Here is a 225,577-nt window from a genome sequence, read left to right as displayed (position 1 = left end):
CTGAGATGAGCTTGTGTTGAATTGTTGTATAGCTTTCTGTGTAACAGTCTCAGGTTGTATTTCTTAATGCAATGGCAGACCCTTAAGTTACAACTGTTATACTGTAAATACTCCCAAGCCCTAGTGGTTATATTTCTCACTGTAGTATGACAGTTTCTTATACAGTCTGAGGATTCTAAGGTCATGCTCATTCAGTATTGGTGTCCAGCTTTACCTTACATGGCCTGGTATTTCTCCAGAATTCTTAAAACATTTCACAGTATTAAGAAAGGCAGGTGATAAAAGACCTATATTGTTCTCAAGCATGCATTGAAAAATGTGCTTTTCATTTGTTTGAATTATGTGACAATGCCCTCATGAAGTTTGGCATAAAGTGCTGAGCAAGACATTTTTTGCTTATAAAAGACTGAGCCTTTGGTGAATGCTCCATGTAGTGTAATGCTTGACAACTATTTGGCATGAATTCTCTAAGAACTCTTATTTTGCACTGTCCCAATTTTTGGAGTGTGTTACAGGCATCAATTTAACGTGTTTATATGCACAAAATACTTTTTTTTTTATTGCATTTTACAAAACACTCTGCTTTTCCGGAAAAGTGAATGGTATTTCATTCTATTAAACCTAGTAAAATCTTTAGTCCTATTTCAGACTAATTTTTTTTCCACATTTTTGAGTACTGTCCACTGCACTGTCCACTGTTTTATTGGAAAGGTCTTAGAGCACAGGTGTAAAATGGTCGCTTTGTGTCTTGTAGGGAGGAGGCTAGTGGACAGACAGGCAGTCTCCTAACTGATGACAGTTCCTCTGTCTCCCCATGTTAATTTGAGCTTCCCTGACCCAAGAGACATGGCCATGCAGCCTGTCTCCTGCTCCAGTGGCCTTGTCTGCAGTCTACCTGACCACTGTCCCACCTTTGATCTGCCAAAACAGGGAGCCATTCATATTCAAATGTTAAATGCTACGCCACTTAGCTACAGTGCCCCTGCTAATCCTTACAAATTAGACTACTGTCTACATGACAGACCCTTCTATTCATAGTTCAGAGCAATGGATTATCCCACATTAGCTGATATATAGGCATTTTACCCAGTATGTCTTCAGCTGCACTATCACAGGCCTCTTCTTGCTCAAGAATGCTGAAATTTGATTTTATTATTATGATTTAAATTTGCTTTAACAATTTTTGAAGGTAACATTTAATGAAGCCATTTGAATATTTCACTGTAATACACTGGTTTGTTCTATTAAGCTAAAGAAAGAATGAAAGTCTTCAAGGCTGCCTTTACATTTTAAATTGAGCATATAGTAGTAAGTCCACTAAAATATAAAATCGTACATTCTACTAACATACAATGAGGTTCAGAGTTCGCATCTAAGGTCAAAATTAATCCTTTTTTACACCTTCAGTGTGCAAATATACTTAGAGCACAGTATTCTGAACACATTTTAAATAGCAAAATCAAGACTTGTAATTTCACACTAGGACACTCTTAAGTGAAATGTTCTAGGAGCTGTTTATAAAACAGGTGTCAACCACAACATTTCCACGGAAAGAACTAGTGATCTCATCTGGTAAAGCTGTCTCCCACTCAATGGTGTACACAGGACACTGTATACTACTTCAGAGATTGAAATCAACCTTTCCATAGCCAGAGGCTTGAAGCTACGTTTGTTAACATCTATTTGAGAACAAGATCTGTGGCCTAGGAGTTGAAATCTGAAGACCGGACACAACCAGACACTTAATAAGAACAAGCAGACAGTGTGATTATGGTTGGTATCATCTTAGTGGTTGTATTTGGCCAAATTGTGTACGAAAGGGTGAAAAGCTCAGCCTGGCTGCCATGTGCCATATCCCACTGTCCCTCAGCATCCAGTCTCCAGTCCTGTCACCCCGGCCCCAGCCTCAACTTGGTGTAGACGGCAATTAGCAAGGGGACCTAACTGGGCAATTACAGACACAGGCCCATTTTGGAGAACAATAGAGCCCATGTGTTTAAACTAACCACCCCCATTCTAATACCCCCCAGTATCATGTTTTGCTATCTAATGGCCCTTCTGCCCCTCTTTAGGTATTATGTTTGTGTTGTTAACGTATGGCCTGCCTCTAGACCACTAATGGGACCCATCCAAGCATGTCTGTCAAAGCAGTTTTTCAAAGTGGGGACTCCTAGACTACATAGTTTTACTGCAGTTTTATGCAGAATCTAGATACACAAACCTATGCAATTAACTGGAATAACATAGCCATGTTGTATATGTATACATATATAATACATTGGTTGTCTTCTGTAACTTATATGGTGTAAGGAACATGTACAAAATTTGGCATTTTAAACATGGTAAAGCAACAAACATGTAACTGGTTGGTTATCAGCTTTATAGTGTAATTGTTTATATCTGGAAATAATTGACATTGTATGTTACGATGACATTTTAAAATGTAAAAATGTAACAAAACACAGATGACAAATATTTGTTTATATGAATCTCATCAGGTAGATTCTGGCAGAATGACCTCAACTTTTATAAAACATGCACAGGCTTGATATGTAAATCATGAATTTAAAGTGAAAATGGGTTTTAAATGTTTCCAACACAATTTTATGATTAGGGTAGTGGACCTGCCCTGCAAGCAATCGAGAGCAACGTCTTTAAAGAAAATCTTACATAAATGTCTATGTTTAATAAGCTCACAGTTGTATTTGACTCAGGAAGCTGACTTGTAAAAGTTGAAAAGGCCCCAGTCAAATTTACAGGCACATATAAACTCATAAATGCAAGAACACACACCCGAGTGTCAAACTTGAAAACAACTTACTGGCACCCAAGCTATACTTCAAAGAGCTGCCATGAAGCAAGGCCCACTCTGATAAAAGCAGGGTTTTTTTCCCCACCCCCACTAATTACAATCGCTCAGACTATCCACACATTCACCAAATATAAGTGCTCTCAGGAAAACAATAATAAAAAAAAATATATCACTAAGTGAGGAAAAAACCCTCAAACTTCAGTGAACATTATTTACTACAGGTAACTTTTTGTTGTTTTTTTTGTTTTTTTTAATACAGGACCATTTTATTGCTTCACTCGTCATGGGAACCTGGTAAATTGACATTATGATCAAAAATATATATTTTTTTAAATAAGATTATTCAAGGTTTGTCCAAATGTGCATGTTATAGTGTCTCTTAACACAGTCTCCAATGCACTGTTTGAAAGTGACAAAAGAGAATGTTTTCTTGAATTTTAACGAGCTGATTAAGTCTAATTTGATTGTGATCAAGCATCTTATTTTAATCTTATTGTAATCCTGCTAACCATTACCTTACACAGTCAGATTTTCCATTACAAATATGTTAAAGAACTGCTTTTTGGCTAATGTGAGGGTGGGGGTGTTCTACAGATATAATCTTTTGGTCAGTCTGTGGTTATTGGCACTCAATTGTCACATCCAGACTCACTAATGGAGACGCAGCCTTACAGAGACATACAGACATAGCACTGTCTGCAAGCCACAGACCCTCTGACTCAAAAAGGAGACAAAGGCAAACTTGCATAAGAACACAAACTGGTTTAATTTTCATATATGAAAACAGAAGAGCGAAAGGTAAGACAGATGCAGACAATTTCACTTTTCCTTCATGGTATCATGCCTTATTACATATAAACCACAGCAACATTTAAATATAGGGTTTTCCTCCTCTTTTGTCTGATTTTATTTACGTTAAAGAACACGTCATATAAATGTAAAGGCCACAGTAATTATTTTACTTGGAACAGATTACATAATCCGTATGACCAGACTTGTGCTTGTTTCTCTATTTTTTCACAGTAGCTCTGTGGGGAAAAAATACAAATCCAGCAGTCACTTTTCACAATAAGATCTCTCAATTAAAAAAAAAAAATGAACTTGTTTATGAATATATAAATCTTTGGTGATTTCAGTGCAGGGCAAACTAACCTATGAGCAACTCTGAGGGAGACAGGAGGATCACAGCCAATAAAGGCCCCATTCTCGTATGTGTACTTCAGCTGGGCATGGAAACATGGGTCCTGTGACATAAATTCACAAGCAAATAAATAAAATGTTTATCAAATAAAATATAAATGGCAGTATATTACACAAAGGGTAAGGTGAAACAAACAAACAAAAAAGTTAAATTCAAAATAACTTCAGTAAGGAACGACATGAAATTCAGCTGTTTTGCAATTTTCAATCACATGATATACACAACACTGGCATACCTTAATCAGTACATGGGGGTTGCCAATAATGATGAGAAGAGCTTTGGCTCGAGTGAGGGCCACATTGAAGCGTTTGGGATTGGACAGAAAACCCAGAGCCTTCTGAAGATCATTGCTTGGTAGATTCTCATTGGAGCGTACCTGAGGATTTAAATGTCATCTAAAGCACCTGAAGCTAGCATAGTTCCAGACAGAAATAAACATTTGTGTTGGCACTGATGCACAAATTATATTAGCCGTTAGCAAATGAAAAGTCTATACTATTCATAGATCCGTCCAGGGCAAGACAGGGTGAAAGGAACTGTACATTACCGTGGACAGGATGATAACCAGGAACTCTTGTCCTTGAAACTCCTCAACTGACCCAACCTTAATATCCACAAGCCCAACCCTGTGCAACAGCAGTCTGATCTTCTCCACCTGAGGATATTGGGGAAAGTGTCATGGTAGGGACAAATTAAAGAAATATATTAAGTTTAATATATATTAGAATATTAATTTAAACAAATATAAACAGGGACTGAGAAACCTGTTTTCTGTAAGGGGCAATGATCCCAATGTCCGCAGCAGGTATGGGGTTGTAAAGTCTTTTGGCCAGCTGACAGCAGTAAAGCATGACCTGCACTGCTTCTCCAGGGTTAAACCAAGATGGGTTGTTGCCCTCTCTCATCTCTGTACTCTGCAGAGAAAGCAAGCAAAAGGAGGCAAAAGGAAACCGATCTTTCAGCTGTGGAAATGCTTCTGTATAGTGCATTGTTCAGTCTTGTAAATCTTATGGGCAAACAAATATTAGACTGGTTGAGAACAGAAAAGAACCCATAGCAACAGCGTAGGACACTACATGAGAAAGATGTTAATTGAAGGCATCCCATGGTGAACACCATCCATATTAGGGCATAGTTTAACAAAAGTTGTTAGTGAAAATACATTCTCAGGTAAATGTATAAGAGACACAAAGCAGCACCCTGATTCCATGGAAGATAAGAGGAAAGCCTTTGGTGGGAAGACGGCTCCAATGGCAAAGAGAGTCCACAACAGCTCTTTGAGAACGCACACACAGCTCTCCCCCATAAAACAGCCGAGACGGCAGCGAAAGCAAGACCTCATGAGATCGGTAGTTATACACCAGCTTAGTCACCTGAAGAATATATTAGAAGAGTACAATTGTTAAAAGGAAATAAAATGTATTAAAAATTGAAGTGCCACATATGCTACAGTTCTATTCTAATAATGATGCAGATAAACTCTTACTCATGTGAAACAGTCTTACATACGAAAACGTGCAAATTTATTTAACATAAAAAGAGCAGGGACTACTAATAACAAGGAGTTTAAAAAATGTCTTTCATCACCAGTAATGGGTTGTAGCCCTTCTCACTGCAGGAATACAGTGATCTTGCCATTAGTCTCTCGAGCAGAGAGAGTCCTAATCCAAACGCTTCAGCTATTTTAGACTTCACTACTGGGCCTAGTTGCTTAGGATCTCCAGCCAGGACTATCTATATTAACACAGAAGGAAACAATGGTCACAGTTTAAATATTTGATTTCAGCATAACTATAGGATTTTACTTTTTAATCTGTTTAGTAAATGAGTCCTCGATTATTTCCATGCTCAGAAACAACTAATAGAGACAATATGAATGCCATACTACAGAACAAAAAAAAAACTATATGCTACAACATACCTACCACATCTAGTTCAGAAAGTTAAGGTAAACAGTGAAACACTTGTGTGTTACTACTCAGTAGGTAGACAGGTTACATTATTTAATGAGCTGTCTAACCTGGCCTGTCCGCTCAGACAGGAGTCCTAGGGGAATGAGGGATTCAGGCTCAGTAGCTTGGCCAGCTTCATCCAGAAAGACATGAGTGAAATGGCCAACACTAAAAAAAAAATAAAGAAAAATTCAAAGACAAACTAAATCAATAAGCACTAGTAGCACACATTTACCAGTTAGGCAAACTAAATCCATTGTGTCCTTATTGTGGATTGGAGACCTAGCAAACCATTCATTATCTGTAAGCGCTTATCCAGTTCAGGGTCGCGGTGGGACCAGAGCCTACCTGGAATCATTGGGTGTAAGGCAGGAACACACCCTGGAGGGGGCCCCAGTCCTTCACAGGGCAACACACTCACACCTATGGACACCCGAGTCACCAATCCACCTACCAACGTGTGTTTTTGGACTGTGGGAGGAAACCGGAGCACCCGGAGGAAACCCACGCAGACACGGGGAGAACACACCAACTCCTCACAGACAGTCACCCGAAGCGGGAATCTAACCCACTACCTTCAGGTCCCTGGAGCTGTGACTGTGACACTACCTGTAGAATTATTGGATTTCTTGCTTGGCTACCAGCTCTAAATCATTTGGCGTTATCACCGTGGTAGAGGTAGAAAGTGTTGCTATTTATACAAATCACACCCTAAGAAGAAAATATTATAACTGCATCATAAACAACATTCACTGGAACGCTGTTTCAATTGAACTAGCTTCATTTACAGTTGCTGGTGTAGCTTGTTTTAATTCTTTCTTGCTGCTTCATCATTTCTACACCAAATTAAAACTGAGGAAGGGCTGGTTAATTAGCAGAGTAGCTGAATAAAGTGTCCTGTAGTCTCTACACTAAATACAAATAGACTAGTGCTGTAAAAACACAGTACAATGTTAGTCTCTTTCACTGGATGGGATAAGCAGGCTAGTGTTGGGATGAACAAAACACTGTCTTTAAATCCTGAATGCTTTAGCTCTCACCGCAAACCAATTTGATAAAACAGGCCGGCACTGGAGCATGTGCTGACAACAATACGGTGGAAACAGGCATGTCGTACATCCTCGCCAGCACGAGAGTACTGCTGCAACACATCTGGGATGGACTGCAGAAACAAGCACACAGATGACCACAAATTAGCAGAGGTCTGACACTGTTGGAAAGAAAGACACAAAAAGATATCCAGAATGTCCAAAACGAGGTATTGCTCTGATGGGTACAAAATTCAAGCACCCCAGTTTTGTTAAATAGTCTGCATAAACCACATACAACTGCATGCCTCACAGTAACTGTCAAAGTGTACGCAGAAATAAACAATTATTTTCATATAGACTGCAGTACCTCCTCCTGCCTGCAGGTGGCATTGACGCGTGCTAGGCTGGCAGCATGCAGGTATCCACTGTTATGGAGCCGGATACAGATGAGGTCTGCTGCACTGTTGGAGGGAGTGCACACCAGCATACGGCTGCCTGGCACACGATGGTATACCTGCAAATGTATGGGCTCTGGGCTAATTATTGCAATGGAAACTAAAGCAATAGAATTTTAATTTCAGTCACTCAGTGATTGCTTAAAGTAGGTTCTGTGAGCTGAGTTGACGGGTACCTGCAGTATGGCCTCAATGAGTGTGACTGTTTTTCCTGTCCCTGGAGGGCCGAACAGCACGTATGGGGTTGGGCGACATTCTCCACTGAGAATGTGCTTGACTGCCTCCTTCTGGGCAGGGTTAAGACTACAGTTAAAAAACTGGCCTGGACTTGGAATGGGCTTAGCAGTCAAAGGCAAATCTGACAAATATGAGACAAAGCATCTTTAAGAAGAATTGCAGCGTTAAATTATACTTTACAGTTTGTTACTACACTACAACCCTGAAATCGATAAAGTGGCAAATAAGATGAAGAAAGAGTTACATTAGACATAAATGTATAAGTTCAGATGTAGCTTACAAAACGTGACATGTAAATAAACCACACACTTCAAAGTCCAACCTGTTTTGGTTTGTGTAGCCACAGACACCATGTCCATAGTGAGAGGTGACAGGTTTTCCCCATTCCCACATGCTGTTTCTCCAGTCTAACAAAAACATTTACATCAACTACATTTCTTCTGACACGTGAAATTCTGAAAATAAATAATTTAACAGTTCCCACAATGTTTTTATTATTATTTTTTACATTTACATGGTCTATTTATTTTTGGTCACAGTTTGTACTCCCTCCCCTCTACTTCACATGTTAGTTACATGGAAAACATTTTTCCAACAAAAACAGTAGCCTGTGGCCTACAAATAAATAAAATAAATTACTTAACCTCTCCATCTTGTTTGGTAGATTCATCATTGTCTTTTTGTGGTTGTTCAGATCCCCATTCTCCAGTCCATATAGGGCTTTGCAGTTGCAAAATTGTGGGGAAAAGCACTAAACCAGAAAAAGGAGATTAAGACTCTCATTAAATATACAGCAATAATAACAGTGGTTGAAACAGCATTCCAATCCTAACTCACCATTCTCCCCGAAGTGCTTTGTCTGTTCCAGAGCACAATGGCACCTTCTCATGGACACCCTGATTGTGGAAGCCGAAATCATTTTAATAATTTTCCATATTAAAATATATAATATTCCTTTAATTCTATGAAATCACTAATAAGAGCATACACATTCCAATGTTTTATGATTAGGAAATTAGAGGTACCTGTTGTATGAAAACTCCACATCCAGTGGCTCCCCCAAGTAACTATTATGAAACTCAGGGTTTACTCTCAAACTTACATCCTCCTCGTTGATCTGCATTATAAAACCCACAATGTGTGTCAAAGTAAAACCATGTAGGATTCTGCCAACCACACATTGTCTCTGGATGTATAGGGCACTATCTACATATTTGCATCACGTACACACATTTGCAAACATTAAAAATAAACATAACACACCTCAGTGACATAGCCAATATATTCCACAACCAATTCTCCACTGCATGCCTTCTTCAGAACAATTCTGTCCCCTGTGAAAATGGCCAAAAACACAAAGATTTTAACATAAAACGTATAACTCATTAGACAATATGACTGCAGACAGAAAGGCACAGTGGCCTTCATCACCCAAGAAAAGGCTTGGCCTTCCTTCACTGAGCCCAGGCACCTCAAGGCACAAGTATACCGCTCCCTTCCTGAGTATGGCACCACTGATGCTGAACTCTCTGAGCTCTCTCTCCCCCTGCAGCTCCTCCAGCCACAGCAAAGCTGAGAAACGACTCAACATGGAAGACAAACACAGTGGCTACAAAAGGAAGAGCAGAAAGAGAGTGAATAACAATTAATACTGATAATACCCATGTACTGTACTCCTTGGAATAAGAAACATTTTAAATGAGGGTTTCTCTTACAGGGGGAATAGGCAGATGTTCAATACTTATGCTAATAGTGGGTAATCCTGATAATGATACCAATACAAACAATTGTGAACAAGTACAAATATGATGTGAGGCCAGATTCATCTTGATCTGTATAAATGAGAATACAACATTTAGTTGTATCGGAACACAAATGCAGTAATAATTGTTTTGTTCTTTCCCAGCACAATTCATACAGCTTCAAATTCTGGTTTGAAAAATTAGCTAAAATCTAATCATTTGTCTGATATCAGTAAATATGCGCATTCTGTCAAACAGCACTCATCTGCTGAGGGATCACTCACTCACCTCTCCAAGAGCAGGCTGAACCACCAGCACATCATTCTGGGCTTCCACACACTCCCTCAGAGCCTGTGGCACTGGATAGTTCCCGAGGTAATTAGGAAGTTGACGCCTTGCTAGCCTGTCCAAAAATATCCCACCAAAATACTCAGTCATTATCAAACAAAACCACAAAAAAACAAAACTCGGGTAGTAATTTCCTTTCTTGGGGATAAAATGAGCAATCACTTACTGCACTCAGAAATATTACCTGACATTTAGGATTTCAAATGACAGCAAATTAACACTGTTACAGTAATGTGGACACATTTGGTGGGCATAATGAGGAAGGCTCACCTGACTGGAGGTGCAGGAGCAATGACGGTGACCACCTGAGCATGTTTTTGTGGTTGAGGTGGTGGCAATGATGGGCAGTAGGGGGCACTAGGCTTGAGCAAATTCTCCTCTGTGCTGTTCACTGACACTTCCAAGTGCCGGCCAATGGTGAAGGAGGAAAAATGGAGCAACAACAGCTCCTTACAGTGACCCAGGTTCCTAGAGACAACGTTTACACTTGACAATACTTTCTATAGAACTAAAAAAAAAAAACCCAAATACAAATAATCATTTTCATCAGTGAAGAAAAAATAAAAAAAGGGAACCACTCTAGATGCAAAGAAATATTTATGTGGATATTAAATCTGGGTGAATGAGGAGAACCAATTAGACATTTTGATTTTGGCAAGTCTGTACTGCAGCTGACATACATAATGTTATTCATCTTTTTTTGCTGCCCAACAACACTGAGCCTGGAAACAGAACAGCACAGCCAGCATAGCAGATGGGGCAGTAAGGGATTAATCTTTTATTTAAAAGGGCAATACTCAGCCCATCATTTGAATCTTAATGCTATTTTTCTGTTCGTCATGTTCCAAAAAATATTAACATACCTTCTCAATTCTCTGCTACTCCAACTATTTACTAACTCATTTATACACTAGTCTCAGCCTCACACGCTCCGCCCGCATGTATACGGAGAGCCCAAATCATTAAACTGGCCTCACTGTCAGGATTGTGTCAGTTGCGTTATGGCTGGCTCTCTGCGTTTCCACCTATACACACTTCCCTGTATGATTTTGTACGGGCTCTGGCACAGGCCCGATGTGAATCCTCCTACACGTCATTCCAAACTAGCAAACTTGTGTTGTTCTTTTGCGTGCCACTCAATTTTTTTTTTCCTGCAGTAGCAGGTGGTCCTCTCTCTCCAGTGTCAAGCCATGCGAGACTACCTGTACACTAACATTCTCTGTGATCCAAACCAATCTCTCCAATTCTGCTTTGAAATATGACAACTACCAAAACCATATGCAAATTATGCTAGGAAGGAAAAACTGCACTACGCTGTTCTATTAGCCATGAATAGAGACTATTTAAGGTGACCAAATAAATGTGTCCCCTGCAGGAAAATCCTTGCTCTTTGGCTCCATCTGTTGGTTAGAGAACTCCTGTTTAAAATCTAGAGAAGTAATGCAGGAGGGATCAAATCAGCATCCTAATTGTTGCCAGTTGTAAGTTATGTACTGCCTTTGTCAACTATTACATTTGTAAACTCAACTGACATGATTGCCACTGGTGCTTCTTACTGCACCTTAAATGCATTTTCACTCACTTAGCCTGGCAGCCCACAATGATGGACACCTTCTTTCCAGGTATAATCTCCAGGTTGCACTCCACTGCCCTCACAGCTGGTGTTTCCTCAATGATTTTCTCTCCATCATTGTCACTTGATCCGTCTATGTCTACCTCACCATTTGTTTCACGGTACGCTCCCGTTTCTTCCACATTCACACAAGAAAGACCGAGCAGAGTATAGAGGCCATGCCTCCCTGCAAGATCCCTGCCAGGGCCACGGAGGGTGGGTTTAAAGGGATTTTTCTGAGGAATGGCCAGCTGATTCTTTGATTTTTGTGGGATGGTGGGTTTGTCAAGAGAAGGTGTGTGGCTGAGAGTAAACTGCTCCTCTGAGTCCCAGCCAGCAAATTCACAGCATTTCAGGGTATGAGTCTCTGAGCCTGTATTTCTGCACAGAAGCAAAAATACAGTCAATACAAAAGAGTGATTGGTAACCTTAAGTGATTAACTTATAAGCATGTTATATAAAATCATTAACAGTGCCTGTTAGGGTGTATTACTTACTGAATCCAAATGAGCAGCTCCTTGGTCTGTCCCATTAGTAGAGATCCAAACTGGGTTTCTTCACTGACCATCAGTCCTCCCTTACTCTCCAGCAAGGCCTGGATTTCAGCCTCTGGTAAAACTGGCACTGACACATTTAAGCTTTAATAGAAAAAAGTTATATAAAGTTATAAAAAAGCAAAAATATATTTAATAAATAATTATATAATTGGCAATCAATATATGTGAGCAACAGACGGAATGAGAGGACATCTTGCCTGTGTTTAATGGGGGCAATGCAGAGTGCTCTCCAACAATAGAAAGACTGGCTACTCTCCACCACAACAACACTCACTATATCTCCTGGTGTGGGTTGGTATCCAGCAGGGAGCAGTAAAGAGTCCAGAGAGAAAAACACACTGTCCTCTACAACTCCACTATGACCAAATATACTTGACACACAAACCTGTGAAAGACAGGAGAGAAGATGGGGGGTGGGGGTGACAAGTCTGTAGGTGACATACACACCTACAGATCAATACCTGCAACAAAACTAGTCTTTCTGTACCATTTTATGGTGATTAATTCCAGGTTAATTACTGCATATTCGGAGTGCAATTATCATTTTGGTTGTAATCTGTGCTAACTTACTACATAAAAACAGATTTGACATAATTTGCATTTGCCAATATTATAAATAAATAAATAAAAAACTGCTCTTTAAAGGGCAATATAGTCAGTATAGCAAATGAAATAAAAGCTTTGCGCATGTGTGTTAGATATATATACACACTAACTTGGTCCATGCGGTGGTATCGTAATGGGGCAACGGTTGAAGCTTGACTGCTCCATTCTGTGGGGCTAATAAAGTACTGTGCCTGGACCCAGTCTCCTTTCATGGGCTGAAAGCCTAAGAGAGAGACAGAAATCTGGGTCTACTGCAACATTACAACACAATTATACATTTTCATAAATCCACCTTTAAACTTGGAAATCAGTTAATATCATACACCATTACACCACCTGCAAATTAAAGATATTTTGCTGGACAATATATATGAAGTATATGGTGAGGTTTAACCTTCACACAGGGCTGATCGAGGAAAATATGTGGTCTGATTTATAAATCCACCATCTTTGTCACATGATGTTATTGTTCCAATCAGAGGCCTGAGCTTATTAGCATCTACTTCAAGTGAGTCTCTGCCACCTCCCTCCCAAGCATCTACTTGTTTCTCAACCTGCAAAACACCATTTGGTTTCATTCATAAACAAATATTTTTCAGTTGCTATGATATTCCAGTTGTATAAGAAGCACATCTAGAACAAGTTATTCAACAACACTGAATGTATGAATTTCTAGATTACCAAACAATCATTCTGTACCTTTTTTTAATTAAAAGAACAAAAGATACAGCAGAAAGACTGCTTACCCTAAGTGCTCTCCACCCTCCATGAGCTCCATCTCGAACAGCCAGTGCGTGAACAGGGTCACCCATACACAATGGCACTCCTCCAAGTACCTCCCCAGTTGTGAAGTACACAGAATGATCAATCAGCCCATAATCCTGACACAACTGTGTCACAACACCACATCTCACTTGACGAATCTCCCTCATACCTGCAGGTAGACCACAATACACAGATAAATGGTTTAAGCTTACAATCATGCCAGTTTACTGACAGAGTCTACGTACCTAGTCTAGACCCACACTCATTGTCCGTTTTAAGACACATGACAACTCTTTAGCAGATATTATTTGTATAATGGTAGTGTGTGTCGTCCTGGCATAGGCAGATGACTCAAAGCAATGCCATTATAGTCCGCTTACTCTGCACCCTATTGGACACATTTACCTTATAGTATGTTGTAGTAATTATAATCATACACAAGATAAGATGTAAAATATCCTATGCCAATCCATTAGAGATTCACATAAGGCCCACCACACTCTCTTCCTAACTGCAGCCACAAAATTTCGGTTGTTGAATCCTACCCCGCCCCCAACACTAAGGTTGCTGTGGCCATTTATGTTCCAATCAGCAACCAACTACATCTAGCAACATTTACCCACTAGGGTTGCTATGGCCGTTTATGATCCAACCAGCAACCATCTGTCCTTAACAACTATGATTTCTCATTGAGCCCAGCCCATGAGTACCCAAACTACCCACTGTATCACTAGCTCTTCACAAGGTCATCAGGTAGGCACCTCCTCTCATCTGTGTTTTGCTGAATTAAGCCCATGACACCTCCGAAAAGCTCAACAGTGAAGTCTGGCATCCCAGACCCACCACCCTCCAAGCTAGCTTTACAGTCCTACCTTACCTTTTACCATCAACAACCATCACTGACCTCCCTGGTGACCAAGGCTGTACCGAGCCCCTCTGGCACTGTTAAAGCATGCTCAGTGCCACCAGTTCCATGTGAACTTTATGTGCTACATCACCAAAAACCACAATAGCACCTCTACAGTGCATTTCCCCACATAATCTGTGCTCTGACTAGACCTTTTAGCTGTTTCTGATAACTCCTTCACTATTGCCCTTAGTAGACTTGGCTACAAATCTACCACCTATCTCCACGGGTCTTACATGTGCTGTCCCTGATCTCAGCTGCCAAGTCTGCATACGTTAGCTTTTCCTTTTGAATGCTTCATCATCAAATGGAACTGTTAACTCTATGAAAAAACTATCAGTTTACTTTCACGGCAGTGCACCATGTCTGGGCTCAGTTTAGTTAACACAGTGCACTCTGGGACATGCTTTTTTTTTCTAACCTACATCAACCAGCAATTTCCAATCTCGTGGTTCATCCAATCTACCAATATTTTACTTTAAATATTAGAGACAATAAACTGTAAACAATGGGAGTTTGTTATTCTCTACTTCTTCATATGTGGTCCATTTTACCTATTCTTGCAGACATGTACAACTACCACATCAGGGCTGAAAACAAGCTGCCATTCAAACAATACCTACTCTGTGAAGGCCACTGGGGGCTGCATTTATTTTTAAAAAGGGAAATAGCAGTGTAATGCTATCAATCTTGATTAACTCAAGATGTGAGGATCTTGTTTTGTAACTTTACCTCCACCACAATAAAATCCATCTTCTTCCTCTTCTACTCTTCTCCAAAGTGGAGAGAGCAGCTTGGAGATCAGGAATTGAACAGCTGTAACCATGTCTTCGCTTAAAATAAAACACAAGAGTTACAGCAATTAACATTTTTACATCGATTCTTACTGAACAGCCAACCCCCAAACAAGTGAGAAAAACGAATTATTACAATAAAGTGTTTCTGGGTCAAAAGACACATGAATATATTAAAACTCACTAACCAGTTATCAGCTAGCTGCTCTTTTAAACATTAAAGCAAATAGGCTAAAGCATGAACATGAAAATCCACAAAAACTAAGCTCCACTTGGTTTACAAATATTAGAATATAAACCAGGGTTTCATATAAGTGCTCCGATAAGGCAAATATGGCGAACAGTTAACAGTCTGTCGTTTAATAACAGCCCACTGACGTTAGATATGAATGCTAACGTTACCTCTCTCTCCGCTCAGTGAAAGACTGTGAACACTGACTCAGAAAAACAGGTAAGAGGACGACTTTCCACACTGGGACCGATTTCTGTCGACAAACACCAAGGCCAAACTGATCAGTTAATAGCAATGCTCTAACAAGTGCGTTCACGACATCCTGCTAAGCATTAAACACAGTATCGTGTTAAACGATGTTACACCAACTCAGCTCAGACTTGTAGATAGCTAACGCCAAGTGGACTCCACCCTGAGAGTCCAACCCACTACTTAACGTGAGGGCAATTAGCGGCTAATGGGAATGCCCCACCATTCCCACTAATGGGAAACTGCAAGGTAAACGGTTAGAAGTATAACCGAAACCATTCACTTAACCGTGCGCTGTTCCAAACCAAGGTAAAATTTTGTTAACGATATTCGTCACCTCGACGCTAACGACTTTTGAACGGACTGGTAGCCAGACGTCATGACGGGACACCCACAGTGAGCAACAACTTCACATGTACGGTTTAAGTGACATGTTTTTCATGTTAATCCCGGAGACCACATTTCCCACAACCTAAAACTCATGCATTTATAGACCATGTGTTTGTTTACCTTCATATCATATTTTATTATTCCAGTAGATGGGTTTAGATGAAAATCCTCAAATGTTCAAATGTCTATAGACATATCTCATAAAATGCTTTGTTTGCTTTGAGTTATGGGGAGGACCACTCATTAACTTCAAGCTGATTGCCAAAACTTATTGTAAGAGCAAACTTAAGCCTCAAAAATATAAAGTTAGTTTGGCGTTAAATTTAATAGACTTTTTTAAAATAAAGGGAACTTTTTTAAATATAAATGTAATAATTACAAGTCAAAAGTTAATGGCTCTAAATCCAAGTTAGAGGCCACTTAACAATAGATCACTTGAAGATAGGAAAGTATTGTACAGTTCATGAATTTTATAAAATGGATGTTTTATATACATTTACCATATATGGATATTGTATATTTTGTACAAAGTTAATATTTTATTATTAAACTGCAACTAAGTGAGATTGATGGCACAAGTTTGTTTTTCATCTAATAAATTATTTATCTTTCACTTTTTACTATCAATACATTTTAATTCAACATTGAAATCAGTGGTGTTCTGTGCAATTAAGCATTATAATAATGCACAACATCTGGATTTTACTGTACATAATACAGCTAAATTGCTATGGAAATTAAAATTGTGGAAAATATAGCTATTACAATAAAAATCCAGAAGCTCTGAAAAAAATGTATACAACGTTGTTACAGCATTACATTAAATATACAAAGGTTGTACATATCTGGTACATTGCTGCACCATAGAAAGCTGTTTTGAGTGTTGTATAAAATGTGGTTGAAATGCTATTGTAACTGCAAATTCATAAAAATGAATAGAAAATTGCTGTAGCCTTACAACCAGGGTTTTTAGCATCACAAGTCCAGTGGTTTTACATGGTTGATGACACCTAGTGGCACTATACACAGCTGTTCTTAATGTTGTGTGATTCTGTTAAAATGCTATTAAAAATGTACAACCACTTTTTACGTATAGAAACATACGTTGGTAGGTGGATTGGCTACTCAGAGGTGTCCATAGGTGTGAGTGTGTGTCACCCTGTAAAGGACTGGCGCACCTTCCAGGATGTGTTCCTTCCTTGCTCCCAGTGATTCCGGATAAGCTGTTATAGACAATGAATAAAATACAGATAAACACAGAGAACCCAGATAATCAAATGAAACTATTAGTGATTTATTTATTGGTGAAAATGATCCAATATCTGTGAGTTTCCTTGAATTTTTGCTTTCAATATTTCGCTTGATTCCCCTGTGTAAAAATAGCTGCTACTAGGTGCAGCAGGTAGTGTCACAGTCACACCGCTCCAAGGACCTGGAGGTCTACTGCAACTACAACTATTGGTTGGTTTCCTCCCATGAACTGCTCAACTCAAGTCTTTCCAAAACATTTCTACTGAATAAGTTCGAGATTTTGATATGGCCATTACAAAACTTTTTTTTTTCTTCAGTCATGACTTGTGTGCTTAGTGTATGACTCATGTTCTCCTGAGATTCAGCTCACGGACAGATGACCTGACATTTGCTTTAGAATTTGATTGTGTAATTCAGATTTCATTGTTCCATCAATGATAGAAAGTGGTCGTGGCCCAGATACATCAAAACAGGCCCAAGTCAAACTACCAACACCACCAGATGGGATGAGGTTCTAATGCTGGAGTGCAATATTTTCCTTTCTCCAAACATGCTTCATATTTAAACCAAAAGTGCATATTTTGATTAGTAATGCACGATAGGTTGGCTGCCGATATATTATTTGCCAATATGTGGATTTTTTTAAGTTACTGTTATAGGTCCGATATTGGAATTCTAGCCAACATTAGCCGATGCTCAGCACAGACACACACGCAGAGATAGTCGTGTAAACACACACACGGCATGTTAAATGCCAGAAAAATACTCTCAACCACCACAGTGCAGGAGCCCTTCTCTTATAAAACACATGAAAATAGATATGAAGTCATTAAGTGTCTGAATTTATTACTGAAACACGATGATAAAGGATTAAAAACACTCTCTCTCCCTCGCTATGAGCTGCTTTATGTTCCTTTCTCCCTCGTCTTCCAAAATAAACCCAGTGCTGCACTAATTGGCGCTCCTCTAGAAATCATTCATGCGGAACCATCAGTAAATCTTTTATAAAAGTATAAATGAACGACAACTAAAAAACTTAAAGGTAAAATTAAATAGTACAGAAATTTACAAATGCTGAAGAAAAGGCTTGTCCTATGAAAAGGTTTTTGCTTTAATCCAATGTGAATTTGCGTTAATTACAAAAAGATAAAATTATTGATTATTAATATCTGTATTGGCTACTCCAAGGTGCTAATTATCGGTTATTGCATTGGCCCAAAAAATTAAAAATCGGTGCATCCTTAATTTTGGTCTCATCTGTCCAGAAAACCTTTTTCTGTCAGTTTTCTGGCTTGTCTATGGGATCTATAGGTTTTTGTCTATGGGATCTGCCATTCACTACACTCTTGTTCAGTGTTCTCCTGATTGTGGTCTAATGCACATTAACATTAGCCAACGTGAGAGAGACCTTTAGTCGCATAGTTGTTGCCTTAGGGTTCTTTGTGACCGAGTGGAATAAAAGTGAATTTATGCATTTGAATTTTTTCCTTCCCTCTTGACTCAGTTTATGTATAAGTCTTCCACACTAATGTGTATTAATCATTACTTTTTTTTTTTTTTTTACAAAGTTATAGAAGTAAATTGCAAAACTTTTTATCTGTAAATGCTTGTCCTGCCTCTAATATTGGCGTATCTTCATGTAAATTGATGACAACCTGTTATTTGTTTTGTGTGTGTGTTTTTTGAAATAGCTTTTCATCTCTAAAACTTTATGAAACATTTTGTCAAACACAGTATAAATGTGTACTTATAAATAAAATATTACTGTTATGAGTATGGGGCGGCGCGGTGCAGCAGGTAGTGTCGCAGTCACACAGCCCCATGGACCTGGAGTTTGTGGGTTTCATTGTGAGGAGTTGGTGTGTTCTCCCCATGTCCACATGGGTTTCCTCCGGGTGCTCCGGTTTCCTCCCACAGTCCAAAAACAAACGTTGGTAGGTGGATTGGTGACTCAAAATTGCCTGTAGGTGTGTGTGTGTGTGTGTGTTGCCCTGTGAAGGACTGGCGCCCCCTCCAGGGTGTATTCCCGCCTTGTACCCAATGATTCCAGGTAGGATAGGTAGGAACCAGGTAGGAACTGGATAAGCGGTTTCAGATAATGAATGAATGAATGTTCAGTTTTCCTCCCACAGTCCAAAAACACATTGGTCGGTGGATTGGCAACTCAATAAAAGTGTCTGTAGGTGTGAATGTGTGAGTGTGTGTGTTGCCCTGTCAAGGCGTCCCTTCCAGGGTGTGTTCCCACCTTGCGCCCAATGATTCCAGGTAGGCTCTAGACCCACCGCGACCCTGAACTGGATAAACGGTTACAGATAATGAATAAATGAATGAATGTTATGAGTATGGCCTGTGATTCTGGTTGAGGCTCCAGACCCGGCACATCCCTGAACTGGATGAGCAATTACAGACAGTGAATTAATATTATGAGTATGAATCTATTTTAAGAGAAAATATTATTTATTCCAAAAAAAAGAGGCTGAACTCTAAGTTCATTACTCAGATATAGCCTAATAATACTTGCTCTGTGGGGTTCCTGAGCATTGAAGAACAGGGTGAAAGTGTGCAAAGAATGTATGCAAAGCATCAGATGCACTACAGTCTATAACTCTAGAACTACAAAGGGCTCTTGTATGCTCAGTGGTGTTATGATCATGGACAGTGGGTGTAGAAATGTGGAGGCTGATCGATGTATGGCCAGTAGGGAATTGTACACGCATGGCTGAATTCCAAATGGAGTGTTTTGATTAAAATACGCGATTGATTTAAGTCCTATGTAGTGCACGTATTAAGCATGGAGCCGTTTGGGACAGAGCCTTATTGCGTGTTGACGATGTGGTTAGGTGCCCTATGGGAGCCAGAGGGGGGCGTGACCTCCGAGGGCGGGTAAAAAAAAAAATCAACTGACTTCGTGATTGGCTGAAAGAGGTTGGCCGTTCTCCGTTGTCTGGAGTTTTGGTCGGTTTTAAAAAGCGGGCGGGAAGGATCTGTCTCTCACTGTTATTTCCCCAGCAGCTCAGAAGCAGCGGAAAGTCGGAGAATATGGTCAGGACAAAAGCAGACAGCGTCCCTGGGGCCTACAGAAAAGGTAAAACTGGTCTGGAAGCATTAGTGTAGCGGTGATGTTAAGTCTATGGCCTTATTCTGTCGCGTGTGGCGGGCTGCGGGGAAGTCAGGTAGCGTTAGCTTAGCGGACAAATACTGACTAAGAGTAGCAAACCGAGTAGCGAGAAATATTGATTTTTCTGTTATTTATTAACCAGGAATGGGTGACCAGTTGCTTTGTTTATAAACTGTTAATTCAGCGACTTTCGGTTTCTCCACTCAGTTCCTGAAATGGCTAACATTAGCTGTAAGAGTAGCTCCCGCCAATATGGATGAATAGCTGAAAACACTGGTTAGACCAGACAGAAAGAGAGGGATAGGGAAACAGTCTCCGATTTACTTTATCGTTTAAGTATGCACATGAAAGACTAGACAAAAAATTAAATCAAAACGCAAGATAGTGGAATTTAACTTGTATCTACAGCCCAGTTCCTGATTTGAGCTTCGCATCAGTTCGGGAGGGCAACTGGCGTTCACGTTGACCTTTTGATATACATGTTTCGGACTTTAACTTCTTTGTCTCCGCATTCGCTGTGAATAAACTAATGTTAACACTTTAATTAGCAGCTGGGCTTTAAAGTATGTTGACACACGAAAATCAAGCCATTCCCAGTGGGCGTGAAAAAAATGGCGCCAGATCAGCAGCGATACTAGGCGCACAAAGTTCGACATGTCTTTAAATATCAGTCTTTTACAGTGATGTTTGTCGATAGTTTTGTGGATATTCGTCTAAAACTTTGTTGTTTGATTGTAGCGGTGGCTGCCTCAGCGCCCAGGAAATCATTGGGCGCCTCTAGCTCCAACTCCTCATGCAGCAGCCCTCAGTCAGGAACCCCCGGTGAGATCTCACTCTCTTTACCCTCCTCACTGCTCCATTACACGGGCTTTCACGTTGTGCTTTTTCAGCGTGGGTATCCCTCAGTGTTACCTTTTGCAAACGCACACCCTCTCACAGTAATCGAGAATAAAAGTCTTCATTCTCTTATCCCTTGGTTTCTCTCTTTTTGCAGCCAAAAATAAATATGCTGGAGGAAACCCAGTTTGTCCACGTCCGACTCCAACGTGGCAGAAGGGCATCGGGGACTTTTTTGGTGGCCCTAGCAGGAAACCAGAAAAAGAGAACCAGCACCCTTTGTCTGATGAGGAGGCTGGGGGCAGTGGCATCTCCAAAGCTCCCAGAAAGTAAGTCACCAGGTTCAGAAGCCTTAACTGCTTCTGTGGGTCAATGGAGTTTGTTTACCCTTTTAAAAAAAAAAAAGCTTAACTCTTGTCTCACTGCCTTTTTTCCCTCTTTCAGGTCCAGACCGATTTCAGATGATGAGGATGATTGAATTATTTTAATTGATGGCAGAATTTAATGGAATTTAATAGAATGCATTTAATGACCATTGCCCGTCCATGGCAGTATGAATTTTAGTGTAAATCTTTGTATATAATTTATTGCAATGCTCTTTGTCTTGTACAGAAGTTTAATAAAACCCTTTTTCAAGAAATGCATGTTTGGAAATGTTTATCTTGTCACACAATGGCATTCAGAAAGCAGCGCATGCAAATACTTTAAAGTACTAATGAATAATAATTTAAATCTCTGACTTGTAAAACAGGTACAATACTTCCGCATATGAGCGGTGTGTTTGTTTATCATGACAAGATGAACATAAGCAATGTTTCCTCTGTGTACTGGTTTGTAATGTATGATGTGAGCGTTGTCCTCAAGAGGGCACCAACAATATAATTCTAGTGCGCCCCCCCCAAAAATATATATATATAATGCACATATGCAGAGCTGGAAAATAGAGGACAGGTGGTTTGACAAAGTGATGAGTGAAGGGATATAGGGTAGGGTATAGTTGTGGGGTTTTCTCTCTTAAATTACCAATGTACCAGGGATTTAAGGGGGGGGGGTAGCCACATTAATTAAAAATATTAAATGCAATAATCGAGTTTTAATGGGCTCTAGCAGCCTTTGAGTTTGTAGAGGAAGCAACAGTGTCTAAAACAGTCTAACTGAAAGGACGGAAAAAATAAAGTATATATGAATATATAATTTGTCAGCTGTTATCTGACCACCACTTGCCTGCAGCTTTAAAAAAAAAAAAGTCTCCATCCTGCAAAGTTTTCTGACTGGGTCCGCAGGTTTATGACATGACACCCTTGCTATCTGATTCTGCCGGTGTGGGGTGGGTTTAGTCTTATCAAATTAATCCTGTTTCCATTCCCAGAGGAGACAAAGCAGGTTCTTCATTGGAGCCACAGAAATAGTGATAGATTCCAGAATTTCGTGAATCATTTTTAAAGCTTTAACTCTGTAACTGGAAATAGTTTATAAGAGCCTGGGTGACAGGGCTGTTGTCGGCGGTTAACGAAAACACGCCGATGTTACCCGGATGATCTCCATAGGCGGCGGTATTTCAGCACTGAGGACAAACCGACACACACGGCTCAGAGGCTGGGAGAGAGAAAAGCGTTTACTGGATTTATTTAACTTCTACAGGATTATAAAATGACTGTATCAGGAGCGGAGATGAAGAGAACAAAACGTCATTCTGCTTAGAGTAAGTATTTGTTTATATGTTCAATGAAACTCAGACGCTAACCTGAGTACGAAGCTGAAGTTGGGTCCTTATTCGCCCGATTCTTAGTCGAATTTGTCGTTCCACCTTAAACGTTGCTGCATTTATATTTTGTACCATTTAAGGTGGAACGGAAAATTAGAATAATATGCCAACTTGGCTTGATGGCTTGTTAGTGTGCTAACTTGTAAGCTAACCAAGACTGATAAAGGTATATCACTGATGGCGAAGAAAAAGAGTAATGGATGTTATCCTTATATTAGAGAGGGTTAGTTCACCTTTATATAACCATTTATATTTTTCTTTTTTTTCAGTGTGTTCGTGAATATATAGTGACAGTACGATGTGGAGAGTTTAGCAGAAAAGCTGCTCTCTGTTTAAGTGCGTTAATAATATCGTTAGGTTAGTGAGACCTGTGTTCAGGGAAGCAAGGCTTCATGACCATAGCTGGTTAAACAACATTTGTGTTTCCTCTTCGCGTCAAGTGAATCCGTGTAAATGTACGTTTCCACCAGACACCTACACTACACTCCAGTACATTGTACACTACACTAACAAAACACATACTGACATTACACTACCACACTACACTAACACAACACACACTGACATTACACTACTACACTACACTAACACAACACACACTGACATTACACTACTACACTACACTACCACAGTACAATAACACAACACACACTGACATTACACTACTACACTACACTAACACAACACACACTGACATTACACTACTACACTACACTAACACAACACACACTGACATTACACTACTACACTACACTAACACAACACACACTGACATTACACTACTACACTACACTAACACAACACACACTGACATTACACTACTACACTACACTAACACAACACACACTGACATTACACTACTACACTACACTAACACAACACACACTGACATTACACTACTACACTACACTAACACAACACACACTGACATTACACTACTACACTACACTAACACAACACACACTGACATTACAGTACCACACTACACTAACACAACACACACTGACATTACACTACTACACTACACTAACACAACACACACTGACATTACAGTACCACACTACACTACCACACTACACTAACACAACACACACTGACATTACACTACTACACTACACTACCACAGTACAATAACACAACACACACTGACATTACACTACTACACTACACTAACAAAACACATACTGACATTACACTACCACACTACACTAACACAACACACACTGACATTACACTACTACACTACACTAACACAACACACACTGACATTACACTACTACACTACACTAACACAACACACACTGACATTACACTACTACACTACACTAACACAACACACACTGACATTACACTACTACACTACACTAACACAACACATACTGACATTACACTACCACACTACACTAACACAACACACACTGACATTACACTACTACACTACACTAACACAACACACACTGACATTACACTACTACACTAACACAACACACACTGACATTACATTACTACACTACACTACCACAGTACAATAACACAACACACACTGACATTACACTACTACACTACACTAACACAACACACACTGACATTACACTACTACACTACACTACCACAGTACAATAACACAACACACACTGACATTACACTACTACACTACACTAACACAACACACACTGACATTACACTACTACACTACACTAACACAACACACACTGACATTACACTACTACACTACACTAACACAACACACACTGACATTACACTACTACACTACACTAACACAACACACACTGACATTACAGTACCACACTACACTAACACAACACACACTGACATTACACTACTACACTACACTAACACAACACACACTGACATTACACTACTACACTACACTAACACAACACACACTGACATTACACTACTACACTACACTACCACAGTACAATAACACAACACACACTGACATTACACTACTACACTACACTACCACAGTACAATAACACAACACACACTGACATTACACTACTACACTACACTAACAAAACACATACTGACATTACACTACCACACTACACTAACACAACACACACTGACATTACACTACTACACTACACTACCACAGTACAATAACACAACACACACTGACATTACACTACTACACTACACTACCACAGTACAATAACACAACACACACTGACATTACACTACTACACTACACTAACACAACACACACTGACATTACACTACTACACTACACTAACACAACACACACTGACATTACACTACCACACTACACTAACACAGTACACTAACACAACACACACTGACATTACACTACTACACTACACTAACACAACACACACTGACATTACACTACTACACTACACTACCACACTACACTAACACAACACACACTGACATTACACTACTACACTACACTACCACAGTACAATAACACAACACACACTGACATTACACTACTACACTACACTAACACAACACACACTGACATTACACTACTACACTACACTAACACAACACACACTGACATTACACTACTACACTACACTAACACAACACACACTGACATTACACTACCACACTACACTAACACAGTACAATAACACAACACATACTGACATTACACTACTACACTACACTAACACAGTACAATAACACAACACATCCTGACATTACACTACTACACTACACTAACACAACACACACTGACATTACACTACCACACTACACTAACACAGTACACTAACACAACACACACTGACATTACAGTACCACACTACACTACCACAGTACAATAACACAACACATCCTGAAATTACACTACTACACTACACTAACACAACACATCCTGACATTACACTACCACACTACACTAACACAACACACACTGACATTACACTACCACACTACACTAACACAACACACACTGACATTACACTGCCACACTTCACTACCACAGTACACTAATACAACACATACTGACATTACACTACCACAGTACACTAACACAACACATACTGACATTACATTATCACACTACACTAACACAACACATATTGACATTACACTACCACAGTACACTAACACAACACATACTGACATTACACTACCACACCACACTAACACAACACATATTGACATTACACTACCACAACACATACTGACATTACAGTACCACACTACACTAACACAATACATACTGACATTACACTACGGTAGTACACTAACACAATACATACTGACATTATACTACCACACTACACTAACACAACACATATTGACATTACACTACCACACCACACTACCAAAGTACACTGACACAATACATACTGACATTACAGTACCACACTACACTAACACAACACATACTGACATTACACTACCGTAGTACACTAACACAATACATACTGACATTATACTACCACACTACACTAACACAACACATATTGACATTACACTACCACAGTACACTACCACAACACATACTGACATTACAGTACCACACTACACTAACACAATACATACTTACATTACACTACCACACCACACTACACTACCAAAGTACACTGACACAATACATACTGACATTACAGTACCACAGTACACTAACACAACACATACTGACATTACACTATCACACTACACTAACACAACACATACTGACATTACACTATCACACTACACTCACACAACACATACTGACATTACACTACCACAGTACACTAACACAACACATACTGACATTACACTACCTCAACACATCCTGACATTACACTACTACACTACACTAACACAACACATCCTGACATTACACTACACTAACACAACACATACTGACATTACACTACCACACTACACTAACACAACACACACTGACATTACAGTACCACACTACACTACCACACTACACTAACACAACACATACTGACATTACACTACCGTAGTACACTAACACAACACATACTGACATTACATTATCACACTACACTAACACAACACATCCTGACATTACAGTACCACACTACACTAACACAACACATATTGACATTACACTACCACAGTACACTACCACAACACATACTGACATTACAGTACCACACTACACTAACACAACACATACTTACATTACACTACCACACCACACTACACTAACACAACACATACTGACATTACACTACCGTATTACACTAACACAACACATACTGACATTACATTATCACACTAGACTAACACAACACATACTGACATTATTCTACCACACTAACACAACACATACTGACATTATACTACCACACTAACATAACACATACTGACATTACAGTACAACACTTCCTGACATTACACTACCACACTAACACAACACACACTGACATTACACTACCACACTACATTAACACAACACATACTGACATTACACTATCACACTACACTAACACAACACATACTGACATTACAGTACAGCACTATTCAAAGCAATATATTATGCTACACTAACACAACACAATTTTATACTACACTACACACAAAACAATTTATACAGCAGTACCAAACTACCAAACTAACCATAACCCTAACAACCACACTACACTAACACATCCTGACATAATAGTACCGCTCTCCACTAATAAAATGCATCCTGACATTACACAACCACTGTACAATAACACATTACAACCTTACATTATAGTACCACACTACACTAACACAAAACAACTACACTAGTGTACACCTCCCCACACAAAACTATGGTGCACTAAACAACATTACGGTACATCACAAAACCAAACTACAACACACTACACTAACCTGCTCCATGGTACAACATACCACACTTCATTTTACTACACCACAATGCAGTATACTCCACTCCACTCCACTTGTCCAGTTTGGTGTGTCAAGCCAGTCAAGTCAGATTAATGTTTACTGCTGCATTTCTCACTTCCAGTCCCTTAAAATGTGTTCCAGGCTGTTTATAGTATTCTATGGGTTATATATTTAACTGACTGGTAATATTTCCTCAGACCTACACACTTTTTAATTATATTTTTCAACACTTTATTACAATTTGTTGAGGTAAATGTTTTTAAACTTAAAGTTTATCAAATGTTTATGCATACACAATTCATTCATTCATTCATTGTCTGTAAGCACTTATCCAGTTCAGGGTCACGGTGGGTCCAGAGCCTACCTGGAATCATTGGGCGCAAGGCCCTGGAGGGACACGCACACTCTCACATTTTCATACGCAATTATTGTATGAAATTTTAGGTGCATTTAAAATGCTAATAATTTGGTACTTGTTTATAGAATATACAGGATCAAAGTGGGACCTGTTTAGTAGAGCATGTTTTAAAAAATGTATAAATGTATTACATGGGTATTTTAAATATAGGACGCATAGGAATTTTAACACATAGGATTACAGAAGAGCTCTTTTTTATTAGATTAAAAAGTTTAATTAATTTTCTTTTGAAAACATGGCAGAGACATGAGATGGGGATTAATTGCATATTCATAAGTTTAGGATATGTGTACTGATTAAAGGAGAAAGTATGGGTACGCCTGAGTCATTTCTAAGGCATTAGGGTTACATAAAATATGTAATTTAATGAACAAATAATTTTTTTTATAGATTCATCAGCTGTATTATAATGTTAAAGACATTCTTATAGTCCCCCTATGATACTTTTGGGGAAAATGCCCCAATCTTTTGTTTGGAAGCAATTGTGGATTTTCCTGTGATCAAAGTTTTGCATTAGTTTGCCATAATGCCCAGAGATTATTGTGACCACCTCTACTACATAAAACGCCCAGTAGGTGATTGAGTTTGATGTAAAAGAGGAAAAGTGATTTATCTAACAGGTGAAGCGTGCAGTCAAGTATGAACGGAATCTGTTCTCTCAGATGGTTTGCCATTGAAATGACCTGAAGCTCACTGTGATTGGAGCCCTAGCTGAACCTTTTAAAGGTTTGAATAATACATGATCTCTCCCAGATTGAGTGTCTGTGTCTTGTATGATCTGTGAGCTGTGTGGTGGTGTGCTGCATGGCTGCCTCATGGCAGGGCTTATTTACCAGTTCTGATCAATGGTTCTGAGAATAGCTCTGCATCACTGCCCACCACCACGCTGACTAATGCCTGTGTTCTGCAGCCAGACGTAGAAAACCTAGACTTAGCTCAGAATTCTCCTTTTAATCTAGGTCTGTGTTGTTTAGTGAGATTGTATCATGCCTCAGTTCTTACACTGTTATAGTACTCACTACTACAGGACATGAAGTATAAAACTACTCTTCCCAGATTGCACTTAAGTTTTAATATCTGATCAGCAAAAAGTATGAATGAGGAATTTATAATTTGCTAAAGTGCAGCTCCCCTCAGTAATGCATAGATAATAGTTTTTGTAGCACCTTGATCATCTCTCAAGATATAATTTATAGGAAAATGGTCTAATTTGAATCCTTTGTGTCACCTGAAGCACAAACAAAAAACTATGACAGATATGTGTGCTACTGCTGAGGCCTTCACCTTTATGTAATGGGGAAGTGGAATGGACAATGGTGGGAAATGAGTTTGGATCTGAGGGTGATGGTTTAAAAAATCTTCTAACATGAATTATTAACACAGTGCTTAATGTAGTGCACATGTTGGAGACTTGATTTAATATTTAAAAGACATTAAATATGCATGGTAAACATGTTAAAAATAAAGCTTTTTTTGATGTTCATTTTTACTGTTGTAATACATCTGTGCAAAAATCCTTTCAGAAACACAGGAAACAGCTTCCGACATGTGTTTAACTTCGGAGTGAACTGGTATCCTGACTAGGCCAATATAATGACCAATATTTTTTAAAGTTAATTAGTTGTAAACTTGATATTTAAATTACAAAGATTTGAATCATTATAATGAAGTGATAATAGAAAGGGGCATATTTGACAGTGCGAAATTAAACTCTTTTATTGAACTAATCTGTGACCCAATCATTTCTACCTCTTCTGAATTGCATGAAATAGAGCAATATTCAGTCATGTTTCAAAACAATTATTAGCAAGGGGAATATGGCCCGATACCTTCCTGAAGCTTTCTAAAGTTCAACTTCATGTCTGCACCATGTATTTTCCATTTCTTGCATAGAGAGCACCAGAATTACGCTGCAGTGTCTCCCATTTTCAAGAATGGTGAAGCGTAGTTAAAGCACATTGGGAATTTTTAAGAAGAAAGGTGTAACAGAAATGTTTCAGAAAAGGCTTAAGTTAATACCACAGTAGAAATTCACTTATAGTATTGTACAGTCAGAAGCATTTGCAGTGCAGTAAATCTGCTCAGTCTAGACAAGAGGTTCTCATTTCCAGCACAGGGCACACATCACTGTATAGTTTTGACTGTGCCTGGCCTAAGAAGACATAATTAGGCTCAACTGTTCTCAAGCCCTTTGTAATTTAGGGAAAGGAGTTTTCCCACATTGCTGTGAGAACCTTAAATCAATGATATCTACATTGATTCTACAATAGAGACCTAAATGGCTCCCTATTTATGTTTTAGGGCAATATTGAGTATGAAGGTGTCTGAATCCTACAGTTGAATTTGAGTGTCATTTTTAGGGCAGTACAATCTCACACAAGGCACTCATAATTCATAGTAAGCAGTAGCACAATAAATGAGCTGAATGTGGACCAAAATGCATTGCAAGTTTGGACCAAAAAAAAAATATGTCCAAATTTACTTGTGTTTCTAGCGCTACTAAGTGAATTGAATTTTGCTTCAAATCCATGATTCAAGATTGCGCCGCAGACAGTGACACAGTCTAGGAGCTGACTGTGTGTGTGGCAGGAATATTTTATTTTATTTTTATTTTATTTTATTCTGTGGAATGTTGTCAATTCTGAGCAACTGGAATCAAATCCAGATTTCTTGTATGTGTGAGCAATAAAGCTCAATTCTGATTCAGACTACACAGCACAGTATTATGGGGAGGGATTGAATGAGGGATTAAGGAGCCATTTTGGTCACAGGCTGCATGTATGTATCCTAGCAGCAATAAATAAAACAGTGCAGCAAAAGATTTGCTCCTTTGTCTCAAAAACAGTGTGGTCTAAAGTTTGTGGATATGTGCTTATTCGCAGTGGACAATTTGCCCTTTTATATTACACATATTAGGGTAGCACGGAGGTGCAGCATTTATTGTCAGTGTCACACAGCTCCAGAACTCTGGGGTTATTGTTCTGAGTGACTGTGGGGAGTTTAGTGTGTTCTCCCCATGTCTCTGTGGGTTTCCTACACATCATCTGGTTTCCTTCCACAATCCAAAAACAGGCGTTGTTAATTGGATTGGTTGTGCGTGTCTATAGCTGCAAGTATGTGAGTGAATGTGTGACTGTGATGGACTGGTGTCCTGTCCAAAATGTGTTTGTGCCTATGCAACAAAAGAGTATACCTGCAGTAAATTATGTGTTAAAACCTGTATGAAAAAGGGTTAAAAAAAAAAAAAAATCCAGTGGTTTTCACTGTAGTCTCCAATAAGCAAACATTTTTCCTAGATACCCCCAGACAGGCATGTCTTGTTACTAAAAGAACGTAGAAATGGCTGTTAATTTAACTTAATTCTGTTACCATATAACTCCATACATTGTTGAAGAGCACTTCACCAGATTTTTCCAGATGTGATATGTACAGGTTTTCATTGGCTGTAAGCCATAATCATCATAATAGAAATAAATTCTTGAAATAGATCACTATTTGTAATGAATCTATAAAATGAGTTTCACTTTTTGAATTGAATTACTGCAATAACTTTACTTTTTGAGGATATTCTAATTTACTGAGATGCACCTGTAGTGGTATATAGAACTGAATAGACATTTTGCTTGAATTGGACATTCTAGTACCTAAAACTCCTACAGTAAATATGCCATCATATTCACCCCTACTCTGATGATGGTACAGTCCTTCCATTTTCTGTTCTCACTTCCACAGCATGCTAAAACAGAATCTTCTGGTAATGTCTACTTTGTAAAATAGAGTTATAACTTTTATTAGTTTGAAAGATTTTAAGGGTTGTAGGTCATAAAGAAAATGGTTGGTGTAATGCACTGATAGGGAAATTGTTTCTTGCTTTTCGATTATTGCTGTTGGATTAACTACTTCTAGATTTGTACCTTAAAAACAATAGCAGTGACACACTGATCCTACCATGATATGCCAGTTATATCAAAATATGTCTTTGCTAATTCTGAAACATATAGTGTGAACATGAGAATATGCTCATATCTTTCACTTTAACAATTTCCTCAGGTCAGCTGACACCCCCCCTCAGACCTTGAGCCACCCCCTGAGCCGTCAAGATGTTCCAGCTGTGAGAGGCTGCGTGTGGTTCCTGATCCCCCTGCCCATGCCCCCTGTCCCAGGCTGAGGCGCTCTCTCAGGGGCCTCTCTTGCGTCCTCAGTGCTCAGAGCCATGGAGCATACGCGGGAGAAAGAGGGTGAGCGGCCAGCTCGGAGCAGTAAGGCCGTTCAGGGGCGGAGTGCTCACTCACGCCCCTCTGGTTCTGGATCCTCTGGCGTGCTGATGGTTGGACCAAACTTCCGTGTGGGGAAGAAGATCGGGTGTGGAAATTTTGGGGAACTTAAGCTTGGTAATTTTCATCTCTACAGAATCAAAACACTTATTATACAATAAGAGCATATCTTTAGATGAGTAAATAAGGAATCATAAGCTAAGGGTAAATAAGATCATAAAAGCTGCATAAAGAAGTGATAAGGTTTTGATAAAGTTATTCTGCTCTTTTTGTTTTGGCAGTCAGCAGGCAGATTTCTGATGTGTAACACTCATTTATTAGCTGTAAGATTTTTTGTGAGAAATTTTATTAAGTTTACTTGAATTAGTAATAAACCTGTTTGTCTTGTTAGAATGTTACAGGAAATGTAGTAATGAAAGGAATCTTGTTTTGGAATGTGAAGTTAAAGCGGACGTGTACGATTGTGGCGTAATGCTGTTCTCTCTGGTTTATTTATGTTAAGAAGTTTTTTTTTTAACGTGGAACAGTATGTTTGAGGGAAAAAAATGTTGGCTGAGGTTTAACTTGTCTGTAATTTTTTATTCACTGTTTGAATTCCCACAAAAACCTTTGGTTGTTGCTGTCCAATCAAAAACATTCATCTCCAAAATGGTAAATTTAGGAAGGAAAAATTATTTTTTAAACATTGTATTCCAAATAATTTTGGAGTATTCTGTTCATCATGATATTTACACAGTGTGTGTTCAAATGATGTAGTAAACTAAAATTTGACAGAAATGGAGATATGTTTTTAATTGGACAGAGACTTGGACAGTAACTTGAGCTGTTTATTTTTTTTGTAGCATTTTGGTTGTAGCACTCCTGGAGACATTTGGAGACATTTCCACCTTAAGTAATGCAAAACAGCAAAAATAAATCAATTTTACCTACCAGTGGATCAGAAGTATCCTCATCTCGGTTCATGCTTTTAAATGTTTGGAGTTCTCTCCATTTTCTAAAATCTCCAGATGCTATTTCTCAACCATGAAAAGCAGGCAAACATACTGAAGAGTTAGCAAATCAGAGGAAACATCATCTGAATTTTATAAAAAGTATTTTTTTTATTAAATCACCTTTAACTGAACACACCTTATGTTAAATATGTCATTCCCTGTAATGGCATTATAAGTGATGAATGGGTTTTGTTTTCTGATATAATTCAATAGATTCAGTTCATCAGCTAACACACGAGAGAGTAGGAGAAATCTAGAATGCAACTGCTTTGTTCAGTATGAAACAAGACACTTTTTACAAAAGACAATATATATTCAGTCTCAGACATGACAGTGTCTCTTAATGTTTTCTTACAGGTAAGAACCTCTACACCAATGAATATGTGGCAATAAAACTGGTAAGTAATGTTTTCCTATGGTGAAATAGATACAAATATGAAATGTGTTGGAAAGGCATTACATCTTTAGTATCATATTCATGACCTTCTTGTACAAACCATGTTTCCAGAAAGTATGGAATTTTTTTTCTAAAACACATTAAAACAAGAATCTGCTATTTAAAAAAGAAAGTATTTTGAGTGTCTTCACTAAACGACTTTGTTCTATCACTAAACGACTATGTTGATAAAAAACATTTTAAGTTTAATGCCTACAACTCACTAAGAAAATTTGGGGCATGTTTACCACTGTGTGACATCATATTTCTTTTTAATTATACCTTTTAATACTTTTAGGAACTGAGGATACAAATTGTTAGTTTTGCAAGTGAATTTTTGCCCATTCCTACTTGATACAAAACTTCAGCAGCTCAGCAGTCTGTGGCTGCCTTTATCTAATTCTTCTCTTCTCGCCATAAAAGACACATTTGGACTGCAGGCAGATACATGCTCTCTTTGTATGTGAACGCATGCTGTTATAGCCCTTGCCGAGGGAGGCTTGACATTATCTTAATGGGATATCTGTGGACTAACAGGAAAAGATGTCGTCTGAATGGCAGCATATTTCTCTCTGAATTACCAGTATTTGACTCTGCATCAGGTATTTTGCAAATATGTTCACACACTTCATGCTGTGGACACTGATGCACTCCTTTACCATGAGATATGTTGCCTTTTGCACATTTTGGTGATGTCCCAAATTTTTTGAAAAAATGTTTGTAAATGCTTTAAAATTCGAATAGGTAATTTCATTCATTCAAATTAGGGGAACTTATACTGAGCTTTTAAGATTTAGTTTTTTTCAGACTAGTGGGTTTCAGAATGTAATTTAATTCATTCAAATATTTAGCACCACAAAAAAGTTGGCAAATATTTAGATTCTATTAATGGAATGTTTATTTAGAAATAAATCACTATGAATTAAGTTACTGCTCTTCATATCACTTTGAAAATACTCAATCAACGATGTGCCATATCATAGCTGAGGTTGGGGATGCCTGCAGCTTGTTTGTGTGTCTCTTTACATTGTCCTCTAAAGCACTTATTTTAATGTAGCCACTTGTCCCACTGCCAGACAAGTAAGGCATTTTTGTTGTGGACGCGTCATTCCACATGTATGTTAATTTTTTTTTATCATCCTTTAAAGTCAGCATACCTTTTCCATGCTTGATGGTCCAGAGAATTTAACAGCGTTATAGAATTGGGATTATCTTCTCTGTTGCCATATTCTCTATTTTGCGAAATGTTCACACCCATTGTCAACTTTTTTCAAAATCTTAGGCGTTTCCAGGTCACCCTTACTCCCAGGACATGTTTGTGCATTTAATTATAAAAACAGGCTCCATTATCTTACGTTAAGTTGTAATGTAACTTAAAGTGGAACTACTCAACTATTCAGCGAAAACCGAATCAATAGCCTTGACTACGTATTGTGGGCATTGCTTAGTAATATGAGGTAAATCATACAGATGATCATGCTTTTCTAAAGTAATCTGTTTTCTATATGTCATGCAGTTTGTTCATATAGAGTTATGTTGTAATGTAAGTTTGCAGGGAGTAATTTCTTTAAATATCCCAGCTCCAGTCCATCTTCTGCCCTACTCTGCCTGTCCAAAAGTTTAGTCAAAAGAGTGACCAGTGTGGATGGTAGTATTACGTCTGATAACTGCAGAATGAGGTCAGTCCAGAGTGTGATTTCAGCCTCAAAATGTCCTGGAAATCTAATGTTTATAGTGATTCTTTGTGTCACACAGGAGCCTGTTAAGTCAAGGGCACCACAGCTACATTTGGAGTACCGGTTCTATAAAACTCTAGGCAGCACAGGTAACAAGTATTTCCCATTTTGTTTCTCTGCCTTTATATGGGATCTTAAAAAGTCCTTATGTGGTGGTGATATTTGTGTTGACAGTGCTGACAAGCAATTGTCCACAAAGTTCCAGTGTGCATTGTGTGCCTGTTCAAACTTTAAAAGATTTTAAAAACTCTCCCGGCTTCAGTTTGGTTATTGATAACAGAAGGCCATGTTGTACCTAATGCAAAGCCTTTCAGCAGTGTACAGTCAAGATGGACTTTGCTTCCTTTTTTATTCTTACAGCTTTACATGGTATTTGACTTAAAGGTGACATTCAGGATTTCCATTAAGGGGAAAAAACACTTTTAATAAAATTCTGAGGAAGTTTTCTCACCTTTTGCTCACTCAACACCAGTCTAATGTGTTTATGAAATCTCAGTGATTGTAGATGGGTTAAAAAAAATAAAACAGTGTCTCTGTCCAGTATGTTAGACCTCCAAACTTTGATAAGCATGAACCGATATGAGGATATTTATCTTTTTCTGGTCCATAGATGGATAATAGGTGGACTTATAATTGCTGTAGATCGGGGATGTCCAAAACCCTCAAAGGGGGCTGAATCGGATCATATCAAAATTCTTAAGGGCCATTCTCTCTTTCCAAATATAGTTTTCATAAATTTTTTTATAACACTGCATTAAAAAAACACAAATTTACAAAACAATTTGTATTTATTAACTACTAAATTTAATTTTAGAGCATTAACTGCTGCAGGATATCAAAAGAGTTTAAAATCCAACATTTTACTGCAGATACTTCCATCTCTCTTGAAATCACTGGTTCCCAATGTCAACTTTGGGGTTTCTTTTGCTGCAGCCATCACCAAATGTCATTGTGTGTATTACTTTGCTGGCCCAGAGAAATGAATGGAGTTTAGTTTAATTCATTAACACAGTGGTGGAATATCCTGAACATTAGCGCACTGCTGCCATCGGGAAAAAGAAAAAACTGACAAGTGCCAGCAGGCCACTAATGATGTATTCTTTAAAGTGAAGCTGTGGGCCAATTAAAATCTTACAGTGGCCACCTTTGGCCTGAGGGCCAGACTTTTGACACCCCTGCTATAGATGGACCTGACTCTAAATTCGGGAGACCACTGACTGCAATAAAGTGAATGGAGAGCAAAAGTGCTACAAAACTAAACAACTCATTTAACAAATAAGTTTCAGTGGTAATTCATACATTGAATAATAATTAACAAGGTAAAATTCAGCCACCTATAAACAACAGTCTTACTTTTCCCCTCAAACATAACATTCCACCTATTAATTAGATAACCATATTCTTAGTTGGGGCGGCACGGTGGCGCAGCAGGAAGTGTCGCAGTCACACAGCTCTAGGGGCCTGGAGGTTGTGGGTTCGATTCCCGCTCCGGGTGACTGTCTGTGAGGAGTTGGTGTGTTCTCCCCGTGTCCGCGTGGGTTTCCTCCGGGTGCTCCGGTTTCCTCCCACAGTCCAAAAACACACGTTGCAGGTGGATTGGCGACTCAAAAAAAAAAAAATGTGTCCGTAGGTGTGAGTGTGTGAGTGAATGTGTGTGTGTGTCTGTGTTGCCCTGTGAAGGACTGGCGTCCCCTCCAGGGTGTATTCCCGCCTTCCCGCCCGATGATTCCAGGTAGGCTCTGGACCCCCCGCGACCCTAAAATTGGATAAGCGGTTACAGATAATGGATGGATGGATGGATATACTTAGTTACAGGTTTTCTGAACATAAACAAACCAGAGAGCAGCCTTTCCCCACAATCATAAATTTTTCTGTTAAAGACATTTTATAAAGTTGCAGGAAAATTGTTCCTTATCAAAGTAACATTTCTGCGCTTATAAATAGTGTACTTTGTCACATGAGCCTCAGATTATTTCAAGTTTATGTTGCATAATTTCCATTTCTTTTGATCAGTATCTTTTGGTCTATCTTTCTAAGTCAATATTTGAGTAGTATATTGTAAAATATTTTGAACAGAGCATACACCTATGCTGTATAAACACAGCCATTCCCCACCTAAACTGATAGAAACCTGGGATAATTAATCACTATCATCTAGTAAAAGTAGTGTATCATCTAGTAAAAGTAGTGTATCATTAGTAGTACAGCAGTAGCCTATATGTAAACTGTGTAGCGGAACTGCACTGTATTCCATGTCTGCTGTAAACAAATGCTACAATGCTACATCTGCTGTTTATGCTTACATGTTGTAGGCCTAGAGTTAGTTTTCATTATCACACACGGCAGCTATCAAAAAGTGCTGTTTCACCCTTCAAGCTAGATTTTGTTTGTTTGTTTGTTTTTTTGGTACAACCGTTGTTCAAGCTTCAGATGGTGTTCAAGTGCCTTTACTCATAAGTCCTTCTCAAAAGTATTTTCAATAATGTTTCACAAAAAAATGTAAAGGACTTTTTCTTTCTCTCTCTCTCTCTCTTATTTTCTATCACCAACATAAACACACTGTTTTGAACCACAGGTGCCAAAAAACAGCTGTCTTCCTGTAGTACCAATGACAGACACGGTTGCCCTGATGTCTTGGTTGCACATGTGTGAATGTGTCAGTTCATGGTTGCATCAGTTTGCACTGAAGACTATACATCAGTATAAATGTGAATTGTTTCCAAGAATTAATATCATCTTCAGAATATGATGGATCAGATATCAGGATACAAGAAAATCCTGATGTAGAACACACACACACACACGTTAGCCAGATTTTCATCTTTAATGTTGCACATCTTTTCTATGCTGATATGTTTAATTTTATAGTATGCAAAGACAAAATGCACTCATAATTAAAAGGCTCTATATCAGCTGCACAACTTTGTACTTAGCTTTTAAAATAGTTATGTATTTTGCAAATATTATAGTACATTTTATTTTATTAATTGTAATTTTTTGTATGCTGTATTGAGTGAACATTAATTTTAGAACATCTAATTTTAGAACATTTATGTGATATTTGCCATTTTAATCTAGCAATCTTTCATTTATTTCCTATGGGGGAGTTCAATTATTGAGTAGGTTGAGCATATATGACAGTTAGATTCTCTTTTTAAGTTGAATTCATTATTTAAAAATAGTAGAAGTAATTTTCTTATTTAATTAATACTGTACTTCTCAGTAGTTAAGTTTACGATATCTGTTTCAGAAAATATAAAATGCCATTGTGCAGTCTGTAATTGGTATTTAAGTGTGTGTTTGGGGGGGGCTCAGCTGTTTAAGACCTTTTATTGCTTTAATATCAGCCTAATATTTAGGTTATATAATGTAGTTCTTTGTTAACATGAGCCCTCGCAGTGTGTTAGATGTAACCTAGTGGTTATTCCTGAGCATTGACTATCATTTTAGGTCATCAGTGGGAGATTTCATCTCTGTGCATGCAGAGATGAACAGGAAGTTCTGTCAAATGCAGGAAGTTTAGCTCAATACAGTGGCTTTTCTGTGAAAGGCAGCTGTGTGTGAGTGTGTCTGTAAGAAATAAATACATTTGAACAAAATTGACTGTTGGTTGCATGTTGAATGTGGACACAGTTTTACAGAGAATGGCCTGTAAAAATCTAAAATGTCTTACTACGTACCACTAAAGCCGTTAGTGCAGAAATGTGCATGTCTGTTTATTTGGTTGCGTTCATTCTCTTGTCTTCTGATCTGCACTTTTCCTGTGTGTTCACTGCCTATGAAATGCTGTGCAGCATTACTGAGTCCGAACCTATCCATCTTTTGACAACCACCCATTGGGGAAAGGTGAGAAATGTGGGCTTTGTCTGAGACCACGCTTCATTTATTTAATTATCAGTCAGAATGGTAAAAAAGCAAAAAACCTTAGACAGAAATGACACAGAAGCCTCAATAATTAATTAAAATATTTGAATTAAACAAAATCTACTGGGGTATTTTTCCACACCTCCAAATGTAGTTGTAGTTTCTGCTTTTCACAATCCAGAGTCCACTGTGATCCACCCCTTCTTCCAATATTTTTTTAAACTCCAGTTTTGAAAAAAATAACTTGTGAAAAGTGGGCAATTACCGTTTGACTGAAAATAAAATAAATAAAGGGTGGTTTCTGACTCTCTCAGCACTGCCCCCTTCTCTCACTTTTTCTTGCCAGTTTCAGTCCCTTTCAAGAACGAGCTGTTTAAGGGCTCTGTCAGTTTTATGCAAATAATCTGTTGTTGACCATGCCCCAAACATTCCCATGTTAATGCAGGTGATTGGTTCAATATTTGTATATTACATGTTACATAATTCTGTTGTTTCCAAAACTTGCATGCTGTGCTTGTGATTCCTGCAGAATCTGGGGAACTCTCCTAGGTGATTCATAGACAGTTTACTGACACCGCAACTCTCATATGTGAATGTTTAAAACAAGTCAGCATTTGAGGCTTTTCTTGTGTGTGCATTATTGTTTTTAAAAGCAAAAGTAATTGGACCATTTTGTTGCTGACCATCCGAGTGTGAAATGCCCACACTCAGTTCCTCTTGACATGCCTCACTCATTTTCATGTGAATTTCTCTTTAGGATGTTTAGATCTTTACATTTGAGATTCAGATTTTTTTTTTATCAATTAGTCTTCTAAACTTGCAACACATGTCTTCAGCAAAACTATTCCTTATAGCCCCATCCCTTGGAACAAGCAATATGTTTGTTTGCGCTTATTTTGTTTGTTATATGAGTTTGAAAGCGGGAATTAGAGGAGCAGTTCAATGATGTGTATACAGATAAAGATGAGGCAAAGGAGCTAGGTTGCCATGGGATATTCCACCATTAGGAGAAATCGAGTTGCAAATGGAGGTTAGCCCACCAAAATGGAGTGAGGTTTAAGATATAGTGCGTCATGCAAAGGCAGGTTCTGCTCCAGGGCCTAATGGTGTGCCTTATCAGGTGTACAAGTATGCACCTGAGGTCTTGAGGTTTTTGTGGAAGTTGATGGTTGTTGTTTGGAAGAAAGGGATCATTCTAAAAGAGTAGAGAAGATCACGTGGTGTTCTTATCCCTAAAGAGAAAGATGCTGTTAGTATAGAACAGTTTCAGCCCATGAGTCATCTTAATGTGGAGAGTAAGATTTTCTTTAATGTAATAGCACAGAGACAAAAAGCAGGGGGTTCTGGTTTTGCAGGATGTTTGGAACATAGCAGCATCATCTCGCATCAGATTCAGACAGCTAAGAAAAAAGAGTAGGGGTTTACATGTTGTTTTCCTAGATTTAGCTAATACATTTGGCTCAGTGCCACATAAACTTATGTGGAAAGCTTTTAAATACTTCCAGGTGTTAGATAAGGTTACTAGGCTGGTTAAAGCATACTTTGAGGATATTCAGTTTTGCTTTAGCACAGGGAATGCTCAAATGGAATTTATTACATCATGGCAGCAATTAGGAATTGGTATATTGCCTGGATGTACGATTTCACCGTTAGCATTTACAATGGCAGTGGAGGTAGTAATTAGGGCCTCTAAGTGTGTTGTAGATGACAGTACTCAGCTTCCACCAATTAGGGATCACATGGATGGATGACTTGACGACGCTAACAATTACTGTGCCTTGCACATGGTGGTTCAATGATAATCTGAGGTTGTCTATGATGAAAGTTAAACCAAGCAAGTCTAGAAGTCTGTTGATTGTCAAAAAGGGGGGAAAAAAAGCAAAGAAATGTTATGATGGAAGGAGAAATCATCCCTACAGTCCTGGAGAGACCAGTGAAGAGTTTAGGTAGATGGTATAGTGCACTGCTAAAGGATACAGAACAAGTTGTAGGACTAAAAGCTGAACTTGTGAAGGTTGTTAATAGCATTGGTAGATCGTGTTTGCCAGGGAAGTTGAAATTGTGGTGTCTGCAGTTTGGCTTACTGCCTCGTATTAGGTGGCCATTGACAGTTTATGATGTTTGTATCACAGAAGTAGAGAGGATGGAAAGGGTTATGAACAAGGCCATAAGGAGGTGGCTAGGGGTGCCGCAGTGTTTAAGCAGCGGTACTGAGGGGTACTGGAGTTACCACTCACACGTTTAGTTGAGGAATTTAAATGTGCAAAGGTGAGTCGTGAGATGATTTTGTCAGGATCGAAAAATGCAGTGTTAAAAGCAGCCGCGTCAATCACAAAAACAGGAAGGAAGTGGAATCCGAAAGTGGCCATGCAGGTAGCCAGGAGCTCATTAGAACTAAGGGATGTGCTTTGCCAAGTTCAATGCAGAAGAGCAGGCCTTGGGTCAGGTGATTCGTAGAAAGCTTTTAGTAAGGCCACATCACCAGGGAGAAGGCAAATGATGACTAGTTTTATTCGCAAGCAGGAAGAGTAGGCACGGTGTGCAACAGCAGCGTCACAGGCAAAACAAGGTCAGTGGCTTCGATGGGAGAGTCTAAAGAAGCAGAAGATTTCCTGGCAAGAGTTGTGGGCAATGGAGGCAAGTCGTATTATGTTTTTGCTGGGAGCAACTTATGACGTCCTTCCAACACCGCAAATTCTGGGTGGATGCAGACCCTAGTTTTGGATTATGTGCAAGGGTTGGCACGCTGAAGCATATTCTATCAGCTTGCAAAGTTAGTTTTGTCACAGGAGTGTTGTACATGGAGACATAAGCAAGTGCTAAAGATTTTAGCATGTTTGTTGCAAACGGCTAAGAGGTTAATGCATTGACGAGTGGCTGTAGTAATAAAATATTTAGATTAGTGCATGAGGGGGAATGTTTTCGAGAATGTGCTCAGTCTACAAATATTGTAGATGGGATGAAGCACGAGATTGGAAATTGGTTGTAGATGTAGGAAAAAAGCTGCAGGTCCTAGAGTGCATTGTGTTAACTACACTGAGGCCAGACATGGTGCTCTAATCTGAAAGTAAATGGATAGTTTATTTCATAGAGTTAACGGTTCCATTTGAGGATGCCGTATATGAAGTTGAAGTACGCAGACTTGGTGGCTGAGGTGAGGGAAGGCACATGTAAGACCAGAGGAGATAGCTGTTAGAGGATTTATAGCCAAATTGGCCACATCCCTGCTTGTGCAGTTCGGCATCAGGGCCTGGAAACGAATGGTAGCTGTGAAGGAGTTATCAGAAACGGCTAAAAGGTCTAGTCAGTGGTTGTGGATAAGGAGAGCAGAGATTACTTGGGGAAATGCACTGTATAGATTCTATTGGGATTGTTGATGATGTATCATATAAAGTTTGCATGGAACTGGCTGTACTGAGCATGCGTTGACTGTGCCAATGGGGCTAGGTACAGCCTTAGTCACCAGGGAGACCAGTGTGGATTTACTGTTGTTGATGGTAAAGGTTAAGGTAGGGCTGTATAGCTAGCTTGGAGTGGGGTGGGTCTAGGAAGCCAAACTTCACTGTTGAGCCTTGTGGAGGTGTTGTGGGCTTAATTCAGTGAAGCACCAATGAGAGGAGGCCCCTGAGAAGACCTTGAGGAGAGAGGGACCCCTATGAAGAGCTAGTGATACAGTGGCTAGTTTGGGTGCTCATGGGATAGGCGCAATGAGTAACCATAATTGTTAAGGATAGCTGGTTGCTGATCAGATCACAAATGGCTAGAGCATCCTTAGTGTTGAGTTGTAGGATTCAACAGGAATTTGGGTGGCTGCAGGTAAGAAGAGAGTGTGTTGGGCCCTATGTGATACACTAATGGATTGGCAAATGATATTTTACTTCTTTTCTTGTGTATGATTATAATAATATACTATCTGTGCAGTGCAATATGCCATCAATAATAATATAAATAATATAAACCAACAATCTGGTAGTTTAAACAATTGGAACATGCTAAAATTCCAGTATGGAACAAGAGGAGAAATGATATAGAAACAGTGGCTACCAGTTCTTATTTAATGTTTGTGGAATTGTGGTGGACTTGGACTGCTTAATAAAGATCCATTATATGTCACAAATCGGGCATCTATTTCGCTTAAAGGTCTCATTTTGCTTCAGATATAATCCAGCACTTGAGAAAAGCACTGAAACAGCTTGTATTTGTTTATTACATGTAGCATGTCCTGTTGGGCCTGCTTGATAACACCCAGCTGATAAAGGTATTACATTATTTACATTTTCAGAGCACTGAATGTGGTCTTTGGGTTTCCCACATCCATGGCTGTCTTTTGTGTTTGTGTGTTTGGTGGTGGAGCACTAATATGCAGCTGTGGTTATGCTTACACTTAATTCTTCTAGCCTGTATTAAAAACAGAAAGTGATCTCAAATGTGCACATAAACATGGCTGAGATGCATATAAGAAAAGTGGTGAAAATCGGACCCTTGTCCACGCATGTCATGTACTGTGTAAAAACAATACAGTAACATTGCAAAATGGAATGTTTTTGCAAGGTCTTTAGTAATGTAAAGACCATGCATTACACGTAGGGTATGCTATGTGCAGCTGTACAGGTTTTAATATGGGCAGTTCGGATAGCTGAATGATCCTTTGAGTGGAAATGTAAATTAATGCTCAGGATTTAGTTAGTACTTTTGATTCAATGGCTTTAGCAAATCATTCTCTCGATTAAGTACTCTATAGATAGTGAATTTAATAAAGCTCTTAAGGAAGCTTTCATAGCTCCACAACTAGGCCAATCACTCAATTATGTGTTCATAAATTAAATCCTTATTAATGTTGCATACTTCAGAATTTTTACTGAATTAGTCATTAAAAGATTAAAAAAAATTCTCTCTCTCCTTCTCTCACTCTCTCACAGTGGAGGGGTTGCCACAGGTTTACTACTTTGGCCCTTGTGGAAAGTATAATGCAATGGTTTTGGAGCTTCTTGGCCCCAGTCTAGAGGACTTGTTTGACTTATGTGACCGAACATTCTCCCTGAAGACAGTCCTCATGATTGCCATTCAGCTGGTGAATATGTTTTCAGCTTCCTATCTTCCTGATTGTGTTATGTCATTCTGACTCTGAGAGTGTAAAAGCGTTTATTTAAATTGTTCAGGTTTCTGTAACTTCTGTCCCTCTAGTTCTAACAAAGCTAGTCAGTCTCCAGAAGATTTTGTCTCTTCAACGAAATTATATTATTAGTACATTTGAAAATGTAACAACTGTAACATCTACTTTAACCTTGCTAATTTTAGTGTGTTGTCCTCATTCAGATTATCTGTTGTTTAATCTGGTTTATTGGTGTATCTGATTTAGTGATACATATTGTGTTGTGTTTTTTGAAGTTAAGTCGGATGGAATATGTCCACTCAAAAAACCTCATCTACCGGGATGTCAAGCCAGAGAACTTCCTCATTGGTCGACAGGGCAGTAAAAAGGAACACATCATCCACATTATTGACTTTGGATTGGCAAAGGAGTACATCGACCCAGAGACGAAAAAACATATACCTTACAGAGAACACAAGAGCCTGACAGGAACGGCCCGTTATATGTCAATCAACACACACTTGGGAAAAGGTATGCATACACCCTGAGTAAAGGCCTGCCTTACTTGTAGCACAAACAACAGGGAGATGGGGCAAATTTAGAATGATAATCTAAGCTTACCATTAGTTTGTGTTGTTGGCTGTTTTTTAGAGCAAAGTCGACGGGATGACCTGGAAGCACTTGGTCACATGTTTATGTACTTTTTGAGGGGTAGTCTGCCATGGCAGGGCCTGAAGGTGAGTGCATATTTTCACACTAAGTCCCATGTTATTGGATTTTTCTTGAATAAAATTATTAAGAAGAATATTTCACTTTTGTAATATAATTAATATCAGACTGTTTGCTCCTCTTCTGAAGGCTGACACATTGAAAGAGCGTTATCAGAAAATTGGAGACACCAAACGGAATACTCCCATCGAGGTTCTCTGTGAGAGCTTCCCAGGTAAGACTGGACCCCATTTGATTTCATGCCTTTCACATACTGCACTTACATATAAAAAAATAGAAACAGTTTTAGTATTGTTTCTTGTTTAAAAAAAAAAAAAAGAAGAAAAATTTCACATTCTTTTGAAGCTTGATTTTATTGAAAAAAAAAAATACATCCTATATTCTCATGCCAAAATATGGCAACAGAGGAATGGTGGCTGCTGTATTATCTTTTGATTCATTTTAATTACACTTATTAGTCATTCGGGAAAGGTTTCACATGGTTGCAGTTTTGCCCATTCTTGCTTGATACCAGATTTCATCTGGTCAATTGTACATGGACAGATCACACCACAGTGAACATTCCCACTGTCTTGTGGACGATCTGTGGTCCACAATTGGCTTTCTGATGTACTCCCATGCATTTGTAGCTTTATTTATAACTGTAGCATGGGAGTTTTTCTTGCAGTGCCATCTGGGGGCTTGAATGTCATATGCCTTCAATGGGGGTGTCTGACCTTGCCATACACCGAATGAGATTTCTCTGGATTCTCAGGATCATTACCTAGTATTGTGTACAGTTGATGATGAAATACTTGACCTAAATTCTTTGCAAATGTGCTGATAATGGTTCTTTTTGAACTGTTTGCAAATTCTCCCCTGAGTTTTGGCACAAAGTATTGAGCCACAAGCCATGTTTGACTGCAATAGCTGAGCCTACCCGGATTCATTGGGTGCAAGGCAGGAACACACCCTGGAGGGGGCACCAGTCCTTCACAGGGCGAGACATTCACACACTCGCATCTATGGACACTTTTGAGTCGCCAACGTGTGTTTTTGGACTGTGGGAGGAAACCAGAGCACCCGGAGGAAACCCACGTGGACTCTGGGAAAACACACCTAACTCCTCACAGACAGTCACCCCGAGCAGGACTTGAACCCACAAGCTTCCCTGGAGCTGTGTGAATGTTACACTAACTGCTGCGCCACTTTGCCGCCCTGTTTTATAAAATTAAATAAAGAGAATTAGCAAATGACAGATTTATGCATTTAACTTTCCCAGTGTAAAAAGCACATGAACAAATATTTTTAGTTTTACTTCCACTAGCCAACTGTAAACATGGTTTCTCACTATATAATAAACTGTCAAATATCAGGAGAAATTATTTAAAATAGGCACCAAATTTTCTGATTCGTCTTGTACATGCTGTAATTCCTGTAGTTATTAGTCACACTATTGTGCAGAAAATGTTTACGTAATTTTATAATAAATGCATTACTTACTTATCTGATAGTAATTGTGTTTACACTTTTCTTTTCATGTGGTAAAAAAACTAAACATGATCTGAACATCCAAAAAAACTCATGTTGACTCATTGTAAGAAGCATCTTTTTTTTTTCCTCTGTAGAAGAGATGGCTACATACCTACGCTATGTGCGACGGTTAGATTTTTTTGAAAAGCCTGATTATGAATATCTGAGGACTCTCTTCACTGAACTGTTCGATAGAAAAGGATATACATTTGACTACACATACGACTGGGTCGGCAGACAAATAGTGAGTATTCTGTGCGAAGTATCATTTTAGGTTCATTAAAATAAATGATGACGATGATTAATTGGTTTTATTTTGATGAGGAACTTTAGGTAGGTGCTGTATATTTGAATCTGTTTCATGTTACTGTTTCTCCCGCAGCCAACACCGGTTGGATCAGTTCCTGTAGATTCTGGAGCCTCTGCCATCACTAGAGAGACCCATACCAACAGAGAGAGACCTTCACAACATCAGCCATTGCGTAACCAGGTACAAAACATTAATTAAACACGCTGTTTTATTGATGACTGAGAATCTAAATTTTTTTTAGACTGTAACTTCACACTTGGCTTGAGGTTTTTTAAGAGCTCATATCCTACACTTTTCTTGCATTATACGTTTATTAATTAAAACATGTTATTGTGAATTTATACTTTAAAATGTAACAGGCTTGCCTTAAGACTATTATAAAGGAATATGTGTATTGATTTAATTAAGCTTCTGGTTGGCTGTCCTGTCTTGTGCCCCTAAGAATATGTTCAGGTTAAAACACCCCTTTTAACATAAGCAAAATTTGACAAGGTTATAGGAACATGGTATAAGGGAAACTGTATTCACCATGGTGCATTTATAGTTTTATGTAAAGTCTGATTTCTAAATAAAAAACAAAGGGAGAAGAAATAAGTATTTTCCATGATATAGGCAGTTGAAATAGATTGAGAGAGCTGATGAGTGAGTGAGACAAAGAGCAGTGGTATCATAAAGACAACCCTGGAAAGAGAAATTAATTTCCATCCTGGAGGAGCTCCAGTCCCCCACCCCCCTTCGTCTAGCAGCCCTACTACATACTGATAGGTCAGACTGCTCTGCTCAACTCTGATTGGCTGGGCTGGAGTGGTGCTACTCTGTCTGTCCTGTGGCTTGTCTGGCTGATCTCAGACTGCTCCTAAACTACTGACATCACCCAACACTACACCTTGGCCTCCATTTATAAAGCATCCCAGAGTGCTGACCTAGAATCAGCTAAGCCTCTGACTGTACTGACTTTAGTCACTGTGAGCTGCATGTGTAAAACGATCCCTATGTGGAGAGAAAGACAGACAAAGGGAAGATGAACAGAAGGTGAGGGTGGCATGGGAACAGAAGCAAACAGCACAGTGTAGAGAGAAATATGAACGAAACCCTAGAGGTCAGACTGTTGTATATATCCATCATGATCAGCTGTCCTATATCTTCATGTGCTTCAAGCATGTCACCAGCTAAAGGACATACTGTCCAGATAGACAGAAATCTAGTAGTCTGGTAGAACAGGATCAGTTTTACATGGCTACATTTGACAATATAATTTTATTATTATATTATTCAATTTATTATGTCAGTAATTTGTATGGACTGTGTCAATAAAGATTTTGCCCATTTTTCCCTGTTATAATATTAAGTGACGTCTGACAACTATTTCACTGGATCCTTTAAAAATATTGTTTTTTTTGGGCATTTTTTAGTAGTTTTATATTAACTTTAACTCAAATTCAAACTGCATTTATCTACTCAATGTTGACTTAGATCTTAAGACACGTAATCACTGCCATCCTTGAAATTTACACAAAGATTTATTTTACCAACTTAAACTAGCCTAATTCTCTTCAAATTAGACCCAAAACACCCAATGAAAATGCACTGAAATATGCATGCTACCCCCTCAGCCAGTCCACAGCTTTGAGATATGCTACAATACAAAATGCTACAATAACACAAGCAGATGGATGGCTGTATGGGTGTGTTTCTGTGTTGACTGTGGAAGTCACTGGAACAGTGTTTGGGATTTTGGCTTGAGAGAATGACTAGAAGATGGATGAGTCATGCTGAGTATTAGCCCTTGCATCATCATAAGTTTGGGTGCTCATGAGCTCACCTAGAGGCAGTACAGACATATGCCTGATTTTTGCTTTTCATTTTCCTTTCAATTTGATTGGAGTTATTTTAATCTTATTGCTCTTCTTCCTTTCTTTTTCTTTTTTATTTTGTATTTTGTCACTCCCTCTATCTTTTGTCTCATAACTATGTTGCTCTTGCCTCATGACTAACACCGCTCTACCTTGCTTCTGTCTCCTCTTTTGATTTGTTTGTGATCTGTGTGTGCAATGCATGGCTGCCTGTCCCTTGGTGTGCTCTCTCTCTCTCTCTCTCTCTCTCTCTCTCTCTCTATCCCCCTTTTGCTCATCTGTTCCCCTGGCCCTGCTGCTACTTTCATGTGGGGTAGACGGCAAACTCGGAGCACAGGGGTGCGTGGGATGTGCAGCCTCACCGACAAACCAACCTGTCCTACCTGAGCTCGTATCTGGCCGCTGACCGGCATGGGGGCTCTGCACAGGTACAGCGAGGATCTGGAAACTTTATGGCCCTCACCTTGCATCTGCTGCACAACAGCGCCTCACTTGCTCTTCCTGTTGCACAGATGCAGCATTTCTGCTTGTTCTCTTTAATTTTCCTTCATCTTGGCTATGGCTAAAGAGTAAATTTTGCTTTATCAAAGTGGATCATGAATGCACAGCACTGTTATTCATGAGAAGGCTTGAAAGGAGTATTCACTGTTCATTAAGGAATAGTTTGACAAAGGAATTTCACAAATATTCCCTTTTTCACATATAGTTCATCTACAAAGTTTTAGAATTTGTCAGAAACTAAATGAGTCCAAACTTTGCTTCTTTAGTTTTCTACTGTGATGTTTAAATGTCCCACTCTCTTGTTGAAATGTACTGACATAATTCTGGCTAATGCAGTTCAAGATGGCTACTGCTACTGTTTGCACCTGTGCCACTTATTATTTTTGCCCATGTTTCCTTTATTTAATTTTGACAAGGGTTACATAAATGTTTGGAAGGGGTTTGGCAGTATAAGAGTATTTATCGGAATCTAAAAAATTGCATTACAATATGTTTTTCTGAGGATATCATAAATTCTACCAGTCTTTGCCAAGAATCTTCTTACTTTATTGCAAATAAAGCATTGTAATCTGTGTTTTTATTAGATTTAGTGTGCTGAAGTGTGTGATATTACATAAAAAGCACTGTATTCATAGTTTTTCAATGTATATTTGTGGCACCGCTGATTTTTCTTTTTTTTTTTTTTATCTCCCCCAAAAACTGTTGAATATTATTTTTAAACTATTCCTTTAACTAATACATCAGTTCATTTATGAATCACTAAAGGATGTATATTTGCTCTTACGAAGGCAGTTTTGGGAAGGAATAATATCAGCACAGTTAAACAGTTCCTTTTTTAATCTCATGAAAGCCTCTTTTTCTGATTGACAAAACTTATGCTGTAGGTGGTCAGCTCAACCAATGGAGAACTGAATGCAGATGACCCTTTAGCAGCCCATTCCAACGCGCCAATAACGACACAAGCAGATATGGAAGGGGTGGATGAGGCTAAGTATGTTGTTCCCCACTTCTTATGGCTTTTTCCTCCTCGCTCTTTATTTCTGTCTTGTAAAGCTGTTGTCTTCAAATTCACTCTTCTTGATTTCACAGGGTCTAGCTCTTTTTTGCATTGCCCCATTTCTATTGTCTATACATAGCCCATCCTCTTGCTTTGTGTCTGTACATGCGATGCATTTGGCACCCTACACTTTTGCATGTCTTGCCACTCCACCTTTTAGTGTGTATAGTATTAATCCCTATCTCTCTTTCTACACTTTCTGTAGCTGCGTGAAAATGCTCAACTTGTGGTGAGTGTCTCTCTCTCCTGGTCTCATCCCACTCCAGGGATGGGCAGACAGGATTCAAATCTAGTACTTACCTGCACAGCACAGGTTGTAGCGCGGACTGTATTAAATAATCAAACAGAGACTGGCTGAGACTGGCAGGGCATTGTACTGTAGACTCATTTCCCTCATTCCTAACTTTAATGTGGTGAAAATGAATCTTTCTAAATATCATGTCCCTCCAGCAAATGGAAATGGGTTCACAGAATGGCAAATAAAACAATATTTCATTGTTTTTATTTACAGTTATGTATCTGGTTGCTGTTTTGCAACACTGGTAAATGGTAACTAGTGTCAGTTATTCTGGCATTAATTTTACGTGCAGATGAACTTCACTGACCTATTACGGTTGATATAGAGACTGCAGACTCATTCTTCAGGGCTCTGAGATTTCTCTCAAAGCATGTCTGTACACCCTCTCATTAACTGCCATTTTATAGTTGTCTTGTGGTCTTTGTTTTGCACTTTGTTTAGATCTTGTCAAGACATTCACAAACCCATTGACGTCTTTTCTCATAAATTACAATGGCTGCGCTTGTGTGGGGTCTGTGCTGTGAATTATGTTCATTATATAAATATCCCCTTTACACATGCAACTAATATTTTGTGTTTTTATCTTTTTTTTTGTTCCTAAGGTGCTGCTGCTTCTTCAAACGTAAGCGGAAGAAGAGTTCACCAAGGCACAAATAGATTAAATACTCTTTATTTTCACTGCACTGCTGATGTGAGCCTTTCCAGGGAATGCCGATTAAAGCTGGGACTGAAAAGGCTAACATATACACATGATGGTTTATTGCCCTAGACTGTACAGACAAGCTCCTAAACAGTCCATGGGCACCTCAGCAAGACTGTGTCTCCCCTTGCACTCTTTATATTCTGCCTTTTTGTCTTTTTTTTTGTTGGGAGGGGTGGGGATTGTTGTTGTTGGTTTTTATTTTATTTTATTTTTATATATATATGAAGATCTGTCCTAATGTAGAGAGCCAGTCAGTTGAGGACCATCATGCTGTATTTCTTCTGCAGGGTCACATTTAGGTATGGACATTTCTCTTCCACCCAGAATGATTTAAATTACTCAGAAGCTTTCCCTGACACACCGCCCCGAATTTTTGTTTTTTCCTCTCACTTGTTATTGTCCCATGCACAAGAAAATATTTCAATTATTTAAACGTAGACAAAGAGTAGATCATGGAGGTGACACCTGGACTCCATAGCACACTTCTTATAATGCTCCACTGTACAATTTTCTGCTGCAAGTTCGTTGCAGTCTGAATATAAATCTTTATTCCATGTACTGACTCATCATCATTTAAAACCAAAAGTCAGCAATACCAACTCTCTGTGTCACCACAAGATAAAGTCTCATTTCTAATCTTTCAGGGGCACAATTGGAATAGCGTTTAAACCCCCGAACGCCTCATGACAATCACAATTAGGGGATTGCTTTTACAGCGGACCGAAACATTATCGCATGTACAAGTGCAATACATATCATATCTCTTTTTATGAGTGGAAGATTATGATGTAGATGGCTAACACTCAGAAGGATTTTGCCTTGTCCCTTGAGATCAAAAGCTGAAAGATTACTCAATATATGGAAGTATTTATCCTGAAGGTATTTGTGGCATGTGAAATGTTTGATTAGATAACCAAAAGCCATATTTCATGAAACTGTGTATTTAATCGTATTGTAGTTTGCATGATCTTCCCCATGGCTTTCCCTATTTTGTTTACAAGAGTTGTATGAAGAGAGGACCCAATTTATTACCATTAATTTTTTAGCTCTAGGCTGCATAGTGCATTGCTTATGGCTGCAATATAGAATATTTCACCTGCTGAGTGTGCAATACCGTCTTATTTTGAACACTCTCAATTTTCAGTCTTTTCATTGCTACTCCACAAGCGAGACAAACACATTGTCCTTCAGGAAGGAAGGACTTGTGCGTTCACATTATTTTAGGCCACTGTTCTTAGGTCCCCTGCTGGCCATACTGTGCAATGCCTTAATTAGACTCACCCAGCAGAGGCTAATTTCACCAGCTGTTTGATTCTGAATAAAGACCCTGTTCTGATTTCTGCATCCAATACATAACCTCCTTAAAGACGCCCCCCTATCTTATATGTAAAATTGAGAGAGACTGCAAACTACTACTGTCGGGAAACACCTTGTGGCAAATCACCGAGCTGAATTGTTAATCAATCTGGGTTAATGTATTGGATACATATATGACTCAGGCCGTGGCTGCTAGAGGGCCCAAGCTTCCACACAGACAGGATGGAGAAGGAATGAATAGTGTTGAAGACCTAGTTATCTACACAGGCTCTGAGATGCCATTGGCTGTAATGACAGGACATCTAAGGCTTACTTTTACCTTTCTGCATCTTTTCTGCTTTGGTCCTCAAACTGTGTTTGAGGGAATGTGGAAAATTTTCCATGAATGATCTGATTAGCAGCTGCCTGTTTATAGCATCAACTTCGCTGCAACACTTTTCTACTATAACGACTCTCTACGACTGTTTCAGTAGTTTTTAATGTTTTGCTTGTTTGGCTTTCACATGTTGATTAATGCAGTCAGAAAGATTGAAATGCCCTTTTTTTTCCAGATATTTGCCTTGAACAAAACTTTTATTTTGTATTTTAATGAACCATGCCTCAAATGAAATTTATTTTATGGTGTGAGCTGTGCATGTACACTGTGTGTGAGTGTATGTGCTCAGGGTTTTTTTTTTTTCATGATTTTATTGTGTGTGAGTGTATGGTTTTTTTTTTTTCCTCGTTTGGAAACACTATGGTCTCAGTGGCACCTCCTGGTGGGGTGGATGGGCTGGATTTATGCTTTTCTCATCAATTAGCCATATTGCAAACTGTAAAAACTGTGTAGTATGATGCTCAAGTGTGTGCAAGTGGTGTATGTGTTTATTTTATTTGGATTTTTTTTTGTGTGTGTTAATTTATGAAGGTTTTATTTTGATCACTGACTGAACCAGTCTTGAAATGTACTTGAGTTTGAAATGCACTTGTCATTCTTTTACCTGGGCCTGTCTTCGTAAGGAATTGTAGAGTAGTTGACTACACTCAAATGACCTCTGTTACCATTTTTCTTAATAATGGCATGCTTGAAACTAAAACACCCCTATACACTGAGCTGCTTTTGTATGAAAGTGAGAGTGTTTCTGCATTCTGCCCCTGAATGCTGTACATACTGCAGGAATAAGAGAAGGCTTTTGACCCTGGCTGACTTGGATATTCAATACTCTTGTTGGTTTCATTAATTTTGATTATTGAAGTGTTCATCTTTTTATTTTCTGTCTCCTGTTAATTACAGCTGTCTGTTCCTTTTCCTTTGTCGCTAAATCAGTATCAGCTTTACCTTTTAATAGGTGGCAGTTCACAGGAGCAGTGTATAAAAAGGTTGGAATCTCCCTGTGCCAGTGGTATCAGGATAATTTCACATGTGATTTGTGCTGTGAACAGACCCTTTTGTATTTTTTATCTCTGTTTAATCAGGCAGAGATATACACACATGCCCTGGTAGGGTGGTAACAGAAGGGTTGTTTCAGGTTTGTCTTTTCTTTAAGCCACTGTTTATATCAAAAAAGAATGAAGAGAGGCAGCTGTACCTTTCCACCGTAGAGTATTAAAGTGCATCACCTGGCTTCCCATTCACAGATTTAACCTCACATAATAAGGATTACAAATGGTCCACAAAAGACCGAACACAGTTTGCTTTGTGTTTAAAAAAAACTGATTGTATGAGAAGTGCACCCTTGTGAAAAATGACTCAGTGCAAGTTTGGCTTGAGATGTGAGAAATACATTCCATTATTTCATTTTGAAACCTCTACTGCGATGGACTTTGAACTAATAAATATGCTGAGATCAGTCATGATGTTTGTGCTTGCAGAATATTATTTATGTCCTGTTGTAAATTATGTAAAATATTTATTTGTTTTTTGGTCTTGAGGTATTTTTTTTTTCTTTTTAGCTTTCCTTCTTAAACTGTGGATCAAACCTGTATAAAGCTGTGAAAGCAGTTGTCTGGTTTCAGAATTATGGAGGAGGACTGGTTCGGTCCTAAAGGTTTGTTTTTCCAGACATTTTTATCCTCAGTCTGGACATTTCCACAGTTTTCAATTTTTTCAATTTTTTTTTCCTCCTTCAGAATTAGGTTTTGTACTTAGTGTAATATTTTGTGTCATTTACAAAATCTGAGTCTATATGTTTCTCTACAGTGCACCATTTCATGAACACTGAATTACTTTACATGTCAGAGAATTCTGAATTATGCAGAATTTCTTTAGAAATTGGTGGGTGGAGTTTACTTTTAATCTGTCTGGACAAACGGGACTTTATGAACTTTATATAATTCAATATAATTAATGAGCTTCTATTGTTTTAAAATATTGAATGTCACTTCCAAAATGTATTTTTATGCTTTATCATCTGTGCTTAAGGGCTCCAATTGTGAAGAACTCTTTTTCTTTTTTTATCCCCCCTCCCAGATTTCAGAGTTTCTATGTTGCAGACAGCCAGGTGGACAATGCATGTCATGGCTTCTGTGTATAGCAACATATGAACAGGCACACAACCTTGCTGAAAACTCACTTTTTATTCCTTACACCCAAAGTAGGGAGCTCAGATTTGGACCCTTTTCTATGTCAATAAAAAAAATCTCTCATAACCTACACATTGTGTGAGTGTCCTTTTGGCTATTGAACAGTGGCTGACAAATTGACCACTGTGTATCAGAAGGATAACTCCTTCCATAAACGTTTAAGTAAACATCAGCTGATAATATGATAACAAACACAACCAACACATTATGCTTCGAGAGGGTTACCAGCACCCAACCCAGCCATATTTTGTCCTAGAAGGAAAATGTTTAACAAATGCCAAAGCAGACCCAAGAAACAATAACATCCATAAGAACTGGACATCTATTCTGTCATTCTGTCATTACTGCGCCACTAAAATGTTGCTCTGCTCCACTAAAATCATGAAGGTAACACGCCAATCGGGGAGGGCTAACCACAGAACATTCCACGCTAAATCATCATAAGCACTACACTTCCCACAATACCCCAGGATCTTTCCAAAGCTTTAGCATCTAACGCTTTCAGTCACAGCCAGATTACGTGTTTTACGAGTAAAGGGCATTGGTAAATATTTAAAAGTAAGTCAGCCACGCAGCAGACAAGGTAATTATAACGCATGGCGGAATATTTTTATTTAAAAAGTAAACGATAACAATATGACCTCCACAACTTCTCACGAGAATGCTTATTTTACGAAATGTAGAAAACATTTTAAAGATTGTAATATTAATGAACCATTCAACTGTAGATAGTGTTAAACAAGGAACTGCACAGGATTTTCAGTGTTCCTTTAATGAAATGTTAATGCATTGGCAAACTGCAAAATTTAGATTTATACAATTTCTGCTTTTATTAGTTCATGTGTTCTTAATTCCTCATTTATGGCGAAATGAGGGTTAAATCACTTCCTCCTGTTGAACGGGTTTTAAACGAGACACACGCAGCTGTGCCCCTGCGGCTGACTGACCACAGAGGTGTGCGGTGTGTCCCATTCTGCTCTATGTAGCGAAATCTCACAGCAGACCCCTAGCCCTTGAGAGAGCTGCCGCCCTCTGGTTCAGGGCTGGTCCTCCGGGTCGGCAGGGGGCAGAGCGGCTCTCCTCGTGTTTCCGCTCCTCTCTTTAATCTTCCCTCGGAGCCCTGAGAGGCCCTCTTCGCTCAGCCTCTTCCAACATGGTGGGTACCTACCTTTTTCACTCTCTGTAAAATCTGCTCCAATCCTCCTCCTGTGCAGGTTTTAGGGCGCGGTGAGCCACAGCAGTGCTTAGCAGAGTTGTGGCTGTGTGTGTATTTCTGAGTATTAGACCAGGATGGCGCTAATTTGTGACTTAAATTTGCTCAGTCTTATCCTCGGTGCGACTTCGGTTCGAGGAGCCTCGGCCGGCCGCTAACGGAGGAGCTGGAACCGGTCAGGGTTTAACACTGACAGAGCCCACCTTTATACAGCTTTATAACGGCGTTCGCCTGCTTATTAACCGCTGCGGGGTTTGCTGATGATATTCAGGATAATGCGAGGACTGAAAATTGAACAGTTGACGCTCAAAACTCAGGCTAGCTCTTGTCTTTTTAAATGTTTCAACGGCAGCGTCCGAAACAGCACACCTTCAGACTGCTTCAGTTTCCCCGGTCCACCTTAAATAGTGCAGCATGTTCTCGACTTCAGCGAAGCGTTACACGCTAAAACACTTAGTAAAACAGGTATTTTGTATAAACTAGCCCCACACACAAGTCATTTCGTTGCTGTGTGAATTATGACAGAACCCATGTTCCCTGGAGCAGGACTTTATTTTCTGCGGTTGAAAGCCCTATGATTAGTCTGAGAGAGAACTGTTCTCAGAGTTTAATGTCCTTTATCTGTGGCCTGGGTGATTCTGGAGAGAGCTGTTCTATAGTAATGGTGTCTGTACAAGGGAGGACAGTGTAAGCACCTTCATTAGTATATTTGTATTGAAGAGTACTAGTCTGTTGAAGAGCCCACACTAGTGAGTGTCCATGTTGCTGATGGTTTTCTCCACTGTCCTAATCACAGGGACGAGTCAGGACCAAGACGGTGAAAAAGGCCGCAAGGGTCATCATCGAGAAGTACTACACTCGCCTGGGCAATGACTTCCACACCAACAAGCGTGTCTGTGAGGAAATCGCCATCATTCCCAGCAAGAAGCTCCGCAACAAGATTGCAGGGTGAGAGAGAGAGATCAGTCCTTTCCTCTTTCGATTGTCATTGATATTCCCTTCTGTGTAGTCTTTTAATGAAATGTAATTTCTTTAGTATCAGGTGCTAACTTGATGTTGTCTTTATATTAACAACATCCCATTAAAGCTTCTGTAGAGTGTTGAGGACATTTTAAATTGTGATGGGTTTTGAATTTGCTTTAGAGATCATTACACCTTCACGAGTCAGTGTCCAGTTCCTGAACTCAAGTTGAGTCTCAGCTTTTCTTTAACCCAAGCTGCCCTTAGGAATGTGAAATAATGTTGTCTGTGCATTTGCAGGTATGTGACCCACTTGATGAAGCGTATTCAGAGGGGGCCAGTCAGAGGCATCTCCATCAAACTGCAGGAGGAGGAGAGAGAAAGGAGGGACAACTATGTCCCTGAGGTATGTTTGGGCTTTTGGCTGCTGAGATTTTACAACCCGTGGCAAAAACGATGGGACCACATGTTGACACAGCTTTTTCGTCTTTGTAAAATATTAAATAAAAAAATGATTAATTGCAAATTTTAATGTAATGAAAAATGCCCCAAACACAATTACATTCATACTAAAAATAAGCAGAGTGAGGACAATCGAACTTGATGCTTGAACGTTTGTCTGGTCCTGTGTTGTGCCAGCGTATAAAGGTCTTCCCAGTAATTTATATGGAGTTTCACGTGCAGTGAGGATGGCAATCATTACCTCACGAGGCTTTGTTGAAACTTTTCTTACCATGGATATAAACAGGTCATTTTAAGGACAATTCATCTCATCACAGAGCAAAGATTTAAGCTTTTTAAAGTTGTAGAAAAGACGCACCAACCCAGTGACATGGCCAGCAAACGCTCTGGATCTGGCTGCTATTTAAAGAACTTGGGTGCAGCTTGATGTAGTGTTGTTTTAGTGAAGTCTATGGTTTAAAGAATTCAGGGTGCTTTAAAAGCTTAAGGAGCTGCAACAAATTAATTGTGTAAATATTACAGCGGTATATTGGAATAACTTTCAGGAAACCAGAAAGTTTAGCTCTTTAACACAGTCACGTCAGGTTTTTAAAGGGGTGAAATCCTGTAAGTATGGATATTGCCTAATTTTAACCAGGTGTAGTTTTTATCGTGTGTGTGAATGAAAGTCTTAGCAGATTTAAGTCATCCTAAGTGGGTTTTTTTCCCCTCTACATTTTGTATTTTTTCCTGAATCAGAGTAAATAGCTTTAGACATTTTTTGTGGCATGGGACAGCTGTCAGATTGATTTGAGAATGGTACGTCCAACAGTGACACACACTTCTGCATCTTTCTCTTGCAAGTATTTTCAAATACGTTCCAAGATGACTAGCTGTTTTGGTGGTGGTATAGACTAAATTTAATCTGTCTTGGCTTGATTATATCTGATCTCTTGGAGTCTAGTTTAATGTATAGACAGGTTATTTTATTTTTGCATACTCTTTGGTAGACTGTGATTATGAGTTGGGAACCACATGGAGAATATTTAAGAGGAAAATGACCCGTGTAAATGCTGATTACTCAAAGCAGCTGATATTGCTGAAGTTTAACTTAATAGTTACTGGTGTAACGTCAACTGGTTTCATTCGTTTGCCACCAGATTATTCTTTTAAAATTTGCTACCTCAGATACTGGAGTCCTGTATCGAAAGTGATTGTGGCATGTCTGGTTGCCAGGTCATTGATACTACAGGAAGAGAATGCTGAATCTTTCCCGTGTTTGCAGGATTTCTTGTTCCTGTCTAACCCTGTATGTTTCATACATGTTTCAGAGGTTATTATATAAACAGTGTCTGGAGGTTGGATGGACTTAAATGTGAAATATCATGTTAGGTGCATGATCTGCAGCTGAACGCTACTGATCAGTTCAAGTTCAGCGTTTCTGTAAAAATGTCTGAACACTGACATGGCCTGATGGTTCTCTTTACAGGTTTCTGCTTTGGATCAAGAGATCATTGAGGTGGATCCTGACACCAAGGAGATGCTTAAGCTTCTGGTAGGTTGCATTATGAATTTAGTGTGCACCCCTGTATCGAAAGTGATTTTGGTGTCTGGTTGCCAGGTCATTGATACTACAGGGAGAGTGAACTGAAAGTCTTTCCCGTGTTTGCTAGACAGCAAGTTCTTGTCAAACCCTGTGTCTTTCAGACATTTCCCTTCACTCCTGTTTTTCACTTATTTTCTTAAGTGTACTTGCTCTGCCAGTTTTCTGTGTGTTTAGTAGATTTTAGTTGTAGCAGTTTAAATCAATGTTTTATTAAAGTGTAGCTTTCTAAATGTTTTTGCTGTTATTTGGTGGGTTATAGATGGTAATTATTGACAAATGCTATTTGAGAAATTTGAGCCATAGCCTTTTCTTCTGTTTGTATCTCTTGCAGGATTTTGGCAGTCTGTCCAACCTGCAGGTCACCCAGCCAATAGTCGGCATGAACTTCAAGACTCCACGAGGAGTCTAGACGTTTGTAATATATCTCGTAATAAAACTGTGGAAAATGAGTTGCAGTTGTCTTTAGTTATTTAATTTCCAAATTGTTAATTACATGAAGTAATTTAAACTTGAGTTTCCAAAGTGGCCAAAGATCTAGAGCCGTATCATCAGGCCAAATGTAGTGGTTTTGATAAGTTTTTGAATTATACAGAGAGTAGGCTCATGTGTTGCTCCTTACATAAAGGAAGCAAAAAATCTGTCGTTCCACAAGCAGCTTGAGATTGTCTAAACTTCTAAATGAAGGTCTTAAGATGTCTAATTTACTTTACCCTTATCAGTCAATGAAATCAATCTAGTGTTTATCATGGCTGCAGTCCAGCAGGCTCTGCTAAGACCACTGAGTGGAATACTTAATGTGAACATTATTCTGTAATAAGTATTGTCGAGTTTTCTGTAATCCTTTGAGGAACATTGTCACAGGGGTTAGCTTGGGCAGGACCAAAATGTGCCCACTTTTAAAACAAGTTGGTTTTAACATTAAACAATGTGGGGTGTAAACTATTAGCTGCCTTCATATCAGGAGTAATATTGGACAAGACAAACTTGTGACACTTTTCCACGACATGGTACATACTCTGCTGCACTTTGGGGTCCATGGTCTCTGTTTCCACTAGCAGCTCCTGTGAGGTCACAAAGCACCATCTCTAACAGGAGCCTTGGGCTTTAAAAAACAAAACAGCTGCAGTAAAATTTATTCTGCCTTTATTTTGGGACCCAGACTGACCAGAGCATTTTGTGAGCTGCCATTGCGAGTTGGTTTAAAAACCTTATGGAGACATTCAGCACAAACCATTTGTATATTGTCAAGAGTCTTTCTGGTCAATCTGTGCTCTGATGTTTACGCACCATGTTGGAGCAACATTGCTTGCATGGAAGCAAATGGGTACTAAGTACCTGCTTCCAGGTATAAAGTTAAATTTTTCAATTGGAAAAGCAAAAAAAAGTTTAAATTAGTTTAACTGCTGTGACTGCAGCAGCTGAGGGATTTAATCTTGGAGAAAAGTGTTACTACAAAAAGGCCTACTGGGAATTTTCTAACATCTTGGGGTTTTATAGGAATAGGCAATTACTTAAAATTCATTTGTAGATGTGGGATAGCCAACTTTTAGAGAGTTGCTTTGGGGTCTGTCTGATAAAACACTGGTGATGTGTCGTGTAGTTTTTTGTGTGGTTCTCAGTCTAAGTAGGCAATGTTTTACAGGCTAATTCTGGCATATTGAGAGGTGTGGGGGGAAATAATGGCCTTAGAGTTGTCTTTGTGTTATAAGATAATGGACCATAGGGGTCCAAACCCTGACAAAAGCTCCTTTTCTGATAAATGGGCAAAACTTAGTTTAATAGCAAATACATGAATTTTGCTATATGATCACAGGTAGATGGTGATTCTTGTGAATGTGTAGCTATGGAGAGTGTAGTGTGTCAGAGTTACCAATCAGAACACAACTCCTGCTAATATCTGAAGATAGTTTGTGAAATTACTCAGCCTTTCGTTTCACGTTAAAGTGTACAAAGTCTAAACATAAGTGGTGTCAAAAATGCAGACATAAAAGTCTTCCAGGGAGCTTGGTTCAAACACATGTATTACACACGACCAACCTGTGTTTTTAAATGAGCTAATTTAGTAAACAGTGCAGATTACAAGCACAGTATTTCAACTCATTCGTTATCTGTAACCACTTATCCAGTTCAGGGTTATGGTGGGTCCAGAGCAGAAACAGAAACACACTCTCTCTCACATTCACATTTATGGACACTCTTGTGTTGGCAATTCACCAACCATGTGTTTTTGGACTGTGGAAGGAAACTGGAGCACCTGGAGAAAACCCACACACACAGAGAACACACCAAACTCACAGATAGTCGCTTGGAGCAGGACTTCAACCCACACCCTCCAGGTAAAACTGGTCCATTCATATTGTTTCATGTGTCTATTTAAAAAGTTTTCCCAAGTACTCCTCACTGCAGAGCCAGAAATCCACTAGGTGGAGTGCGCTCACATCCAGATCCGGAGGGGCAGTTTTAGTCTAGTCCAATGAAAACAATGAGGGATGATCCAGCTCCTCCCTATAGCTTTCATTCATTCATTCATTATCTGTAACCGCTTATCCAGTTCAGGGTCGCGGTGGGTCCAGAGCCTACCTGGAATCATTGGCACAAGGCGGGAATACACCCTGGAGGGGGCGCCAGTCTTTCACAGGGCAACACAGACACACACTCACACCTACGGACAGACAGTTTTGAGTCGCCAATCCACCTACCAGCGTGTGTTTTTGGACTGTGGGAGGAAACCCACGCGGACACGGGGAGAACACACCAATTCCTCACAGACAGTCACCCGGAGCGGGACTCGAACCTCCAGGTCCCTGGAGCTGTGTGACTGCGGCACTACCTGCTGCACCACCGTGCCGCCCTCACTATAGATTTCAGATTCTTTATTGGTGCTTTTCCACTGAATGGAACCTATGCAACTATACTCCACTTGGCATGACTCTTGCTTTTCCACTGGCCAAATCTGGTTCCTGGTCCCTGAAACCAGGTAATTTAAATGGTGACATGTAAACTATAAAAAGTGCTGACTGTCCAGAGAGACATGTCTATCAACACAAAATGCATAGCTCATTGAAATCCAGCACAAACTCACCACTTGTAAAAATCTTATTTTTAATCAGACTCACAACTAGGGCTGCAACAACTAATCGATTAAAATCGAGTGTTAAAATAGTTTGCAACTAATTTAATAATCGATTAGTTGGGTCTAAAGTTATTATACACATAGGTACAGTTGCTACACGTGAGGAACTCTGGAAGAAGGGTTTGAAAAATGGCGGAGGCGGTCACAGCAGAGGATAATGTTAGCACAAGCGGAGAGAAAAGTGCACGACCCAAGTCATCAAAAGTATGGGAACACTTTACATCAACGCCTTCAAGGAACAGCGTTAGGTGCAAAATGTGCACAGCTGATCTCGCATGGCACGGCAGCACAACATCACTGCATGAGTGTCTGAAAATGAAGCCTGTTGGAGCTGTGTGTGAAAGAGATTAAATATAGTAAGTTAATTCTACTTTTTCTCTCACTCAGTGTCACTAGAGCCTGCTAGAGTAGTTAAACAAGATCCTTTTTAGTACATTTATATCACTCTTGTATTTAGCGGGTTTTCCGTTCCACCTTAAATGTGGCGGCAGTTACAATCAGAGTTAAAAAAAATAAATCCAAACATTTTTAAAAATAATATATTTAAAGCCCTTTTCAAGGTCTTTTCTGACTGGCGTTACGTGTTAGTGTTTGAGTATCACAGCCAAGTGTATATTACATTATAAGTGTATGTTACATTACATACATATTAAATATTGTATTTAATACATAGTGTTAAATATTGATAAATATAAAATTAATGTAACGGTTGAGTTAATTCTTCATCCATCCATCCATTATCTGTAACCGCTTATCCACGTCAGGGTCGCGGGGGGTCCAGAGCCTACCTGGAATCATCGGGCGCAAGGCGGGAATACACCCTGGAGGGGACGCCAGTCCTTCACAGGGCAACACAGACACACACACATTCACTCACACACTCACACCTACGGACACTTTCGACTCGCCAATCCACCTGCAACGTGTGTTTTTGGACTGTGGGAGGAAACCGGAGTACCCGGAGGAAACCCACGCGGACACGGGGAGAACACACCAACTCCTCACAGACAGTCACCCGGAGCGGGAATCGAACCCACAACCTCCAGGCCCCTGGAGCTGTGTGACTGCGACACTACCTGCTGCGCCACCGTGCCGCCCTAATTCTTCATGTAAGCGCTAATTTTTAATAATGGCAGGTTGTGTGTTCCTTATACAATTACAACATTAGTTCTCTAAAATCTTAAATATCTTAACAATATCTGATCATGTGTGTTAGATGAATTTCCCTTTTATTCTCAGCACATGGCAGCATCACCCAATATCCATTCATGTAATTTCAATTTGTTTGCATTTTAGATCAGTAGTTATTAACTTAAAAAAGATGTTCATATCTACACATTCTCTTGCACCTCAGATAAAAACAGTCCAGCCTTCTTCAAAACTGTTTTGAAGAAGATCTACACACTACAGCAAGCAGCAGTTCTCACTGAATGTCTTCCTCTTTATCCGATTAATAATCGATTAATCGAAAAAATAATCGACAGATTAATCGATTATCAAAATATTCATTAGTTGCAGCACTACTCACAACAGCAGCTCATAACTTCACCTCGGGTGTTTTGAAGAGGTTTATATGGTCCTTGGGCTGATAGCTGACAAACATTTTCAGTGAAAGCCGAACATGCATCAAGTAAAACTAATGTGAGAACTGGGGCACGGAGCTATGTTCAGTCCAAAAAACAAAAACAACACATGAATACACGGCATCATCAGCTCGATTTTGCAGAGGCGCCCTGGGGAAAAAAAATCCCCCAAAAAAGTTTTAAGCGAGTCGAGTTGTTTAGTGCCGGATCCATGTGGTGGAAAAGCACCATCAAGTTTAGCCTTGTACACAAAATCCACAAACAAGGGCTGCAACCCTGCAGGTGTGAACAAGGAGACCGTGCTTTGTGATGTACCTCGGCCCCTGTAGTTTTGGTGATGTGATATTCCAAATTGTGCATGTCTGAGTGTTCACTTCCACAAATGGGTTAAATAAAGAAGACATGTTATGGCATGTTGTACAATGACCAGTAATTGCACACATTTCATAATGTCTGTGTCCAGGATGCATGGCACTCTGCTGAATGCTGTCTGAAATTCACATTTCTCAACGCTAAATACAGAGAGAAGAGCACAGCGGCACGAGTTCAGAAATAAAATAACTCCATTAATTTACAATTTTATTAAATCTGTCGATGAAAAACACAGACAAGAAGAGATGCTATTTTGTCAATGTCGGGAAGAACAGTCAGCATGGCTAAGTGAGAGATCAGGAGCTTTTGGTGCAAAAAATTCATCACTATTATTGCAAAAATGTTTGATAAATTTCATCACCATCACACTAGTCCATACAGAGCAGCACTGTTCAATGTAATGAAAGAGGGAAAAGATGACAACCAAATAAAAAAGAACGAATGGTAATAATAGTTCATTATAATCATATAATTAATTACAAAAGAAATAAAAACATCTCTAAACGGACAAAAAACACAATCACCTCAGTAATAAGACGAAATTCGGTCACTGTCACAACATCAGAATTTTTTTTTCTTTTAAATCAATTAAATATTGTTTTTAAAAATATTTCACCATCTATTTATATTTGTTTTTTTATTGCGAAAATAGGCGACTGGACTAACTGTGATGATGAGAGGAAGCTGGACAGTGGAAGAGTGGCATTGGCACTGAGAGAGAGAGAGAGAGAGAGAGAGAGAGAGAGAGAGAGAGAGAGAGAGAGAGAGAGAGAGAGAGAGAGAGAGAGAGAGAGAGAGAGAGAGAGAGAGAGAGAGAGAGAGAGAGAGAGAGAGAGAGAGAGAGAGAGAGAGAGAGAGAGAGAGAGTGTTATGTGTGTGTTTTACCCTCTTTCAGCCACTGGGGGCGACAGTCAGCCTCACATTCCAACAGTATCTGTTGTATTACTGGCGCTGGGTCTCCATGGCAGCAGGACTCCTCTCTTTTCAATGAGCTGCATTTCAGTCTATGCAGTGGAGCAGATGTTGGTTTAAAGCCAGGCAGGTTGAGCTCTATACATTGCTGCTTATCCTCTGAGGAAATGTACAAACAACCTCGGATGCAACCTCTATTTTAGCACATTTCAGAACGGAGACACTCCGGAATGAAAGGAGTTTGGGTTACCATTAAAAAAAAAAAAAAAAAACAGATCAGGTTTGAATGTGCCTTGCCAGAAAAACATGTGGATGACTGCTGAAAAAAAAAAGAAATAAATAAAAGCATCTGTCCTCATTGTACAACAGTAGGAAGCATATATGCGGCAGCAGGTTCAGGAATGCTTTGAGTTTCAGCAACAGCAGGTGGGTCTGACCAGAGCCCTCGCCCTCGCCCTCAAGGACTCTGAATTCAGCCTGTTTCAAGAAATGCACAAAATGATAGTAACAAACAAAGGAGAGGAATCTCAACTGATGAAATGCACACTGTTTTGCTTGTCCTTTTTAGCCAGCAACCTCTCCATGTTTTCACTGGCTCACCAGTGTGAAATCTTTAAGTATAAGCAGTCTGTAGAAGTCTCTTTTATCTAATATTTTGTTCACACTGTTGATTTCATGATTTTGTTTTAACCCAGAGGCAGCATGTGTGGCTCCCCCTGCTGTATGGGAGTTCCCTCTGTGTCTGCAGGGGCCTGGAGAACGGCATGCAGCTCTGGGTTAGTATAAGCTGTGAGGTTTTCTCTAGGTGGATTTTGTGGGGTGGGGGGGGGCACGGGAGGGTTGTAAACAGTTCTGTGGCAGAACCTTGGCTCAGGGGGCTCTGTCTCTGGTGGGGGCAGGGGGGAAGAAGAGAGAGGGGAGAGGGATAGAGCAGAGAGGGAGTCGAGTGGGCTTCCTGTTAGACATGAGAAACAGTACTAGCAGTAACGTTGGCAAGCATGACAACCTTTAAACACAGAACATAATCTGTGCTCTCCACAACACCTAGTACACACTGTCAGTGTAAAACAGTGACGCCAATACTTGAGATTCCTTGAGGTTTTTGGAGGTGAAAAATTGGAAAATCAATGAGGGTATAATTTCAAGGTGCATCTCAACTATTCAAGGACATTCAAGAAAAAACTTTGCACAAGGCACAAGTGCATGCCTTTCAGAAGATGCCCACAATTGTCTACCTTTAGCTTACGAATCTGAACACACACACGATTGAAGCACATACACGTGTTCAGGTTTCGCTGCTCTGTGTTCTCCTTTACTACACAGCATCCGTGAAAGGTCATGCCTTCACATGTTCAATGTGTAATGCTTCTCTATTTAGTTTTGTCATGACACAAACCTCACATTATGTTACTGATATGAATAAGGGGGAAGAAAAAACAAACATTTTAATAATTAATGGTCAGCACCAGCTAAGCTTGTGTGTATTTGTGCATGATGGGGTATCAGTATTTAAATATATGAATACAGATTCCAAGCTGTATGAACCAGGAACCCAAGACCAGTGTTAGCCCACATCTATCCCTCCTTTGAGCTTCAGTCCCCCTCTCTCTCTTTATGACTCTCTCTCTTTCTTTTCCCCCCAGGCTGAGAGCAGGGTGCAGTCCTGGAGTCTGCCATAAGGGGGAGGGATTGAGTATCTGAGGGGAAGGTGCTACGAGTTGAGCCAGGGATGGTTCAGGCAGTCTCTTGCAGAGGCGCGTTTCTCTGGTACCATCTCTAGCATGGGCAGCAGAAAGTGTGTAAAGTGGCCTGCATCCTCAGCTGACCAGCCGTACTTCTCCACCAGCACATCAAACAGGGACCACGGCTTCAGTTTAGTAATGTGCCTCAACTCGCCTGCAGGGAGGGGAGAGAGAGAACACTGGAGTGAGGAAGAAAATTAGATTCAAAACCTGTTTCATGTCTGCAACCAAAGCAAATTAAGTGTCATTTTGCTCATAATTTACTTGTATCTTAAAGACACTCATCTTTTATTTAGTCTATAATATTGTACCCCAGTCTCTAATCAACATTCTAATTTTAATTAATTTATATTTTGTACTTGCAGCAGCACATTTGTCTTTAGCCACGTTCACACAGGCACAGAAACCTTTGAGTTTATCAAAAAGGATTTGTATGTGTGAACGCAAACATTCAACCTGGACTTTAATAGAACTATATCTCATTAGCGCCCTAGTACAAACTCTGGGTAAAGTCTGGGTGAGTGCATATGTAAACGGAGCAGCAAATGTTCCTTAGAATATGCATATCTATCTCCTGAATATGCTGCACAGGCGCATATTGAAATTATGAATTGCCTGCTGTTTGAACTAGCGTTATAAAATTATCATGTTCCACTATGTTTGAGATGTTTATTTTGTCCAGTGTATTAGTAAGGTACAGTATCCACAGTAGTAGTAAGGTACTTTGAAAGTCTACATTCATATCAATTGTATTACAGTATACAGTTGTTCTATTTTATTAAGATTGGTTCTAATGTTCCAAACTTATTAATTAAATGTAAAATTTATCAAATTTATGATTGTATAGGTGAAAAATACTGTCTTGTAACTTATGCCTTATTGATAAGGGGGGCTATTGTACACAGACTACAGTATGTGACATTTCTATATCTACAGATGCATCTCAATAAATTAGAATATCATCAAATAGTGAATTTATTTTAGTAATTCAATTAAAAAAAATTAAACATTCATAGATTCATTAAAAACAGATGTTAAATGTTGATGATTATGGCTTACAGCCAATGAAAACTCAATAGTCATTATTTCAGAAAATTAGAATAATTTACAAGACTAATTTAAAAAAGATTTTGAATACAGAAATGTTGGCCTACTGAAAAGTATGTACAGTATATGCACTCAATACTTGGTTGGGGCTCCTTTTGCATGAATTACTGCATCAGTGTGGCGTGGCACAGAGGCGATCAGCCTGTGGCACTGCTGAGGTGTTATGAAAGCCCAGGTTGCTTTGATAGTGGCCTTCACTGTATTGTTGGGTCTGATCTTTTTCATCTTCCTCTTGTCAAATACCCCATAGATTCTCTATGGGATTCAGGTCAGGCGAGTTTGCTGGCCAATCAAGCACAATGATACTGTGGTTATTAAACCAGGTATTGGTACTTTTGGCAGTGTGGACAGGTGTCAAGTCCTGCAGATGACATGGCTCCCCAAACCATCACTGATTGTGGAGTGTGAAACTTCACACTAGACTCAAGAAACTTGGATTGTGTGCCTCTCCGTTCTTCCTCCAGACTCTGGGACCTTGATTCCCAAATGAAATGCAAAATCTGAAAACAGGACTTCGGACCACTGAGCAACAGTCCAGTCCTTTTTCTCCTTGGCTCAGGTATGATGCTTCAGGCGTTGTCTCTTGGTCAAGAGAGGCTTGACACAAAGAATGAGACAGTTGTGGCCTGTGTCCTGGATACGTCTGTGTGGTGGCTCTTGAAACACTGACTCCAGCAGCAGTCCACTCTTTGTGAATCACCCCAAAATTTTTGAATGGCCTTTTCTTGACAATCATGTTAAATTATCCATGTTGCTTGTGCTTTTTTAACCACACTTTTCCTTTCACTCAATTTTCTTCCCCATGATTGTGTAGCCTACTGAACCAGACTAAGGGACTATTTTAAAGGCTTAAGAAACCTTTGCAGGTGTTTTGTGTTGATTATTCTAATTTTCTGAGATAATGACTTTTGGGTTTTCATTGGCTGTAAGTCATAATCATCAACATTAAAAGAAATGAACACTTGAAATAGATCACTATTTGTAATGAATCTATATAATATATGAATTTCACTAATTGAATTACTGAAATAAATTCACTTTTTAATGATATTCTAATTTATTGAGATGCACCTATAAGTATAGGAATTCATTGTTTGAAAGGGGTTTGCATGATGTACCAACCTACTCCTGCGTGATCTGCAAGTTGCAGCACAGTAGCCATACTCATTTGCATTAAGTTGGAAGTAGAATGGCGAAGCTGCTCTCGACACAACACAATCCATCATGCACCGAGTACATGCGGCAGCTCTCTTTATTGAATTGAACAGGATGCAGTGTTGCAAAGTGAATACAGTGAGGACACTCCAGGACCAGGGCTGTGAAACAACTAGTAATAAATGCTTCTCTTTGTTTACCAACACAGAGCTGTTTTATCTTTGACAGACAGAGAAATCCGAGCATCTCAATTTGAGAATGCAATTCCAGGAAAAATATTCAGAACAACAGATCTTGCTTATTTATATATAGAGATGACACTCTGGCACAGATGAGGCTGGAATGGCCTGCCATAAACTGAAGGTTTTTCTCCTCATCTTAACTTCTGGTTCAGCATTTTACAGATGTCCATTGTTACCTCAAGTAGATTTTAAGCCACTGCTTGTAGCCCGTGTCCAGTTGGATCAAAGTCATGCTAGTCTATTTAGTTTTTTCCTTCAGCAGAATAAGAGATGTTTTTTTCCTGTGGACCTGAGGACATGAAGCTCCATTACCTTTCTTTGAGAAGAACTCACGGCTGTATTTTCCTGCAGTGATGACTTTGCGTGGGACTTTCCCCAACAGCTCCATAACCAAAGCGATGTGGTCTGACCACCACACACACGCACACACACCCACACCAAACAGAAACAAAAACAAAACACGCACACAGACATCAGTAAAACATGCACCCACACCCAGGAAGACGAGAAGATGCAAGGCAGCCAAACTCACGCACAGGCAGTCCACAAATGTCTACAAGCAAAAATGACTCTGGTTGTGTAATTCAGTTCTGTAGTCTGTATCTCAGACTAGCCTTATAAAAATAAATAGGGAATAAACCTTTACAATAACACTGGCATTATTCTTCAAATTCAATTCTGTGTTTCAATAAGTTTCTGCCTGCCTGTGCTAAGCAGGACTGTGCATGTACTCGTCCACCCAGAGTGCTCCTACAGCTACCTCTCCGGTTGAAGAACTCCCGGGAATATTTTCCAGAGAGAGCAAAGTGTCGTGGAATACAGCCCAAGAGCTCTATGATGTGAGCTATGTGATCTAGAGAGCAGAGAGAGAGGAAGGGCAAGGAAGGGAAAGAGGATAAGTAGTCACAGAGAGAAGAGTGCAAAGAGGTGGGAAGGTATGAGGGGAAAAAGCAAAAAGAGTCAGAAGTAGAAAAAGGACAGAAAGAGACGGAGAGAACAAAGAGAGAAAATCTAGTGTTAGAGACACTAATAGTATAGTGACAAACGCAGATCGTGCTACTTTTTTTTTTAATGGAATTCTTTGTCATATCATAACTTAATTAGACCTGTGTGGCCTGAGGCGTTGGGGTGCGTATGACTGAGGGAATCGGGGAGAAAAAATGAACTGGCAGAAGGACCAGGCCTATGCAACTAGAGGGGCATATGAATGGGTAGGAATTAATGTTCTAATCTGAGTGACAGTCTGAGAAACATGATGATGTTGTTGTTGTTGTTGTTGTTGTTGTTATTTGGTCCTTCAGGAGAAAACACAGGATAAAGAGTGAACGTGGGAGACTGAGTTGAAGACAATGAGAAATCGGATGTTTATCTAAAGAATAGTGGATGAAGTGGCTGGAGAGGAACTGACAGGAGGACTGAATGAAGACTAACAGTGGATCAGACTGAATGAATACATTAGAGGAGCTAAAGATGTATCCATAACGACTACCAATATATGATAGTAATTATAACAATATTGTTAAATTACTACAGTATTAATCTAACTTGTTACAACACTGAATGAACTGTTTGAATCATAACAAAGAAAGTACCTACCTTCATCACGTGAGTAGTCCTCTCCTGAGTGGGGCTCAAATAAGTAGTCTCCTGTGGCCAGCTCAAATGCCTAAAGAGAAGACAAACAGAAAAAACATAAGTCTGTCACTGGATCAGGATCAAAGACTTTATAGATGCTGTTTTTACTGCTGCATTCAAGACAGGACAGGAACACACCCTGAAAAGTGTGCCTGTCCATCACAGGGCATCACATAATCACCGGTTTACTCATATTTTCACACAGCCAATCCACCTACCAACATGTGTTTTTGGATTGTAGGAGGAGACTGGAGCACACAGACAGCCAACCAATTGGGATTGAACTCAGAGGCCCTGAGATCCTGCAGTTGTGTGGCACTGACACTACCTGCACACCACCGGTGTCACTTCAATTTGAAATTGTTTTTGTTGTAATTCTTGAATTCTGTCATTCTGACAAAAACCAATACATCTAATTCTCTGCTTAAATAAATAAACAGAGTTCTTTTCTATATAAGTCACAGAACTGTAAAATCCCCATCCAATCATTTCAATTGGCCTGAAAAAAAAAATGACTGGATGATTTACCTGCCTGTCTACTACATCACCCTGCCCCCCCACTGTGAGGGGGACTTGTGCCTGAAGAGACTTATGGTGAGAGAAAGAATGATGGAGGGAGAAGGCTTTCTAAGAAAAAAGGCAGGATTAAGCCAGAGAGTAAACCAGAGTGAACATTGGTGAAGCTGTTGGGTGATTTCTTACATGTGAATGAGACATGACATAGGTAGACGGTGTTGGAAGATAAGACATTGAGCTCTTCTCTGTGGATTTTCAAGCTGTGTGCATGTTCAAGTTTTAGGGGATTGGCTTTGGAACGAAGGCTGCTTGTATATAGTAGGTGCTCGTCATAAAATTAGAATATCATGAAAAAGTTGATTTATTTCAGTAATTCCATTCAAAAAGTGAAACTTATAATTATCATCATTCATTACACACAGACTGATATATTTCAAGTGTTTATTTCTTTTAATTTGATGATTATAACTGACAACTAATGAAAACTCCAAATTCAGTATCTCATAAAATTAGAATATTACTTAAGACCAATACAAAAAATTTTTTTTTAGAAATGCTGGCCAACTGAAAATTATGAGCATTTACAGCAATCAATACTTAGTTGGGGCTCTTTTTGCCTGAATTAGTGCAGCAATGTGGCGTGGCATGGAGTCAATCAGTCTGTGGCACTGCTCAGGTGTTATGAGGTTGCTCTGATAGTGGCCTTCAGCTCTTCTGTGTCTTAACTTTGAAATTTGAACATAACTTTGAACTACTTGTCTTTAGCCCAGGCGAGACACTTCTGACGCTGTCTCTTGTTGAAGAGTGGCTTGACCCAAGGAATGCGACGCTGAAACCCATGTCTTGCATACATCTGTGCGTGGTGGTTCTTGAAGCATTGACTCCAGCTGGTGTGCAGTCTTTATGAATCTCCCCCTCATTTTTGAATTAATTATAGTTTCACAATCCTCTCCATGGTGCGGTTATCCCTAATGCTTGTACACTTTTTGTTACCACATCTTTTCCTTCCCTTCGCCTCTTTTCCGATTAGAGTGTGGCACCAGGTGTCTTCAATATTGAACCTTTTCACAATAATCTAATTTTCGGAGATACTGAATTTGGGGTTTTCATTAGTTGTCAGTTATAATCATCAAATTAAAAGAAATAAACACTTGAAATATATCAGTCTGTGTGTAATGAATGAGTATAATATACAAGATTCACTTTTTGAATGAAACTGATGAAACTATATATATATATATATATATATATATATATATATATATATATATATATATATATATATAAAGAGTCACAAACTTTCAGAGCCAGTTTAATAACAACTAGGAAACATGGGTTACATCTTGTGAGATGGTAATTAAGCATGAATGGTATTTTTTTCTGAGTTGGAAGCAGCATAATTATGGTAATTCTGTGATGACTTGACAGTAGCTTTGCTAACATGTGCAAAGGCTCACTGAAAGAGAAAGAATCAGATCACTCATTCTCACACATTCTGACTGGCAGAAACAATATCTGTGGGTGCTTTCATCTCACTGATCAGCATTTCTTTTACTTTTCTGTGCTAAAGTCTGCCAAAGACATAGTACAGGAATAAGGATGAACAAACAGATATAAAGCTAAGGGCTTACCATACAGGCAGTGCTCCAGATGTCTGCCGGAGTGCTGTAACCTGCTCCAATCAGAACCTCTATGGAGCGGTACTGCCTAGTCTGAATATCTTCAGTGAAGTGCTTGTGCTGAAACAGAAATGAAGCTGAAATTCTGTTCATACAGAACTTATGGTCTGATCAACAAAAATGATAAAAAATTGTACTGTACAAATTACAATCAAATGCTACAATGAAAAACTTAGTCTACAATCTGAAGTCGTGGCTCCTATTAGAACATCCACCAAAAAGAGAAGTAAAGTTTATATTGCAGGCAGAATCTGAAGGTTAAAGACATTTTTACTGCACCCAAAATCAGCATCCCATTTAAAGGCAACACATGTGATTGTGCGAGACTGCAGTTCTCCCTGGAAACATCTGAATTTTTTAAAAGGGTTTTTTTGCTTAAAATCCTGAACATTGCCTTTAACTATAAAATAGCTCCAGTTTGATTTGATGTTTATTTGTTTTGGCTTATCTTACCACCCAGCATGCATTGCCCAGGTCTGCTATTTTCACTCTGAGTGTGTCAGCATTGCGTGGGTCCAGTGGATTCACCAGCAGGTCAGCTGCTCGAGTCTTAGCTGTGTGAAAGAGGAAAAAAGGTGATAGCAGAACAGTACTCCAGCTTATGTATCCAAGAAAAAAAATTGTTTTACTTCCAATACATTTGAAGGGGTTAAAATGGAATTCAGGAGATGGGGTGGTGACATTCATGAATGTCTTTCATAGACACTAGCAATGAAAGATACAGGGGTAGGGCAATGAAACTGAAACACCTGGTTTTAGACCACAATAATTTATTAGTATGGTGCAGGGCCTCGTTTTGCAGCAAATACAGTGTCAGTTCGTCTTGGGAATGACATATACAAGTCCTGCACAGTGGTCAGAGGAATTTTAAGCCATTCTTCTTGCAGAATAGTGGCCAGGTCACTACGTGATGCTGGTGGAGGAAAACGTTTCCTGACTCGCTCCTCCAAAACACCCCAAAGTGGCTCAATAATAGTTAAATCTGGTGACTGTGCAGGCCATGGGAGATGTTCAATTTCACTTTCATGTTCATCAAACCAATCTTTCACCAGTCTTGCTGTGTGTATTGGTGCATTGTCATCCTGATACACGGCACCGCCTTCAGGATTCATTGTTTGAACCATTGGATGCATATGGTCTTACTGGTGGAATGTGCAATTAATGAAGATTGGCCACCAGGCTGGTCCAATTTAGCCATGATACATCCCACACTAAAATGACAGGTGTTTCAACCCCTGTATTTATTTATAGTTATATTGTATAATACATCAGCCTCAGAATCAATAACAAAGCAGCTATTTTGAAACTAGTTTTCATTATGTGTACCTATATCCTTAGCTAGCTAGCTATGTGCAAGCTGGCCATTTGTCAAGTTTAATAAAAAATACATTCAAATCAAACATTGAAGACATGAAGTGTTGGATTTTATGCAGTGATTTTATCTAGCTATGCAAGCAAGACTACCTACACATTTAATGTGTTAAAATAACTTACAGAAGGGAAAAACAGCATGCAATAATTTAAGTTAAAGGTTTCTGTGCTAATTTATGTAGCAAACTGAAACATTATGAAAAAACTGCAAGAATTGAAAAAGTATTTCAGTAATTTGTAGGACAAGAGTAGGAGAATGTGCTGCAAAATTATATAAACATACAGTGCCAAAAATTCATTATCATAGAGCGGTAGTAGGGGAGTGTGTAGAGGGAAGAGTAGCTATCTAGGAGTTGTCTGTTAGTGCAGTTCAACACATAGAACAGTTAACTGGATTTGACAGACTGTTCTAGAAACAAATTACACAGAGCACTGGAGCTCAGCTCCCTTTTGCATTCACAAAACACCCAAATGCACTTCAGCCCAGTTAAACCCATAGTGTAATGACCACACTCAACTCTAGAACTGTAGAATATCATTAGTCTTTTTAATCCCGTTTTAGTGAACGGTTCTTACTTTTAGGTGTATCTCCAGTGCTGGAGGATGATACTGTGCGGCTGCGGTCAGCATTTGGGCTCAGTGGGGGCACTCCTTCATCTGGCGCACATTCTCCTGGTTCAGGGTCCAGGGGCAGCTCAGGGAAGCGTGGGGTGGTACCACGGTGTCTCGCCCCATTAGTGAGACTCACTGTCTCCCCATTAAAGAGCTCATAGGAGGCGTCAGAAGCGTCCCGGTCAGTGGTGCTGATCTCAGACTCCACCAGGGGGCAAAGCAGAGGCGACGGAGTGGGCACAGGAGGCAGAGGGACAGACAGGTTATCATGGTCTTTTGCATCTAGAATCACATGACCATTAGTTTTTGGGACATCATTGTGGCCCTTGGTAGAGTTCCTAAGTTCTTGTCCTTCATCTTCTCCATCATCGTCTTCATCATCTTCATCATCGTCATCATCTTCCTCTTCTTCATCAACTTCTCTTCTTCCTTCTTCCTCTTTGAGTAGCTCAGGCTGCTCCTCTTTTGTGCATTCATCTCCTTTTGGCTCCAGCTTGTCATCAGCTTTGGGCAAAGCTTTGGGCCCCTCTTCTGTTTCCTCTTCCTCTGCCTGTCCTTCCTCAGATTCCTGCTCCTCTGTTGTTTTCTCCTCCTCTTCCTCCTCTTCAGTCTCCTCTCGCTCCTCCTCCTCCTCCTCATTAGCAGGATTATTGACCAGCTCATGTGTAGGTGTGTTTGTGTCTCTTTCAACTGAGGGATCTTCATTGTCATGAGTGTGTGTATTGGGAGGCACATCACAATCATCATCATCATCATCATCATCATCATCATCATCTTGCTGCTGTTGCTCTGGTGCTGCACCTGAAAGAGAGAGGGCAGAAGAATTTCTCAAAAATGAGTGTATCAGTCATGGCCTGTATGAATGTGCATGTTTGAGTGCGCATCTGTGAGGTGCGTGCAGGTGTGTGTGTGTGTGTGTGTGTGTGTGTGTGTTTAAGCACGTGTATTTACTCAATGTGGGGGTGGAGAAAAGACTGGAGGCTTGCCTGTCTCTGCACTAACAACCATTAACATCCCTCTTCATTCATTTCCACTCCATTCTATGTAAGTAGATTTAATCTTAAAATAGAACTAAGGATCTCATCATCATTGGAGTTTAATCAAAGAGTCACTGAAATAAAACTAATTCATTTGAAGAATAATTGCAAAACAAATATATTACCTTTTTTTTTTTACTATTGATTGTATGCAATTATTACAAGTACGCACCTAAAATGGACAAATTTGCTGATTAGCCCAAAATTTAAAGGTGGAGTTATTTCACCAATGCACACAATTCACCCCTCTATATACACTAACAGATTTGTACATCAAATTTCCCAAAACCACATTTAGAAAAATGTCAGCTATAAATAGGTACTTCACACAACCAGTGAATTTATTTCCTTTTATTATACAGCAATTCCACAATCCACGGCAAATATCTTTCTTACTATGTTGTCTTTAAACATCATGTATTCAATTCAAACCAATAACCATATATAAACAGGTAACTTGTGCTCAAACGTGAAATAAGGCAAGGAGCCCCCAATGCATTTAAAAAACGCACTGATATATTTCACTGATATGCATGCCTTACCTCAACAGTTGAAAATATAAAATTCACATTCAGTTTGTTGTAAAAGTGAACAACTGTACAAAATAACTGAATTCAGTTCAAATAACAGCAATCAGGTGATTATCCAGTATAAGAGCTGTGATAGGCCCAAACAGAGTAAACAGACAGAAGAGAACAGAAGCCTGAACTGGGCTCCTTCTAGAATCCTCTGAGCTGCACTGCCTGCAGCTGCTGACCCACTTGTGCTAAATCTCTCTGCGCTAGAGGAGGGAGAGGCCCATGTGATGGTGCTGATAACCAGGATGCGCACACACAGATAAAAATGGAAAATTAGGGAGAATAATAACACAGTGTTTGGCCCTCTAAGAGACAGATGGCTGTACTGATTGCACAGTTTTTTGAGGATAACTACCCTTTACATAATATTCAGTGACTAAAAATAAAAGGATGTTTACTTTCATAGCAATCAACATCAACCAAAGCCAATTCAGGAGAAAAGATGCACAAGTCCACAAAAGCAAACACCTGTGATCTGGACAGTATCATGGTATGAATCAGTCTGTACACTCACATGTGTGGTTGGTCAGTCTGACAGGTCGCTCCCTCTCTACCTCTTCTTCTTCCTCTGCCTCCTCATCTTCATCGTCGTCATCTTCACTATCTCCAAGGGCTAGTGCAGGCCCTGGCGGTAGGTTTAACCCTTCATTGGCCTTTTGTCTCTCTGCCTCCCTCTCTAGTTCCTCAATCTCCAGCATGCGTCTTTCCAGCAACTCTGCCTGCCGCTTCTGCTTCTTTTTTAGCTTCTTTTTCTTGTTTTTTGAGATCTTCCCCACCTGCAGAGGGCATCATATTTAAGAGAGAAACTTCACATTCCTCTATTTGTCCAGGTGAGAATACAATCCTTTATTAGCAATGAGCTAATTGATCAGCAGTTAGGTTGGGCTACATAGGGGGTCTTAAGGCTGATAAGGCTACTTACCGGTTTGAGCTGGGGGGCTGTGCTGACTGCAGAGGAGAAGAAAACCAATTAGACCAATTAAAAATATTAAAGAAAGTAAGAGTCAGCAGGTAATTTAAACCACACATTTCCCCACACAAGCCTCATTCTTTACGACACCTCATTACTGCTATTAAAGCACAAAGCTGGAAACTACTTTGATTTATAGATTATTTCGATTATCTCTCCCTGTAGGCTGCTCTATAATATTTAAACGATCCCATAAGACTCTTTCTGAGTACAAGTTAAAGGAGGATTTTATATAACTAGGAAAAATCTGTCCAGTCTCTCTGTCCCAGTTCCATATTAATGCTATTTGCTATTTCTGATGCCAGGCTCTCGTCATTGCCTCACTCAATCATGTAGTAAGGCCCTGCTGGAGGCCACACAGGCAGTTTGGCTATAACCAGCTTGTCCTTAAAGACTAGCGCTAAAGGAGACCAGTCTCAGTTGGTCTTTGTTCCAACAGTTCAATAAAGAAATGTGTACACTTACAGTATCTGACTTTGGATGGAGAAGGATTCAATATAAAAAGAGTAATAGCATGCACCTAGTACAGCTAATCAGTCTATATATTGCCTTAAATACCAAGACAGAGGGCAAATGCTTAAGTGTTAAAAAAAAAAAATTAAAAAAATAATAATAATTATAATAATTTCTGCAGTTGGATACAAGAACAGATTCTTTGGTGGGTGCACCAAACGTCCTAGTCTTCCTAACTGTGCAGATTTATTTGAGTCAGTGACATTAAGTGTACCCAAAGCAGAATAGTGATTAGTGTAACTGCAACTTAATATTTAAAAGCAAACAAAATCTAGGTCTCTTTGTGGAATTATTTACATTTATCCAATATGAAATCTCTCTCATCAAACACAACAAGGAAATATTTATTTAAATAAACAGACTTTTGGTACAGTCCTTACATCATCTTGAGTAACTGAGTATATTTTTCACACACACACACACACACTGTACACTTGTTTGAAGTGGAATTTAAAATTATATCTATGATGAAAAAGTAGAATGATAACATTTCTCCCAGCAAATATTGTGTTGTACACTCTATCTTTAATGCAAAAGATCTAAATAAATGTTGCACCTGCAAACCACATTACTTTCTAATTGAGCACAGGGCTCCTTTGAGACCTTCCCTGGATTTAAAAGGATTTGTAAAAACTGCTGCGCTTGTCATAGCTGTAGTAAACCTAACATTACAATTGCAGGCAGTTAAATATTCACACAAATGATGTTACAAAACACCTATTAGTCAGACTATGCCTGTGTGCCTGCCTACACAGTATATCTTTATGATTTTTGAATCAGACACCTGTGTGTTTTTTTCCTTTCTTTCTCATCCTCTGTCTGGCATATTAACAAGCAATATTTGAGTAGTGAGAGGTGTTCAGATGCTAAAACTGTCATGAACTGAACATTAGTACTTTCCAATCCAGTGAGATCTAATGAGCCCTGTATATTGAGCTGTACTTTGGCTTATTTACATAAGCATTTTAATAATGATGACACAATAATGAGCCTCTTATTGGAAAAGCAAAAAAAGCATAGATAAATGAATGCATAAATATGTAGAGAGAGAGAAAGAGAAAGAAGAAAACAGGAGAGAGATTATAAGATACACTGAAAGTGAAGAGAAAGGGAATACCTGCAGATCCGGAGGGAGGGGGAGCTCCTGCTTTCTGCCATTCTGTGGCCTCAACAGCCATGCGCCTCACAAAGGCATCATCCACACACATTAGGATATTCTCTGGCTTGATGTCTGTGTGTATGATTTTGCACTTAGTGTGGAGGTAGTCCAGACCCTGCAAGACCTGCCAATCAAATACAAAACAATATGTATATCAGTTTACTTTATATACTATACTTCCAAACACTTGTAGACACTTATACTAATTAATGATTCACAGAGGAAATTTTCACAAGAGAGCTTCACCAATAAAATCGGATGCTCTGGGCATGAGCCTAATTTCACAATGCCTAATAACAAGTGTGGGCAACAGGGGTAAAAAGTCTGCAACAGTGGGCTGTATAGCAGTGGAACTGTTTTTGGGAGTGAGTCTCCATACAATACCTTTGGGATGAGATGATGTAGCATCTGTGACCCAGAAAGGATTACCATCTAACATCTGTACCTGATGTTTATTTGGTTGAATGAAATCTAATCTTCATAGCAATTAACCCAAAACATTTTGTGTAGACTTCTTTAAAGGAGCAATATGTAATACTGACACCAAACGCTTAAAATGGTTTCAAAACAGTGGAGAGAGCTGTCTGCCTCCTTCCCCTCCTCCTCCCTAGACGTGAAGCGTGACCAGTTTTGAGGAAAACTGAACGAACAAGCAAGAGACAAGCTTAAGAGCTTGGACCGTTAGAGCTAAGAAGAATGTGCCATAATCAACACATTTACACAGTTTCATCATTTTATTAAAACATCTATCTATGCAAAAAAAGTAAATATGCTTCCACCATTTTCCTACATTTACAATGATTTTCTTTCCAAATCCACCTGGAATATTGACTAGATAAGGCTGGTGTTACTTATCGATTTTTCTTTCCACCATAAATGTAGTTTAGGAGGCAGAGCTTATCCACAATTTTCGTCGTCAAACATTTCGTACCACCTCACGTGTCGGTTTAGGAGTCCTAATGGCGTTATTCACCAGGTTACTGAATTCTCTGTTCCACCTTAAGAGCCGCAGCTAGTGCAATAGCTTTTGAAGATTTTCGAAACAACTGTTATTCCATTTTATCTGTTTAAAACACACAAACCAACTGTATGTAATGTCACTACACATTTACCTACTTAAGTGGAGGGCAAAAATATTTAGAGTCACTGCCGTTTTCCCTGCATTTAAGAATGTATCGCTAATGTGTAAACCACATTAAAATTTAGACTAGACAATGCTAATGTTATTTTCTCTTCAACCATATATGTCATTTAAGAAGGCAGACCCTTGCCTCCTATTCAAGCATTGGGTCCGTTTAAGAGTTACCAGCTACTTACTGAATTCCACATTATACAGCTATGCGAAGCTAAAGCTAGCGCTAGGTTTATAAACACAACTTGTTTTGAAACACTTATTTCCCATTTTATTAATTTAAAACACACGACGGAGTATAAATCATGTGACTAAAACATCTACTAGAGAAACACTTATATTTGCTGTGTACTACCAAGCTTGATTTCTCCATTCTACCTTAAATTCAACAATTTTTACTCCTTAATTTGTTAAATACACACACCACTGATAAATACACATGAATCTGCATCAATATCTTTAAAACAAACAAACAATGGTATTTACATCTTTCAATCATGTTATTCGCCATCTTTGTATTAAACAAAAAACACAATCCTAACACCTTTCAAGCGTCACTATGCCTCACTTTCTTTATATAAAACACAAAACCTATGGCCTTTACTCCTTTAAATCTATACATAGGCGTCTGTACTTATATAGGATATATATACAAGTTACCTGTTCAGAAGGAAATTATCCAGCTCTGGCTCTGTTCAGTGGTGTTGTTGCTTGTAAACTGCCTCAATTTTTCAAACACAAGGCCAGTATTTCCTCTCATTTTACTCTCTCCCTGGTCATGGAGTTTTTTTTTTTCTTTAAAAGGGCAGTGGGGCATTTTGGGTCCGTAAAAATATAACATTAACTCTGTTCACTTGGTCATTTCATGGCTGTAAGACACTTTAGACCTGGCCACATGATGGACTGTAAAATGATTGGACAGAGAGCGGGATGGCAGGCAGGACCTCTGCTTTAGCAATGCTGTGAGAGGCAGCAATGTTTTAGCTTTGATTGTTTTCTTAATCTATAATCACTTATGACTAAGTACAGTAAATATCCTAATGACTGATCCTTTAATCTTTAGTGACTGTTACTCAAGCCAAGGGAGACAAGCACCCTACTAAAACCCTGCATTTCAGAAGAAACACTGGATGAGCCGGTGGACAAAAAACTAAATAAATGAGACAGTATCTGTGAGCCTCAGCATGGAAATGTTAGTTTAGCAGGTCCTTATCGCCTTTGAGAGCAATCCTGTTAAAGTTACCTCTTTACATCTAAATTAATCATTAATTATTAGGCTATCCAAAAATGACATACAAATAATCTGTACTATTAGGGTATATTTATATTATATAATGTTCATGTTTTAATATGCTTAATCCTGCACAAATTATGTATGATTATACCTGTCTAATGATGCTCTTTACACATGGTAAAGGCAGGCCCTGATAGTTGGACTTGATGATCCACTTCAACAGATGGTGGCCGAGGACCTCAAACACCATGCACACATCTATGAGAGTGAGTTACAGGGAGTAACAGAATTATTGTATATGAGAGCAACATATACCCACACACTCAAACACACACAGACATTGAGAAGGATACGGATTCCATTGATCCCAGAGATTTTGAAGTCATCAATAAGCTGAACCACCATGTCTTTATTAGGGTCGCTTGGGTCGCTTTCACGTACCTGAGAGGCACAAAAGACAGATGGAGGAGTATACAATTACCCACCACACACTCTACAATGGATCAAATTACCAAAACCTTCAGAAATGTTTAGAAACTTAGCTTAGAATGAGAATAGATACACACATGGCATGACTTAAAACTTGGCAGACAATCCATTGGCAGACGATATTTTAAGCTGATTGAAAAGGAGGCTGTGGCAGTGCAAATTACTCTAGTGCAAGTTTGAAGAGGGGAATTCTTTTTAACCTGTTTAGTTATAAATAAATGTATTCAAATAAAAATATTTTGATTAATTTAGTAGATCTCTTTTTAGGTAAACTGTAGCTTATTATACTGGAAAGTTTAATCACTTTTATTTACATCTGTATTTAACAATAGATGCAAAATCATTATTATTCTCTAAGCCTAACACTAACATCATAAAATGTCTGTGTGTGTGTGTGCATGCACCAAATTCTCCTGAGCTGGACAAAATAACCCTAAATATACCTTCATGTTGAAATATCTCAAAAAATCTCTCTTATATAAGCATTGCATGTATCCATGCTTACACATAAACACTACAGAATATGGTTGTTCTGTTTACACTCTTAGTAGCAGATATAGAACTGCTTGTTGTAAGTACCAGGGCCTGAGGCCTTTGTGTCCTCTGATGCAGCTGACCAAGATAGGCTGTGCCACATGTGGTACAAGAGGAAACAAAAACGTGGCAAGTGGGCAGGTGGCTCTATATTTCTTTATATTTCGCTTCTCCCTTAACAACAAATCTAGACCTAGATCTAGATCTAGACTAACTTACTCCACAGTTCAACATAATTTTATTTGTGGGATACTGGGTAAAGTGTTTGGATAAAAAAAAGAGTTTAATTTAATGTATTATAGCAACTGCTAATGTCCACAACTTGTGCTATTATGATTTACTCACACATCGAAGTAGTTTGATCTCATCCAGTGCAGTTTCTGTATAGTGCTGAGCACTCTTCACCACCTTCATTGCCACAAAACGCTTTCCTCTGTGGACAGAACGCACAAAAAAAAAAAAAAGATTCACTGTACAGTTGGGCTGTAACTGTTTATGAAGTGTGAATGCTGGACGGAGCAAGTGTGTATGTGTTTGTTTTTGTGTGAGTGTGTGCTTATGTGAGTTATGTGTGTGTCAGAGAGAGAGAGAGAGAGAGAGAGAGAGAGAGAGAGCGTGTATGTGTTTGTTTTTGTGTGAGTGTGTGCTTATGTGAGTTATGTGTGTGTCAGAGAGAGAGAGAGAGAGAGAGAGAGAGAGCAAGTGTGTATGTGTTTGTTTTTGTGTAAGTGTGTGATTATGTGAGTTATGTGTGTGTCAGAGAGAGAGAGAGAGAGAGAGAGAGAGAGAGAGAGAGAGAGAGAGCAGGAGAGCGAGAGAGCGAGAGAGCGAGCGCCCATATGGGGTTTTTGGCTTCATACTGACCCACATGGCAAACAGAATGAAATTGCCTGTGGCTATGACCATACATCACACTCTATAGTCCTCACCAGAAATATACTACACCATATACCACTGAAGCATATTATTTGCAATATTACAAATGATGAAAGTAGCACTGCTGTACTGACATCTACAAGGTGTTGTAGAATATAAAAAAAGTAATTATAATAAGTGATATATATATATATATATATATATATATATATATATATATATATATATATATATATATATATAATACATACACACACACACACACACACACACACACACACACACACACACACCTATTTCTTACTTGTTTATTAACGAAAGATTACCCTATTTGTTGGCAGTAACTTGTAATTAATTGCTGGTTCAGTGGTTCAGTTGTGTATAGTGTTTTCTTTTTTCTTTTTTTGTGGTCATGGGGTATGGAGGACAGATAAAAGTGAGGCTACTACCAGCAGCACAAAAAAATAAAATAAAATGCAGCAAAGTGCTGAGCGTGAGTTTCCAGGATGACATATGAGCTATCATTCTAATTGAGAGAGAAGCAGATCTTCAAACAGATATGGGAACCGAAATGTGACACTAGGACAATGATACTGCCGTTAACTCACCTGCTGGACAAGAGTGCAGGTGCATTACAGGGACACAGTGTTAGTGTTTGTGTATGTATGCGTGCATGCATATGTGTGTGAGAGCATTCATGCCAGGGTGTCATTTTGCATGCAGTTGCCATGGTGACTTACTGGATATCCCAGCATAGCCAGACGGTAGAGAAGTGGCCCCAGCCCAGCTTTCGAATCACATGGTATCTCCCATTAAACAAGTCTCCTATCTTTACTGGATGGTACCCTCCTAAAGATAAATAAGAAGAAAATAAATTTGTACATGTCATATATCTGTACATGTATAAACAGCATATTTATTTTAATGTGTAGCAAGTATTGCATTACTTAACAGTTCTCAATAAAAACAGATATACAACATAGCTATACACCGATCAGTCAGAATATTATAATGGACTGTTTGTCCAGTAGTGACTCTGATGCATCTGATCCACTCATACCAATGAAACACATACTAACACACACCACCAGTGCTAAGAATGATCTACAGCCCAAATATATCTGTTCTGTGGTGGTCATGTGGAGGCCCTGATCATTTAAGAACAGTGTTAAGTGGGACTAACAATGTAAGGTATGCAGAGCAATAGATGGGCTAGAGTCTGTAATTGGAGAACTACAAAGTGCATGTACATGCTAAGCGTAGCTGATAAAATAGAAACGACAAACACCTGGTAAGTACAATAAAAGTAAAGAATACACTTCAAAAAGTTTGAATATATAAGTAATTGAATAATTTAAGATTTAATAAGTAATATGATTTAAGAATAAAATAATAAGAGCAGTGAAAATATGATGCAGCCTTAAGAAAACTTTTTAACAAAAAAAAAGTAACTTGTAAAAACAAAAAAAAGAAAAAAGGTGTTAACATCTATTTCTGTAACTTCAATAAGGTTAATGGCTTGCCTTACAAAATTTCCACTTGTCCACTTGTTACACAATATAAAGGGCAGCTGATGTCTCAAAGCAATAAAAACAAGAATCTTTCTCTCTCTTTCTCTTTGCCTCTCTCTCTGTCATTCTTTGTTCTCTCATCTTCTTCTATGTTCCTTTTTATTCAATATGGCAGATGTGTCACATCAGCAGGCAGCTTTATAGGTCTGGCAACAGACCTCAAGGTTGTTCTCAAAGTGAGAAGAAGCAAAGACTGCATATAATAAGCTAATGTAAAATGAAGATCACATCTGCCATGCTAAATGTGGTCAAATTTACAATGCTGAGGGAAGAACAATGTAACAGTGATTTGGTGTTAGATATATTTACATTTAGCACTAGCCTCTTACATCTGAAGGCAAATTATCAACACCATCACCAAAATGAGTCTAATGAAATCCCCTTTGTGTAGAAGTAGCAATAATGAGCCAGCTGTTACTTAGCTGTTGTTTATTTCCTTTTGCTTTGCAGATGCAAGCAACTGCAGACATTATGACAGCATACACTGAGAGATGCTTTGGAATTGAAAACAGACAGTTTTCAACAGTTGTATTGACTTATTAAAATATACCTACGAGCGCTCTAAGGTTTTTATGAAAACTTATTAATTAGCATGATAATGTGCAATTATTTGTCATTGTACAACATACGATGAAATTTGTCTGACGCATTTAACACTCACATCTAGGGAAATTTGTAGTAGTCAATCCACCTGCCAATGTGTGTTTCCGTGGGAGGAAATTGGAGCACCCGGAGGAAACCCACGTGGACACGGGGAGAATACACCACCGTGCCACCCTTGGTAAGTACATTCGTTCATTCATTCATTCATTATCTGTAAGCGCTTATCCAGTTCAGGGTTGCAGTGGGTCTAGAGCCTACCTGGAATCATTGGACGCAAGGCAGGAATACACCCTGGAGGGGGCGCCAGTTCTTCACAGGGCAACACACACGCACACATTCACTCACACCTATGGACACTTTTTTTGAGTCGCCAATCCACCTACCAATGTGTGTTTTTGGACTGTGGGAGGAAACCGGAGCACCTGGAGGAAACCCACCTGGACACGGGCAGAATACACCACCGTGCCACCCTTGGTAAGTACATGGAAAACTTAATTGCAGACAGAGAAAATTTGAGCAAGAGCGGTGGAAATCCTCTCTGACCTGTCATTTGGTCCATGGTCATAAGAAGGTTAGGAACCCCTGATCTAAAGTGCTTACAAATTTTCAAATAGGGGATGGTAATTCAGGCACACAAAGGAAACACATACTTCTCAGCATTTTGTTTCAAATAACTGGCAATTTATTAACAAAACAATTTTCTAAAGCAATATTAGTACTCACATGTTAATCAGTTTTTCTGAAAAAATACAATGAAGAAAATGATAAATAAAATAAATTGTGCCAAAGACTTGTACAACAGAGTGAGCAGGGAGTTCATACCTTTACAGTAGTCTGCTGGGTCCTCTTGTTCCTCATCATCAGAGCCCAAAATCTCCTCTTCTGGCTCTGGGGGTGCGACTGGCTCAGGTGGGGGAGGTGGAGGAGGAGGGGGAGGTGGAGCGGATGGAACTTTCTGCTGCGTCTCAGGCCTGCCCAGAGAGAAAGAGATGTAGAATGAGAGAAAGAGAGAGAGAGAGAGAGAAAGAGAGAAGGGGCAAGAGAGGGACAGAGGCAGTGAGTGAACAGATGATAACAGACAATGTCACTGAAACCTTCATCTGGTACCGTTGAATGACTGGATAAATACACTGTGCTGGTGTGACACAAACAGAACACACATTCAATGCTTGGAACATTTCATACTGTTACTACACAGCCACTGAAAACTGCATTAAAAAGAGAAGACATTAGGCTTAATGCAATAAATTTATGCACATTTTTTTTTTCATTTTTATGGATTCTGAATTTAATATACAGACTAAGTGTAAAAAAAACGTATTTTTTACACTTTTACAATTTAGTTGATTTAATATTATGTACATGATATAAACCCTTGTTTATAAATTTCAGATACCAGACTGGTCTGTTACAATGCAAATGCCGTTCTTAATGTAAATTTAGCTAATTAATAGTACTGGACCTGTGAATTTCACAAGTATATTTTGCTTAATATCCTACACAAAATTTACTAAAATAAAATACAATTTTATTAAAAAGAACTTTGCTTTGATTGCTCTGTTTCGGGTGCGATTCATTACAGTAAGTGTGAATGCTCACTTTTGAACGCATCAAACAAGCCGACAGACTACATGAGCAGGTGGGTCTTGATTTATTTCTAAACAAACTAAGCATCCAAGATATAACAATAATTACACAAAGGGAACGGAGTATGTTAAAACCTATTAAAATAAGTAAATTTAAGAACTGTTCTCCATGTGTCTGTCTGAGTTTCTACGAGGTGCTTCAGTTTCCTTTCACAGTCCAAATATATATGCTGGTAGGTTGATTGGTTGTGCTGCACTGTCCATAGGTGTGAGTGTGTAATGTTCCATAAGAGACTGGTGCTCTCTCCAGAGTGTAAGTAAGTAAGTATTTATAAAGCACATTTTAACCCAAAGTGCTGTACAGGCAAAACCATTTAAAAGGACAATATAAAAATACAACAATGATCAATTTACTGAGTCAAAAACTTGTCAATAAAAATAGATTTTAAGCCTAGACTTAAAAGCATCAACAGAAAATGCAGACTTAATGTCCAGAGGTAGACTGTTCCACAGTCTCAGTGCAGCGACAGCAAAGGCCCTGTCACTTTTATGTGTGTTCCTGCCTTGTGCCCAATGATTCCATAGGCTCTGAACCCACCAAAGTCAATCAGGGTGAAGCGGTTGTGTAAAACCTGTTTATTCCAAGTATTTATACACCAAATCTATTGGTACATTCATCATGATGCAAAGGGCGGCTGCTACCAAAACTAAACAAAGTAATTGAGATGACATCTGATATGAAAACAGAAAAAGGTAAAGAGTCAATACAAGCTATAGCTACAGCAGCAATCTAAAACACTGAAAGAAGGATTTGAGCCTGCTCCTTTCCTTAAATTAACTCTAAGGGTGTTTTCAAAGTTGTAGCTTGGTTCCCTTGGTCCTGAACAAATAACCCAAAATGATACACTGTAACATTTTAGTCCAGGTTTGGTGTGAGTTCATAGAGACACACTTACAATTGAACCAAAGCCAGTAAAAAAGTGACATTTGACACGTCTGACTTTTATTTTGTGAGCCAGTTGTCAGAGTCTTCAGCTGGACTTAATGCACATACAGGGATTGTGTGTGCTTACCTGGAAGTAGTTTTACCAACTGGAAACACAGAGACAGGTGATAAAATGAATAAAGTCAAAACAGCACCAGAAATTCTTCTACTGCATGAAACAGAGAAGGTCTCAGCTACAGAGGGATGCTGTTAGGAGGTCTGTCCTTGGTTCATTGTTTGTTTTTTAACAAACTCCGTTCCCTCGCTGTGTGATTGTTATATCTTGGGATATCACTTCCTGTGTTCGGTTCATTTAGATTTCCTTTTTTTTGGTTCTTTAAATGCATTCACACTTGAAACAAACTGCACCAGAGTTTGTTTAGAAATGAACCAAGACCCACCTGCTCATGTAGTTTCGGCCGGCTTGTTTGATGCACACCAGAGTTCGAAAGTGAGCGTCCACACTTACTGTAACGAATCGCACTTGAAACAGAGCAATCGAAGCACAGTTCTTTTTAATTAAACCAAAACTGTCAAGTCTGAAAACATCTTAAGTGAAGGCTCAAAAGTCACAATACCGCAGATTTACAGTTTGGGAACTGGCCCACATCAGAGTAAATAAGACTTTGCATGTTAAGTATCTAAAAGTGGTGATTGTTTAACTGATTAGTATTTAATAGCAACAAGACCCATTTCAGAACTTGATACATTGTAGAATAACAAACATGGCTTTAAAAGTGATATATGTCACTCTATTATGATACTTGCTAAGATGAACACAACCATTACAATACAACACAATCAGTACAAACAAATACATTTCTTTTACACACTCAGAGAGAGAGAGAGAGAGAGAGAGAGAGAGAGAGAGAGAATGCCTTCCACTGGGTTGCCATAGAAACTAGTAAGAAGAATCTGGTTGGTGTAACATTAACATTTTAAAACCAAAGCCATATTGGACACTGGTTCTCTAGGAAATACACACATCCATGCACACATATATATACACACATACCAACAAATACATGCTTTCTAACGTCCCATTAGAGAGAGTGCCTTGAGATCAGTATGCTGTGGTGCACTTCTAAGCTGCACCCAATTTTATAGCTGGGCAAGAGTGTCCATGTCTCCAGGTCGTCCAAACAAATAAAGGTGTTTTATAATTTGTACACAAAAGACATGCGTGTACACCGAATAACTGTATCCAGGATAAGCAAGTAAACAATTAGAAGTACACAAACCGATTCTTCATCACACAAAAGAGTCTTTGTCAGGAGAGCCATAACAAAATAACTACTATAATTCACCTACCATTCCTCACATTTCAGAATTCCATGGAGCCAACCATCTCTCCCACAACCACACACACAAAATTCCCCAAACATCTTACTGCAGATACCATGAGATATCTATTTCAACACAAAGACAAACTGGACTACAGCAGAGAGAATAAATGCATGTGCCAGGGATAAAGAGAAAATATTGATATGAAGAAGTGTATATATGACCGATTACTGAGGACTGTTACAGTTACACTACTGTAATAATAGTAATCTATAATAGTAATCAAGACTTGGAGAAAGTAGGCATCATCTGATTAGAGAAAATTAAAGTTTTTTGCCTCTGTTCAACAATATTCAACAATTCATTAACATAGATAACAGTGTTTTCAGTTAATGCACTAATGTCTGACTGATAATCTATAATGTCTATGAATTCACTATATTTTAGTGTTTGGCGTTTGACACAACTGATCATTTTTGTGAAACAAATATACATTTCATTTCCTTTGCATTGGTCATGAACTGCCTGCATTATTTTGACCAAAATAACATGCTTCTACTGAATTACAAAGATACGTCCAGATGGAAAGACTTGAAAATGGGCTGCTTTGACATAGAAAACATATGGGGGATGGCAGAGCTACACATCATACTGCAACAAGCCAGCAGAGGCACTAGACCTGTGCTGGCTTCATTCTTGAGATATGATGTGCTGTCCCGTGTTTTCTACGGTCATGGAATCAAACACATTCACATAAAAACAAACAATCTAGAACTATGATGGCTTATTTGTATATCACAAATATATCTTTTAAATATTGGTACGGCAAAAACAAGCATGCAACAAATAATACATTGTGAAGTTTCAAAATGTCTAGGAAGAGGACAGAGTGACACTGTACTTAAATTAGGAAGTTAAAGTATTTAATGAATAATGTCAGATAAATTTAAGCTGAGTGTGCATAAAATATCACATGCAAGACACTGGGAGCTTTGCCTTAGGTTGGCATCAAGTGAAGCTAACATGTCTGGAAAGGAATATTGTGTGTGTGTGTGAGAGTGTGTCCATAGGCAATTTTGTCAATACAAAATACAAATAGATTTAGAAAGCCAGTGTGTCTGTACCCCGCACACAATGACTAGACCTACAGATACACACACATCCACAATTACAGTCCTCTGTTTACACCCTTCACAGACATTCAGAAAGTCAGTGCTACATTCTAACAGCCCTGCCCTGCCTGGACAGCCCGTACATGCACACACACACTCACGCCCTGTGCTAAGTCTCTACATGCAAAAGCTCAGAGTCTGTGATCTGAATGATAACCATTACTGCTGACGCAGCATCTCAAAAACTGGGGAGAGTGAGAAGGAAGGATAAGAAAGAGAGAGAGAAAGGGCATCAGATACAGAAAAAGTGAAAGAGTAGGATCTTCAAATCACCTGTCAGTGATGCATATTTGCCTAAGATATATGTGCTGACCTATACAGCAGTCATGCTGTTATAATGGGTCATCCTTTGGCTCTATCTCACCTGTGTGGTGTGCTTTTATTCAGGTCAGAGAGAGAGAGTTCTCTTTTAAAAATAGGAGCAGCTCCAAAAAGAAGATAGCGTATACTATCAAACCAGGACAAGAACTGGAGAAAATTGGGATGTATGTGTGTCTGTGTAACTACTGCAGTAGCTGGGTCATCTTCTACCATTTCGCAAACATATATTGCTATGTTGAGAATGATATTATTCATATATAAACTGCATTACGTATGATCTAAATGAAACTGCCATTTTTTAAATTATTAATTAATGTCCCTCTAAAACTGTAAGTCATCTCTGTTCTAATTGGCTGCCCTGTATTATATTTACATATGTACATATGCTGGTTTTAATGATGTTCTAACTTTTTTTGCAGTTAGATTTCCATATGTGGAGTAGTAGAGTGAATTGGACTAATGCAGTTTTCCTTTATATTTTGGTGGTGCTGCAGGCTCTGTGGTGGTCATGATGGTATCTAATTTGCATGTCCATGCCACTGTGAAGGAGAGACATTGTCATGTTATTATTGTTGCTGCTGTAGTAGATTTGTTTATTTTGTTGGGTTGTTTGGTGTATGAGGACAGTGGTTTTGAGGATCTTTTTGTAACCAACCATTCTTGCACCCTGAATAATTACCACACTTCCTTTTGTGTGATCAGCTTTACTGGTGTTGAGTGTGGTGATGTCTTGCTATTATAAAGGCTGTTCAAGGAATTGCTGCCAATAAAAGAGCATTTTCTACTATCACACCTTCCATATGAAAGCCACAATATGACCCTTTTAAATCAGGGTTCTCAAAGTCCAGATCTGGAGTATTAAACTCAAGGAAATTTAGGCTTTCAGTTGTCATAGGCCTACTAAACCTGTCCATTATCTGATGAGGTAAATAACTTAAGAGATAGAGACCACTACTTTAAATAATCAAATAAACAAGTGAAATTTTGTACTATTTACAGTGGTTGATGTAGCATAGTGTGCAATATCATTGCACTGTAGGGTAGACAAAGGTAAGTTCAGTGCAGAAATAAGAGCTCTTGGGCAAGATCCCTAAAACATTCTCCAGTCTTTAATATGACTAATATTGTAAGTGGCTCTGGATATGTATATCTGCTAACTGATGTAAATGAAAATGTCACTAAATAAAATAAAACAAAAATTAATACAACCAAGGTGAACAACAATTCCAAGGTCTACAACAAATCTGTTGTAAGCAGTTTCCTTTGTACTGTAAACCAAGACATAGTTCCTATATTTTCCAACATCGTAATGGAGGCCCCAGAGAACTGGACCTATATTAAGAGCCTAAAATAATACCTTATTGATTTTTTTAAAATATTTTTGCAAAATTATTAAATCATAATATTAATACTTTATTAACATTAGATGTAGGTGATACAACATATTTCACTGGTTAAATACACACTGCTGTGTAGCAAAATTTGAAGAACAGTGAAAAGTCTGGGACATGCCTGATCATGAAAAAGCCTAAAGATGAAACTCATTTGTGGCAGAAAAAGTGGGAATGGAATCTTGGAGCAGATGCAAATTCCAGCCCCAACATTTTAACTAGAAAAAACTAGGAGCTTCAAAACTTGGATTACTAGTTTAAAGACATCCACCATCACCATTGCTAAAGCATTCCACTGCTACTCACAAACTGCATCTCAGTGTGATATGGCAACTGTTCCACATTAGATCGGAGAGCCCTCCAGTACCCAGTGCATCACTGGCACACAGTTAAACACCAGAGAATTTTTTTCACTAGTGATGCACGAAAATTCAAAATCTGTGCATCCCTATTTGTAACATATGCTGCCTTGGCAGCACAAAAAAAGGTCATTAGTTAGTTCTCCCATCCTAATCACTGACTTTTCATTCATTCATTATCTGTAACTGCTTATCCAGTTCAGGGTCGCAGTGGGTCCACCTACCTGGAATCATTGGGCGCAAGGTGGGAATACACCCTGGAGGGGACGCCAGTCCTTCACAGGGCCATTGACTTTTCATATTTCCCCCATCTAGCAAGCATTAGAGGAGCAGACATTCTTGTGCCAATTGGCTCATGAAGAGCTTCTTCCCTTAGACTGTGACATAGCTGGACTCCAAATCCCCATACTATTAGCACCTTTGCACTCATTGCTGTAATGTTTACAGTACTTTAATTTGACCATAAAATTTGCACTCATACTTTGCACAATTTCTAACTGTAAATATATAACCTCTGTATATTTCCTGTTAATCTCTGTTACATATACACCATTACAATACTATTTCTGTTTCAAATGATATCTCACATTTCACATACAACCACTTTTGTCATGTGTTGTAAGATACGGTATTAGTATGACAATACTGATACAATTACAATTATGATAGGGCTGAGCAATAATTCAAAATTAAAATATAATCGTAATATTAAATGTTTCAATAACAACTGTATGATTTTTAAACACGTTTTCAATATTTCAATATATAATATTTACAGCACCTGTCATTGGCCCACAGTCAGTACAGGGTGCATCCAACAGTTCATTGCCCTCAATTCTAAAGTTAAACAGATATTTTAAGTATTAATATTGACAAAGCCAAGAGGTTTATATTTGACAGTGATGTTATGTTGCTTTCAGTTCTTGGCAGTTTTTCTGTGCCTTTTTTTTATTGTTTATATCGATATTGAAATTTTATCGTATTGACTGGAATAAAGAAATATATTGTGATATGAGTGTTGCCCATATCATCCAGCTCTAAATTATGGGCAACAGAACAACGGTATCAGTGACAGGTGCATCAACCCAAATGTAACCCCTTAAATAACTCTCTGTTAAATAATATAAAAACTATAGAGTTATTCAAAGCTACTGAAGAAAAAAAAATACTAAATTAGGAAAGATACTACCTGTGAATTTTGATTCACCCTATCAGGAGACCACTTCAGATAATCTAATAAACTGAACTACCTCTGAATGTCCTTAAAGAACCAGGAGTTCATAATAGCAATAAAGCTGCAGTGCAAATCACAGTCTAAGAGGCATGGAATAGAACTTGTGTGAACAGAAATCAGTTTTCACCTATGAATCATCATTTTAATTCTTAGTATTAGAGAATGTTCTGGACATTGTTGAAAGCATGCTGTCCTTGTGCCACACAAGCTCTTCTTAGGTAATCAGACCCTGGTCACAGCTGTCGTCTCTCCACCACCTCTATTCTTTTTGTCTCTGATTCATTCTGTCGTTCTCTGTCTCTCCCCCACAATCAGTCTCTCTCTATACAACGCCTGCTGACTCACCCTCTCGCTCTCCTCAAGTGTGAAAGTATGTGTGTGGTACTGTGCAATCTCACAGATATTTCGGTCTGCTGTCTGATGTCACCATGCCCTGTCCCACACTCAAACACACACGCATACAGTATATATACAGATCTATGGCTAATTCCAAAACCCCACAAACAGTTAAACAAACCCATTGTGACACATAGTATATTACAGTGAATTAACATTGGCTTCCTTCTGTGTCTAGCAGCTCATTCAATAAAAAATAAAAAAAACACATGCTCTCTCTTACACTGGCACCCACCTACACATTGAGAGTCAAAGAGCAGCACAGCACCCACAGTAGAGCTCAAGGGAAAGCTCAATCCATTCACCCAACTGGGTCGAATTGACTGCTTCTATCCTTCCCCTCTGGGCACGACACAGATAAATCTGTACACACTTCACTGCCCTCCACTGCTCTACTTGTTTCCATGTGCCTCACACAGCCACACCGCTCAATGGCGAATAAAATTTGCATCCGGAAAAGCCTGCCAGCTTGTGTCTGGCTACGGCAAACTTAACAAACACCCTCTTATTCTACATACAGACAGAAATTAACACACACACACACACACCTATTTGTACAAAGAAAGTCACCCAACCCCCACATCCATGCACTGTACAGGAGGGGTTAATCTGCATAAACAATAAAGTCTATATTTTTGTGTGTGGTGATTCATTGCAGGACACAACTGATTTCTAATGTCTGCAGATTTAGTATATCAGTATTACCTGTATCAGGCTCAATATTATCTGTGTATTATCCTCCTTAGTAACATAAAAACTAATTTTATAAAACAAAATTTTTAAGAGAATAAAGGTTGGTCTATAACAAGACAAATTTCATCCAAATTCTTCTCATTAGCTAGCTAGAAGCCAACTATAGCTTCTTTTCTAACTGTCATTAATGCAGTGCTACTGGACAGTTCACCATCCTTGAAGGCAAATGCTAACTGCACAGAACTATTATATTAGCTAACAGATGCTAGCATTTGTTAAAATCATGCTGTGAAATAGGAAGAGTGGGCCATACTACCCAACAAGACAAACTGACAATCTCCAAATGAAAAGGCCAAAACTGCTTTGCAAGCCCAATGTTTGAAATGTTTCACAATTCACAAAATTAGTTTATTAAAGGATTGAAATACTAATTTATTTTTTATGAAAACCAAAATAAGAATTAAAAAAAGCAATTTCAAATGGCAAGGGCTGTAATTTGGGAAGAAATGAGAAAATTTCACCTAATATCACTGAGCTTGTGAACTGCATGTAGATGAGTTAATCAAACAAACACAGGCATGCTGTGTACATGATAACAACTAACTGGCAGTAAATGGAAGCATTTAACCCTGAAGGCAGAAAAAGTGGACATTCTGGTGTTCTTGGCCTTCTAAACATGAACCTTCGTAAAATGTAAAAGATATCTGAAATTCCCATCACAGTCAAAATACTGTGAATTAAAATCAGAACTAGATATCTCTGTCAGATCTAGGTTGGATGTACTAGAGTGAGTTGATTTTGATCCAATAACTGAGCATCATTATTTACAATTTATCATTAACTAGCCAGCAAGCATAAACATTGATAAGACCCATCAAAATATCAATTGTAAGATAGTAACAGTTAATATAATATATAATTGGCTAAGCCATATTCATACTATACACATGTATAGATGGACATATGCTTTTAATAATTTTATTTAACATCATATCTTCCCATAGGGCCACATTCATTAATAATGCAGTTTTATTTAGGTATGCTGAGGTTGCCATCTATTTATGTTAGTTATATGTGTTGCTGAGCAGCACTTTGTCGCAGCAGGTTGTGCTGCAGTCACACATCTCCAGGGACCTGGAGGTTGTGGGTTCAAGTCCCATTCTGGGTGAGTAGTTTGGTGTGTTCTCCGGGTGGGTTTCCTCTGGGTGCTCTGGTTTCCTCCCACGGCCCAAAAAACACATGTTGGTAGGTGGATTGGCCAGTGTGTGTGTGTGGCCCTGTGAAGGATTGGCGCCCCCTTTCAGGCTGTGTTCCTGCCTTGTGCCCAGTGATTCCAGGTAGGCTTCGGACCCACTGCGACCCTGAACTGGATATGCGGTTACAGACAATGAATGAATGAATAAATATGTGTTGCTTAAGTTTCTTTACAGGGTGACACGGAGGCGCAGCAGGTAGTGTCGCAGTCACACAGCTCCAGGGACTGTCTGTGAGGAGTTGGTGTGTTCTCCCCGTGTCCGTGTGGGTTTCCTCCGGGTGCTCCGGTTTCCTCCCACAGTCCAAAAACACATGTTGGTAGGTGGATTGGTGACTCAAAAAAGTCTGTAGGTGTGAGTGAGTGAATGTGTGTGTGTGTCTGTGTTGCCCTGTGAAGGACTGGCACCCCCTCCAGGGTGTATTTTCTGCCTTGCGCCCAATGATTCCAGGTAGGCTCTGGACTCACCGTGACCCTGAACTGGATAAGCGGTTACAGATAATGAATGAATCAATGAATGAAAGTTTCTTTACTGACAGGAATTTTAGGAGTATTTTTGTATTGTTGAATAATTCTGTTATGGACTTTGCAGTTAGGATCTGTTACCTCTCATGTCCAAAATAATTCTGTACAAATCATTATTAATAAAAAGGGTCACTTGTCTGGATTGTGGAATATGGCAGTGAATGTGGACTGATATAACAGTGTATAAGAAGAAACAGCCTGAAATTGTATGAACACTCTGAAAATGACTAATAATAACTTCAGTACACAATGATAGGCAACACTTTTTTAAAATATTAAAAAAGTTATAGCTCAGAGCCCAGTCATTCCGGGTAGCCATCGCAACACTGAACTGGAAAAGCGGTTACAGACAATGAATGAATGAAAGTTATAGCTGAAGATAAAAAGCCATAAGATCATCTGGATTGGTGTACTGCAGTATCTTTCCATAGAATACAGATGATGTCTTGAGTGCATTCATTATTTGGTTACATTTCCATGTCTGTTAAAAATATCACAAATGTTGATAAATGTTAATGTTAATAGTGGTTAACCTAATAATGTAATCTAAATTTTGCCACATCAGATGCCATTTACATTATATAAACATTACATGATGAAAACCAATAGATATATACCAACATATTCCCAGCAATAAGAAATCCAGAAAACCAAAAAGAGGAAAACAAATAGGTAAACACAATGTTATGATGCACAGTTATACAACTAAAACAATATCTGAGGAAGTTTCCTGTTGTCTGTCTATTGTCTCATTCTCATATCCATTAATTGTCCCAAATCAATATCCAGTTCCTCTCTAGAGAGTGTAAACAAATCAGTCTGTCAATCAAATTGCTTAAGTTAACTAGAATTAATAACCTCTTAAATTACTGAAAATAGCACTTCTCCATAGCACAAATCCCATTCCCACACACACACACATTGTACCTGTGTCTGAGAGCTCTGTGGCGTAGTCGGAGGGCACTGAGAGCTAAATCCAGAGCCTTGTGGGAGTGGGAGACACTGCGCTCCATACTGATACAGACACACTCAAAAGCAGATGGAGAATGATATGTCCTATCTTTGTTGTAGGGCCCTTCTCTCTTTCTTTTCTCTACCTCTTTTCCCTTCTCTTGTTCTTCTGGCATCTGTCAGGGTGCTGTGGGCCTCAGGGACAAGTGAAGCCAAGAATTCATCTCTCACATGACCAACTTACACCTAACTGACAACTCTCCATGCTTACTGTTTGCCTACAAACGCAATCTCACATACTGTCATACACAGTAAACTGCCTACAGCATTGTTTGTGTATTTGATTAGACTAATGGGTTGTTATTTATACACTTCCCTGAATTTTTAAGCAGTTTAAAGATGGCCACTAAAGAAGGGTCACGCACACTTGCTCTGGGACCAACATAACCAATGACAAATAAACAAACACAAACATACAAACCATTAGCAATCCCCACTGATAGTAACTACAGTAACATGAGTAACGGATTCCCTAGTGACCAAATATTTCCTCCAAATAATCAGGATCTCCATTACTCTTTATAGCTTGTCTATCTAAGAATATCTTTCCCATTCCACTCCAGCATTTCTCTAAGCCCAAGTGACTCTGTTTCCAGCAGGCTCTGATCGGTTCTAAGGTTACTTCTTTCATATGCTCAACCATATCCAAGGCTTGCAGAAAACATCACATTGCACATAGAGACTAGAAGAAAATGTCTAGTGCATTTTCTAGAGCAATTTGTTCAAGAGCATTTCACGATAGAGGATGAGCAAGTGCACTTAACAGGACAGCACTTAAATGAGAAAAGCAAAAGAGGCACTAGAAAATCATTGTTAGGAGGAAAAGGTCATTACTTCAAGTATTAATGTAGACTGAAGTCTAAAATACAGATAGACAGTGCCCATTTACATCAGTGGTGGCATTTTCCAGATTACTATATTTGGTAATGGATGCTGCTATTGATACATTTACCTCATCCACTCCCACATACACCCAACATTACTCTACAGCTGGCCTCGAATTCAGTGCACCTGAGCCTAGTCCATGATACACACACCTCACACACACACACCTCACACACACACACACACACACACACACTTTGCACACCTGACAGCTACAGCCTCATCACTTGGTGTCAGCTTGCTCACGAGGTCATTGTATGACTGATGAAGGTTCCATAGTTGGCTAGGTGTACGGTTCCAGACAGCTCAGCTACTCTGGTGGAGGAGCTTAACCACTGAAGCTGTGCTTGGTTGAGTAAGTAATTGAACCTCCCATGTTTGAGTGCAGATTTAAAGACATTGTAGGCAATCCTGAAAAAAATGGCCTAATTGTTTCATGAAGTAAACTAGCACTGTTACATTTTCATGAATATAATAAAATTATGAAATACCTGAAGAATGGGAGGTTTCTCCCACATAGCAGGGTTTGTTTTAGCCAAATATTTCTGGCATTTGAGCTGTAAGAACTCTGCAAGTTAACATAATATATAATGAATATTTCAATCTGCAGTCCATAAAGTAAAATCTTATTGTGAAACGTTCACCTATACACACACAAAGCCTGAGCATGCAGACTTTTCTAACTGCTAAGCAGTATCAACAAAAACATGATGACATGATCAAAGTGAGCAGACAAAACAGCTTAACTTTCACACAGGACCTGTTGCTGCCTATATGCAGAGGTTTGTCAGGAAGACAAAAAGATTCACAGAGAAAGATAAAAAAAAGGAAGATGGAAATAAACTGAAAGAAAGAGAAAATAAAAATACATAAAAAAAAACAAAGCAAGAGAAGACGAAGGAAAGATGAGTGTGGAAGACTAATGACTAATGGGGTAGCATTGGGAAGGTAACTCATGCTTAGTTTATAACCTTAACTTATGCATAGTTGTGTCACTATTTAATCTATACAGTATAAAAAGTGTGTGAAAGCAGCAAGAGGTAGTGAGAGCCACCGGACTGACCGTCTGCACCAGTCCAGAGGCTATTTAATTTACAGGATGGGTGAGTGACCCATGTATGCCTGCGTAACTCGGTTCCCACATTTCAGTCACATTTATAACACAGGTACCCTGTGTATAATTGTGTTTGTTTCTGATCTGTGTATCTGTGGGCTGATGTGTATTGTATCTGTATGTAATTCCTAATATTACGGTTGTACATGTGTGTATGTGGCAGGTGGGTGTCTTCAAAATTTGTCCTCTTGCCCTTGGTTTTATCTGCCTCTTTTTTCTCCATTTTATCTTGACATAGCAGACAGCAATTGTGAGGTTGAAAACAAACTCAGGTAAATCCCAAAATTTTTTCTTCAATTCTTGTACTTCATTATTTTTTTCAGAAAACTGAAATATATGTATATGCAAATATACATTTATTTTAGATATGATTCTTGTTCAAAGTATTTTTTGAAAAAATGTTTTTGGAAACAAACACTGAAGTCAATGGCCAACAAAATCACTCTTTATATTTAAAGATTTAAACAGAGAGCTTCATGCAAAAAGGTTGCAACAAAATTGTGCCCATGGTTATGTTATATTACAGCTGACTTTTGTAATTTCCTAGAAACAAGCAAATAAGTTTTTGAAAACCTCCAACCGAAAAACTCCTACCCGCTTCTTCAGCCCTCTTTCAAAAGCCACTACCACAAAACACTGCCTGACCACATAGTACTTTGTTTGATACTACTATCTTTACTTTCTTCCTTGTTTTATCTGAGTCTGTGTCTGAATGGCTGTGCTAAGGCAGAATTTAAGGCTGCATTCAGGTCATAGCAAACACAGCCATTTGCACACACATTCCACTTTTTATTTGGAACATTCTAATTTTTGCCCAAACACACAGTCGATAGGAATAGTCCAGTGAAATATTCAGTGAAAACTCAGTTTCCCTTTTTCCCTTACTTTCTTCCTTTAGCACAGTTAATTTGAACTGAAATGTTATATTTCTGAATCCTGCTGCTTAAGTTATATATTACATTTATTTATATATTATATTTAAAACGAGGTTGCTGTATGGCTTAGACTGCCTATTCCAATTGTGGGTCTCTCTATGGGCGGCACGGTGGCGCAGCAGGTAGTGTCGCAGTCACACAGCTCCAGGGGCCTGGAGGTTGTGGGTTCGATTCCAGCGACTGTCTGTGAGGAGTTGGTGTGTTCTCCCCGTGTCCGCGGGGGTTTCCTCCCACAGTCCAAAAACACACGTTGCAGGTGGATTGGCGACTCGAAAGTGTCCGTGAATGTGTGTGTGTCTGTGTTGCCCTGTGAAGGACTGGCGTCCCCTCTAGGGTGTATTCCCGCCTTGCGCCCGATGATTCCAGATAGGCTCTGGACCCCCCACGGATAAGCGGTTACAGATAATGGATGGATTATATTTAAAACTAGCAACAGACAGGACATTCATTTTTTTGTCTGATGCTTACTTTTTTTTTTTTTATACTTGAAGATTCACTGTGTTGGCTAAGTGAACACATGAAGCATATAAACACTTTCTGTCCTGTACTTTCCATTAAGGACAGTTGTTGTATAAATAATGTTGTTTGTGCAATAATAGGCCAAACGTCAATCATAATCATCATCATTTCAGTCCATTTCAGGGTCACAGTGTGGGCCAAACTGGAAATTTAAAATTTCAAACAATATATCAGTTGGCTATTTAAATAACATGAATCAGATAAAGAGCTACATCAAAATTAGGGACAGCTTGCTATTATCACAATAACTATGAACAACGTCTGCTGGTACACACTGCTGGTTCTGATTCCTTCAATATGGTCCTAGCTCACAAACACACTAATCCCATTGGTGAACTAAAACCACAAGGCCAAATCTCTCAGATCTCAGAACTGAACTTCACAAATTCCACAAGGATGGGCTGCATTGGATTTCTGGATGAATTAATAGTTAGGTGTTGTGAAAAGTATAATATTCAATGTGTAATGGCAGTCTTGCCTGGAAATATGACACCTGCTGAAACACAGAAACATTCAAATAACAGCTAAGCTAGATAGCTAGCAATTTCTTTCCTCTACCTCAAAGATGACCAAAAGGATCAGTCAGGAGACATTCTTCTTTGTGCCCTTCCACTGCATGGTACATACTTGATTCTGCTTTTCATTCCTGTACCCACTTCACCTGGGCCAGGTAATCAGTCACTGTTTTAGCAGTGTCGTGCTGAATGTGCACTTGGGGCAGTCTCTTACAGTAGGCTTGCACATTCATGTTGTTCTGACAAACTAGTCAAAGAGGACACCCCACCCATTAATTTTAGCAAGGCAGTATTCACTTCCTTAGCAGACAAACACCACACCTATTGACCAATAGACACTAGCCTCTACTAGTGCACTTAGTGATAAAATCCCTTAATTTACAGATATTGTGTAGAACAGCCTTTGGTAATTTTATATACTACACATTGCAATCTTTTGAGTCACTGATATCGTTAGTAATCTATTTACCTTCCCTTAATCAAAAAAATGTTGTTGCAAAGCAACAGTCAGCCATACTCCTGCGTCCCTCAAGCAGATGGAGGTTAAATGCCCTGCTCAAGGGCACCACGGAGGCAGGGAGGGCAGGATGGTTTACTTGTTCACACTATATTCACACCTCTTTGAAGTGCTCAGTGTAGGGTTCCTGCTTGCTTTCAGCACTGGGATTCAAATCTTCCAAATCCTAGCGGTTAGTTTTAGCTATTACTGAAAAGCTATTAACATTGATCTGTATTTGACTAATAAAAAAGCTAAGACATGCATTCAAATATGACCTGATAGTACTGTGGTCCATGTAAGGCTAAGCTAGCCTGTTATTAATCTTTATAGGGATAACAAGGGCAACTTCTAGCCATCTAATTGCCCTTTCCATGATCCTATTAACACTTCTGTATCTGCATCATGATGCAGAGAAGGGGTATAAGGGTAAGTGTAGCAGTAAGAGGCTACAAAGTAGGCAACTCTAAAATCCCAAATAAATGTTATATATATATATATATATATATATATATATATATATATATATATATATATATATATATATATATATATATATATATATATATATATATATAGCTGTGCACTAAACAAATGCATGTTTTCATTAAGTAGGGTCCAGCTTGGAATAATACTCAACCAGAGCTAGGAGACAATCAAACCAAACAGACTGAATATCTGCCAAGAAATAAATGACTTTTAAAATAATATATAACCAATCTTCAAAGTATTACAAAGGGTAAGTTAGTATTAATTCATTGAGAGTGAGAGACAGAGAGCTTATGTATTGTTTTATAGACTTTCTACTTTGAACCTTGCCCTCAGCATACATCTATTTATAGGTTTACACCCAGGTATGTGAGCAGAAACTCGAACACATTCACTGATATGAAGATCCAGACATATATATCAGCCTCAAAGCCAACACATCCATGTCCAACACACACAGTCCTATTCAACATATTTAATATTGGTTGGTGTTTCCAGTTGGAAATGTTAACTTAAGTTCACCACATAACTATTATTGATGAGATACTCTATGATTCATCTTAGTGCAGGAGGGATGCTGGGCCCAGTACCTCTGCACTTCATTTCACTTTATGCTTCACATTTTTCCACAAAGGCAACATGGGCAACCTGGCTGATCATGCTACAACAATAATAAAAAATCCAAAATAATATGTAAATACTTGTATATTTCAGTATGAAGTATTTTTGTCTATCTACTGATGTATTTATGGCCATTTTTCCATTGTGATGCCAGTGTGTTGCCTCCTTGACTACTGCTGTATTGCTAAGTGCCCTCTCAGGTTTGGCACAGCATCAGTTAGCTTAGAGCATCCATCCATCTATCCACAGTCCCCCCACCCCCACCTCACTCTCTCTGTCCCTCTAAGGGTCTGGATGCCAGTCGGCTGCCCGCTGCTGCACTGTTGTGTTTGCAGTGTCTTGGCACCGCCTCCGTGAGCTGTGAGTCACTAAGCATGGCTGGCTTCACCTGGCATCGACGACGTCACAGCTATCTAAATATACACAGGACTACTGCACATTCATTAACATATATACACAGATCTTGATATACAATATTGTGCAAAGTGAGAACATGTTTCAGTGTTATTACAAAGGGAGAGCCTTTGAAAGTGAATCTGTTTTTGTCTAATATATAGTGCGGTGAGGTCTACCATGGACCCCTGCTATGTCTTAATCAGTGAAAGCATGCTTTTTAAAGGCTGTATTCAGTGTTGTGACAAGCTGCCTTGATATTTATTAATCTTGTATACATACTGCTAATTATTCTACAATAAAGTACTGTCAGATCTACTCAGGTTAAACTTGAAATTCCGCCCTAACATAGAGCTGTTAAAATAAAGTGATATTAATATGCGTTTGAATATTCGTTAATAATAGATCATACTTCATTAATGTGTTTTGGTTTTGTGTTAACATCATGCGACAATGTGAATCTTTGTTTAACATGGCTGTGTTCCAAACATTCTGTCCTGATCAAGATGTCCCAGTTTTAGCCCTAGTGTGATAAAACACACATTTACATTTTCTGGCACTGCTTTACAGAAGAACACATACCACTATATCGTGACCTTTCAAACATCAGCTGATGCCTGAAAAATTGGGACGGTATGTTTTGATGTAAACAGACACTGTAGTGAACCTATTGTTGCGCTATACTGCCGAGGTCTGAGATGTGACATGAGCTGAATGCACCTGTGCCTGACTATGATTGTGTTGTGATGTTAAGCAGTGTCACATTGTGTTTTCTGCTGGTGTGTATGTCCTGCATTTAGGTTTTGCTTTTGTAAGCTTAGAGGCTAATATGGAATGACATACACATACAAAGTGCTCCATTTTCTGTGTGTGTTTGTGTATGTGTGTGTACAGTACAAAACACATTGTTGTGCATCCTCCTATGCATACATTCTGCTATAGATAAGCATGCTAAGGCCAGACAATAAAAGACAGCAGCCTTGCACATAATGCACAGAAACAGAGTAAGGGATGGAGAAAAAAAAAAGAATGGAGTGACAGATAGAATGGAGGTGGAATGGAGGACAAGAGACAGTGAGTCACATGGACAGGTAAATGAGAAGCTGTGGAAAAAAAGAAAGACACACGTTGTGTTGAGACATGTTACCTTTCCGGGGACGAGGATTTTTCTGAGTTGACGGACATGAGCGGAGGCTTCAAGCCGCTCGCTCCCAAAGGAACGACAGAGGCAACAAGAAACAAATAAAACCCCAATATCTTTCTTTATATCTCTCCTTTTCCTAGCGTATCCCCCTCTTTGCCTCCTTTCTGTGCTGTTCGTCTCAGCCAGGATGCATGGAGGAGGGGGGGGGGTGCCTCCTCCTCCTCTTCTCCTCTTCCTTAGAGAAAAAGAAAGGATGGAGGGCAAACGAAGAATGAGAAGCGAGCCAGAAAAAGCCAAACAGAGGGGGAGACAAATCTTGCTGCGTGTGAGCAAGGAGACTCCGGCGTTGTGAGGAGCCCCTCCTCACTCTTCTCTCTCCCTCTCTCCCTCCCTCCCTCCCTCGCTCCTTCCTTCCTTCCTTCCCACAGTCCCTCCTTTCACTCTTTCTATTTCCACGCACACTGGATTTTCTTCTTTTTTATTCGTATCCTTCTCTTGATGTTGTTGTCCTCCTCTTCACTTTGCTTCTGTCGTTTGTGTCCTGGATGATGATGATGAATGGTGGAGCTCCCTCACAATGTCTGTCTGCTGCTGTTCTCGTTCTCTCTTTCCTTCTCTCGCTCTCAGCACAGTGGTTGGCTCAGCAGGCCCTTCTGCAGCTCTGCACAACAACAGAGGCTGTGAGCGCAGCGGGCTAAACCACTGCCTAAGGGGAGGGGGTTGCTGTACAGCGAGGGAGGGCAAAACGCACCCATCCCACTCTCCCTTCCTCATTCGTCCCCTCCCATGGCTCAGCCCAAGCCTCCCTCCCCCTTTCCTACACTTCTCTCCATCCTGTTACAACATTCTGTATATTGGGAAAACACAGCTCATATATAGTTTCCCCTTTCTGGCTTTTTTCTTTCTCCCGTGTCTGTTCTCTCTTTCTTTTTTTTCTTCTCTCTCTCTCTCACATCTTTCTTTCCCTCCCTCCATTTTACAGCTGTCTTCTAGCTGCTGTGGCTGTGGGCTTCCTCTCAGCACTCTCTCTCCATCAGCACTCTCTGTTTTCTCTTTTCCAACAGATGAACACCTTTCCATAATACAGAAAGAATTACAGTTAGAAATGTGAAGCCCTGGAGGAAGATGTCATCATACACCCCACCCCCACATACACACACCTCCTCCCCCAAAAAATTCAGACCTCATTTCTTGTGAAGGGAAATGAGGTTGTGCTGAGGTTACTGTAATGATGCTTGCCACATGCTTGCATGTCAAATAGGTAGTGGCATGCTTGCAGTATCAATATCCTCCAAACTCCAAAACAGCAGTCAACAAATTAACACCATATGAATAAAAGGCTAAGTAAAGTGCCAAAAACATAAAAGACAAAGGACAAAATACCATGCACACAAAAACGTGATCCATTTCAGCTCATATTTTATGTGCCATAAGCATGTCTACAAAGAATTACCATGTGATTACACACCTGAGTAATACAAAATGATTACCCAAATACAGTGAAGACAAACATGATACTCAAACAAATTTACACACACAAAACCCCCCTCAACAACTGGGCAGCACAACACAGATAAGCAAATGACTGAAAGGAAAAACCACAGCTATCCACATGACAGTATGCACAGCAACCCCACTATAACCTTGGGTGCATTCTGATGCAAAGAACAGTTCCTCTGTTTATCTGTTCATATTACACAAGTATCTGGCTTATTTAATGTGTGCACACGTGTGTATGTGTGTGCATGCATGTGCATTTGCACATGATCTAAAGAGAGCTTTTAGAAAAAAAGAAAGACAGTCTGCAACTATCTCACATCCCCTCACCATCTCCTTCTCCATCAGAAGCTGTAAAAGTAGGCCATGGAAAAGCAGCCTTAATACTGACTCCAAAAATACAAAAACTAAGGAGTGAGAATGAGAGAGGGGGGGGGGGGGGGGAAGAAATGCTGTCTGGCAAACTGGGCCTTCTCTGTTTGCACTCCTGTGTCTTTTACCTCCATGTCCCTTCAATACAGAAGTGCTTTGTGTGTGGGCGTGTGAGTTTGTGTGTTTCTTCTAATGTTCAGTGTGCACTTGTTCTTTAGCTAATCACAGATCAGACAGTTGCTATAGTGATGGAGCTGGTTTATTCCAGTATATGGTTTGCTACGTCACATAAAGCGTGGGGTTCTCAAGCAACCACAGTACAGACCACTGTGTGTGTGTGTGTGTGAGTGTGAGAGAGAGAGAGAGAGAGAGAGAGAGAGAGAGAGAGAGAGATACAAAAACAAAGAAAAAGATGTAAAAAAAAAAGGAGAGAGACAGAGAGAGAGAGAGAGAGAGAGAGTGACAGTGTGGGTGTTATGAATATATATCTAGCAGTACACTATGAACATTTATGCTGTTCTTCTAACACCTTTTTGTGTGTGTGTGTGAGAGAGAGAGAGAGAAAGAGAGAGAAAGAGAGAGAGAGAGAAAAGAAATTAATTGCACTCTGAAAAAGTACACTGTGTGTTTGTGTGTCGTGTTTCTTTGTGTGTGTGTGTGTGTGTGTGTGTGTGTGTCCTGGAATTTAGCACCATCTACAGTTCAGCTTCCTTACAGCATTTTAGGTTCTGGCTGTCAGAACTATGTTCACATCCACACTGTATCCCAAAGTCACATTTACAGGCATGCCAGCAAATTCTACATTTTAAATGGTAAACACCCCATCACAAGGCACTATGTGACAGTCTGTGGAAAAGGAAAGTTTGACCAATATGTGAGACCAGTTATTAACCTATTAAGCTAACACACAGTTGGATCAAGGCAACAAAATATGCTGTTTCCATGATTACAGTTTAGCCAGACCAATGTTAAATTACTTATTTACACACAAATGTGGTTAGTGATGTTTAGACCACAGATATACGCACACACTTAATAAGCCATATAAAGTGATGGTCTTGAGGGACACAGTGCAAAGGTCAGCAGCTGGCACTCATACTGCTTACTGTCTGTGCTTTCACACTGGCAAAAAACACCACTCTGTGTTTGTGTTAAAAAGCAGCCAGGCAGCAGAAGCAGTAAAAGAAATGGGTTTATGTGCAAAGCAACCTTATTTTCCCCCCACTCTCCACAGAAAACTCAAATGACTTCATTAGTTTAGGGATACGGTTTCTAAGAAAACTGATACCTGCAAGTGTGTGTGTGTGTGTGTGTGTGTGTGTGTGAGTGTATGAGTAAGGGTGAGAGAGAGGGAGAAAGAGAGAGACCTGGTCAGAAAGCTGTTTCTTTGTGTTCCACCTAAACAAAGCTGAGTCATCTACAGCAGGTAATATCATCAATTCTCTCTCTCCTTCAAACTCACTAACTCACTCCCTCACACACACACCTGCTACCATCAAGACCATCAATATATAAGCAATTAGTCTTTGCATCCAGGCCTCTTTCCACATCAGGCATGCACTCTCTTCTGTGTTCACCTTTCTAAAGCCTCTTACCCAATAAAGCAGGAGCGCACTAACGTAATCTCAAGTTTCACTTTCACATTGCTTTGCAACAAGTACAAAAGGCGCTAGGTGCATAGCAATACAAGTAAACAAACAAATATACATTCATGCACACATGATTACAATAAACATGTACTAGAGGTGTAACAATGTAGGATCACACCATGATAGTGATGCAAAAGCCTGACCATGTTCATTGTAAAGATTTTGGACAATGGTCATTCTATTAATTATGCCATCATATATAAAAACATTGTTTTAACGCTAAGGTTTGTACATGATCAGCATTAATTGTTCCTTATGCATTCTACAGTGTTTATTAAGCTATACAAAGCATTTTTATTTAATTTTTGTGTTAGTATGTGCTAGTTATTTGCTAATAAAACAGGTTTTAGAAGATGAAAGATTAAAGATCAAATCTGGTCCAGTGTTAGGAGTTAGCTTTATAAATTTAAGACCATAACACAGTACTATTTCGGTGGGAGATTTACAAATGACAAATTATCAATAACTCACATCACCTAGCTAACATAAACAGACATCTACAAATAGTCTGAGTCTTCAACATCCCACTTACACAAACATCCATATTGTGCTCTCTGCTGGTGTGACTGGGCACTACACTTCCTTTCAATTCAAAGTGAGCACAACGCTTTTCACCAAACCATTCAGGAAATCATTTTGCATTAGCCCAAAATAAAGTCAAAAACATATTTATTGTTTTTCTGCTGCTGACTGTTTGTTTCATACTGTGAAAATACATATAAGAGATAGCTCTTTATCACTTATGAAATTGCAAATACTTGTTTTGAAGGAATTCCATCATTAGGGAGGTTTTCTCTCTCCCTGTGACTGGGTTTGGCACAAGGTCAGATCTGTTAGTGACTTCTCCAGGCAGCAGTGTCTGGCCTCATAATGAATGTAGTTAATTCAAGAGACCTCAAATCAAAGAGCACACAATAAAGACTTTAGATGTTTTCCTGGAAGCATGAAGCTTTGGTCATTATTATTCATAGCCTACTCTCTTTGTTACATGATCCAGATCAAACTATAATTTATGAAAATGCCTAGCTGTGTTACATCAACGCATATGTGACAAGACGGCTTATTTAACACTAACAGCAGGTTGAGTTTTGGCCACAAAGTTCATAATATTATATCATAAATTTATCTTCAAATGGGGCAAATCTGGATATGCTTTGGCCCGACTCCATTACTTCGCCTACTAGTTCGCCCTATTTAAAATGCCTTCCATTCATACTAAATATACATTACATTCTCTTCGAATATGGTACATGTCACGCCCTCGTCTTGTCATGTCTGTTTTTCCGGCCATGTGCTCTATCAGCACATGACTCTGTTTGTTGTTACCCTAGTCCCGCCTTTGTTCCGCCTCCTCGTCTGTGTCTCATCTGTTACCCTGCCTCCTCGTTATCTGTCCAGGTGTATCTTGTCTGTGTCTTGTATTTAAGTTCCCTTGTGTCTCTCCTGTTGGTCGGACATTTCACATTTGTTTGTTCCCAAGTCATGTCGTGTTGTTTATCTCCCGCTTCTAGTCAGGTCGTTATTGTTTCCTAGTTTTATCGTTTTGTGTATTTCCTGTTCCAAGTCCAAGTTGTTTAAAATCCTAGTCTTGCTGTTTCCTCTGTAGCCCGTCTTTGTTTTGTTATATCTTTTGTTCAATTAAACTCACTGTGTTTTAGCAAGTGCGTCCGCCTCACTCAGTCCGCCCCGTGACCCTGACAGTACAGTTAAGTTCCCTAACTTTAGGTACATCATGATACCCTTGAAGGTAACACCACAGTAAAAGATTTTCTGAGTTTATGTACTACAAGTAACAAAAACTGTGAATTCCATTCATTCATTTTCTGTAACTGCAGTGGGTCTTCAGCCTACACAATAACATTGGGCAGAACCCGGAGGACACACCCTGGATTTATTTTCCTACATAGACAATTAAATATATTATTCCCTTGGTGTACTGTTATATTTCTCTTTTATTGTGTTGAATGTGGTTAAGAACTATCTCTGTCTTATGAAATAGTCTGAGTATCCTGATCATAATCAGAGCAATTTTTGAGGCAAGGTGCTAACAGCTATGTCACATAAAATAAAATAAAAACATATTCAAGTGAAAGTGAAACAAATGAGTACCCAGCTATTAAACATCATACTTTAATTAACAAACACTTTTAAAAGAATTTCTTTCACTCTCACTAACACAAAACTATGCCTTGTTTCTCCTCAACATGCCTCCATGCTAAAAAACCTGGAATACAGCATTTTTTATTAACTAAATTCCTAAATAACAATATGTTTATTCATAATATGTTGCAGTTTATATTCTATATTATGAAGCTAATGATAAGACCTAAGCTGCCTGACCCATGCCGCCCTTAATGTTAAAGGAATCAAATAATCTGCTAACATGGTTACAGAAGAATTTACACCCACACTAGGGCCTATGCACTGAATTTGGCAATTCAAATGTATCACTTGAATAATAATACTAAGGTACATTAATTATTATTAGTTGAAGTGTACAATGACTTCAGGAACCATCATTTATCTGGTTTCATTAGGTAAATTAAAAAGCTGAGTGTTGTATATTGTTAATTTTTTTATATGTATATTAATTAATTCATCATTTGTAACTGCTTATCCAGTTCAGGGTCACGGTGGGTCCAGAGACTAACTGGAATCATTGGGCGCAAGGCGGGAATACACCCTGGAGGGGGCGCCAGTCCTTCACAGGGCAACACACACACACATACACACACACACCAACGTGTGTTTTTGGACTGTGGGAGGAAACCTGAGCACCCGGAGGAAACCCCCGCAACGGGGAGAACACACCAAACTCCTGACAGACAGTCACCTGGAGCTAGAATCAAACCCACAACCTCCAGGTCCCTAGAGCTGTGTGACTGCGACACTACCGGCTGCACCACCGTGCTGTCCCTTTGTATATTCAGTGTACTACTAAAACATAATTCTAAATATGTTTATAAGGGAACTGTGGTTAATTTTTATATTTCATGATGCACTGAATAGTTTCCTAAAAAAGCTGCAAATTATTATAATATATATGCAGACTATGCTGGGCATTTGTGATTCACAACACTGTATATGTAATCACAAAGGTTTCTGTACTTTCAAAAACAATACATAAAGATTTGCAGTTTTGTGATATTTTATTTTTAACTTAAACCCAAGTAGAAATTTTATTATAAATATCATTTTACAGTATTTCTGGAGTTAAAGATATAATATTCTTACAATGTTTTCACAATATTGTTCAAACTATTCAGATGCATTAAATTAGATAGTGGTGCAGCAGGTAGTGTCACAGTCTCACAGCTCTAGGGACCTGGAGGTTGTGGGTTAGAGTCCTGCTCCGGGTGACTGTCTGTGGGGTGTTTGGTGTGTTCTCCCTGTGTCCACGTGGGTTTCCTCCCACGGTCCAAAAACACAAGTTGGCATGTGGATTGGCGACTCAAAACGTATCCATGTGTGTGAATGTGTGTTGCTCTGTGAAGAACTAGTACCCCCTCCAGGGTGTATTCCTGCCTTGCACCCAGTGACTCCAGGTAGTCTCTGGACTCACCACGACCCTGAACTGGATAAGCGGTTACAGACAATGAAACAATGAATGAATGAATGAATGAATGAATAAACAAACAGAGAAGGTCCATTCTCCATGATGCAATGTCATACAATATGATACACACTGTTACAGGTTTGTGAATATCAAGTCACATGACCAGATTCATCCAAGCAATAGTTATTGATTAATATCTTCAACAACAACAACAATGTAAGCAACACAAATAGATCTACACATTTTATAATCAACATAATCTTGTCATTTGTGCATCTGTAGCTTAAACTTCAATATAATGTGCTGGGATCAGTGGTGCCCCTCTGAGATCAATAAATCAACAAGAAAAAAAACAAAACAAAAAAAAAAAAACAACTTGCCTACAGCCCATGATAGGTCATTATTAAGGCACAAGGTGACAGCAACGTGACAGCAATGCTAGTAGTTGTACTGGCTGCTCTCCTGCAGTTGCCCATTTTCTTTCAAGCTTTTCACTTTAATGAGAGATTTTCAAGCCAACACATCGGTGAACATTTCTGCATTATGATCATGCTACTCACTGTGCTTACAGCAGCACACACAGCCTGGCCTGTTCTCTCTGAATCACGGGCCTCAGGCCCACACCAGTTTAGGATCTTCTCCAAATATCATACAAATCCCCACAGCAAGAGACACACAGAGAGAGAGAGAGAGAGAGAGAGAGAGAGAGAGAGAGAGAGAGAGACAGAGAGAGACAGAGAGAGAGAGAGAGCGAGCGAGCAAGAGCGCGAGAAAGAGAGAGAGATGAAGTTAGCATATGGCGCTGACAAAAAAAACCCCACTTCACTTTATCTCTGTTTAGCATTAGGTCATTAAGGTAGTTAAAGAGAACACAGCTGAAAACTCATGGTTCAGTGAAGAATTTGAAACAATCAATCTAACAATAATGTACAATTCAAGAAGTATTAATACACATGGACAAAACCATAATGAAAATTCTCATCTACATCACACAAAAAGGTTTTCAAGGATGAAACTGACAATTTGCGACATTCGAAATTTAAAAATTATTAAAAGATTAATAAAATTCTCAACATGTTTCTTCACCATATGCTACTTTCTAGTATGTCTGAGAGCAGGAAACTTTTCTGATGTGTTTTCCAAGCCACAGTGTGTTTGTATATAAGCTTTCTCTCTTTTCGCTCTCTGCTCACGGTAGAGAAATGGCATGTTGAAGGGTTTTAGACAACGAGGAGACCTCCAAACGTTGAAAAGCATGAACCCAAACAAGGATATTGCTCTATTCCTGCTCCATAGGTGGGTAAAATTAACTTATTTTTGCTGTAGCTGCAACTGTCTCTAAATAGCATGAAAGTAAACGCAGAGCAGTGAACTAAAATCCACACATATGCTGATCAAAACATTAAAATGACCTCTTTGTTTCTATATCCATTGTCCATTTATCAGCTCCACTTACCATATATGTGCACGTTGTAGTTCTTTAATTACAGACTATTGTCCATCTGTTGCTCTGCATACATTTTTAGCCTCCTGTCCTTCAATGTTCAGGAACTGCCCCAGGACCACCACACCAATATACACTGCCTAAATTTAAGAATTTCGTTTAAAAGGTTTTGTCCAGTAATATAAACAACAATAGCTGACAGACAATGATCATAAAAGAGTTCCTTGAAGTAGCCCAGCCCTTGCAAAGCTCAAAGAGCGATTAAGACAGGACAAACATCACTGACACTTTATGGGAATGCAGTGCAAATCCACAATTATAAGATTTATATTAAGTGAACATTTTCAGAAAAAGCTAAATGTATTAGATTCGGGATTTAGAACTGATTTTCTGTCACCATCAAATATGAGATTAAACTGTGAATGGTCAAAAGTTGTTTCCACACATAGTCTAATGACATAAATCATTACTTTTAAATAACTGTCACTCAAATATTGTCTATGCAGGAATGATAAGATTTTTTTTTTTTTTCACCAGCCATCATGGTCATAAACAAAATTAAATGTAGTAATAACTGGGATATAGACAAACATTTATCATGGTTCTCTTTTTCTATATTGATCAATAATTATTGTGGTAGAAAATTCTGTAAGACCGTACAGCTTTAAAAGAAAATTCTTCTAAAAATTGTAGTGAAAAAAGCTAAAGCGTTTAATGTTAATGCTTTTATTATCATTTAATATGTTCAAATATTTATCAAAGCACAATATATATGTGCAGTATTGCAAATTACTCAAATCCACAAGGAAAGATTTCACTATACTTCCCTAAATTTGCATTTAGATTATTCTGCCCAAATAATGAAAATTGACACACTCAAAACTGTAGCATAATTCTCTTACCTTAAAAAATAATGTGCCCTGTGTCATTAATACATTCTTAAAACAAACATCTCCACAGCAGCTATGCTCCGGAGATTAAACAAATATATAGGATGTTAAAGCAGACCGTGGGGAGACTGTATAAACATTTTTATGTCCTTGCTGTTGTTAGCTGATGCTAATCTACTAGTAAGCTCTTTAGCTACTCAAAATGAACTCGCTAATGCTCCACTCAACTTCATCAGCTATAAACACTTTACTGACATTATTAAGCATGTACCACTGTTGTGGCCTCTGCATCATATCAAATGTAGTTTTTTTTAATAGTTCGCTAACAGCTCCAGGTAGATCACACTACTGCTGAAAAACACAACAGCCAGCCACACTTAATTCACCACAAACGTGTACTGCACCATATTCTGACTCTTGGTTGGGACAGTGCATGTTCAGTGTATTTTCACTGCATTAATTGATTAATAATCGATTAATACAACCACAGCACTAGGCAGCAGTACATTATACTGCTCTTTCTACACAAATCACCTTGTCATTCAACATACAACACTGAATCCCATATTGTACACCATGGTTGCACAGCTCCAGTCCTGAAGGCCGGTGTCCAGTAGTTTGTTGTTTCCCTACCACACACCCACTAAACCTGGCAATTAACAGAGGAGTTAAATCAGGTGTGTAAAAGCAGAAATTACAATGCTGGAATGCGGTCTTCAGGACTGGAGTTGTGCATCCCTTTGTACACGGATGCCAGTTTAAAGGAACACTATATAGTATTTTTACCTTAAAATGACTTCAAAATAATTGTGACGTTCCTCTGACATGTAATAGGGAGAACAGCACCTCAGAATTAGGGTCTGCTCCCCTAAAATACTTGACCATGCAACTTCAGAATCAAGTGGAAGAAAACATTCACAGGACATGCATTTACGCACATATCTCACAGGTGTTTACCTTGCTACAAGAAAAATCTAGCTTGGTTTTCCCCGGTAGATGGAGCAAGGAGGAGAGAGTGAGAATGGCCATACAAGAGTTAATACTGGACTAATTTTACTCAGTGGAGGGATCTGAGAAAGACATGAGGACAAGACAGAAACCATTTTGGAGTTGAAAGTAACATGCTGGTGCACTTTCTTCATGTATTGCCATTATTGTTTTGTTGAGGAAAGTGTCCAAAATCAGATTTATGAGAGTTGCTGAGCAGGGTTTGTGGCTGCTAATTTTGGCCAGATTACTGAACTTTTTATTGTTAGACATTGATTCTGGTAATAAGTGCTTTTCTGTAGTTGTTGTGTGGTTATAATGGCCAAAGTTACACTTTGTGTTAATGGAACCCAAGCTTTGTTGACAACAATGTTATAATCAGGTTTTTGAGAGTTACTGATGGCCAGTGGTAGCATCTGCTAACTTTTGCTCGATTAGTTCACTTTTTAGTGTTAGACATTGATTTTCTGTCGGTTGCTATGTGGTTGTGATAGCTAGAGTACCAAAAAAGTTACACTTTTTGGCTGTAATAACATGGTATAATGTATATTATGATTGTTATATAGGTTTTATGGGCCAACATAATTTTATTTGATTACACACATTCCCCAGGCTCAATGTTGAAGTAGTGTGAGTATATCATTAGAAGCCCAGAGTGTGCTTATCTGTTCAAGTCCAGGAAGCCGTTTGTGACCGATGTGAATATCCCTCAGCTCAGATGGGTTGTATGTGGTGTGTGTAGAGAAAGAGAGAAAGACAGAGGAGACAGAAAGATGTGTGTGTGTGTGTGTGTGTGTGTGTGTGTGTGTCTGACTTGATTTCATGACACTGTTGTAAATGTGAATAACACTCAGCAACACTTCTTACATAGTATTCCTATAAAGGTGCACTCTCTGAGATTTTACACATTTACATATCATTAAAACAACTTATTTTAATGTAATGGTGTAGTGGAGCTGAAGCATCATGAGCAGAGAAAGAAGCCACAATCTGCTCTGTTTTGCTGTACTCAAGCCCTTATTTTCACCCTTGGGAAAACAGACAGACCTTTGGACACTTGGGCCCTCCCCAACGACAACAGCACCACCCACAAAGTTTTCTCTAAGCAAGATGGAGAATTCCAGTACCAAATATTCAGCATAACACAACAATTTGCATGTTCCTCTCCGCTGAGGATAAAATGCATTCTTCCGTAATAACAATCACTAACACAGAGTGAGACAAGACAAGAATCCACACATTTCCGATATTAAAAACACAATTATGTTGAAAGACTCCAACTGTACTCTGAACTTACTATTATTCTCCCAGAATGGCTCTCCTAGGTCAGTGACACCTCTCCCTGCTGATGTGGGGCAATAGCACACAGGGAAATAAATACTCTTCTCTAAATACGCGTTCTCTTCACTAATTCCCTTCATCAGGAGAATTCCACCTGTAAATAAAGTTTCTAACAATTACCATCACACTATGTTGTTTCCGAATGAGATAATAGCCTACGCGCCAGTGAATGACTATACTCTTCGTCCACACAGTGAGTAGTCAGCACACATTACTACTCCTATTCTCCCTGGACCTCTATATTCTGCGTTGTTTATATCATTCGTCTTGGTGTTTGTTGACCTCAGGAAGTGCTTTCGGTGATGGAAAAGCACCAAGTAAGTATGATATTTTTATTATTATAAGTTTCCATGTCTATTTTCTTGCGTGACTGGCATGATAAATGTTAACTGTTACAGATATTATAAGTTGGTTGTGAGGGAGTTGGTGTGAATTTTTGCTCTCAGCAACAAGAAATTAATACGGAAGGCAGGGTTGAGGCAGAAAAGATGGCAAGGCTGAAGGTAAGGGCACTGCAGAATTACTGTTTATGCCTGGCTCCAAGATGCTAGTATGACATCTGCTGGCAAAATCTCAGATAGTGCACCTTTAAGTAATATAATCTTTTTCTACACAGTTTTAAGGATGAACCAATTAATAAAGGATAAGAGTGTTTTAGTATAAAAATATATTCTTTTGTATATTTCATGAAAAACCCCCAAAATTCAAGAAAGAAGAAGACTGTAGGTTAGACTAAGTGGACAAGATAAAGGAGGAAGAAACAAAAGATAAGTAAATCATCATACAGCCATTAAATCCTAAGCCATTCTCCAGTTTATGGCAAGAAAATGAGACAAATCAAGAAAAAGAATATACTCAAATGGATCAAACTGCATGGCAAGGAAGATATTTTATGAGTGATGTATTTTGAATATTTTTGAATACCAGAATGCAAGATCAGAATCGATCCTCATTGTTTCCTTACCATCTAATAAATGTATTATATTCCCAAGACTTTCATTCACATAGAGGCTTACTGGGTTTTCCTTCTGCTGCTGTTTTCCCTGGCACCCTGACTGGCACTAGTGCCACCCAACTGTCAGGTCTAATCATGGTAAGATGCCTAAAGAGGGTGGTTGGGAAAGCCAGGAATCCCAAGCAACTAGCTTACAGTTACACACAAACAATGATTTATAGTAAACAAATATTTAAATAAACTCCTTAATGGAGAAGACAAGTGGGAGTTATGTCGCTGTAAATGATGTACACACGCTATACACCCTTTCAGTTTGTCCTTACACTCCAGCACTTTCTCTTTCTGCTCTCTCAAAATATCTAATTTATTCTCTGCTCTCCCTCGTCTCCCTGTCAAGCTGATATCTGTATCTCTTTAGCCCTCCCCCCTCTTAGGCCTTATGTCACTGACCTCCATTCAGTTTTGCTCTCTCCACCACACAGCAAGTTTGTCTGTAGGTGATGGCTTTAATCAAGCTACAAACACAAAAAGATTTGACCATCTACCTTTCAAAAAAAAAAACACTTATAATAAACCGTTGAGTGTTGAACTGAAGAGCCAGTTGGATTGTTGGATCTTAATTTGAACAATAAAAAATGCAGTTGTGTTTGAACAGTTGGTTGGACATCATTGTCTATGTTAGAAAACAGCTGCAAGCAATCCAATGCCACATACAACAATAAGAGCATTATATCAAATGTCCCAGTTTGCTTAATGTCAGAGAGAGAGAGAGAGAGATATCTATAAAAAGATATTTTAAGGAAAAAGAAAATGTCTTTTGCGAAAATGTCTGTAGTGAAACGGGTTGTAGCTAAATTGTACAAATAAGAAACATTGTCACTAAATATATACCATAAATACAAAATCACAAGTGTAGTTTGCAGTGTATGAAGTCTTAGCAGAGTTTTCAGAACGAAAGAGCTAAACATTCTTGAATTCTGTCAATAATAAAACATTATAGAAAACTGTAAATGGAATGACATGCTAACGTAATTACATAACTCATTTCCAAATACAGTGCAAAAATAGGTATTAAAAATACAGTAATTTTTCATTTAGTTCTAGAAGCAAGAAAAAGCTGTGGGAGGAACTGAACAGTTTCTGCAAGTAAAAAATAAATAGTTTAAATATACACTATTCTTTTATACAATTTTGGCAGGGATTACAATTAATGGTGTCCATATAATCTCTATTCTTGGCCTTAATTTGTGCATTGCATCACGGTGACCTAAATTCCTTCACTGTATCAGCCCAGTCCATGCTGTGTTGGCTAATAATACATATGCGATGAACACAATTCAGAAAACTGAAATTGAAATGAAATTCAACTCTGTGATTTATTGTCACTGTACAAGAGTGGAATGAAATTTTACCTCTGCATTTAACCCATCTGTGTCAGTAAACACATACACATATAAGTGATTAAGGGCACTGAGCACAAACATTAATCTAACAAAGATTAGTCTACAAACATATAGAGAAAATCGTAGCACATTTTAATGCAAGCTTTACAAGCTTTAGATCATATCTTTCACCCGACTCTGTCCATTGGGTCTGTTAAAAACATTCCCTTAGCCTTGTGAGCAGTGTCACTATCTGTAACTCACAGCCAAAGAAATACAAGACAAAAATCAATACAGTTTACACTCCAGTGTGTGCCCTATCAGCCAAACAGACAGATATCACACAGCTCTCCGTGTACCAGGAATACACACACACTCACTCACACACATATTCATTAGAACTCCACCACGCCAGCCAGGGCTATGCCGGTAGTGTACATGTAGGAAAAAAAAGTGCAAATATTTATCATTGTACAATATACAATGAAATGTGTCTTCCACATTTAATCCAGCCATGGCAATAAACACACACACACTAGGGGACATGTCGGGAGCAGTAGACCCCAGGGAGTAGTTGGGGTTTAGGTGCCTTGCTCAAGGGCACCACAGCCATGGATGTTGCAGGAGGAGGAAATTTTCTTGCCTGCTGGTCACTGGTATTGAACCAGCAACCTTCCAGCCCCAAGCTCACTTCTCTAAACATTAGCACACAGCTACCCTTTGTTGGATGTCAACAAACACAATGATAAAATATGAGTTGGTGCTTAATGAAATAAGTGAGGCTAAACATAAAAACTGGGGAACATGGTGGCGCAACATGTAGTGTTGCTATCACACAGCTCCAGGGTCCTTGGATTGTGGGTTCGAGCCTCGCTCCAGGTGACTTTCTGTGAGAAGTTGTGTGTGTTCTGCCCGTGTCTCAGTGGGTTTCCTCCCATGGTCCAAAAACACACATTGCTAGATGGATTGTCCACAGGTGTGAATGTATGAGTGTGGGTTGCCCTGCAAAGGACTTGCGTCCCCTGCAGAGTGTGATCCTGCCTTGCGCCCAGTGATTCCGGAAAGGCCATAAATTCAGCCATAACAGCTCAACAGCTTCTACATGGGCTACAAGTAAGGTTTTAAATATAGGATAACACCCAACATGTTTAATTATTCTCACAGGTGGGGAAATAATTTACCTCTTATGGGTTGCATTTGAATAAATCAGTAAATAATTTTTAATGTCAATGGGATAAAAGAGTTAACTGGCAGCAGCTGCTTCCTTTGGCCTTATTTTATCGGTCACACAGCTCTATGTGTGGGAGAAAAAAAAGAGAGAGAAAGAATATACGTAAGCATGCACACACACAGACAGAACATAAAAAAGTTAAATGAACATCAAATACACTCCCTCCAGCCAGGGCAGAGCTTCACACCAGCACTCACACAGTCAATACAGTCAACACAGGAAATCTGATGGCATGAACCAAATAGCAGAGAATCAAATACACGCTTACAGTGCTGTCACATGCTACAAAAAGTTCTTCTGAGTTATTTTATATTAAACCGTTCCACTATTAATTAGAAGCAAGTTAGGTGCATATCTTTTTTTCTCTCTTCAATTAAAAACATGCAATCTCACCCATTATACAACTGCACCACACCCACTACAGCTGTCTTTTTGTGTGTGTGTGTGTGTGTGTGTGTGTCTTGTACTTTTACAGAGAACATAAACGATTCTGTATTCTTCTCATTCATGCTTTGTTGTGGCTGTAAGCTTTGAGGAACATCTTTGTCAAGTGAGGAGTGGCCATTTTATGTGCCATTTACAGAGTAAAAGCCAGAAGAGACAGAGGCAAGCATGTTCTCAGTGGGAAGTTAGAAAAGGGGTAAAGATCAAATGATTGCTGTATGGTAAGCAAACACAAAATAGGAACCTGCAGATAGAATAGAAAGACTCCTCTGAAGTGCAGTTCTCTGCTCATAAGTTACCGCCATCAAGGTTAATGTACTGCACCGGACAAGTGTTACTGAATATTACATTCAGTCTGATACATTATGCTCTTGTTTAATGTCTTTGTTCATGTCAAATACAATTATGCCACAGTTTGTTCCGACCCTGCAATGTGACTGGCTCAGAGATGTTCCAGGAGTGCCAATATTACACGATACAATCACTCTGACCAAAGCTCTTCTGGTATTACTCTGCAAAATTCACAAAACCTAGCAACAACGGCAGCACTTTCAAGACAGTGGGGGGCTGGACTGTTTCAACCAACGGGGAACCGGTTCAGTTTCACACACCTTATTTTGAACAAATTAAAGGGCACATGGCGCAGTGAATCCGTTATCCGCTTTCTGATTTGTAAATAGAAGAATATTGCAAGGAAGGAAAAATAAATAAATAAATAAAAAACACTGATCTCTGACTCTAGCACTGTCCTGATTTAGACTGAGAGCAGCTCTGAATAATGCAGCCTTGGTTCCCATCAACTGGTGTACAGGTGTAAACGTAGTTGATCCATTTCAAGATCCAGATCTGGCAAAAAGGAATGTATGACACAATTAAATATTTTATCTTGCAGAAGGTTAATAAACAAACTAATTTTTTTATTCATCTTCTTTGTCTTAGAACCTTATAATAAACAGCAATAATGTGTGAAATTGTGAGATATTGACACTGGTGTTCTGATCTTCACTGGGCCTGCGGCCTAGTGCCTACTACTACAGCACACCAGTGCCAAATTCTTTTTTTGTGTTTTATTGTTTAATCATATCATTTAAGGTAAAAAAAATTCTTACGTGTTTTACTTTAATCAAAACGTAGTGAATTAATTAACTCATTGTCTGTAACCTCTTAGCCAATTCAGGGTCGTGGTGGGTGCTGTACGCAAGGCAGGAACACACCCTGGAGGAGGCCCATGTCCTTCACAAGATGACACACTCACATATTCACATCTATGGACTCTTTTGAGCTGCCACCTACCAACGTATGTTTTTGGACCATGGGAGTAAACCAGAGCACCTGGAGGAAACCCACGTGGACACAGGGAGAACACACCAAACTCCTCGCTGACATTCCCTTAGCCAACCCACAACCTCCAGGTCCCTCCAGGTCCACTACCTGCTGTGCCACCATGCCGCCCATAGTAAATTTATCTTCCTGTAAATGCTTTATAATGTATGATTACATAGACAAGAGTCTACGTATTTTGAAAAATTTTATCAACCAGTAATATTACTAAACACATGCTTTTGACTATTAAAGTCAGTTCCGGCTCATATTATTTCCCACTCAAATGTTCTGTTTAATTAAAATATTCTCTCAAGCTACAACACACCACAGCAATTATTACAAACAATAGCATGGTCCTGTGGGATGTGCAAATGTTATTCTTAGCATATGGAGAAGTGAATTTAGGTGGTGCCTCCATTCCACTAGACATTATTTCTGTGAAGACACTGTGATTCATTACAGCTGCAGTGTGGAACAGACTGGATTGTATCTAGACTGTGGCATTCATCATAAATACCAAAAACTCCTGGCTGTAGTGAGTATTGCCAAACATTGTGACCTTCATAGCCTACTGCTTAGAAATTACAGCTTTGATAAGAAAAATATAAATAAAATAACAAGTGACATAAAACTTGACAAAACAGCAAAGGATTTATCAAACTTTTAACATGTTTATATACAGTGTGAATCCCAGTCCATAACAAGATGTGTATGTAACAGCACATGACACGTGTGGGCCAAATGCATGGTGAACAGCAGGTTTTTCAAAGAGATTTTTATTTTCTTTTCATTTTTAATTGGATTTAGCACAGTGCTGTACCCAAAGATTTTATATGTTTTTTTAAATGTTTAAATGTGTAACCAGTAAATAAATATTTTACTAAAGAATAACAGTATTGAAACAAACGGTACATACCTGCCTGTCTCTTCTTCTTATTTCATGTCTTATAACCAAGACATAGAGTCAGTTATCCAACCTACACCACTGATTTAATCAAAACATTTGACCAAAGTCACTTTAGAGCAAATGTGTTGATACTGATATGAATCCGATATCATCATGTACCACTACAGAAAATCAAGCCACATCTTGACCTAAAAATAGAACTGTACAGAACCTGCCAGGTCCAGCTTGTAATGAATTATATTAACAATGCCTCTATGTATGTGTGAGTGTGTGTGTGTGTATGATATATATATAAGGTTTACAATGGGACTTTGGACACACTTATTTAAATCAGCCAGATTATTATTATTTTTTTTTTGGGGGGGGGGGCTTATTTTAGTAGTGCTAGTGCACTGCAGCGTCTACAGGGACCCATGCTGATAGTCCGATGGTGTAAAATGTGTGGTTATGTCCTGCACTAGAGAGGCGCTGATGTTTCCAGCACATTCCTGAAGCTTACTGAGGTTATATCCCGGGAATCACCAAACTGTTGCGGCTGACGTCGATCCAATCGCATCGCGCCATGAAGCCGCTGGCTCTCACGCCACTGCAAGAGCTTACTGCACACTCTCTCTCTCTCTCTCTCTCGCTCATACTCCAGACTAATTGCAGAACACCCGGCTTCCCTCCACACATTGATTACAGTCCACACCACCAAAAAACAGCACCAGCATACCTTATACCCCACGCCCACGTATCAGCTCCACATATGTCACATCGCCCCCCCCCGCGCCACCCTTCATTTCTAGCGCAGAGACGACCCCCACACGATTGAACTAATGTTGGCTTATTATACGAACGTCTTATTCGAAAGTCCCGTTCCACCTTAAACGGGGCAGCCATTAAAATTTAACTGCTGCACCGTTTAAGGTGGTACGAAATGACATTTGTATAGTAATTAACTGGCGAGTAAGACCTTTTCAGCCTTTACCCCACTCGCATGGTTCATATACTAAGCTCGTGTTATACACTTACATAACGACACTGCCATATATGTAGTCCATGTAAACTCGAGCACGAAGCGACGCTTCAACACGAGCGGTTGCCATTAGCAACTCGAGACTCGCTCGCCTGATTGAACCACCAGCCAGGGCCTTTTAACGTTTACACTTTTCTATGGTTGAGTCTCATTTCGCCTGTCTGTCAAACGCCCAGTCTGTGTATATTTATGTGTTTGTATCTGTGTTTTAGACGCCTAATGACACGTAGCGTCCTTCGTCCGTCCATACGCCGCTGAGAGTCGATCCCTAAAAATACGATTCCTCACACCTGGGAATCGAGAGTCGACTCCAAAGGTTTTTACTCAATTTCATACAGAGAGCAAGATATTCTACAGCCAGTAAAAAAACTATCTACACTATCCTTAGCTATACTTAACTTTGAAGAAATGTGAACTTTAGTATTAGCTTACAATTGGAGCTTAATATTAGCAACGGGCCATATGATAAACATAACATGAGAAAGTTTTTAGTAGGATGAAAAATATGCCGTTTACAAGCTTTAGAGCACTTTTACACTTATACACAATTTTTCGATGGGAGTATCTTTTTAAGTGGTACTACTAATGCAATGTGTATTAGTGTCAAAAATAACAATTAACTGCGACCCTGAAATGGAGAAGCGGAGAAGAAAATGATGATGATGATGATGAAATAACAATTAAAATATGTTATGTGTAGTGTGAAAATTAAAGGATCTCTTTTGTGCATTTACCAAATAAAGCCGTCTAGGGCTAAGCCACAAATGGCTGCTGTGTAATAAAGGCTTCAAATAAAGGCTGCTACTCCAACAAATTGCATTATCTATATGCAGTAAAGCCTTGTATATTCAGCTATGAGCTGCATGAATTCCTAATATTTTGTGCAGTATTTAGGTGCATAAGCAATGTATTTAATCACCCATGTAGTCCAGTGCATAGGGAAGAGTGAGCCATGAGATTCAGCCTATGACTCTTTGAATCGATTCCCTTCACAGTGAATGGTTTGGGAGTCGACTCCAGCATTAGAGGATTCGAACAGCTCAGCCGGGCTGTCAACATTAACGGTCGTGTGGTTTGTTTGGAGAGCACGCTATCACCAACTACTAACCTACGTTAAGCCTCACGTACACAAACATGTACACAGAGTCTCACAACACTTACAGACACTCACAGACGTTTTTAAACACTCTCTGAAAGCTGCCCCGACCCACGCCCCTGCTTACCTTCGGTGGTGAGCCGCCTTATCTTTCTTCCCCTTCGGCCTCCTCTTCCGAGCCTGGATAGCCATCACTGGAAAGAGTAGCGAGCGGAAGGGACAGGGTAGGAGAGGAAAGAAGGAGAGAACAGAGGAAAACACAGAGACGCTCGGTGAGCTAGCTGACCGGGGAGAGCATCGTTTATCAACGCACACAAGAAAAAGGTCACGCAGCACGACAGCCTGGTTGAACACGGGGCTTTAAGACCCTCCCGCAGAAGCGGACATATGTCTGTGTGAATTCAGAGATGAAGAACGTGTGCTGTGTACCCTTTCTGGAGCTCATGGTGTTTATCCTCCTCTCCTCCTCGCTTCTCTCTCCAGCGCGTCCGGAGGACGGAGGCGCGCTCCCGCTGTCTAGAGGAGTGGGAGGAGCCGCGCGTGCACGCGCATCCTCATCCTTTACTTGGGCTGCATGGGTCTGTGAACGTTCATATTCTGATTGGCAGCTGGCAGAGAGAGGTGGCCGCCAATGGCAGCGGCTAGGTCGAGAGTGAAGGGCTGCCTGTCGGTCAGTAGTTTCTGATAAACACAACTGACCACTGATGCCACAAACTGGTCAGTGACAGCTGCCACTTGCTGTCAGCCGCCAATGTTTTTGAACCACCTCTCGCACATATCAAACACCAGAAAGATGAGAATGTGGATGTGGGCTGAAGAAATGTGATGAACCACAGTTTAAATTTGCACCATTTATCCAGCCATCTGTTCACATCTTTACACCCATCATTCCTTACATCTGCTTAATCCACCCACAGAATTCAATCCGCGGTGAACTGTGCTATTAATCCAATGTTGTGTTATTTTGATCTAAGTGTATACTGCACAGTGTAAAACCCCAAACCTAATCTGCAACTTGTGCTTATTTTTCGACATCGTATTCTTCACACTGCATTTGAGTGTGTCCTCACATCTCTAACTTGCACTATTATTTTGATATTTATTTCGTATACCTCACTTTTTATGATTACTGTGCAGTGTATGTGCAATACAGCATTTCCTTATTGTCTTAATTTTATATGCATTTTAATCTGAATATAAGACAATATACTTGGCCAGAAGCATTAAATAATTCATAAAAGCATCCATTTAGAGCTGTTTCAATAATACTTTGGCATAAAGAAAAATCCTATGAAAAAAAATATGACTTTTTAAAAGATAAAATATATCAATCATCCACAGGGCAGAGCTCAGGCCCGTGTCGGGGGCTTTGAAGGGGATTTGGAAAATGAACAACACGCGTTGGCTCAGAGCCACAGCACCATCTGCTGGATACACCGTCTTGTATCGCGTTTCAAAACAATTATTATGACTAGACAGTCATTCATTTTTTTACACAGTAATTAATTTTGATACTACGAGTCTGTGAGAAAACACTCGCTATTTCAACATAATTATTCGCATTTCGAGATACAAATACAAACATAGTCCTGAACATAAAGCTGATTCTCGGCTCTCTTGTCAGTGTACTAGGTAGGGTAGGACCCAAAGAGTGCAGTATACGTCAAATAGACGAATGAGTTGTAAAACAACCAATATATTCAGAGCACTGTTTGTGTGTTGACGTCGTAGTTTCATGGTCTAGACAGTGCCCTATGCAGGGATTAGGGGCCGTTTGGGACTGAACCCAGATCAGTTGCTAAGCCAATTAGGAGCAGGTGGGCGGGACTCTGCGGGGTAAGCTGTTCCGGAGGAGAGGAGGAGAGCGGGCGGTGAACACGTGGTGTGTTGTAGATGTTGAGAGTAGCGCAGCGGCTAACAGTGCTGAAGTGGACAAGGTGAGCACATCTTACTACCACAACACCTCCTTCTTTTTCCAAGAGAGGAGAGAGCGAACACCGCGTCTCGGATCACAGACACACAAAGCCGCACTGACAGCGGCGGTAGAGGAGCAGATTCAGCAAATAAGAGACTGGGAGAGCGCCCTTTCAGGTAGAACAAGAAGCCCTTTAATATAGGCTACTAATCATATGTAGAATCTATCGTGCTCTTTGGGTTTTAAAGTAAAGTAGATATCGATTGTTAACCTTGTTAAAACATTCACGTTGTTATTATGTGCTAGAGTATGTGTCACGAGTGAAATAAGCCGTCATTACCGTGGTTGAGCATTTATCCTTCGGAACTGCAATGTTCCAAGACAATCTCAAATGGGCATTCACAGACGCCAGGGTTTCTTATGTCACAAACCTAAATAAACAGTCCCAACTTGCAGGGCGGTGCTCTTGAGTGGTCCGATGAGAAGGTGGAGATAATGGCGGGGACCAATTTCGTCTTTATAGGGCTTCACATTAATTACTGAATGAAGGTTTAGAGTTACATCTAATCCTGTTTTAATTTAGATTCAGTATATTGTCGCTGCCCAATTAAAAACGTGTCTCAATTTATGTGGATTTTTACTTTACTATGCCGTTTGAATACAGAGCAGTCCTTCATGTTGTGTGTAAATTTCTTGGTGAATGGACCAATAGAAATGCTCAAAAATTCATTAATTAATTTATTGTCTGAAACCGTTTATCCAGTTCAGGGTCGTGGTGAGCCCACCCGGAATCACTGGCCGCAAGGCAGGAACACACCCTGCAGTGGGCAGGGGGGACAGTCCTTTACAGGTCAACACATTCACTCACACCTACGAACACTTTTGAGTAACCAAACCAGCTACCAATCTGTGTTTTTGGACCGTGGGAGCAAACCAAACACCTTACAGGCACTTGTAGTGGGACTTGAATTCACAAACTCCAGGTCCCTGGATCTGCTACACTACCTGCTGCTGCTCCAAAATTACTTGGCATAAAATATTTTTACATTCACTTCTGTTGAAAAGATTTTTCTTCTCCTGTAAAGTTCCTATTTTGTGAGATACATGTTTTTACTTGGACAGTGGCAATATGTAATTTTGGTGAACAAAAATAGTTTTTAGGAGTTTAGTTTCTATAGCATTGCAGACGGATCTTGACAAAATGGACAGTGGAGATTTCTAAATAGTGTAATTTAGTCTAAATAATCCACAGATTATAAAAAGTTGGAGAGGTAATTTACTGACTAGGATTCAGTTTCCCAAAAGCATCATACTTTTAAGATCATTACCAGTAGAGAGAGTGATTAGTGTAATGCTTGATCGTCCATTTCAGATGCATCTCTGTGCTCAGATAATTTTGAGAAACAGAGCTCCAGCAGTCCATAACCTCATGCAAATAAGTATCGTAAATTTGTAGGCTTTCCTATTTCTGATTTTGCCACAAGTTCAAGAGCACAATCTGTGCACCCTTATGGTGGCCTTTCATGAGGTCCTCAAAGATGTGGTTCAGCAGCCCATTTACCTAAAAGGTCTTGATTTACAGTCAAGGACCAAGCAGAAGCTACAGTGTGTTTACAGTTGTCTGACATACATGGTGGAGAGATTATTTAATGTGTGACTATGCATTATGTGACCATGTGACTAATGCATTTGTTTATAAATATAAATTACATTGTAATTATAATCAAAATTATAATCAGTATAATCATGTGAAATATCCTATCCTAATCCATTAGAGCTTCACATAGGGCCCACCTCACTCTCTTTCTACCTGGAGTCAGACAATGTTCATTGTTTCAATCCTACACCTAGACACTAGGGTTGCTGTTGCTCTATATGATCCGATCAGCAACCAGCTACCCTTAACAGATACGGTTACTCATTGAGCCCATCACATGAGTACCCAAACCACCCACTGCATCACTAGGGGTCAGCGAGTAGGCACCTCCCTTCATCAGTATTTCACTGAATAAAGCAAACGACACCACCTCGAGGCTCAACAGTCTTACCTTACCCTTAACTATCAACACCCGTAAATCCACACTGGCCTCCCCGGTTATGAAGGCTGTACCTAGCCCCACTGGCACTGTTAATACATGCTCAGTGCCACCAGTTCCAACTTTACGTACTTCATTACCAACCACCACAACAGCACCTCTATAGTGCTTTTCCCCACCTAGTCTCTGTTTTCGTTATCCACAACCACTGACTAGACCTTTCAGCTGTTTCTGATAACTCCATCACTGTTGCCTTTAGTTTCTGGCCTTGATGCTGAACTGCACAAGCAGGGATGTGGCAGACTTGTAGTAGTAATCTTATTTAAACCATTGTAGGTGACCAAATTGAAGGTACCAAATGGGGTACTGGGCTCTATGCTACGAGCCATCCAGTCCCTGTATAAACAGAGCAGGAGTCTGGTTCGTATGGCTGGCAGTAAGTCCGACTGGTTTCCAGTTGGAGTTGGACTCCGTCAGGGCTGCCCGTTATCACCGGTTCTGTTCATAATTTTTATGGACAGAATTTCTCTGCGTAGCCAAGTGGCGGAAGGTGACCGGTTTGGTGGTCTTAGGATTCCATATCTGCTTCTTGCGGATGATGTGGTCTTGTTGGCTTCATCGAGCCGGGACCTCCAGCTCTTGCTGGACCAGTTTGCAGCCGAGTGTGAAGCAGTAGGGATGAGGATCAGCACCTCCAGGTCCGAGTAAATGGTACTCAGTCGGAAAAAGGTGGAGTGCTCTCTCCAGGATGGAAGTGAGATCCTGCCTCAAGTGGAGGAGTTTAAATACTTCGGGGTCTTGTTCACGAGTGAGGGAAAGATGGGTCGGTGCAGCGTCACCAGTATTGAGGACTCTGTACCGGTGCTTTGTGGTGAAGAAAGAGCTGAGCAGAAAAGCAAAGCCCTTGATTTACAGTTCAATCTATGTCCCAACCCTCACCTATGGTCACGAGCTTTGGGTAGTGACTGAAAGAATGAGATTACAGGTACAAGCGGCTGAAATGAGTTTTCTCCGCTGGGTGTCTGGACTCTCCCTTAGAGACAGGGTTAGGAGCTCGGACATCCGGGAGAGACTCAGAGTGGAGCCGCTGCTCCTCCACGTCGAGAGGAGCCAGTTGAGGTGGTTCATGCATCTGGTCCGGATGCCTCCTGGACACCTTCCTGGTGAGGTGTTCCGGGCATGTCCAATGGGGAGGAGGCCCCGGGGCAGACCAAGAACCCGGTGGAGAGAGTACATGTCTTGACTGGCCTGGGAACACCACAGTATACCCCTGGAGGAGCTGGAGGCGGTGGCTGGGGAGAGGGAGGTCTGGGTTTCTTTGCTCCGACTGCTTCCCCCGCGACCCAGATAAGCAGTGGATAATGGATGGATGGATGGAAGGTGACCAAATTAGCTCATTTTAAAATTGGGACTGGACTTATGCATCTTCTATTTTACAGAGATATTATACCTGCTAGACGGTGGTACAGCTGTAACCTTCCAGTGAACCGTAAAGGATTATACTGCAATCAAAAGAGTTTTCAAGTTCTACAGCAGTGTTCCTCCACGGAGTAAGTAACCAACAGCAATTTCATGGTAAAGTAAATAACTTGAAATGAGGAAATATTCTTTTTTTTTAATCATTAATGTGCCAGCAACCTGCAATGTTTATCTTTTACTTCCCTCTTCATTTATTACTGACAACAGCTTTAGAGCAATGGAGGACAAAGAGGTTTTGTCTGAGTCAGTTCATATCGGTGAGAAGCGTCCATGTGCAGAAGAGGAGCCTGAGCACACTGCTAAGAAAGCCAGAGTTCAGGATGACACAAATGGCAGTCATGCTGCTAAGCAATCAGAGGAAGACAAAGACGAATTGGAGGAAGAGGAGGTCCTTGAGGATGAAGATGGAGAAGGAGAAGGAGAAAGTTTTGCTGACATGATGAAGCATGGCCTCAGTGAAGTAGATGTGGGAATTCATAAGTTTGTCAGCGACCATAAAGGATTTTCTGGAATTTTGAAAGAGAGGTGTGTCTGCCTGCAAACACAGTATATCACATTGTCTCACACACAAAATTCGCAAGATCCTTAAACTACATTCCTATATAATTTATTACATCTATACAATAACAGTGTTTGTTTTTGTGATCAGTACGATTTGTGTGTCTTGTTTTAATGTACTGATTGTCAATGATATCAGAATGATATTTTATCAGTGGATATTTGCTTAAAAACACTAGCACTGGACATATATCTATGTTTGACTAATATTTCCAAACAATATTTGATTAATATGTTTTGAAGAACAGCATAATCCTATGAAAATAAGTGCTGTACTTATCCTTAATGCTAATCCAGACATTCTGATCTCAATTTCCATAATATATTTTATGCATTGTTACATTAAATTCTGCATATTCAGGATTTTTTCTGTTTTTAAGACTTGTCTGCAACATCCTGTCAACAAATGTAATGTAATTATTGGAATCCTTTAATAACAGCACATTTTCTGAAACTACAAAATTGCCCAATCCAAGATTACCATACTACTGCTGCTCATTAGCAGTGTATGTTAACAGTATATTGCAGATAAACTTAACACTGTGTCTTAGTGAACAGCGTTTTAATAAATACCTGTCCTTTTTTTTTTTTTTTAAACTTTGTCTGATCAGATATTCAGATTTTGTGGTTCATGAGATTAACAAAGAGGGAAAAATTGTGAGGTTAGATGACCTCTCAGTTCCTGTGGAGGCCAAGGTAAGACATACTGCTGTTAAAAAAAATTTATATATATATATATATATATGATTTTGGTCGGAGAACTTGCTCTGGGTGCACATGATTTTTTTATTTTTTATTTTTTTTAGTAGTCCAATTTCACGTTTACTAGTATTTGAAGTTGGAACTTTTGTCTCTTCTCCACTCCCGTCAGGAAGTACCAGAAGAAGCTGACCCAGTCGATTGCCAGACATTGACAGATGAACAGAAACAACAGCTTGCTGATCTACAACTCTTCAAAAACAAAGAGGGAAATGTAGCTATTGAGGTGAGATTATTTTCAACATCCTCCTTGCTTTTATCTTAAAGAGGCAAACGTTGTCTTGGCTTAAGGCATGGTTATAATTTAAGACATTAGCCCTATTTGGGATTAATTATACGTGGGGAGCTGGAGTAATGTATTTTCTCAACAAGATGTCAGTAATGTTTATGGTGAATTTGCACTAGTTAAGAAATCTCATTAAAATGAACTGGTTGAACTACTCAATTCATGCACTGCCGTCACACAGCATGGATCATATACATCAGATCTACTGGAGTTTTTAGACTGTCACAACTGTTCTGAGAATAGCCTAAAACTATCCAGCCCTCAACAACCTTTTCTTCTATTCCTCTATAACAGATAAAGGATGAGAAGATGTCCAAACCTTTACTAATCCTTCACACAGTTATTAAAACTGATATTATAAACAGTTTAATGAAAACTTAGAGTAGGACACATGTTCATAATAATATCTATGGAGGCTACTGTTGTGCACAAAACCTACTTATAGCTAGGGTAAATGTCTCTTTACTGATTGATTTTTCTGGTTGTTTTGTGGATTTGATGGTGCTTTGTTCAGCCGCTGAACAAATTTAATCTCTGCGTTTATTTAATCTCTAAACGCTTCCTGCAGCTCCTTCGTTCTCAAGAAAACCTGCAAAAAATCTCCTTTTCCTCGGGATATGATGCAACATTCCCCACATGTCAATTCAGGCGGGATTAATATAACATGGGGTTATATTTACTGCTCAGTTTACAGTAGGCAAAAGCCACAGGAGTCTTTCCTGGAACCAGAGAGCACACGCTAGGGAAAAAGACTGAAATGGCCTATTCGGACAGGATTAAAACTACTGAGATACTCCGGTAATAATTACTTTACCCCACATCCACAGATAAAGCTAATCCTGTCTGAATAAGTCTCTCCAAGCCTGTGGAGGGTTTGTAGTAGTTAATCTTTCAAAATAGAGGGACAGAACCCACTGAAATACTTTGGCCATTTTCGCCATTCTTCAAACAGAGAGGGCAGCTGTTTTTATTTTTCCAAAGGCAGTTGTGGTTGGAAATCCTGAAATTATACCTAAATCACATTTGGTTATTTTTATATTAAAGTAAAAAATGCAAGAATTTGCCAGTGCATATTGAATATATGGTAATTATGTGTATATGCCTATATAATGTGCTCCTCTACACAGGTGGAAAATGATTCCAAAGAGAAACGTACTCTGCTTCATAAATCAGTGAAGACATTGTATCCAGGACTTGAGACTAAAACTGAGGAAAGGGAAGGCAAGAAATACATAGTGGCCTACCACGCAGCTGGGAAGAAGGCACTGGCAGGTACTATCCACTGAAAACAGGATTCATCTATATTCTTCTTCTTCTCTCTCTCTCTCTCTCTCTCTCTCTCTCTCTCAACCTCCTTTAGAATTTGCTTTGCATTAAAGAAGATTCAATGTTATTAGAAGATTTTTCTCCCCAGAGTTTTTGCACGTTTCGTTCTTCTAGTCATTACTCAGTCTCTCCATCCTCAGACTTGCATGTTTCATTCTTTCTCTGAATTAGATAGACCTAGCATGTGCAGGTGCATGACCACACATGACTGAGGCAGTTGCATGTTCCTGAGAGGGTTTAATGTTGCCCAAATTGTTTGCCCAATTGCCTTATCCTCACAGTAGATGATCTGCCCATCTGAGACCATCTGCTAGTTTGTATTTTACCATGAAGAAGTCTAGGGACAGGGGAACAGTTCATCCAATGTTAACAACAAGCATTTTTCAGTTTGAATAAATCATAATCAATAACCAACACACATTTTGATGTGTGCTGAACAGTAAATATATTTCAGAAAACTTCAGGAGCCTCACAAAGCAGGTCCCAAAATGATTTACATCTTAGACTGGAGGGGTTCACGTTACATTGCATATAGGCTTAACATTAATTTTATGTATGAGAGTCTTAAATTAGTCATATGATAGATTCATTTTCAGGCTGTCTATGTTCCCTACTGTCTTAAAATTAGGGTTTTTCTATTTGTGGGAAATATCAAACAGTAATTTTTCTCATCAATATTATCACTGTGATTTGAACCATATTTATCCACATCTACAGGGGCAGGTCATAAAATTAGAATATCATGAAAAAGTTAATTTATTTCAGTATTTCCATTTAAAAAGTGAAACGTGTATATTATACTCATTCATTACACATAGACTGATATATTTCAAGTGTTTATTGCTTTTAATTTGATGATTATAACTGACAACTAATGAAAACCCCAAATTCGGTATCTCAGAAAATTAGAATATTGTGAAATGTTTCAATATTGAAGACACCTGGTGCCACACTCTAATCAGTGAATTAACTCAAAACACCCGCAAAGACCTTTAAATGGTCTCTTAGTCTAGTTCATGGGGAAGACTGCTGACTTGACAGTTGTCCAAAAGATGACCATTGACACCGTACACAAGCAGGGCAAGACACAAAAGGTCATTGCTAAAGAAGCTGGCTGTTCACAGAGCTCTGTGTCCAAGTACATGTGTACAAGCATTAGGGATAACCGAACCATGGAGAGGATTGTGAAACAATAATTAATTCAAAAATGAGGGGGAGATTCACAAAGACTGGACACCAGCTGGAGTCAGTGCTTCAGGAACCACCACACACAGACGTATGCAAGACATGGGTTTCAGCGTCGCATTCCTTGTGTCAATCCACTCTTCAACAAGAGACAGCGTCAGAGCTGCTGAGTGCTCCAAAGTTATGTTCTCTGATGAAAGTAAATTTTGCATTTCCTTTGGAAATCAAGGTCCCAGAGTCTGGAGGAAGAGAGGAGATGAACAGTGTAAAGTTTCCACAGTCAGTGATGGTTTGGGGTGCCATGTCATCTGCTGGTGTTGGTCCATTGTGGTTTCTGAAGTCCAAGGTCAACGCAGCTGTCTAACAGGAAGTTTTAGAGCACTTCATGCTTCCTGCTGCTGACCAACTTTATGGAGATGCAGATTTCATTTTCCAACAGGACTTGGCACCTGCACACAGTGCCAAAACTACCAGTAACTGGTTTAAGGACCCCTGTCTCTTAATTAGCCAGCGAATTCGCCTGACCTTAACCCCATAGAAAATCTATGGGGTATTGTGATGAGGAAGATGCAATACGCCAGACCCAACAATGCTGAAGAGCTGAAGGCCACTATCAGAGCAACCTGGGCTCTCATAACACCTGAGCAGTGCCACAGACGGATCGACTCCATGCCACGCCGCATTGCTGCAGTAATTCAGGCAAAAAGAAGCCCCAACTCAGTGCTGTACATGCTCATACTTTTTAGTTGCCCAGCATTTCTAAAAATATTAGTATTAGTCTTAAGTCTTAAGTAATATTCAAATTTTCTGAGATACTGAATTTGGGGTTTGAGTTTGGTCTAACCTGGCTATAGGCAGTTTACAAACTCTTTTATCGCTTTAAATTCCCCCATATAGACATTACTGGTAATGATAAATATATGCATCTCTTGTGACTTGAAATTGTATTTTCAATATAAAATTAATAAATTTGTCCTTATGTAACACATTATGTAGGCTTGTTGCTGCTTTGGCATTTCTTATGAGAAACACTTAGCATGAAGCAGTTCTGCAATGGGAACTGTTTAAGACAATGGGATGCATAGTTGGTCCCAGCTCCATTTATTACCCAGCCATACAGAAGTGTTCGAGCACATCCTCCTCCTGCATGTCAGTCATGTACCCATCACTGGGTCCGCCCTCTGGTCAATGACCACTTACAGTAACGCTCTTTTGTCCTTCTAATGCTCCTCTTTCTTGGGATAGAAGTTCGAACAGCTGCAGGTAAGAACTTTTCCTCCACTCAGCTCCAAAATGGGGTTGGGGGAATCAAGGGATTGATATGTCCTGGAAACTTGATTTATGAAAAATCGCAGTATATTTACAGTTGCGTTTTTTTCCAGGATTTCTCTTATTTAATAGTAGTTTGGGCTCTTTTATCATTGCCTGTCTTTTTTGTGTCTTTCTTCATGAAAGCCCCTAGAAAACATTCATGGCCAAAGAACCGTGGCAGCTTCTGCCACTTTGTACTCTACAAGGAGAATAAAGACACTATGGATGCCATCAATGTTCTTTCCAAGTTTCTCAGGTATGTTCTGGCATTTTGCTGCTTTAGTTAGAAAGTTAAAAAGGCTGTGTCTTTCATGAAATTTTTTTTTTTTTTTTTTTTTTATCAAAATGGTTTTGTTTGTCATTATATGTATGCCAACAGATATGTGAATTGTAATTAAAATGCAAAACATTGATATTGATATCCCTTATCATATGTTTGACTCATTTTTCTTAAATGTTCTTTAGGGTTCGACCCAATGTCTTTTCCTACATGGGAACTAAAGACAAGAGAGCCATCACAGTACAGGAAATTGCTGTGCTTAAGTGAGTGCAGCTGAAATATTTAAAACATTTACTGGATTATAATGAACGCAATACAGTTAGTGTTGTAACAGTAACTTTTGGTTTTTGGGGTTTGTGATAACTTCAGTCTCGACTATCCTTGTGCTTGTTTGTTTTTATGTGTACTGTATTTAAAGTCAGGATTAAGTGCTTCTGACATAAGTTAGACAGAATGCAAAAGCAATGTCATATTTTAAGCACAATCCACACACAAATATTCACATCACTGCTGTTCAAACGGTTCAAATTATATAAACGAATGAAATAACACACCACCATATTTCTAAACTCACTTTCCATTTTCTCAGCTTCACTGACCACACAGGAGCACTATGTACTTCAGCAATTACAGACTGTTGTTCCCCTGTTTATCTGCATAATTTATTTACCTTAGTCACACAGTTCTTCAAGGCGTAGGACCACCACTGAGCAGGTATAATATGGGTGTTGTTTATTCTCATCACTGCACTGACATAGATGTGGTGGTGGTGGTGGTGTGTTGTACTGGTACAAGTGGATTAAACACAGTAGTGCTGCTTGAGTTTTTTAAGGTCAGTGCTGGCCTAAGAATAGTTCATCAATCAAAAAATATCAGCCCAACATCGTCCTGTGTCCACCGATGAAGGACTAGAGCAGGGATTTTGAAACTTTGTTTTTCAAGCCACTCATATATTGTCCCCTGGTTTATCGTGTCTCAGGCCAAACAAATTCTGAATGTTTGCTACATTGAAAAATTAAATATAACTACCTTATAAATGAAATTAATGCTCCATTTGTCTCTCAACACCACTATTAACAACATTCAGAATTCGGATGAATTCAATTTCTCAGTTTTGCCTAGACGAAGGGAAATAAACCCACAAATGTCTGTATTTTCTCCTTTCCATCTAAAAGAAGATAGTATTCCATCAGGCTCTTGAAGCATTGTACTATTTCTTAGGGTAACCATTACAACATGTAACTCAGTTGCAAGGATGACACTGGAAAACAAGGGGCCGGTGTAAAAATAAGGAATGGGATTTACCCTTAAAGTGAGAACAGCAGCAGCTGGGCTAACTAGAAAGTCTGTGTTGCAATATAATATAAAATTCTATATGGGGGCGTTAATGTACATGTCCCTTTTGTGTTTATGATTCTTTTAAAATAATATATTTAATTGTTATTATTTGGACAGCATGGTAGTGCTGCTTTCACACAGCTCCAAGGTCCTGCGGTTGTGGGTTCGAGCCCCGCTCCAACTGAGGAGTTTGGTGTGTTCTCTGTGACTGCGTGGGTGTCCTCTGGGTGCTCTTGTTTCCTTCCACGGTCCAAAAACACAGGCTGGTAGGTGGATTGGCTACTCAAAAGTGTTTATAGTTGTGCGTGAGTGTCTCTTGCCCTGCGAAGGACTGCCACCCCCTGCTAGGGTGTGTTCCTGCCTTGTGATTCCTGGTAGGCTCCAGACCCACAATGAACCTGAACTGGATAAGTGACTGGACCAACATGGTAGGTGCAATAGAGTGGACACTTCTTTGAAAAAACTCCAGCAGCACTTCTGTGTCTGATCCACTTGTATCAACGCAACACACACTAACACGCCACCATCAGGACAGTGTCACTGCAGCACGGAGAATGATCCACCATCAGTCAGTCCTGTTTTGTGGTGATCCAGTGGGGGTCTTGACCAATGAAGATCAGGAAAGTGGCCAATAAAGTATGCTGAGCAACAGTTGGACTACAGTCTGTAACTGTAGAACTACAAAATGCTCTAGTGAGTGTAGAAACAAGGAAGGTTTGAAAATGTTTGTTGGCATATAAGACAGGGTAAATTTATAAAATATAGTCACATAACGTACATTATATAGTCTAGATATTAAACTATTGATAAACTGCATGATGGTTGTAATTTCACATATAGGATTCCACTATATATGTTGTTTGCGAAATGATTTCAGATCTGTTCTCTTTATACCCCCTCAGAATCAGCGCTGAGAGATTAGCTCACCTTAACAAGTGCCTGATGAACTTCAAACTGGGAAACTTCAACTATAAAAAGCACCCTCTGAAGCTGGGGGAGCTGCAGGGGAACCATTTCACTGTGGTACTAAGGTCGGTGAAGGGCATGCTTCACTGTAGCATACACCATGGTACACACATTAGTTAGGGCAGCTTATTTTAGCTAGTTCTTGCCCTGCAATTTCAGCACAGAGTTTGTCTTGTACAAGTGACATTCTGCTCACAAAACTCCTTATCATGTACACCTATATTAAAGAAGCAATTTGTCATTTTTACCATCACTAAATAGCAAACAGTTTTTAAATTTTCTAAGTGCAACTTAAATGAGGTGAAGAAACATTTCCTTGTTATTCCTGAATGAAACAATTGTTTTATAGAGTGGGTCCTCCGAATCTCCAAAGATTAATTACAATGAATGATGTTATATCAACTATTACATACACCCATGGTGCTGCCTCTCCAAACCAACAGTCATTAAGCCCAATTTAAGATTCTGCATCGAAACTATGCCATAGGACACACATTGAACCGAACCCTATGTTGTAGCCTGACTCTCCAGAAACATAACTGACGTGTCACATCGATGCAGACCACAATGACAATCAGTGATTGGTCCACTGTCAGATGAACATGCATCAAGTTGAACTGAGGAAGTCCAAAAATATAAATAAAGTCCAATCTCCTCCACAATTCATAGACCAGATTCGCCGCCAGATATTTCCTTAGACATTGGTTTGGACGTTACAGAATGAATAAAAAAGGTTAAACAAAGGAAAAATACTGATGTCTCAGGGGGAAAAAAAACCTTGCAATAAGGAGCGGAAACACACAGGAAAAATGTGCCTACCCTTCTCAAAGTGCTGTTTCTACAGTGATAGGCCAAGATTGTTAGAGGCTCTGTTCTCCCTGTTACAGCTCATTGAAGTGTCACAATAATTCTGAAGCTGTAAATTTACTTAGAGTTCTTTAAGCTCTCTGTTTTGTCTTAATAGTTAGCAAATTAGGCCTGTTCTTGAGCTCTTTATGCAATTCTGAGAAATGTTTAAATACATTTTTAGTTTTTCTGACTTGATACTTTTTTTTTTTTTTTTTTTGGATTTGTCTTTTGGACTTGTTTATCTCGCTTTAATTATTTTCAAGATGTGGTTTTTGAAATGTACTGTAGTTAAAGTAAAAAGTCACTCAAAATGGAAATATGGATACACAAAAAAAACTACTTAAGTGCAGTAATAAATTACATTTACTTTGGTACTGTCCACCACTGATGTTTTCTAATGACATGAACAAGAATAATTGGGTAAAATTACTTTGTATTCCTTTAAGGATTGTTAGGCAATGTGCCATAAAACGTACTCATTTCGGTTAAACAACTACTGTGTAATATCCATGTCTTTTTCTGCAGGAACATATCAGGCTCTGATGAGCAAGTACTTCAGGCCATGACTTCACTCAGGGAAACAGGATTCATAAACTACTATGGCATGCAGCGCTTTGGCACCACAGCAGTACCCACGCATCAGGTTGGCAGGTAAACATACACCTGAACATAACATACATTCACTACAAAAGCCATTTTAGCTTAACTCATAAAAGTAGTGTATTATCTGCCTTTTCTGCTGTCCCATTGGAAAATCTTGAAATTATTTTTTTAAGATTTGAGAAACTGACAATGTTATTGTTTTTAGAGTCGATTATGAATTCATTGCTACAAACACCTTTCTATATTTCCAGGGCCATTCTGCGGAATAACTGGACTGAGGTGATGGATCTGATTCTAAAACCACGTCCGGGTGGTTAGTCACAGTCATCGTTTATTGTTTTATTTATTTTATTTATTTATTTTCTTTTTCTCCCCAAAATCTATTTTAATTTAATGTGAAAGTGAAATACGGAAATGAAATGTTTCTCTCTCTCATTCCCTTACTCCTCTTAGCGGAGAAAGGCTATCTGGTGAAATGTAGAGAGGAATGGGCTCAGACACAGGATCCTAAGGCAGCTCTGAAGAAACTGCCTGTAAAGCGATGTGTAGAGGGTCAGCTACTGAGAGGCCTGTCAAAATATGGCAAAAACAACATAATCACTGCTTTTGGTCTGGTAAGCACAAACCCACAAATTAGTCTAAATGAGGTTACACATGTGTACACATGTTTCTTGTCATTTTCTGACCAGGAAATCATTGCTCTTCTCCACAGATCCCTCGCAACAACAGACTCATGTACATCCACAGCTACCAGAGCTTTGTGTGGAACACCATGGTCAGCAGGAGAGTGGATGCCTATGGCCTTAAAGCTGTGGAAGGAGACTTGGTACTTAAAGGAGGTATTATTCTCCAGTTGAATTGAGTGATTTGCACGGGTTTTGTGAAATGACCAGTGGTGGTTATTTTAAGTTCCTGAAAGAGCAATTCTCAAGAATAACAATGACTGCTATAGACTGTTCCATAGAGACTGATTTGATTAGTTAAAGGAACAAGAGGTCATGATTTTTCTGCAGCATTGTGTTCCAAAACTACAACCAAAATTAATCACAATATTGTTTTTGTTTTCCAATGTAAAATATTTCCACATTACAAACATTAGCTGCATCCTATCACAAATTGCTCTTTCAATTTACAATACGAAAGGTTCATGCTACATATAGCTGACACTGATTAGTTAAACCAATGCATTGATTAGTCCTAATACTGATCTTTGAAACTGGACTGGTACATCCACAATTATAAAAACAGAGATGGACCAAGGGTGGCACAGTGGTGCAGCAGGTAGTGTCGCAGTTGCACAGCTCCAGTGACCTGGAGGTTGTGGGTTCGATTCCCGCTCCAGGTGACTGTCTGAGGGGTTTGGTGTGTTCTCCCTGTGTCCGTGTGGTTTCCTCAGGGTGCTCCAGTTTCCTTCACAGTCCAAAAACATACATTGGTAGGTGGATTAAAAGTGAGTGTGATAAAAATGTGAGTGTGTGTCTGTTGACCTCCAGTGTGTGTTCCCACCTTGCGCCCAATGATTCCAGGTAGGCTCTGGACCCACCGCGACACTGAACTGGATAAGTGGTTACAGATGAATGAATGAATGAATGAGATGGACCCAGCTAGGGGAGGTGTTGCATATTTATTTGAATCATGCAATCCATACTGCAGCTTTGCAACTTTTAACAATGGGAAAAATTAATGAGTTTTGCTGACTGATATTTGATAAATTGTAATTTTAGTTTTTGTATTTCCTGCAGGCACTGCTCACATACTGTCTGCGGAAGAAGCCAAAGAGCAGAGTATTCATGAAATTGTGATGCCGCTGCCTGGATATGATGTTATCTATCCAACACATGAAGGTTAGTACTACATCAGCTCATATTGTTCTTTGTCACTTTTGTCACTATTGTTCTTTGTCATACACTGATTAACCAAAACACTCAAACCACTGTCAGGTGATGCAAATAACCTTGATATTCTTGATGAAATGGCACCTAGCAAGGGGTGTGATATATTGGGTAGATATATAATGGCATTGGTAACTTTGCAGCCTGACACACTACAAAATTTGTTCAGGGATAATTTGAGGAACATGATGACAAGGATTTGTCTAGGCCTCCAAACTCTCCACATCTCAGTCTGATTGAGCATCTGTAGGATGTCCTGGAATAAGAAGTCAAATCTACGAAGGTTTTAAAGGCTCTGGTTTTAATGGCTTGATGCCAGATACTACTTGAAACATTCAGGGGTCTTGTGGAGTCCATGCATTCACAAGTCAGAGCTCATTTGGCAGCACAGAGGAGACCTATACAATGTTTCGCACATGGTTTAACATTATGGCTCATCCATATACGTATACCATACACTTTTATTCCGAGTGGTTAAACTAATTTTACTGGCCTCTGATGATCATATAGTGCTGAGGACATTCTCAAAGCATTTTGTGAATTCTCAAAGCAGTAGTGCGTGTTGGTGGCACAATTTTGAAACATCTGTTCCATGCCCCTGTGTCTGTGGCAGTGGGGAAAGGCTACAGAGACTTGCTGGCAGCTGATAATCTGGACATTGACCACATGAAGCATAAAGTGCGAGATTACTCTCTGGCTGGAGCCTACCGTCGCATTCTCATACGCCCCAGTGATGTCAGCTGGTAAACTTATTCTGTTTGTTCTTCTTTAAATAACATTCCTGTTATTATGCGCACTACAGTATGATTATATTGACACATTCATATTCCAAAAAATGTGTTCAGTTTTATTTTTGAGATTTTTTTTTTTTTTTTTTTAATTTTACTCCTAGATCTGCATCTGATTCCGGTACACATTTTGTATATTAAATTTGTCAAACAGTTGATTCTTTTGTTTGTTTGTTTTAGGTTTTTCTTCACAGTTATGCCTTATATTTTCATTTTTCATTCCTCGCTTTGTGTAACATCAAAGGGCAATCTGTATTAAATAAACCCACTGCTTTGTGTGTGTGTATATTTATTTTTTTTTAATTACTAAAAGAAATTTAACTCTCTCTCTCTCTCTCTCTCTCTCTCATTTTGAAAGGGAGGTGATCCAGTATGATGACCCCAGAGTGCCCCTGATATATACAGATGTTGAAAAGTTGGAAAACAAACCAATGCCTGTTTATCTTACAGGTCAGCAACTACACCTTATTTTACAGCTTAAGTTATTTCACTATTATATTATTTATTAGTTTCCAGATGAGGAAAATGCCTACATTTTAAGCACACTGCTTTCATGTTTTTTTTTGCACCACCTAGCTTTTATTTTGTTTGTTTTAATCTGTCATCTCTTTAACCCTGCGCTGTCTTTTAGAGGGTAAATACAGAGCTTTGAAGATGGAGTTTTCACTACCTCCCTCTACCTACGCTACTATGGCAATCAGAGAGGTGCTCAAAATGGACACCAGCATCAAGAACCAGACGCAGCTTAACACAGTTTGGCTAAATTGAGGACCTTTGGGTTTGGGACCCCAGCAAGCTTTTGTTGGAACTGAGAATAAGCACAGCACAGCTGCTGCTTTGCTATTCAGTGTTTTTCTTATTTTTTTTTAGAAGTTTGCTTTTAGAGTATTCTTTTAGGCATTTTGACCTAAAAAGGCTGTGGCTATAAAGGTTAAGTTAATTGCCATTTAATATCTTTCGCTATTTGAATGGAAGCTGGGTGTTCAAAATTAAGTGCCCTGTCCCTTGAGGAGTGAATGGATATTGGACAACTTCCATTTTGTGTGTAATATCTGAAGAGTTTCGAGTTGTATAGATGGGACAAATAAATACTGTACATTGTTTTGTGGAGTTTGTTATAGCTTTTGTAGAAATAATTAAAATGCCAAGACTATATGAATATCGTTCATTATATTTATCATTTTATATTTATATATATATATATATATATATATATATATATATATATATATATATATATATATATATATATATATCTTCAATGACTAACAAAACCAAAGCAATTATTTTATTCCTTTTGAGAATGCAGTACATGAAGCTTTTCTAAGGAAGACTCTGAAGTATGCAGCTGAGGTAAGAAAATGTGGGTTTTAGGGATCACAGCAACCCCATTGGTTTGGTTTAGGTAGGAAGAGAGTGGTGTGAGCCCTATGTGAAGCTCTAATAGATTGGCATAGGTTATTTTACATCTTATCCTGTGTATGATGATTATTATTATTATTATAAAAAATAAATAAATGCTTCACCTTTGTCCAGAGATCACAGGTGCACCATTGCTTACCATCTGTGCCAGCTGGCTTAAGTATGCTATGCCCCCTTCTGTCTCTTAATACATTATATCACCTCCTGAAGTGGTGACGTCTTACAACGGTCTGTGTTTTTAGCTAACACGAACAGCACTGTCCTCACTCAACAGCGGAGGTGCCATTGAGAAAGGCACCGAACCCACAACTGCTCAATGGGGATGGCGGCCCACCGCTCTGGGTGTGTTCACAGCCACAGATGGGTTAAATGCAGAAGATACATTGCGTTGTACGTCGTACGATAAAAAGTAATTGCACGTTACATTATGTATATATCTAAAGCTTACTGAACGTATTTGTATGTCAAATGGGTAAAATGTCAGGAAAGCCATATGAATTAAAAATCAAAGAATATTCATAAACATTTAATAGAAAAACTCTATGAGGAGCATAGCTGTGGTCCAAAGAAAAATATCTAGATTTTTATTATAATACATTTTGTGAACACAGAATGGTGTAAAAAAAAAGTCATGAATTACTTGGAATAAGATCATTTTGCGTTGACTTTCAACAACTTTGCTTCCTTATTAGATATATATTAAAAAGGCATTTCCAAGGAAAACGTTCCTTTATGCCAATTCACAAAGTGAATTGTAACTCTATGATATATATGTATGTATGTATATGTATTTCTGTGGCTAGTACCTGCCAGAGCCTTCTTCCCAGCTGCGTGGTAGGCCACTATGTATTTCTTGCAAAAAGTTCAGATGTGTTTCCTCTCTCCACCACAGTGAACAATGAAAATATTTCGGAATAAACGGCTGCTTTCCTGAACATCTTACATTTGCTCTCTCTCTCTCTCTCTCTCTCTCTCTCTCGCGCGCGCGCGCGCGCGCTCTGTCTCAGTGCGCGTGCGCAGTGAGCTGGTTGGGACCGCTCCGCTACTCCGGGTATAAAAATAGTTGTTTGTGGGGTAAAGCGGTTTTATCGGCGCACGGAGAACAGTGAGCTTCCACATCTCACCGCTTTGTATTCTCCAACAACAGCTACAACAGGTACGAGAACTACTGCCCCGTCTAATAGTTAACCAAGTTCAGTTTTCTTCACTAACTTTTTTTTCTAGTTTGAGAAATAGTGACCTTCTGCAGTCAAAGGGTGAAACGTATAAAATGTCATTTGCCCGTTTTAAGTGGTTTACTGAACACATTTCTACCTTCTGTGCTTTTTCCAAGGTTTTTATAAAGAGCGGTAATCACGGTGGTATATTTTGTAATAATGTTTTAAAAATAGTTATACGCAGTTCAGCTCTCTGGGGGTGTTTCTAGTTCCATGTATCTCTCCCCTTCTCTCTCCCAGTGTGAGTGAATGTGTGTACCGGGTATCACACTGTGGGAACTGAAATGTGTTTACACACTAATACTGTTGGCGACGTGACTTACTTAAGAGGTCCACAAGTTGGTCCCAATAAAGTAAATCACTACATTTCAAGATGTAAGCTCAGAGTATGTAAGGGTACGTTTTAGGGCTAGGTACGACCCCATGAAATATATAAATCAATGTCAGTGTCCCAGGAAAAAAATCTCTCTCTCTCTCTCTCTCTCTCTCTCTCTCGTTTGTGTGCCAGTAGTGTATCTGTGCTGTATTATGAATTACGATATACAGATAACACACATTCCACACATGGTGTGGTGTAGCCATGGAATACTTGAGACAGCAAAAATGAATTCAGAGAAGCATGAGTGTATATTAGACTAGGCTTTTTTAAATATATATGTATAAAACCTGCCATGAACACTTGAGTTACAAATTGGAGACAGTTCTCATCTTAACCAAGTCCTGGAATGTTGTGTATATTGAATGTATATATATATATATATATATATATATATATATTGTTTGTTTACAACCATACAAGCACAAAAATATTTAGCTTCTTGTGATTGTCTGTTTACAACAGAAATTAGGGTAAAACCTATTGGTATCAGTGGTGTTCTGGTTATGGAGATCAGGGCTAGTTTGGCTCTGTTATCACGTTTGTCTGAATGTTCACAGAGGTCTTATCAGTTGATTCAGCTAATTTAAGGTGCAACTGTACTGTGCACAGTTCCAATGAAAATCATTGTCAATAGAATGTAAAGCTCTGGAGCAAGTGCATAATGGGTAAAATGGTATTAATAACCTGTCGCTTCAAATAATTAAAATTGTATCTACTTATTTATTATTAACATGTAAAGCATGCATTGGTTTATACAACCGTTCCTTCATGTATAACTAGGGTTAATCATGAAATAAACAGTAGCACTTCTACCAGTTAACAGAAAGGTATAAAACCACAAGTGTGTCACACTGATCAGACTCTGTGTGGACAGTTGTGAGACTGGCTTTCATTTCCACACTGCAGAGACAGCAGGGTAGTGTTACTCAGACAGTGACAGATATGTCTGCCCATTGCCAGGCCCTCTGCCTGGTGGGGGTCACAGTAGTAAAAGTCTGTCTCTCTTTCTCACACGCTCCCTGTGGGAAGGCCAAGACGATCCACAGACTGCACAGATATCACAAGGCCTGAACTTTGAGTGGATAAGAAGTGGTCAGAGAGCTGTGAAGGTAAATTACATGTCATATATTTCATACTGATTTCACAGCCGCTGCATGCAAATCCATAAATGCCAAAGTATTTTATATTATTTTAACTAGGGCTGTTATGATGATTATTTGACATTTACCTATTTACACTAACAGTTTAAAGGGTTACTGGTTCATTTTTATTAACATATTTATTAACTGTTATTAAGGCTGTGAAACTGTCTAGCTAATTAATAAACATCGACCTGAATGTGATTTAGAGTTCCTACATTTTTACTGCTATATTTTATATAAATGAATGTTTCCTGCATTCATTCAGTTGTAGTCTAAACAGAAAATATAGTCATTTCACATTCTGACTCTGCTTTGGGTATATATTGAATGAGCAGCTTTTAATTGCCAAAAACAGGGAGTGCTGTTTATAGGAAAACAAGTCGATTTTCACAATATCCAGATGGAGCCATGCAATCTTCTTCTATTAAATGTTTCTGCATGATGGTAATCTTCATAAATCCTCTCTCTTCTCTATTTTATTATTTCCCAGCAAAAGTAATAGAGCTCAGTTAATTTAAGAAATAGAGTCAATGTGAAGCCTAGTTATTATACATTTAAGTGCATGTTCACTGTGTTTTTTGTATATTTCCCTCCAGGATGGTGGCAGACGAGGAAAAGACAAACAGCTGTGGGACAATCTGTCTCAAATACCTGCTCTTCACCTTTAACCTGCTTCTCTGGGTCAGTCTGAATGTTGGCAATAAACACATGTTTATGCTGAATTTTCACATGCTTCAAATTATAGCTCACTTATCCACAAATCCTTTATACCTAGACATGTTATTAGAGAAAATACTGTGCCAGTTAACCGTGATGATTCACCTGCAGTGCCACTGATTTTCAGTCAAGGCTTAGTCTTATATTTGTTTGGGAAATAGGCCCATTGGATTGTTTTAAGTCAGGCTTTATCTGTTCTATACTAGGAATGCAAAAGTTTGTACCCCCATGGCCAAATGATATGTTTTGTTAAAATGTTAATTGAAAATAAGTTAAACACATCAAAAACAGTGAGCAGGGATTTTAATATGATATTTGTATTTCATTTATTTTTACATTTTAGCACACAAATATGTTTGTTTTTTAATAAACTTAACCATCAATTATGAAATAATACATGTGATATAAATGTATATCCACACTTATTTTTTTGGTTTGTTTGTTTGTTCGTTCACTTAAATTCAGATAATTAATTGAAGCTGTGCTCCATGTGAACAACCACCATTCACTTAGAACATCATTGAACAAGGGACACACAAAATTTGGCATGTGACCGTATTCTGTACAGATCATGAATATTCCCCAAATTCATTACTGACTTGTGATGCAGGAAAGCTACCTGGTATTATACTGAGAATTTAGAATGACTTTGCTATGATGCTGTGTCTATATTATATTTTTATTTTATATTCTATTATATTCCTAAAACCTTTGCTTTGTGCCTCCAGCTGTCTGGAGGTGCTGTGATGGCAGTGGGGTTATGGACGTTGGTAGATAAGAGTGATTACATCAGTCTGCTCTCCTCCAGCACATATTCTCTGGCTGCATATATCCTAATAGCAGCAGGAGCCATCGTTGTTCTCACTGGAATCCTGGGCTGCTGTGCCACCATTAAAGAGAGCAGAGGACTTCTTATAGCGGTGAGTGGGCAACAGACTGCAATTATTATGGATGTGACCAATTCAATATCGAATTGGCATTCAAAGCAGTCTTTGGAAAATTAACAACGATTTCTGATACAACCTTAGTTCTCCTCTAAGATTTCTTCATTTACTGCCTTTCTAGGCATCTGAATTTTGCAAACATATGTTTTGAAATAAAATGTGCTTTTCTGTAGTACATAATAAGAATCAATACTTCATTAGAATAATAATGAAAAATCAATACATTTTAGAAATCAGTATCAAAACGTCTGTTAAATAATGAGCTCACAGTAGAAAATTACAAAGCAATGAGAAAGTGTTACACCCCTTATGTAATATTACTGTATTTTATGCAGCATAATTATTTAAAATAAAGCAGGGCTCAAACATCATACAAACCAGTACATTTATTGAAACTCATATTGCACTGTGTAGTGTTCTTACTACACATCATTGACATTATAAGCTCTGTGGAAAGAACAAAAGCTTTTTTCAGAATACAAAGGAGCACTGCCAAAAAACTGTCCTAGACGTCATTCCAAATATAGTTGTGGAACATTTTTTAGATGAGTTGGATCCACATTGCCCTATTTCTATTAATGTCTAGGGAAACTGGAGGGGAAGATTGCTTTTTTCATTTCAGATTAACGCACTGGTGCAAAACATGCATTTTCCTCCTGCCAGCATTAGCATAAGATGAACTGCAAAGGCTACTGGATCTGTTTTTAACACTGATGTCATCCTTCAGTACAGTTTAAATTAGATCATATGCACGTGTGTAGGTGTCTTGTCACAACACTGTCAACATTTGTGATTTAAATAACTGGTGTGTGTCTTTAAGAGCACTGAGTGGGAAACTAAGTCACAGCTGAGGAATTATGTGCATGGGTGTGTAGAGGAATGAAGGGGAGAGTACTGAGAGAGCAATAGAGTCCATAAAGGAAGGGAGTCATAGGAAGATGTGTGTGGGAGAGGGCGCGAGATGGAGGGGGAGGGGATTAAAATGCTTGGTGCAGGCTTAGTTATTATAAATGTTTCACCTTTATTTATTGCTTTTTGTTCCACTCTTTTTTTTTTTTTTTTTTTTTTTTTAAACCAGTACTTCCATAGGTTTACAATGTGCAGGACAAAAAACTTTTTACATTTAAACTTGGAAGAATTCTGATTGAAATTTTTAAATTGTAAAACAAATTAATAAATATTAGTGCTGTCAAAATGAATGCATTAACGCATGTGGGAATTTAATACTTTAATTTTTTGATCCTAATTAAAAATTTCACCAAATTAAATATCATAACCAACTCTCTCTCTTACCCTTCCTCCTTTCTCTTGCTCTCTCTCACACACACATACACACCCCTTGTTTCCACCTTTGAGATACGAGCTGCACTTCACATTCTCCATTAAAGCTTATGTGTCTGTTGCTAAAGCTCTCCCTGAAACATTTACTCAACAAAATTAAGTTACTCTAATTTAAAAAATTAATAAACTGAGATTTTTATAATAAAGAAAAAGGAATCTTGGCCAGTTTGTCATGCATATCACATTTATCTCCCTCGAAACGTGTGTACTAGCATTTTAACTTTATTGCTGTGATTATAGTTTTAAATTGATGTAGGTTTTCTGGGTTTAAAACAGACCATCTCAGAGCACGGTGGAGCAGCAGGCAGTGTTGCAGTCACACAGCTCCAGGGACCTGGAGGTTGTGGGTTCAAGCCCCACTCCATGTGACCCTCTGTGAGGAGTTTGGTGTGTTCTCTCCATGACCGCATGGGTTTCCTCCCACAGTCCAAAAACACATGTTGGTAGGTGGATTGGCGACTCAAGAGTCCATAGGTGTGGAGGACTGGTGCCCCCTCCAGGGTGTGTTCTTGCCTTGTGCCCAGTGATTCAGGGTAGGCTCCGGACCCACCACAACCTTGAACTGGATAATCGGTTACAGTGAATGAACAAATGAATGAATGAATCTCAGAGTGGCCAAATCTTTTAGGGGAGGACTTCACCACTCTGTGAAACTGTGCAGGCAAACAGTGAAATAATTCAAGGATAACATTTCTTGACTTACAATACTAAAGAACCTGGGGATTTCATCCTGTACGGCACACAATATCATTAAAGGATACAGATAAACTGAGAAATCTTTATATGCAAGTGACAAGGCCCAATGACTGTATTAGCTGGTTGTGGTTTTTGAGCCTTCAGGTCACACTGAAATAAAAACAGACATATATCTATAGTTACCGCATGAGCTGAGACTCATCTTGCCAAAACCACGGTCTGTAAACACATTTCATCACTGCATTCACAAACACAAGGTAAAACTCATAAATGGTGCATTATGAAACAATAAACACTATAATGTATAATGTAAGCTGTTGAGCAGATGAAATTTAATAACAAGCAAGAATCTGATACAGTTCTCTTTCAAAACTATAGCAACTGATTTCCTCAAGTAAAGTCTCACCCTGTCTCAACTTTTCAGAAACGTGTTGCTGCTATCAAATTCAAAATGGGCAAATGATTTCCCAAAAGAAAGAAAGTTTTTCAATTTAAGCATTTAAAATAACACATTTTTCCATCACATATACAACCCCAGTTCCAAAGGAGTTGGGACACTGTGTAAAACATAAATAAAAACAGAATGTGATGATTTGCAATTCCTTTTCAGCCTATATTCAATTGAATACACTACAAAGATAGTGGTTTCAAATTGATAAACTTTATTGTTTTTTGCAAATATTTACTCATTTTGAATTTGAGGCCTGCAACATGTTCCAAAAAATGTTGGGACAGGGGCATGTTTACCACTGTGTTACATCACCTTTCCTTTTAACCACACTCAAGCGTTTGGGAACTGAGGACACTAACTGTTGAAGCTTTTCTGAAGTGTTCCTGAGCCCATGTGGTAATATCCATTACATGTCTGTTTTTAATGCAGTGCCACCCGAGGGATTAAAGGTCATGGGCATTCAGTGTTGGTTTTCAGCCTCACCGCTTACTTGCGGAGATTTCTCCAGATTCCCTGAATCTTTTGATGATATTATGGATTGTAGATGATGAAATCCCTAAATACCTTGCAATTGTACGTTGAGAAATATTGTTCTTAAATCAGACAATTTGCTCACGCAGTTGTTCACAAAGTGGTGAACCTCGCCCCATCCTTGTTGTGAACGACTGAGCCCTCCCTTTATACCCAATCATGACAACAGGTGTTTTTTGAGCATTCCTCAACTTTCCCAGTCTTTTGTTGACCCTGTCCCAACTCTTTTGGAACGTGTTACAGGCATCAAATTCAAAATGAGTGAAGTTTGTACCATTTGAACATTAAATATCTTGTCTTTGTAGTGTATTCAATTGGATATAGTTTGAAAAGGATTTGCAAATCATCGTATTCTGTTTTAATTTATGTTTTACACAACATCCCAACTTCATTGGGATGAATTGCGGTTGTATCTCATTGACCAAGTTTACAGTCATTTACAGCGGGGGATAAGGAGTCAGCCTCTTCTTGGTTTTGACTTTTTTATCTGCAATGTTTCACATTTAAACCGCTGACAGATATCTTTTTCTCTCATTTAAAGGAAAGGTAATCTCTGTGAATGTACAATACACCATAACAACTGTCATAAAGAAAAGGCAAAGGGATTTGGACATTACATTGTCTACTGTGTAACGTAATGTGTAAAGTTACTGTGTAATTTAATAAAAAAATTCATGGAATTTGGAGGTGTTTCAGGGTAAGGCACTTTTTTTTATTATTTCTCATGGTGGATGATTGTGACAAAGTTAACTTATACTTTGCTGACGGTACCATTAATGCAAAAACGTACATACAACAACATATTCTGCCTTCAAGATGATATTTCTCCAGAGACGCTCATACATCATTGCAAATACAATGCAAGCATCAATACTGAAATTTTTTTTTAAATATTATTTTGGTTGATACTTTTATGTGTCAAATAATGTGTTGTTGTATTGCTATTTATAACAGGTTAAATATATTTAATAAATAAATAATTAAACATTTTTTAGATATATTCTCATTCTCATCCCTAGTTTAGTTTGATGTTATAACTGAGTAAGTACTGTCTCTGTTTTTCAGCATTTTTTCTAATATTCCTTTTTCAGTTCTTTGTTCTGCTGCTTTTAATATTCTTGTTGGAGATCACTGCTGGAATTTTGGCCTATGTGTATTATCAAGAGGTAAAGTATGTCCTTGCACTATGTCACAGTATGATCCAGTAATGTACTGATGCCGTTTTGATGCCATGTCATTTGATACCATTTTGTTTTTCTGTTACACTGATATATTTTCTGATGTTTCTAAACAGCTTCGTTTTTCTTTCCTTTAAGCTTCCAAAACGACCTCTAGATGCATGCAAATAACACCACAGCATTTAACCCTGAAGGTGGAGTTAGGACTTTAATGTGGCTTTGCACATATCATTTTACTCACCCAGAAATCAGCTGCCACAGTACTTTTTTAATAGCTAAGAGGGTCTTTAATAAATCTTTATACAAGCTTTTGATTAACTGTGCACATTTAGGGGTGGGTGATATGACGATACCCAAAAGACATTTTCTGAATACATGATATGCATCTCACTATCTAGTTTGTCTCAGGTTTAATTAGTTTACATTTTTTTCCAAGTTTGTACATTCTGTGCTGCATTAAATCAATTTTGAATTTTCTGTTGTGTTCTCTTTTAGTGCCATAGTCCAAAATATGCATTAAAAAAAGATAATTATGAAATAATGTGACACAATCAATGACAATAATAGTAAATATCATCAAATTGCCCACCCCACGGGCCATGTAATACCATGACATACTAAAGATTTGACACTTTAAAATTTTATTGGGTTATATAACCCAGCATTAACATATCATTAATACAAACTCTCTGAATAAAGAAATGCAGCTGAAGTTATATTCACACCATCTTCTGTTAAATGTATGACACTATCTGCATGCCTTCCTTTGATAACTTCTGTCATTATAAAACCTATCTCTCTTCCTCCTCCACTTCTTCTTGGTGCAGTGTTTCCCTTTCTGCTATGAGGTAAATAACTACCACACTGTCAGATTTCTCTCCTTTGTGAGACTATACTCATCAACCCTTCAGCAACAATAGTTTTCCTAATTTTGTATCAACATAAATGTGAAATACATTATTTGAAAATACTGATGTTTAACTGTCTTTGCATTTGTTTTCCTTTGTGCAGCTGAACGAGGAGCTGAGAGCAGATCTGAAGGTGACTATGGTAGAGAAGTACCAGCAGCCGGGAGAGGAACACATCACCAGAGCTGTGGATAAACTTCAGCAAGATGTAAGAGTTTAATAATAAAGGGAGAATGACAAGGCAAATACAAAGTGTTTTTATAGTGTATTGTTGTAGTCAGACATTAAAGCATTTATGTAATTCACTATTTTATTTGACCTAGAATGTTCTTTTGCTTTTATATTATATAAGATTTACAAGAGGAAACATCTCCCCAAACATTCAGATCTCATTGTCAGATCAAATATCATATCTTCAAAATGCTAACTTTTAACGAGAAGGAACTCTAAACACTCTAAACTCTAAGGTAAATTAAAAAGAATTTATTCCAAGTCATTTTGTCATATTTTAGGTACACTGGAAATTGGCATTTTTAAAATGATATAAAAATGCAAAACAACTAAATATTAGATGTTTATTTTTCAAAAGAAAAATGATTTTACTACAAGAATTGTTCTCACCAAACACTAAAGCAGCCCTTGTACTCCTTAGTAACAAATGGTCACCCAAATCATATAAAAATAAATTGCCCTTATCAGATAAAACAACACAAGATTTTTCCACTGTTCCACTGTTATTGTTGTATAATGACAGATTGTCTTGAGAATCTAATTGCTAATAACTACTATGAAATTAATATTTAACAGCATATAAAATATATAGGAGTGAGAATGGGAAAATGAAATGTGTTTTTGCATACAGTAGTTGAGAGTTTTAAAATGTAAGCTTTTTAATTCATTTAATTTTATATAGTTATTATTCAGAAATCTTTGATTCTTTTATTGAGGAACAAGAAACAGAACTGAAAGAGGCCATGTAGCTGATTCTTATAGTAAATCTCACTCTGAGTGTTTTTAAAGTAGCATTCTGAATCTTTATTCTCTTCCCCCACCTGCTCTCCTCTGTGGTACAGCTGAAGTGCTGTGGGAGTAACAGCTCAGCAGACTGGCAGGAGGGAGCCTGGATACACACATTTGCTGACAAACGGCTGGTGCCTGACAGCTGTTGTAAAACCCCTACACATGGCTGTGGAGTGAGAGACCACCCATCTAACATCTACAAAATAGAGGTCTGTTTTTACCTTTATTTATATTTTTCTTTATTCCAACTTGATTTACCATGTTTTTGAGCAAAAAAAAAATATGCTGTCCTTTCAGTTTATAAAGCAGCTCAATGGTCTGTTCATTGCAGTTTTACTGTGTGAATATTTTACTTTGCATAGAATTGCTTTGGTGTGACAGATCCGTTGTTATTTAAATTTGAAATACAAATTAAGTAATAATGAAAAAAAAAATGTTTGTCATGCTTCTAAATATGATCACAGGGGTAGCATTCCTTAGAACCTTCTGGGTTTTTTTCCTTTCAGGGAGGTTGCATTTCTAAATTAGAAGAGTTCATCCTTCAGCATTTGCAGATATTGGGTGCAGTAGGGATAGGAATTGCATTCCTTCAGGTAAATAATCATGACATTTTACTAATTATTGTGAATTTTTGCTATCCTTTATAATATTCATCTTTTTCTCTGTTTTGTTTTGGATATTTAAATTCTAGATTTTGGGAATGATCTTCACTTGCTGTTTGTATCGAAGTTTAAAAGAGGAACCTTACTGAGACCCTGTATCCATTTCAAACCTCAAAAATCTGTCCACAATTCCCATCATTTTGCCTTCACACTCTGATATTTTGTGCTGTTCTGTAATGTAAATACTTTGAAATATGTACAGTAAGCAATCTAGCAGTACCCTCTTGAAAAAGGGTAAGTCCCTAATTCAGTATGTAAATCACAAATGGTATGATACGGTATGTGAAGTGCAAACAGAAGTCAGTGGTTAATACTTTTTAACTAATAACAAAAAGATCTTATAAGGATCTTTTCCTTATATATTTTTTTAAATATATGCTCTTTCTAATTTTCGTAACTGCTCCAAAGATTTTCAATCCACACCACCTTCCTTATGTCAATACTTGATGGTTGTTTGGAAATCTTTACACAAGTTTTCATCTGCACAACTCCACTGGGCCTTTGCTGTCATATTTTGCTCTAATTTAGATTTTGATTTTTATACAGAGACTCCAAAATCCCTGAAATGTCAAATAATCTACAATTTTAGTGAAATACCTAAAATTCTTGCAAATTATTTCTCATTTCTCCACATTTTATACCCATGCTTGAACATTAGAACACCATTTCTCAGTCTACAATTGCCCCAGTAACTCTTTTGGGAGGTTAAAAATGCAAAAATTTTAGTCTTTCTTCCATTTCCTGTTTTTATTTGCATTCTGCCCACTGTCCCAAATGTACTGGTTTATTTTGGTTTTAGCTATAGGCTTATATTTCTAGACCTCTAAGGGTAGACATGTGGGGGTTTACCATTTAAAGATAACGTCATGGTCACAAATGTGGTTTCTGCACACAAATAGTGCACCAAACATTTTGCATAAAGAGTCATGTGTCTTAAATATTTCTTTCTAGTAAACATATACTGCCCTATTTGTGTGTATATATAATGTTCATGTTAAGTAATATATATATATATATGTGTGTGTTCATAAGGAGTAACATATAAGTAAGGGATTGCACTGTTATGTGCACCCTGCAGTTCTAGAGATAATTAAACCCTGCAGAAATTCTTTGAATATCTGCTTCTACTTTTCAAAAACAGAATGCATAGGCTCAGAATTTTGCCATGGACCTGCAGGACTTGGATAATGCCAAATCTCTCTACACTGTAAAATGTTGAAGCAAGGTTTTGCTTTAAACTACTGTACTCAAACTTGCTTGAATCCGTGTGTTATTATCTTTGTTTTGTTTTTTATTTTGTATGTATTTTTTTGGTGTTTTTAAATAAAGGACTATATATTTGCACATACATATTAGTACTCATGTAAATCAAAGTGTTAGCCCTATATCTAAAATATAAAAGAATTACACCAGTACAGTACGGTTTGTGTGATTTTTATACTGCCTTGGTGTATTAAAAAAAGAAGAAAATAATAATAAAAATTAATCACGCTTTGAAGGAACTCACCGCTGTCTGCATTTTCACTGCGGAACTAAATCTATACGGATAGTTTCAGAGGAACCTTTTGAATTGACGGAACCATGAAAATAAAGAGGACTTGCATTAATTCTGCTAGTGGTTGTGAATTAAGTGTTTTGTAGCCGTGTTCTCTGCATTTTAATTGCGCTGAAAGAGAGAGAGCGAGCTCCAGGAGGATGACTTCTAAACCCACCTGTGTTATTGTAGTCAGCGCAGCTCCTCAAGGTACTGCAGCCCCTGCACTTCTACATGATGACTAAACTATATGAGTGTAATGGCGTTTGTTAAATATTTACAAAAAATAATCTGGTCTAATTACATGAATGAACAACTAATAATTTTAACCAGTAAACTAGTGTCTACTCGGTCAGTGCAGAGCCTCATCACACTGTAGGTCCTCCTGTGTGTGTGTGTGTGTGTGTGTGTTAGGAGTCTGTGCTCGGTCCTTCCAGCAGTGTTTCTCTCTCTGCAGTCCAGTGTTCAACCTGCAGACAGCCACACCGGGGGTGAGAAATTGAGAATTCACTCACTCACTGAATGACAGGATCACCCAGCGACTGGTTACTGATTAGCTGAACAATTGAACAAAGTGGGTTTGAATATGAAAATCACCATAATGCATAACTACTCTAAAATTTCCCTGACAGCAAGGAGACGGCGGACCACTCTTGATCCACTGAGGGCAAAGTTGGAGGTCCACTAGTGTTTTGCACAGTGTTTTCTGGGCGGACCACTGGTGATTAAACAGAATTTTAGACAAAATGACACATTTTAGCACTTTTCCATTCACAGTCCAATGTACAATTTTTCTTCATTAGGTTCTTTTTTTATTTTTTATAAATATGATTAGTAAATAACCTTAATCCAGCACAGTGTCAACATTTTCATAATAATCATTTTATATCAGGCTTATACTCATTACTATATCTCTCAGAGTTGTTGGTAATATTTGTATTAGATTGTTTTCCAGATTAAAAGTCTCTGTGAGTTTAAAATCTGTTTTTTGTGAGATTATAAATGAGTTATATCCTGAACACAGGACAGTGGTCCGATGGTGGAGCAGCAGTGGTGTGACAGCTTTTTTATGGCAGTGGACCGATACATGCTCGCTGTTTGGGTCCTTGCTCTCACAGTATAACAGTCCACTTTTTTTCATTTTGGTTGTGGGGGCGGGGTAGAGTGAATCAGGTTTGTGCCAAAAAGAATCGCACAAAAAATAAATCCCAAACGTAAATCTTATAACTTGCAAACAAAATATCCAGCTCTGACCTTTGTGCGCGAGCTGCACGAGCTCTGTGCGTGTGATTCCTGAGTTTTGCAGCAGTTCTGGCACAAACCTCTCGCGGGGGCGGGTTTTCTCAGGTGTGCCTTCCCATTGGCTAATGAACTTTTGAGTGAAAGCTCGGCCTTGGACGTTGTTCACAGCTGAGTGCAGCAAGCGTGTGTTGCTGAATAGCTCTGAAGTTTTATTTCCTCTTTCCTAATATATTTAAACAGATAGTTAATTTTGCTTGTACTGCATACTGTTAAAACATTTTGACATTTTCGTCACTTCACCTGTTCTTGTTTATTATAATGTTGTTATCTTGTTTATGCTCTTGTTTATTATTTTTAATTAATCATTCACATTTCCACACAAAATGAAAAAATGACAGTGGACTTTGCAAAAGTGTAATTCAACTTTATTCAATTGGTATTCACTAAAGGAGCAGAAACATTGTCTCTCATACTCCTTATTCTCTCTCATGTTTCTCGTATTCTGACATTCTGTAAAACAAAATTTACATGACATTTGTTAAAAACAAACTTTGATCTTCAAAATAAAATCTGATTTAAATCATCTAGCAGTGATTGTGGAAAAGGGAAGGCTCATAGGTTTCTGAACAGGATCTCAAGCACTCATATAAATATTATTTTATTAATAAACAGAAATAAACGCACATGGTTTCACCATGGGCAAACAGACAGTATCGCCTTCCTCAGATCAGTATCTGGTAATGAGAGTCAAACAGGTTTGTTTTCACAGTAAAGTATTTAACGTTTTGTTTTAGGCATACCTCAAGAGCTACATTAATATTGTCAGGCTTTTCAATCAGAGAGAATTAGTGCTTCTGTAAAGTTACTCAGTTTTGTGTGTCTTCACTGCTGAGCTGAAACGCGGAGTCCAAACTGCCTTGGGCACCGAGATGTCACTCTTTAGCCAATGGGAAAGCACCCCTGAGAAAACCCTCCCACGCAGAGGTTTGTGCCAAAACTGCTAGCAAAACTCAGGAATCACACGCACACACAGTTTCCTCTCAAGTTTTATTACCACATTCATCCACCAGCTTGATCTCTCCAGTCATATGACTTTACATTTGTTTGCAAAATCATTACTCAAAAAGTAATTAATCAATTAATTAATTAATTGGTTACCAGCCAACAGACGGGGATGGATGTGATTGGTTAAAACGGATTGGTCGGAGATTTTAAAAATTATAAAAATAAATTATAAATCAATAAAGATTTGCGTAGACCAGGGGTGGGCAGTCTTATCCACAAAGGGACGGTGTGGCGCCTGGTTTTGTTCCAACCTGGAGGTCGCATGATCAGTTGTTTTACTGAGACTAACTAATTAAAGGAGTGAAGTGGCCTGAGTGGACTAAAGTCCAGCAGCCACACCAGCCCCTTTTCGATTAAGATTGCCCACCCCTGGCCTAGACTCTACTCTGACTGACAGAAATTCCTTTTTTTTTTTTTTTAAATGTCCAAAATACTGTGCACAGTTTTATAAGTTGTCAGAGGTTTTGCTAAAAGCTTTATGTTTATATTATTTTGTTTTATTAGTTTGAGGATAAGTTAACTCTAAGGAAGCTGCAAAATGTTATAATGCTCTGCTGCCTCTGGCAGATTCTGAAGAAGTACTTTTCTGCACATTTGTGTTATAACTTCTGCAGAACGCTGTACAATAACATTCTGCTGCCTCTGAAGAAACTGCAGAATAAAATATAAAATAATGCTCTGTTTCCTATAAAATACCTATAATTCATATAAAAAATAGATTTTTGCAGCACTTCCAACAAATTATTAGATTAGATTAGATTCAACTTTATTGTCATTGTGCAGAGTACAAGTACAGGGCCAATGAAATGTAGTTAGCATCTAACCAGAAGTGCAATATATAACATTATTTACATAATTTACATAAAGTGCAGTTGTGAAATGACATTGTGATTGTGGATTGTGATTAAAGTGGAGTTGTGATATGACATTGTGATTATGAAACAGAACTAAGTCTACTGTAACAAAAAAGGAAATCATTCCAAAATAGGAAATCATATGATTTGAAAATCTCCACCCAGTCTGTTTTAACCAATCACATTCATCCTCAACTTATTTGCTGGTAACCACTTCCCCTCTTCCTTGAAGGCAGTGCTGCCTCCAGAACCATTTTGAGTAGTGTTTTCACACATGCAGATTGCTCTAATCTATGAAACTGAATGCCAAATTCCGAGCCATGCTTCAGATGAGACATATGAAGTGCTGCTAACACAACACTATTGAACAGCTAGTACCTTTATAGGAGAAAAATAATGCCCTGTCATGCCTAGTATTACTACGTGAGCATAATGGTTCCCACATCAGATAACATCACACTTGTTTTGAGTGAGGGCCAACAAAAACATAGCTTTCCAATTAAAATGCCATATATATATACATATACACACTATGGCCAAATATTTTCTTATACTTGACATCATTATTTCTGTGGCTTGATATAGAGCATAAAAGAAGCCACTGTACCAACATTCTGTGACAACTATGAATGATATTTGGCCAACGGTTCACACACCTGCAATAAATCCAGGTGAACAAGGCTGTTTATGCTGTTTGTAATGAAACAACCAGTTAGTGTTCTTTAATGACAGGGCTATGACTGTTTTCCACAATGCTGTTAATTATTTGTAATAACTGTCCTTTTGTTGCACATCACTGCATCTGTAACACCACAGAACTCAGTTCTTTGAAATGTCAGTACAGAGTAGCATTTAATCTTGCATTTACATTCAACAGGGGAAACCTATCGATTTTGCTGGGGTTGATGAAAGCTCTGCTCGATGGGTTCAGGAATTCAGTATTAAGCCCTATGCCAGTCCTGCCAAACTGGAGTCCATTGATGGTAGCACATTTCCCGTCATTTTTATGGCTGTTTTTTCCCTTTAAAGCTCTTGTAGCATATTCCATATTTTTCTGCATTTGTTTGTTCTCAATTATAGTGCCACTGATTACTATGTATAGTAATATGCAAGCACACTATTAAATGCTGATCTTATCAGTGTTGTGTTGAACTGCACAAGTTTTGATTAGTATTTGTGGTGTTCCAGGTGCTCGTTACCAGGCTCTGCTGATTCCAGACTGTCCAGGATCATTGAGTGACCTCGCCCACAGTGGCTCGCTGGCACGTATCCTCACACATTTCCTCTCTCAGAAGAGTAAGTGACTATTATACATTAAGTAATGTCTAAGTGCATGAAAGTAGTAGTCCAATGTAATATTTTTTATATGAGTGAAGAGTGTCTTGCTGGTTGTTTGGGTATTCCAGAGCCTGTGTGTGCTGTGGGACAGGGTGTGTCTGCCCTCTGTTGTGCCACAGAAGGACAGAAATGGATATTTAGTGGATACAGCATGACTGGAGTATGTATCATTATGATTAAATATGTTAACATCCGATTGGTAAAAACCCATAAAAAAAAAAGTTCCAAGCATCATCCCATTATAAAATTTACTTTCTCTCTCTCCCTCTCCCTCTCCCTCTCTTAAGCCTTCTGTATTTGAGCTAGTGCGCTCCCCAGATTTTGCCAACCTTCCTCTGATAGTGGAAGATTTTGTGAAAGATAATGGAGGCTCCTATACAGGTACATTTCTGACAATTTATTTTTAAACATCAGTGCCTAAACAATTCTTTAGGGTTTGCTCCGTTGATTATAAAAGGCTAATGTCTGAATCATACAGCCTTGTATACTACTTTCTTCACATTACCAGAACTTGTTTCAAAATCTTTTTTATAGCCAGCCAAGAGGATGCAGTCCATGTGGTCCTAGATCGCCACCTAGTGACTGGTCAGAATTTTCAGTCTACTACAGCTGCTGTCAACAATCTGATGCTGTTGTGCAATGGCAGGTAAAAACCCTGCGTTTTATGTGTACAGCTGTCTGTTTCCCTGACACCTGAAAACTTGACAAAAAACAAGAAGAGGACAATATTGCTTCTTGAAAAACATGAGGACCAAATATATTTTGCATGTATTAGGCCATAAAACAGAATATGTTAAATAATGTGTGCATAAAATGTATAATGCCAGTGAATAACCATCTGTGTTGCCTTAAAATATGAAGATTCACATCATTGACTAGATTTTCACAGTTGTGTAAGGCCTTAGTCTTAAATAACATGAGCACAAAAATTACTTCCTGTATGTTTCTCACAGGAAGTCATATGACATATTCCTGTGAAACACTAAATAAATTTAAGCTTATTTCCTTTCATTTTATGAAGAACAAACAGCAAATTGACTGACTGTTCAAACTGCAATATGTATGTTTTGCTGATTTAAAGATTATAAAAGCTGCAGTGTGAGGCAGTTCTATTGAAGACTTTGTATGTATCTGCCATTTTTAAAACAAAGCTTGGGTCCACATGATTTAGTATCTGATTTTCTGTGTCTAATGTGAAAAATGCAATCAGTCATTGTTCATTTACATCATTTACAGCGCAATACATATAAAAATAACTAACAAATAAAAATGCTATCTATTAATAAATCTATTAATTTTTCATGTAAACTATGTTCCTAGATTGCTTTGTGTAAAAATGTCTATGAATGTTTTTATTAATATATAAATACACGTGCCACATGCTTGTTTGTAAGCTCACTGTCCAATTTACCAGCTACACTTAATATATTTGTGCATGTTTTAGTTCTACAATTACAGACTCTAGTCCATCTGACTTTGGACAAAAAAATAAGAATGTAAATTAATTTGAATGAAGTGACCTGAATGGTTTTAAATGGCTGATAAATGTATGAATATGATTTAATTAATTATTTCAGTTCATCCATCCATCCATCCATTATCCACCGCTTATCCGGGTCCGGGTCACCGGGGAAGCAGTCCGAGTAAAGAAACCCAGACCTCCCTCTCCCTAGCCACTTATTCCAGCTCTTCCAGGAGGATACCAAGGCGTTCCCAGGCCAGTCGAGACATGTAGTCTCTCCAGCGTGTTCTGGGTCTTCCCTGGGGTCTCCACCCCATTGGACATGCCCGGAACACCTCACCAGGAAGGCAGACCAGATGCCCGATCCACGTCAACTGGCCCCTCTTGATGTGGAGGAGCAGCGGCCCCTCTCCGAGTCTCTACCGGATGTCCAAGCTCTTAACCCTATCTTTAAGGGAGATTCCAGACACCCTGCGGAGAAAACCCATTTCAGCCGCTTGTACCCGTGATCTCATTCTTTCAGTCACTACCCAAAGCTCGTGACCATAGGTGAGGGTTGGGACGGATTGAACAGTAAATCAAGAGCTTTGCTTTTCTGCTCAGCTCTCTCTTCACTACAACAGACCGGTACAGAGTCCTCATTACTGCTGACGCTGCACTGATCCGTCTGTCAATCTCCCACTTCATCTTTTCCTCACTCGTGCACAAGACCCCGAGGTATTTGAACTCCTCCACTTGAGGCAGGATTTCACTTCCAACCTGGAGAGAGCACTCCACCCTTTTCCGGCTGAGTATCAAGGACTCAGATTTGGAGGTGCTGATTCTCATTCCTGCCGCTTCACACTCAGCAAAAGGTGGAGGTCCCGACTCGTTGAAGCCAACAGGACCACATCATCCGCAAAAAGCAGACATGGAATCCTGAGACCACAGAACCGTCACTTGGCTACGCCGAGAAATTCTCTCCACAAAGGTTATGAACAGAATCAGTGACAACGGGCAGCCCTAATGGAGTCCAACTCCAACTGGAAACCAGTCAGACTTATTGCCAGCCATACGAACCAGACTCCTGCTCTGTTAATAGGACCCCTGCATAGACCTTACCGGGGAGGCTGAGGAGTGTGATCTTTCTATAGTTGGAACACACCCTCCGGTCCACCTTCTTAAACAGGGGAACCACCAACCCAGTCTGCCAGTCCAGAGGCACTGCCCCTGCTGTCCATGCGATGTTGTATAGACGTGTCAGCCCCACAACATCCAGAGCCTTGAGGAACCCAGGGCGGATCTCATCCTACCACAAATGAGTTTTCTAACTACCTTGGCCACCTCGGCTCGGGTGATAGATGAGCCCTCCCCGAGCTTCCCAAGCTCTGCTTCCTCTGTGGAAGACGTGCTGGGGGGATTGAGAAGATCCTCAAAGTATTCCTTCCACCGCCTAATGACGTCACCAGTTGAGATCAACAACTCTCCACCCCCACCATATACAGAGTTGGTGGAAAGCTGCTTTCCCCTCCTCAGTCGCCTGACGGTTTGCCAGAATCTTCTTGGAGCCGACTTTTCCATGTCCTCATTTTCCATGTCCTCACTGAACTCTGCCCACACTCGGGTTTTTGCCTCGGCGACAGCTGAAGCCGCAGTCCGCTTGGCTCTTCGGTACCCGTCAGCTGCCTCCGGAGTCCCTTGAACCAGCCAGGCTCGAGAGGACTCTCCTCAGCTTGACAGCCTCCCTCACCCATGGTGTCCACAACCGAGTGCGGTGATTGCCACCACAACAGGCACCCTTGCGGCAACAGCTATATTCAGTCGCCTGAACAATAGAGGTCTGGAACATGGCCCATTCGGACTCAGTATCACCGGCCTCCCCTAGGATGCTGTCAAAGCTCTGCCGGATGTGGCAGTTGAAGACCTTTCTGACAGGTTCCTCTGCCAAACATTCCCAGCAAACCTTCAGCACACATTTGGGCCTGCCAGGTCTGTCCGGCATCCTCGCCCGCCATCTGATCCACCTCACCACTAGGCGGTGATCAGTTGACAGCCCAGCACCTTTCTTCATCCAAGTTTCTAGAACATATGGCCGCACATCCGATGATACGACTATAAAGTCGATCATCCAAATGTGGCCTAGGGTATCCTGATGCCAGATATAATTATGGACACCCTTATGCTCGAACATGGTGTTTGTAATGGATAAACTGTGACGGGCACACAAATCCAATAACTGAACACCACTTGGGTTCAGATCAGTGGGGCTGTTCCTCCCAGTCAGCGCCATTTCCCCGCCCCCAAAGGCACAGGGAAATTACCCTCTCTTCCACTGGGGTAAACCCCAACGTACAGGCTCTAAGCCAGGGGGCTATGAGTAAGCCCACTCCTGCCTTACGCCTCTCACCCTGGGCAACTCCAGAGTGAAAGAGCATCCAGCCACTCTCAAGGAGATTGGTTCCAGAGTCCATTATGTGTGTCGAGGGCAGCCCAACTATATCTAACCTCTCAACTTTGCGCACCAGCTCAGGCTTTCCCCACCAGAGAGGTTACATTCCATGTTCCAAGAGCCAGTTTCAGTAACCGAGGATCAGAACGCCAGGGTCCCCGCCCCCGGCTGCCAGATTAGTACCTCTCCCACAGGTGGCGGGCCCATGGAAGAGTGGACCCATGTTGCTCCTTCGGGCTGAGCCCAGCACGGACCCCATGTGTGAAAGTCCGGCCACCAGGTGCTCGCCGAGGAGCCCCTCCCCAAGGCCTGGCTCCAGGGTTGGGCCCTAGTAACCCTACTCCGGGCAAGGGAAGCTGCATCTCTGCTGTTCTTTTCATCTGGGTTTTTAATGGACCACTCTTTGTCTGGCCTAGGACCAATTTGCCTTGGGAGACCCCACCAGGGGATATTTTCCCAGACAACATAGCTCCTAGGCTCACACAGACATGCAAACCCGTCCACCATGCTAAGGTGGTGATCCAGAGAGTTCAGTACATTACAAATACACCCAAAATAGTAAAAATAATTTTATTGGCATACTCAGCATTGGCATTGTCATAAATATTAATGTACCATGATAATCAGTATTTGAAAAGATGAAACACATTTTTTGTGTGTGTACATTATTGGTCTAAGTGCAATTTATAAAAGATCATAGAAATAGTCCAAGCCTTGTCCAAGTTCCCACATCGAAATTCCTGTGCCAAGTTCTACTGCCAGGGCAATTCGTAGCTGGAGAAACTATAAATAGAAGATACACATTCCTGTCAAATTTTAACGGTATATCTGTCACAAATAAATAGTATTACAAAAAAAAGAAAATTCTCTTACCTTCAGAGTTGGGTAATAGACTATATGTTTTACCGTATTACTTCTGAAATACAAAGAAGCAACAAACAATGTCATAATTCATAACTTCATACAATTCCAATAGCTTTTAATTAACAGATTTGTGTTTTACCTTCTGTAACTGAAATAGTGCTCTCCTGAGTACTCATCCCAAAGTAGTTTAGGCTTGACTTCTTTCAGTAGCTCAATGAACCTATATAAGGCAAAGATAGGATTTGTCATTTGAGGCAGCTGAAGTTTAAAAAAAAAACACTATTGAAGGAATTGTGTGTTTTTGGCTAACACAATAACACAATCAAATTTACAAACAGGTTCTCCTGTATGAAAATATGTTGATATAAATAAGATTACAAAATACATTTAGTGAATGAAAACAGATATTTGAATATTTCAGAGACCGTGCCTTGTTTGCCAGGTTAAATTTACATAGACTGTTTTTTTCTGGACAATTCAAAGTGCCAGAATTCATATGGTTCTTTGATATAATTTAAATGAAAAGCTCAAATACAACAAGAATTTTCACTTATACCTTCCACCTAAGATGGGCTCAGCACCCCCGTGGCTAGAGAAGTCAAGGCCATACAGGTTCAATCCAAGTAGGATCTTGTGCCTCCACTGTGTCTGTGTTGCAAGCTTCAACACACACTCTCGCATCCAGGGCAGAGGGGAGCTAGGGCCAGGCCTTCAGCACATACAGCACAAGTATTAACCTCTAATTTGACAACATTTAAAATTACTACATTACTACTACTAATTACTTCATTACTACTACAGCTACAAATAATTTCTGACCAAAATTATCTTCACTACATGAGGACAAACAGTATTTTAGCATCATTATTGACACCCAAAGATGCTTTACAATCAACACTGTACAGAATGCCATTCCATTCAACATTCAATCCACACACTGATGAGAAGTGGCAGCCAAATCCAAACCGTGTACTCTCAGCCATGAACAACTGTCCATCTGGAGGACTGCATTGGGCACTAGGGATTCATCCAGGATAGTGTACCAATCCATATCAGGGCACACACACATTCACTCGTTCACTCTCTACACCTACAGACATTCATTCATATACACAATCATTCACTCACACTAGGACAGATATTAAAGAAGTCAATTGACCAAATCTCAATGTTTTTGGACTGTGGGAGGAAACTGGAGACCATGGAGGAAACCCACGAAGAGAACTTCACTTAGATGAGACTTGAAGCCAAGATTCCAGTGCTGGGAGGCAAACGTTCTAACCACCACCGTGCCACCCAATATATGTACATATATGTTTGTCTTGGTTAGGTAAATTGGCTTCTCTAATAAATGTCCTAGTGTGAATGAATGAGAGTGGGGAGTGAATTTAAAAATTCTAGTCACTAGGATGTTAGAAAATCTGGTAGCATTAATGAATAAGATAGTGTTTTATTTGTTTTTCATTTTGACTAACCTGCCAGGGTTGGAATAATCATAAGTCATCAAACTAAATGCGTCCACGAAGGGAGCCAACCTCTCAAAGTCTTCCTGCCCAAACATGCCTGGCTGGTTTGTCCTGAACACAAAAGAAATAGAAACTTAATCCTATGCACAAAACAAAGCAGAGCCTGGGTCTTGCTCATTCAAACCTCAGTGTGTAGCGACAAATAATAGAACAGCAACAGAATTATCACATAAGGAGTTCTTTACCCAGGACTGACAGCTGGAGGGATGACCAGAATGCAGGTAAGTTTCCCTGCCTTTAGGAACTTGCACAGGTGTGTGACCAGGTGGGCCAACTCTCTGTATCACACAAAAGTGACACAACACACATTTAGCCACATGCTCTGTAACAGAATGCTGAAAATATGCTATCAGGTTTAAACATTCAGCTGGTCATTGACACAAATAGTGAAACAAACAGACTTTCTCTTGTTGCCTCCCAGCTGACTCCACAGTTCCAGAGTGTAGCCATCAAATCCCTCAGCCTAAAACACAACAAAACAATAACACAAACTGCAGAACAAGGCTATGCTATGAAGTATAGTACTGTATATAGTAATACAAATTGATAGAAAATAAGCATAAAATCTGTTTTCTGTTTGCGACTTTAATATTAAAAGCAAAAAAGCCATATAATATTAAAAAAAGCCATTAAATATTAAAAGCCAAAATATTAAAAGCAGATTATCCTCAGATTAAGCCAAGTGCTTGCTGAATGAAGCATAATCAGAACAGAGCCCATATACAGGTGCGTTTAAAAAGGAAAACTCAATATTTTATATTCATTACATATAAAGTGACATTTCAACATGTTTTTGTTTCATTTTTGATCATTATGGTCAGTGTCTCAACCTTCTTTCATAAAGTCTAAAATAAATATGTAAAATACAGGCAATGCATGTTCATTCATACAACTTGGTTGGGGCTCCTTAACCACAAATTACTGCATCACAATGAAGTGGCACAGAGGAAATCAGCTTGTGGCATTGTTGAAATGTTAACAAAGCCCAGGTTGTTCTGATAGTGGCCTTCAGCTCATCTGTATTGCTGTATAAGCCATACTGACCAAAAACAAAACAAACAAACGAACAAAAAAAGGCTTTTTTCACAAAATAAAAACTCTTCACAATATGGTATTTTTGAGATGAGCCAGTTAAGCATGAATACTCGCTTAACTGAAAAATTTCAAAAATCTATCAGTAAATATAAAAAAAACGTACAAATTTACTACAACCTTCAGTGGTACATAAAACCACAGAAACCTTCTAAGACAAATACAAAGAACATAAATTAAAGAAGATATGGACAAAAACAACACAATGCTTTAATGCCCGACCATACCTTTGCCACTTCTACAACTTCTCTTCCAATCTCCTCAATCTCATCCTCGCTGTCCAGCACACTCATGTAGTCCTGATAAGACCAGCCATCAAATAACAAACGAGGCACTACAGAAAAAAGCGTTATTAGTACTCACATAACATAAGTTCTGTTCATAATGTAGTTCTGTTCACCAAGTCATTGAACTTAGCTAATAGTCATCAGAACTTAACCTAGGCACTCTTATGGTAAATATTATATTATAAAAATATGATGGGAGACAGTACTCACAAATTTTATTTTTCTTATTTGCTTTCCTCACAGCTTTGACCCAGCCTGTTAAAATAATTATGGTCATAAAATTCAATTAAAATTTAGTATATAGCATATAGTATTTCATATATTTAGGAGCAGAATCCAAAAGAAGTTACACCCACCAGGGTCGTGGTCATGCAGGCCGGTGATATGGAAGCTCTCTGGTCCTCTGCGTCTGAGCTGTAGCCACACTGGGGACACTGAGGTCAGCTTAGGCCCAAACAACTTCGCAATGTCATACCCATGAGAATTCCACTAAAGAAAACAAGAAATAAAAACTGAAATAATTTATTTCTTGGCTTTCTTAGGTACCTACAGTGTAACAAAAATGTTTATAGTTGTGGCTATTCTAGCTGCAAGTTTGTTTTTGCTATGCTTTTAATGACTACTGAAAGATGTCTTAGATTTGTAGTAATATAAAAAATCAATATTAACCCTTTATTGCATGGCGTTGCTTCAGGGAAACATGCTCATTTTCCCTCAGTATCACAATCACAAAAAAAAAACATACATCAGTAAAAAATGCCCATTTTAAAAATGAGGAAGGAAAGGAACCCAATAGACTGCTTATATTTTATCACATGACTTTTACCACCTTGTTCCAGCCTCTTCTCCTTAACTGTGCTCACACATGGCAGCCATGTGTTTTCAGCTCCAGAAATTTGAGGAAAAGTGCCATTTACTTGAGGATTTTCATGAATTAAAAAAAATATTTTCACAATTTTGGGTCTGTTCTGATTTCATTTTCCTCCACTGTTTATGTTATCTTTGAATAGATATTTTATAAATTGATAAACTAGCTATGTTGCTTGAAAGCAACAACATGAAACAGTGGATTGAGGATTCCATGTTTTTATGCTTCCTAGCAGTATGTCACACAGATTTTTTTCAGTTTGCAATCATCTGTGCATATGCTAAGATATGTTGATGCTGTAGCTTTGTGCGCTCAGTGGGTTTGTGTGCATGTGCCCCCACACACATTGGTAAATTCATTCATAAATTCATTCTTTGTTCTTCAGTACATTACAGCAATGTTATGAACAATAAAAATTTGGTTTTATGTATTGCTGGATTTCTTAGCCTAAAGACTGGACTGAGAATGAATGAACAAAATTGATATTCTTTTTTTATCACATTGTTGCTTGTAGGTAATGACACTCCACTAAAATGACAGCTGATAATAACTGTATTAATTTGTCAGCAAACATTGTCTTTTAAATGTTGTTGTTTAATCAATTATTTCACAAAATGTGATTTTCTATAAAATAAAAACATATTTTTTAGTCAAATGCACATTTTGAATTTATTACCATTATTGTACCAAAGTAACATACTTAAATTGACCCCCTATTATCATTATATTTTTTTACATTACTGTTATAATTGTTCATTGTGCTCTATGGAAGGTAACAAAATGTGTGCAAATATTTTTTAATCCACTATTTCATATATCATGCAATAGAGGGTTAAATATATTGTAAGAGCATATTGAATGGTGTAAATTTATATAAAATTTGAAATCTTGTATGAGGAACCACATAGAAAAGCCTGTAGAAAAAAGTCACCGGTGTGATGTAGCCCAACACTGCTCCCTGAAAATGGCGTGTTGATATGGATTGAGAGCAATATCTCTTTTCTTCTCTCACTATATCCCTCCACTGTGGATCTGTAACAACCAGTCCCCGCTCCTCCACTGTACGCTCTGCTACTGCTGTCTAAGACACATACACAGCAAGAAAAAGCTATGTTAAATACAAGAGCAAATGTGGCATTAGTACTGTTACCTCTGTACTTAATTTCTTTAATTGCCATTCAAAAAGTATAATTTCCCACTTAAAGTGTCAATCCTTCATCATCTACTTATAAGCACAAAAAATGTTAATGCATCAATTTTAATTGAAAACACAAAACTTATTTAAATTTAACAGTCTAAAGAGTGGATCAGACACAGCATCTTCATCTTGTGTCCACTGATGAAGGATTAGAGAACGACCAACCAGCATGCACACAAACACACACAAACACAGACACACACACACACACATTATATTACCTCAGCCTCCTGCACTTTACTGGTTTTTTTGGCATCTGTTTTTGAGAGGGTGCCTTGGATCAACGGGACAGACATGCAGATGTACAGCAATTGCAGAACAGTTCTCATCTCTGTCTGTTCTCCTCTTTTGGCCAAAGAAAATACATAAAACGTCGGTGGAAACTTCCTGTAATAATATCAGTGGAATAATCAGTGAGTTTTAATGCAAAGGTTTACACATATTTTATGTGTCTATGTTTTTGTTGTAAAATTATGTTGAATCTTTTTATGTGCCTAGATGATTATGATAGGATTTGTCTGTTTGACAGACAGCCTTTGTGTTGTGGTTGTGTAGACTTCGATATGACTCTGGAGGGAGAAACGTTCAGTTGTTTCTGACAAAGAATGTGCTGTGTTTAAGGGTACCCAGATGGACTTTAAGACCACTTCTGTACCTCTGTTAAAAGTGTACGATACGATACCTTATGTTCTGTCACTGTAAGGTCCAATATCATGAACCAAGTGGCTTTTGAAAGAGAAAATGTATGCAATATATATACAGGAGCTAATAAATTTGTAGCAAATGAGTTATATTTAGCAGCATTGCAAATGATCATCATGATGTCCAACATAATGAGTTCTTCATCAAAGATACGCAGCACATATGTATGAATTTAAGTTATCTTCACATTGTGAACATAAATATAATATACAGACCATTTATTACAATTAAGACTCATTTATATTGAGTTTACACCAGAAAAGAATGTTTTGTCTTCAAAGCACCAGACAAACAGATGAAAAATACTTTCACTGGTATTTCGTGTTTACTTCTATAAGTGGGACATGGTAACTGACAGCTTCAGTCTTGTTCTGTTGCACACCTCAAGAAGCATGAAAACAGAACAGATGAAACATTACCCTTACACTAATACTAGCCCTCACCCTATCACTAACCTTCACATTCACTCTAAACCTGACACTAACACTAGCCTTCACCACTAACACCAACAGTAACCCTCACACTACCACTCACCCTATCACTAACACCGACACTAGCCCTCACCCTATCACTAACACCGACACTAGCCCTCACCCTATTACTAACACCGACACTAGCCCTCACCCTATCACTAACACCAACAGTAACCCTCACCCTATCACTAACACTAACACCGACACTAGCCCTCACCCTACCACTAACACCAACAGTAACCCTCACACTGTCACTAACACCAACATTGAAACTCTATACCTGACACTAACACTAGCCTTCTCCCTATCACTAACAATAATCCTCACTCACATTTGTTATCACTAACACTAATCCTCACACTAACACTATCATTAAGACTAATTCTATAACTCACACTGTCACTAAACCTCACATTATCACTAACCCCCACACTAGCCCTTACTCACTCTACACCTATCTTAGCTGAAATGACGGTTAACGTTCCTCTGACCTGCTCCTTCGCTGTCCGCTGTAAAACAGAGAGAGAAGGTCCTTGATCGGGTGAGTTTGTGGACTGTCTTATTGGGTTTCTCGGGTCAGTGAGATGTCTTTGTGCCGCAGTCAACCCTGCACCACTTCTGTGTACACACACGGGAGTTCTGCTCGGACTCGGTTAGCCCTGCTGTTGTCAGTGAGCCGCGCGGTCACGTGACCCAGCGCCGCTCAAAGTGTTTCCTGTGTTTCAGGTGATTAAAGGCGCCAGAGGCTGAGTCCGGGAGCCCTCCACGGACGTATCCTTTCGAAATAAATCAGCGTGGGAATGACTTAAGACATAGGAACGAGATAGATAAACTGCATTAGGTCGTTCGCATGCTTTACTGTATTCTGAAGGCTCCGTAGAATCTCAACACTTCCCTACTCCCTACGTAGTGCACTATGTGGCACATTTGAATCCAAGCTATGTCCGGTAGGAGACTGCACACGTGGCTGAACCACAACTTGATCGGTTAAACATATGGTACGGTTTGGTGCAGGACACCACCATAAGACCTACACAACGTAGGGAATTTATGCGACCAGAAAATTTTAATTAATTGTACATTTTGTCCAGCCATTTATGCGAGATATGCATTTAACGTTAACGTTACAATATAGGAACTCAGAGTAAAAAGTAACTCAAATTTATCACCCCCACCCGACGACCACCAGTACCAAAAACAGATCTGATATTTTGTGACATTGAGTTCTATTACTGAGTAATTAATCAGTAGTTAATAGTAGTGATTAATCCAGCACTATTTATTAGTTCCTGCTGTGTCCCAGCACACACAGAATTTTCCATATTTGCCAGCCATCACGTGTTAATTACAATCCAAATATCAGTACACCTGACCAGTTCATACCGGATTAACCACTGTTTATGTTAAATGTAAATATTAAATAAATGTAATATATTCTGGGAAATAAAAGTAAAATGTGAACTGCCTTTGTTACATTTGTTAAAGACTTTTCAAACCTTCAGTGTGAGTGTGTTGGACAATTGATTTAAGTCGCTTAAACAAGACTTAAACTGTATATAAACTGCTTTAGAAGATATACATGTTTGTTTTCTATATGCCTGTCTAAGATACTTTGTACAGGAAAAATAAAATCAACAGGCTAATACACATTTGTTCATTCCTCTCTAGATCATGATTTATACTTTTGTGGTGCCCATGCATACAGAAACTGCAAAGGACACAATGATTATAAACTCTTGTCGGAGAAACAATTTTGACAATTAGTTAGAATAATTTTGGTTGGATGTGAGAAAAAAATGCACTGAGAAATCCTCACTCCTCACAACACCTGTTGTGTCTGCATGCAGTTGAGAAGAATAGTGATGTCATATATAGTAGTGTTGTCAACTTAGTACTAAAAGCAATATAATCTATCTGGGTTAATATGAGTGAAAAGAGTTCAATAAATCAATAAATGTGGATTCATCAAGACTGTGACACAATCGATATTTCATGAAATATGAAAAATGAAACTAAAAACAAAAGATGAAGACGCATTGTAGACAAAGTGTTTTATTTTCTACACTACACAGAAAAACACTATGATGCATAATCAAATACTTCTGAATATTATTAAAAAAAAAAATAAAGTAAATCTTAGAAGAAAGAAGGGTGAGGGAGAGATTGCATGGTACTGGGGAAGGTGTTAATACAAGGAATATATTCAGCGATGACTGAAAAAGCCTTGAGGGTGATTGTACTTAAAAGGCTTTAGACGATTTGGACCCCTGAAAATCAAAAGAGACAGTTATTAGTATTACTTTTAAAATGCCAAATGTAAAAATATCTGTGTGTCTGAGAATTTTTTCTCAGCAGTGAATTATAGATATATGTTTCTACCTGGCAGTGCGTAAACACATCTTCTCTCTTGGAAATTCTCTTGGACCTTCTGAGCCATCAGACACTTGGCTTTCAGTCTCCAGATACACATCCAAACACACACACAGACGCTGGATTTGATTAGTCAGGAGCTGCAGACCTGGACGAGGCCCCTGGAGTTCAGACCTGAATACGTTCACCTCGCTCTCCATTGCCTATATAAATAAGAATCAATTAAAAAAAAAAAAAATAAATAAATGTCTGGCATACCGATGGGTTCTTTAAAATAAAATAATTCTGTATTCACATTAGAGTCACAAAAATTGGAACCATATTGATGTAGACATTACTCAGGTATGGGTACATAAACCAACAGCTTCATGCTAAATTTACCCGCAGGTTATCATCTGTGCGACCACTACGCTCGCCTTTCCAGAGCAGTGAAAGAGAGAAGAGAGGCGTGATCTCTGGGTAGCGAGGGTTTAACACCACTGCAGCCTGGAGACGAGCTGAAAGAGTGGTAAATGAACAGATGTCAACAAAATGCTTTTGGGCATCAATAAATCATCTGTATTACAACAATACAACAATAGCATATAAATGTTAATCCCATGCTATGTTAGCAATTCAATTTAGTCCTTAAAATGTTCACATGAAGTCTCTCTACCTACTCACCTGTTCCTCGCTCTATAATGGACATAAAGAACAGGTCAGTCTCCTTCACCAGGCCTGCCTTTACCACATGATGCACAAAGCTGAACTCCTAAACATAAACACAGAATATTTTTAAACCTATAGTAAATAACTTACAGCTCTCATTGATGTTCATATTTACTGTAGCTCCTCACACGGAAATGAGTGTTTACACTAAAAAATTACCTCTTGATATTTATAATTTTATTTCTATTTTAACCCATTTCTGTGTGGTTTAAGTAGAAATAAAAGTATGAATATCAAAGTCAAAACAACCATCTTTTCCACACCCCCATTTCGGGAGGGTGTAGATCTCGTATTTAACACTTTCTGCAGAGCCGACACAGCCATCATGACAGAAGCTAGGCTCTATGTGTAATTTGCTAATCTGATTCTGTTACTCAACCATTTATAACAATATAATGCATAAATATTCTACTACAACCACTATAAATAATTATGTACCGTGAACTCCTGATAGCTCATCATGGTCCAGCGGGCTAGGCGAGAGACCACCTTGGCTGGGAAAAGATGCTGGCACTCACTGGAGACTGGAATTATGCTGTGTTCTGTAATCCAACACAAGAACACAACCATGAACAAATCAAATACATGTGCCCAATGTATAAGATGAGTGAATTTTACTCCCACCCTAACCATAGTGAATATGTATGGACTTTGTGTATGTGTGCACATACCTAGCGAGCTGAACTGTTTGTGTAAAGATAGGCGGGACTGTAGTCGCCTTCTCAGCAATTTCATGGTCGTCTCCATGTGACTGGCACTGAGTGAGCTGTTTGCACCCTCAGCCTGCATATCAAGTATTACAACATTTAATACATTTAGCAATATGTTGGTGGACAAATACTGATAACTTTCAGTATCAGCAAAATGTGTTGTGTACATAGACTCAGTATCTTTTGGAAGGGCCTCAACTCAGCTAACCAAGCTGGCTACAAATAACAAAATCCTGTCAAGTTTATCCACATTAACCTTCAGTATGTGACAGCCTAATATCATCAGGCGAGCACTGAAGGTGTACCTGGGTCCTGGTAATGTGTTGAGATATTTCTGCGTTTAAAGCAACTCAATTACAAACACCTTAACGTCAAAATACTGCCTTCTAGGGCACTGACCATTGAGACAACAAGAGAGCAAGGTTACAGCCTTCTATTTCAGCCTATCCCCATTCCCAGATGCTCAAAGAATTGATTCGCTTGGTAGTTGACTCCATTTCACTAGCTACGTTTACCTTTTATTCCGATGCTGCGGGACCATACTGGAATTGAACCATACTCTGAAAATAATTTTGGATACTGAGTAGTCTCCAATTAAGCCACATTTCAAAACTAATTTCAAAACACAACTCATTTCCAAACCCGAGCATGGAAAATCCTCTCAAGTGCAGAAAGAGGCAGACGGAAAAGAGCTTGGCACATGAGGGAAACTTAAAAATCAACAGGGCAAAAAACATTCAAGTATAGGGAAAAAAAAGTTAAATATTACACTATTATAACAAAATGAAAATCATAACAGAAACAAAGCAAGCCATGGCAATGAACACATACCTGTGGGGTGTCACTGGAGAACTGTACCCCTCCAAGATTCTGCACCCATGTGTAGGGATGTCCAAGTTCAGACACGTAATCCGCAAAAGTGGTAATGCTACAAATAACCAGACATTAAAAGGGAGTGCTCTATTAATGTAGTTCATTTCACAAATATACTTAGCTGCAGAACCTTTAATCTTGTTTGATTAGTTACACTTACCCCACTTTGTCAAACTGGTAGCGGTTAGCAGGGTTAGGAGTTTCTTGACCATGGTCAGAAGCATACAAGCAGTTTAACAGAGATTCTGGGTTCAGCAGCTCCCTACAGAGTAAGAGCAATATTGCACAACACGTTTAAGAAAATTAAAAAAAAAAACCTTCATGGACATAATAAGCAGCAGTTTCTTATTTATGTGGCAGAGGTTCTTCTCTTTCTATAGAGTATGAAGAACACAATATGATTCTGTAACTAACCCAGCACTGACAGCCCCCGAAAGGTCCACAGAGGTAGACACTTTAGCCTTCACCGTCAGAATGTTGAGGTTCATCAGGTAATAAAAGAACAAATGCAATATGCTGCCATCTGCAGAAAAGAAGAAAGTTGAAAGATGATGGTCAAGCATATTAAGATCAGCATGAGGTCAAAACATAATAAATAATAATTAGATGTACCCTTGATATCTGCCCTTTACATAAAAATATGCTCACACACCTTTGCACTTAAGGTCAATGCAGAGAGAGAGGGGATGTCGTTTCAGCATTTCTTTACGCTTGTCATCCAACTGAACACCAACGGTAGCTCGCCGTCTTTTCTGAAGAAACCAGCAAAGGGCTTTTTTTTTACTTTGTCTTCTTAATGTGAAATAAGACAGGGATATAACAATACATACAAGAAAAATAACAAGATAAAGACCAGAAAGCACAAAGTGGAAAAAAATGAAAGCAACGTACAGTATTCTGTTGTTCTTCCTCTGCATCAGAATCACTCTCATCATCTGAAGGGGGGGGGTGGGATTAAATAAATAAAAAAACAACAAAGTAATGTACTCACATAAAATATGTAAATATGTGCGCGCACACACACACATTCATGTCTTTACCTTGTGAATCTTCAGGGGGTCTAGACAGCGCCTTAGCTTCATCCACATCTCCACTGATAGACACTTCTAGGTTATTGTCTAAAATACAAATATACATACACTGCCATAAAGCAATACACACCTACACCACATAATTAAAATCATCAAATGATTGCTATCAAAAAACATCACTCATCATCTTTGAATACTCTTGAGAGAAAGGCATCTTTTACCACAAGCTTGCCCATAAGCATTGGCCTGCACAAACAGCACATAGAGAGGGGGAGGGAGGTGACGTGCAACTTCAGCCTGTTTCTGCACACGTTGAAATGGCATTGACAAGTACTCCTGCACAGGCAAAGAAGCCTGTGAAAGATCAACATAGAGGAAGAGAGAGAGCCAGAGAGAGAATGTGAAATTGTGAGTAGATAAGGCATCATCACAACAAATAATTTCCAAGGTAGAAAAAAATAATGTAAGCTATTTCTAACTTTTCACTCAATAAAATATTTATTACACTGCTTAAAATCATGTGTTCAAGCTGAACCCAGTTTGCTGCAGTTCCTAATTTCCTCAGTTATGACAGATTAAGACACATTCAAGCAAAATAAATAAATAAATGCAGAACATACATATTATTTGTACAAAAACAGCTATTTAATTCTGATTCATGTTATAGAAAAGTAAAAGAGCAAATTGTCCTTATTTGAGCTTGAGCTATTCTGTTGGAAGCTGGGAAAGTAGGGGTAACCAGGAAGCAAGATATCTCAACAGATAATTTGGCAAATTTAGTCTTGTACTTCCATAAACGCAAATTAAAACACAAACTGTTAATCACAATTAATTGTCAGATCAAATTTTTTTAAATTGTGACACTGAAAAAGTACGATTGAAAGAATCATGCATCATAATGTATTTTGAGTTTGTGCATTACCTGCATAATGGCGTGTAGGCCTGGCTGAAGACTGTTGAGATATTCTTTCTTCAGCTCAATTGCCTTCAATATTTTCTCTTTAGAGCACAGTGATTTCTTATACTGCTCAGCCAACCTAAATTAAATATCATAGTCATCAACCAATTTATTAACAGAAAACCTTATAGAAAGTAGAAATTCATGTACATTGAATAAGCCTTTTTTATTTCAAAGTGTATCTATATGGTACATTTGGGCAATAATCTTTTTCTCTGTGTGTTGTGGACATGTTTGATCCAAAAGCGCTTAAAGCCACTGTCCACTCAATTTCAGACTTTTCTTCCAACTGTGATCTATCTAAAAACGATGACTGCTCTGAATTGACACAGAGAATGAGGTAGGGGTTTGTTTTTTGGGAGATTTTTTTAAAAATGATTTGTTCTGTGGTGTTGTTTTACTTGACCCAAATAACAAACCCAGGCTAGTTTCAGGGTTTCTCCCCCATGGTTCTGGCTAGCAATAGCACTCCACTACTGACAGCGAGTTATTGCCACAACAAGGCCACTGTCAATCATTCTGAGATTCAACTCACCCTCTTAGCTCAGAACAGGTGGGTCAAAGACCACCCTCTTTGGAGCACAGCTGCAATGCGGATTTTTATTATAAACTATATTAATTTCTCGTTATTTTACAAATTGCGTCTGCTCCATGTGCAAAAGTTTTCCAATACACCTTAAACAATTTAGTATTTAAAAGTGAAATTCACAGTTTTGCTTGGGTCACACGATAATCACTGCTCCATTTAAGGTGGAATGAAAAATTCTGAAAGTGGCCAAAACCTGGATCCATTTAAATGTGGAATGGATAATTGTACTGGATGAGAGACATTGCTGTGTCTATGTTTTCTACAGTCACTAGCTACAACTTCTGTACTGTGATAATGCATTTTTGTCATATCACTCAACACTACTATAAAGAGCATATCTCAATGTGTGTTAGTGGGGGGAGAAAGCAGCTTGGATATTTGTGTGTATTTATTTTAGGACTGTTTCTGGGTATATGTATCACCTTTTCCTCTGTTCCAGTTCCCAGTCAAGGCGAGCGAGTGTAAGTAAGTGAGGATCTTCTTTGGTGAGCTGAGGGCGGGAAATTTCAGATGGAGCATCCTGAAAGAACTCATCCACACTGACTGGGTCGATCTCTTCATGCTGGGACCTAAACAAAAATACCTACGCTTTACAATATGTACAGCATGACCAGTCTGATATATAAAGTCATTTTTAGATACACTTGATGCTATAAGCATTAAATTATGTGGAAAAATGCAGTAGTTTAAAGTCCATCCATCCATCCATTATCTGTAACCGCTTATCCAATCCAGGGTCGCCAGGGGTCCAGAGCCCACCCGGAATCATCGGGCGCAAGGCGGGAATACACCCTGGAGGGGGCGCCAGTCCTTCACAGGGCAACACAGACACACACACATTCACTCACACACTCACACCTACGGACACTTTCGAGTCACCAATCCACCTGCAACGTGTGTTTTTGGACTGTGGGAGGAAACCGGAGCACCCGGAGGAAACCCACGCGGACACGGGGAGAACACACCAACTCCTCACAGACAGTCACCCGAAGCTGGAATCGAACCCACAACCTCCAGGCCCCTGGAGCTGTGTGACTGCGACACTACCTGCTGCGCCACCGTGCCGCCCTAGTTTAAAGTCATATCCTATTATTTTGTTATAAACCGAAGGTAAAGCTCTTCTCTTACTTGAACTCGAGGCACTTGCCAATTTCTTTCTGAAGATGCATGACTTCATATAGAAGATTCTGAAGCTGTAGGTGCAATACATCCACTCTCTGCTTTGCCTGCAGAAACAAGAATGAGATCCAAGACAAACGGCATGTAAATACATTGCGGAAACAAAAAAGACAAAGGAGGGCAGTGTATGTTTTTATATGTACCTCATGGGTCTGATCCCGTCCTTTCTTCAGTCTCATGTGTGCCAGGCGATTCAGCTTTTTCAAGGTGATGAAATGAACACAGCCTTGCCTGCGTCTCTCTTCAACTTCCAAACTCTAGACACACAAGGGCAGATATTCCAGTATCAGCATCACTTTTTTCCTTACCTCTTCATAGCTGTACTTAGTTTAAATAAAGTTTCTTACCCCCTCTGTAGCTCCATTGGCTTTTAGCTCTTGGATTTCAGCCATCAGTTTAGCCAGTGTTTCACATGTGTTTTTATAGAGGACATAATCCTCTTCAGGGTCTCTGCCCTCCAAATCCACCTCCTCATTATATACTCTGACATCCTAGATAAGAGAGATGTTCCGAAATATAAATAAGAAAAAACTCTAAAAGAGCACTCTCAAACATACATATAACTGCATTGGCTATTTCCCCCCTGCCCTTAATCCAGTATGTATAGTATGTAGGTAGAGAAATGTATAAACAAAAGATCTTTGAAGGATTAGACATGAGAGAGCCCAGCTAAAAAGCTTACTCACCCACAGAGTCATCATAGCATTTACTACACATGCTCATCAAGATTATTATAAAGTAAACTCACAAGAACACACTGTCTATGCATAGGTGGTAAATCAGTGACAGGATAGTACCAAAATGCAACACTGAGTGCTGAAATGCTCATTGCTGAATACAAATTGTGTTGGTGCAGGTGTGGCCTTAAGTTTACAGAGGCAGGCTTGGGACAGGAAGGTTGACAGTTAAAGGAACTCTACCAATTGCATTAGACCCTGATGGTCCTGCAGTGGCTGGTTTGAAGAATCTGTGTGGACAATCTCTCCAAACAGTGATCACTGACCTGTTCCCCTTCTGCTCGTCCCCGTTTATTCTCAGGAGTCCCACCGTCACTCCGGATGACTTTCGCCTTGCGCTTTTTCAAAGTCTCTGCAGACATGGCTGGATGAAGAAACATCACAGGACAGATGAGGAGCAGTGGACCATGAAGGTAACAATATTACAGTAACATGCCAAAACTGTTTTACATATTTGTTATATAATTTATAAAACAATATGGGAATGTTGTACTAGAAATATAGAATATCAATTATGGTCGTTTTCACTTTGATCAAATTTACAAAGAAACATTACATTTACACAGGTTTATAAAAAAATACAATGCTGGAATGTCATCACTATTAAATAGAAATTTGAAAGATACTTATTTACAGATCCAAGCATCTTAAATGAAGGAACTGTACGGAGTTGCATCTAACCCAATTTTAAGGCAATATTAAAAATAACATTTTTAGTGTGTAATATAATTCTGCTGCACTGGTTTACATAGTCACTGTTTTAAAAAGACTCTTCAACCTTTCATTTAAAAAAACAATCTGCGCTGAGCAGACCAATGTTTGTTGGAAACATATCGAAACAAAACCTTGTAATTCGATTTCTGGACCTCGACGAGTTTCATGTCACCTCTGCTGAAAATGAAACTTCAGATTCAGAGACGATACTGCGAGCTATGGCTGGGCTTTGCTCTTTTACAACGGTGTTGTTTATTTAAAGATAAAAGCACAAGTGTCCCTCGCACTGTGAAGTGTAACGTGCACAATGAAGACTGGCGGCTAACGCTAACACATAGATCCCCCTCTCTCCGTCTCTCACGCCGAAGATAACCGGCAAGTAAGCCCCACAGAATGATAGAAAACTACACAAAGACATTAATCCTCACCCTATACAAACTTTGATCAGTTTTGGGCAGAACACCTTGTTTAAAAGCAGTTCTCCAACAGCGGGGACACACCGGGGACCACTGAGCTCAGACACTAAGCTACACCCTCATCCGGAGTCTTTCAGAAATAAAAGTCCTTTGGAATCCAGGGAAGAATTTACGGAACGTTTATTTTCGTTTTCATCATCCGAGGCTTCTTAAAAAATGCTAAAGATATTTTACTAGTCGTTTTTAAAAGACATGTCTCACGTCTTTGCCAGAAAAAAACAACACATGTAGTAGCAGCTCTTTCAAAATACGTTGACTAAAGACTTTTATTTTGAAACATGAACTAAAGCTGTTTATCTCCCACCTGAGGAAGTTGTGAGAAGACACTTTTAAGATTGTAGAGCTCTTTATAGTTATCCTTGTTTATAATGTTTGTTTCACGTAGTTAACTCTGCCATTTACAGCCCACGCTGGTCACTAGCCGTTTCGATTCGCAGTGTGTGCAGTGACCTAATGAGAGGAGGTAGGGTGCTCATGTGAACGTGGGATCATTGATTATTCCGCACAGTTTGTCTCAGCACTGAGGAATGACAGACCTCCGAGATGATGTGAGCTTTAGTGGTTATTATTTTTATACTTTACTGCGTAAAAATAATTTGTTTTGCTGATGTTTTAGGTGGTCGCTTGTTTGGCAGTGTTAATAAAGCACTATGGCTCAGTGGAAGCCTGTCACTAATCTGAGGGCAAAGCTGGTACATGACCCTCCTCTTGTGGTTTTCTTTCTTTGCCTTCTCGTCCTTGCTGGAGCTTTTATTATTATTGGGATATATTCTCAAAACCATGACATTAAGAACCCAGACATCAGCATGGTAAATATATATACAATATACAATTCATATAATCATTGTTTCCTAATGTGTGTGTGTGTGTGTGTGTGTATAAATATATAATATCACCGCTGTCTAATGAAACATTCTGTCATCTGTGCATGCATGTTTCAGGACTGGAACCAAATGCTGGGATCAATTTTGGGTCTGAAATTCTGTACGCATTTAAACAGTACAGATATTTTGAACAGAAAACAAGTGGAAGACTCACCTCCACTGTTAAATCATGAAGATGGCTCTGTCACAAACACATCCCAAAAAGCTAAGGAGACTGTTACGCTTTCTCTGTTAGTACCTCTGGTGCGCATAGGAGGTGAACCAAATCACAACAGCATTAGTGCCACTTTACATGGGTACCAGTTGGGCCTAAAAGGTCTGTATGTGTACAGTTTTTAAAAAACAAAGTCTAACTCTCTAACACTGTTTTGACATTTGCATCTCCCTTCCCCTGATAGGTTCCAGTGGAAAAGAAATGTTAAACATAACACTGTTCTTAAGCTTACAAACTCAGTTGTCCAAAACTGAATCTGTCTCTGCACTTGACCTGGATCTACCCACTCCTGCTGAAGCAAATCCCAAATCTTTGGTATCCTGTCTGAGAATTACTGCTCCAGCTCACCTACTCCCTCAAACTCCGTAAGAGAATGCCTATGAGACAACAATAATATGATGCTAGTTTCTTTATACACAATGAGCTGAGTTGAGGTCATTTTCAGGACCCCACCGGCATGCCTTGCAGATAACTTGGAAGCTGTGCCTCCTGTGAAGGCTATTGCTACAGATTCATACAAGCAGACATCCCAATATGAACCACCTTGCCTCAGTTTGAGATTCACACCAGACCATAATCTGACTGTAAACCTCACTCAGGTAAAACACATTCAAATGTATGCACTTAATATTTATACGGTTTGAAAATGCTTTCTACATGTTTTTTTTATTATCATTAGTTTTTTTTAAGGCTTTTTGACTTTGATGCCAGCAACACAGCAAAAGATTTTGAATTGTGCAACACACAAAATGGTGCAATGCTATAAAAAATAAATGAGGTTAATTGGTAACAGGTCAGTGACATGACTGGGTTTTAAAAAAGCATCTTAGAGTGGCAGAAGTATAGACATGTAGGGGTTTACCACTCTGAAAGACTTAGAGGGCTAATATTAGACCAGTTCAAAGTCATGTTTCTCAATGTAAAATAGCAAAGAGCCATCCTCATCTACAGCACAATCTATATTCATCTACCAGAGCAATCTCTATATGCAAAGGACATGGCCCAAAACTAATATGAGCTGTCACTAAATTAGAAACAGATACAATTCTGTAATGACTGTACACTGTTAGAAAAATTGTCAGTGTGGTGGTACCATCAAATGTACTTATGCATACCTTTAATTGGGGAACATAATTGTACTTTATTCTATTACAATTTAGATTTTAAAATTATGTTGATTTCATATGCCCCATTTAATCTCCAGGACTTATATTATATTCTTTTATTTTACACAGTTCTATAATGAAAGATTACAAATATTCACCTCTCCTTCTGGAGAAGAGAATGTAACAAAACTGTAAAACCACTGTTGTACCTTTTTAAAAGGTACATTTACACAGTTTGTACCATTAGTAACCAATACCTCTACTGTAGCTTACTTTTCAAAATGTATAATCTCAGAAACATTTCTGAAGACCAGTGTATGTGAACACAGTTCATCTCTGCACAAGTTAAAAACTCTCACGCAAAGAAGCAGCCATGTATTAACAGGATTCTCTGAGCCAGCGGTCATTTAAGATGGATTGAGATCAAGTAGAAAAGTGTCCTGTGGTCCAATTGATCAAACTGAATTCTTTTGAAATCATAGACTACATCTTCAGGCTAAAGAAGAGAGTGAGCATTCGGCTTGTTATAAGCGCACGAGTCAAAACCCAGTATCTGTTAGGCTATGTAGATGCATTAATGCAAATGACATAGATGACTTGCACACCTGTGAAGGCACCGTTAATGCTGAACAATATTTGCCGGTTTTGGAACAACATGCCACCTAAACAACATGTTTTACAGGGAAGACTTTAGTTATTTCAGTAAGACAAGGTCAGTTCACATTTTGCATGGATTACAAGAGCATTGTCCCATAGTAAAGGGTAAACTAAAGTAAGAATAAGGGTAACTAAACTAGTTTCAGACCAATTATATATTTAGAGAATTACGAAAATAAAAAAAACACTGCTGTTGACCATAAAAAAAAAACCAAACTGTTGAGCAGCTATATCAAACAAGAATGGAAAATATTTCACTTTGGCTTTTTATTTTTGCCTTAAATACACAGATTTTTTTTATTTATTTTTTAGGGCTGTGTGAACATCATTAAAAATCAGTTGTTTTTTCAAATCAGATTTGAGTCACGATGTCCTAGACTGGATATGCATCCGAGTCATGGGCATGTGAAATGAATGTGAATGCTCAGATTGGATTTCCAATGCCTTTTTGCCTGTATGCATGAACCTATATCTTTTCAGCAAGCACAGGCAGCAACAATAGAGGAGACTTGAGCTCCCAAATGTTTTGCAAATCATTGCCTTGTTATTTACGCATACGGTCCCATTCATCCAGTTCAGGGTCGCGGTGGGTCCAGAGCCTACCTGGAATCATTGGGCGCAAGGTGGGAATACACCCTCGAGGGGGCACCAGTCCTTCACAGGGCAACACACACATTTGAGTCGCCAATCCACCTACGAATGTGTGTTTTTGGACTGTGGGAGGAAACTGGAGCACCCAGAGGAAACCCACGCGGACATGGAGAGAACACACCAACTCCTCACAGACAGTCACCCGGAGCGGGAATTGGACTCACAACCTCCCCCCTGCATGGGGTCCCAATTAGTCTTAAATGTGTTTATAAAAGTGTAACCATACCATTGCTTGTGGTAAAATGCATTTTACTTGATGTTAAGATGCTCACTTCTATTTGGAGATCTTGCCATTACAACACTAGCACTACAATGCTTTCAGGCAGATAAGACAGCGGAACAATTGTTCAGCATTATTAATAGCTGCAAGTTGTCATGCATGCACATAAGTGCTTGCCTGGTCTCATTAAATCTCTTTTGAATGAACATATTCGTAATATATTCTGAACATGGCGATGTAGATTTTGTGAGTGCATAGATCCAGTAAATGGAATCGGCTACACCCTGTGACTTCTAGGTGGTGAGGTCAAATAATTTGGAAATCCAAACTTACCATGTAGATAAAACTGAGAAAAGTGAAGATATAATCTGACAGACCACCAGACAGACCCATCTGTCTCAAAAAGCAGCCTACTCATGTCTTGGTGCATGTAAACTTGTAATTTATTTTCACATAACATTCTGGTGTAACACTAGCTTTTATCTCAGTAGTTGGTAGCACTATTCCCACCAGTTGCAGTAGTGTCGTGCTCACAGCTTTAAACTTTAACCTATAAAAGGCTGAGGTATGGTGTCCTCTCATACTCAAGAAGTGTTTTCCATTCTCCTAGGAAGAGAAAGCTCTTGCCAGGTATCATCTTATGTTGGTCAGCGTGGCACTGCTGGCTGTTTGCTGCATGATGTGCCTCATTGGAAGTCTTACCTGCTCCAGATCATGGCGTCACATGGAGAACAATCTTCATTCCCAAAAGGTGATTCATGGAAAAACTAACCAGATCCAATTAAATGGATGTTCACAGATTAACATTTGCAAGGCTTCTTTACCTAAAAGTTCACATCCTTATTTCCTTTTTTGAGTATGAATGTTTTTGTGATGTATATGCATCCTTAAATGAAGTTTTTACTTTTTATTACAGGAGAATCTGCTGAGGCCCTGAGTGGCACTTGAGATTTAATCCCTGGGAGAATCAAATTAGGAAAAGCATCTGTGAATACATTTGATTAAAGATTATGTGCTGTGTTGTTTTTTTAAAGGTATAGATGCAATTAAACTGATTTACTCTGGGAGTAATTTTGTTGTACAAAATGTGATAGTTCTATTAAATATTTCTACTGGCTGATATTTGTGAACTGCTTACCTACTACTCTTTACGGTGAGTGAAGTGAAAATTATATATTTTACGATGCTCTATTTAAATATTACATTAAAACAATACCAGACTCGCATTTTTATGTAGAGACACCTAGAAAAAAAATACAATGAATGTCATGGAAACACTGCACATCACTGAGATAAGAACTTCTTGTCCCAACCTTGGCAAAGCCATGGGATAGAGACATGAATGTATGTGCTCCATGTACCGCAGGGTCTGCAATAGAGAAGCCTTTGCTTCCGCAGGGCTGTTTTTAAATCGGTGAGTCTCTTGAGTCTGACCACAACGGTCCACGAGACTCAAGTGAAACGCGTGTATTCGGTCGAAGAGTCTGAGTCGATCCAATATCTCCGCCGTAGCCTTCGGCTCCTCACGCCACACACCGCGAGGGCAGAGAGGCGATTACAAAACCGTTGATTGTTCAACCTTCTCACTAATTACTTTTCACTCATAAACAAACTGCAGTCGAGAAATGCTCTCATCCTGTACCATCGCACAACGCGTGACTTTCTCATTTTTCTTACAACAAGCCTGCAAAGTAAACATTCTAATAAAGCTGAAAACACAAAACACCCAAATAATGGCTACTTTCTTTGCAGCAGAACCAAAAACTCCTCTTCTGTGTCCGTAGTCTTCTCTAACCGTTGCTCCGCTTCCACCATTTCAACGATCCGCTTGCGTAGCACCCGCTGTGAATGACAGTCGCAGTGGCCAATAAGATTGGCGGGAGTAAGCAGCGATTGGTTGAGAGGGGCTCGGGGGCGGGACTTGTGTGTTCGTTCTCACGCGTTTTTTGCGCAGGACAACGGAGGAGTATGTGGAGTGGTGAATGTTCGCGGCCTGCGGAGTGGACCTCTCTGTGTTCTCGGACCAGGAATAAACAAGACTGACTCCTCACTGCACTACTAACACACTGGAGACAAATACACCGAGGGCCCTGGATAAGTTAATGGTTTGAAACGTTGCAATAACCGTTACGTTTTTTTCTAGCTGCACACAGGTATTTGAATACTGTAGTTGGCTAACGTTAGCTAGCTAGCTGCTTGTGAATGAGGATGAGCCATGTCCAAGTGTAGAAATGTTAGACCATTAGTTCACCAGAGCCAATGTAGGAGACATGGCTGACTTCGTTTTTGTAACTCAAGGCTAACAACCAGCCTAGTCCCTCAACAACTTATACTGCTAATGTGTGAATGTTAAGACCAGGTTTATTTAGATAGTGACTTAAACTGCAGTGAGTGGGCCCTGCTGCATGGCCCGTGTTTAGTCCAGAAGGCCCTGAAACACTAACCCCGCCTCAGTGTGGCCCAGATGCAGCTTAACTTGGAGGCTGAATTGTCTCACTGATGATTGGAATTAACTTTCACATCATTGGGCAAGAGTAGCTTGCTCAGGGGTTGTATGAACACATGCTGTCAATGGAGAAGAAGAACTGATGCACACTTGTGCCTCACAGTATGATAACATATTTTGTCTTGAAGTTTTAAACCTTTGCAGGGGTGCTGAAATAGCCAGGTTTCTGTGGTACAGTGTAGCAAAAGACATTTAAGGCAGTGTGCTGAAATAAACAAGTGTAGTTTTTTGTGTGTGTTTATTTTTTTGCTTGTTTGTTTTTTTATTCAGCTACTTCAAAAAGAGAGAAATTACTTGAAAAAAATGTTATGTTCAGTACTGTCTAATTTGGACATGTTTTGAGATCATGCATATGAGCTGCATGATTGGTGCATTTTAGTCTATGCACTTACAAAGAAGAAACATTATGCAGAAACCAAAAATATGATTGAATTTTGATGATTTTTTTAAAATTATTTTTAGAAACATAGGTTTTATATCTGAGACTTCAATTCCAAGTTTCCCTCTTGTCTTGTCCTGTTAAAGGTGCCGAAGGACTGCATTCCCAAATAAGGCACATCACTTGGAAAATATGTAAAGGAGAGAAGAGTCCAGTTTGCCAAGAGTGGTTTTCTTTATTATTTGCTTAAGACAATGGCCTACTCAAACTATAGCACATTAAACCGTGCTCAGCTCACCTTTGAGTACCTGCACACAAACTCGTAAGTATCACTGTGCTTTTTGAGTGAGTGACAGAGTGTTTGATGTGTCTGACAAATTTATATCAGTTTTTAAGAAAATATTTTGGATATTCATTCATATTTGTACATTACAATATGTTATCTCAGTATCAGGACGTAAGTTTAAAAAAGAAAAATCTAGCCTGTTTCAGTGGTGAATCTCATTCCAGATGTTCCTGACTATTTATTTCCATAAGACCAAGATCAGAACCTTGTGGAACCATGTTGTGTTTGTCTGTTTGTGAGACGTTATAAGGTCTTGATTTACAGATTTTAGTTTCCCACACATTCTACAGTAAGTGGCTCTTGTTGGAAATGAATCTTTTTTAAAATTTTTATTTTAAAACTTATTTTAATTGAGTGATGTTGTTGATGAAGCGGGGTGGCACAGTGGTGCAGCAGGTAGTGTCACAGACACAGCTCCAGGGACCTGGAGGTTGTGGGTTCAAGTCCTGATTGTGTGACTGTCTGTGAGGAGTTTGGTTTGTTCTCTCCGTGTCCGTGTGGATGATTACCTGCATGTCCTCTGGGTGCTCCGGTTTCCTCCCACGGTCCAACAAACACAGGTTGGTAGGTGGATTGGCAACTCAAAAGTGTCTATAGGTGAGAATGTGTGTCACCCTGTGAAGGACTGGCACACCCCTCCAGGGTGTGTTCTCACCTTGAGCCCAGTGATTCTGGGTAGACTCTGGACCCACCGAGACGATGAAATGGATAAATGGTTACAGACCATGAATGAATGAAAGTATGTTGATGAAGCTTTTTGAAGAGGTTTGTTTTGGCTTAAGGCTGTCTTGAAAGAAGTTTTATCTTCAGTGTGGCCAGTTATATTATGATTTAAAAATTTGAGTAAATAGGAAGGGCAATACATTGACCATTAATTACAAGAAATAATATTAAAAATTGTGAAAAATCTTCATCAAGAGCATAGCTGTAGACAATTAGGAAAACAGCAACAGACCAAACATGTAGAAATTTACATGCACGTGTAATGCTTGTCATATGGAATTGTGTCACCTTGTTGGCAGAGTTGGTTCTTTGCCAACATGCTACAAATACTCACTGATATTATTATAATTATTTTTTTTGAGAATTTGATGTTTTTTGCTAGATTTGTCATGCTTAAAATTGAATCAGGTAACTAGATGCCATACCTTTACCAGTTTCATATTTTTAGCAGTTGACATGGAACATAAATACATTTTTTCAGTATTTGAGGTTTGTTGCATCATTTGAAGCCAGTATTTCATATGTAAACCTATATTACACTTAGCCACTCGCATATTTAGCTGTTACTAGCATAGCTCACATATCTCATAATTTTTCACTCAGTTGCTTTCATGTTTCACTCAAGCACTGGAGTAAGTCACTCAGCCAATTTTATATTTCAAGTTATTGAGAGCTTTAACCCAGCCATTGGGAAATTTGAATCACCTTTTTTTTTTTTCACTTTACCATTAACTGCTTTACTTAGTTATTGACATGCTTCCAATAACCACTAGCTACTGGTTAGGCACAGTAATACATAGTGAACTAATGACATAGTTACTATACTGTATTAAATGACATATAGTTGTTGCAGATAACATATGGCTCACATCAAAAGAGAAGCTTTTTTTATATAGACAAATGTTAAGTAGGGACGCATAAATACCATTATTTTTTCAAACTGAGTACGAGTACAAATATGTGTATTTTTGTACTTGCCAATACTGATACTTAGAATTACGCAATCAGGAGCATTATTTAAGTTTGTAGTTACTAATTAAAGCAATTTTTAAATTAAAAACTATTGTTAATTTCTGGAACAGTGCATTTTTATTTAGCATTTTCCCACATTACACCATCAATAATAAGAATTTCCCTCTGCGATAATTTAAGTATCTGTCTATCTATAAATTAGTAACATAAGATGCAACAAGCTGTTGATATGCATTTGCAGAGTGTTGTGCATCTTTCCAATATTCCTTTATATCCAGTGTTTATTTAAGGGCAGCAGCTTGATCTATGGCATTGGATCCAATTCAAAATTCACAGGCAGAGAAAATAATTTAGTTTGAGGAAAAACCACGTCAGGCAACGAACAGTGCTCTCATAAACTGGAAAACATTTCCTTGGAGGAAAATACACTTTGAGTGAAGAAAAATTCACCTTGTTCGAGGACAGTCAAAAAAGTGTAGCATACTCACTGCTCTCGGGTTCTCCCTGCAGTCCGCTTTGCTTGGGTTGCCATCACAGATTGTGAAATACTTCCAGATCGCCAACATTTTGAATTTTCTGTTCATCAGAGCAGCAATGTGCACAAGGTATCAGATGTTGGTATCGGAGCCTTGTTTGCGATTGAGTATGAGTAAATGACCATGGTATCAGGCAAATGCATGATACCAGTATCGGCATTCATGCATCTCTAATTTTAATGTTTTTGTTTAGTTTAGACACAATCTTACTACATGTTGAACTCTTTAGCTTGGAAAACAAGTCAGGTACTGAAGAATTATAACAAACATGATTTGTTCACTATGTTTTTTGTTTTATTCCATTAAATGGAAATAAAAAGCTTAGTACAAATTGCTATTGAGCATTATGCTCTGAGGCTTCCCATGTGCTGTTTACCTAAAGCTGTTTCTGCACAATTGAACAAAACTTATTTTAAAATCTGCTTTGCATGACTTTGCCTTATCTTTAAGGAACTGGTATTCACCGGCTAGATTTGTCAACATATGTATTAAGACTGTGGGCTATACATAAGGACATAAAACCCTGAAAACAAAAAACCTTTTAGATTGCCTGTAAGACACTGCATCATGACATCACATTCCCAGTAACTGCAAAAATAGTCTGTTTTTTCATCCAAATTGTCATAATTATTTTTTATTGAATTATGTTTTAACAGAATAGGCAAGACTGCTTATTATTGATGGATGTTGTATTACATGACCAGGCGAAGCCTGGCAGTTCAATCCAGTCTCAATGGGCAATGCATATTTTGTACTATATAATTTATACTTATATCATTTTAAAATAAAATGTTGGGAACATCAAATAATTTCTCTAAAATCACTTAATATTTTCAAGATGTATATAACAATTTCATGAATCATACATAAATGTTGAGTAACACAAAATGTGTTTGGGAATAAGAAAGTTGTTTAATGTAAAGTGTTTTGTTTGTTTTCATCACATTTTTTTGGAAAAGTTTAATATAGCTGTATTCTGACTACTTTCTCTGCATATATATGCATTTATGTCTAAAAAAGGGCATGGCCAGTTCCAGTTTGTGAAGAACAATGTAAAGTTATAACCATGAAAACATTCCTGTGAACACTCGGTACCACATCTGGAAAAAAAGCCTTTGCCTCTTTTTTAATACTTGTTACATCATCATTAGTAGTAACTACAGGCTTTTCTTAAGGATTATATACTGAAGAGACCATCCATGACCATTCCTTGAGGAAAAAAAAAAAAGAACAGCATGTTCTTAAGGGTTGCCCTAAAACATTTTGGAGACGTCTGTAATCTGGCTATGCTTTAGTTTAAATAATCAGATGTTATGTTACATGTGTTCTGCAGATTTTTTTATTCAGTGTCACTTTCCAAACTATGCTTAATTACTATGTTGTTGTACTGGCCTCACTGAATATTCCCTTACACAGGCACATTTAGCTGCTGAGAAACAGTAGTTTTTGGTTAACCATCCATAAAATATGATGAAAAATTATTTATAGGAAGCAGAGCTGTCACTGCTGCAGCTTGCATTTTTCCCTTTAGGCTTGAAAAGTGCTGTTGACAATGGTAGACAGGTTTTGAACAGCTAACACTGGGTATCTCAAATTGTAACAAATTTGATGTAAATATTTGGTAAAAAGAGCGAGGGGGACACTCCAAAGAAACGCACCATATACACATGTGGACAAAATTGTTGGTACCCCTCAATAAAGAAAAGTTTATGAAAGAAAAACCCACAATGGTCACAGAAATAACTTGAATCTGACAAAAGTAACAATAAATAAATATGCTATGAAAATTAACCAGTGAAAGTCAGGCGTTGCTTTTCAACCATGCTTCAACAGAATTATTTAAAAATATAATGATAGTACCTTTAACTTAATATTTTGTTGCACAAGCTTTTGAGGCAATCAAACAATTCCTGTGACTCTCAATGAGACCTCTGCACCTCTCAGCAGGTATTTTGGCCCAATCCTCATGAGCAAACTGCCTTTTCCAGACCGCATGTTTCAGCTTCTTCCAAAGATGCTCAATAGGATTTAGGTCAGGGCTCATAGAAGGCCACTTCAGAATAGTCCAATGTTTTCCTCTTGGCCATTCTTGGGTGTTGTTAGCTGTGTGTTTTGGGTGATTATCCTGTTGCAAAACCCATGACCTGCGACTGAGACCAAGCTTTCTGACACTGGGCAGCACATTTCTCTTTAGAATCCCTTGATAGTCTTGAGATTTCATTGCACCCTGCACAGATTCAAGACACCCTGTGCCAGATGCAGCAAAGCAGCCCCAGAACATAGCTGAGCCTCCTTCATGTTTCACAGTAGGGACAGTGTCCTTTTTCTTGATGTGCTTCATTTTTCCATCTGTGAACATAGAGCTTATGTGCATTGGCAGAAAGTTCAATTTTTGTCTCATCTGTCCAAAGGACATTCTCCCAGAAGCTTTGTCAACATGTAGTTTGGCAAATTCCAGTCTGGCTTTTTTATGATTTGTTTTCAACAATGATGTCCTCCTTGGTTGTCTCCCAAAGTCCACTTTGGCTCAAACAACGACAGATGGTGCTATCTGACACTGATGTTCCTTGAGCTTGAAGTTCATCTTTAATCACTTTAGAAGTTTTTCTGGGCTCTTTTGTTACCATTTGTATTATCTCTCTTTTTGATTTGTCATCAGTTTTCCTCCTGAGGCCAAGTCCAGGGAGGTTGGCTACAGTCCCATGGATCTTAAATTTCTGAATAATGTGTGCAACTGTAGTCACAGGAACATCAAGCTGCTTGGAGATGGTCTTATAACCTTAACCTTTAACATATTTGTCTATAACTTTCTTTCTAATCTTCTGAGACAACTCTTTCCTTCGCTTCCTCTGGTCCATGTGTACACACCATGTCACCAAATAGCACAGTGACTACCTGTAGCCCTATGTATAGGCCTACTGACTGATTACAAGATTGTAGACACCTGTGATGCTAATTAGTGGACACACCTTGTTTTAACTTGTCCCTTTGGTCACATAATTTTCAGGGGTACCATCATTTTTGTCCAGGCCTGTTTAATGAGTTTACTTTTTAAAATAATTCTGTTGAACCATGGTTCAACTTCATTGTCAGATTTTCATTTGTTCATTTTCATAGAATTTTTACATGAGACAACTGGAGCAGTTTGTTCATGAGGATTGGGCCAAAATACCAGAAATTGCAGAAATTCATTGACACTCACAGGAATCGGTTGATTGCAGTGATAGCCTCAAAAGTTTGTGCAACAAAATATTAAGTCAAGGGTACCATCATTTCTGTTCAGGACTGTTTCATGAGTTTATTTTTTTAAATAATTCTGTTGAGGCATGGTTGAAAAGCAATGTCTGACTTTCACTGGTTAATTTTCATGGCATTTTATTTATTGTTGCTTTTGTCAGATTCAAGTTATTTCTGTGACCATTGTGGTTTTTCTTTCATTAATTTTCATTAGCCTAACTTTTAATAACATTAATAAAGTGTGGAGAAATGTGGTTACGTGATGTAATTTTTTGATGTTATGACAAAGTAGTTTGTTGTTTGACAAAGCAGCCTGTCATTTCTTTAGTTATTTGCATCTTCACACTTGTCTAGAAAAACACATTGGTTCTAACAAATATTTTTGTCTTACTGATGCCAACAGGACAACACATGAGTTTCTTTTTGGTGCTTTGGCAGAGCTAGTGGACAATTCAAGGTATTAGCCCTGTTTTCCCTTGGTAAATATTATAATTATAGTATAAAAAAGTGGACCTGCTTGGAGTTTTGTGCAGTTTTCAATTTGTATGATATCAACACATTTTTTTTTTCTTATCTCCAGAGATGCAAATGCTACAAGGATAGACATTTATACAGGTACTGTATAAAGTTGTCACACAGTAGAGATTATTCATTAACACAGTTGAAAATGTCAAGCGTTAATAATTAAAAAACAATCATGTATATTTTTTATCATGCACACCCATGTTGGAAATTCAGAGAAAAGACCAGACCTCCGTGGAGGCTTTATGCTTTGTTTCTTGGACGATGGGACTGGCATGGATCCTGGTGAGTATAATATTTATCTAATTAATCCACCAAATCTGATTCCAACAAAACATTACAGCACACATAATGTCTAAATTATAGTAAGTTAGAGGAATTGCCTTTGAACAGGTGAAGCAACACACGTCATTCAGTTTGGCAAATCCAGCAAGAGGTTCCCTGAGTCTACTCATATTGGCCAGTATGGAAACGGCCTTAAGTCGTAAGTACTTTTCATACGTATTCCGTGTATGAAGTGCATGGTCCTTATTTGTGTACTTACGAAAGTAAAATTAGATATTATATATAGTTGTTTTTCATAATTTTTAATATTTTATTTGTATCTTGTGGATACTTATTAATTAACAGTCTAAATATTTCTTTCAGTGGCTCAATGCGTATAGGCAAAGACTTCATCCTCTTCACAAAAAAAGATGACAAGTTAACCTGTTTATTTTTGTCCCGGACTTTTCATGAAGAAGAGGGTCTGGATGAGGTAGGAATACATGTTAGCCTAACATTAATATCATGTTTTTTCACTGTCCTCCTCGTGGAATTTTGTGCAAATAGTCATACATGTCTATTCACCTTGACAGGAGTAACAAATAAACAAAAAACAAAATTAAAATAAAACAAATTTATGATTTTATCACACAGGTAATTGTTCCGTTACCCAGCTGGGATGCAAAGACTCAGCAGCCCCTTACTCAAGACCCTGAAAAGTATGCTATAGAGACAGAGCTTATCTTCAAATACTCACCTTTCAAAAGTGAAGAGCAGCTCTTCCAGCAGTTTAAGAAAATTGAGGGACCCAGTGGTATGAATTCTAAATTCACGATTGACAATATTTTCATTTGAACATTATCAAGTTTAAAAAAAAATGTAACACACTAAACTGTGTGTTTTATGTAGGTACACTGGTCATAGTTTATAATCTGAAGCTAATGGACAACAGAGAGCCTGAGTTGGATGTGCAGACAGATCACCAAGACATACTGATGGCAGGGACACCAGTGGAGGGAGTGTGAGTATATTCAGTACTCTTGCACTTCTACTTTATAACACTGAGTAAAGGACAAATCCAGAAAGTCTCTCCATCTGTAACTCTTCTGCTGTAGTAAAGCTTATGGCTTTTATTTGAAACAGCAAACCTGAAAGAAGGTCATTCCGTGCCTATGCAGCTGTCCTCTACATTGATCCGAGGATGAGAATATTTATTCAGGGACACAAAGTCAGGACCAAGAGACTATCATGCTGTTTGTACAACCCTAGGTACACACACAACACATCAGCACACATACACCCTAAATAATAGAGAAGAATAATATGATGTCTCCTAACACAGTGTTTACTTTCTTGTAGGATGTATAAATACACATCGACACGCTTTAAAACACGCGCAGAACAAGAAGTAAAAAAAGCTGACCACCTTGCCAAACTTGGTAAGTAATTTGAGACACGGCTGTTCTCTGTACTGTACTGTCCCATTCTTATCCAAGAAGAAATATAGATAGTTTTTGTAAATTATATTTCGTCCTCCTTTTTTTCCCTCAGCTGAAGAGAAGGCCAGAGAAGCAGAGAGTAAAGCTCGCGCTCTGGAATTAAAGTTGGGTGATGATTTGTCCAAAGAGGCCAGGGTGAGATACCACAACCAACTGATGAATCAAGCAAAGTCATTAGATATGTGTCCCACTGTGCAATTGGTATCAGTTAACATAGCACCAATAATTTGCAATTTTATTTTTTAACTACCAGGTTTCACCAATAGTTTTAGGATTATTAGCTCACTACACAATGTAGATAAATATTATAAACAATTCACACATACTGAACATTCTGACTTTGTAAAACATACACCAAACTAATTCAGTTATTGGTGCAAATTGCATATTTTGCAGATCAATTGGTTTAAAAATTATGGGATCTTCCTGTAACTTGCATTTAGTCTAAAAGTGAAAATAAAACTGCAGTTAAAAGCTGTGTTTAAAGTCTTAGTAACCTGTTGATTAATAAAAAGTAAGCATGGCCCCAGCAAGAGACTTCTCAGTGGAAACTTGGAAATTATAATAAAACACTTTCATGAATGAACTCCAATACTAAGGTGTGGTAAAATATGCAGGTTGTTCCCGGTAGTTTAATCTGGTGCAAGTATAAAAAAAATGACCAGCTTTGTGTAGACTAAGGCCCTGTTCACACCTAGCATTAACATACGTCCTGGGTGATACAATCATAAGTGGACAGTACATTGATTAAGTGTGAACGGGGTACATTTCAAGGACACATTGTACTCAGATTATTCAAGCCATGTTATATGACCACATTATTCCTGAAACATGCCTCTAAGTTTTTCTCACAATAATCTAAAAATATATTTAGTTTCAACCTGTATATATTTGGAAAGTAGACTATTCTGGGTTTCTGGTGGTGCATTAATATTTCTGGGACAAAGAAATCACTTGGAGAGTTATTTGTTTTTATGAAAATTGTGTTTTATTTCACCCTTGAGATCTTAGACTCTATGTTCCTCCAAAGAAAAATAATGTGAGAAATCTGATCACAAGCCATCACAGAAGGCACCTTTAAATGCCAGATGAGAAAGGCTATGTGTTTTGACAGTCATTTGTGAACTGATCACCCAAGACCTAAATTAATGCATATTAAGTGTGAACAGGCCTAAGAAAGATGTTAAAACATCAGGAGAGAAAACTCAGATTTTATGGACATTTTCAACTAAATACAATGCACATAGAACACAATGAAATGAAACAGTGTTTCTCCAGGACCAGGTGCTTTCAAGAACCAATATGTCTTGATAATAGTTAATGCACAACAAAACCAATGGGCAGAAACAGGAGTCAATATTTGTGACAGAACTGTATTGTCAACTAACAACTAAACATGAAAACATGGTAAATCTGAGCTGAAGATAAGCTGTCATAGTGTGGATGATTGGATGAAAGCGACTTTACAAACCTGGGTGGTATGTGGTGACTCCGTTATATTTGCCAAATGTATTATAAAAGCAACACAGGGTAATACTGATATAATTTATGTGTGTATTATACACAAATCCACAAAAGTTAAAATATTAAAATAATTATATTTAGATTAAATGGCAAAGGCTCACCAATGCTACAAACTATATGTTGTTTAATTTTAATATGTTTATACTGTTAAGTGTAATAGTGAACTTTAAATGTAAAACTGTTAAAGCACTCAGAGTAGTATGTATATAAGTACCATTTCCAGAAACACTGTTTAAAACTACACTAAAAAGAAAGACTTATAATCTGTTTTGTTTTTTTTACTTTTATTTACCTGATAAAAGTACAAAATATTTTAATTGACAAACCTATTTGTATTTTATAAGTATAAAAATATATAATGTGTTGCCTACAACACACAAAAAAAAAAAAAAAAAAACTTGTGGGAGAGGCAAAATTAGACTGATTTGACGTAGTAACACTTTTGGAAGCTTCCACAATTAGCAGTTTAACTGGCAACAGGTGAGGTCATCAAAACTGAGTGTAAAAGTAACATGCACCAGAAGCCTACGCTGTGTTCAAAATAACGCTCTACTCACCATTTCCCATATTTCTCACTATATAGTACACTGTTATATAGTACACTGTATAGTGAACTGAATTAGGGTAGCATATTGTTTTATGGGTATCCGATAGGGTACCTCAGTGGGGCACTATTTATTTGCAGCGTTAAGGATTGTTTGAGTTCACTGAACACAAGTTCTAAATGTCAGAACCCCACAAAATAGTGCACTAGTACAGTGAATAGGGCATTGTATTAGACACATCTTTAGTCTTTTTAAGCATGGATCGTCTTAGTTTGCCACTTTGTGCCAAACGTCGTAATTTTAGTCAATTCAAAGACAATGTTTCTCAGCACAAGACACTAAAGAATTTTAGTCCTTCAATTTCAAGAAATGCAGCATAAAACTGTATTATCCATCGAAAAAGTCATTTATTAATTTTCCAGAGAAATGTTGTAGCATTATCTGGGTCAAAATCACCTGAGATGGAATGAAAGTCGGTGGCAATGTGGATAGTTGTTATCCACATATATGTAAATGTACCACAGATCCAAAGGATTATATTGGTATTTTAGAGAGCTGTCTCCTATGGCAAATGTATGACACATAATCTATAGGAGAATTAGTTAACAACAGTCTCAGACTGTTCGGGTAGCAAAAACAGGCAAACTTTCCACTTGCGAAACTGCAACAATTAGAATCTTCAACACCCAAAGGTGATGTGGCTTAGTGGTAAACATTCCTCTGTCCCAGTGTTTTGAGTGTTTTGCCAGCATCAATTTAAAAATGTTTTTAAATTTAACAAACATAATTATGTTTGATACTGAAAACACAAAATCCTTTTGTCTTTTTGCCTGTTAAATAAAAGTTCAAGTGGATTAACAAATTACAAATTTTAGCATTTATTGCATATACCTCAATTATTTCAAATATACATTTTATATATACTTTCAAACACACTGTTGAACTTGGACCATTGAAATAAATTTCCTGTTAGTATCAGCTACAAAATATTAAAATATCGGTCAGCCGCAATGTATGGTAAACTAAGGCTGGTGAGACTGCATGAAGGTATATGCTCAATTATACAAACAGAACATTAAAGTTCTCCTCTGATTCTCATTTGCTTACAGGCTGCGTTGAGAAAGGCCCAAGATTCAGCTTCTGCATTACGTGTAGAAGCCAACAGAAAGCAAGCAATTTATGCATCTAAACAGAAGTAATACATGTTTATGTATCTGCATAAATACACATGCACTTACATATACACAGATCAGCCAAAACTATAAAATGACCACCTTTTTTACACACATTTTCTATTATATCAGCTTGACTGTTTGATATTTGTTTTTTTTCCCCATTTTCCATCTGTTGCTCTGCATGCTTTTTAGTCCCCTTTCACACTGGTTTTCAGTGGTCAGGACCCCCAAAGGATCATAATAGAGCAGGTATTATTTGGGTGGTGGAACTTTCACACCACTGGAGTGATAGGTCACGTATTGTGTCCTTTGTCCACTGATGAAGGACTCAAGAACGACCAACACAAACTCTGCAGCAAGAAATTAGCTTCTGACTCTTCTCTAACTTTACATTTACAAAGTGTTCTAGTAAGGTTGGTGTGTCTAATCGAGTGGACAGTGGGTGGCACAGTATTTAAAAATCCAGCAGCATTGCTGTGTCTGATCCACTCTTGTCAACACAAAACATTAGTACACCAGTACCATTAAGTCAGTGTCACTGCAGCTCTGAGAATGATCCACCAGCCTAAAAAATGTGTTATGTGTTGTTTCTGACTATTGAGACAATGAACATGGGGCTACCAGTATTGAGAGCAACATGTGCACCATAGTCTTTAATGGTAGGACAGCGAGCGTAGAAAAAAAGAAGGTAGTTTCAATGTTTTGGCTGGTCACTGTATACTTTCTCATGCAAATGTGTAATGCACCTAGATATAGATGCCAAATGAACTAAAATAGTCAATGTGTTGAAAGGATACCAATTTTGTTGATGTTTGTTACAGGGCACTAAAGGAGCCCAAAGAGCTTACCTTCATCTTTGGTGTAAACATTGAAAGGAGAGACCAAGATGGCATGTTCATCTACAATTGCAGTCGGCTCATAAAGATGTATGAGAAGACTGGGCCACAGCTGGAGGGAGGAATGTATGTCTGCAAAAAAGTCTTATTTGGATGTTTAGGCTAATGCTAATTATCAGGTGCTGGTTGACTCTGCTGTGTTTCTGAATGTTTCAGGGCTTGTGGTGGGGTAGTAGGTGTTGTGGATGTCCCATATCTTGTGTTGGAGCCAACACACAACAAGCAAGACTTTGCAGACGCTAAAGAATATAGACACTTACTTAGAGCAATGGGAGACTATCTTGCTCAGTATTGGAAGGACATTGGTGTAGGTGCGTGCCTGTTTGTGTATGCTTAATGAGCCTTTAAAGTACACTAGATGTCAAGAATGTATCCCAAAGGAACTGACTGATCATATTTCTTTCATCAAACAGCCCAGAAAGGTATAGTGAAGTTCTGGGACGAGTTTGGGTATCTATCAGCCAACTGGAACGCTACCCCTTCAAACGATATCAGGTATCGACGACGCAGGGCAATGGAGATTCCTGTCACAATACAGTGTGGTAAGAGCACATTCACAACAAAGTCCTAAAAAGAAACTTTGTCATTTCCGTGACCTTGTTGGCAGTGCCCCAATCATTTATCTCCTGTCATAGAAGACCAGATTCTTCCTACCTTAGAATAAAAACAGACCTATAAACCTGACACTTAAACCCATTTATTTTTTCAACAATTTAACTCTTTAAACTACTTTTAAAAGTATCTGTTCACTGTCATATTGCCTACAAACATACACTACTAATCCGGTAAACATGTTTTAAACCTATTAAAATGTTTTTAATGATTTCAAATGATTATATATTTTCTCTAAATGTAATGATTTCTTTATCCTCTGATTTGTCTCATTGTTTCTCAATCTTATCTCAGATAAATGTCTGAAATGGCGTACACTGCCATTTCAGATGGATGCTGTGGATAAGCGTTACCCAGACAGCTGGGTCTGCCTCATGAACCCTGATGGAACACAGGACAGGTAAAAAAAAAATAAATAAACTGAAGAAGGCTTCCAGCCCTGAGTGTTATAACTGTTATATAAGTTCTTGTTTTTGCACATTGTTGTTAGGAATGTTTGTCTATTGCCCTGTTCTCACTTTCTTTGTCACGCAGGTGTGATGCTCCTGAGCAGAAGCAGAATTTACCTCTTGGTGTTTTGAAAAAAGACAACAAATCCTCAGAGGACAAACAGAAAGAGCTCTCTGAAAAAATCCGTCAACAGCAGGAGAAATTAGAAGCCCTACAGGTACTTAATCTAAACATTGAATAGAGTTAAATGCTGTAAATTGTTGTCAGTTGGATTCATTTTACGCATTTGTCTCAGAAAACCTCCACTGTAAAGTCAGCATCAGATGTGAAACAGCTCCCTCTAGAAGTCAGTGCAAAGCCTGTAGAGGAGCGCACAACTCAGGTAATATATTAGAATGTTTCACATTTCATTGGACGCATGTGTGATTTTAATTTATTTATTTATTTATTTTTTTAAACTATACTGTGGATATGAAACTTTTTTTTATTCTACCTTTTAGGCTGCTACTCGGTCATCCCAACGCACAGTAGCTCGACCACGGTCACCACCTCTACCGGCTGCAGTCAAAAGAGCAGTCAGTCAGTCACCTGCCACTAGAACTCCACCCCCTAAACCTCCATCACGTCCAACTAGAACTCCTGCTCCTCCCCCTCCAGCCAAAGCCAAAACAACACCTGCTCCATCTCCCAAAACAGGAAAACCCACCTCTAAAACTGTGGCAACACCTCCACCTTCAAAACAACCAGCTCGCAAGAGCACAACCCAAAACCGCAGTACAGTAAGTATTAAAAAAACATTCTGTAGCATCAGTTATTGGCTTTCTGTAGATAGCATTTTGAATAGCCAGAACTAGAAGTCTCAAATATAATACTCCTTTTTATTTTGGTTTTGAGGCTTTCATAATAGTATAGATGTCCAGCTGAGATCCTAAGAGGCATATTTCCACATCAGCTTGTGATTTAATTGCTCAGATACACTTGATTGAACTGAGGAGTTAATTAACAGAGAGGCAGAGCAGGGAAGTCAGCAAACTTTTCTGACTTCTATTAAGCTTTTTAAGTGACAGACAATTTGTGTTTTGTTTCAGCCATCTTCTACAAAGACAGCCAACAAACAAACTTCAGCTGCAAAGAAAGGAAGTGCTAAAAAGGGCAAAACACAAGATGAGGAAAAAGATGATGAGGAGAAGGAGGAGGAGGAAGAAGAAAGTGAAGAAGAAGAAGAAGAAGAAGAGGAGGAGGAGGAGGAGGAAGAAGAAGAGGAGGAAGAGAGTGAAGAAGAAGAAGAGGAGCCACAACCTAAGAAATCAAAGTTTGCAGGGCCAGTCCAGAGTCGTGGAAAGGGAGCCGTAGAGAAGAAAGTTATTGCAGCCAAACAAACAAACAACACAGAGGTACATTCACCCTGCTGCTATACATATTGAGGCCTCTCAGCAGATAATACAATCTTCATGCATAGAGATATAATAAAATTGATTTATATATGATTACACATCTTATTCAGTGCATTTAAAAACTAACCTTGAGTTTTCTTCCTTAGAGAGTCAGCAATAGCACTGAAGACGATTTAAAACAAGATACAGTAAAAAATGCCCATAAAGGTATTAACATTTTATAAACATACCTTTACATTAAAACTGCACTATGTTCCAAATTATAAGTTTCTTGAAATATGGAGAGCTCTTCAGTAAAAATGTGTGACTACGTGCAACCATGCAGAAGTATTGTGCTTGGTTGGGCTTCAAAACCCTTCCAAAGGCAGATAACACTTTTAACATCTTAAAAACTGAATATATATATATATATATATATATATATATATATTTGGCAACTTCATAAAATGAATATATTAATAAGTGCATAAGCATTAATAATACATTAAAACCTAAGAAAAAAAATATTTTGTGAAATCCAACAGTTTCCAGCTTTTAAGTGAACCCATGCTAGCACACAGACACCTAGTGCAATCCTGTTTTGTTCACATTTACCAAATTGTCATCTTCAGTACAGTTTTAATACAGAGTCACAGACACGCAAAATCTTGACTTGTGCAAACTATGAACGTTTGTTTGTGTGTGATTTTCAGATAAAGGCATACAAGTTGAAGCGAAGGTAAATGGAGAATGGTTCACTGGTCGAGTGACTGCAGTAGAGACAGGAAAAGATAGTGTGCGCTGGAAAGTGAAGTTTGATTATGTCCCTATGAACACTCCACGAGATCGCTGGTATGCACAGAAATATACACAACTTGTTTGTTGTGAGGAGTTATGACATAAATTATTCATTATTGGCCATACCTTGAGCTTCTGCAATGTTTTTTTTTTTTTGCATCAGGGTATTTAAAGGCAGTGACGAAGTTCGCCTCATGCGCCCTGCTTCACCAGAATCACGGAGTCCAGACACAAATCAGGTTCCTGGACGGTCTGTAACTCCACCCACTGCAGCCGAACCTGATACAACTCAGAGTGGGCCAAGCAGGGAAACTACAGAGGGCCTTGTAACAATGATGAGGTGGGTGTGGATCTGTGAATGTGAGTACTTATAAACATGTGTAAATGAGATTCATCAATTAATGTGTCCTGTTCTTTTATGTATTTTGTTTTGCTGTTTCATTCATAATTTGAAACTATGATGACATGTGATTTAAGTATAAATCACAGTACGAGTTTTCTGTATTACTGCCAGTTTTACTGCATTACTTTATCTTCATTTATTCTAGGACATTGCTGAGGTACTTCTTCCCACCAGATTTCCGAATCCCAAAAGACTCTCTGAACACAATGAGTGCTGAGGACCTTGTGGCATTCCCTATTGTGAGTAAATCACACTTGTGTAATTCTGATTCCTTGTATATCGGGTTCACTGAAACTTTCTAGTGAACAATAGCACAGCTTTGTGCTCTTTATTATTTTCTGAAATATCCGAGAAAATCGGATCTGTGAACTATGACCTGTAAACTGTGATAATCAGTAATTATTTTTCATATTTCCTCACTTACTGCATAACACATTTTCAGCAGTATCTCTGTTATGTGTATTGCAGAAAGAATATTTCCAGCAATATGAGTCAGGGCTGCAGAGTCTGTGTAACTCATACCAGAGTCGTGCTGAGTCTCGAGCCCGAGCAGTGGAAGAGAAGAGCAGTGGAGCAGAGGCCAGACTTAGAGAGTCTGAGGAAAAACTTCGCAAACTCAGAACCAACATTGTTGCGCTGCTGCAGAAAGTACAGGAGGTCTGAGCTACATGCTTCTTTCTCCCACAGACAGACACACACACACAAATCATGCAGTAGTAACCACAAAAAAATCCTATTATAATTCCTATTAATGTTATATACTAATACAATTTATAAATACAAGTATTTAACAGTGGGCGGCACGGTGGTGCAGCAGGTAGTGTCGCAGTCACACAGCTCCAGGGTCCTGGAGGTTGTGGGTTCGGTTCCCGCTCCGGGTGACTGTCTGTGAGGAGTTGGTGTGTTCTCCCCGTGTCCACGTGGGTTTCCTCCCACGGTCCAAAAACACATGTTGGTAGGTGGTTTGGCGACTCAAAATTGTTCGTAGGTGTGAATGTGTGAGTGTGTGTTGCCCTGTGAAGGACTGGCGCCCCCTCCAGGGTGTATTCCTGCCTTGTGCCCAATGATTCCAGGTAGGCTCTGGACCCACCACGACCCTGAACAGGATAAGCGCTTACAGATAATGAAGGAATGAATGAATGAATTTATAAATACAAATATTTAACAGTGGGCGGCACAGTGGGGCAGCAGGTAGTGTTGCTGTCACACAGCTCCAGAGGTCTGGGGTTGGGGGTTCGAGACCTGCTGTTTGTGAGGAGTTTGGTGTGTTCTCCTTGTGCCGCGTGGGTTTCCTCCAGGTGCTCTGTTTTCCTCCCACAGTTCAAAAACACATGTTGGTAGGTGGCTTGGTGACTCAAAGGTGTCCATAGGTATGATGTTTATACATTTATCTTTTTAGTTGCTCATTTTGCTTTTTTTCTGGATGTTTTTAATGTAGGATATTGAAATCAGCAGTGATGATGAACTGGATGCCTACATTGAAGATTTGGTCACCAAGGGCGAGTGAAACACTGCGGCCATGTCCACATCTCTGCCCGTCCTGCCTTGTTTTCAATTAATCACGGTCATAGTTACTTTACTTCTTTATCCCTCTGTTCCATGCAGGTCATTTTTGTTTGTTGAAAGACACTTTATTTCATTTTTTCCTCTGCTGCTGCCCTGACATTACAATTCAGGCAGTATTTTCATGACTGGATGAAAAAACCTTCCCTGTTGTTAACTACTTACAATAAATACTTTTTTCTTTTTATGGACCAATGGAGCTGAAAAGCCTAACAAAGTTTCACAGAAAGTGGCGTCTCCTTCTGTTATTTGGATTTATATTATTGCATCTTTGATTTGGTAGGTGCTCACCAACTTGGAAGTTTAAAGCCTTATCCCAGCCAGCTCTCACTAACCCCAGAGTAAAACAGTATGGGCTTTCAAAATGAAGGCCTTTGGCAAATCAGTGTAACTGTTAGTGGCTTCGGAGAATGTCTTTGCTGATTCCTGGTCGCTGCTACTTTTTTTTTTTTTTTGTCTCTACTTTCAGTGACTTCCAGTTGCTTGTGTCCATATGATTATGGGGTCAGTATGACAGATATTCTCCAGTTCTGAATAAATATAAATCCGTCTCTCCCTCCCGTTCATGACATGTTGTCACATCTTTATATCTAAGTATATTTTTAAACGGTTTTAAAAAAAATAAATGTTCCAATAAAAATTTAGGATGTATACAGTGTTGTGTTGTTGTGTTGCACTGCTATGCAAGTTATTTCTGTATTTTCTGCGGTTTAAAGTGTAAATCACATATCCCACATTGTGTTCAGTGCTCTGTAAAATGGTCAAAATGTAATTTTAGTTTCAGTCAGTGAAAACCCTTTTATAATAATTCTTATGCTACACATCAGTAGTATAGTTTTACAAGAAAATGTGATATAATTTTCATACAAGTTTTTTTAATAATAATTTAAAAAAACATTACTGCGTTAAATAAAAGGGTAATTAAGTCATTATGCAGTTTAACTTTTCATTAATTAATGAAATAATTTACCAATGATATTTAAATGTGTACATCGTGGATATACAAAAATGTCCATAGGTTTGAGTGACTGGGTGAGTGTAGTGCCCTGTGATGGACTGGTGCCCTGTCTGTTGTGTATTCCATCCAGAGATTGCCGGTGGGCTCCAGACCCACCACGGCCGTGAACAGGATTTACATTTGCAGAAAAAGAAAGCATGAACATGTTTTACCAATTTCAAAAGTAATTTATTGTCTATTTGTTAAAAATTACCTTTACATTTTTTCATATTTTTTAAATGGATATTTTATTATAAGTGAATGGACATGCTAGTAATTCCAAGTAATTAAAACTTGATTTTTTGTTTGCTAGATCATGTCCAAAAAGTGGCACACTGCGGCCTTCACCTTTCCAGTTCATTGAAAAATGTTACTGTGAGAAAGATCTACCTTCATTATGGGTGATGAATAAAACAAAAGCTGTCCAATTAAAAACACGTATCTCTCAAAATAGCAACATAACAGGAGAAAGGAAAAGGCTTCTTAACTTTAGGTCAGAGTCAGTTTTAAAAGATCTTATTCAGAGTACTTTGGCAGCATTTCTATTGGTCCATTCAAACAGTGTGAAGGACTGCTTCTGCTTCAAATGACTTGGCAAACAAAAAATGGAGATACATGTTTTAAACTGGAGAGCGGAAAAATGCTTGTATTTAATCGTGAACAATAGTCATGCATTTATTAACAGACTTTTTACAGGATGAAAATGTGAAGCATGATTTTATTTAAAAATAAAGCTGCTACTTAAGCAAAAAAGAAAAAAAAACTAATGAATGTACAGTCTTGTTCGTATGTTTGATACAATGTGAAAATATGTCTTAATGTTGATTACAAATAGGCCACTGAATAGTGCATTATGCATAAAAGGCCATATGCTTCCTCACTCCACCAGCACTTTCTCATAGAGAAAGGTGTTTTTTTCAAAGTTTGAATAAGTTTGTAGGTTTAACCATCTTCTGTGTAAATCAGAGAGCTCAGAGACCTTTGAAGACTCACGTATCCTTAGAGCCCTTTGAGATGCTTAAAACTGCTTCTGATGCTGGTTTCACTTGGCTGGACAACACTCTGGAACAGAAGAAAAATGCATGTTACTGACAACATATAACAAATACACTGCAGTACTCCAAACCAACAGCATGTTTTTACTGAAAATTGTACATCCGACCAGAAAACACAAATAATATTTTTATACATTTATTTAATATATATATATATATATATACTCATATACTCTGATTACATATAGAATGATATGTGAAAGGGGGATTTTAAATGTGATTATGAAAGTCAAACTGCAATGTTTGCTTCCAGCACTAGAATTACTCTACTAGTCACTCTTATTCTGTGCTGCCTGGAGCTGGGAAAAGCTGGATTAGCATTTCCTCCACAGTAAGAGGGTTTTCTCCATTTCTGTGAATCTGTTTTAAACAAAGTGGTCTGATGTGAAATACTTGACTATATACAAAAACTGCACTGAACAGAAACTTGTTTCCAGGTTTACTTCCATTCTAATATTATTATATATCAATATTATACATAGCTCAGGAAACAGATGCATGTTGACATTTGAACAGTGCCTTATCAGGTGATGAAAATAACTGCAGTTCCCCATTTAACTGCCAATTATACAAGCCAATCCCTGCTCTGGTTCTGCAAAAGGGAAATACTAAAATGAGTGGGGCAGGACAGCAGATAGTTATCAACTGTGCTTATATATTTTTGTATGACCAATATACTGTTCCAAAACTGTGTGGGAATCAGAGTGGGTCAGACTCTCAGCATCATACCACTTTGACAGAGGGTTTACATCACAACAGTTCAGACAGTGAGGGGAATGTGCTGCGATTCCCTTTGAGCCTTCGTGATCTGTGTGAGTGAGGGGGAATCAGTGAAATGCGCAGTGCAGCCTGAAAGAGAGAGAGAGAGAGAGAGAGATTTGGGGGCAGGGGGCGCCTCTCATATCACTTCACTCTCTCTCCGCAGTGCTGACGAGGTGGTGGGAAATGTGGGGCAGGGGGCAATACACTGTCTGGGACCTGCGCTTGGTGGTGCCCCTGCAGCCGCCCCTCCACACGTTGGTCCAGACAGCGCGGCGGAGAGAGGGGCTGCCCCAGATGTAGAGCGCGGGCGTGCTAAGCGCGTTGAAGCGCGCCATGATGGCGAAGGCGTTGGTGGCCTCGTTCCTGAAGCGCAGGCCTCCGCTGCTGAGGTAGCGCACCATGATGTTGATGAAGGACGGGCACCAAAGCGACAGGAAGCAGATGACCACGAAGACGATGATGCGCAGCGACTCCTTCTTGCTCTCGCGCTCGGGGCTCGGGGCCTCGCGCGCCAGCTGGTGCTTGGCGATGACGTAGAGCTTGAGGGTCATGAGCACTTTGAGGAGCACGATGAGCTGCAGCGTCATGATGCCGAAAGCGCTCATCTTCACCGCCTGCGCCACGGGCAGCGCGCACTGCACGGCCAGGAACAGGTACGTGTAGAGCCAGCAGAAGGCGCAGCACGCCACCACGAAAGCGCGCGAGACGAAGCGGCGGTAGAAGAACGGGTGGCACACGGCCATGTAGCGGTCGAACTGCGCGAAGAGGAACGTCATCACGTTGACGCCCATGAAGGAGGGCAGGATGTAGAAGGTGCCATTGCGCGAGGGGTAGCCCTCTTGCACGTCGAACAGGCCCAGGTAGTACACGGACAGCCCCGTCAGCGTGTCGCTCACGCTTGTGTTCAGCATGAAGACGAAGCGGTTCTGCGTGCGCAGCGAGCGCGTGCTCAAGATGCCCAGTACCACCGAGCCCGCCAGCAGCGCCGAGCACGTGGCGAACACGAGGTGGTACAGGAAGATAAAGTAGTCGCCCACGCTCCTGAAGTCCACCGAAAGCGGGATGCTCGAGTTCAGGAGGGACATTCTTTCCCTCCGTGACTCTCTGCATGCGCTTATCAGGGAGCTTGATGAGGGGGGTCCACTCTTATGAAGCTCACAAGACAGGTCTGTAGGGACAGGGGTCTATAGATCAGATGATGAAGGGTTACAGCACAGGGCGCCACAGAGAATTCACAGTCCCAACACTGATCCCGCTCACTCTTTTTTAGACACATGGTAAACATGGGTGCTGTAAGATGGTCTCATGGGCCCCAGTGCAGCACGAGGACAGTAACTATCCATGCTAGGAATATGGCAGTTTGCTTGTTTACTTGCTGCTGTTAGGCCTGTGTCTCAAACAAGCTGATGGTCTCAAGACAAGGCCCACTATCCACTTTTAACCTTCACAGAGATCAGTGGTCTGCACGGCTGCAGATTTGGACTCCAGTCAAGCAGCAGCACTCCTGGCCCTTTGTAGTTTTTCAGCGCTCTCAGTGCACTGCTGAATTATTGGAATGATGCCCTGCAGTCAGACACGGGCACTATACATATTAGATTTCACACCTCATTAAAGATTTTGGAGCTAAAGATAATGAACAGAGGTGACATCAGGGCTCTATGTGTTTGTGAGTGTGTGCGTGTTGTGCATTGTGGAAACCACAACCTCTCTACACACTCATATAGTGATTACATGGTGGGGACTGCCTGCCATCTGGTTCCCACAATGCAAATCATTACATTTTAAGGAGGGGGGTGGGGGGGGGGGTCTTTGAGTTTGAGTGTGCAGTCTAGTCAGTGTCAGTATGAGAGGGCAAAGGTCATGATCCAGCCAGCGCACAGTGGGGTCATGGGTTGAACATTGATTAATATATCGGTCAAGCAAGGGTAATCTGTATAACCAAATGATATTTCTGTGCATATTTTTTCATAAATAGATCAATATTAAGTTAAGCATTTCCCAAATCACTGTATGATGTGGCATACTTAATTTTATAGTTTTAAAACTTATTACTTGTTTTTCAATTATTTTAGGGGTCTTTTTCAAAGGTTCTAGTATAATTTTATAATAAAATAATAATATAGTTATTTACTTTAGCAAAACGTGTGTCCTCTACCACTGGTTCTTTTTTTAGAGGAAAACACCTATAGCTTGGGAGTTTGAACATTTCTTCCTGAGGGTATCGCTATAGGGGAGATCATAAGGTCAACACTGTTTTCTCATTGCATGTCAAAATTAGCAATCAGTTGAGCTTGGTCACAACACTCATATACATAAAACATCAGGTATTAACGTATGTTTAACATCTTATATTTAAACACGCTGCAACACACCAAACTCCTGACAGTCACCCAGAGCTAGACTCGAACCCACAACCTCTAGGCCCCTGGAGCTGTGTGACTGCGCCACCGTGCCGCCGTAAAAATAAACATGAAGTAATGTAACCTGAGATTCACTGCACTGGGAGATCCTAAAATTTTTATTTTTAACCTAACTTTATAAAAATAGGGAGCTAACTCAAACACTCTTTAGGCATGTAACCTGACCTTAAGATCATGGACATTGGAGGACACAAGCATGTGCCACGTCCAGAATACCAAAGAGAACCAAGAGAACTAGCACCTATTTCCACTGCTACATGGACATGCTCACATTTGGCATTGGGCTAGAAGAGTACAAAAACTTTTTGTGTAGCTGCTCCAGAGCCTCTCATTCAACTGCCAATGGTTTATGTGTAGTTGAAGACATCTCAGATGTGTTTCTGGGTCACTTTTGGCTCAGATGCAACCCAATTCTGGTCCAATTTCAGCACATGGACTGTCAACAAAAGTTGGCACATCTGTTAAAAATGCTCATTTGGCCCATGAACTTAACCACAATGAACAAAATTTGATATATCAATGGCTTTGCTCATCATGACAGACTATGTGAGTCAAAACTGGCCAACAACTGAGAATGCTAATTTGGCCCTTGCTAATTCTGGCTGACCTGGTGTTTACGTAGCCCCCATGTGGTTAGAGTACATGTGGTTGAGTACTCCATTCAAGTGGCAAGTGGCCATGAAAATGGGGATGTGGGCCAGACCATGGTCAGAATAATTTTGCTCTGCCGCCTTAAAATAGCAAAAATCACTCTTTAGAAGATGTTTCTACACAGCTTTGAACAAGCTACTGTGTGTGTCATTGCTGAGTGAGAAGCTATGCTTGAACAGGTGTGGGAGGTTTGGTGTGTTCTCACTATATTTGCATGGGTTTCCTCTGGGTGTCCAGTTTTCCTCCAAAAACATGTCGGTCAGCGGACTGGCTGAGTGGTATTGTCTGAGTGTGTGTGGTGTCCTGTGATGGCGCCCTGTCCAGGGTGTGTTCTTCCATTGTACCCAGTGGATTCCATATTGGCTCTGGACCCACCATGGCTGGGATGAAGCGGTTACAAAAATATATGAACAAAAATGAACTTGACGTTCTTCACCAGCTCATAAGTCTCATACAGAAAAGTTGTGCAGAGACATTGAAGTCATTGAAGCTTGAATGAGGCTTGGCTAAAAATACTACGCCTGTATTGTGACATGAAAACAACAGGTCTTTTCCCCTCAGAGATATTCTGACAGTGAGACACGAGGGGTCTGGACGGTCTTGAGAGACCAGTCCTCCGTTTTAAAAGAAGCACGGAGACCTCGTGCCCCTACACCGCCTAACTTTGCACTTCTCCCTATCTCATTCCCACCCCCACTCCTTTCTCCGTCCTCATGTCCTTCCCGCCAAACTGACGAACTCGAGCGCATTGCGGAGCCTGGGCCTGGGGCCCGTGCTGCCGCTCACGAGCTTCGAGAATGTGCTGCTATTCCTGTTTAACGTGCTCCTAGCCACTGTCATCGTGTTCCTCAACTCGTCCGTGTTTGCCGCTATACTGTTGAGCCGCTCGCTGCGCGCGGAGAACCGCTGCATGTACATGTTGAGCACCTGTCTGAGCGACGTGTGCTCGGGCGTGGCGTACTACTACTGTGGCGCGCTGGACGTGCGCGACATGTACGACTCACCCACGCGCACTTACTACGTGGCGCCCACCTTCCTGGGCCTGTCATACATGGCAGTGCTAGCTGCTCAGGCGGACCGCTACCACGCCGTGGCGGCGCCTTTCAGCTACGCGCGCCGCATGACCCGAGCCCGCACGCTCGCGGTCATCGCCGCCTACTGGATATACGCCTTCGCCATCGTGTCCGTAAGCAACCTGGTCACGGTGGGCGTGGCCAAAGCAGTCACAAGCATCGGCACGTTCGTGGGCAACATCTTCACCGTGGTTATCATGGTCGGCCTCAACGTGCGCCTCCTGCTCATCGCCAAGTACCAGATGCAGCGCGAGCCGCCGAGCGCAGAGCGCGAGAGCAAGCGCGCCTCCGTCTACCTGGTGGTGGTGGTGGCTGTGTGCTTCCTCGCCGCCTGGCTGCCCATTTTCCTGCACATCATCGCCTGCAACTTCACGTGCGCCGTGTGCTACGCGTTCCGCAATGAGGGCACGGACCCGCTGCGCGTGCTACCGCGCGTCAACGCAGCGCTCACCCCGCTCCTCTACATCCGGGGCTGCGCTCCGCTCCGACACGCGCTGCTCACCAAGGTGTGGAGAGCGCGCTGCAAGGCCAAGGGGTAAATCCCAATGTCCGGCAGAGTCTCTCTCTCTCTCTCTCTCTCTCTCACGTACTCGAACCAAAGCATTATACAAATCATTATACACAAAGAATAATATATATGTTATTCTTCCACTGAATCCTTATCCAAAGAACCATTTTGGCATTATTCATTTTACAGGATAAGCTTTCACATAGGAAAAAAATCTGTATGTATCATGGTGTTCTTGTTATCTGTTTTCCCACTGTATTCCCATTGTAAGCGTCATTGCGTTTCTGAAAATTGCTTGATAAGTACAAATTATCATTATTATTATTGTCATTATTATTATTATTAATGTTATTATTCACATAGAAAAAAACAATAGATAAAACACTCTCTATTTTTACATTACACTCTAATGTAAACCCTCTAAAAGGCTTAAAATGCCAGAGGAATTTCAAAGTGATGGCTATTAAAGGGAGGCTGTAATGTATAATCAAAAGCACAAGCTTCAGGGTTAGAATAAGTTATTATTCTAATATTATTGTTATTGTTATATTAATATACTATTAATATATTATTGATATTACTGGAGATTCAGCCTGCAAACATAAGACCACTGTTCCTCATCTATGCTGCATTCTGTAATGGTTGAAACAAAGCCTGATAGTTGTTGTTTTTCTTTAATTTGAACATATCTTGTGGCCTTGCACTGTTTTAATTTCATTTTACATGAATATGGATCCAATTATTTCATCTGAAAATAAAGAATGAAAATAAACCATGGAGATACATGGTTTTTCACTGACAGAGCGATATATTATAGAGATGTGAAACTGAGATTTATGTTACTAATATGTGACATCTCTAAAGATCTGGGAGCCATGTCAGAAAAGCTTACAAGGAGCACTGATATTTCAGAAGGTGCTGAAGAAAAGTGGTCCATGTTTAAAACATCTCGAAGTGGCTGCACTTTTAGTCAGATCTCGCCTGGGCCTAACACTCTGCAGGCTGACACTCTCACATGTACATCATACTTATTTTCACTGTTGAAACAACACATAACTCAGTTTTGTTGCTTTAATTTTGTTTTTTGACAATATTTGAAAAATTACTACAGGAAAATATTGTTCCGTTGACCTTCTGGAAGTTTTTGATCAGACAGCAACAATATCAATGATTATTAACGTGATCACACTCTTCTGTCTCCTCTATAGAGTTAATCCTGTGCTCAGGGGAAAATCCATCACTCCCAGTGGCCAGGCCTTGTCTGTGTGTTCAAGACCTAACCTGCTACACCTGGAAATAGAGCTACACAGAGTGACACCTAACAAGTGTCTTTGTACATGAAATAATTTTTAGTTTAGTACTGATTTAAAGAATGAATAGATTTGTACATGTGCAAATATGAATGCTATTTTTGTATATCATCTCAGAAAACTGCTGCTACACTCATTTCACATTATTGTAACCATTAGAATATACGTTTGTTTGTTTGTTTGTTTGTTTTACAGTGAGAGAACATAAAGTGAGTGGATATCAAAGAACAATAAATGAATCATACCTCACTGGGGCTTTTGTTTGATTCATTCTATTTTTAAACATTTTTATTTGTGACATTTGAAAATGGAGGTAAACAAGAAATGTGTCACATGTTTGTGAAATCCACACTCACAGCAACAGATACAGAAATATACAAATCCTCCAAAAATATACATTCACACACACATTAACTTGGCTGCTTTAAACTCACAAATATAACCTCAAACAAGCACACACACACAAACACACAGAGGAAATGATTATTAACTGAAAGTGCATAGGTAATGTCAATTGCTCAAGTAATTACATTAAAGAAAAAGACAGAGGAGGTAAATAGTAATATGAGTAGAGAATGTACATCCGTATTCTTTTTTTTTTTTTGTAAAAAGGAAATGAATATGTCTTTAAAAAAAGATATATATACACACACACACACACACACAAACACACACAGTGACACAACTAGCGAACTAACCACTATCAAATCAGCAAAACTAACAAAGAAGTAACCATTTAGGTCATTTACAGTGATAAATCGATTTTGTCAATAATGGACACAGTATGGCCTAAAGTTTGTAGGCACACAATGAAGTTTTTTCTTAAATGAAGCGTATTATAAGGGTGTCCCACTTTGTGGCAGTAACAACTTCTACTAGAGATGTTCTTTTAGGAACAGTTCTGCGAGGATTTGACTGAATTCAAACAAATAAATTTTAATGATCACATAGCAATGTTAAATGATTAGTTCTGAACCACAAACCTTTCCAGTTTATTGGAGTATGAACCCCATTAGCCCATATTTGTAAAATGTAATAAAAACAAGAATTTGTGAATGTTTTGCCTTCAATTGTAATTACTTTTTGTTTATTTGGGAACTGTTCTAGAAGAATTTTTGATAGTTCAATCTTGAATTAATGAATGAATGAATTATTGCTTTATTGTCATTGCACATTTTACTTGTACTCTTGCACCACAAAATTAAATCACAACCCCCCACCCACCTCAGTACAAAGAAATATATAAGACAAGCATAATTATACATACTATATACAGACTGCAGATTACATACACATGAACATTAAAAAAACAGACAGAAATACTTGCACCTGACCCATTGAACATATATATATATTAAACTGAATTGCACAGTTGCCCATCACATTTCACGTTTGTATTTAACAGAGCTATGGCCCTGCTGTAAAAACTCTCTCAGTCAGTTTGTCCTTTTTTTTTGAAACATGGCTTCAGCGGTCTCTCTCTCTCTCTCTCACAGACAAACACACACACCATACCTTTCTCCCTTTTACTCACTCACTCATCAAGAGAAGTTTACCAAAGTAGCGAATGGCTATGGGGCTTCGGCTGGTTTTAAGCTAGGGAAATGTGTGTATTCGAATTAAATAATGTTGTCTACATGATAAAACCCATATATTGCTTATATAACACACACTGGACTGTGTCATTACAAAAGTGTAAATTTGCTGGTACACTAGCTGTTATAGACAGCGAGCATATATCGGTCCACTGGCATAAAAAGGCTGGCACACCACTGACTGTAGACCACTGCTGGTCCACCATCGCACCACCAGATTACTGTCCTGTATTCAGGATATAACTCATTTATAATCTCCTCAAACAGATTTTAAACTCACAGAGAATTTTATTCTGGAAAATAAACTAATACAAATATTACCAACAACTCTGAGAGATATAGTAATGAGTATAAGCCTGATAAAAAATGATTATGCTGAAAATGTTGACACTGTGCTGGATTAAAAATATTTTCTAATCATATTTATAAAAAATAAAAAAAGAACCCAATGAAGAAAAATTGTACATTGGACTGTGAATGGAAAAGTGCTAAAAAAAACGGCATTTTGTTTAAAATTCTGTTTAATCACCAGTGGTTCGCCCAGAAAACGTTGTGCAAAACACTAGTGGACCTCCAACTTTGCCCTCAGTGGGTCAAGAGTGGTCCGCCATCTCATGCCTCTCAGGGCACAGCAACTGTCATAAAGCACTTGTTTCCAGAACTGATGCCCAATGCTAAAAACTGAACTAATCCATAAGCAGGCACTAGCACTCACCATCGTTCATCAGCATTTATGTCATCCATCCATCCATCCATTATCTGTAACCGCTTATCCAATTTAGGGTCGCGGGGGTCCAGAGCCTACCTGGAATCATTGGGCGCAAGGCGGGAATACACCCTGTAGGGGACGCCAGTCCTTCACAGGGCAACACAGACACACACACATTCACTCACACCTACGGACACTTTCGAGTCACCAATCCACCTGCAACGTGTGTTTTTGGACTGTGGGAGGAAACCGGAGCACCCGGAGGAAACCCACGCGGACACGGGGAGAACACCATTTATGTCATTAGACCTGTTTTACGGGTGCTATAGCATAAGGGCATAAAGGGTCTGGAGATGACCCAGAGGCTAAAGAACCCTTTTTATTTGATTTTAAAACCAGGGCTGATATAGAGCTGTTTCTAAAAGCTTGTGTTGATGAGCAGGGTCTCAGGGTCAAAGCGATGTTTGTGGTTACGCCATGCCCCTCACCCCAGAATTTTTAAGGCATGTAAACTGGACTGTAGGGCCCCTCACCTCAATTCTTAAGGCACAGATACTAGACTGCAGGGCACCTTGTACACCACAGTTCAGACAATGTGTATAGTTTGTTACTTTTAGAAACCTAGGCTGTCTGGTTAACTGTGATGTCCTGCTTTGTGTAAAATGCCCTGCACAGAATAGGTATCCTAGTTATTTTCTTTCTTCTAACAATGTTTTATAACTAATGCAGCTCAAATTGCTCTGTTTGAGCATTGTTTGGAAGTTTAAGAGAATGTCAGTGAGTTATTTGGGACATTGTGTTAGATTATTGTGTATTTTGTAGTACAGCTGTATGCCTGGTGACCATGTAATAACTGTTTTGTTTTCAGTGTTAATATTGTACCTTGTAAACATTGAGTACATTATATGGAGTACGTTTTCAGCATTATGTGATTTACAGACTTGTTTGTGGTTGGGTTAATATGTGAAATTCTCTTAATAAATCAAGAGAATAACCATTTAACTGAGACCACATGTACTGAGAATGATAATGTTTGCTTACATATAGGCTACTACTCACTTCCTAACAAGAGACATGACAGTAAATATGGGTTCATCAGCACAGTTCAGTGCTGGGGTGCTATATATTCCTCGCCTGGCATTAGGTTCATGTTTCTCTACTCCAGAGAATCAAATTTATTGTCAGTATTTCTCTACAGGGATTAGAGAGGCAGTGTGTGCACATCTATGTTAGTAACGGTTGCAACTTATTGTAGAATACATTCATTACAACTTTGTCCTCAAATATTTGTACACTTGTTGTGTTTCTGAAATAAATGAAAGTGAATAAATTGGTGTCGGTAGGTGTGAGTGAATGTGTGTGTGTGTGTGTGTGTGTGTGTGTGTGTGTGTGTGTGTGTCTGTGTTGCCCTGTGAAGGACTGGCGCCCCCTCCAGGGTGTATTCCCACCTTGCGCCCAATGATTCCAGGTAGGCTCTGGACCCACCGTGACCCTGAATTGGATAAGCGGTTACAGACAATGAATGAATGAATGATAGTCATTTTACAAATTCACATGCACAATCCAGGTAATAATAAAGGGAGGCTTTCTGACAGTCTAAGCCAGTGTTATCCCATTCTGATCCTATTCTACCTGTTCAAACAAACTTGGTTCAACTAATTTTGTGAGTAGGGTGTTCCAGGACCTGGTTCTCATGCCAAATCAAAGCATATGTGATCATCATACAAAGAGTAATACATAATACTCTACAACAAGGACATTCTTCTATAAATAATCCTTTAAAACCACACGAAGGAACTAGATGAAGTACAGTAAACTTCTCTGAATGTCTATTTATATTCTTAGTTTTAAGTTGAGCCAAATTTCCTGAAAGGTTGCACGACTACTTCCATCTTATTAAGTTCACCTAACTTGTAGCTACATGCACTGACTATACTGTCATATACACCCACTATGATTAAGTGCTCATGGTAGGTTTGCTGAATATTATGATTATTTGCACCATTTCTCCCATGTCCATTAATGGAAAGGAGCTGCTTTAAATATTTATTTGAATAGTGGGCCATTTTCTACAGTGTTACCTAAGGGTTTACACATTTAAACTGATTATAATCCAATACTGTGCTGAGTACAAAACAAATAATACAGTCCTATAGTTCTGCAATTAAATTAAAATAATGATTGTAGACATGAGAGACCTAATGGATTTCATAAGTTTGCAGTTCACCCCATAATCAGATTACTAAAAATATATAATTAAAATATCAGAAGTGCTATGTATTTCGTTTTTACTGAAACCTAATATTTTAAACTACAACTAGTAGAGGGTACCTAGTTCTGTTGGAGAGAAACTATGGCCTTTTTTTCAAATCACAAAGGCTACTTTTCTTACATTCACCTTCCCACAAAACATAAATCGCCCACTTGCTGGTTTCCGCCCACTTGCAGGCCTCTGGCCTGCAGAGATATGTACTTGGGCAGATTTCCCCCAACCATAACCTCACACTCGCTGGTATCCGCCTATTTACTGGTCTCTGGCCTGTATGTCCTTCCCACTTGGCAGTCAAGCCATCCAATCAGAAATTATCTTTATCATTTGAAGTTTCTGGTTGGCTGAATCTGAGGCACATTGTAATGGCTGGCGAGCGTGCAGGTCAGAGACATCGTGCGTGCAGAAACCTTCTTGCTCGCTCAAAAATATCCGTGCGCTCGCAGAAACCTTCTTGCTAGCTCGAAATATCCGCATGGCACATAAATTACGCCATATTATTTTTATTTTCTTGTCTTTTGCTTCGGCATCTGCACGTGGTGAAGACTAGTGGTATCAGTATCGGTATCAATATCGGCGATACTGGCCCTGTATTTACTTGGTATCAGATCGATACCAAAATTCCCGGTATCGCCCACCTCTACTGGGAACTACAGCTCAGCTTTAGATGTACAGCTTAATGTTAGCACCTTAACAGCTTAATGTTAGGAGAAACTACCTTTCATTCTCCCTTAACACATCACAGATGAACTTTTGAATCAAAGTAATTCTTTATATATATTAAAAATCACATGAGTGTAAGACAAATGAGTCCTAAATAAGCAATTCATTCTATGACATTTTGACTGGAAATAAGTTAAATATGGTAGATAATATGAGGACGACTGTCTTTTAGACTCTTAGAGTAATAAGATTTATTACTTATTGTAATTAATGAACAATGTAAAATCATAGTTATTTTAATCTGGTAATACAGTATTTGTAAAATACATGGACAGATTCTGCTTTGCCATTGTTCAAAAAAGGCTACTGACAGGCACTAACCATCCTGATGGCAGTTGGCTTAATAAACGTTTTATCTGATTGACTGCAGTCGGAAAGGATTTACAAGTGCAGACTGGTTTTTACAAGTGCAGCTTTCTTTATTTTGATTTCAGAAAGTTGGCAACCCTATGCACTTGCTGTATGTGGGAAGAAGGTTTAGTGTGTTTCCTGACAGTGAGTCAGGAAAACATTAATTAAATACTTACAATCTGTAATTAAGTAAATTGAAATGCAACTGATGCACTAGTTGAAATAGCATTATGCAGCAGAGGAAAAGTGATTATTGATGACGGTAAAGAAATCCTGCTGAAAAAGACACTTAAAATGTTCATGCTTTAAACATTGCAGTATTTAGAGGAGACTGAATTGGTGTTTATGTTCTTTTCTGATGTTATGATCATTTATTTTACAGATACCTATATTCCTTAATTTCTTGATGGCCCTGTTCATCAGTAGCTTTTAAAAAACAGATTATAACATTGTTCTCAACAAAGCTTGGGGTCCACCAACACAAAGTGTAACTTCAGTCAATGAATCCCCATAGCAACAGGTGAAAAGCAATTATTACCAAAATCTGTCTAAGGCAAAAAAAGTGAGCTAATCCTGGTAAAGTTAGCAGCTGCAAACCCTGGCTCACTGCTCAGTAACTCAAAAACTGATTATAACACTTTATAACACTATAACAGAATTATGGACTGAAAATATTGGTAGGAAAGAACACATTCTTTGCAAGGTACATTGAGGAATGTTCTTTTAATATGATTTTACAATCCTCTCATGAATATTAGTTTAAAGTGTTGAGCCACAATTCATCTCTATTTACAAAGACTGAACCCTCAGTGCATGCTTCTCATCTCATTTCATACTTTGTATACTCACTTGCTTTTTTGTGGAATATACATTTAAACAATGTAACTATTCAATACATTTTTACTCTCATTATAGACCTGTACCAAAGTGTGCACCACATTCAAATTGTTTATGTAACTCTACTTGAGTTATTCTCTGTCAATGAAACCTTACATTGCTTCATGCTCCAGTTCATATCGTGACAGAGGTCAGTGTGTTTATGTGTGTGTGTGTGTGTGTGTGTGTGTGTGTGTGTGCGTGTGCGTGTGCGTGTGCGTGTGCATGTGTATGAGTTCTATTGTAAGTATCAGCTACTAAGTATGGGTCATGCTATACCATGTTTGTTTAAGGAAGACGGTTTAATTATTTCATGCTGACATTAGTGATAAGAGGACAAGTTTGAGTCATGTGCCCATTTGGGAGCTCTAAACTCACATTAGTTTAGCTCCGCTTGCTTAAGCACATTAATGATTCTCATCCGGGTGAGGTTTTCCTCCCTGGGTACTTTGTATGAGGGACATTTCTCTCCAAGGTGCTTGTGTTTTCCACAGCAGCCAAATGAAGAGGAGAAATTGTGACAGGCCTCTGTGTATATTTTGACAGGTAAGGTACCATGTTTGGGTACAGTGTTGTTTTACCATGAACGCCCCAGGGGCTTTTAACACTACACACAGGGAACAATTATTCCAACTGATCATAGATCATTGGGGTTAAATGGCCAGTGTGTGTGCTGATGTACGTCCACACAAGTAAACACAAGTGAATCGGGTGCTCTCGAACTGAGCAACAAAACAGAAGACAGAGCAGATGACGAGGCCCAGGAGAAAGAAACTCATGTTTCTTCATAAACAAGTGTGTTCCAGTGCAGATAGAGATTTACCGTATATAGGACTTTGTGTTTAGATGGCACATTTGATTTAATGACATCAGACATGTTTGTAGTGGATGTACATCTAGGCCTCAGTACATTTCTGTATTTTTTTAACTTACTGGTTTATATTAGTGAAACCATCCCCAAGTTCAAAATACCAAAACTTGAAGTGTTTGGACAAAAAACACCAACACAAAGGAGCTTGCAGGGATCTCCTCCATCTCTTGCAGCTTTTCTCATTCCTGGAGTAGACTGCTTTTTGCCATAAAATAAGCTAACTGTGAGGAAAATATATATTTTTACTGTGATAACATATTGTGCATGATTATATATATTTTGCCATGAATATTAACGTTTCCTGTTTAAATCTAAAATTTGAAAACTACACATTAACCAATGTTCTACCCCTAGTCTGGCAACGTATCTATGGGGTTTGCTGAATAACACCACTAACACATTTAGACAATTTTTTTCTTCAGCATATTAAAACACTAGTTATAATGATTTTAATAAAGCTATGGTATTGTCTTATTACAAATTACTATGATTATAATATTAATTAATTAAAAGTTGGTCAGAAAGTCCTGCACCACTGTTGATCATGATGAATTCTGAGCAGGTTTACAAAACTATGACGGATAACATGAACTAAGTGATCTGACAAACATACTCACACCAGACAGGACTTGATATATAATTTAACTGGGTGAAATCATTCAATCAGGCCTCCTACATGACATTAAAGATTGTGTATCTCCTGGTGCACAGTACCTGATTTAGGGTTAAGGGTTGAATATAAAATTATGAACTAAGATTATAGATACTAATTGGCTATAGAACATTGTTTTACATTCTTTGTTTAATCTAATTAGTTGAACTTGATTCTATGGTATATTTGGTGTGTATATATATATATATATATATATATATATAAAACGGTACTTAAGTACTCCATCTGCTCTACAAGTGTGTGTGTGTGCACTGGGTATGATGGGAAACCGGCTCACCTATGCCTTCCACATACAGCTTAGATAAGATTTCAGTATTTTGTTTTGCTTGAATAGAAAAAAATGTAACAGAGGCACAGAGTTATATTATCCTTCATTTGAGTAAAACAAAATACTGACATTTTTGCAACACTTCTAACAAAATTATGTAATAGACCTAAGTGTACAGTATTTTGCACATTTATTAAAGTAATTTCTGTCAGTCAGAGCAGGCAAACCACAAGGGTCTAGGCGGAGATTTACTAATTCATGGCAAGATATTTCAAAATATCCGCCTAACGTAACCAATGACGTTCATCCCCTCCTGTTGGCTGTTAAACAATTACATTTCTTCTGTCTCAAAGGCAGCGCTGCTTCCAGAACCATTTTGAGTAGTGATTTGCACACAAATCACGTTTTTCTTTATATTCTTGGAATGGGATATTGCTAAACACAATAAACAGGAAAAGCAAGCTTTTTGTTGTTATACACAAAAAACTATGACAAATGGCATTCATGGCTGTGCCATACAAGCACCATCAATACATTTAAATAAATTCCATGTTCAATAAACTCAATACATTTTTAAGAATATTTCAGTAGATGAGGTGAATCGATACCTACAGTGGTCTCAAACGAGCAGATCAATCAAACAATTATCAATCAATTATGAGCAGATCAATCAAACAGTTTTTATTTGAAATTTAGCATGGACACAGAAATAATAGCAATTACAGCGGGGTATATTTTCTGTGCAATGATTACAGCAAGCTGAAACATTTTTATACTGGACTTAATGCAGTTTCCACAGTCTGACAAACATAGCAACATGTTTATAATTACCAAATCGGAGTGTCTTCTAGAGCAGTATTCAAAGGCATCAAGAGCAGTATTCAAAATTAGTCACCCCAAACATAGCACACGTATCTAAGATGAATGCAACAACAATTTGAAAAGACATTAACAGCAGATCTGATATTTTAACACAACAAAAGTACAACAGACATAAATATTAACAACAAAACAAAAACCGAAAATGAATAACTTAAAACTATTCAGCTTTATAAACATTAGAAGAGTTCATAAGGTAAAAATAACAGTGCTCTGAACTCATAAGTACATTCGTATCATATGCTGCATCCATATAGACTAATATAATCTTTACACATCTTGACTATTCTGAACAAATTAGCTTTGCAAAATCACAATCACAATAATT

The 225,577-nt window shown here is 38.9% G+C and overlaps 13 protein-coding genes and 2 non-coding genes across 24 annotated transcripts; 10 read left to right on the top strand and 5 right to left on the bottom strand.

The window, feature by feature from the left end:
* Positions 1-3,577: 3,577 nt before the first annotated feature.
* Positions 3,578-15,759, bottom strand: mov10l1 (Mov10 like RNA helicase 1). Its single transcript, XM_066669980.1, has 27 exons — positions 15,422-15,759; positions 14,958-15,058; positions 13,300-13,487; positions 12,948-13,107; positions 12,664-12,776; positions 12,145-12,332; positions 11,888-12,028; positions 11,361-11,771; positions 10,049-10,246; positions 9,719-9,833; positions 9,120-9,297; positions 8,952-9,022; positions 8,714-8,805; positions 8,526-8,584; positions 8,333-8,439; positions 8,011-8,095; positions 7,628-7,809; positions 7,364-7,510; positions 7,006-7,127; positions 6,034-6,133; positions 5,601-5,747; positions 5,213-5,386; positions 4,778-4,927; positions 4,561-4,668; positions 4,249-4,389; positions 3,965-4,056; positions 3,578-3,840 (listed from the first exon to the last, which is right to left on the bottom strand). Exons 2-27 carry the CDS (start codon positions 15,049-15,051, stop codon positions 3,822-3,824), a joined length of 3,582 nt encoding a protein of 1,193 aa, XP_066526077.1. The 5' UTR covers positions 15,052-15,058; positions 15,422-15,759; the 3' UTR covers positions 3,578-3,821.
* Positions 15,760-20,067: 4,308 nt separating this feature from the next.
* Positions 20,068-21,736, top strand: pclaf (PCNA clamp associated factor). The gene is made up of 4 exons (XM_066669673.1): positions 20,068-20,226; positions 20,998-21,081; positions 21,254-21,425; positions 21,541-21,736. The coding sequence occupies exons 1-4, from the start codon at positions 20,181-20,183 to the stop codon at positions 21,572-21,574; spliced, it is 336 nt and encodes a 111-aa protein (XP_066525770.1). The 5' UTR covers positions 20,068-20,180; the 3' UTR covers positions 21,575-21,736.
* Positions 21,737-22,480: 744 nt separating this feature from the next.
* On the top strand, positions 22,481-55,422 carry LOC136694130 (casein kinase I-like). Of its 3 annotated transcripts, XM_066667511.1 has the most exons (14): positions 22,481-22,798; positions 32,175-32,515; positions 33,748-33,788; positions 35,582-35,651; positions 44,346-44,497; positions 44,815-45,049; positions 45,170-45,255; positions 45,377-45,461; positions 46,855-47,003; positions 47,142-47,249; positions 49,240-49,350; positions 50,308-50,414; positions 50,686-50,709; positions 51,381-55,422. In XM_066667511.1, the coding sequence occupies exons 2-14, from the start codon at positions 32,338-32,340 to the stop codon at positions 51,433-51,435; spliced, it is 1,401 nt and encodes a 466-aa protein (XP_066523608.1). In that variant the 5' UTR covers positions 22,481-22,798; positions 32,175-32,337; the 3' UTR covers positions 51,436-55,422. The 3 variants fall into 3 exon arrangements, with proteins under 3 accessions (XP_066523608.1, XP_066523610.1, XP_066523611.1); XM_066667513.1 differs by lacking the exon at positions 49,240-49,350; XM_066667514.1 differs by lacking the exons at positions 49,240-49,350; positions 50,686-50,709.
* An 890-nt stretch (positions 55,423-56,312) lies between these two features.
* zgc:114188 (40S ribosomal protein S17-like) lies at positions 56,313-60,029 on the top strand. The gene is made up of 5 exons (XM_066668587.1): positions 56,313-56,516; positions 57,370-57,521; positions 57,834-57,939; positions 59,464-59,529; positions 59,912-60,029. The coding sequence occupies exons 1-5, from the start codon at positions 56,514-56,516 to the stop codon at positions 59,987-59,989; spliced, it is 405 nt and encodes a 134-aa protein (XP_066524684.1). The 5' UTR covers positions 56,313-56,513; the 3' UTR covers positions 59,990-60,029.
* On the top strand, positions 59,172-59,297 carry LOC136695966 (small nucleolar RNA SNORA71). Its single transcript, XR_010802542.1, has one exon. It is a non-coding gene; the product is annotated as a small nucleolar RNA SNORA71 (small nucleolar RNA).
* On the top strand, positions 59,559-59,684 carry LOC136695967 (small nucleolar RNA SNORA71). The gene has a single exon (XR_010802543.1). It is a non-coding gene; the product is annotated as a small nucleolar RNA SNORA71 (small nucleolar RNA).
* A 4,861-nt stretch (positions 60,030-64,890) lies between the features above and the next one.
* srpk2 (SRSF protein kinase 2) lies at positions 64,891-128,139 on the bottom strand. Of its 4 annotated transcripts, none has more exons than XM_066667101.1 (16): positions 128,003-128,139; positions 125,875-125,941; positions 87,158-87,306; positions 84,902-85,010; positions 83,631-83,718; positions 82,616-82,703; positions 82,414-82,520; positions 79,855-80,020; positions 78,177-78,202; positions 77,769-78,030; positions 75,604-76,440; positions 74,110-74,210; positions 73,609-73,716; positions 71,423-71,492; positions 70,587-70,679; positions 64,891-67,476 (listed from the first exon to the last, which is right to left on the bottom strand). In XM_066667101.1, the coding sequence occupies exons 1-16, from the start codon at positions 128,013-128,015 to the stop codon at positions 67,292-67,294; spliced, it is 2,469 nt and encodes an 822-aa protein (XP_066523198.1). In that variant the 5' UTR covers positions 128,016-128,139; the 3' UTR covers positions 64,891-67,291. The 4 variants fall into 4 exon arrangements, with proteins under 4 accessions (XP_066523198.1, XP_066523196.1, XP_066523197.1 ...); XM_066667099.1 differs by lacking the exon at positions 128,003-128,139 and adding an exon at positions 126,177-126,302; XM_066667100.1 differs by lacking the exons at positions 70,587-70,679; positions 128,003-128,139 and adding exons at positions 70,139-70,231; positions 126,177-126,302.
* On the top strand, positions 127,589-144,458 carry pus7 (pseudouridine synthase 7). Of its 2 annotated transcripts, none has more exons than XM_066667104.1 (17): positions 127,589-127,684; positions 131,138-131,248; positions 131,385-131,702; positions 132,347-132,431; positions 132,607-132,720; positions 133,908-134,052; positions 136,747-136,858; positions 137,068-137,145; positions 139,123-139,251; positions 140,561-140,686; positions 140,890-140,951; positions 141,092-141,252; positions 141,351-141,477; positions 142,381-142,482; positions 143,144-143,273; positions 143,677-143,768; positions 143,950-144,458. In XM_066667104.1, exons 1-17 carry the CDS (start codon positions 127,641-127,643, stop codon positions 144,084-144,086), a joined length of 2,073 nt encoding a protein of 690 aa, XP_066523201.1. In that variant the 5' UTR covers positions 127,589-127,640; the 3' UTR covers positions 144,087-144,458. The 2 variants fall into 2 exon arrangements, with proteins under 2 accessions (XP_066523201.1, XP_066523202.1); XM_066667105.1 differs by having other exon boundaries at positions 127,638-127,838.
* Positions 144,459-145,772: 1,314 nt separating this feature from the next.
* cd151 (CD151 molecule) lies at positions 145,773-157,326 on the top strand. Its single transcript, XM_066668927.1, has 9 exons — positions 145,773-145,896; positions 147,366-147,445; positions 148,075-148,159; positions 148,924-149,115; positions 153,250-153,324; positions 154,348-154,452; positions 155,318-155,473; positions 155,771-155,857; positions 155,956-157,326. Exons 3-9 carry the CDS (start codon positions 148,076-148,078, stop codon positions 156,013-156,015), a joined length of 759 nt encoding a protein of 252 aa, XP_066525024.1. The 5' UTR covers positions 145,773-145,896; positions 147,366-147,445; position 148,075; the 3' UTR covers positions 156,016-157,326.
* Positions 157,327-157,495: 169 nt separating this feature from the next.
* Positions 157,496-163,252, top strand: gatd1 (glutamine amidotransferase class 1 domain containing 1). The gene is made up of 7 exons (XM_066669462.1): positions 157,496-157,670; positions 157,875-157,951; positions 161,499-161,604; positions 161,810-161,917; positions 162,028-162,119; positions 162,247-162,340; positions 162,494-163,252. The coding sequence occupies exons 1-7, from the start codon at positions 157,622-157,624 to the stop codon at positions 162,607-162,609; spliced, it is 642 nt and encodes a 213-aa protein (XP_066525559.1). The 5' UTR covers positions 157,496-157,621; the 3' UTR covers positions 162,610-163,252.
* Positions 163,253-166,428: 3,176 nt separating this feature from the next.
* Positions 166,429-173,667, bottom strand: chid1 (chitinase domain containing 1). Its single transcript, XM_066669185.1, has 13 exons — positions 173,351-173,667; positions 171,906-172,071; positions 171,418-171,567; positions 169,975-170,107; positions 169,829-169,873; positions 169,559-169,665; positions 168,641-168,702; positions 168,425-168,517; positions 168,189-168,290; positions 167,270-167,422; positions 166,853-166,933; positions 166,723-166,765; positions 166,429-166,632 (listed from the first exon to the last, which is right to left on the bottom strand). The coding sequence occupies exons 2-13, from the start codon at positions 172,011-172,013 to the stop codon at positions 166,534-166,536; spliced, it is 1,176 nt and encodes a 391-aa protein (XP_066525282.1). The 5' UTR covers positions 172,014-172,071; positions 173,351-173,667; the 3' UTR covers positions 166,429-166,533.
* A 1,258-nt stretch (positions 173,668-174,925) lies between these two features.
* thoc5 (THO complex 5) lies at positions 174,926-183,288 on the bottom strand. Of its 2 annotated transcripts, none has more exons than XM_066668664.1 (20): positions 182,860-182,877; positions 182,281-182,378; positions 181,625-181,768; positions 181,421-181,534; positions 181,227-181,324; positions 180,521-180,667; positions 179,474-179,588; positions 178,773-178,905; positions 178,561-178,638; positions 178,412-178,455; positions 178,173-178,272; positions 177,935-178,043; positions 177,681-177,782; positions 177,479-177,575; positions 176,609-176,720; positions 176,376-176,479; positions 175,893-175,980; positions 175,611-175,726; positions 175,239-175,432; positions 174,926-175,126 (listed from the first exon to the last, which is right to left on the bottom strand). In XM_066668664.1, the coding sequence occupies exons 2-20, from the start codon at positions 182,374-182,376 to the stop codon at positions 175,063-175,065; spliced, it is 2,055 nt and encodes a 684-aa protein (XP_066524761.1). In that variant the 5' UTR covers positions 182,377-182,378; positions 182,860-182,877; the 3' UTR covers positions 174,926-175,062. The 2 variants fall into 2 exon arrangements, with proteins under 2 accessions (XP_066524761.1, XP_066524760.1); XM_066668663.1 differs by lacking the exon at positions 182,860-182,877 and adding an exon at positions 183,157-183,288 and having other exon boundaries at positions 174,927-175,126.
* Positions 183,289-183,507: 219 nt separating this feature from the next.
* zgc:158398 (uncharacterized protein LOC568894 homolog) lies at positions 183,508-188,742 on the top strand. 2 transcript variants are annotated; one of them, XM_066669308.1, is made up of 7 exons: positions 183,508-183,667; positions 183,821-184,013; positions 184,146-184,404; positions 184,487-184,667; positions 184,748-184,901; positions 187,547-187,687; positions 187,853-188,742. In XM_066669308.1, the coding sequence occupies exons 2-7, from the start codon at positions 183,855-183,857 to the stop codon at positions 187,871-187,873; spliced, it is 915 nt and encodes a 304-aa protein (XP_066525405.1). In that variant the 5' UTR covers positions 183,508-183,667; positions 183,821-183,854; the 3' UTR covers positions 187,874-188,742. The 2 variants fall into 2 exon arrangements, with proteins under 2 accessions (XP_066525405.1, XP_066525406.1); XM_066669309.1 differs by lacking the exon at positions 183,821-184,013 and having other exon boundaries at positions 183,508-183,752.
* Positions 188,743-188,904: 162 nt separating this feature from the next.
* Positions 188,905-208,171, top strand: morc2 (MORC family CW-type zinc finger 2). Of its 2 annotated transcripts, none has more exons than XM_066669487.1 (27): positions 188,905-189,041; positions 189,968-190,143; positions 196,039-196,092; positions 196,216-196,250; positions 196,374-196,442; positions 196,551-196,641; positions 196,806-196,914; positions 197,076-197,235; positions 197,331-197,442; positions 197,565-197,690; positions 197,781-197,860; positions 197,973-198,055; positions 201,099-201,184; positions 201,986-202,126; positions 202,217-202,371; positions 202,474-202,602; positions 202,967-203,072; positions 203,207-203,339; positions 203,418-203,504; positions 203,623-203,901; positions 204,211-204,516; positions 204,663-204,723; positions 205,209-205,347; positions 205,457-205,633; positions 205,842-205,935; positions 206,165-206,353; positions 207,135-208,171. In XM_066669487.1, the coding sequence occupies exons 2-27, from the start codon at positions 190,076-190,078 to the stop codon at positions 207,201-207,203; spliced, it is 3,138 nt and encodes a 1,045-aa protein (XP_066525584.1). In that variant the 5' UTR covers positions 188,905-189,041; positions 189,968-190,075; the 3' UTR covers positions 207,204-208,171. The 2 variants fall into 2 exon arrangements, with proteins under 2 accessions (XP_066525584.1, XP_066525585.1); XM_066669488.1 differs by having other exon boundaries at positions 188,914-189,089.
* Positions 208,172-210,219: 2,048 nt separating this feature from the next.
* On the bottom strand, positions 210,220-211,158 carry LOC136695013 (glucose-dependent insulinotropic receptor). The gene has a single exon (XM_066668827.1). It carries the CDS (start codon positions 211,156-211,158, stop codon positions 210,220-210,222), a length of 939 nt encoding a protein of 312 aa, XP_066524924.1.
* Between the last annotated feature and the right edge of the window lie 14,419 nt (positions 211,159-225,577).

This window comes from Hoplias malabaricus, chromosome 4 (assembly GCF_029633855.1).
Source record: "Hoplias malabaricus isolate fHopMal1 chromosome 4, fHopMal1.hap1, whole genome shotgun sequence".
Taxonomy (NCBI): Eukaryota; Metazoa; Chordata; class Actinopteri; order Characiformes; family Erythrinidae; genus Hoplias; species Hoplias malabaricus.
This window is presented reverse-complemented; position numbering and strand designations above follow the sequence as displayed.

Bases quoted from the DNA above. Each gene is read 5' to 3' on its own strand.
- mov10l1 (XM_066669980.1), bottom strand. From the start codon at position 15,051: ATGGTTACAGCTGTTCAATTCCTGATCTCCAAGCTGCTCTCTCCACTT. The intron at 9,298-9,718 runs GTGAGTGAGTGA...TTCCTTTTGTAG, and splicing joins TTCAGCCTGCTCTTGGAGAG to CCACTGTGTTTGTCTTCCAT. The intron at 4,390-4,560 runs GTAATGTACAGT...TTAAATCCTCAG, and splicing joins TGGTTATCATCCTGTCCACG to GTACGCTCCAATGAGAATCT.
- pclaf (XM_066669673.1), top strand. From the start codon at position 20,181: ATGGTCAGGACAAAAGCAGACAGCGTCCCTGGGGCCTACAGAAAAG. The intron at 21,082-21,253 runs GTGAGATCTCAC...CTCTTTTTGCAG, and splicing joins CCCTCAGTCAGGAACCCCCG to CCAAAAATAAATATGCTGGA. The intron at 21,426-21,540 runs GTAAGTCACCAG...TCCCTCTTTCAG, and splicing joins ATCTCCAAAGCTCCCAGAAA to GTCCAGACCGATTTCAGATG.
- LOC136694130 (XM_066667511.1), top strand. From the start codon at position 32,338: ATGGAGCATACGCGGGAGAAAGAGGGTGAGCGGCCAGCTCGGAGCAGT. The intron at 47,004-47,141 runs GTGAGTATTCTG...TTTCTCCCGCAG, and splicing joins ACTGGGTCGGCAGACAAATA to CCAACACCGGTTGGATCAGT. The intron at 50,415-50,685 runs GTATGTTGTTCC...CACTTTCTGTAG, and splicing joins GAAGGGGTGGATGAGGCTAA to CTGCGTGAAAATGCTCAACT.
- zgc:114188 (XM_066668587.1), top strand. The intron at 57,940-59,463 runs GTATGTTTGGGC...TTCTCTTTACAG, and splicing joins GGGACAACTATGTCCCTGAG to GTTTCTGCTTTGGATCAAGA. The intron at 59,530-59,911 runs GTAGGTTGCATT...TATCTCTTGCAG, and splicing joins AGGAGATGCTTAAGCTTCTG to GATTTTGGCAGTCTGTCCAA.
- srpk2 (XM_066667099.1), bottom strand. The intron at 85,011-87,157 runs GTATGAACTCCC...ATTTATCTTTAG, and splicing joins CCCAGCAGACTACTGTAAAG to GAGGGTACCATCCAGTAAAG. The intron at 76,441-77,768 runs GTGAGTGTACAG...TCTCTCTTTCAG, and splicing joins CAGACTGACCAACCACACAT to GTGCAGCACCAGAGCAACAG.
- pus7 (XM_066667104.1), top strand. From the start codon at position 127,641: ATGTTGAGAGTAGCGCAGCGGCTAACAGTGCTGAAGTGGACAAG. The intron at 140,952-141,091 runs GTTAGTCACAGT...TACTCCTCTTAG, and splicing joins TCTAAAACCACGTCCGGGTG to CGGAGAAAGGCTATCTGGTG. The intron at 143,769-143,949 runs GTCAGCAACTAC...GCTGTCTTTTAG, and splicing joins AATGCCTGTTTATCTTACAG to AGGGTAAATACAGAGCTTTG.
- cd151 (XM_066668927.1), top strand. From the start codon at position 148,076: ATGGTGGCAGACGAGGAAAAGACAAACAGCTGTGGGACAATCTGTCTC. The intron at 155,474-155,770 runs GTCTGTTTTTAC...TTTTCCTTTCAG, and splicing joins CTAACATCTACAAAATAGAG to GGAGGTTGCATTTCTAAATT. The intron at 155,858-155,955 runs GTAAATAATCAT...TTTAAATTCTAG, and splicing joins TAGGAATTGCATTCCTTCAG to ATTTTGGGAATGATCTTCAC.
- gatd1 (XM_066669462.1), top strand. From the start codon at position 157,622: ATGACTTCTAAACCCACCTGTGTTATTGTAGTCAGCGCAGCTCCTCAA. The intron at 161,605-161,809 runs GTAGCACATTTC...GTGGTGTTCCAG, and splicing joins CAAACTGGAGTCCATTGATG to GTGCTCGTTACCAGGCTCTG. The intron at 162,120-162,246 runs GTATGTATCATT...CCCTCTCTTAAG, and splicing joins GTGGATACAGCATGACTGGA to CCTTCTGTATTTGAGCTAGT.
- chid1 (XM_066669185.1), bottom strand. From the start codon at position 172,013: ATGAGAACTGTTCTGCAATTGCTGTACATCTGCATGTCTGTCCCGTTG. The intron at 168,291-168,424 runs GTAAAGAACTCC...TTTTGTGTTCAG, and splicing joins CCTCCAGCTGTCAGTCCTGG to GACAAACCAGCCAGGCATGT. The intron at 166,934-167,269 runs GTATAAGTGAAA...TGCCTTATATAG, and splicing joins GAGCCCATCTTAGGTGGAAG to GTTCATTGAGCTACTGAAAG.
- thoc5 (XM_066668663.1), bottom strand. From the start codon at position 182,376: ATGTCTGCAGAGACTTTGAAAAAGCGCAAGGCGAAAGTCATCCGGAGT. The intron at 178,639-178,772 runs GTAAAAGATGCC...TTTGTATTTTAG, and splicing joins TGCTTATGGGCAAGCTTGTG to ACAATAACCTAGAAGTGTCT. The intron at 175,127-175,238 runs GTAGAAACATAT...TTTGATTTTCAG, and splicing joins ATGTGTTTACGCACTGCCAG to GGGTCCAAATCGTCTAAAGC.
- zgc:158398 (XM_066669308.1), top strand. From the start codon at position 183,855: ATGGCTCAGTGGAAGCCTGTCACTAATCTGAGGGCAAAGCTGGTACAT. The intron at 184,405-184,486 runs GTCTGTATGTGT...TTCCCCTGATAG, and splicing joins GTACCAGTTGGGCCTAAAAG to GTTCCAGTGGAAAAGAAATG. The intron at 184,668-184,747 runs GTAAGAGAATGC...GGTCATTTTCAG, and splicing joins CACCTACTCCCTCAAACTCC to GACCCCACCGGCATGCCTTG.
- morc2 (XM_066669487.1), top strand. From the start codon at position 190,076: ATGGCCTACTCAAACTATAGCACATTAAACCGTGCTCAGCTCACCTTT. The intron at 196,093-196,215 runs GTATTAGCCCTG...TCTTATCTCCAG, and splicing joins GAGCTAGTGGACAATTCAAG to AGATGCAAATGCTACAAGGA. The intron at 196,642-196,805 runs GTAAGTACTTTT...TATTTCTTTCAG, and splicing joins TATGGAAACGGCCTTAAGTC to TGGCTCAATGCGTATAGGCA.
- LOC136695013 (XM_066668827.1), bottom strand. From the start codon at position 211,158: ATGTCCCTCCTGAACTCGAGCATCCCGCTTTCGGTGGACTTCAGGAGC.